The sequence below is a fragment of the Talpa europaea genome (assembly GCF_964194135.1).
Source record: "Talpa europaea genome assembly, chromosome: 9".
Taxonomy (NCBI): Eukaryota; Metazoa; Chordata; class Mammalia; order Eulipotyphla; family Talpidae; genus Talpa; species Talpa europaea.
Window position 1 is genome coordinate 112,505,332 of NC_140076.1, and position 288,358 is coordinate 112,793,689.

The 288,358-nt window shown below is 42.7% G+C and overlaps 4 protein-coding genes across 4 annotated transcripts; 2 read left to right on the top strand and 2 right to left on the bottom strand.

The window, feature by feature from the left end:
* Positions 1-12,570: 12,570 nt before the first annotated feature.
* Positions 12,571-53,529, bottom strand: GDAP2 (ganglioside induced differentiation associated protein 2; the record flags this gene model as incomplete). The annotated part of the gene is made up of 13 exons (XM_084244353.1): positions 53,210-53,529; positions 51,897-52,036; positions 47,593-47,746; positions 47,093-47,181; positions 41,873-41,949; positions 39,294-39,453; positions 36,908-37,064; positions 30,148-30,224; positions 29,113-29,189; positions 26,435-26,574; positions 25,888-25,942; positions 16,768-16,911; positions 12,571-12,618 (listed from the first exon to the last, which is right to left on the bottom strand). Exons 1-13 carry the CDS (start codon positions 53,383-53,385, stop codon positions 12,571-12,573), a joined length of 1,494 nt encoding a protein of 497 aa, XP_084100479.1. The 5' UTR covers positions 53,386-53,529.
* Positions 53,530-62,996: 9,467 nt separating this feature from the next.
* Positions 62,997-85,992, top strand: WDR3 (WD repeat domain 3; the record flags this gene model as incomplete). The annotated part of the gene is made up of 26 exons (XM_084243108.1): positions 62,997-63,167; positions 64,110-64,319; positions 66,118-66,236; positions 67,548-67,626; positions 68,506-68,601; positions 69,790-69,900; positions 70,088-70,189; positions 70,613-70,710; positions 71,602-71,709; positions 71,885-72,115; positions 72,568-72,661; positions 74,340-74,441; positions 75,773-75,858; positions 76,028-76,163; positions 76,905-76,961; positions 77,922-78,022; positions 78,237-78,348; positions 78,493-78,627; positions 78,891-78,941; positions 79,427-79,492; positions 79,992-80,084; positions 80,730-80,777; positions 81,422-81,465; positions 83,470-83,598; positions 85,462-85,555; positions 85,837-85,992. 26 exons carry the CDS (start codon positions 62,997-62,999, stop codon positions 85,990-85,992), a joined length of 2,829 nt encoding a protein of 942 aa, XP_084099234.1.
* A 4,674-nt stretch (positions 85,993-90,666) lies between these two features.
* Positions 90,667-233,162, bottom strand: SPAG17 (sperm associated antigen 17; the record flags this gene model as incomplete). The annotated part of the gene is made up of 47 exons (XM_084242469.1): positions 90,667-90,832; positions 93,876-94,032; positions 97,066-97,126; positions 98,578-98,762; positions 99,997-100,133; positions 101,699-101,827; positions 104,020-104,122; positions 105,243-105,342; positions 107,298-107,397; positions 110,549-110,594; positions 111,104-111,217; positions 112,194-112,376; positions 115,214-115,341; positions 117,103-117,233; positions 117,332-117,471; positions 119,984-120,172; positions 122,338-122,492; positions 124,750-124,894; positions 126,231-126,448; positions 130,831-130,990; positions 132,534-132,712; positions 136,637-136,754; positions 139,393-139,568; positions 139,983-140,096; positions 141,749-141,907; positions 145,401-145,512; positions 146,757-146,996; positions 147,098-147,195; positions 149,244-149,425; positions 150,981-151,135; positions 158,354-158,467; positions 159,050-159,111; positions 164,396-164,620; positions 164,712-164,939; positions 167,662-167,812; positions 168,420-168,533; positions 168,623-168,760; positions 170,191-170,303; positions 170,413-170,485; positions 171,500-171,661; positions 175,887-176,068; positions 177,731-177,925; positions 179,380-179,566; positions 191,537-191,668; positions 211,751-211,834; positions 212,407-212,547; positions 233,076-233,162. The coding sequence occupies 47 exons, from the start codon at positions 233,160-233,162 to the stop codon at positions 90,711-90,713; spliced, it is 6,624 nt and encodes a 2,207-aa protein (XP_084098595.1). The 3' UTR covers positions 90,667-90,710.
* A 26,316-nt stretch (positions 233,163-259,478) lies between these two features.
* On the top strand, positions 259,479-261,698 carry LOC311176831 (structural maintenance of chromosomes protein 6-like; the record flags this gene model as incomplete). The annotated part of the gene is made up of 2 exons (XM_084242470.1): positions 259,479-259,533; positions 260,380-261,698. The coding sequence occupies 2 exons, from the start codon at positions 259,479-259,481 to the stop codon at positions 261,696-261,698; spliced, it is 1,374 nt and encodes a 457-aa protein (XP_084098596.1).
* Between the last annotated feature and the right edge of the window lie 26,660 nt (positions 261,699-288,358).

Here is a 288,358-nt window from a genome sequence, read left to right on the forward strand (position 1 = left end):
CCACTGCTCCCCTCAGCAGTGTATTTCTTCACTCTGCCTGTCCTGCTCCCCGCTCTGTCTCTGGTGAATCCTCTCACCCTCCTGTCCCTCTGGCCTGTACCCCAGCTATTGTGTAAATTAAAAAAATAAATAAATCTTTTTTAAAAAAGAACTAAAATTATTCAAATATCTAGCACAGAAGTGAAAATTCAATATGATAATTATTAAACTCTCTTCACTGGGAGGATACAGACTTAGGTGGGAGAGCTGTCACTACTTGATTTTTATAGAAGATTAAGCTCAAAGGGGTTGCATAAATTTGGGACGATAAGAGTATTGGGCAAGGGAATGATTAATAGAGTTATGATCTGGGTTAGTCAGTTGATAGATAATTCCGTTGATAGATAATTCTGTCTACATTTTGCAGATGGGAAATCTGGCTCTTGATTTTCTGCCTTGATATTATTTTTCCCTAATGAGGGCTCTGCTGGACTCAACAGCTTTAAAGAAGCACTGCATTAAAACAGGGGTTGGCAAACTACAATCTACTTACTGCCTGTTTATAGATGGCCCTTGTGCCAAGTGTGGTTTTTACATTACAAAGTGGTTGAAAACAAATAATATTTTGTTATACTGAATATGATTTGAAGTGTCAATCTGGTCTCCACAAATAAAATCTCACTGGAACACAAGCACACATCCATTTGCTTAAATATCATCCAAGACAGCTTTCATGCTACAGTTGAAAGGTTGTGACAAAAAGACCATCTGGTCTGAGAAACCTAGAATATATACTATCTGGCATTTACCAAAAATGTTTGCCAAACCCTAACTTAAAAATGTCAATTTCTTTCAAAGAAAAGGCAAACCAAAGATATCAAACACTTTCTGAATTGGTCATGTGACATAATTTAAAATTAGAAAGCCAAGTGCATCAGATAGTCCTGTAGAGTGAAATACTTTGGTCATAGTAACAAGAGTAGGACAATGGCTAATACTGATGAGAAATTTAGAATAATTCACTTCACTTGATTCTTACAACTCTTAAGAGATTAAGTACCCTTTATTGATGAGAGAACTGAAATTAAGAGGTGGGGAAACGTGCTCAAGGTCATAGAGCCAGCAGGTAGCTGCGCTTAGATCTGATTTGCGTTCTAGCCTCCCATATATCAGACCAATGCCACCTAGTGGATAGGCCAATATTTTAGGTAAGAAACTATGCACAGATCGACCCAATCTTTCCAAAATCTATTCTGATATTACCTTACAGTTAGTTTCCTTACTTCTCTAAGATTCTTTTTTTTTTCCTGTAAAATAAGGAAAATGCCCAGCTTGCAAAGCCATTATAAATATTAGAAAGAAGATATCCAGATGCCTGGTGTCCTGTAAATGACAGCTGCGCTACTCAGAACATGCTGTAGGAAACATTTCTGCCAGGTAATGCATAGCAAACCTGATGAGACTATTCTGCAGCAGGGGCTAGTAGGACTCTGAGAGAAAAAATACAAGTTAAATATGTTTCCTGGTCCCTGAAATGCAACCAGCCCATTCCCTCCCCTCCCCATAGCCGGCCCGACCACCCCCACCCCCACCCCCACCCCGGGGTACCTAAATTAGGCAGATCAGCCACTGGAGAAGGTTCTGCACTCAGGAAGGAGCAATATATGCTGCTGAAGGTGGGGTGAGGGTCACCCGCCCTAAGCCAGGTCTTAGCAGGGATGGGCAGTGCTCGCTTCCACATGCAGCATGGACCCTACGGAGTCAGCCTCAGCAGCAATGACAGCGTGATGCAGTGACGACAGCATGACGGACGTAGTGATGACACAGCCGTGACGCAGCGACGACATAGCAGTGACGCAGAAGCTGCAGGGCAGGCAGGGCTTGGGAGGTGAAAGTGGCCGTAAGCTGTATTCTAGAATTCCCCTTTTTGAGGCTATTGGTTAGACCAGGACCCAGGAAAGTGCTAGGCCAAGTGGCAGCCAGGGGAAATATCTCCATTAAGACACTTCCCCTGGCCAGTGACCTCGGTGAAATACACGCTGAGGGGAGCAGCGGGGAGACAGGAGAGGTCTGCTGTGCCATGTGGGTCAGCTCCCTGGTGGAGGATCAGACCCAGGTCCTAGAAGTAGCTTAGGTGTGCGTATTAATTCATTCAACAAACATTTACTAAGACACTTGTACCAAGGAGTGCAACGTGGAGAAGAGTCCTTGAGGGAGGATGGGCTGCAGTAAAACCCAGGAGGTTTTTGCCACAGCGGGAAGGGCAGAGGAGAGCAGGGGTAGGGAATGACTGCTAGCAGGTATGGGATTTCCTTCAAGAGTGCTGGAATGTTCTAAAAGTAGAGATCAGGGATGACGTACAGCTCCATGGGCACGCTGAAAACCAATGAACTGTGAGCTTTAAATGGATGAATTTTATGGCATGAATTATATCCCAATAAAGCTGCTAAGAAAAGGAAAGAGAAAATCACAATGCACACGTCAAAAAAAGATAAACTACATAAGATTAGAACACAAGAGGCACGACATAGGAATCTTTATATTTAAAAAGAACACAATGTATCATTTATATTATAATTTGATTCCGGTGCATGTCACAATAAATTCTTATAAACATAAAACTTAGACACAGAGTGAGCGGTCTTACACTGTGTTATTCTACTAATATGGACGTCAGTGGGATTTCTGCCTTTCCCACACTACGAGTGTAACTTGGGGCCCCACAGTGAGTTTGCTAGGTCACCTTTTTCCATACCACTGAGGACTCAAGAAGAAAACGCTAGTGCCATTTAGTTCTGGCCCTGTACTAAGTATTACACAAAGAAAACCACTGCATAGCACGTTCCAGGCCTCACTTGTTACACAAAGTTGACTTCTCTATGGCTTGGGAAGCGGGGTCTAAATGCAGAGGGGATATACACATTTTGGCTTTGATGAAAATAGAAGAACTCTCTCACATTTTGAAAAATGTCCATTGATACATGATGGCGACCGATGGTATAGCCTAACAATTCAGGTTGAACCTTGTGCCTTATGCCTATTTGAAGTCCAATGTGAGTGCTGCTGCCTTTGCTTTCCTTAAGTAAAGGCCATAAGAATTAAAAATAAGGTCTTTCAATTTCTTTCCCAGTTTCTTAAGAAATTGATGAGCCTAAAGTAAACCACTCATAACATTAGTAAACATACTTTAATTAAACTGGAATTTAAATATAATTTACTTTAAGAGGCAAAAAAAAAGTCAAGCAAGCTGACACTAGGAACTGACTTGAAGGGTGTGTGACTGTCCCGGGCTGCGTTCTCGGGGCCATGCTGGCCCTTGCCAATCTCTGATAACTTGTGCTGGTCACATAGCATGAAGAGAATGGTATGAAAAAGATGAGTTTGAGGTGCTAAAAGCCTTGGCTGTGCTTTCTAAGTCATTACAAAAAGTAAAAATTAAGGTGCCTGCATTATACTGATTAAATGAGGCACACATATAACACGAAAACATTTCCAGCAAGCTTGAAAACTAGGTTATTTTCTGGCTGCACAAAATTATTTGATCTACAAATATCCTGCTTCGCTTATTTCAATTAATCTAGGGCTACTACATGGTCTTAATGGCCCATTAAGCAGTGAGCGTCTTTCAAGGTTCAGCAAATTAAGATTGCTTCTCTGTATACTTTCAAGTTTATAAATTGATAACTTATGGAATAAATCATGGCTGCTGTCTATAATTGGGCTTATTAGGACAAACACCATTTGTAGACATTGGAAGTTTCTTTTTTCTGTGCTTATTCTTCTCAAGGGAATAAAGACCAAGTAAAACATATGAATAAAAACTAAAAACTATCTTCACCATTGCAAAGGGATAAAAGTCCTTAATGTGACATAAAGATAAGGGTTGAAAGAAGGTGAGTTCAAGCAGCTAGTTTAAAAAAAACTCTCTTTGCAGTTATTTTTATTTTTTTTTTTATTTTTAAAAGTAACTAATTAGCATGTGAAAATAGCCAGTGCTGATTATCACATGCTATTTAGCATCTGTGGGCATTATTCTACAGAGATACCCTAATATCCAATTATTCGCCATTTTAAAGGTGATGATGTACAGTGACAGAGATTGACAATCTGGCAGAATGGGAAGTAGTAAGATATTACACAATTCAACAAGGGACATGGGGATGTCTCTCCCTGTCTGCTAGGCAGCATGTACACATTTTGTCAAAGCTCCTGGATATGAGGAGCTCCAGTTTACAGATCTGTCCCAAGCTATGCCAAGGGATTTTGTTCCAGTTGAAGCTGTGATCATAGGCCAATGCCTTTCTCTGACATTTGATGTATCTCTAGAGGAACATTTCTTTTATTATGTAGTAATTTATTTCTCCTTGGCTAGAATATATGTTTTATATTTTTGTGTTTCCAGCACATTGAAACTGCCAGGAGGATTGCAGAAAGCTGGGCACCAAATTCCTACCCTGCTCTTCAAATTAGGCTGTGTTTTCTGGCGTTGAGTTAGCAGCAGCCAGTGGTTGGGTCATCATGGTGGGGTATGAATGGAAGTGGTATGAAGCACCTCCGGATCTGGCTGGTGTGAAGTCTTCCGTGTTCTTTTCCCACTGACTGGCTCAAAGCACAAAACCCCAGATCCTTTGGAAGCCACATGGTGAAGATGGTGGAGGCATAAAATGGAAGTTTAGGTCTCTGATTCAGGACTTGGAGAAAAGCTGCTTGTTCACCAGTAACATCTGCTTAAGTTTTATGTGGGAAATAAATTTCTGTTGTGTTTAGGTCACTATACAGTTTCAGTGTGTCGCAGCTGGTGGCATTACTTGACCATGTATGTATGTTTTGGGAACTACTTACTGAATGAGTGAAGAAGTATAATTTATCTGAATTGTGACCTTGCTCGTTGTTTCAGAACAAGCTAAGGAGAGAAATTTTGTGCTCTAAAACTAAATGTCAGAAAAATGGGCCCATCGATAAGAATTTAGTTCTTCCTGCAAGAGTCTTTGTAATTTTGATACAGGGCCCATCTCTGCTCCTTGGGTATCAGGTAGGGTAGCACTGCCCCATTAAGTGCAGCTTCTAGATGGTGGGAATTTCATCACACTGAGACCAGCATTTTCCCAGTGCTCTCTGGTATCCAAGGAATGGTTTTAAATGCTCCCTTGTTGTTCAACATAGCTAGAAGGATGGAAAGTGAATGGACAGTTGCGTAAAATAAAATCTCAAACCTTCTAGCTTGAAACTAATATTTACCTCTCACCCCCAAGTATGTTCCAGCTCTGGAAAGATGACTGATAATCTCAGCTGCTAGGTCCTGTATTCTGATGTCCCCTTACAGCCCGGCTGAGCAAGTGCTGCTTAAATAAAATAAATGATAAATAATATATTTAAACATATATATGGAATGGACTCAAAACCTGATTTTTTTTTTTAAAGGGGGGAATGCACAAATCAAGGAGGTCTGCAAACACAATCAAACTGAAGAGTACTATGGGACCATCGGGCTGAGGCGACCTACAACCTTATACAATCTGCTACGAGTCCAACCTGCCTTGACCTGCCTGCGTCTCTGCTTCATCTGTCAAACAAGAGTAGCCGGGGTGAGGGTTGGAGGGTGTCTCAAAGTGCTTGAGAACCAATGCTCCTTTCATAATAAATCTCAACATCTACTGAATGAGTGATTAGAAATGAAATTTGTAGTAACATAACCCATTTATGTTTAAAAAAACACGATGCTTGATTTATTAAGCACTTCAAGATGAAAATGTCAGCTACATCTAAACTACAAGATAAAATAATCAAATGCTTTACAGACCTACCTACTTAAAAAGAATTTGTATTTTAAAGAAAAGTCTAAATACCATTCCATCCAAGTAGTAAAGCAAAACTTTTATAAACCAGTCTAACTTGTACTTAATAAAGAGAAAGAGGAAAATAACTTGAACTGAAGCATAGTTCGCAACCCAAATCAAGTAACAGACTGCTAAAACAGACAGAAAATGGTAGAACTGTGCCTTATTTATAAATGCGAAGCAGGGACCCTCCAGATGGTGAAAGAGGTTTGATTGGAAAAAGAATCAACAATTTCTGTAACAGATTGTGATCATGTTTCTATATAGCTGGCACCAAGGGAAATCTTTTTAAAATAGTCTTTAACAACATTGAACAATAGCCTCACAGTTCATTGTGTTGCCACAACCTTAATAATTTATGGAAATGTGCTTCATTAAGTAGGGAAAGAATTTGAATTTGTCACACATTATCTTTGTTAATAAATAGCTTGAGTTTCTCTTACAACTCCCTCCTGATAGTTCTTCACATCATCCAATTAGATAAAAAAGCAAAACAATAAAAAACTGAGCTTACAGAACTTGTTTATTTTTCAGAGCTCCAGAATTTATCTTAGAAAACTAGAAAAACTCAGAAGACCTACTAGAAACTACCTTATGGAAAGACAATTAAAAAAAAATGTCTTACAGGTAAAAATTTAAGATTTTTGCATATTATTTCTCAAAACTGTCATGGTCTATCAGGATAATACTGGTGTGGGGGAATTCTTTTTCTGCCAACAAGCTACATCAAGAGTCAGGGAGCATATGTCATGTTATTATTATTAGTTACAGATCTAAAATGTGCAAAAGAACAAATTGAGCCTCCCTGTCCTAACATCCCTTTCTGAATCAGTCTAGCATAACAACCTTAAAATCAAATTCATATTTATTTTGGCCAATCTGATTACTAGTATATGACATAATCATTAACATGAATCTTAATGATTTCCTTTCCACAGAAACATTATTAACTTTATAATTGTTTTTGAGAAAATACAATTTAAGAATAATCTTTAAAATAAACAACCTCTGTTGATGTTCTATTTTAAATTATTTTTTCTAAGAGCATGAGCTAAGGAATCAGAGTTGGATTTGAATACGAGTCTACCAGGATTCAAAGAAGATGACTCATATAAAGAGCTTAGCAAAGCTGGAGGCACAGAATGAAGTCCTCAGACTGAGTTATTATTATCTCTAATCAAAGCAATGGTAGTCACAGCTTATAACCAAATATTCTGCATGCTTTATGAACATTTTTGTATTTATTTCTTTTAATGACTGAGGACTGTTGAGCAAGAGGGAACAAGTAAATGAGCAGTACAAGAAAAGACCAGAATTCAGGAAAGGCTGAAAACACATAGGCCCGTCAGAACCCAAAGCACCAATGCTACTAACCACTAAATTGTTGCCCCTTAAACTATATCTATTAAAAATTCTTCTGGAGAGCAATAGATGGATATTGGTGGTGATGGTGGGTGGGGGGTGGAGGTGTCTTTGGGTTTACCATGTGTATTAAACATTTTCACATTGATGGAAAACATTTTAATTATTAATATTCATGTTCTCAATTATCTGGATAACTGCTTGAAAACAATTTCAGTACCTAGGTCTGCACTCGTATTTACTTGCATGTTAAAGCTTCATTCATCTTGGGCTGGGGAAGACTTACAGAGAGCAGAGGCTGACTTAATAGGGAAATGAGGCCTTCAGGCTAGATGAAGACCAAATGACATCACTACATGCTAAATAAATGAAATGGTCTGAACAAAAAAATCTGGTGAGTCACCACATGGCCCAGCAGTGCGCTCATGCCGGACTCACAAATCCACGACACAGCCCTCCGAGCCATAGTCACATGACCGGGGAGTTTTGTGTGTGCAAAATATATCACCCATCATATTTAACTAATTATTATTTAAATGTTTATTAGTTTTATTGCTTGTGTTTGCTCTGTAAACTTCTTTTGAATTTATACTTTTGGTACAAGGTCTATAATGTAATAAATAAGACATTTATTTATATTTAGTTTTATGCTTATATACTTAGCTAACATTATAATAAATAAAGTGAAAACAGAGAAGCTAAGAGAATTCTCCTCATTAAAGGGGGCGTCACATGATCCGGGTTTGAACACTACCCTGTACTGTTTTGCTGTTTGTGTGACTCTGTCACTCAAACTCTCTCACCACTGCCCTTGCAGGATTTCGAGGAGGATTAAATGAGATAATGAGGGTGAGAGAGCCGAGCCCACAGAAGGGATGACAATGACAGCGCTGTCTCCTTTGGCCAAATGGAAAATAAAGCAGCTAAATATAGTGCCGGCTCTTCCCCTGGCTCTTCCCCTGCTTCGTGGTGTCTAGACCAGGGGACACACCCGTTCACCTAGGAGTTGGTCAGAGACAGAAGCTCAGACTCCACCCCAAACCTAGTATGTCAGAATCTACATTTTATCATAGCCCTAGCTGATTTGATATTGCACATTAAAGTTTGAGAACAGTAGTCCAGATCTCCACATACAAAGCTGATAGTAAAATTCATGGTATTTCGTAGATTAACTTTGGAGAGTAGGGAAAGGTCACATGTAAATAGTCAAGAAAGATTGCTTTTCCCTGGAGTTCAATACAAACACTACCACTTCACTATTGGTTCTTCATGGGCTGTGTTTGCATAGAGTGTGACCTCTTGAAAAAGAGATCTAACTTCTAACTCAGAAAGACCAAAATACTTTTAAATGCAAAATATTCATTAAGGTTTTCTGGATTTTGAGTAAACACATTTTAAGATCAATGCCAATTTAAATGTTCACTTTCTTTTGCCTGATAGCAATGAAATCATTTATATGTTCATTAGACTTCTGTTTAAATATTTTGCCCACAAGATCAGCTTGTGATAACGCTGTGCATATATAAACAGAACACATTAGCAAAAAAAAATATATATATATAACTGTGTATAGGAAATGTGTTAGTTTTAACTGCTTGACAAAATTATAGCACACTTTCAGCATTTACGGTTTTGTCATTGTAACCCACCTAGGGAATATCTATTCTTGAACTCAGTGCTATACATGAAAGACAACCTATACTTGGTAAGATTCAGAGATACTGTTCTTGGAAGGGCAGGACCTTGGCACTGTGACTTTAAGGACTACTTGGTAAAATCAAAGCTCCAGTCATGTTATTTATTGTTGTACATCCTCTACATATGAACCATAGAAATCTTACTGAGAGAAAATAAAACAGATGACTGTGTGTGCACATATAAACATGCATGTATGTATATATGCATACACATACATATCTCTGGCTGTGTAATATGACCAAGATTACAGTTAGAATCCTTCATCCTTCATGGTCTCAGGCAATCACAAACCAAGGTGAACCATATACCACGAGGGATACAAGTTCCAGTACAGCTAAAAAACTCTAGTGTGTGCTGCTTATATCGACTACAACTTAAGAGAACTGATGAAACTCACCGGCTTACTCCAGTTTTCAAGGTCTAGATGCCATCTTGTAATCTTTCACCCCTTCATGGAATCAATGTACTGTTCCTAGAATCATACAATCCTTCCCTTTTCCAAATGCTAATCATTTCTTTTCCTATATTAAGCAATGTAAACTCCACCTATATACACATACAGACAATGTATCAGGGAAAATACTAAGAGTGATGGTAACTTATACTGAAATTATATTTTACATCTTTCTTATTAACTACTGCAAAGAAAATATTAAACCATAAGCTACCATCTGAATTCATTAAATAATATCTAAGCAAATAGAAAATAGCAATAGACAAGCCATATTTTTCTACTAGAGTGATGATAGTCATTCCTCTTGAAAATGAAAATATTTTAATTCTCTTAGACTTCAGGAATTTGATCAAAAATTGATATCATTTTACCTACGAAAAATACTCTAGAAATTCGCAGTAGAGCACTAGCATTCTCACACTCCTGTATATGGACAGAGCACCAATGAAATAAGACCCATAAAAAAGAAAATCTTTAAAATATGAACCACTTGGTAACTAAGTCTTAAAATCTAATAAAAACTGTATTTTTTTGAAGAGGCCATTTTTGCTACCAAGACACTTGGATACAGATTAATTAAGAAGAATCCACTATATGCTGAAGAAATGTACTCGCTTTAAAAATCATAACCTGCATTAATTAATTAATTAATTTAATATTTTGTAAGTTGTTTCTTCCTCAATTCAAATAGCATTTGGCATGACTAAAGATTAATTAAATTAAGGACTTGGTGGTACTCTGAATTAACATCAGATGCTCGTGGTCATCTCCACCAAGTCACCCCTTAATTCTTTAATATATCCCTGAAAATGACATGACCTACCTAGTCTATTCAATCTTTTGACAAATATGTATTTATACTGACTGTTACTTAATCATCTTAATATCAAGGTCATTATGTTCCCCTTCAAGCTGTACACAGCTTCATTATATGACACTTTAGATGGCTCTAAAAGCATGAACTTGGTCCCACGCTAAATTTAGTTTCACTGAGAGCAGTGGTCCTTACTTTAGTCAACATTTAATTATGAACTGTGGTTTATATGCAGCTAGTGCTGAGTATACCTAGCCAGGGACATCAACCGAGGTAGAATCTCAGGTATGTGGACTCCCTGTAGAATCCTTGCATATGCAGAATGCTTGTATTACCAAACATTAATATTCTGGTGTGAATACAACAGAGACACATCCTTTCAAATTTATTGCTTATAAGCACTTGTACATATAAATTTGGCCCTTTTTAAAAGAAGTCTGCAGTCTTGATTATCTACAGGGTAAATGATTTAGGCCAGATGCCAATTTGAGGTAGCCAAGTCCAGCTTTCATGAATAAAAGTTGGCATATTTTATAATTGCTCTGTGAAAAGGGACCTCAAATGTGATCTAACAATGTACTGGGGAAGGCCAAACTAATTTTTCAGATTTTAAAGGTTCAAGGCTCAAGGTTCAAGGTCTTGGAGGAATGCTATTTGAGAGGAAGCCTAACACCAAACATTGACTGTCTTGGGCTTGCTGACCTAGGGAACGTAACAGAATGTCTTGAACAAGTAAGTACATACAAGCAACAGTACTTGTGATACCTGAAACAAAGCAAGTGTGCTCAATACATGCAAAGGTGAGTGTCCTGAACTAAGACATGTAAAATCCTTCTTTGTTCATTTGGGAAAATAGAGGATGGTGTTAACACAAGTATTGGGGGATTTCTCCACCATAAATTAAGAGAAGTAAGTTTCTTTCGCCTCACTGAAGAATTAATTTGGGCAGAGGGAGTTGACCTGCCCTTAGACGCACAGACCTGAGTGGAGCACATGAGAACAGAGCTCTACTTTTTCTTCTCAGAACTGCCAAATGTACATGATGGGGTGAAGTGGATGGGGGGTGGGTGCAGGAATCAAAAGGAATATGAAGACACCCAGATGGAAATGATAATGGTTTGACCTTAATTCAAGAAGAAATGTTTAAAATGGCTAACAGATGCCTCTCATTAAAGTGTAGCACTGGGGGAGTGAGCAGGCCAGAGGAAATTCTGGATGGAGCAGGAAGGTCCTCGGGGTTGGGATTTTGCACTAACAACTTTCGTCCCAAGAAAGGAAAACGACTCAAAAGGTGCCAAGGACAAGAGAAGTGCCTTATAGCAGCCCCTCAAGTCTATTTATTGTCATTTAAAACAAATTGAGGACACCCCACCACACACACTCTCCTAGCATTTTCAAAGACATCAAAACCCCTTTCTAAATGCTATCCTTGTGACACCTCGGCGAGGCAGATAGCCGAACCCTAGTTTTCACTCATAGCAAGCTAAGGCACAAATAGAGTCTGAGTGCCAAAGGTAGTCTGGGATTCTGTTTCACTGCAAAACTCTTCCTCCACATCGATGTGAGCAGTTAACAAGACACCGCCGGGAATTGTCCTTAGAGGAGAAACCTTAAGAGGCAAGGAAAACTACTCTTGACTGTGGAAGACAGTGCGTCCTCTAGAGGCTCACTCGCAGCCTCAGGAGATGGCTGCCCAGAGGGGTACTAGCACACACAGTCCTTTTGAATAAGGGGACCAAATCTCCCATGACGAGAGGCAAAAGGATGACGCTTCAGTCTCCCTCCACTGCTGAGAGCAGAACGGCAGCAATATTAACAAAACATTTAACCCAAGAACTTCAGTCCTTAAACCTTCATTGGTGCAGTAAAATTCTAAGTCCTATATTCTGCTAATGATTTTGGTGTCTTTGATTAGATACATTTCCACATTCTTGGTCCCAGACAATTTTCATTGATCACACCCGAATGATCTGTATGAAACCTAACACCGGGGTCTGCAGGAGCAATGCAGGGGCAGCATACACTGGTTCTATATATTTTGAGAGATAAGTACACAAGGGAAGCGTGCAATGTTAAAGGGATGGAGTGACAACATTGGTGGCTTGTCTAATGGAGAATCCAGTGTTCTTTCAGGAAACTGAAAATACTCAAAAGTTGCTCCCTAATCTCTATTAACAACCCACTTAAAAATGAACATTTCCATTTGATACAAATATACAAATTTAAAATAAGTGTGCAGTTCAGAATGGCCTACCATTTTCAGATTGCTTATGTGCCAGAAAATATACAGTCAATAAAAAAATACCAGAGAGGTGGGGACAAAAGGCTCTCTGGATCTGTACAGCAAAATGAGTATCACTTCAGTAGGTAGTGATCTGTGGAGACGGTGGCATCCTTGGAAACCAGTAGCACGGAGAGATGACAGGTCACAAATCCGGTGATGGGGGGTAAGATGTATAGTGAGGCCCATTTTCCTGTGAAAAGAAAAAAAAAGACAAGGACATTCAGGAATAAGACCAATTTAAGTGGGAGTGGGCAAGAAAGGGGTTTAGAGTGGACAGCATGTACCTAAAAGTCTCACATACACCTGGCCCCGAACAGACCCTTGGTCCCCAGATAAATTCCCCTGGAGTTCATCAGTTGGTGCAAAGTGGGAACAGGTGATCAGCACAATGCTTTCAAATAACAATACCACTTATTAAGTATTCTATTTGCCAGATACCTTATCAGCCCTCTTTAATCATTATTATAAATCCTCACGTAATGCCATGAAATACACACATAACATCCTCATTTACAGAAGAAACAGGATCACACGGGTAGCCCAATTCACCTCAAGTCACCTTTAGCAACGCCCTGTCCATGAAAAGAACCTGAATTTAAACTCACATCTATTTGAATCCAAAACCTTTTTTTCTCTGGTTGCTTTTTCTTACAAGATGTGCCTATCTTACTATGGAGTTATGAATCAAAACAAATTATCACTGAGGAATTTTAGAGCTTTAAATGCTTTGGCAGAAAAGAGGCTCAGGCTGACATGCCTGAGCAGCGAGGCTTGTAACAATTAGAGTTCTCAGGGTGTTTTGTTTAAGATCAATATGGAGAATGAAATGCCAGGATTTTAATGTCAAATGTAGAAAACAACAAATAGAGTGTTAAGGGGAAATTTTTGGAATTCACCCTGGCAACTTTATCTTAATAAAAGTCGAAACAGCTAACTTTATGGCAGAAGGATCCCAGATTAGATTCATGAGACATAAGATTAATTTACTTTTAAAAGAAAGTATTTCTTTGACAAACAGCTTGTTTTCCAGTAAACTATAAATGGAAAGTGTTAGAAATAATATAAGACACTAGTTAGGCATGGAGAATGAGAGGCACTGCTTTACACTAAATTTACATTCCAGTTATTATGGATCATTAAACCTTGTATTTATATTACAATTGCAGGTTTCCCCCACTATCCAAACAAAGAATGCTCCTATGCCTTAATAGGTTATTTTGTGGGACTGGAAATGTTATTATTAATTTATATGGAAAACTTTCTGAGTATCCCCAAAGCCCCCAAACAGCCTGTCAAATCATTCCAAACAGTAATGTTCAACTTTGACATAGTGGAGTAAACCTAGACTAAGGGCTAGTACATCTACCTGGCCCAGCAGTTAAGTGTTGTTTGAGTGACTAAGTGAATTGGGACCTCTCTCATGCCTGAGAGCAGGTGCTCTGGAACAGGAATTGATCCTGAGGCCATAAGCAGCATGACAAGGGGATGTCTAGGAAAATTGCCCTTTAGATTTAGGTCTGATCAAGTATCGGAAGAAACTAAAAAAAAAAAAAAAAAAAAAAAAAAAAAAAAAAAAAAAAAAATCAGGTAAAAACAAAGGCTTTAATTGTAGTGTTGCATACATCACACAACACTGAAAATAAATTAACAGCCTTTCTCCCCAATTTTTAGAATTTTTTTATCAAAATCTGTTTTGCTAACCAACCTTGTATCGTTACTATGCATGGAAGCCATGCTTAAGAAACATGTCTGGGGCCTCTCTGGTGGCACAAGGGATTAAGACGCACCTATGAAACTGTCCACAGCCACTGTAGCACGAGTTCAATCCCCAGCCAGGGAGCTACCCACATGGCGCAGCAGACCTCTCCTGTCTCCCCACTGCTCCCCTCAGCAGTGTATTTCAGTTACTCTGCCTGTTCTGTTCCCCACTCTGTCTCTGGTGGGTCCTCTTACCCCCCTGCACCTCTGGCCTGTACCCCAGTTTCTGTATGCATAAATAAATAAATCTTTAAAAAAAAAAAAAAGAAACATGTCTGATAATCTGCTCTGATGTTCATCTGGGAAAAAAAAAAAAGCTCACTCTTCGTCGTTAAGGTGTCTCTATTCCACACCACTACTATATATTTCCAGGTTTCTCACATCAGCATTACATTGTGATCAACTGAAAAGGGCAAATCTAATTCTAGTGCTATAAAATAGAACTCTTTATATTAGTTTCACATGGTTTAAGAGACTGCTAAGAGACTGCTGAGCATTCAAATACTTTCTCTATTTCTGGAAACAATCACAGAAATTTGAAGGATTGTTATCAGATAAATGTGTATGCTCTCTTCTTTGACTATATTTACAAGATTGCTGATTAGCTCCTTTTGAAAATGTTCTTGATATCATTTTTACCTAGATAAAAATTAGCTTCAAAAGGAAAAAGACAAATACTGGTGGTGTCATTTATATGTACAATATAGAGAAACATACCAAAGGGCAGATAAAACCAAACCAACAACACATCCTAGAAATACGACTGTAGAATTGAGGCTATCAGAGGAGGAAAAGATGGAAGAGCCACGTGGGGAGGGGCACAGTGGATTACTGTGGAGAATCATGGCTTGATGGTGGGGGTGTTGTGGTATCATAATCTGAAGGGTGTGATTCTACATCTCTAAATTATATACAATGTTGTAAACCAGTGTATCTAAAAAACCAAAACACCAAAAACTCAAACTTGTGTGTGGCGTTGATATTTAATAAAAGCCCTCTTTATGGGTCAATAAGTATATAGAAAATACATTTGCTTAAAAAACAGTCCTTCAGTTTTCTAGCCAATACAACTGAACTGGTATATTTCTTTTTTTTTTTTTGAAAAGATTTATTTATTTATGCATACAAGAGCTGGGGTTTAGGCCAGAGATGTGGGGGTGTGTGTGTGTGTGTGTGTGTGTGTGTGTGTGTGTGTGTGTGAGAGGATTCACCAGAGACAGAGTGGGGAGCAGAACAGGCAGACTGACTAAAATACACTGCTGAGGGGAGCAGCGGGCGAGACAGGAGAGGTCTGCTGTGCCATGTGGGTTGCTCCCTTGCTGGCCGGGGGATCGAATTCGTGCTGCAGAGGCTGTAGATTGCTTCATAGTGCGGTGCTTTATCCCTTGCGCCACCAGGGAGGCCCTGAACTGGTATATTTCTATCTCAGAAAACAGTTCATAAATCCAGACACTAGCTTTGAATTGTCATTCCAAATATTTCACATCAAAGTGTCTTTAGTGTCTTTTATACATTTCCTGCTATCCATTTTTTTTAAATATTAAGAAGAGTGATTCATAGAGTGACATGACAGTAAGGCAACTTTCTACTCTGGTAACATGCAGTAAATACAACCTGATGTTCTTTTCCCCTCCCATAGAGTCAATAATCTTTGTACCTATGATCCAGCTGCTCCAATTATAAGTCCTGTCTGAAAAAGGCAAGTGTGCAATCTTATCAGCCACCAGGACACAATGAGCGCTTTGCCCTTCTCGTGAAGGGAACAGAAATCACAACTGAAGTTAGAGAAATGTTAGAGGGAGGATGTGTTTATACATGTTGTGTAATAATTAGGGAAGAATAATTCATGTCAAATTTAATATAACCTTCAAATACATTCCCTGATTCATGCATAAAAACATGTAATCAGAAGCAATTAAGTAAGGAGATTGATGGTCGTTTCACCAAGCACGTTACTTATCTTTTTTTAAAAGATTGAAATGACATTTTTAATAAACACAATGGAATAGAGCTTTGATGAAATTCAACAGTGCTCCTTTATTAGTGTTTAAGTAATAGATTTATAAATGCATTTATAGTACATTTATTATAATAGATTTATTAATAAATGCATTTATAAATAATATTATCAGCTGATGTTCTTAAAAACAATGCAAACTTTTAACAAAATGAAACTTTTAGTGGGAATAAAGACTACTAAGATAAGCTACCGGTTTACAATTAATGATGGAAATGGACACCAATAGATTTTTTTGGGCTCTATGTAGATGAAAAGTCATTCAATCTTAAGAAAATTAAGCAGAGGTGTGTCTCAAAGGAGGCTAGGAAACACAATGCAACTAAGATTGGCTTCGAACCTACAGTGGAAGAAAAATCTCCCATTGAAAAGTTTATCTGGGAAAAATGTCTTTTTAGCACAATGCATTTTCCTAAAGTTATCATAGGAAGAGAGCTAAATGACACCATCAAGTTGGCTGAAACACGGTAATTACACAAATAATAACTTGTAAGCTTATAAGCACTATAGGGCATTTCTATTAGTGACTACATGGGAAAATGGAGAAACCCTGATATCTCTTACCCTGGCATCGTATTCAAGGACAAAAGGAGGAAAGTCGATCTGTTCTGGTGAGATAGCGGAAAACAGCTGATGTAGGCTGTCCACGTGGTGGATTTTATCCTTCAGTCCTGAGACAGAAAAGGTGGTAAAAAACCATGTTGATACCTGGTGAAGAGAAGAGAGAAATAATTTTAGCCGGGGGTCAGAGTTACCAATATAAACATGATTTTGCAAATTTGTACTAAATAAAAACTGTATTTCAAAATTGAAACTGATGTCAGAAAAATCTTGGAATAAGCCATGGTTTTCAAAGTGCAGACTGTAGTTCATCACTGAGTTATACAAGTGGCTTAATGAATTAAGGAACATAGAAAACTAACACAAAAGGGTGGGCACAAAAGGGTGGGGGCTGTGGTGAGGACAAACTGCTTCGTGAACCTTTTCCCACTGCACGCTCACATGCTGCTGTTCTTGTACTGTCACCACACAGTGTGCTCCTCAGTGTGGCTATAATCAAAACCACCGCCCCATTTGGCAGAAAAATGGAGTCACTGGGACGCACTGCATTTTGTCAAATGAGGTTAAACCTAAAATTTCTGTCCATACTTGAGACACCTCATTTGCAGTGGACATTGGCATGTAGATTCTTAGTCAAAGCGAATCTTCTGGGGGTGGAGGAACCATCTTTGCTCATTTTGCTTTATAACACACAATACCTCTATAAAAGCTGGTCTGCAAAATGGGCTGGTTCCAAAGAGAGGGTTCCTGATAGCATATAATAGTGACAAACTAGATAGTAGCTAGAACTAAGAAATTCTTGCTCATCTATCTAATGTGGAAATCACAGTCTACGTTTACCAACAGCTCACACAACAGTTCTGGAGGTAGCACAGTACTGCTTCTACCCCCATTTTATTTCCAGAAGGAAATACACAAGTGAGTTCTCAGGGCACGGGCACAATATACTCCAAATGGGTGAGTGTGGACATATATGCCCCTTGGGGTGTTTGTCACTGATGCCAATCATTCTGTCAACTTCTCTTTGACATCCTACTGGGTTCCTTGTGGTTGTTCCAAACCTTTCCAAAAATTCCAGGCCCCCAGTGACAAGACTGAACTAACTTATCTCTACCAGAATCCTCTCCAAACTCCCAGATTCAGTAGAAACTCAACTGTATTCTTATTTCACTCTTAGGCTCAGATTACCCCCCTTTATTGAATTCATTTATATAATCTTATGATGCTTAGATCTCATTTACAGCATTTATTCCTACTTCTCAGTATTTCAGTTACCTATATTTATTTCCATAATATCTTAACCCTTGACAATCATGGAGCAACAGTCTAAAGATTTGCAAGGTATAGATAATATGCCTTCTCAAGTATTTGATAATGAATAAGTGATTTTTATGGCTGGAACACTATTCTATTTTGGCTATTCTACCGATAATTGGTACAAGGCCTCAAATTAACATCGCGCGCTGTAGCTCCCTCCTTCCCGCCTTCCCAAGCCTATTTGAAGGGAGGTAGTACTGCGAGGGGGCAGGGGAAGGTACTTGGCTTTCTTACATTAGCTTCTGGAAAACACATGCTGTTACATATCTAATTGACACAAGCTTTCTGCAATTAGATTAGTGAGAATTCTAGATGAGTACTTCTATCCATGTAGAGGAAGTTGAAAAATTAGTAAGAGCTATGGACAGACCACAGAGATTTTAGAGATTCTAGAAAGAGCGTAAGAAAATAAGATTGTAGTCAGAACAGAGAATCTCAAGGATGTGCGAGGAGAGGCATTTGTGCAAGCAATTACTGACACCTGCCGGGCCTCTACGGTGCACTCGGCGCTGTGCAGTAGTGCAGGTGACAGCAGTGCAGTAGTGGGGTGACAGTGATGGTGCCACTCTGCTCACAGGGGGACGGGGGTGGTGAGAATCTGGCAGAGGAGCTAGATTGTCAGAACAGCTACCTACGGCAAAATGTGCTAAATGCTATAAATGGCTCAGGGAAAATGTGAAAACACCTATTTAGATGCAAGGAGCTGTGCTATTTGGAAAAAATGTTGGTTCCAAAGCCACAGAATTAGAAGACACAGGAAACATGCACGGCACTGTCTCACCTCAAACACCTTACATGCTGCCTTTCAGGTCTGATAGCTTTTCCTTGAGGCTTTCCTTGGATAATTGAGAGCTCAGATCATCTCAATGAGTTCTGTGACTACCCTCCACCCAAAGCTGGAAAAGAAGCTCCCTTCTAAGTGTTCCAACACTGCTTAGTCATATTGCATCATTAACATTCTGTACTGTATTATCTGATTGTCTAAACAGTAAACTCCCCAGTGTTGGGATCATCTTATTCAATACCATACGGTATAATTAATGTCTGACATAAAAAGTAAGGAATTTAGGATGTGTTGAAAGATTTAACAAATGGAGAAATTAGAGTTTCTGGACTTGGTACTTTAATACTATTTGGGGACAGCCTAATATTCCTTCTATAATAAAAATAAACTGTGCTGCAATCTGGGTCTGTTACTTCCTCTCTAAAATGAACAACTTAGACCTAAATGATTTTTAAGATCCCTCCTCATTTTATAATTTTATTTTGTTTGTTTTTAAAGATTTATTTATTTATGCATACAAGAACTGGGGTGTAAGCCAGAGGTATATGTGGGGAGGGGGTGTGAGAGGATTCATCAGAGAGAGTAGGGAGCAGAACAGGCAGAATGGCTGAAATACACTGCTGAAGCGAGCAGCGGGCGAGACAGGAGTGGTCTGCTGCACGATGTGTATTGCTCCCTGGCCGGTCAGAGATCAAACTGTTGCTGCAGTGGCTGGCAATAGTTTGATAGCACTGTCTTTAACCCCTGCACCACCAGGGAGGCCCCATTTTATAATTTAGTAAGCACTCTTGAATATGCTGACCATACTGACAGGGTGGGGTGCAATGGGTCATTCAAAGAGAAGGTTTGGTTGGGGAAGAACAGGCCACAACCTTGAATGTGCAATATTTGAAAGAGAAACCCATTTCTCTCTTGCATTTTCTCCCAAGGCCTCCTTTACATTCTCCAGGACATAGCAGAAATCAGGAGAAAAGGACTCAGCAGCCAGAAGTGCAAACTCGGCTCCATTTTTGCTGTTGCTGTGGAGAGAGACCCCTGAGCACAGGCCCCACTTTTCTGCATTTTGGTTTCATGCAGCTCAGCTTGTAATTTTCAATTATTTGGAATAAGTTATAAATATTCCTTAGTTTAGATAAAGTTGAAATATTTAGTATCTATTTTAAAAAACTGAAGAAAATTAAAAATTTGAAGGACTGCTGTGGCATTTTATGAATCTAGAGATTCTTTCACCCAATTACTCACAAATGCAAAGCCAAGAGCACAGGGTCACAGAACACTCTAAGCCAGGAGAAGCCTGTTCACATACATGTGCACTCAAGCCATCGCCCAGCACCAGGCTCCACAGCGGGCTGAAACTCTGCTTGTGTGCATTCTGTTAGTAAACTTCAAAGGAAAAGCATGAGTGATTTATATGAGCAGTCAATTTATTAACACGTTGGATAGAGGGGCCTGGAAATGATCTCAGAAGTATGGAAATTAGAACTGTGTGAGGTGATGGTTTTTATTATCTCTTGATTTCATCTCATTATTTATAACCAAGAATACTCCATTTACAGTTTTCACTTAGTATAAAACAATGATGGGTTTTATTATGCCTGGGGTAATTTAGTCTTTCAGTTCTTTTATTTTCCCCAACCCAAAATATTATGGAGACGTAATGTAATGGCTCTCACTTAGTACATCTGGTCTTCAGCCTCTCCCAACCTGCCCTTTGCACTGATTCCTTAAGCCTCCCAGCCGATGTGACAGCCAAGACTTGTGGCTTGACACTCTGGTAACGCCATCCATCAGTGGCATTGGAAGGGGAGTTATTAACCTTCTAATATACAGCATGCAGTGGCTGTGTATTTTTATAAGTGGGGTTACAAAGGGATACTCTTCTGGTAAGGCTGAACTTGTGAGAGAAAGAAGAAAGTTTTTTCCATTGAAAAAAAAATTATTACGAAAACATTCACTACAGTTGAAGGATGTTTACAGTAGACACCAGGACAGCCACTCCTCAGACAAGCGTGAACATTTTCCTTATATTTCCTTCATCACACTGCGTCCCTCTGGCCATGTATTAATCCAGCTTACGCTCTGACTGCCATTTCAGAGTAAACTGCAGACACCAGGAAATTTCCCCTGATTATGACACTCATATCTTTATAACTAGAGTTCATTTTTGTTCAGTTTCTTTGCTATAAAATTTATATTTGATGAAATGCAGATTTTAAGTCTCCTTTTGCTGTTCAGACAAATGCAAACAAACTCCTGTTGAGATAACTATTTTCATCATCGCAGAAAGCTCCTCATGTTTCTCGCCCCTGATGCCCCTCTCCTCAGAGGCAATGCTGCTTGGATTTTTTTCCTTCCAGGGGTTAATTTTGCTCACTCCAGTATCTCAAAGGAATGTAATCACACAGTGACTCTTTCACGATGGCTTCTTTCCCTTAGCATAAAGTTTTGGAGATTCTTCCATGCTGGTGCATGTATCAGGGTGTTCTCCTTTATTGCCAAGTAATACCCCATGAAAGAATATTCCCTAGTCTAGTTATTCATCATCCTGTTGAAGGCCATCTGGGCTGCTTCCAGCCGTTGGCTGCTATGACTAAAGCTGCTGTGAATATTCTTTTCTATGTGCATATGCTTTCATGTCACTTGAGTAAATACTAGCAGTCAAACTGCTGGGTCACAGATAAGGTATATGCTTAGTGTACAAGAAATTGTAATTTTCCTCAAAGTGTTTGGACAGCTTCACTTTCCCACTTACGGAGAATTTCAGGGGCTCCCCATGCCAGCACTTTTGCATTGTGAGCCTTAAATTTTATCCATTATCGTGGTAGCGCAAAGGTATCTCGTTGCATTTATAGCTTCATGGAAACATTATTAATACACAATAAAGTACACCTATTAAACTGTTCACTTTGATAAGTTCTGACATGTGTATACCAATGAAATCATCACAATCAAGAAAATGAACGTGCCCATCACTCCCAAAGGTTCCGAGGGTCCTTGTAGCTGCTTCCTCCTGCCGCTCCTCCCTGCGCTGCTTTCTGCAGTCACACAGGAATTGAATTAATTTGACTCTGTCCCCTAGAATTTTTTTTTTTGATGTCATATTTTTGCCACTTTTATTTTTTTAATTTTTTAAATATAATTCTTTCATCATTTTTCATTTTTGCACAATGTATGCATTTTCATTTTGGTTATATTCCCCATACAATTGCACTCCCCCTTATTTTGACCCTAATCCTTTTCCCCTAGAATTTTACGTGAATGAAACCATACAGTGAGTGCTCTTTTCTGTTTGGCTTTTCCTTGGTGTGTTAGTTGGAGGCTAACGGCGCTGTCGCAGCTGCAGCCGTCCTCCCGAGGAGTCGTCTCTTGCACAGCTTTCCCACAGTTTGGTTTTCAATCTCCCAGTGATGGCAGGTGAGTTGCTTCTGGCTTCTGGCTCTCATAGATAAAGCTGCTATGAGCACATGTGTAGCAGTCTCTATGTGGACGTTTTCATCTGTCTGGGGTAAATCCTTACGAGAGGAATGACTGGATCACATGGTACATATTGAATATATGTTGAACTTTCAAAATAAACTGTCAAATTAAGTTCCCAAGTGTTTGTGACGTTTTATATTCTGATTAGCACGGATTTGGTATACCAGTCTAACTGGCATGTATGGTTATCACAGTATGGTCTGATTTGCACTTTCCTAATCACTATGCTGAACATCTTGTCATGTGCTGATAGGCCAACTGTGTATCTTCTTTGAAGTGTTGGTATAAATCTTCTGCCCACTTTTCTTTTTAGATTTTTATTTATTCATTTTTGCATAGAACTGGGGTACAGGCCAGGGAGGGTGAGAGGATTCACCGGAGACAGAGTGTGGAAACGGGAGAGGTCTACTGCGCCATGTGGGTCAGCTCCCTGGCCAGGGATCAAACTCTGGGCTTTGCAATAGTAGCGCTGAGACTTAACGCCAAGGCCACGAGGGAGGCCCTCATCTGCCCACTTCTAAATTGAGTTGTTTCCTTATTACTGATTTTTGAGATTTCTGTCTATGCTTGAAAGACAAGTCTTTTATCAGATAAATGTTTTGTGGTTTGTCCTTTCATTATCGTAACTATCACTAAGAAGACAGAAGTTTTTTTATTTTGATGAAGTCTGATTCCTTTCAGGGGTTGTGCTTTTGGTGTTTTATCTGGAAAATCTTTGCTTTACTCAAGGACACAAAGCCTTTTCTTCTAGAAGTTTAACAGTTTTACACTTTACAATTAGGTCTTTGATTCATTTCCAATTAAGTTTTGATTATGAAGCAAGACACGGGTCAAGTTCACTTTTTTGCATATGGATTCCAATTGTTCTAATATCATTTATTGAACAGACTATCCCTTTCCACTGATCTGACTTTACACTTGTGTCAAATGTAAGTTACCCACATGTGTATACACATATGTATACATACAAGTCTATTTCTGGATTCTCCATCCTATTCATTGATGCATTTGTTTACATTTATGCCAATACTTTACTGTCTTGAGTACTTCAGCTTTAGGATAACCTTGAATGCAGGGAGTGTTGGTTCTTTAACTTTATTCTTTTACAAAGTTGTTTCAGCTTTTGTAGATTCTTACTATTTTGACCAATCAACTTGTATAAAAAAGCTCGGGGGAATTCTGACTGAGATTAAATTGAAACTACAGGTTTAGTAAATACTGATAGTTTAACAATATAAAGTCTTCTAAGATGGTATTTTACACAAAGTACATGTCTTTTTTTAAGTTCTCCTTTAATTTCTCCAGTTAATGTTTTGCAGTAAACTTAATTTTTACACAAGTCTTCCCCCTCTTTCATTATATTCACCCCTAAGCACTTGCTAGTTTTTGATGCTAGTGTAAATATTGCTTTTTATGTTTTGATCTGGTTATTTGTTTCTAATATAGCCAGTCAATTTTTGAATACTGATCTTAAACCCTGAATCCTTGATGACACTCATTAATTCTAGTATCTTTTCTGAGGCTATTACAGAATTGTCTACAGAGATGATCATGTTATCTATAAATAGTTTTATTTGCTCCTTTTTGATCCAGATGTATTTTGTTTCTTTTTGGTACCTTATTACATGAGTGAGCACTTCCCATATAGACGGAATCAAACTGGTCAGTGTAGACATTCTTGCAAAGACATACTAAGGGCCAAGTTAATCATTCTGCTTGTGTCCATTAAAGAAAAAAATTTCAGAGCTACTGGATGAACCAAAAACAAATGGACGATGAGGTTTTGTTCAAGCACTACTTCCGTAAGTGCTATGAAAAGAAAAATATTAGCTATTTACTAAAAACAAAATGATAGGAAAATCATCTGATAGGACCATGTAATCAGAACTTAACTGAACCAAGAATACGAAAAGCCCTTCACTCAGCTGACTGTTCACATGTTGTAAATTTTTTTTTGACTGGACAAGCAGCACCCCCATAAGCATCTAATTAGCACTTACTGTGCTGTTCTGACACTGAGAGACCAAAAGGAAATTTGCAATTTGCAAAGAATTACTTAATATACTTGGTGTAAATTTTAAAGACAGTACTTGGATGAGAAAACTTAACAATTTTGTAAACAATTAAGAGATCCCAAAGTGGAAAACATTCTCTCTCTGATCTTTACTCATCTCTCAATCACAAATCATGAGGACCTCTCACTCACGGTGGTTTCTCCACAATGCTTTACATAATGACCACGTCTGCTGTCCGAGATGGCTCCCCATCCCCCGGCTCTCATTGCACTGCCCTATTTTGGTTCTCTTACTCACTTGATATTTACTTTTACTTGAGCTCCTCCAGGGTTTAGCGGCCCGCTTCTAAGTCTGCGGTTTTCTTCATCAGTACATTTAAGGGTTAAAGTTTTTGCTTTTTTTTTTCAATTCGATGTTGGCTCTCAAATTTATATTCCAACACATGATCCTTGCAGCTGATGCCACTTGGGAGTCTTGGGTGATGCTGCCCTTCCTCTCACCCTTAAGCACCTAGTGAACCACTAAATCTTCGGTTTTTCTCTAGATCAGAGGTAGGCAAACTTATGCAAAGGAATGTATGACAAATATCATCTATCTCAAGAACAGGTTTTAATGGCAGGTGTGATGAAAAGGGAAAAGGTCACGACTTATTTTAGGCATTAACAAGAATGGCTGAAGTGATGGAACATGGGTTTTAGGCTGAATAGGGAAGAAAATAAGGAAAGAAAGATGTCATTTTTAGAAGAAGTAAAAGAACTAGGTGTCTTAATGAAGTCCAGATACAGAATTAGACTCTAGGATATTGCTGGGATCAAGACAGCTATATTCCGAGCCGCATGGATCTCTCAATCTAACGTATAAGGCAGGAAATTAAACAAGACTTAGAGATAAAAGCATCTTAAGGGATGCAGGCGCACCTACTAGTTGCAGGACTGGTCAGGGAAGGTATTTTATAGAAAGTAACTGTTGAGTTGAGATCTCAAGGTGAAACAGGAGTCAATCAGAAGCAGAGAAGGGAAAGTGTTCTCTGGACCAACAACATAACCAGAGCTCAGATGAATGAAGAGTAGGAAGGGACAAGGACTGAGATGTGGACAACTTGTAAGGGTCACCCACAAAGAGAGAGGTTACAAGGAAACAAAACATCAGGATTACAACTGGAGAGCATTTATAAAAAGGGGATTAGGGGCCTCCCTGGTGGTGCAAGGGGTTAAGACACAGCTATCGGCAGCCTCTCTAGCACGAGTTCGATCCCCGGCCACGGAGCTGACCCACATGGTGCAGCAGAGAGGAGAGCCTGCTCGACCACTGCTCCCTTCAGCAGTGTATTTCAGTCAATCTGCCTGTTCTACTCTCCAGTTTGTCTCTGGTGAATCCTTGTGTGCATAAATAAATTTTTTTAAAAAAAGTGTAAACAAGGAAATTAGTAATCACAATAGTGACAGCAAAATTAACATGGTGAAATATATCTTACTATGCTGCCACTCATAACCCAAATTCAAGATTTAAATAAAAAGAAAATAACTGTACCTTTGAACGAAATGTTGGATGAACAAAATAAACAGCCTTCAAATTCCTCTTGTACCTGATTCAAATTAAAAAATGGGTCAGTATGAGTCATACCTAAAATCAGTCAACATTATGGACAATTATCTCTTTATATGAATATATTCACAGACATTAATTTTTCGTGATGTGTCAAAGGCAATTTAGAGAACATTTCATTATTTAATGTATCTGTCTCATAGGCAATGTGATAAAATTACCTACAGGTAAGACAAAGTAAATACATAATTAATGAAATATTTATAAATGTATTTTGATATACCATATAAATAGGAGATAGTATTTATTATTTTATATGCAAAGATAGGTAATGACCCCAAGTCCTTCTTAAAGTTTTAAAAGCTTAAGTTAAAAGGAGGAAAATATACATATGATTTACTTAATCAAGATTTACCAATCTTTGTTATATGAAATATCCTTTCACAGAATATATAGCAATGTTTGCTACTATTTAATATTAGGAAAGAAAAAAGCTATTTTTGGCCCTTCGTAATTTGCAAAAGTAACTAACTTGACATCAACGACGTCGTAGAGTTTCTTCAGGAAGTCGGAGTCCAGGTGATTGTACTCGCTGGTCAGTGTGTGAAAATACACTAACACATACTCCTTCACAGCGATGTGATCCATGACATGGATGAAGTATAAGAGAGCCTAGGAGGAAAACAGGAGTAAAGGTAAAGATCCTTTACATAGTAATCTACTTCACAAAGTCCAAGAGAGTGAAAAGCCCAGAAGATTAAGCTAATCCACGCCTCAGGTACTGCAGATGGACATTTTAGACCCAGCCTCTCTTCTCTTTAAAAAGATTTTTTCAAGAGAGTGAATCAAGCCAGTTTAATAATTTTCATAAATGCTACAGCATATTTTCTTTTTGTCTGATTTTAAGTGATGGAAGAGAACGGTCTCTATGTTCTCAAATAATTCGTTATATATTTGACAGAGTTCTTTGGTCCTTCCTAGGTTTTTACTCTCTAAGCTAATGATATCAAAATCTTTAGAAATAAAATTTCTAGACTTTTAATCATTCTTGAAGTTTCTGCCTGAACTCTGTGAAAAGTCTTTGCAGTTTCTACTGCGGTAACAACTCATGGCTCTCACCCACCCAAGAGTAATTGTGAAAGGACAGCTATATGGGACATGATATCCCATATAGCTCACTATGAGTTTTCTTAGCATCTTTAATGCCGATCGGAAGTAAAATGAGAACAGGTTTAGTCAGTAGTTGGCAACGGGCTGGGCAGCTTTTCTAGAGCTGTGAACACTCAAATCTAATGTGACCTAGATAGTTTGGAGAATTAATCCATTTCAAGAAGAATGAAATTTACAAGAACCTTTAAACACAAAGCAGCGATACAATCTGGGTAAGGCCCGTATGACCAAGAGGTTTAGCTAAAAATAACGACAAAGAAGAAGCTAAGACCCACCAAGTGAAGGATTACTATCAGTCAGACTATTTTCCACATCCTCCTCAGGGAAGTCTTGGCATGAACACAATTGGATTACTATGGATTAGGACCCCAGGTCTCCAGCATACACAGATGGGGGTCACTAAGAAAACACAGTATCTCTTCAGTTATAACCTGGTTTGGACCACACAATTCAGCTCATTTTATTTTTTCTGAAGTAATTCTTCACGAATACCCAGGACACCAAGCAAGAGCACACCAAAATCAAATGCAGGGTATATGTTCTTACTGAGTCAATTATTAATGATGAGGATGAATGCCATACTGATTATTATGAACACAAGTGACCACAAACAGGAACTTCAATGATATAATTGCATTCAGTTGAGTTTTTTCTGTGTGCATGAATGAAAGTGCAGGCATGTACTTTTATTATCACACTGTTTCTGGTCTTCTTTCTGTCCATTTTGCATGCCCTCCCCAGAGCAATTAACATTCCCACTTTTGGCTTCAAATTTCCCATCTTCCACTTATTTTTTCATTACAAGAAGGACTGCCACATGACAAAAAAAAAGTTGAAAAAAAATTCTCCCCAGAACTGTGAAAGCCATTTTGAGATATTTACTTCTAGTTTTTATCTTTATGCTTAAAAAAAAAAAAAAAAAAGGGAAGTGAATATAGTACTTAATATATCCCTTTCTATCCTACTGGCATTACATTGCAAACATTTCTCTATAGTACCTGTCTCCATAACCATAATTTTAAGGCTCACAGACCATTCCATTTGTGCATGCACACTTAAGTAATTTTTGCTACAAATGAGCCTGTAAGTAAGACGACAGGCCCAAACACCAGTGACCAGGCATCTAAGGACTAAGCAAGAGGCAGTTCTCTGCTTTGGTACAACTGGGTTTCATCTTAAAATTCTGTGCCATTTTTACATTTTGAAATACAATTTTTTTTTTTTACTATGGTTAAGAATTATTTACGAGTTAAAGAGATTCTCTTCCTTTTGCACTAAGTTTCTAATAAAACTAATGTGCTAGGAAGAGCTACATGTTTATCCCGTGAAGTCAAATGTCTCTTGCCCAAGCAGTTCCATTTGGGCAGTTTCAAGGCCTATAGCTATTTCCATACTCCGGAATATGTCCTTAGCACACACTCAGGAATGGAATCACTGGGTCCATGGGTGTGCCCATTTTTTATTAGTTTTGATTTATCTTTGATGACAATGATTACTTTTTAAAAAAGCTTTGGCTAATGTTCAAGGTACAAAGAGATATTTTATTCTAGTCACTACTGATCAGGTTAAACGTTTCTTACTTTTATTTACCAATTATATCACTTCTATGAATCATCTATTTCTGTCCTTTGCCTCTAAATGAAAGAATTATGGAATTATGCCTTCTTGAGTTAACTACCCTGATTTCTTCTTTTCTCATAGCTATTCAAGAGCTGGTTTCTTTTTAAGAAAGGCAGAATTTGACTGTAAGTACAACTGGAATGATTCCAACCCCAAATTTGACAGTTATATCCAAAACAAAGCGGCTGCATTTTGAGAGATCAAATTTTGCTATCCCAGTATTTTTGTGTCTCCTACAGAACAAAAGTAAATCCCTAACTTACCGAAATGATGATCACTAACTCAAAGACCAGAGCTGCTACTCCATCAGCCACGCATGATTGTGTTGGATCCATATTCTGAAGTCCTGACTCCCAATTCACATCCTATTGATTTTTAAAATGAACATTATTTGGAAAACAGGACCTTTTCATGGCTTACCTTGTCCATATCTATTAATGTGACAGGAATGTTCCTTCCGACGACCACCATCACTGTCCGGCCACAGTTATCAACACCTGCACACAGGAGATGGAGTCAGCACCCAGAAACCACTCCAGAAGCAGTATCTATCCTGAGCTTTTACCCCATGAAAATATTCTACACCACTGTAAAAGGTCGAAAACCAGCATCATTAAGCTTCTCAAATTTCATCTTCAGAAATCGTGTACTCTGTGGAAAACAACTTTTTTTTAGCCTCATGAGGTGCTGATGATTGCCCTCACTTTTTTTTTTTTAGAGGCATGCTTTATTTATTTATTTTATTTGTTTGTTTGTTTTGTTTATACATGCACTGGGTATAGTCAGAAGCACGGGAGGGTGAGAGAATTCACTAGAGCCAGAGCGGGGAGCAGAGCAGGCAGAAGGACCGAAGTACACTGCTGAGGGGAGCAGCAGGCGGCAGGAGAGGTCTGCGCGCCATGTGGGACCCTCCTCCGGTGGCCGGGGAGCAGCCGGGGATCGAACCGGCGCTGCAGAGGCTGCGTGCAGCTTCGTAACCCAGCGCTCAACCGCTGCGCCACCAGGGAGGCCCTGCCCTCACTTTTAAGATAAGGTCTCTTACAGGTTTTAAATTAGGGTCAGTCAAAGGTAAGTTCGCAGGGCAAAGATCTTTTTATAAATCTGAAAATTAACAACTAGTGTTTGTAAAAGAAATATAATGGAGATAGAGTGGTAATCTGAGAATTGTCTATGTCAATATACATTTATGTAAGGACTGAACTTACACAGCAAATATATGTTACTTCCAAAGGCAGGAAAGGAATTTTAAAAGGTATGAAAAAGGACACTAAGAAGAAATGAAGTTAATCAATGTACAACTACAAGTTGAAAATATTATGGGTTGAGATGTTATTTTAAACATCTTTACAACAAGCAAAAACTATCCTCATTAGTACAAAAGAGTTTATTCATAGATAAGTGGGCAAAACTGGAGAAACGGAAGTCTCCAACAGCATGCTACTGAGAACAACTCACCTGTTTGGTATAAGGCTTTTAGAGAAGCAATATCGGACAGATCCTCAGACCTTGCTTGACATAACCAGCGATTATAACTAGAGAAATAAGGGATAAAATTATTACAACATACCCCTGTATCTTGCATTACAAATGGAATCTGTTCTTTCCCTGTTCCTAAAGAACTGATGTTTCATTATATTGAGGAAGGAGTCAAAGAAGCTGTTATGTAATAGACGGAATCTCTATGTATTAGTGATAAAATTAACACAAACACTGTGAAAGGAAGATGTTCCTATTAAAAGATTTAAAACATCTTTTATGATCAGATGAAAACTACTCAGATAAATGGGTAAGAAACCAAGTGTTCAAAGTAAGATCATTTTTAAATGCTGTTGCTTTCCTTTAGTAAAAAAATATAGACGGAGAAAGCAGTGCTCACTCATTCAACGAAGACTTATTCTGTGCTCACTACATGATGGGTATTGAGAATACTCTCATGAACAGATAATGTCACTGGCCTCAAGAGCTCACTATTCAGAAGAAAAACAGGGACTGTTGCACATGTTACATGGGGCCACAAAAGAATGTGGTGATATCATCTGGAAAGCCTAGGTACATTAATGGCTGGTCAATGAGTGGTGCTAAAGCCCCCTATACCAGATCAAAGGGACTGTACTTTAGCTTTGACTATGGATTTTAAAGCTGGAAAGGATGTTCATGATCTCAAAGTAGAGAAATGACCTGCAAATGCTGAGTTAATCCTAGAATTACCCATCCATTAATGGTAGAGTTGAATGTGAAGTTACATTAAGGTTTCTGGAAAGGTCCACACATTTTTCTATTGTTTCATATGCCTTTCTTAAAATTCAAATTGCCACTTATTTGATGTGGAAACCAAAAAACTTTCAAGGTACCTGACTCTATCAAAAATAATCCTGAGGCATCTAAGTCATAGATGGCAGCAGCCCACAAAATTAAAAAACAATCAAAAAACCAGGAGAGGGGAGACTTGGGTCCCCATCCTGTCACTTTCTGTGCAGCTGCTTCAGCCCCATGAACCACAGTTCCCTGGTCTGCAAAAGGGTGCTTAAGTGGGGCACCTATCAGCCATAAAGTGCAGCCACGCCACTGAGGGTCCACGACAGGAAGTCCAATACAAACGGTTTACAATCAACAGGTGGTAACAATAGAGAATGTTACTGATTGTAGAAAAATACACTTGGTATACAGTTTGCCTTTTGAAATTTGGAAATGTGCCCATCTGTGGGAACTGAAAAGTCAGAGACAACAGCTTTTAATATTGGTTTAGGATACAATCTGCCCGTCAAGAAAAGACCATCCCCCCCCCCCCCCCCCCCGCCGTCCCAAGAAAAGACCCTTTTCATTGCAGTGCTCTTTGCTCATACACGCTACTCTGGATTTTCACCTGGATTCATTTCCTAGGTTATTTATCTAAATCTCTAGATGCGTGTACTATTTTCTAATAGTTTTATGATTTAGCCAATAGTTTACATCAGCTTCTTAAAGGTTTTACGTTTCAAGAAAGGTTTGGAGTTACTGTGGAAAAACCAGCGATGTTCCTGGTTGGAGGGGCCTGGAATGAATTTGAAGGCAACAAATCACGGCTGCATCTTCATCCAGCTACTCCTAGGATTAATTCCCCTTGACTCTCATAGAGGTTGTTGCAATATGGAAGGCTAATTTGATTATTTAGTCACATTTTCTTCTATATCAAAGTATTTTTTGGCATAAGATTATTTATTAATGAAATCCCATTACTTTACATCCTTGTTAATGTTTTCATAACACAGGATTTCTTCTTCTAAACTTATATTTAGGAGGAGAAAGTAAAAGCAGGTGTCAGCTTTATCTTCTCTTGAGCAAAGACAGTGCTTTCCTTGTTTGCCTCATCCTCTCAAGAAATATTAAAAAATTTCCATTGCAGCTCTTATGCATGGCACCTTTTATTTTGCCACAGTTTGAGTTTTTTCAAGATGCAATCTTTCATTCCAACCCAACAATCATACCCAAACCAGAAAAAAGAAAGTATCAATTCAAAATAGCCCCTCATTTTCCTATAGCTTATTCTAAATAAACAAATTTCTGTTACTTGATGGATAAAATACAGCACTCCCGGTTACACAGTCGCAGAGACGCGTCACAATGGCAGCAAGAGTAGACTGGGTGGAGGCACGATGCTGAGTACAGGTTTTTTTCATTATCACTAAGTAGAATTTCCTACTTGTATGATTTGGTAGGTTATTTTGGGGTTTGGGAAATGTTCAAAAACTTTTCCATATCAATTAATGGTATTAGCGTTCCCAGAGCCATAATATAAGCCACCAAATCACGTCAACCAGGAACATTTTGCTTTCCAAGCAGCAGGAAACCTGCGGTTTCTTTAACAGGTCGTCGCCACTGAGGCTGGGTGCTGTCCTCGCAGTGCTACTGGGAGTCGACGCTCCCAATTAATCAACTGCCATTTGCCCACATGGCTCAAGGCTGAAAGAGAACTTACCCTGCATGAGTCACACAGGCCAACAACTAACCCACGTATGTAAAACCAAAAGCTCAGGGCCTCCCCTGGTGGTTGAGCGCCGTGCTGTGACATTGTGAGGCTGTCCGCAGCCTCTGCAGCGCCAGTTCGATCCCAGCTGGCTGGCGAGGGTCCCACATGGCGCAGCAGATCTCTCCTGTCTTGCCCGCTGCTCCCCTCAGCAGTGTATTTCGTCAGTCTGCCTGTTCTGCTCCCCGCCCCGCTCTGTCTCCGGTGAATCCTCTCACCCTCCCGCGCATCTGGCCTGTACCCCGGTTCTTGTATGGCTAAATAAATTTAAAAATAACCAAAAAACAAATAAACCCAAAGCCCAGGGAAAATTCTAGCTTTGGCATTCATATGCCGTTCTTGACCTCATGCAACTGCCCCCCACTGGACTTGTTAGACTTTTATTGCCCCTCTTGCTTGTAATTTAAAAAAATTGTTCATTTAATAATTAGTGTACCATTTCTCTCTTCTGCAAGACCTAACACCACGAAGGCTGGGGTGGCACTTTGTCTGCATGTTACTGTATTACCTGGTTCAGCACCTCACTTAAGGGCTCATTTCAGAGCATGAGATAAAGCTTTTACTGTGAGAAATGACATAAGAGTTACAGACAACTGGATCTTAAGCCAATCAAGAAATTCTAACAAGAAAGAAAAAAAGTGACTGCAAAATAATGAAGAATTTTAAAAGTTCTATCTTTGAAAAAAAAATCTAGTTACTTTCTAATTTTTCTAAGTAAGTTAACTTCCATCTTATGATCTACCCAAATCAATGTCACATCTAGCAAGAATTAGACGTGTCTAATTTTTTTCAGATGTTCAAAAGAATTATTGTAAAAAGACACTGATGTGGCAAGGCAGTGCTATGGAAGGAATGATCTAATCCTTTAGCCAATCCATGTGACCTTTTAGTTTTGTTACTGATGGAAGAATTGAAGGCTTTCGAAAAGCTACTACCCATCAAAAACCTACTTACTTCCCTCAGAGATAAAGTTTTATCATTTGTTCAACTTGACCAACTAACACAGAAACCACAGTCCACATGTGTAAATGCAAGTCTGATTTAGAGAGAGATGAGTAAACTTGAAAATCAATTACAACCTATAATCTTAAATACGTAGCATACCCAGAGAACAGCTCAGCTATGTCATTTCTAACCACCAATATTCACCCTCTTATTAGAAATAAAACCAGAAATTTTGAAAAACAATTATCTATTAACTTAAAAACTAAATATCCTATTATTGTGAACACATGGGACTTCATGACAAAAGCTATATTTAGGGAGAAAGTCACATTCTTTTACATTCTACAAATTCCTTCAGTTTTTGACTCCTACATGATCTGCTTCTTCATTTAATCTCCTGCAATATCACACATTAAGTAGTTTTTGCAAAGCTCAACTGAACACTGTGAGGATAAGAATGAAAAGTGCAAGTTAAGTCTTAGTAACATTATAAAAACAGTTTTGGTCTCACTGGTTCCTGAAAGGGTCTCTGGTTTCCTGAGTCACACTTTTGAGTCACAGTTATTAGTCTGAAGTGTTATTCCATATAGACAGAAGACAAGGCCTCGTCTTTAATCATTACAGACACTGGGCTAGGAAATCCCAAGATCTTTGGACTCAGATGGAGCCCATCATTCAAGGGGCATGAGTGGCAGAGATATCAATCCTTTGCTTCTCAGTTCAGGCTTTGGGGGCCAAAGCCTCCTCCCCAGATCTGCAATTCTGTGCTGTGCAGACATACTCTGGCATTTGAAGGCAGTGCGGCTCCTTCATGAATTTCCAGAAGGGAGACACTATCTTACTTACCTATGTATGTGTCAACAGCTACCTTACAAATTTGCAAAACCAAACCTATTTTCAGAATAATACTGAAGTATCATTTGCCTCTTTCTCTGTGCTGGTGTTTGCACTGATGTTGCAAAAGCAAATGTGGGATAAACTACTGGAGTCTTAGCATGAATCGAGGTGGTGGCAATAGACCACACAGTAGTCATTGTGTTCTTCATTGCCAAATAAAGGGAAGAAAAGCCAGTTTCATTAAAAAGCTTATATGAGGAGGAAGCAAAAAATATTAATTTTATTAAATCAATCCTTGGGAATATTAAATATTAATGTGTTAAAAAAATGGGAAGAATGCTAAAGCATGGATTCTGAAAAATGAGGCTGATTTGAAAGAAAAAGCACTATGTGATTGATTTGTGAGCTAAATTAGCTGCCTTCTTTCATGGAACACCATGTTTACACTGAAGGATAAGTAGCAAACAAACTGGTTACTCAACAGGAATATCTGGCCATCTATACATTTTTGATGTATTCTCAAAAATGAATGGTGACCCTGTCATTTCAAGAAAAATAGTCAACGTTATTTGTTCATAACGACAAAGCATGGGCCTGTAAAAAATATGTAATTTTTGAAAATTATACCAAAAGCTTACAATTTCTAACACTTAAAGACCTTTCTGATAACATCAGTGGTGACAATAACAAACTTATTTTTAATATTGTGTAATGAAATATGTCAGTATCGAAAGATGTGATTTATTCAGTAAATATTACCTAAAACATGATTTATGATGTTATAAATTCCCGCTGTAAATTCCTATTAAAAATATATTTAAAGTGAAGAGAGCAACATATTTTACTACAAAAATTCATGGATATGATTTGCAATTCCATGTTTCAGCTAAACTTTAAGAAAGTCCCATCTATCATTTTACAGTGAACATCAAGAAGAATATCCCTAATTATCTGAAGCGACTATTAAAATATATCTCCCTTTTCCAATTATATATCTGAATGAGGCTGGATTTTCTCTATATAATTTACCCCCAACAAGTTACAGAAATAATTTGAATGCTGACATCAGAAACCAACTTTCTTTTATGAAGCCAAACATTAAAAGATTTGCAAAAGTATAGAACAGTGACGTTCCTCTCACTAAACTTTAAAATAGTTATTCTTCATTAAAAAATGCTGGGTCATTTTAAAACAAATAATAAATTATTTCTCAAATGATAAATGCTGCTCGATAAAACCCATGTAAACATAAGCTCTTTGAGGTTCTCAATAACTTTTAAGTGTGCAAAGAGGACCCGAGCCCAAACAGTCGGAGGATCAGTACCCCAGGACAAAAGTACTCAAATCCAGCCAGGTGTGAACCAGGATGTGACAAAGCCTTAAAATAAATATAGATGCCAAAGTCCCAGACTGGAAGGGAGGCCCAGTCACTGTAGTTAAAGAAAAATGTTTGCCAGAAGATTTTTACACTTGGTCAAGCACAGGATCCACTGAAACCGTCAGGTGATTGGGATTACTTCCGGAAAAGCTAGTCATTGGTGCCCCCTCGTGGTAATTTGCTTTATCTCTAAAAATAAAGTTAGAATAAAATGAAGACTGAAAACTCTGCAGAGACCTGGAGGATCCGCAGGGGCTGAAGGAGGAGAGTATGCTGCCAGACAAGGCTGGCCAGTACTGAGGCTCACAGATAAGATGGCATAATTTGCCCAGACTGAAGAGAATGGCAGTGGCCAATATGAAAGACTTGTTAAGCAGCAGGTGCAGTGCCAAGCGCATCCCGTTGTCTAATTTTACATTCACATCAACCCGGCGAGATGTTCTCAACCAACCTGTAAGGTACTGGATGGCAGGGACCACTTATAGTTTGTGATTCTTTTTTTTTTCCCTTAAAACTTTTTGAAAAGCAAGTAGCTGTCCAAGGACTGTTGTCTTTGGAAAAGCTTATCTAGAAGCACAAAAGCTGTTTTCCTTTATGTTTTAAAAAGGATTTATTCAGAATTGCTTTATAAAGTACCTGAGACAATGGTCTTATAAGGTCCTTGGGATAAATCAGGGAGAAGTAAAGCTTTTTGTAAATTTAATAAAACTTAAAGAACAAACTTTAATAATTATGAACATAGTAATGTTAAGTAGTGCTTTGAAACTGCCTTTCCCTAGACCCTTCTAGAATATAATCTCACGCAGAGATTATCCTCCAGCTATAGGAGAGAGAGTAGGAGCTCAGAAATCAGATATGCATCTGACACTGGCTCTACCAGACACGAACTGTGACCACTGATAAGTCACTTAACCTTGAGGATTGGCATCTACAAAATGGGGATGATTTTTTCTGCACTGGAACGTCATGGAGAATAAATCGGGACACGCTGCACGGAGATCACTGAGCAGACATGAGATGCGATCTTTTATCTCATGTCCCGTCAGCCTTACTTTCTCTGGTGTTGCTTCTGCAGGGCCGCCTCTGACAGCTGTCCCTGGAGGATTAGTCTTCTCTTCTTGTCAATATCTCCTTCCATTCGAGCAAAAGCATGGGAGCCAATGAATGAGAGATCGACCCCCAAGCCTTCATCCTCCTCTTCTTGGCTGTCTGTAACAAAAATACTATCAGCACAGAGTGGATGACAAGACTTGACAATAAATGCTGTGAACAGCCTGTGGGTGCTGCACAGGCAGGACTGCGAGGTAAGGCACCGGGGTTAAGATTATCTTTCAGAATGAAAGCGAAATCAGATTCAGGCCTCTGAAGAAATGAAGTGAGGAAACCGCTTGTGCATGTGGGACAGAAGTGTGAGAAATACATCAAAGTGTCACAGTGACCTGGGTATAACAGTGAAGTATCAGAATGTGATCTTAAGCAACGAAATGGAAGTAATTACATTATATGTGGATTTAAAGGTGGATCATAGCACAGTATCTAACAAAAGTGATCAAAGAAGAAATGTTTGGGAGCTTTTGTTCAGACGGACTGGCACATCCACCCCAGTCCTTCTGCATGGCGACCTCGAAGGAAACCGGAGGGACCAGGGTCAGGGTGACAGGGAATGTCTCACACTCACTGAGATACGCCTGATTCTAACTGGCGTGTTGCTTTCTGGGCTGGTCATGCCTAGACAACCATGCTGGTCCTTAACAATCCTGGTTCATACCACAAGTGAACAAGTCAATTTCCTGATTTACCCAAAGGAACATTTTATTTTGCTAGGGATGGAGCTTCTCTCAGTGGTCTCCACTGCCTACCAGTTTGAAATTAAAACAAACAAAAAACCCCCCAAAAACCCAATGGGCCAAGTGGAGCTCCCCAGGCCACGTGACCACCTGAAGCCCAATGCGGTGGGCCTTCCGGCTGCTCCTCAGGCTGTGACTCCCAAGAGTCTGCTTTCATGAGACAATATCCATGAAAGAACCTTCTTTTAATCTCTTAAGTAAAGCTGATGTTACATCTCTTTTAACATATTTAACATTCTTATTAGAAATATTTATGAACACAGAGGTCTGCATCGATGATGTGATACTATTTTCTGAGCTAGAATGCAAGTTACCTTTTAAAAAAACGTTTTACTGATTTACCACTAGTTTACAAAACTGAAATTTTGGGAGTCCAACTTGACACCCCCACCATATGCATGTCCCTCGCCCTCCACCACCTCTCCTGCACCACACCCTGCTCCTGCCCTTCCTTCCCCACCCCTCCCCATCACTGGGTAACCATACATTATTCACAGACTCTAAGATTTATTATTGTTGTTTCGTTGGTTTGTCCTCTTTGGTTATTTATATTTCATAAATGTGTCAGCCCATCCGGTAACTGTTTTACATTTTCTGAAATGTTTCACTTAGCATAATCACCTCAAGATCTATCCATTTTGCCCCAAAAGGCACTAGTCCACCTTCTGAAAATCAAGCACTCTTTGAGAATGGAGGGTGGAAGGCACTCTGGCCCGTGGCCTCCTCCTCTGCACAGCTCTGCCACCATCACAGATCCACCTGCCATTTGCGATTCCTTGTCAGGTAAAATGCACTTGGGAAAATGACATCCTACAGTGTGGTCACAATGACGGGGCTTCCAAATGACTCTGGGCATAGCTTAAGGAGTGCTGTCCTGGGGGCTCCCTAAAGAGCACAGACACCCATCCAGCAAAGCTTGGTCCAGACATTTCCAAATGCTACCCCGTTTATAGTTGTTCCCACGTGATGAGTCTTCCACAGATTTTAACTTGATGCTCATGTAAAAGAGCTCACAGCAGTTCCTAAGTTGCTAAATTTCAAGATCAAGTGCCAGCATTGATATTAATAACCATGTCTCCACAGAAAGGACTTACAACCTTCAACGTGTAACCATAAAGCTCACTGTAAGCTGTGGTACAGTGATTCAAAGGGACGCTTCCCTGCATGTCCCACCCACTGCTTCAATCTACCTGCATATGTAACCGAGAACAACAGGACCAGTGGCTCTATTCTGGTCTTAGTAGTTAATGTTAGTAGAGGACACTGTTGAAGGGGTTTATAATTTAAGCTGACAATGGCCTTGGACTACTGTCTCAACAGTGTCCTGCACAAAACCGTAAGCTTCATGAGAATGACAAAGTTGTTACATTCACCTCCGCATCGCCACCGCTTCACAGAAACTTGACATCACCTACCAAGGATAAACCTTAATAAGAATGAGACTCTAAGATCATCTGAGTGGTCTGGACCTTAGTGTCACATAACAGACAGCCTCCCAGAGGTCAAGCTGAACCTCTTGCTTCTTCTGTGGCCAGTGTCTTACAGGCCCCGTGGCGTCCTTCAGAGGGAAGTTAAGAAATGCGGCACTCACCCTCTGGCGCGCCCGGCTTCTCGCTTATTCTTATCTGCCGTTCAGGCACCACGGGCTCGCCTTCTGCATTCCCAATGTCTGCAGGTAGGGATGGAAATGACCGACTCTCTTCTTTTAGTGACCTTGGGAAGTACAGAGGTAGCAGCTTTTGGTAAGTAGCCTGTGTCAGAAAAGCAAAACATTCTGTGAAAAATAGCAAAGTGAGGCAGCACCTGCAGAGCTTGGAGCTGCTCCCAGCACTCTGAGGACAGTGCCGTCGAGCATGAGGCCTTCAGCCTTCTGTGCTCAGGCCAGACACCGTCTGGCCCCTCAGTCACTGCTGGTGTTAAAGTCAGGATGCTGTGAGCTAGTCAAGGTAGACAGGACGCCACTCTGGCCTCTCCACCTGAAGGCACTATCCTGCTACACCTGCCCCTGCCCCAGCCCTCACTGTCCTCCACACCTGTCATCCAAGATTCAGCTCAGGCTACCTCTGAGCCTCAGGGTGCTATCAGGGTCCATTTGATCAGCCTTTAGTTTTTGAGATTTTTTTTTAAGCAGTTCAAATTACTTTTGAAGGATTTTTACTCATGACTTATTCTTAGAGGTTTTCAAAGAAAAAAGAAATTTTACTTAAAAAAAAAACCAAAAAACAGAATAAAACTCATTCCATCTTATTTCTCTGCAGGTTGGCCCACTGGACTCATGCATAAACTCATGATAGGCATTTAATGCTCTTATTTTTCTTGTCTCTTGAAGCATTTTGGTTTTTCATCATCCTATGAATTATTTTATCTGTATGCATCCATTATTCCCAACTCTCCTAAAAATGACTAAAACCAAAGGAAAGATGGAATTGCTTGCAAGAGCAATGAAGTCATTTAAAACATTACCCACTGTTTTCTTACTGTATCACCCACAGCGCTGTAACATCTTTTTCAAGGTAGGTAAGGCTGGAGATGTGATCTCTGCAGCCTTTTATAAAATACTTAGAGACAATTCACATACCATAAAATTTACCCTCTTAAAGTATGCAATTTAGTGGTTTTTAGTATATTCAGAGCTGTGGAATCACTACCACTATCTAATTTCAGAACATTTTCATCATCCCCAAAGAAAACTTATAGTCCTTAGTTAAGTCATAACCCATTCTCCCCACTCCCAGTCTCTGGCAACCACTAATTTACCCTTTGTCTCTATGGATTTGCTTATTCTGAACATTTTATAAAAACAGAATGCATTTGTGGCCTTTTGTTACTGGCTTCTTTCACTTAGCATAATGTTTTCAAGGCTCACCCACATTGTAGAATGAATCAATATTTCATTCCTTTTTATGGCTTAATAGTATTCCATTAAATGTATATACCACATTTTGTTTATCATTTCATCAGTTGGTCGGTGAAAAACATTTGAGTTGTTTCTACTTTTTGGTTATTATGAATAAAGTGATCCTAACATTCAAGTATAAGTGTCTGTGTGGACCTCTGTTTTCAAAGCTCTTCTGCAGATATCTAAGAGGAATCTGGCTTTTTTAGAACTGCCAGACTCCCTTCATCATTCATGATGTTGTGCAACAAAATTTACTTGATACAAAGAGGTTTGTTATGTTTACATTCTACTGAATGCCTAATAAAAATGTTTTCCATTATCTCTCTATTCTTCAATAAATTATTCATAAGTGGCTTTTAAAAAAGAGTGCAATGACCCTAGATGATAAATTTTAATAACCTTTTTTTAAATATACTGATGGTAAGGAACTCTTCTCTGTTCCCCAGGAGGAGCAAGGACGGTGACCTAGTCACTGGGGTGGCCCTAGAACCTAGTAAACGAATAGACAAGCCAGGTGAAACAAGAAGGGATAGCAAGCAAAGCAAATGTGTGTTATTTTAGCAAATTCAAAAGCATGTTAGCTCATGTCTGCAGTTATATGTACCTTGAATGGATATTTCATATGCATTAATTAATCTATCACAACGCTCTTGTGATGGAAGTGTGCTAATATTCCTACAGCACAGGGAAGGTTAAGTAATGTGTCTGTGGACACGCAACTGACAGAAATAATACAGGCAGCTTAATAAATTGAAAAAAAAAAATACAAAAAATGTCAGAGTTTTCTAAACTGGCTCTAAATTAAATGGAATCACACTAAACGGACCACACCCAACAAGGAATGAACCGAACAACTTGCTCAGCGCCGGCCACTCGGCTCGGTTGCCACCTGTTTCTTTCCAGGTCAGACAAAATGCCAAACTTTGCCACTCACTGTGGCTTTCTGGTTTTGCTGTCGGGGCCCGCAGTGCTGAGGTCATAGGCGATGCCTGGAGAGCTAACGAAATGAACCACAAGGCACTGCTCCCTTGGCAAGGTGTCACTAGGTGACAACCATTCAGCAGTGAAAAATATCAACAAGATGCCCTTTCTTGACGTGCTTTGAGTAGCTAAGACAGTCTTTTCCAGCAGATGACAGTGAAGTTCACTGTCTAATACATACACGGGTAAAAAGATTTGCTGGTTGGCAATTCAGGAAATAATAGTTGTGAGACAAAAGTAAACACAAATGAAAATAATATTTAAACAATGCAACATAATTAGCAAAATACCTCTTCAAGTTCAGAGACAGCAAATACTACTTTTTCAATCGACTCCCCATGAATCTCTAGGAATCTCCTGACAGTGCCTAAAGAAAAGAACAGAAAGATTATTCAATAAATGAGAAATTAATGATGTGTGAAGAAAAAAATTACTCTTTCACGGTGTCTGTCTGCAATGGATCACTCTTTCATTCCGGGTCTCTGCCCAGTGACACCGTCACTAGGGACGCCTGCCCAGACTACCCTATTTTAGGACCATTCCCTGCTCTATTTCCCAGAGTCACTACTCTAGACCGCTGTCGTTTCTGGACTATACACCCCCACCCCACCCCTGCCCTACCCACTAGAATGAGAGCGCCTCCAAAGAAGAAGCTTTACTTTATTTACTGCTCTACTGACAGTACCTAGCATAGTGTCTGGTCACAGGAGATGATGACTGGACAATTCTCCCTTATCCAGTGCATGCTTCTTATTCCCAGGGGCCTTTCTCTTTGAATAGAATGATCCAGCACAAGTGCCTCTGCACTCACTCACTTAGTGATCAGATGCACACTCAGCCTCTTGTCACTGTCAAAATCCCATCAAACCAAAGCTCGGTGATTGAATTTTTGTCAGTCTGATTCTTCTATCAATTTCTAAATAACAAGTTCTAATAGTTCTTAATTTTTTTCACTTTTTAACTTACCAGAGATCTTTCTAACTTTAGTCCTAACACACACGTCCCTCCTTCTAAAACGTCCCCAGGGTTCTTTCCTCTACATGTTTTATTCTCTTGAAATAGAGATAGACTTCATTGCTCACTAACCTGATTAGGTACCACCCCAAATGCTGAAGGCTCCCAAATCTTTACCTTCTATTTTCTGAACAAACGCCCTGCATTCCCATCGCCGAATGCGCACACCTGCTCAGATAACCCAGAGACCTCAAACCCAGCAGGTCCCATCCTAGCTCCCATCTTTCCTCCACAAAACCCACTTCTGACTTGTGGGCCTTTGTCTAAGTTACAGAGCAGCTGCCAATCCGTTTCCACACTGGAACTTGGAATTCTTTTGACACGTCACCTCTTCCTTCATCCTGCATCTTAACGGGTTATCACGGCCTTTAAATTCTATTGCTGCTCTAACGTGCATTCCTTCCCTCCCAGCTGCTCTCAGATTCTCAAAGCTTCAGTCTCTAGCAATAGCTCTGAACTGCTCTCCAAGTTTCTCTTCTCCAAGTCCACACACCACTGCTGCCCAACTTGCCTTAAGTCACCCTCTTTACTGCTTTCCACGGCTCTGCACCGCTTGTGGGTGAGACTCACGGTCCTGAGGAGGCCTCTCTACCCACCAGCTCACCCCTGCCCTCAGTGCTGTTTCCAGTGACAGGCCTCCCACATTCGGCAGGCTGTAGTCAAATGCACCTCCAGAACACGCTCTTGCTTTGACGCTGTTCTCCCTGTGTTTGCAAGGTTCCCTTGACTAGAAAATGCCATTCTTTCATCACGAGCCATTCATTTTACAAGACCTGTTCAAAAAGCTATCTCCTCTTGGTTGAACTCCTCCCACTTGTGCTCCTCTGAGAGTCTTGAACAGTCTTTTGGTGAACGTTTCAGTGTTTCCTAGCTAGCTGGACAGAGCATTTTGAAGGCAAGTAAATTTTGCATGGCCAGCAACTATTTAAAAGGGACTGGTAGCTGAATTAACATTTTGTGGCTCTACACATCCCCTGCCTGTTCATTATGACCTCCTGAGAACTAAGCAGAGCAGACCCCTTTTATTGAAGGACTGAACAAATATTCATAATTTCCCCTCTATTAGGCACCAAATTCATTTTTCATTTTTCTCTATTCTGCTTTAATTTTTTTTTTTAAAATGAACGTTCAAAAAAGGATTTTCTTCTATCCTCTTTACTTTGGCACCGAGTTTTAATGTCCACACATAATAGTTTCCAGCATTTCACTGTGGGATTTCTGTTAGAAGACAAATAACCAAGTTGACTCCTCTCAGCAGAATTCATTAAGAAAAGTAATTTTGCAAAAAGGAGAAGATGATGTCATGACTATAATGTTTTAGTCCTAACTGACATTCCAGACTGTTTCTTCCCAAATTTCATCTGCGCACTATTCTCTGTAACTGACCAGGAAGTTATGGTCTAACTTTTAGTGAAAACCCTTAGCTGGAGAGAATGACATCAGGGATATTAAAATTCCCAGCTGGAAACTCAAAAAGAACAAACATTGTTGTCTTTTTTCTCAACATTGTGGTCTCTTCTATATAGCATAGGGCCTAGCATGTAGTACTTCAAGGTTTTGTTGAATGAATAAATAACCTGATAAATTTATTTCAATGCAGATGTTTCTTTAGGCTTCCTCTAGAGAAGAACTGAACTGCGTAATAACTAAGAAAGAAAAAGATAAATAATCTTGATACCTCTATCAAGAGGATATCACTTAAGTTTCAAAGGAAATAAACTTTGATAATAGTTTAATGGGTAAGAAAGCTTTTGGTACTAAGGACTTAACCATTAAATTTGTTGTTGGCCCACATATGCTACAATAATATACAAGTCATTTATTCCCCAAATGCTCAAAGTATTTTAGCAAAGGAAACAACTGTCTGTATGTGTATTTCTTTTTTTTAATGAGATGTTACAGTTTTGCTACTAGATTTAAGGTGTCATAAGACAAAGAGGACTTGTAAAATGTAACTTAACTTGCCCATTTTAAAACTTTCTATTTTCTTTGTGCTAATTAAATTCTTAGCAATCACTTCATCAACTTATACTCCTTATTGATCTTTGTTATTATTACTGTAATTAATCCTTCAAGCTGATTTCTCTGTGGTACTGTATCAAATGGTTTACCTGGGGCCACATTCAGAGTCAGACTGATAGAACTGGGATCAAAAGCCAATCTGCCTGACATCTTTTTCAGAACCTGATCTATAAAATGAGGTTGCCTTTAAACATTTTTTTTTAAACTATACAATTACTGTTATAAATAATGGAGAGAAAAGAAAGCAAAGCTCAAGTTATGAGATGACAGGGCCAAGGCTAAGGAATCAGAGAATATTAAAATTCTTGCCAGGAAGAATTACACAAAGGCAAGCATTTTGCTTTGGTAAAGTATCATTTATAATACATGCCAGGTAGTTAAAATATAATAGTTCCCCATTGAAGCAGTTCCAACTGAAACATAATGAGTTACCTAGCATCAGACAGGGAGAAGGCCTGATTATATATTTTAAATTGCAGAAATCTGAGAACATGATAGATTTCTGAGCCTCATTATTTGTAAAACAGACATCATACTGTCTAAACTACACTCAACTACACAGGGTTGTTGAGGAAATGAAGTGAAATTTATCCCCTTTCAGAAAATGTATTTCTTGAGCAAACACTTCATGACATATGGAAGCACTGGAATCTCTGTTCCTCAAGAAGTTGCGGCGTGTGTGTGTGTGTGTGTGTGTGTGTGTATACGCAATGCATATATACTTCAACTATAAAGTTATAGCAAGTCCTCGAGCAGTGAAAACCTTAGTTTTAACAATGGCTAATTATTAGACTATTTAAGACTCAGTATGCCCTCACCTTAAATTCTATGCTATAGACTAATAATTATATACATTAAAATAGCTTCATAATTTTTCACGAAGATAACTTTCAGCTCCATATCTTTAAATTCTTGAGATAGCCAAGAGTATCCCTTTACAGTATATATTTTTCCCAAATGAGTAATGTTTTCTCTAACATCTATAACAGATGGTCCTTAGCCTCTGCATCAATGTTCCCAGTGACAAGTTTATTTACTTTTCTATTTTCAGTTTATCTAAAATACTTTTCTACTGGGCCCACTGGGAGGTGGTGACTGGATGTGTGTTGGGCATGAAGAGATACACAGTTGCTGAGGTGAGCAACTGCACCTCAAACTCTACAGTTTAGAGACTAATGTTACCACAATTGAAAAAGGAAACAGGGCCTCCCTGGTGGCGCAAGAGTTAAGCACTCCACTATGAAGCAATCCCCAGCTGGCCAGGGAGCAACCCACATGGTGCAGTAGACCTCTCCTGACTTGTCCGCTGCTCCCCTCAGCAGTGTATTTCAGTCAATCTGCCTGTTCTGTTCCCTACTCTGTCTCTGGTGGGTCCGCTCAACCCCCGCATCTCTGGCCTGTACCCCAGCTCTTATATGCATAAATAAACAAATCCTTTAAAAATTTTTTAAAAAATTAAAAAAGAAAACATTTCTATGCAGATTACAATCCTGGATCACATGGAACCAGGTCTCCTTTCTTGTTCTGATTTTAGAGCTGCCTTCCACAGTTAGAGGTCTTATCTAGAGTCTGTACAAAGGTCTGTGGACTTCCTGAAATTGCATGTCAATTCTACACACACATACTCTTCTCTGGGGAAAGGGTGCACAACTTTCTCTCATTAGATACTCAGTAAAGTTTTATGATGACCCCCCCAAAGAGCTTAAGAACCATTGCTCTAAAAATGCAGCACAGAATGAATGCACAATAGATTCCTTCAGATATCTGATGATGGACACCATATAGTAATAGCATGTTGTTTTACAAATACCACTAATGCTTCCAACTCTTTCACTCCAGTTTGCAGTGTATTATGAGACATGACACCCAAAACTATATGCAAACTCTACATGTGGTCAGAACCTTCATGTAATCCAGCATGATCATATGATCATATTTTTTGTATCACTATATAACATTTTGGCTCATAATGATTGAGCCCAGTAATTTTAAAACCCAAATTCAGGATTTTATATTAAAATTCTGTTGAAAGCGGCTGCATAAAAACTGCTAAGTGATGTACAAATACATTTTATAATACATTATAATAATTATAATAAAAATAATATTTTTACATATAAAAATCTGTGTGGATTTCACTGCTGCAGCCTCTTACAATTATTCTGAATAATGAATCAGTCAAATACTCAACACACTGGCTATACTGTTTGGTATCACCTTCAAACTTAACAGACAATTCTTCTAAGTCTTTATGCAAATCAATAAACATGTCAACCCAACCCAGTAAGGTAAACTGATAGCCGTGCAACTTGTGAATACAAAATTCCCTCCAGGGTGCCATGATCAACAAATCTTTTGTTAAAAATATTTAGCTAGTGATAGAAAAAATTTTCTACAACTAAACTTATGTCCAGCATCCCTTACTCCTACTTAAGATTGATGTCAATTTACGCAGTGTCCCCAGCGTCACTTACGAAGTGCGATGTGTGTTGCATCCTCTAAAGGATAACCTCGTTTTGCAGAATTAATGACACAGAATCCAACAGAAGACATTGACTGTTCTCTGAAATCAAACAGCAAACATGAAGATTTACCAGTATTAATAACACATACATAACAACATGTAAGTAATTTAAAAATGCAGCTCAATTTCCCCTTCCCTACACTTTCAACAAGTGGGCAAAAAGCCAACCCAATTGCACTGTTTAATCATTATGCTGACATATAACTTAACTGTACTATTTGGAAAAAATTTTCCAAGTGAAGACTGAGTGAAAAGGGAACAGGTTTAATTCTCAAGTCACCCAAATCCACTCCTCTCCTGCTAAGTTTCAGAAGATAAATAACTCTAACTTCAGGGTTCTCTTAAATGATGTAAATCCCTCAAAATCTGACTTCTATAGCTATGTTTCTGTTTAAAACTGGAAGCTTTCACAAAGAATGGCATGCCAGGCCTGGGAACAAGAGGGCGTACTTTGCCAGCTGAAGCACGTTTCGGTAGCAGCTGTACAGGGAGCTCTCAGCGGCTGTGCGGTAGCGGCTCTTGTATTTAGGTCCCACAGTGTGAATGATGAACCGAGCAGCCAGATGGAATCCTTTCGTCAACTTTGCTTCACCTGTCCGGCAACCTGGGGATAACAGACACACATAAGTCAGCAGAGGCATTAAGAAAAAAACTACAATGCAAAGATCAGAGAAAGTGTTTAGAACTTTGAGAAATTTCAGTTTAAGTCAGGGATTGAAGATAAACATCTCTTTTCCTAAAATGACAATAAAGCAGCACAACAGGGAAAAAGACAGAATGAGAAAGAATGAAATAGGCAAGCACTAGCATCAAAAATTTAGAAGGTAGGGGCCTCCCTGGTGGTGCAGGGGTTAAAGACACAGCACTATCAATCTATCACCAGCCACTGCAACATGAGTTCTATCCTAGGCCAGGGAGCTGACCCACATGGCACAGCAGATCTCTCTTATCTCACCTGCTGCTCCCCTCAGCAGTGTATTTCAGTGGATTTGCCTGTTCTAGTCCCCACTCTGTCTCTGGTGAATCCTCTCACCCCCGTACCTCTGGCCTACACTCCACTTCTTGAATGCATAAATAATAAATAAATCTTAAAAAGTTTAGAAGGTAAGATGTAAATGGACCGAGTGTAACCAATTATGGCAAAGCAGAGAAACCTAACTGTTTGCAGAAATGGGATAACTAATATGAAGCAAGTACTGAAAGGCAGTGCTGGATTCAAGGTGGATCATTTGGATTCAAATCCTGAGTCCACCCCCACTTTTCTGCTGTGATGTGTCGGCAGGAGCGTGGCCTACCCCCGGCTTAATTTGTAATGGAGATACTAGTAGTATTTACACCACAGGGTTGAGTGAGTTCAATATGCAGAGTGCATACATACATTTATTGTCATTATTGCTGTAGAACATTAGAAAGGTTGAAAAATCGGAGGTCCTCCCTCAGTAATTACAAAGGCCGTGATGTGAAGTGGGATTAGAAAAAGGAGGTTAAGTTTATATAAAAACATTAAAATGTGCAATAAGTTCTCCCTTAGCCAGCACTGCAAGATGATGATTTCTTTATCACCAGAGTAGCAGGCAGGAGTTTTATTCTTAGGTGATGTTGAACTAGACTAGTTGTGGACTCAAAAACCTCATGGACACCTGAAAAGAAGGAATTCAGCTGACAGTGATACTTACGCCTCTGGGGGTTCCTTCCAAATAAATTAAGAGGTTCAAACCAAAGGACCTGGTGACTAAGGAATGTCCGCCAATGGGGCTCCTCCCTATCACCTGCTCCTAGAGCGCCTACTATTAACTCCTACCCATGTGCACAAAGCACATTTGCTTCTCAGTTCTTCCCTCATAAATACAGCTGATGGCCAATCGCCACCAGGAAGTAAGCAAGCCTCTAACTAAGGGGGATGACAGAAAAGAGGAAATAGCACTTACATAACTGTTATAACCAAGTGAAAAATGTGACAGCAGAAATAAAAAGTCAAATAGATGGGTTAAAGGGAATTTCTATGTATTTATTTATCAGCTCCTTCAAGGATGCCTTCACTCCTGGTACTGGGCATGTGGAGGCGAGTGAGACGTACAGTCCCTGTTCTCAAGGATTTTAAAGTTTAATGGAAACAGCATCATCAGATAATTTATGAAATCCCAATCGTGATAAGGCCATAAAAGAGAAGAAGAGCAAGCTGGCGGCATAAGCCATGGTGGGATCGATCTGTTCTGGAATAAAAGGAAACTGTGCTTTGAGGAAGACACGAGGAGGACAAGACTTACCCATAAGTAAGACCTGAGAGAAAGAGCAACAGCCTGTGGGACCCTGACAAGGAGCTTGAATGACAAGGCAAGGAGAGGTCAGTGTGGCCCAAGAATGGTAAGGCAGGATAAAGGGATAAAGGGGGTGTGGGACGGGCCTGGAGGCAAGTGAGGTAAGATCTCACTCCTCAGAGACCAGTTTAAGGAGTTTGGATTTTATTTTTAAAAGTGTATAATGGGCAGTCACCTAAGGGTTTTTAGTAGAGGAACAACAGGAAGGGATTCGACAATTTAAAAAGCAAACACTATGCAGAAAACGTATTTAAGTAAAGAAGAATGGATGCAGGGAGCCAGCTGCGAGGGAGATTGTGGCTCCGGTACAAGCAGGCCTGTCGAGCACAGTGATGAGCCAGCAGCAACAGACACCCAGAAGTATTTAAGGCTTTCTGTGGAGGATAAGGAAGATGAAGTGTGAACTCAAAAGGTTTTTTTTCTTGTTTGCATTACAAGTGGAGTGGATAATAACATCATTTATTAAGATAGCAAATACATTCTTAAACTGGAGCTCTCCATTCTGAACTTGGGTAATTAATGTTTTGAACTTACAGCAAGACTTTTATATTCATTCCTGTCATTTATTTATTGGCTCATATATCCAGTCAATTAAGACATTTAAAAATCTTTAGATATTTAAAAATCCAATGTCTTCTGTTATTCCTTCAACCTTTCTGTCCTCTTTACATTTGGTGAGTCATACTTAGTAATCATTTACTAAGTTATTAAAAATGTAACAGGGGGACACAATTAAGTATTTAGCCTTTCAGTGCATCACCAATAATCTTTCTGGGCTGGCACTGACTCATTAAATAACACAGCTGAGGTTAGTAGCTAACAGCAGCAATAATAAACACTTAGGATGTGCCCGAGGACTTAATGTTCATTATTTAATTTTGTCTGTATGATGTTAATTTTTTCCATCCCCAAACACTTCAGTGAGCTCTTTTTATGTGTCAGGAACGGAGACAGGAATTATTGTCATCCCCATTTTAGAGATAAGGAAATTCAGGCATGGAGGCAGAGTAACTGGTCTTAAGTTACTTAGCTAATAAAGGGCAGGGGTATAACATGCTTGAAAATGCTCAAACAAATGCTGATAATTATTGAGGTTGTATTTGTATATCTATATTAAGTTTCATTAATTTCTCTCTCTTTTTTTAAAAGACTTATTTATTTATTTATACAAGCAATGGGTACAGTCAGAAGCGTGGGAGGGTGAGAGAATTCACCAAAGCGGGGAACAGAACAGGCAGACTGACGAAATACACTGCTGAGGGGAGCAGCGGGAACAGCAGGAGAGGTCTGTCATGCCATGTGGGACCCTCGCCGGTGGCCGGGGATCGAACCGGCACTGCAGAGGCTGCGGGCAGCTTCGCAGCCCAGCGCGCAACCGATGCGCCGCCAGGGGAGGCCCTAATTTCTCTTTTTATCCATCAGTTCTCGCTCTTTCTCTCTCTCTCTCTCTCTCTCTCTCTCTCTCTCTCTCACACACACATACACACACACACATCCCCATGAAGAATTTTCCCAGATCAGTTTCTCAAAGCACGTCTCAGTGTTATAGCTACATTTTCTATTTTCTATACATTCTTTATGCTATTTGTCACATTTTCTGTTTAATAAAAGGCTTTTCTCCTTCTGCCCTCACAAAGTTTACTTTCATCAGATAATGCAATTCTCTCTCGATCCCTACTTTCAAGTATTCCTCTTCAAATTCTAGTATTTTTTTTTTAGGTTAGAAATCAGTTGTCAATGTTACATAGTAGGGCCAAAGAAATCAAGACTTTTATACAGTTGAGATTTACTACTTACATTTTAACAAACACTGCTCTGTTTTACAAATCTTTTTTATAAAATGGGATAACTGAATTTCACAATAGTCTATTTGGGCTCAAATAACAATACCAAAAAACTGGCTGTTAGTTGGTAATTTAAGAAAATAAAAGCAAATAAGATAAACAAGATTATGAACTAACAGGACTTCTCCTGTCCCCATTTCCAAAAATGTATTTTCAAAAGAATACTCTAGTTAAAAAAAAAGGACAGTAAGTTCTTGTGATGCACTGTAGTTTTATATACAAGTAAATTTCATCTCAGAAAAACACCATCCTATGACCAGGAATATATAAAAACTTCTCTATCAATATCAAATCATGATGACAGCTTTTCCGCTTAGATGAAAAATAGCTGTTTTACAAGGGTTGGAACTTCAAGAAATAAAAGCCAGGAAATGCTACAAAGATCTAACTGTGACTTTAAAATTCAGGAACTCAACACAAGTATTTTACGTATGTGTTCGGTTTCAAAGATTGTTTTTACTTAGTTTTAACAGCAGAGCAGCTACATTTGCATATCTTCTCACTTAAAATGCCTAGCATGCTTCTGCAGGTAAAAGATACCAAAATAAATCTTTCCTAAATAATGTAATAACATACCTAAGAAAATTCTCACCTTTTAGTTTCTGGAGGTCTTCCTTCAAATCAGGCCCTGCAAGCATGAAGATACTTTCTGACACAGGATTCTTATCTGTAAGACTTTCATTGCTGGTGTTCACAATGGCTGTACAGTTCAGTAATGCCACATCTCCCTTCCTGGGGAAACCAATCAACCAATCAAGAGTAAGTGTCAGGAAGAGAAAGGAGATACGAGAACTAGTTTCTAATTCTTCCAAAACTTTCTATCCTTATTCCCTTCACAACATTGATTTTGCTAGCTTACAAGCTAAGCAACAGTAGAAAAATAGTTCCTGATTCAGAAAAATATATCTTAAAAACATTGCTCTCTCTCAGTAAACCATCAAGTTATTCCTTTCCTTCTTGTGTATTTCTTCTTCATTGTAACAGAATGCTTACAGAGTTAAAAGTGGTGGTTTTAAAGAGTTTAGACACAGCAACATTAGTATAGCTAAAAAGTGGAAACAACCCAAATATATATCAACTAATGAAGTGAGAAATTAAATGTGGTATATCTATACAATAAATATTATTTGGCCTTAAAAGGAGTGAAGTATTGATTTGCACGTTAAGTCACAATTGATTACTTTTGATATGCCCAGAATATGTAAATCTATAGAGACAGAAAGTAGATGGAAGATGGCTAGAGCTAAGAATTTGGGTAGAAACAGGATGGGATTGCTAAAGAACACAGGATCTGAGTTAATAAAGATGTTCTATAATTGTAGTGATGGTTAAATAAATTTGTGTATATCCTACAGACCAGTGATGTGTACACTTAAAATTTCTGAATTGTACGGTAGGTGATTTATATCTCATTTAGAGTTTTTATAAAAAGGAAATGTGCTACAAATACATGCAACAACATAGATGAACATTCAAATAGTTATGATGAACAAGAGAGGCCAATTAAAACAAAATGTATTATGATTTCTTTTACATAAAACTCTAGAAAATGCAAACTAATCTATAGTGACAGAAAGAACAAAGGTTATTTGGGGATGTGGAGACAGGGAGCGCAGAAGAGAGATTACAAAGGGACACTCAAAAAATCTGAAGATAATAAATATCTTCACTAACTTGATTGTGATGGGTTCATGGGTTAATGTATGTTAAAATTTACCCAATTGTATACTTTCAATATGTGCAGTTTACTGTATAGCAGTTATACCTCAACTAAACAGTAGATGCATACACAGAGCAATATTCCAACAATATGAAGGCTTACAGAAAAAAAAAAAAAGTTCAGAAAAAATTCTAAGAAAAAATTGGGAGATAATATCGCATCACATGATTTAATCAAAGAATTACCAAAGAACCACTTTTCCATTAATGTCCTTATTATAAAGAAAAGGTGATCTAATAGTGTCCTCCTGAAATGGTTCCGCTGCAGTATCAGAAGCATTTAATTCATCTTCACAGGAGTCACCCCAGCTTGGCAGTGTATCCACATCCACAAACTGGGAAGGTGCACCCAAAGGATCCATGGAATGGGAGCTTCAGCTTGTCTCTTCCTGGATTCCTCAGCAATTCAATATGCACTGGAGACTTTAGTTTAAAAGAAAAGAAAGAATTGTTTTGATCGAGAAGCACTAATACAACTTTATTTCTATTAGAGTGAAACACAAAAGTCTATTGTGAAGTGTACGACATCTGACCACACTTACTTAAATAGTCCATAAAATCAGTGTACCACAAAGAATTGCTTCCTGTTTCAGCTTTTCTGAAACAGGAAGAAACGAGGATTATTTAAGCACAAATTCTTCCTAAAGACTTCTAGTCACTAAAATCACATGGCCTGTCTCCTCTACTGTCCAGAAATATAAGACCCTTCATTCACTATTGAGTGCCTGCTACTGAAGGGAAAAGTGCTAGGAGCGTCAAGAGACAGAGAGATAAACAGTAAGAACAATTTAAAGAGTTTAGTCTAGTGATAATCTGGAGGTTGTATTGAGGAAGACAAAATGAGAAGCAGGGAGGTCACTGCAATCAAGCAGTCAAAGACAATAAAGGTTTGAACTGAGTGTGGTGTGACAGCCAATACACAAAGGAAAAATTAACAGGATTTGACAATTAACAGGATAAAGTAAATGAGACTGAGGGGGCAGGAGGCTGCTTACACACAAATGCAGAATCAGAAGACGAGGACGACATGAAGATATTAAGTGTCAAGCGGTCAGAGAAGTCATAGGAAATAGATAAAAGAGGCTGCGAGAGAGGGGAAGTCCAGGTGATGCAGTAAGTCATGGTAAGTTGAGGTCTCATTCAAACCATGAGGGGAAATTACACAAGGATAAGAAACATTTGAAAAGATTACTTTAGCTAGTTACAGTGAAATCCAGATAGGGCAGGAGTGAAGGCAGATATTACGACAGTAAGCTAGGTGAGAGGGTGAGGAACGGTTAAATTCAGAATGTATTTAGAAAATAGGTCAAATTGCTAAATGAATATGAAGAAGAAAAAGAACCAATTCAAAGATAATGAAACCACAGCCCTCCAACCCGAAAGGCTGCCCTGACCTCAGTGCTGGTCAGTCTGGGCACCGACTGGAGCCAGGATCATAAAAGGAACAATCAGGTTTGAGCTCAATGGGCCAATCATGTTCAAGCTCTCCAGCTGTCCGTTAAGGGCTTCAGCTAACTGTGTGAATTGAAAACGGAAGAGAGCTGATTAGTGCTGACAGGACCAATCAGTTGCTTAGGACTGAAAAAACGATCAGATCAGGTTTATAGGGTAGGAACCCTTGAAGAGGACATAAGGCAGGGCAGGAACCAGAGAGCGTTAGCAGCCAACCTGCACCTGCTTCCTGCTGAGAGGTATGGGATACTAACTGGGGACACTAAATGGCCTGGGCCTCAGATCTGGCACAACACACTAGTACCTGTTCTAACACCATCGGGTGGGAAACGTGATCATTTATAGAACAATGTCAGAAAGGCTTTGGAGATTATACTATGAGAACATTGTTGGAAGGGATTATTCCTTAAGTGATACTTTTCTGAAATTACTTTAAAGAAATTAATCCTAACTAGAGATGGGTATTGAGTTCACCCACTGGCCTTCGAAATTGGAGGCGACACAGCTCTGCTGCTGTGTTCACAGTATTCAGACTCGATCTGGACGAGACAGAGGACGAGCGGACACCACCCGTTCTCCATGACTGAACGGCCTCCAGCTCAACAAAGTGACACCTTTCAGGAATTCATAGATTCAAACGCTCATTCACATACTTTTGATAGCAATGAATCAGGCCCAAACTTCTTCACTGTAATCTAAAAATTTTCATTAAACACAAATGTGATTTCTAATCTTCACACCTAAACGCCAACTTTCAGAACACACTTGCTCCTTTCTAACTAGTAGGAATAGCCATGCAGATTACACTTGAAACATACCAAAAAAAGGGGGGGGGGGAGAGCAGCATGCAGTGGGGGGGGGGGACCCTCTTTCACCTAGCATTACATTATTCTTGACTTGAAGACAGAGTTTCCTGATTTCTAAATAACATTATATTACAATTGCATAGCAGAGTGCTTGGCACAAAGCAAAGCATGATAGAAGTTACCAGTTATGTCACTGGCGCCACTGCTGAGATAAAAATATGTCTTCCTGGGCCTCCCTGGTGGCGCACTGGTTGAGTGCTGGGTTGCAAAGCTGCCTGCAGCCTCTGCAGTGCCGGTTCCATCCCCAGCCACTGGGCGAGGGTCCCACATGGTGCGCAGACCTCTCCTGCCGCCCACTGCTCCCCTCAGCAGTGTATTTCGTCAGTCTGCCTGTTCTGCTCTCCGCTCTGGCTCTGGTGAATTCTCTCACCCTCCCGCACTTCTGACTGTACCCAGTGCTTGTTTAATAAATAAATAAATCTTTAAAAAGAAAAAAAAATATGTCTAATATGTGGCAAAACCCAAACACTCACAGTCAGTTTCCAATAAGCACCAAATAAACCAAACATAAATTGCTGAATTGAGATACCCTCTTATTTATCTGAATGTCTTCCCTGTAATGGTTTGTTAATTCCTAACACCTACATCAACCTGCCATCTGTTTTCTCTGACTCTGCTCCTGGGCTACGAGGAAAAAAACACGATGTAATTTTCCTGTGTCACCCAGTCCTTCCATCAACACTATTCAACGACTGCTGTGATCATCCTTGGCTGACTCTCTACAATCCCACGTAGCATCTGTGGTAGACAAAATGTCCTTCAATGATACCTGCCTCCTGGTATTCACACCCTTGTGTAGCTGACTCCTGTGATGAATTACACTATGTAGTCAAGAGGGTCTTTCGGAAATGAGCGTGTGACTTCCAATGCCGAGTCGTAAAAGTTACTGTGGCTTTTGTCCCTCTTGCTCTTGGACGTCTTTCTCTGGGGAAGCTAGTTCCCCAAGTCCTCCCATGACTTGAGCCCCAGCAGCCCATGGAAAGGTCCCCGTAAGGACACAGTGAGCATTCCTGCTAACAACCAGCGTGGACTGCCGGGCAAATAAATGAATCACCATGAAGTGGATCCTGCCGGTCCTGTGAGGTTTCAGATGACTTCAACACCAGCTGCCATCATGACTGCAGGGCATGAGAAATGCTGAGCCAGACGCACACAAGGAAGTCTCTTCTGATTTCCTAACCCACAGGAACTGATAAATGCTCATTTCTCATTTGCCCATTATGTCCCGGGCAGTCATTCTGTCTATCCGTCTAGCTCTGTTAGGTGCCAAAATTCTAAGGGAAGAGACAGGCCCACTAAAAAGCACACAAACAAATAATCATAGGAATAAATACAGTTAAAATCTGTCATGGGTATGCTATAAAGAACAAGGGGTGGAGGTAGGGGAATTAATTTAGTTTCAAAAAACAATGTATCTTCCAAACAGTGACAAAACCAAAGCAGTGGGAAATTTTTACAGAGAGGTATGGGTAAATCTGGGTGCCTTTCAGGGGCAGAGGGGAAGAGGCCAAGACACTAAAGGAACTAGGGCGGGCACAGGGAATCACCGGGCATTAGATGCGTTGCAACCATGCTCTCCAATCCCTACCATAATCCCACAAAAAGGGCATTAGAACTCCTATTTTACAGCGAGGGCATCAAGACCCAGAGGGTCAATTATCAGCTCAATATAACATAACCAGTAATTTGTAGCCCACGATCTAAACTGAGGACCTGGCAGCATTCCCTCTACACTGAATCACACCGCCTCCCTTCTGCTGCTTTGAAGAGAGAGAGGTCATAGTTCACATAAGCTTAACTTCCCTCCAGCTTGAAAAATCCATATTCATCCCCTACTTGCCACTTCAAATGGTTTTAGGGTGTATTCCCTATTTTCATGCCTGCCACATCACCTCCCTGTAAACATTTTATTCCACTTGGAGAGCTCTCGTCTAGGAGAATGTAATCACATTGTTACAGGGCAGGGAGAGGGGCAGCCTAGACCCTGCAAACCTGCCTATTCTAAATGGGCTCTGCCATCTGCTGCATCAACACAAAACATATGAGACTTTAACGGGAAGGAACTTTAATACAACTAGGAAACAATACAGGAAAGGCAAAGAGTCTAGTTTCTAAATGAAGCACCCAAAGTGACCCGTCCCCTCGTGGGTCAAAGTCCATCCAAATGGGATTGGCCCAGAGCAAGGCCCCAAAGCCTGCCACAAGTCTAAAGCACCTTCCAGTGGGGACCCACAGAAAAGGGTCAGAAACAACCAGACAAGCCCGGAAGGAAAAGAACAAAATCAAAATCAAGATAAAAGCTGCCACTGTCACCTCCCCAGGGGTCTCACCCACATCTGTGTCACCCAGTCCACAACCAAAAGGCAAGCGCAGTTTCTTCACGTGTCTCTAGGCTCCAAGCACCTCCTCCAGGTCTCCTTCTGGCTCCATCCTGCTTCCTTCCTTCCTCAGTCTCCTCTGCAGCTTCTTCTCTCCCCGCTCAGCTCCACCCTCCCCTGGGTGGGGCAGGGAACCTGGAACCTCCCCCTTTCCTGGGGACTACCCTGCCACTTAAGCTCTCCCTTCACAGTATCTTCATCTGCCCTTTGCCTCAATTCTAGCCTCAAATTTTTTTCTGGCCCATTTCTTCTAAATACAGCTAAACGCCTCTTCTCACCACTTGAATGTGTTCTTGCAGTTTTCCTTCCTTTCTTCCATTTGCTCAACCTACTGCCATTACTTCCATCTCTAAAACTACTCTTTCAAGGTCAACGATAAGCCTGCAGATCAAAGGTCAGTCAAATTTTAGCTGCATTTGCCACTATTACCCCCTTGAAACTCTCTTCTTTGTGCACACTTGATTCTTCTCTGCCTCCACTTGCCTCTCCTCAGTAGGATATGTTAGCTCTTCTTCCCAGATCCTGACAGTCACTGTGACCCACAAGATAGTGGGTGTTTAATGAGTAATAAATACTATTTATTTAGAACTCTTATTGCGAGGCAAATTTTAATGGCATCATATGGAAAGTGATATAGCTGTTAACAAAGCAAATTATTTTTCAGCTCCATCTCTAAACAGAAATTGATTTTTCTTACAAAAAAAAAAAGATAGAAAACTCTCCCCTCCCAAAACACATTGAAAATATGGCAAATGGAGTATAGCAAAGTCCAAAGTCGAGAGAGGAAAATATGATCCCTGGTACTTAAAGGAAAATGGTTCTTAACATTCTTGGGGTCACAGACTCCTATGAGAATAGCAAGATAAAAGACCCTCTCTGCACCCAAAATCTGCATAATGAGCTCACTCTAAAAGGGACTTGCGAATAGATTTCAGAGGACTATAGATGCAGATTAAGAATCCCAGTGATAGAATGAAAGGAAATAGAGTGCTCAGGTAGGAAGGGAGAAGGGAAGGCCATAGGAATCTATAGCTATAACTAGAAATTAGGGTAATACTAAAAAGGAGCAAGAATCCACTGTAAATCAACTGACAGTTAACAGTTCAATAAGCAAATACTAAGTCTTAGTTAAAAAGGCTCCTGAAGCAGGAATTTTATGTCCCAGGATCAAAAAGTTTACTTGGGATAAACAAAAGATTCCAGAATGGATTAAATCCATTTCTTAGCCTTACTGTCTATTGATAACAATCTTGGTCAGTACTTTCTTGGATGAGAAGAGGACAAAGAGAAGTCACTTTTATCCTTGGTAATGCGACTGCATATGAATATGAACAGCTCACCATGCCTTCCTTTTTCCGAAATCTTGTCTTCCTTTAGCTTAAGTTCCCAATTTTTAAAAACAAATCCTGCTGGGCCTCCCAGGTGGTGCAAGGGGTTAAGCACCGCACTATGAAGCAATCCACAGCCTCTGCAGCATGAGTTTCGATCCCCCGAGGGCAGGAGAGAAACCCAGGGAAGCAGACCTCTCCTGTCTCCCCCACAGCTCCCCTCAGCAGTGTATTTCAGTCAATCTGCCTGTTCTGCTCCCCACTCTGTCTCTGGTGAATCCTCTCACCAGCCCCCCCCCCCCCCATCTCTGGCCTATACCCGGTTCTTGTATGCATAAATAAATAAATCTTCAAAAAACAAAAAACAAACCAAATCCTGCCATCTTCTAGTTTAAGATGTTAAGATGTGCTCCAAAGATTCCTTTATGTAATTGGATAGGCTTTATATGATTATAATGAGAGATTAAATTTTCATTGACTAAACTGGGCAGAAACAGGCAGAACACCCTAGATTACTATCTCAAAACACCTACTTTTTGTCCAGATAACAAGGAAATGGTATCACTTAAAACAGAAAAGCAAGAACTTTTAATCTGTTTACTTGTTCTTCAAAATGCTTACACTGATTAAACTGACCTGGACAAAGTACAAACAGACCAGCACTATTTCACTTTTTTTTTTGGCATGAAGTACAGGTTTGCCATTTTTTATGTCTTTGTATTTCAAAAATAGAGTTCAGGGTAATTGGATATTTGTGCTCAATGCCCCCTTTCCAACACCAAATCTATTATATTGAAGACTCATTCTATGCAAACAGAATAACACTTTTAACAAAGTCGTTCAGATGGAAAAACAAAGTGAAGCGGTCAAATATATATTAAAAGTACAGTAATTACTGTAATCTGAAGGGGATGCAATTCCAAGACCCCTAGTGGATGCCTGCAACCACATACAGTTAAAGTCTATGCATACTGTTTTTCCTATACATACACACCTATGATAAAATGTAATTTATACCTTAGGTATAATAACAGAGCAACAATAAGAAAATAGAACTTTGTAACAATATGCTGTAGTAAAAGTTATGTAAATGCGGTCTCTATCAAAATAGCTTAACGCACATATTTTCGGACTGCAGTTGACACTGGGTACATAAAATTGTGGAAAGCAAAAGTAGGGCTAACAGGGACTACTTCACCATGAAAATATTTCTAAGGCGTGTCAATGGCCCAGGTCAAATTTAACCTCATTGCACAAGTTCTAATGATACGTTAGCAGCACTACCTTCATATTAAAGTTTTCCATTATGTTTCAATGATAGGATACTGAGCAATTTGAAACAAAAATAAGAAACTAGTGTACTCTTGAAACACTGCATTGGAAACTTATAAAATCCATTATATTAGCACTCAATCTCAGTTCCTCTTATACCAACTGTTCCTAAAATTTTATTTTCCATTTGTGGTTTTCCGTTCCCATAATATTTAATAATGTTAAGAGAAAATTCTTTAAATGTAAAATAACTCAAATATAAAAATGAACATGTGTTCAAGATTCCATTGAAGTTGTAAGGCAACCAGGTGGATGAGAATGGGGATCCTCAAATCACGCTCATTATAAATCAGAAATCCTGAAGTGAAAGTGCGTGGAGGTAATGCTTCCAATGAACCTCTGAAAATTTGGTCTATAGGGAAAACTACTCATCACTGACACTATCCATCTACAGCTTACCCGTTTAAAAAATAGCTTTCTTAGCATCAAATAATCTAAGGGGTGTCATCTAGGAAGACTAGACTCTGCAATTTCCCACTGAAGCACACATGCCCCCCTATAATAACACAAGGCACAACTCTGAAAGATAAACTATATCCACCCACTAACTACTCCCTTCACAATCAGTCTTTCTGAAATAGTGTCGCCACAATTTCCTCCCTCCTTAATCATCCAACCCACGGCAATCCTGCCTCGAAACACCCATTTCACTACATCTCTCTAGTCGTCGCCTAGTCTCCACTACTGCGACTTTGCTGAATAGGAACGTGTTTTAAAAACTCAAGAAGCGTCCACAGGAGATCCGACAGTGTAAAGAAAGTCTAATTTCTAGGCTGCCGCAGACACCTCATCCAATAAGCGAGGCCAGACAGAGGTTTCCTTCATTTGCCAGACCGAGTGTTGGGGTTCATCTTCCACAGCTGCAGACATCACAACTGATTTCGGGGCGCTCCAGCGCAGCTCACCAATAGAAGAGCAGAGGACTGCCAGGGAGGAAAGCCGAGGCCGCAGGGGCCGCGCCCGGGGTGGGGTGGGGGGGTCAGCGCCGGTCACCCCCAGCCAGGCCAATGTCACTCCGGGGACCGCGGGGATCCCGCGACTCGGCACCCCGGCTTCAGGGTCCCGGGCCCGGCCGGGCCACCCCGGGCGGCCGCGCACCCCCGCCCCGCGGCTGCGATCGCCGGCCCGCGCCCCTGCGCCCCCCGCGCCCCCTCCCCAGGGGCGCCCCCTCCCCAGCGGCGCCCCGGCGCCTACCCTCCTCGGCCGGGCGAGCCGCCGTCCGCGACAGCGCCCCGGGCCGAGCCGCCCAGCCGGCCGCAGGGCAGGCGCCGCGGCTCCTGCTCCCCGAGACCGCGGCGAAGGCGCCCCCGCCGCGCCCCCCGCCCCGCGCGTCCCGTGCGCCCCGGCCGCGCCCCCGGCCCGCTAGTCCCGCCTCTCACAGCGCTCCGGGTCTCCCATCCGGGCGGCCGGCGGGGCCGGTGAAGCGCCGCGCAGGAAGAGGCCGAGCGGCCTCCCGGGGCCCCCGGCCAGGAACGCGGGGGGAGGGCGCGTCCGCGTCGGGGAGGCTGGAAGCACCCGCCGCAGGGGCCCGGGGCTGGACGCGCCGCTTCCGCTCCGGCCGGCGCCCACCAATCACGCCCGCGCGACGTCACTTCCTCCTGAAGCAGCGGGCGCGCCGGGCGGAAGCGGGCCCGCGCGGACCGGAAGCGGGGCCTGGGGGCGGGCCCGGCCGGCTGCAGCCGCGTGGAGGCCGCGGTGAGTGCGGCGGGGCCGGGCGCGGGTGAGTTCGCAGCGCCGCTGAGGCTCGCCCGGTCCTCGCGGCGCCTCCGCGGTGTCCGCAGAGACGGAGTGGAGGGAGCCCGGCCGATCAGGGGGGTGGGGGGGCGCCTGAGCGGCTGCGATCGCCCCGGCGCGGTACCGGGAGGCCGTGGCACCCACCCCGGGGGGCGCGCGCCCCCCCTCGCGCTCGCGGGGCTCGCCGGAGGGTGCCCCCGCGTCGTGCTCGCGGTGCCGAGCGCTCTCCACGCCCTCCGGACCGGCGATTAGCTCGAGGGACGCCTGACAGGTCTGCTGCTGACAGTCCTGCGTTAGCGCATCTGGGATGCAACGTGTTTTGGGGCGCGGGGCGAAGATGAGCAAGTGGGGAGTGGTGGGGGCGCGGGAAGGTCAGGTAGTGAGCTGTCTCCAAGAGGCGCCCACATCTGTGCTTGTGGCGCGCTCGTGATCGGGGCCCAGGTGTGTGGAGGAGCCCCCAGGTGTGTTACAGGTGTGACCCAGTCGGGGCCCAGGTGTGTTCCAGGGCAGGGAGAGGGGTGCAGTTGCAGCCATCCAGGCCGTGGAAAAGCCCTCGAGAAGAGGATGAGCTCGGGAGGAAGCGAATCCCAGAGACTAACTCAATAACAGGCAAACCGGAGCATGCCAGTTATTCCAGTTGAGAGGAGCAAGACCCAGGGGGCCAGTTGCAGGTGAAGAAAGGAAATCAACCAGTCTGACTTCAAATAGAAGGTTTGCGAGAATACAGAAATAGGGTGATAACAAAATGCGCTCCTGGAAACTGGAAACTTTCAAGGGCTTTGGGGTAGAAATGGTGCGTTTGAAAAGATTGGTCAGGTCATAGGTGTGAAGACTGTTTTCTTTGTTGGCAGGTGCAGTTGCCTCCTCTGTGGCATCCTTCAGCATGGGGCTCACCAAGCAGTACCTGCGCTATGTCGCCAGCGCCGTCTTTGGCCTTATTGGCAGCCAAAAAGGTAATATTGTCTTTGTGACACTTCGCGGTGAAAAAGGACGCTATGTGGCAGTGCCAGCCTGTGAACATGTTTTCATCTGGGACTTAAGGAAAGGAGAGAAGGTAAGCCAGAAATCCACGAGGTTGACATGATTTAGTGGGTATTTGAGACTGGAGAGGCAGGAGAGGGAGTGCACTGATTTAGCATGCACAGATTCTTTTGGGTACGTGTCCCTAGAAGAGAATTTATTCCCCTTTGGGTCCAGACAGTCAAGTATCAAGTGTATTCTTGGCATTCTTCTACCCTAAGTTCTCAAAACCACAACCAAATAGGAACTTACCTCTTAGGAATCCTTTTGCAGTGATTTTTACTAGTAATTATTTGTAATCATTATTCCCAACATGTTTGTTTTTCTCTGCCTGTTCTCTATCTTTCAAGTTCTTCTACTTGCCCTCACAGCCAGCTATAAGATATTCAGCATGTGGGAGGTATATTATTCTTCTGTTTCATATATCTTTTCTTTCTTATACAGGTGAAGCCAAAAGTTATCAAACTAGGCTTTAATACTTTGTATGAATCTAAAATCCCTAGACTGACGACTTTTGCAAACCAAATAGAAGTATCTCAATCTTGTCTCACTGTGGCTCACAAAATATTAATACTTGCATAGTTGTCTCTCCCAGAGTCCCTTGGGGATAAAACCCTGTAGTAGTCTCTGTGCCATGCAGGTTGATTTCTTATAAGGTGGGACTCAGTTAAAGTAAGGTTTATGTGTATGACCCTTTATGGAAAAATCACTTGCTCTTGACATAGGAGAAGGACTTAGTAATTTATTCTGTTGCCTGGTAAATTTCTGCATATATTAGAGCCTGGAAAAAATAATTTTGCCCTTTCTGGACTGTTTCATTGCACAAATCATAATTCCTTCATTAAAGAACTTGAGAGGGATTATAGAGTTTTATTACTATTCAGAAGAGTGACTTTGAATTATTTATGCTGTTAATTTTACTAGATTACCCCAAACTTTTTCTTTAATGCAATGTCTTTGATTCCTATGATTTCAGATCCTTATCCTTCAGGGACTTAAACAAGAAGTCACTTGCTTGTGCCCCTCCCCAGATGGGCTGCACTTAGCTGTGGGTTATGAGGATGGGTCTATCCGAATCTTCAGCCTCCTGAGCGGGGAAGGAACTGTAACCTTCAATGGACACAAAGCAGCTGTTACTTCCTTGAAGTATGATCAGCTCGGAGGGAGATTGGCATCTGGGTCCAAGGTAAGACTTGAATAAGGCACCCAGACTTTGATCTGTAAAGGAGTGAAAGGTTTATGCCAAAGCAGATGGTTCACAAGAATTGTTGGCTGAAACGCGGGGCTCTCAGTGTTTGTATAGTTGGTAGAAATATTGTGTGAAAGATAGGTGCGAATTGGTTTCAGATATTAAAATGTATTCTAAAACCGTAATTTAAAATGTTTCATACTGATAAGGTAGTAATGCAAAATAGATTATTTTAGCCAGAATAATCTATTAATCTGCTAACTTTTAACAGAAAGTTAAAACTTTCTTCATGCTCTATACCAAAATAAGTCATAAATTAGAGACTTAGAGTGACATTTTAAGTAAACTATAAGATATGTAAGTATATATCTGATAGCAAGATGGAAAAGGACTTTCAGCATACTAGCAAAGAAAAACTATAAAGAAAAAGATTGATAGATTTGAATATTTAAATTTGAAATATTTGTACATTAAAAAGCAAGTTGGGGGGCAAAAACTAGAGAATATATTGAATATTTTCCATGTAAAAGGGAAAGATTAATATCATTCATCACCTGATAATTTATAATCAATCAGAAAATAAGACCCGGAGGAATATGAAAACATGAGCAGTTCTGAAGAGGTCCAAATGGCCGGAATCGCCAGAGGGCATGGATGAACTTGTGCATTGCTGTCCTGAAATGCCAAAAATATCAAATAAGCATGGAGGCAGCATTTTTAACTTGTGATACAGATGGTGGTTTTTGAGACTGATAATATCCAAGGTTAAGGGGATAGAAAACTGACCTTGTTATCTATACCCCTGGTGGAGTTAGGGCTTGGTGCCTGTCTCTGGAGGTCACCTTGATGTGTGAACTGCAAACTTTGAAAACAGACATACCTTTTAACTCAAGTTACCCTTCTTACTATTTATTCCTGTTGAAGATTTATGTATAGGGATATTCGATTTATATATATATATATATATATATACACACACACACACATATACACACATATATACATATAGATATATGCGCACACATACACACATATATACATATATATATGTGCACACATACACACATATATATACATATATAATAGCAAGAAATTAAATGGCTAAAATAGACAGATTTTTAAATAAATTATGGTGTCTCCTTAGAATTGATAATTATAAAAGTTAAAATTGATAACAGGATGTGGGAAAATAAAAATTTTAATGGAAAAAAGTAAGGGATTATGAAATTATATGAATAGCATCTGAATTTTCTAATAGGAAAATAACAACCCATTATATACAAAATATATACAAAAGAAATTTAACTGTACAAACAGAATTTGGTGATTCTATCTGAGTGGTAGAATGAAGTTGTAATAACGTCCTCTTTTTTTGGTATGCTTTCCATATTTTCTATAAGGCCACCATGCATTGCCTTTGTAATAAAAAAATTTACACTCCATTGTTTATCAAGTTACACCTTACTGTGGTTAAATTTTTTTTTTTTCCCTGGGCCTCCCTGGTGGCACAGCGGTTGAGCGCTGGGTTGCGAAGCTGCCCGTGGCCTCTGCAGCACTGGTTAGATCCTCAGCCGCTGGGCGTGGGTCCCACATGGTGCACAGACCTCTCCTGCTGCGCCCGCTGCTCCCCTCAGCAGTGTATTTCGTCAGTCTGCCTGTTCTGTTCCCCGCTCTGGCTCTGGTGAATTCTCTCACCTTCCCATGCTTCTGACTGTACCCAGTGCTTGTATAAATAAATAAATCTTAAAAAAAATTAAAAAAAAATTGTTTTTCTAAATTATGTGCTCTCTTTTAGGACACAGATGTTATCGTGTGGGATGTGATCAATGAAAGTGGCCTTTACCGTCTGCAGGGGCACAAAGATGCCGTCACGCAGGCATTGTTTCTACGAGAAAAGAACCTGTTAGTGACCAGGTAAAGAGATGCTGTTTTCCTTTCCAGTTCTTTTTTAAGTAGATTCATTGGAGATGGTTTCAAAAGGGAGTCTGCTCCCCCGACTCACTGCCCCACACTATACTCAGGCTCGTGTGCTACTTTCCTCTCCTACTCTCTGCTTTCCTCTCTCTTCTCTCCCCCGCCCCCCCGAATAGTATAAGACAAGAAGCTATAGATATTCATAGCATTTTTAAATTCCATTTTCTGATCTACTGTTATTTCCCCCGATATCAGCATTTCCATGTTCCTATGACTTTTGACTTGCCTTTAGTAGATTGAGCTTTGTCTTCTTTCTGGATCCTGGAAAGTCGGGAAAACAGAATCTAGAGTAGTCGGCAGAGGTGACTATCAGGTGTTGGAGCTACCCAGCTTTTTGAGAAGGCATTTTTAGGCCTTCTGACCATCTTATTAGGTTGAACCATTTGAAATTTCCATTTGTGTTGGTCAAAATAACCAGCAATTTCATACAAATCAACCTATTGCGATACCTGTTCCTAAGGGCCAGCAGCTCAGGACAGTGGGTCCTGTTTGGCCAGGCAGTTAGGAGAAGAACCACAGTGATGATTCAGAAATCATGAAAGAGCACAAAATGCTGTGTGAGTGGTGGGCTTGTTCCTGGAAACACCATGGAAAGTGTTACTTGCCAGGAAAGTAAATAGCACCATGAGGAGGGAATATATAGTGACTTTAGGAGCTATTTATGGGGAACTTTTAAGAATGTTGCTAACCGGCCTGATTTTGATTCTAGAAAGAACCACAAGCTGGTATATATATTTAGGAAATGAAGGTAATCTGCAATGATTGTAAGGAGGGAACAGGAATGGACAAAAGGACCAAATGAAGCTATTAAAACAGTTCAGGCAGTAGGACTTATGTACAGAAATGTATTGGAAGAAATAAAGGCTTAAAAACTGCACAGAAGAGGCATTTTCAGGACATAGACACCAACTGGACATGAGGTCTAAACTGTCTATGTTAGTAAGAAACAATGTTGATGCTGTGATGTTTAGAATGGTCAGTTACAGATCAAGCTCTGTAGTTATCGCTCTGAATTCAAAGTCACTTTAGTGCATAAAGATGAGACATTTATTTTGTACCTGAGAATAGCAACATGGAGAGTTAGGATGATGGATCCTTTACTTTTCTAAAGAACAGTCAAGTGCGTTAGACTTAGTTGCATTAGACTTCATTGCTATGTCTTTTCTTTTGGAAGAAGCAGTGAGTCCTTGATCTCCTTGATTCTTGTCAGTTTCACAATTCTTCCTAGTGAGGTTTGTTTTCTTCTTTCAGTGGGAAAGACACGATGGTGAAATGGTGGGACCTTGACACCCAGCACTGCTTCAAAACAATGGTTGGCCACCGAACTGAGGTACGTGCAGGGTCACGAGCTGGGGACATCACTGGCAATGCAGAAGGAAAACATGTCTTTCAGCTCCCAGGGATGATCACGTTATCGAGAGAGACAAGAAGGCCAGTGTAGCAGAAAAATGCTGGCTGTCGAAGCACGTACAGGTGCCCTGGCCTTTCGCAAAAGTTGACCTTCAACAAGTTTTTCATCCATGAATATGAGTTATTTTTAAATAGTCAATGTCCACTTTTATGATTGTAGGGGGGGTTAGTGAGACTTTGTGTCCAATGCCTGCCCAATGATATAAAAACAGCAAATTGTTGCCACCATAATATTATCTGAATAGTCTGTTCCGTAGAGATCAGGGAATGTGTAACAAAATTTTTGCATCCTTCTCTCTGCTCTATACATACCAAGCTTCTAAAAACAGATACAGGAATAATGAGGAGAAAAGCAAATTAGATTCTTTGTTGATCTGCAACACTACTGTTACTTTCAATGTTCAGTTTTTAGATATTTGAGGTTGGAAATCAGGCAGTAGATATTAATGGAGCACTTTTTGTTGGCTAGGTGCTGATAAAAGCCAAGGCCTATCAAGACTTAAAATCATCATTTGAGTGGATTTTAGTTGGGGTTTATGCTCAACATCCATTATCTAAATTTAAGGATGGGAGATTAAGAGAAAATGTTAGTTATCATGTGAACAATTCCAGCATCAGCCACATTTTCTTTCTAAAAGGGAGATTTTTCTTAATGCAGTTTGAAAGAGTTTCCTTAATACACTTTTCTTAGACCCTGAAAATACCAGAGATTTCACTACAGTATACTTAGACTTTGGGGATAGCATGTTATCCTAGAATCTTCTAGTCATATTATTTGAATCTTTTTAAAACTGTGCAGGTGTGGGGATTGGTTCTGGTGTCAGAAGAAAAGCGTCTTATCACCGGGGCTTCTGACAGTGAACTGCGAGCTTGGGACATAGCCTATTTGCAAGAGGTAATTACTTGTTTTGATCATGGCCAATATCACGTTTTTGCAGCTTCATAGGCTCACTGAATTTAGCATCACATGTAATCACTGAGTACTTCACATAGTGCCAGAGGGAATTCTGGTGACTCCAGCTGGTTCACATGCAGCTTCTAAACAGTCTTTTTCTTTATTATGTGCTCAGTTGCCCTCATTTACTTGAACCTGGAAGAAGGGTTGCTTTAGGCTTGTAGCTTCTAGTAATGCCAGTGTTTTGTTTGGGGATTTTAGCCTGATATTCCTGGGCTTTGGGTGTTCACAGATGGACTTCAGTGTATCTGTGACCCATCAAACAAAAATCGATGTAGAATTTGAGTTTACGAGTGTGTGTGTATGCATAATTTTTTTTTGTCTTTTTTTTTGGCGTAGAAGAACTTGGGTGGAAGGCAGAAGTGCAAGGTGGGGAGGGGAGAGGACTCACCAACACAGAGTGGGGAGCAGAACAGGCAGTGTATTTACTGAGGTACTTGGCAAAGGGGAGCAGCAGGAGAGGTCTGCTGTGCCCTATGTGGGTTAACTTCCTGGTCGAACTCAGGCCATAGCTGTGATAGCGCTGAGACTTAACCCCTAGGCCACCAGGGAGGCCCCCTGAATATGTATATTCTAAGATCTTTTTCTTACAACTTTTTCTTAGATATGCAAAAATTTCAGGTGGAAGAAGCCTGTGGATCTTAGGTGTAGCTGGATGCAGGTGGCGTGCGGTGCTAGTGCCAGGAGCCTCTGATGGTTTCTACACCAGTAGACTAGGGTTTCTTTTCTTTACTGAAGGAGAAAACATAACCAGTCTTCAATGCCCATGTCATTCTTAATGCCAATTTGAATCTCTCCCTCTAGAACATGGTAGACCTTTCACCGAGGAGGTTTTTCAAAAGCTAGACCTTGTTTCTTGTGTGTCATCATTTTTTCACCTTGTTATAAAACAACAGTCCATATGCTGTAGCATTAGTGGAGCTGGTGTAGCAAGTAGTATTTTGTTTTTGATGTAGTCGGTTTGTTCTGTTAATTCCGAGTGTTGAAGAGGTTTGATCAGAGAGGCCGCAGGAAGTTAAGTGGAAGTTACCAGTGGCCATAAGGAGAGGGTTGTAAATCGTTGGGGTTAAGCATCACCTCCTGGAACACATTTATTCCTGCTTCTATTTCCCCATTTTTATAAAACAGATGGAAGACCTAGAAGAACCAGAGCCCAAAAGAACTAAAGGGTCGACTTCTGGGATACAGGACACCCCTGAAGAAGATGGCACCCCGGAGATGGATGAAGCTCCTGAGGATGTAATTCATTTTTGTTTCTTATCTTCATTTGAGTTGAGGGGTGAGAAAAATGAGAATTGCCCGTTTTTAAAATTTTCATCATCGTAGGGACTATCGTTTTTTAGCTGTATTTCTTGGAATCATGTCTTTCCAGAGCTTCTGCACAACTTACATTTAACCTTCCTTCTCTCCTCTGCTCCTCCCTTAGCGCATCCTCACGTGCAGGAAAGCTGGCTCTATCATGCGGGAAGGAAGGGACAGGGTGGTGAACCTTGCAGTCGACAGGACGGGCAGGATTCTTGCTTGCCATGTGCGTACCAGGTTTGGAGAAAATGTCAAAGAGGAGGCTTTCAGAGATTCATTTTTCATTCGTTTTCAGTGTAGAGATCAGTTTTTATTTGGTCATGTTAATAATTTAGTATATGGACCTATAATCTCTAGTTTCCATTAGCATAATAGTCATAATGCTCTGTTATTATTAACAATTGGTGTTCTTGTTTTTAGCAACTGTTTATTTAATGCCTGCTTTTCTAAGCAATTTTAAAACATTAGCTTCTTACTTAGTCTTCAGAGTGGTATGTCTGATTTACAGTTGCGACAACAAATCAGATTAAGTTGTCCAAGGTGATATAACTCATAAGGGGAGAAAAATTGTTATTGTTTAGTTTGTACAGAGAATAAGCTAAATTACAAACAACCTGTCCTGGACTCAGACCAACTTTTGTCTTTCTAGGGGACTGATTCTGTTCTGGAAGTGTTTTGTATCCTCTCCAAAGAGGAAATTCAGAAGAAAATGGATAAGAAAATGAAGAAAGCTAAAAAGAAAGCCAAGTGTGTTTTCTTGACATTTACTTAATAAGTACCCTGGGTGGGCCACATATTGCTGACAGAAAACCATGAATTTTTAAGGAAATATTTGTCTCATTAGTAATTACTAAGTGGAGAAGATGTTGTGGATTAACAGCAGTCCAAGTTTTAAATTTCTGTTCAGTTGTACAGCTCTAGAGCTAACATGTTCTTGGTCTTGAACTTGGCCACACAGTACCAGACAGACTGCACAGATATTTAACAACAGTTTCTGAGCTAATTCCAAGAAGCTAGCATTGTGTCTATAATGGCAGCTTCCAAATACAGAAGGAAGCTGGGTTGCATATTGCTAAACCTTTGGGACTATAAGAAGGATGTATTGCACAATTACATAAGTGAAGTTTATAGGCAAGAGAGCCTTGAAATAGGTCACTATCACCTTGATTCCACCATGGTTGAAATTTATCATGTTTCAATGAAACAAGTTGTCTGACTTGGCAAATTTTTTGAGATCTGCTCTTATTTGACATGGTTTGATCAGTAATTGGAGGCTAATGGATTTTCTAAAAAGTCCCAGAGTTAGGAAAGTTTACCAGAGACATTTCAGTGGAATGATTTGAATTACAAAAACTTGCCCCAGCAAATTTTATGGATGGCTACATTCAGAATCTGCTTATTGAGGGTACCTGTTAAGCGGAAAAAATACTTTATATTTATGACATTCTATCACAAAGCATTTTCACATATGCTACGTTGTTGAATTTTCAGGTTAATACTGTGGTTAGTGATACTCCCGGGATCACACAACTTATTGGTCTTGGATCCAGAACTTGAACTCAGTTGATAACAAAGCTTCTTCTAGGAGAGTGATAGTGTGACACTCTTTCCTTCTTTGCCAACCCCCACCCCCCCCAGATTAAATTCTTCGAAAGGGGAAGAGGAAGATCTTGATGTCAATGTTGAAATGACTCTGCAAGATGAAATTCAGCGGGTGACTAATATCAAAACATCTGCCAAAATCAAGTAAGTAAAAATGTAGCATCTGAAGTAGCTTAAGTGTTGTAGAACTAGATAGTGAGCTGCAAAGCTGAACGGGCTTTTCATGTAGATGGGGGACATGAAAGCCTTTCTTCTAGCAAAAGTTAACCTCGTGAGCTAAGGTGGTAACCAGGCCATTTATGAATATTTCCTCATGCAGATCCTTTGACTTGATTCATTCGCCTCAAGGAGATTTAAAGGCTGTCTTCCTGCTGCAGAACAACCTGGTGGAACTGTATTCACTGACTCCATCCACGCCTGCTCCTCAGCCCGTCAGGATGAGCAGGATCTCCATAGGGGGTCATCGCAGTGACGTGCGGACGCTGTCCTTCAGCTCAGACAACATTGCCGTTCTCTCAGCAGCCGCTGATTCCGTGAAGATATGGAACAGGTCCGAGTAGGAAATGAAGCCTTCCGTAGCTCTATCCAGCTGTGTTTTCTTCCCTTGCAGTTAGTGTTTAGAGCCTTTGGTAGTGAATTACTTGCTTCTCAAAGTGCATCTTCAGTGCATTTTGACCACAGACCTGAGTGTAATGTAGAGCAAGTTGCCTTTTTGTATTCGGTACAAAGAAATGCCCGGATATTCCTTATCTGAAGCAGTACGTGGCTGGAGAAAGACAGAAACATACTCCCTATTCTTTGAATTCCAGTAGTGTCTTAGTGCTGCCTGGTAATTCACATCATTTCTCCTTCCTTCCTTCTCTTCCTCACACCTCAACTCATGGAAGCTGGATGATCTTGTGTCCTAGTTCACTGAACACATGGAATCATCTAGAAAATATTCATTCGTCCCCATAACATTTGCCAGCTTAGCTTTAGTGCTTTATTTCTTCTTTCTCTCAGGTCTACACTGCAGTGTATTCGCACGATGGCCTGTGAATACGCGCTGTGCTCATTCTTCGTACCTGGCGACAGGCAGGTGATCATCGGAACAAAGGTAAGCAGATTTTTTTCTTGGCTTTTGGAGGCTTTTCTCCTGAAGAGTCTCCAAGATGATGGAACAATCTATTCCCTTTTATAGCATATTGGAAATATACTAGAGCTGGTTAAGTGGGAGGGTGTTTATCGTCTTTGAGGAATTTTGTCGTTTTGTTTTCTTTGCATTTAAAAAAATCAAACCATATGTCAGATTATAAGGAAGAAAGTTAAAATCATTACCTTGAGATAAACATCGTAAACATTTTGTGGTCATACCTTCACACTTCTTCTGAACACATGCATCATTGTGCTTTATGGAGATAGAGGACCCATATGTTAAATGCTACCTGTCAGGTGTGGCAGATGGAAGCATTCAATAAAGACGAACCCACCAAGTCCTCATCACCAGCTGCAATCAGATTGGGTGTTGGCTGTGTGGGAAATGAGCAGGCGTGGATTTGGACTCAAACTCTCTCCCTTACAAAATGGGTAATTTGGAGCAAGTCACGTACCTTCTTAGTGTTTCCTTATCTACATGATGGGGTGCTGAGACTCGCTTTTTTAACAGTCAGATTTGCACCAAATGGGCCCAGCTCTTCGGCTTTCTGCAGACAGACCTTTGGGCTGTTAGTTAACCCCCTCAGGCTTGGTTTTATCATGTGAAATAATCCAAATAACCTACCTCTCAATATGCAGAACACTTAGCACAGAGACTGACACGCAAGGAATAAGTAAGAAAAGCTGACAGCAGAGTTAGCAGGATAGTAGCGACAGTAAAATGGACTAAGGTTTATGGAATGTTTTAAAAAGTGCTTTGCAAATAATTACTTGTCATCATTATCCCCATAAGCCAATGCTTCCTGTACATGATTTTTTTTTAAAATTAGAAAACCTACTCTGAAAGTGGTTTTTTTTTTTGTCCCCTCCCCCCAAAAAATGTAAAATAAGCTGGAAAGATACTAGGGTCATTGTCAGGGAATAAATGTCAAATTTCATTTAAAATTTCCCTCATTCCCTTGTTCATTCTTTTAACGAATACAATGGCGACAGGTTGATGCCATCAAGTCGTTTAACAGATGAGCAAAGAGACTCATGGGGGTGAATTCAGCAGTAGTCAGGGAGCTGGAAAGAGGCAGACCTGGGACTCAGGTCTTGTACTTACACTCTTCCTAGCGCATGTGCAGGGGCTGCCCTGGGGCTGCCAGGGCTGCCATGTGTGTTCAGCATGTTGTCCCCTGGGGTGTAGACTTGTGCTCCTCCCTCTAAGTACTTCATGGAGGAGGAAAAGAAAACTAGATTGAGAAGAGCTGATTAAGCATTTACGGTAGAGGAAAATCCACTTAAAGGATTGATTCAACTTTGAAAGGTTTTGCGATTTGCTGTTTACTATTTATTCTGATTTGCTTACAGTCATCACACTTACCTTTCAAAGTCAGGGAGCCAGTGGCAGTGACAGGAGTCCAGTAGGACAGGGTTGTCCTATTCCTCAGCTGTGCTCAGCGCAGACCCTGCCAGGGGTAACAACTGGGCAGCAGGAGGCTGGGTAGCACCTATTCATCTAGGGGGTGTAGGGAGCAAGCACAGAAGGTGAAGGGATTGCTGCTTGGCTATGAGTCCTTTTCTAAACTGATTTTTAAGCCCATCGTGGAAGTTGTAGATAGCCCATCATACCTGTGCATATTTTGTGTCTTCCTTAGACAGGAAAGCTGCAGCTTTATGACTTGGCTTCGGGAAATCTGCTGGAGACAGTGGACGCACATGACGGTGCCATGTGGGCTATGTCTCTCTCTCCCGATCAGGTAGGGAATCCAGAAGTGAAGGTCTGGACTCAGTCTTCCGGCTGCATTTCTCATTTCTTGTATCAAGCTTTACTTCTTTTGCTCATGGCTTCTTTAAAGCAAGCCTGCTTGTTGCCTAACACCTAGAGCTCACCCATGATGCTGTCTCATCAGCTGGCAGTACAAAGGGTGCTCACTATGGTGGATTCTTGGTCAGCTGCTTTTGGGCATCGGCTACCTGGCATCAGATTGTTTATCCTCATGGTCTTTTGCCAATGATTTGTGATACTTAAGAGGAGACATTTTCTTGGGAGATGTAATGCAAAGGAATGAGTAGACTTTTTTGCTCCCTCTTCTAGTTCGTGCATCTACAACTGTGTATATCTGGCATTTTATTTAAGCAAATAGGTCAGCCTTTTCAAATCAATGAAAGTGTACTTCCCTTCAGGCTATCACCAGGAGAATTCTATAGTTACCCTGGTAATGTGCTGCTGTTGCTCAGAATGTAGAGATATATTTTGATAATGCATTAAGAGACTGTGACCCATTCATTTGAATATTCTCAATGGTGCACCCCATCCATGGAGAGTATAGTACTTTTTGGTAAAAACAGAATCTGGAGCTTAGAATTGGTAATGCCATTTGGGAACAAGACAAAACATCCACCAACTTAAAAAAGTACTAGCTGACACACGTAGACTGTTGTCTTTCCCAACGCATTTTCACACCCAGCATGTCAATTATTTTTACAGTAGTCTTATACACTGGGTAACGTTTATCCCTACAACAAACTAAGAGTCATTAAAAGACAATTTCCTGTATTACAAATCTCTGAAGTGGCAGAATGACACTTGAGATCTGGTTTTCTGCCACCTTCTACACACTGACCCTTGGTACTGGGAGGCCACGTGAACATGTTCTAGGGAGGGACCTTGCTGAAGTAAAAAATACCCACCTGAGGTCAACACTTTGGACAAACTTACTTAGATTATGCAGTCTCTGTGTATTTGTCAAACTCCTTTCGCATTTGATAGCAAGGTCTTTGTTGCCTCCTTTGTTGGAAAAAAAATCCACACTACTCACTGAGTCTTCTCTCCTGATGCTGAACGAAAGCACAGCTAGAACGTTACCCCAGTGTCCATCTTCTGCTTTCCTCTCTGCTTAGAGTTCTTGAGTACGCTCCGTAGCAGCAGCCCCAAAAGAACAGTGAAAGGTTAGCGAGACCACATTTTTTCCTGATTCTTATCCCTTGTCACAAAATAAAAATGTCCCTTTATACTGTTTTGATGTGTTGTGTCTTTTTATCAATGTCTGTGCAACAATATTTTTAATTAAATGTCCTTTGATTTCAGCGTGGCTTTGTGTCAGGTGGTGCAGATAAATGTGTCATGTTCTGGGACTTTGAGTTGGTGAAAGATGAAAATAGTACCCAGAAGAGGTAAGTAGACGTTTTTGATTTGTTCAGTTTATTGGCATGAAAATGGGAAACCACTGAATGATCTTTTGACATGTGTATTACTGTTGAGCTCCAAGAGAGCTTTTGGGGTTTTTGTCTTTATTTGTGGGGTACTTACGATTTCTTTTCTCGATGCTTTCTGTGATATTAGACTCTCAGTGAAGCAAACCAGAACCTTGCAACTGGATGAAGATGTTCTGTGTGTCAATTACTCTCCCAATCAAAAGCTGCTGGCTGTGTCCTTGCTGGACTGCACTGTGAAAATTTTCTATGTTGACACGCTGAAGGTACCGGACTTCTGCCTGGAAGTGCTTTCTGGTGGACCTTAAGACTGTAGGCTGAGGCTCTAAAGAAGTGGGTTTGACTCTGCTCAGCAGTAGTGTGGTTTTTTTAAAAATTTGTGTGTCAGAACATCAGAGGTGGACTAGGGAAGCTAGAGTTTTCAAAGAATCCTTTGGTTCATAAATGTTGTTTAAAGCAAGTTATAGTTCATGTTTATAAAATCTGTGGACAGAAAATCCTGGCATAACTAGTGGTGTAAGAGCATTGCCAGGTGACCTGGGCAGTGATTCCACACTGGGCTGGACATCACGATCTTTGGGCTGCTATTTAAAATATACATTAGGGGACCCTACACCCAGAGAGTCAGTGGGACTGGCTTGTGTCTGGGAAGACTTGTGAAACAGTGCCCAGCTCTGCTATGTGATTCGGAGACCACCTCTGTGCTACATTCTGACCGAGACAGTAATCTTCCAGGGGTCCCGAGCCTACAATATTATGGTATTCCCAGCGAGTGCACACAGGGTCTGTATGCTGGACTGAGGACAGCCTGCCTCCAGTGGTTTAACTGTCTTTGAAAATACAGACATAAAACAACGCAGAACACTGTTTGACATTGGATTGTAGAGTTATATTTTAGATTCACTTATAAATTATGCCTGTATTCTGTAGATGTGTATTTTATACCCTTGGTATTTATTAACCAAATTCCTATTCCACTTACTTACATTCTTGTCTTTCATGTTCAGTTTTTTCTCTCACTGTATGGACACAAACTGCCTGTGATATGCATGGACATCTCTTATGTAAGTAAAGTTTAAAGAGTAGCTCAGTAGCAAGCTGCCTTTTCTTTAAGTAGACGCTTTCTCAGTTCTGGCTTGAGATCCTTATTTTAGGGTGATTTTTTTTTTTTTAACTCTATTGAATGTCTCCCCCCAAAGCATAAAATAATACATATTAAAACCATATCTTAAAAAATGTGTGTGTGTGTATGTGTGTTTTCAGAATATTTGACATATTTTATCTGAATTAATCCTCAGAGCGAACTTCTTGTGGTCTCTTCATCTAGCATTTTAGAAAGGCATTCCCATTATTTCTGAATGATAATGTGAGTGAGGAAGATAGAACTTGGTTTATGTCTGGGTAGTCACATATATAACATACATGTATATACTTTTGTGTATATATATATACACACACACATACACACACACTCTTTCGGTCTCTTCACTAAAATAGCATTTTTGCAATGTCTACTTATGACTAGGAGTAGCAATATATAGTTAAAAATATTGTCTAGTGTGGGTGAAAGGAATTGAGCCAGTGGTCTAGCTATCTACAATCAATACATGAGTAGTAATGATCTTTTCAATTTCCTCATGATATTTTCTACCATTTGAACTAGACCTTCCATTTGAACAGCTAAGAGAAATAGTGATAGGGAAGAAGGGATGAAAGCTCGATCATAAACATTCCTCTGGCTTCATTTTTCCCTTCTCTTTCCCCCTTCCTCTCTCCCCCAATACCATGCCAGAGATTAGAGGTTCTTTTTCCTATCTGTTTAGCAGAGAGATAACCTGTAGCATTGGAAAAACATTTAAGGGACAGAGTTCTTGCTTTCACTTAACAAGCTTTTTAAGTAGATCTATAGGTAAGAGAAGAATTTGGGACTCAGTGGGGGATGAAATTGATTTTTTGACATTAATGTTTTCAGATAATCAAGAAAACATGAATGTTTTCAGGTAATCGACTTCTCTTTCTTATAGGATGGAACACTGATAGCCACTGGCTCTGCTGACCGGAATGTGAAGATTTGGGGGTTGGATTTTGGGGACTGCCACAAGTCTCTCTTTGCACACGATGACAGGTAGTCTTTCCAGAGACCTCCCTTTGAGGTCGCCTATAAGAATCATTTCCTTTGAGCAATTTGTCTATTATTTAGTGTTCTCACACAGGCATAAATTGAAAGTTCTAAAATACAAAGTTGGGCTTGAAAACCTGCTATGTGAAAGCTACTGATGTGTGTAAGACTCTACTGATGGGGCATTTGATAACATTTGTATACTTCTCTTACCTTTCAGTGTGATGTACCTAAAGTTTGTACCCAAATCTCACCTCTTCTTCACTGCTGGGAAAGACCACAAGATTAAGCAGTGGGATGCGGACAAATTTGAACACATACAAACGCTAGAGGTAAACCCTGGCCCGACTCTGCTTGTCTGGTACTGAAGAACCAAATTTTAAGGCTGAGTGTTGACCGCCCACTAGTGTAAGCACGTGGCGGTCTATGAACGCCATAGTCATTCTCAGGCTTGTGACTGTTTCTTTTCTCTCCAGGGGCACCATCAAGAAATATGGTGCTTGGCTATAAGCCCCAGCGGAGACTATGTCGTATCATCGTCCCACGACAAATCTCTGAGACTTTGGGAGAGAACGAGGGAACCTCTTATCCTTGAAGATGAAAGGGAAATGGTGAGGACTTCAGGCCTGGTTACAGATGTGCTAGTGGGACTCTGACAGGCGGTCCCAGTTGATGTCCTGCCTGGTGCAATCACATCTCCTGTCATTGCAAATCCATTACCAGTGTCACCATTCGGCAGCCAGACATTCACAAGATGCCCTTAGGGGTTATGCTTTGAAAGAAGCAGCTTTTCATTGTCTCATTTTGCTCCACAAATACAGACCATGTGTTGTTTTTTTCCCTTTGAATTAATTCACATTTATCTCTTTGACAGGAAAGGGAAGCCGAATATGAAGAGAGCGTGGCCAAAGAAGACCAGCCAGTAGTGAGTAAATCTTCGGGACACAAAGATTGTGCGTTATAATTATCTTAGTGGAATTTACTATAATTTGAAGAATATTTAATGGAATTAGATTTAGGGCTAGATTCCAGTTATCACTAGCTGACATGACAATCTGTACTTCTTTTTAGTCAGTCATCTGTCCCAAGATAGTATTTAACTCCATGTCCTGATATTATGGGACAAATGATTTTTTTTAAAGGAGACTTCGGGAAATCTCATGTAGAACAACAATGAAAGCCAAGAAATTTGACAAATTGGGCATTCTCTAAACATTTGTAGAGCAGGCTGTTTTTACAAAAGTCTGTATAAAATACTTAACAGTGTCTGGCACTTGCTAAGCGCTTGATGTAGCTGATAACATTATGTTCCATTAGCCTAAAATAATAATGACTTTTATAAGTAAAATCAGTTTATGGACTCTTTAATGTCTGTCAACAGTATTGTTTAAGGATCTCTGCTTCTCACAGGTCCCAGGGGAGACTCAAGGTGACAATTACTTTACTGGAAAGAAAACTATTGAGACCGTCAAAGCAGTAAGTTGATACAGAATGTAGTATCTGAAATTTTTAGTAGGATTCCAACTACTGAGTTTAACTCCTTATCAACCAAATAGCCCCTTTGTGGCAAAATGTATTCACTTTGTAGATGGAGACCATAACTTGACTTCCTCTGTTGTACCCAAGGACAGAGCTGGTGCTAAATTTGCTTGAAGAGGGCATGGTTTCTAGAAAGGAAAGCTTGATATCCTGAAAGTAGCACCTTTCAAGTCTTCCTTGAAGCTGCCCTATTTGACTTTTCCACACGCCATCTCACCTGAATTCATGACCCTCAGTCTCCTTCCTGTAAATTACAAGAAAGAAAGAAAGAAAAACCAAAGCTTCCTTGAAATGCTGTTTGGCACTTCAGTGGCCCATCTTTATTAAACTGATTCAGGCCATTTCATTTGTTAACTCTAGTCAGGCCTTCCAGGTGCAGTGTTCTGGGATGGTGGGGTGGTTGGATGATTTCTGTCCTTTGTCATTCTCTGTGTAGGCTGAGAGGATCATGGAAGCGATTGAGCTATACCGAGCAGAAACTGCAAAAATGAAAGAACACAAAGCTATTTGTAAAGCTGCAGGAAAAGAGGTGAGGTGGTCCATGCAGTTAAGATCTGAGAAACACTTTAAATAGAGATTCCTGAGAAGAGAACCATTTTAGGATTGGTTGACTCAGATCAGGAAATAATAAATGTAATAGAATCTTCTCTAATTCAAATTTTAGAAGGATGGTGTTGGGAGGGTGTTGGGGATGAGCAGAATGGGTGAAGGTCAAGAGAATAAGTCTGAGAGTTAACTGTGGTGAGAGGTGGTAACTGGACTTAACGTGGTCACTGCCAAACTTACACAAATACTGATTCCTTGTTACACACTTGGAACTAAAGTAATGTCAATTGATAGGCGATAAAAATCAGAAAGAATTGAGGGACTGTGGAAAGAAGTAAGCGTGGTCTTAAAAAAGGATAGAAATTATAGATGGAGGTAACTGCTATACTGAGTAAGGACTCATGCCCTGCTTCACTTGGGAGGCAGTGTAACCGGTTCAAATTTCTACATGAAGTGTGTCACCACACTCATTGGTGAGCACTGCAGAGACTAAAAGGCCTGATAATTTTTTTAATAATCTTTAGCCTCTCTTTCCTCTTGTCAAAATAAAGTTCTGTTACCAGCCTGTCTGTCACAGGTACCATCAAAGTCTCATTTTTAATAATTTGCCTTAAATATATTTTCCTAGGTTTCTCTTCCCATCCACCCTATCCTGATGGCTCATGGCAATATCTCTGTGAGTAGAGCATCTAACAGTTTCCTCTGGGTTATTCAAAGGTTTCTATAAGGAGCAAGAGAGGAAAGAAAGAAGCATTATGATTGGAGCGTGGATGTATTGGGAAATAACTTCTTTAAAACTCTTCTCCCGATTGGTAGTATCTTCTATCTTGTGTTTCTAAAGGACCATGCTGGTGTAACTTTTCATTCGGCCCTTTGGTTGCACAGGCCTGGTGTTCTTCTATTAGTGCTTGCTTGTCGTCAGTATCCAAAGCCCTCTGTAGATGCTGTTTATTTAGATGACTTTCGAGGGTTTGAAGGATAAGTTGACACAGTCAGTGAGATAATGGGGAGAGGGAGTGGGGTAGAAGCAGTGCAGCTGTGTCCACTCGGTACTTTACATGCCTGTCTCATTCATCACAATCATCAGGAGAGTCATTGGGTCTTCACGTTCCAGAAAGGAGCATGGCCTAACTTATAGACAGAAGATAAGTGGCAGAGTTGGATCGTAAATGCAGATCTAACTAATTGTAGGCCCAAGTGTGCCTTGCCACTTCCAAGCACTGTTTTCAAGTGAGAGAGGGGTCGTCCTGTTTTTCAGGAGATGGGAATTAGAGAGATTCGGTCAAAACTAACAACTAACGCAGTATCCTTCCTTTATAGCCTGCAGCTTACGTGTTGGAGATTTTGAAAGGAGTCAAGTCAAGGTGAATCCCAGCACACAATTATGATCAGTGTCAGCTGACAACCTTTATCAAGAGCCCATCTGAATATGAAATAGACAAAAATTATAATGAATGGTTATCTTCCTTATAAGTTTAACTATGCCAAAATTTTGATGAAAAATAATTCGTTAGAATGCTCTTTTTGAAGTAGAACTGGGCAGCTCTTCCTGAAATATGGAAGAGGAGACTGAAGGATAGATGGTCATGTAGATAATTAAATGTCTATTGGGAGGTTCCAGCTTTGGAATTTGGTTATATACTTCCTTTGGCATATTTTTCTGTGTACAGACACAGTTGGAATCATATTGTAGCCAATTTTGCATCCCCTTTTTCACAGAATATTTCCTGAGCATTTTCTTACTATTTTTCAAAAGTACATCGTTGAATCCATTCAAGATATTCCATCGTAAAAGTAATTATTAGACGTTGCATCAGTTCTTGTTTTGCTATCACTACTTTAGTGAACAAACACCTTCACATAGAAATTTTGGTCATCGTGATTATTTTTCTTGAAATAAGAGCCCCTAGCAGTCTAGTCACTGAATAGTGGCTGAGCTATTTTCTTCTAACCCAAAATGATCTGGTGCAAAAGTCAAAATGAAAGTTAAAGAATGGAAAAGGTGAGCGATAGAGACCCAGGCAAAGGCAGGAACATGCGGATTGGACCTCTGCACTGAACTAGCTACTTCTCGGGAACTTTCTAAAGGTTTATGGTGCTGAGTCACTTTCCAGAGGGCTTGTACTAATTTTTGAACAGGACTTTAAAAAAAAAAATTCTGAAAGGGTCTCCCTGGTGGTGCAAGGGGTTAAGCACCGCACTATGAAGCGATCCGCAGCCTCTACAGAACAAGTTCAACCCCCGGCCCACCAGGGAGCTACCCACATGGCGCAGCAGACCTCTCCTGGCTCGCCTGCTGCTCCCCTCAGCAGTGTATTTCAGTCAGTCTGCCTGTTCTGCTCCCCACTCTGTCTCTGGTGAATCCTCTCACCCTCTGCATCTCTGGCCTGTGCCCCAGCTCTTGTATGCATAAATAAATAAATCTTTAAAAAAAATTTATGAAAATTAGAGAGGGAAGAGGTGGTATTATATTATTTTCATTTCTTTTGATTTTAGTGAAGTTAAAATTATCTTATTTGTGAGTCACTTGTAATTTTTCTCTGTGAATTTTTAGTTATTTCTCCTTTCTCTAACAGGTTTTAAAAGTTCTTTATGCCTTTTGAATATATTTTTTGAATATTTTTCTTTTTGTGATATACCTTTTTATTTTATTTGTGAGTTTAACCTACTGAACGTTCCGTTTTTTTCTTAATAAATCACAGTATCTAAATATAGCCTTAACAAGAAATAAACAGAACCTATCCCAGGATAACGATGAAACTTCACTAGTGAAATGTAAAAAGAAATTTAGATTAATGGAGGTAACATGCATTTCCCGATGGGAAGGTTCTGTTTTAAAAATTTAATTATAAATCGTAAACTAATTTATAGGTTTGTGCCCCAATTGAAATCCTCTTGAGATTTCAAATTAGGATCGATTAAATGATTCAAGTAAAGTAAAACAAGCCAAAACCGAACAAGAGGGAGTTATCCTGAGATTAAAAAACTACAAAATAAGCAAAATTAAAACAGTACAGAATTGTTGTCAGAATCAATTGATTATTAAAACAGACTCAAAAGCGCTGAAAAAGAAGGGCTCAGTAAGTGATAAAAGAAGTCTCCTATAAGAATAGAGAAATTAGAAAAATGATTGGAGAAACTGGCTACCTGGGGAGTGATGGTAGATTCTCCTACCATGTCATGCACCAAAATATGTCAGACAGATTAAAATATTAAAATTAAAACATTTGAAAAAAAGAGAACCATTTCAAATACAGAGAAATATTTAAATGACTGAGTATAAAAACAGTAGAAAAAACAGCAGGGGAAAGTATTTAAGATTTGACCAAGAAAGGTGGCATTTTTAATGTGTATGTTTTTCTTTTCAGTGAGCTGGAGGAATCGCTCCTCGTGCTGCCTTTCTCTTACGTCCCTGACGTCCTCACGCTGTTGAATGAATTCATCCAGCAGGGCACTGACATTGAACTCCTGTGTCGGTGCCTCTTCTTTCTCCTCAGGTAACCTCCTTCCCCCCGGAACAGGCACCTGCTCAGCCCGACTGCCCCACGGCAGCTACACTGAGCTGTCACTGCTCTGGGATTAAGAAATCTGCCGTTTCATGTTTAGAAACCGTTCTGGAACTTCAGAGCTCTCTGACACAGTTACTTCTTGCCCCTCGGAAGCAGCCTTGTCCTTAGGACACAGTGGGGCCGGCTCTTTGATTCGAGAGTGTATTGATGCCAGTGCAAAGCCCCAAGTCGCCCCGCTTGCCAAGCCCTGCTGTTGTGTCTCTCTGGAAACCCCCTACTGAACAGCTGAGTTGCCTCATCTGCTGTTTCTTTCCAACTGTTTAAGCTAAATCGTTTTGTCCTTAGAATAGCAATTTAAGGAACAGTGGAGTTAGTCTCCAGGTCTCCGCAAATGCAAATGGAGAAGTAGGGGCGGATACAGAAGGAACAAGAAACATAGAAGGAAATAAGTTCATTAGCATATGTTCTTAAACTGGCAAAACAAAGAATAATTCTTAGAGTCTTTGAAAACCACACTGGTGACCAGAGGGCAGGGAGGGGCTGAGGAGGGGCTGAGGGGATCAGTGCGATAGGGTTGAGGCCTTGGAGAGTTGCTGGGGCCACATGGTTATGTAAACTAGTGTCAAAATAATGAAACCTGGAAAAAAAAAAAAAACCTTAAATATGAAGAAATGTTGGTACTGTGTAATTGAGAAGGATGTGTTTATAAAGCCTTTAGGACATATTTTTGTTTCCCACAGCCTGCAGCCTCCGGCTGTGGTAGTAGGCAGCGGGCACTGAGCCAAGCTGAGCATTGTCTTACAATGCCATTAAAACAAAATAGGGCCTCCCTGGTGGCACAAGGGGTTAAGACTCAACCTATGAAGCTGTCTGCAGCCTCTCCAACATGAGTTCGATTCGCTGGCCAGGGAGCAGTTGCCCACATGGCGCAGCAGACCTCTCCTGACTCGCCCACTGCTCCCCTCAGCAGTGTATTTCAGTCAGTCTGCCTGTTCTGTTCCCCACTCTGTCTCTGGTGAATCCTCTCACCCTCCGCATCTCAGGCCTGTACCCCAGCTCTTGTATGCACAAATAAATAAATCTTTAAGAAAAAAAAAAAAGATGACAAAAACTGGCCAGCCAGGACCAAGTAGCTAGATGATATAGGAATATTTAGTGAATCGATGGGTTTTTGTAATTGTTAACCCTCCCCTACATTTCTTCTATCTCTCAGAATAGTAGCAAAAAAAAGAACCATGTTTATATTCTCTTGCCATGATTATGCTTTTGAGCGATTTGGGAACATGTAAATTCACGCTAATGCTCTGGCTGCAGGTTCTTATTGCCGTGCACGTGGGCTGAGGAGTCAGGGCCCCTGATACTGAGGGAAGCACCGTGAATGTTTCTGTCAGGATTATGGGGGATGCTGCTCCAGGAGATGTGGGTGGGGCGGTGAAGGGGAAAAATGCTTCGAGGGCATTTCAGCTTTCCAGGTCAGACTTTGACTTTCTAATCAGTGACTGTCTATTTTGCTGTGGCTTCATTAGAAGTATTAGTTGTATATTTATGTCTCAGAAGGCTCATTTTCTCTCTGAGCTTTCCATCAAATGCCATTTTCAGAATCTGTGACCACCTGGTATATTGTTGGGTAAAGTGCCAGCTGTTACAGGTTCAGGATGGTATTTTTAAAACTTATCAGACAGAACTGAGTAGGGAAGAAATTTCTTGAGCTTTTCTTTCTCTAGCAGCACTCCCACGTCGTGGTGAAATATCTTGTTTGGTTTTGATATTGATTTGCGATTTCTGGAAGGTGAGAGTAGAACCAGACCTTCCACCCCTATCTGCAGTATAACTGTTTTAAATTTCTATTAGGATTCACTTCGGGCAGATCACCAGCAACCAAATGCTTGTTCCAGTGATTGAAAAATTAAGGGAAACTACTATTTCACAAGTCAGACAAGTCCGGGTAAGTGTGTCTGTAGAGATGCGGTGATGAGGGGAAAATCAGAGTGTGCCGTAGAAGTATCTTAGTGTGGGCTTGTCCTTGGCACTGTTTGGGACAAGCTTTCTCACTGGAGCTGGTGAGGATGGGGGTGGCGGGTGGGGAGGGAGAAAACAGAAGAAGAAAAGGTCTAGCCAGGGAAGGCTGACGGCGCTGAAGCTCCGGCTCCCCATGTCTCACAGTCCTACCCCGCGGCTGACCGTGTGTCGAGACGGTGTGTTTAATCTCCTGGATTCCTCCCGCAGGACGTTATTGGCTTCAACATGGCAGGTCTTGATTATCTCAAGAGGGAATTGGAGGCAAAAAGTGAAGTGATGTTTTTTGCTGATGCTACCAGCCAGCTGGAGGAGAAGAAGAGGAAGAGGAGAAAGCGGGAGAAGCTGATTTTAACGGTGACTTAGGACAGAAATGTGGGGCCTTTTTCTACTGGTTCTCTGAGAGGACTTGCAAGTGGGCCACGGGAGAGCTGGTGTCATCGGAAATAAACACGAGACAGGCCGTCGCGTTGCAGAAGACGTCAGGTTTGGGGTCCAGCTTTGCCTGTGGGAATTCCCATGTGGGACTGCAGCTCTGTTTCTTGAACTTAAGCGTCTGACTTGTTGAAAGGTTTGTTTAAAGGCTCTTAATATTGAGCTCTTTCCTGTCCCTTCTAGCAGGGAGCAAAGAGTCTTTTTTTCTAACTAGGTATTTATTCACTGGAGTTGTACTTAACATTTCAAAATTTTTCTTATTTTTTTATGGCAAAAGATGTGTTGGGTGACTTGTTACCTGTTAGGTTTTACCCCCTACTATAACAGCCGAATGCATAACTGATCATCGTCTGCCCATAAATGCAGAGTCATGGACTTACAGAGCTTAAATGCACCAGAAAAATGATCTGGAACAGCCTTAGACTTTACCTCCTGCAGGTTGTTTTACCTGTATATAAGAATACCATAATTGCAAACTTCATACTTCTCTAAAACAGTTGTTTCTAATTAAAGAGTATTCAAGCTGCGATTCTGGGTGACTGCACTGTACACACACATGCATGCACACAGATGTGGAAGGAATTTGGGGAGGTGGAATGTTTTAGGAAAAGAAATTGACACCTACGTTGGGCCTGGTCTTGCTTTTATTAAAAAACTTGGGAAGTTTTTAAATCCCTAATTCAACCATCTAGTTACAGTTCTATTGAGACTTTCTAGTTTAGAGTCAGCTTCAGCATTTTGTGTTTACGAATTTGTCCATTTCATGTCAGTGACTGTGTTGTACCATTTTCTTCTCAGTCTGCAAAGAGCTTTGGTTCTTGTGGCGTGGCTCTCTGTCCCAAACCACGAGTCTGTTTGTTCCTTAAGCAAACAGTCCCTGAAGTGACATCAGGAATATGTTAGTGTCATATGTTGGACAGAATGAGAGGGGAGGGACTTTCGGCCTAGCCTGAGAGAATAGGATGCCATTCTAGGTGCCTTCCAGTCTGAAGAATCAACTTTTTCTTCAGGAGGCTGCTCCTGCTACCAGGGAAAGGAACTGTTCCATTCTGGAAAGCCGTCTTAATTTCTGAGGAGAACAAAAGGCTGAACCTGTTGGTGTTTTTCTACAGTTGTTCGTCAGAACATAAAGAAGTCGCAGCCTTTCCCATTAACATTTTGGATGGTTGCAAACCCTAACAAGTTCCGGGGGGCACTTAGATGTACATGTCATCAAGTACTGCTCTTGCTACACTAATCAGAGAGAAGGCGGACTTGTGGGAGAAGGAGTAATGTGTATGATTAATAGCTGAATTGTCATTCTTGTCAGAAAACTTAAAATTCCTTAATCCTAGCGGTTTGAGGTTAACAAATCAATTAAAAAATACCAGGCCAAGCAAATTTCTGGTTATTAAGACAGCACTTATTGGCTTAGTCAGCTACTGGCTACCTATGATACTTAGTACAAAAACTATTTAATGAAAACTATCTCTACAAATGAAGCGTGGTACTGATAGAAGCAGGCGGTGCCACGAAAGCTCCTGCATGGTTTATTAGTAGTAAAACATCTAAGTGTATGAAAATATAAATATGGATTTTATATATGTGTGTGTGTATGTTTAATGTTTAGGTATTTAATATATACTTATGTTTTATATAAGCTTAGATGATACATTCGTAACAAGAAGTATAGACTGAATAGCCTGAACATTCCCTATCTAGCAGTAGGTGTTGGGTAGCATACTTGGTATTCAGTTGCTTCTCAGTGGCACATGTCCTAAGTCCTATCTCCAGCAGAGAATGTGCAACAGTGACCAGAGAGGCAGTGGTGTCTGTCACTGGATAAAGAAGTTAGTCAAGATGAGGTTATACTACTTGAGGGTGGGCCTGAAATCCAATGACTGTTGCTTACCCTATAAGAACACCATGTGAGGACATACTGGGAAGAAAGTCATGTGACAAGAGGTAGAATTGGGATGACAGGGATGTAGCCACAAGCAAAGGAACAGCCAGGATCACAGCTCCCACCAGAAGCTCAGGAGAAAGGCCCAGGATAAATTGTCCCTCAGCCTCCACAAGGAACCAACCCTCAGATAGCTTTGGTCTAATACAAATTTCTGGTCTCCTGAACTGCAAAAGGATACATGTTTTAAACCCCTCAGAGTGTGCTAATATGCTGTGGCAGCAGCACCAGGAAACAGCAGATTTTGGTATGAGAAAGTGAGGAGCTGCCATAAAAGATACGGAAGTAGCTTTGGAATTGGCCAATGAGTAAAGGCTGGAAGAATTTTGAGGTACATGATAGCAAAAGGCTAGATTTTGAAGAGACTTGATAGACATATGATCATAAAAGCAATTTTGCTGAGGTGAGGATAGTAGAGAAGGTTTCTATTAGCTTCTATACCATGAGCAGAACATTGGTGGAAATAAGAACATTAAAGATGCTTCAGGTGCAATGTCAGACAGAAATGACCAGCTGAGCCCTGGAGGAAAAGAGGTCCTTCTTATAAAGTGGCAGAAAGATTGACTGACTTGCGTTCTGCTTTTGGATAAAAAGTAGAACTTGTAAACAATGAACTTGAATGTTTAGCTGAGGTGTCCAAGCAAAATATGGAAGCTGTGACCTGGTCTCTTGTTTATAGTAAAATGTAAGAGGAAAAAAGAAATTGAGGAAGGAACTGGTCAGCAAAGAGGAACTGGAACCTGATGATTTGGAAAAATCAGAGCTTATCCACATTGCCAGATGCCCACTCCGGAGAGATCATCAGGGGTGTGGCTGGAAAACCCACCGAAGAGACATGGCTAGCGACCTGTGAACACGATCATCCCAGCAGAGCCAAGAGTAGAGATGATCCAGGAGGGACCTGTGGAGAACCTCATGTCTAAAGGCATAGCACCCACTGGAAGTTTCCAGAATGTTGTAGCAACAGAAACACTGCCTGCCTGGCTTGAGGAGGACAAAGATTACAAAATGAAGGGAGATACTCAGATTTGGGGGATTCTTCAAGCGGGAAATGGGCTACTCAGAGGATGCAACTGCCTCCCAGAGAGGCTAGCGCCAACAAGGCCTCGGAGGGCCTACAGGTGGAGGCTCGTAAAGGCTCTGTGATGCCCAGAGGGCAGATCAAGCCCTGAAGGATTATTCTAGGTCTACGAAGCCTCTGGAAATGTGCCCTGCTGGCTTGCAAACTTGCTTTACCAATGACTCCTTAACGCCTTTCCTTCTCCTCACTTTGGAATGTCTGTCCTATGCTCGTCCCACCGATGTCATTTGGAAGCTGACAAGGTTGTCTAGTGTCACAGGTCAACAGATGAAGAAAAAACCGGGATAGGTAGAGTCTCACCCACTTCTGATTTAGATAATGAGATTTAAGCCTTTTTGAACTGAGATTTGATGAGATTTTTGTATGGATAGCTGGGACTGGAATTGGTCAACACTTGGAATGTTGGGATGGGGTGAGTGTACTTTGTGTGTGGGATAGATGTGAATTTGGGAGGGCCAGGGGGTTCATTATATTGGGTTTGCCTACACAGAATTTATGTCTATGGGAACCTGTGAATGTGACATTATAAATATGGCCTTACAGATACAATCAAGCTAAGATGAAGTCATTCAGGATTAGGGTAGTCTAAATACAATGAGTAGTAGGATTGTTACAAGGATAGACAGACACATAGAAATCCACAGGGGAAAATAGCACTCGACACAGAGGGAGAGATTGAAGTGATGCAGCTATAAGCTAAGGAAACCAGGGTTGCTGGCACCTATAGAAGTTGGGGACAGATTTCCCTCAGAGACCCCAGAAGGACCAACCCTGCTGACACCTTGGTTTTAGATCTTTGGCCTCCTGAACTGCAAGAACATATCTTTTATGCTAGCTGGCTACGGTACTTGACTATGGTATTCTAAGAAATTAGCACAGTTTTGGTAACAGCAGCCCTGTGAAACGTCTATGAGATAATGTTTGCCTTTTCTCATGAGCATACAGTGGAGTTTTCCAGAGGCTATATCTATTGGTGACATGCTGAATAGAGAAAAGATCTGAGGATTCAACTGCAGTCTATATTGAGTCAGATATTTTACATTTAAAATTTGCAAATATGCCAGGTTCATTATTTTTACATAAAGTTTAATTTTCCCCAGTTTTAATTCTAATTTGGTAAAAACCGATAGATATGACCCACATTTAAAAAAAAAAAAAAAGGTTTGGGGATTCTCAATTTTTAAGACTATGTGAGGACTTTAAGTCTAGAACATTTGAAAGCCACAGGTTTTCATCAATTTCTTAAGTCCAAAAGGGCATCATGGTATATGTTTGACCTTCTGCTCTTTGGAAAGTTGGCTCAACACTGAAAACAGTGCTTAAAAGAATGAACTTTAGAATCACGCAGCAGTAGGTGAATTTTTACTTATTCACTTAAGAGCTTGTCTCTGCCTTCAGTTTCCTTATTTATAAAATGGGAAAAATAATCTCATAGGTAGTGTGAGGATATGACCATGTATGCAAAGGGGTGGCTACTACACAGTTATTAAAAACAATCATTTTCATTCTACCAGGCTAAGTCAATGGCTCACTGGTTTTTGGCTACAAGAAGAGGCGAATAAATAGGAGGTAAGGCCTCAAATTTGAATGGATGAAAATAAAATTCTCAATTATTACTTACTGGAGCTAGTGCGAAACCTTACGAGACACGAAGGCCCCCAATATAGAGGAAGTCCTCTCGATCATGGGATTTTCTATTTCCTGAGGAAATTCTTTCAGTCTTTTAGCATAATTCCTGCTTGTTAAAACTGGTAAAATATTCATTAAGGACAATTATTTCCATGACCATATAATTTGTATATACAATCTCAGGTAACATTTTAGAATCAGAAACTCTTTCCCAGCACCGTTTTAACACAATTTTAGTACTTTTCTGTCCAACGCAGATACTATGTACTCAGGTTTAGGGGATGAAAGATGGATATTCCTCACAGAATTTCTTCTGTTTCTTCTAGTGTCTGTTTCTAGGCTATGATTGCCCTTTCTATAGTAACCATCACTCACTATAACTAGGCCCCAAAACATATCAAGATCCATATTTCATGCTGCTTGGTGGAGAAGGGAATAAATCTTGGGAAACAGGTTGCAACCTATCATGGCTGGCATTGTGGGTAGATATAAGATCTTAATAAAACTCTCCCCCATTAGGTGATCTCTAATCCATAAGAAAGGAAATATAAATCTTGATAGCACACAGGCAAAGAGACTTAATTGCTGGCATCAGCAGCAAAATTTGGGTACACTGGAAGAGCATCTAATAACCTGTGTGCAAGGGAAGATGATAAATTAGTAAAAAAATGGTTCTTTGGTTAGTTTCCTTCTATCACTATGGGAGAAGTCTGCCATAAATACTCAGGAAAAAAAGGTCTTTCCTAACCACCCCATTTCAAATTGCACTCCTTCTTAACACTTATCACACCCCCTTTACTATTTACCATGTCTTCTATTGTACTTGTCACTGCCATGACTCAGTAGGGGCTGTGGGGAGGGGAGAGCTAAAGAGTGTGGCTGCACACACCCTTGACTAAGGGGAGAGATGCAGAGAATTAGCTGGAATGCTCCCCACAGGCCAGATGCTCCCTGGTGAAAAGTGTGGGGGGCCTCCCTGGTGGTACAGGGGCTAAGTCTCAGCGCTCTCAAGCTCTCACCAGCCACTACAGCATGAGTTGGATCCCCGGCCAGGGAGCTACCCACATGGTGCAGCAGACCTCTCCTGTCTCCCCGCTGCTCCCCTCAGCAATAGTATTTCAGTAGATCTGCCTGTTCGGCTCCCCACTCTGTCTCTGGTGAATCCTCTCACCCCCCTGCCCCCCATACCTCTGGCCTACACCCTTCTTCTATGCATAAATAAATCTTAAAAAAAAAAAATGGACAGTGTGCTGAGCCACACTTCCCCTCCCGCACCCCTTGGGATAGGTGCTGACCTTGTGAAGCACGTGGAGCTCACAGACTACAAAAATCTCAGGTCCGGAGTCACAAATATGAGTCAGGGCTTTCTCCCTCCCCAGCACATTTGCATTAGCAGCTGGGTCCCCTCCAGGTCTCTCTCATTCCCTGTGACACAGTGACTTTAAAAACAGGTTTTAGTACCCATGGAAGCCAGCAGAGGCAAAAAATAAACATACAGAAAACTAAAAAACAAACAAAAAACCTAAAATCAAATAAAATAGTGCCGCCTACAGGAGAAGTAAAGGTAGTTTAGTTGTCTGACCTATTGCTGCAAATAATTTTAAGTGGAGAACTCGAAAGCAGCAAAATGTGCAGACAAAGAATATATAACATGTGGCACCTTGAGATCTCCAGGGAATATAACATCATAAGGAGAGACCAACTTTCCCAGAATTTATAAAAATTTTATGTTGAAGAAAAAACATAACTAATAAAAAAAATTTTAAAAAAAGCAAGCCAAAGAATTAAAAAAGGCTAACCAAAGAGATACAGGAAAATTCAGAAAAGTGAATGACCCAAAAAATGTAATTATGAACAGAACAGAGAAACTGAAGTGTTAATAAAATAACAGTGATTCAGGGTGTAATGAGCTCAATAATTGAGATAAATATATTGACAGTTCCCCTGCCAAATGGCTTTCATCCATGTGCCTCTGTCATCATTACTGGTGCACCCTAGAGTTTCTGATCTTGCATTCGGCCTCTTGAAGCAACCTTCCCATGGTTATTTGCAGATCCATTCACTCTTACCCCCTAACATTGCCTCTACAATAACTCTGGATCCATTTCTCTAAAGATATGCTTACATCACCCACCGGAGCAGGAATCTTCAATGAGTCTGACTGGTTATGTGATAAAATTTAAGCCAAGTATTTAAAGTCTTCCATGATTTTATTCCTACCAATTTTCCTTCTGTATGTCCTAATATTCCCTAAGCTCTCACATACTGAACTCCCTGCTAGTCCTCACAGAAACCTGGAGCTTATCAATTGCCATGGACTTGGTCACTCTATTTTGTTTCCTTTCGTCAAAAGGTTTTGCATTCCACGAGACTCAACTCAAATATCAAATAGATACAACCTATAACACAAAGTCGCAAATAATTCAAGTCATTTGGAGGCTAAAATAATAGAGGAATCAAGGGTGAGGACTTTTTTCCTGCTATAGATTATATCAGTCTTTGAAGATAGTCCAATTTCCATTTCTAGGTTTGATATTTCATAGAGTTTACCTGGCATATAATAGATTACTTCATGTCTATATATCTAGATTCAAGAGATCAACATAAAGAAATGTATGTTAATTCAGTGATTATCCATCCAAACTTTCGTGTTCACCTATGCCGAACAAGATTACTAATGTTTATGTGTAGGGTAAAGAAAATGTCAGGCTGTTCTGCCCTCCCGCCATCAGGATAGATGATGGATCCTTGCGGTCCTGAATGCGTGCATGCCTGATGGCGGGCACCTGGAGTAGGGTGTGGACCTAGGTAGATGGGATTCACCTGGGCTGAGACTGGGCTTTTAAGGGCGGCATCACCGGGACGTCAGCAGAAGCCAAAAGAGAAGCCGAGAGAGAAGCAAGAGAAGCAGAAGCCGAGAGAAGGCCGGAGAGCCCAGATAGAGTGAGGATTTGCTAAAGGCTGGGAGGCCTGCCGGGCTCCCGGCCCCCCAGCAGCCTTACCTGCCGTGTACTGGGTAAATCCCAATAAAAAGACCTGCAAAAAGCCACTAAGGACTCTGATTCCTCCTTTACCCGGTCTGCTGGATTGTAGGAAACCTGCACTGTGTCTATTCCTGCCCTTACATTGCGATTGCACTATACATGGCTCCTCCAATTACACTGAAAAGGATATTTGCTTCCACAGGTAAGAAATGGACATCATGCTCAGTCATAATCTCAATATTGTGGGAGATCTGCACTGATCCCTTGGTGCCATCCTCTCCCAATGCCATGGCAAATAACTCCACTTTCAGCTCCGCCTGCAAACCAGATGCCACCTGGAAGACACAACGTACTGCTGGGGTCAGACTTATCTAGGTCCAAGTCTCGGCTTTCATGCTAACGGGGCAAGTTACTTAAACGCTCTACTCATTTTCCTCATGGATAAATTTGACCTCAATGAAGAAAAGCTGTTAACAGCATTGAGAAGAAGTACTCCATTGATTTGTGAGGGAGAATTCCATTGAGTTAATGGGTGATTCAGGGTGTAATGAGCTCAATAACTGAGAGAAATATATTGACAGTTCCCCTGCCAAACGGCTTTCATCCATGTGCCTCTGTCATCATTACTGGTGCACCCTAGAGTTTCTGATCTTGCATTCGGCCTCTTGAAGCAACCTTCCCATGGTTATTTGCAGATCCATTCACTCTTATCTCCTAACATAGCCTGTACAATAACTCTGGATCCATTTTTCTAAAGATATGCTTACATCACCCACCGGAGCAGGAATCTTCAATGAGTCTGACTGGTTATGTGATAAAATTTAAGCCAAGTATTTAAAGTCTTCCATGAATTTATTCCTATCAATTTATCCCGAGGACTCAGGATAAATTGTTTAAGGAGAAAACTGGGTTATTTAGAAAAAGGCACAAGGAACCTACATGCCAGGGCACTGGAGGTATCCTGACGGCAAACTCTTACGATGCCTGTAATTGTGCTAGTTCTCAAATGTCAGTAGCGAATTTCTATCTATTGGAATCCTTGCAGATAAGATCAATTTCATCTAAGAGAAATATAAATTTAATCTTAAATTGCCTCTCAGAGACCGGGTGAATCCCACCCCTTCCCTGCCGGGCCCCTCAGTTTACACTGTTCCCCAATGTCTGTAACCCGACAAAGCCAGCAGAGGGAGACAGAATTAAGTCTACATGCGGGACTGCTTCGGTCTGAAAGCTACATGCAGATTTGTACCAACAAAGGAGAAACCTGATATACCTGGAAGAAGAAACACAGCAAGGAACAGGCTTCTTGCCTCGTTCCTTGAAGAGAACAGGAGCCAGGAAAGAAAGAACTGTTTATGCTCCTATGCGGCCTCTCCAGGAGGCCGGTCACAAAGCAAACCTGAGAACAGTTATCTGGAAAAAATAAATCAAAAACTACCACATGGAAAGCAATTAGACACAAATGGATTTTTCTTTCTCTGCTAGAGCTTTATAAATAATCTCACTGAACAATGTCTTTTTCCACGTTTTTTTTCAACCTTGAGCTTGTAAAGGTGTGTGCACTGGAGGGTATTCCACACCTCTGCTTTTCTGAGAATCGGGCCCACGGTCCCCAGCCCCACAGGGGGAGCAGAGTGGGGGTGACGACATGGGGGTCAGGGAGCTGGAGTCCTGCCATGCCACTGGCGACCGGGCCCTGAGCGTATTCATCCAGGGCTGGCAACTCACCAAACCGAACAGTGGTTAGATTTACATGTGGAAAAGTCTGTAGATTATATTTTCACCCAAGCCAAAACCACTATCAAAAAAGGACAAAAGTAAAAATCGGGGGGAAAAAATCTAAGCGTGTAGAGTGAGCTCAAAGAATACATGCTGGGTTTTTTAGGACCTATAAAGGCCGATCCAGCAGTCATGCGGGTTTCTGGCATATTCCCTACTTCAGATGAAAAGGAGTCGCTAACTTCTGAGAACAGTGCAAGAAGAGCTCGCTTTGATTTTTGGTTTTGGTTTATGTTGAGAGGATTCTGCGATCCTGAGCCAGGACAATAATGATAAATTATTTCAGAGGAGCTCATGGATTAGTGGACCTAATCCCAAAATGTATTTCTCTTTGGAGCTGGAGTCCACACTACTGTTTAGCAGGTGATAAGATATTATGGCTGGAGGAAGGCTAAGAAATTATCCATGCAAGCTCCCTCTGTCTCAGATGAGAAAAATAAGGTAGAGGACCCAGTGGCCAAGAACACGTTGTGCAGCATGGCGGCACAGTCCCCACGGCAGCCACCGACTGCTGGGCCATGCCAGTGACGCTCTGTCTCGCATCGAGACTGTGCCTCTGCAAGGTCTCTGGGCTCCTGGCGCTCTGTGATAGTGATGGGACCAGGTGCCTTGCTCTGCGTTCCCACAAACCCTGTGTACCCCATCCACAGGGAAGACCCCTGTGTCTACCTAGCCCCCCCCCTTACCCTTTCAGTCACTAGTCTCTTGAGTGGGCTCTACGGGCCCAGCTCTCCAAGTTCCTACGAGTCTGACCCACTTGTAACGCTCCCTGGAGCCTGGCACATCATGGGTACGTGGAAGGACCCCAAAGCTTGTTGGGTGTAATGCATGCAACAGCAAGGCACCAGGCTGATGCACTGACCAAGAAATGAATGTTCAGATTTACAAACATGATTTTGTTCTGTTTTGAGACGGACCTTATGTTATACTTCTCAAGTTATAATTTAAAGGGGCAATACATATATTTTATACCAGACATCCCATTTTAGGGAATGTATCAGATAAACTCAGAACAGGTTGTGATTTTAAATTATGTTTTCAGAGATCCTTGCAGAAATGAAGCAGCTGGTGAATTTAATATACTGCTCGCTCTTAGTATGTCATTAAATAATATTCTCTGGCAGATACCAAGAGAACAGAACAGGCTTACATCAAATCTAAAGAATGGGATAATTCCTTATTTTTCTTTAGGATTTTTCACTTTGCAGAAGGATTTGTTACAGTTTAGCTTTAGATAACTGGTTGCCCGAGGGCATCTTACATCATATTTAATTTTTAGAAATGTTTTCCAAACTACTGTACGTAATTAAAGCCTTGGCACCAGCGATGTGAGCTCCAGAAATGTTTCCATAACTGGAAGTTTAACTCTGTCTTCACACGGGATTTTTTTCAGGGTGATTACATGAATTAAGTGACCTCAAGCCACACATTGTACCAACAGCAGGAAGCTTTTACGCAGGGCACTGGAAGAAGCAGACGCACACACGGTTACACCGCAGGGATAGAAGGACTCAAAGACCCGATTCACTGGAAAAAGTCAGAGGCGCGTGCACACACACACACACACACAGTGAGCACACAGCACTTACCGGCCCAGGTTTGTAAGTCACTTTCAGTCCCGTGCTGGGTGGGGGCTGCTTCACCTTAAACCTGCCAGGCAAGAAGATGGGGATAAACAGGCCATCATGGAACACATGCGTGCGAAGCTACTGCGATGTTAGAAAATCAGGGCGGTGTTAAAATTCACAGGGGATCCATGGTGTTAGAAAAGCTGCAGAATAAAGGTGCTTTTGGAAGGCAGTGCAGCCCGGGAGCCGGCCTCGCACCGGGGTGGGGTGGGGTTGGTAGGAGGGAAACAGAAAAGGCTCAGAGAAGCCGGGGCTTGCGCGTGGCGCCTGTGGATGGGTTTCCCTTCCTGTGGTTTGTGGGTGCTGCTGAAGGTTAAAGACCTGGAGTAAATTAAAATGCCACGGCGAGCCCACCTCTGAGCTGACCCCGGGCCGCGGTGGCTGAAGTGAGCCAGCCAGGAGGGCAACCTCTCCAGCTGCAGCTCCACGCGGGACGCGCTTGGGTGGCTTTTATGAGGCCGAGGTTGCTGCTCTAGTGCTCCCCACCCACTTTGTTTGGCAAAAATCGCAAAAACCAATACTGCCTGTTCTGGTGGCTTGTGCCCCTCATCAGGCTGTTTCTGAGGAAGAAAACATGATTCCTGAGATTGGGGATTTGACTCAACTCAAACGGGCCACAGGCCTTTTAAATGGCCCGTGCGTGGGGCTCCGCCGGAGGCCAAGCCTGAGTCCAGAATAAAAACATGCTCAGGGGACTCACCACTGTCCTTGGGGGTGACACCGAGGCTGAGGCAAATGCACCCTTGATGGGGAACCCCTCCCCCCGGGGAGGTGGACAGCTGCCAGGAACCTGCGCTGGGAGGTGTGAAGTCTGGCCTTGCTCTGGCCTCCAAGACCTTAACACAAGTGATCCCATGTGTCCTTCGTGATAGTCTCTCAGCTCTACAAGCTCTAAGACCCTACTGGTTTTGATCCAGCAGTGGAGGACAGGCTCTCTCTTGCCCCTGAATGTCAGGGTATACTTTCAACAGGGTGTCTAGACTGGGAGCACAGGTATTTGTCACTGATTCCAAGGCAGATTTTCAAAGTCAAATGATTAAAACTTTTATTTTCCTTTTGCCTCGATGATGTAGAACTAATGTAATTAAATTCACGTTTCGCTCATAAAGTGCAAACAAAGGTCAGCTGGCATGAGGGTCAGTGGTGGTTTCTGAGAGATTCCCAGGTTCTGTGTTTTAGTTATTGTAGCACTTGTGCGACTTCATTTTTCATTACTGCAGCTCAGACCTTGCGTTGTTTCTACCAAAGGATGACTCATGATTGATGGGGGTGGAGGGCAATAAGTGCCCCTTACAGAGTGGAAGCTTGGCTAATACTGATTTGCTCAGGAATAAATGAAAGGACACAATGATGTGAAGACTCAGGATTCAAGGTATAATCACAGCTCAGTGCAATCAACGTTCACCGGTATAGCCAAAGGTGAACTGCAGAGAGGGAGGGGTGACCTGAGCAGACATTGGGGGCCTCGCTCACCTGCAGAAGTCCACCCCAACATTCTTGAGCTTCACAGTGGCCGTATAGGTTTGTCCTTCTTCGAGCACCCCAAACTTCACTGATGAGGGGAGCAGGTGGAATCCGAAAGGGGATGAGTCTGGTTTATTCATGGTGGCAGCTGCAACAGACGATGTTTTCACTCTGCCTCCAACTGGATTGTGCACCTTTGCATGAAAGAAAAAGTAATAAAATAAAATGGTTCGATTAGGCATTTCCAAAAGAAGAAACAGACTCTCACCAGAGGGAAAAAGCTGTGTGTCTTGGGAGGAAATAACCCTTTATGGTCTCATGTAGTCCATGCAACAACACTGTAAGCAAATGCCTCAGGCTTTGTTTTAAGGAGAAGGAAGTTCAAGTCCAGAATTGGAACACTAGATAATTTGCTTAAAAGGTAAGTGGTAGAGTTTCAAACTCCAATTTTCCTGATTTAAGATTTGTGCCCTTTCCTCTGTATGAATGATCATCATACTTCAGCTGCCATCAGAATCACCTGGAAGACTTGTTAACCCCAAATTGCTGACTCCATCTTCAGTTTCTCAGTCAGTGGGCCTGGGGAGGTGCCCGTGTCTGCACATATATAAAAGTTCTCAAGTGTTGCCACTGTCACTGGAAGAAACACTGCCCTCCCCCCTGTGTTATTTCTCACGCAGGCAGCTCTGACCTCACCTGGGAGCTGCTGGAAATGGCAGAATCTCAGGCCCCACAGGCGACTCAGTGAGGCAGAATCTGTATTTAACAAGATCCCTAAGTAATACACATGCACATTAAAATTTGAGAAGCATACATTGCAGATCATTCTGTGAAGGCCATGAGCATGATGTGCAGTGACAGTTTCAAAGCATCACTGTGAGCTCTTGACTAGTGGGCTCAAGGCAGGCTTCCCAACAGAGCTGAGGAGCAGTGCTAATCTTAGAGGCTCTGAGAAAGGAAGGAGTTTGGGGCTTTGAAAGAATGAAGAGAAACCCACAATAGCTGAAGTCTAGAGTGAGTCTGGGGCAAGGTAAGGGGAAGAAGGAAGCAAATGGGGTCACGCCATTGCTGAGTGGTGTGAATTTTATCCTAAGCCATGAGAAAGGTGGCCAGAGGTGGGCCAGCTGGCTCCCCGAGAAGAACTTTGATAAAGTAGCATTTGCCAATTCCTGTGGTGTAAATACGCCCAACATGGCTAATTATTAGTTACAGATGGTTTAACAGCTGACTCATAAAATTCCTTACATGAGCCTAGTAGATTCTAGCAAAGCCCTGTTTTAGTTTATTTCAGTGGGACTTCAAGGCGGTCATGGTTGGACAGACTATACATCAAATAGCAGCAAACCATGGCCAGAATCAATGTCAAAGAGTCAGGACCACAAAACACACTGATTTGGCTGTGGGGAATTTGTCCCATGTCCTTCTTACCTTTGCCAGAGGTCGAGACCTGGGTTTGGAACTCAGCAAATAGTGAGGTAATTTCACTTTCTCTTTCCTTGCTTGTCCTGTAACATCCTGCAGCAACGACTGGGTTGGGATTTTCAGCGGCTCAAAAGGTTCTGGTTCTGTTAGAAAGTTTCAATTATGCCATATGGACATTTTATTCAAAGACATTTGAGGGAAGACCGGAATGGAATATATAAAAGAACCTAAGCCAGTTTGGGAAGCTGTTCTTTCCCTTTTAAAAATCTTATTTAAAGGAAGGAAGGCTTTTGTTAATTCTAGTTTTGTATCTTTACATTTTGCAAAGAGGTTTTACCTAGTGTTGGTTCTAGCAACAACCCAGAGAGATGGGCAGAGCAGGGACTATTAGCATCACTAAAAAAAAAGAAATAGACAAAGAAAAGATTCTACAAGATTCTGAAAAGTCCGGCGATTCTGCCTTTGATGAGTTGAACTTGGATGTGTCTTCAGCGTAGTGTCACTTATATATGGAATAGAGGAAACCAAAAAGATGGTCAAAGACAAACTTGAAAACCAATTCTTGAAAGCTGAGGGTACGCAGACTTGAATTCACACATTTAACTTCTAGTAATGTGCCTTTTCCTTTCTACTCATACTTCTTCTTCCCACTACCTCAAATATTCCTCTGCCCCAGTCTTTGCATGGCTGCTCATTCTTGTTCTTGTCTTGGTGTGATTGTCCCTTCACAGAGGGACCTTTAATGCCCCAATGGGATGCTGTCCTGTCCCAAGACACGCTCAAACATTATAATGTATTATTAATGTGATAACATGGATTAAAACCTGAATTAATCCACTCTTTACTTATTTATTGTCTAGGTCTCCCCACAGTACATACATCTCTATAAGACTTTGGCATTTTTACTGCTATGTTTTCATGCCTAGAACAAGGACTGGCTCACACAGGCATCAAAGTCATCCACTAAATAAATCCTATAAGAGAGAAAATATTTAAAATAAGGAAGGCAAAAGCCTTATGTAGATGAGTCTCTTCATTTATCCACACCTCTGTGGTGTGGGGTAACCCTGTGGTTACCCTATAAGAGGTAACTGGGACTCACCAGAAGATTCTCATCAAGCTCTCAATTTGGAATATGGCCCCAGGGATCAAGGGGTGCACATTTATCTACACAATTTAAAGTACTACTTTTCCTTTTTTTTGACCAATCATATTTAGTTGAATTAGGTCTTATTCTGTATTATCTCTGCTCCAGCTTCTGCAACCCATAAAGAGGATGTGCTGTGTGAGACAGAGACTACATCTTCTGTTTCTTTTCTTGCACCTGCAGGCCAAAATATTACTGAAAAATAGATGCCAATTTCAGTTCTGCTATGAAATCACTAGCTGCTCAAAAGTTTGTTATTGTTTCCATATAAACTCACTTTGTTGGTAAAATAACTGACTGCCTCTTAATTTGGGGTGCACAAAATAAAATAACAAACCTAAAAAACGTGTTTGCCTTTTATTTCCTTCAACCTCAAATATTTTTTGAAATATTTTTAGGGGCTAAGAAGCCTTACAAAGTTCCAAGGTTCCAGGGTCTGTGATACTCCAGAATTTTGGCTGTAACTGGCAAACATACCCCCACCCCCCGGGCCACCTCCCAGACTGCACAAATGCTCAATGTTCACTCGGGACAACGAGACAAGAGCAGTGACCGCCATACCTCTCCTAGGCTTGGTAGAGTCTTCAGTGTGGTCCTGGCTGGTGGCCTTGCTGATAACCTTGCTAGCATCTTCTGGAAGATTTGGTGTGTCTGAGGCTTCCTGTTTTGAAGTTATATCGGGCTGGGAATCTAGGAAACGAAAAACAAGTATTACCAAGTGAGATCTTGGACAGTGGTCCAATGACTTCTAAGGTTTGTGTTCTTCTTTGCAATGTATGAGGTTCCCCACCCCCATACCAGTCTCCCTCCATCTTTGGAAAGACTTAACAGTTTAAAGATATTTATCAAGTACTGGGCATGAAAATGCATTTTGGTGTGTGTGTGTGTGTGTGTGTGTGTGTGTGTGTGTGTGTGAAAGAGGGAGAGAGAGAGAGAGAGAGAGAGAGAGAGAGAGAGAGAGAGAGAGAGAGAGAGAGACCGAGAGCTAGAGCGAGAGCATGCACCCGGGTTGAAGCCCTTGGCTGCTGGAATACTGAACACCCTCGGTGGCCTCACGCCCTCTCAAGGGAGATTAGCTCGACTGCTGGTTTTCTCTGTGCAAGGAGCAGGAGGTGGCAGCACTAGCTCCATCAGTCTTCATTCCTGTGACTTCTCCCTGTCTCTCATTTCCAAACTCCACAGGAATTCACTGTTTCTTCTTTTGGACTTATGTTTATTGCATACTTTTTTTTTTTTTTTTTTTTTTTGTGGGACCCTCGCCGGTGGCCGGGGATTGAACCGGCGCTGCAGAGGCTGCGGGCAGCCTCGTAGCCCAGCGCTCAACCACTGTGCCACCAGGGGAGGCCCTTTATTTTTAATTAAAAGAAAATTTTAAGTCAGATTTTGATTTACCACTGTCTTACAAATCATTCTAAAGACATGATTATGGTGTCCCAGTCTGACAAGTGCATGGGCCTCACTAAACCTCTATTGACACTCCAGGCCACCACACAGTCAAGTGGTGTCCCCCGTCCCTTCACCCCCTCCCCTCTGACAACCACCCTATTTTTTCAATAGGCTAAGAATTATTTTCATCAGTTTGTTTTCTTTGGTTATTTACATTCCACAAAAGAGTGAGGCTACCTAGTAATTGTTTCTCACTTTCTGACTTATTTCACTGAGCACAATCGTCTCAAGGTCCATCCATGTTGTTCCAAAGGGCACTATTTCATCTATGAGATGAAATAGTGTATCTCATTGAATGTATCTCATTGAATGTATCCCCCACCATTTCTTTATTCAGTCATTTGCAGGTGGGTAATGAGGAGAGGTGCATGCTTCTTTTGTATTCATAATTTCATATTCTTCAGATAAATACTTAGAATACTGAGAAATAGTTTTAGATTCTTAAAGGCATTTCCACACCATTTCCCATAGGGGCTGCACCCTATGGGGTTCATTCCCCCCAGCAATGAGTGTTTCTTTTCCTCCACAGCTTCTCCATCATTTGTGGTTTCCAGATTTTGATATAGGTCATTCTCACAGGAGCGAGGTCGTGCCTCTGTGGTTTGGATTTGAGTTTCTCTTTTAAGTGATGTTGAGCATTCATCCATGTCCTTGTTGGCCATCTAGACCTTCTTTAGAGAAGTGTCTACTCAGATCTTCTGCTCATTTTGCTGAATGGGTAATTTGTCTTTTTGTGTGGAGCTGTGTGAGTTCTTTATATACTTTGGAACTAAACCCCTGGTCAGACATATGATGTGGAAACATCTTCTAGTTCATTGGCTACCTTTTTTGTGTGGTGGTTTCTTTCACTGTGAAGAAGCCATTTCGTGTGATGTTGTCCTATTTGTTTATTTGGACTTTTGTTTCCCAGACCTTTGGAGTTAAGTCCCCAAATACATATCCAGGCATGTGTCTCCTATGTTTTCTTCTACAAATTTTGTGGTTTCAGGCTTTATATCCAAGTCTTCATTCCATTTTGAATTAATTTTTGTATATGGAGTTAAATAATGATCTAGTTTCATAGTTTTGGCACGAGGGTGTCCAAGTTGCTCACTGTTTGCCAAAGGGGCTTTGCTTTCTCCATTGTTCCTCCATGCTTGGCTCCCTGCCAGAGATGAATTGTTTTTATTTGTGTGGGTTTGTTATTAGTCAGGTCTTATTAATGTTTTTAGGTAAATTTTAGTACACAGGATGAACACTAGCTTTAATTTACAACTTGGTTTCCTCATATAACTCAGTCAAGCCTCAACACACAGGTCAGAAGTCATAATAGGTTGTATCATGAGCTATTTTTGAGACAAAAGGTAGTAAAAGCGAGTTATGCTTTATGAGGCTGCTATTAAATATTCTTCAATTAAGCACATGAATAGGAGGTAAGAGCTAAAGGATCCCAATACCTAGACGAAGATCAGATTCACTTTGAACCGCTGTTTTGTTTTCATCTTCATCTTTCTTTGTAAAAGGAGGCAAGTTCTTGGAAAGAGTTTCCAGATAATTAAACTTTAAGAAAAAAAAAAAAGAAAAAGACTTAGTTTAGACCCACACAGGGCAGAGGCGACTGCCAAAAGCATGTTCAGTTGAAGCGGAAAGAGGAAAGCGTCATTTTTAGACCCTGAACATGGAGTTTACAAACTAAAATAAGAAGTTATTTTCCTTTGCTCAAAAACTGTTTTCAAAATGGAGGAGACTGGCTAATTTATTTCTAGCTTTGCTAATTAGTCACACTTTCCCATAGCTGTTTCTCAGGCAGCCTCTGGGTAATAGCAGTAGCTGGAATGTTCACAGACACAGGGAATTTGAACACATTCATGTATTCACTCTGCTTCAGGGTTCCAAGGCTTCTTAGAAGCAGAGGTGCTCTCTGAGCCCCTGGGCCTCCAAGATCCAAGACATTACAAGGTCTCCGAGCTGTGTCAGCAGCTGACCGGAAGGCAAGCATCAATGGAATGAATCCTTCAAAATGGGATTTACCCAAAGATCATCATAACCAAGGGAACCTGACTCCAGAAAGACTTAAAATATATGGGAGGGCCTCCCCAGTGGCGCAGCAGTTGAGCGCTGGGTTGCGAAGCTGCCCCCAGCCTCTGCAGCACTGGTTCGATCCCCGGCTGCTCCCCGGCCACTGGAGGAGGGTCCCACATGGTGCGCAGACCTCTCCTGCCGCCCGCTGCTCCCCTCAGCAGTGTACTTCGGTCCTTCTGCCTGCTCTGCTCCTGGCTCTGTCTCTGGGGAATTCTCTCACCCTCCCGCACTTCTGACTGTACCCAGTGCTTGTATAAATAAATAAATAAATAAATAAATAAATAAATAAATCTTAAAATAAATAAATCTTAAAATAAATAAAAATAAAATATATGGGAGAGGGACTTGACAGTGATGACATTAATACAAGGCAGGGAAGTGAGTGGCAGCAATACATTAGCAGAGGCCTATTTTTAAGTATTAGATGTGAAATTAATCTTTCTTCTCAAACGCTTTCAAGAACGTGGATTTGAAGGTTAGTCAATGAGGTTGATGCAGGAAAGAATCAAACATGAGGAAAGCTAGATTATGTAACAACAGATGCACTGTGTCTACCATTATAAAGACTCTTGCTAAACTGTTAATTACGTTCACTTACCTGAGACTGAAATGTCTTGCAAAATTCAGAACTAAAGTAAGGTGATATTAGTTTGTTCCTAATTTCCATTAGATAATTTTCTGTTTTTTCAATGTCCTTCCTGGTTGACATTTTCATAATGATACAAAAGAAGACACAGAGTATTTAAAATCACTATTTGTTTGTATTTTACCTCTAAATCCCACTGAACATGCCATCACTAATGTTAAAAACTGGTTAAGAATGAACTCATTGGACATTTTTTTTTTAACTGACTTGTTTGGTTCCTTTTCTGTTTCCTCTAGAATCAGTAAATTTACTACTCAGAAACCAGACTCTTAGAGAAAATAGATGATATCACATGTTACTTTGATTTTACAGTTGATCTCAAAAGACTATAATCCATATGGTCCACCTTTTTGTGTGTATTTTAATTCTCTGAGGTTCAAATACCAGGCCAGATTCTACTGATTTCCATAATTTCAGTGACTGTGGTAACAAAATTAAAGCCTGAAGACTCAGTTGTGAAAAACATAGCTTCAAAGTAAAATAAAAGCAACTGCTGTTAGTGTATTTCAGTCAGTCTGTCTGTTCTGCTCCCTGCTCTGTCTCTGGTGAATCCTCTTGCCCCCCACATCTCTGACCTGTACCCTGGTTCTTGTATAAATACATAAATTTAAATAAATAAATAAATAAAATTAATAAATAAAAGCAATTGCTATTTTCCAGTACCAGAACCCTGTATTGGGGGGCAATATATCAGCTCAAAAATCCATGTCTGAGCCTTCCTTACTTAGGGTTAGCCCATGAGATGTCAAATGAAATCACCGGGCAAGACTCCAAGAAAACTTAGAAAGAGGGATAACTCCACTGGGTCACTTTCTGTTTGTCCTTGACTCTTCTCTTTCCTATTTCTTGAACTATATTCTAAGAATTCTTGAATGTTTATGATTATGATCTACATATAATTTTAGAATATTCATTAGTATGTTAAAATTATCAAAGCCCAGCGAATATCTGAGAAATCTTTTGCTTAAGAGAGGGAAAGTTCTACCCAAGAATGCAAAACCACTAATTGGAAGGGATATCTGCACTCCCATGTCCACTGCAGCCCCATCTCCAACAGCCAAGTTGTGACAACAACCTAAGTGCCCAAGGACAGAGTTGTGGGTTAGAAAAATGTGGTCTAGACACACAAAAGCATTCTACTGAGCTGGAAACCAAGACAAGCTCTTGCCATTTGCAACCACATGGGCTGGAGGGGGAAGTGCTAAGTGGAGGAAAAAAGTCAAAAGGAAAAAGACAAACACTGGTTGGTTTGAGTTATATGTGGAATGTAGAGAAACTAACAAAGGGTCAGACAAAGACCACACCAGAGACAAGCCCTAGACATCTGGCTGTGGAACTGAAGCCACAAGCTGGGCAGGAGGTATGAGGGAAGCAAAGAAGGGAGGGGCCACAATGGACTATGTTGGGGGCTGAGGGTGCCTTGGTGGTGGGTGCGGTGTGATGACATGTATCTGAGCAGGCATGATTCTCTGCTTCTGGATCTCATACAATCTAACTCTAAAAAAAAACAAAATAACAATAAAAAAAATGAACAAGTTAAAAAAAAAATAGAGGGAGAGAATGGACCTAGCTATCAAATGGGCTTAAGAGATAATAACGCCATCACACAATGCTGTATGAGCACTTGGCAGAAAAGTAGAAAAGATTAACAGCTGGTAGTAGCCTTCAACCGATCCCAGTCTGCGATGCCACAGCTTTACAAAACTGGGCCTTTCCACAGGCATATGTATGCTTCAGGATAGAAGTACCTCCTTTGAGCTATCTTTTCTTTCCAATTCTTTGATGTTTCTAGGCGCCTATGTGAAAGGAAAGGAAAGTATGGTGAAAAGGGGAAATGCTCTCAGATAACAACAACAAAATCCCACCACTGTATTGTTAACAGTATTGCAGAAGAAACCTGTGAGTTCACTGATGTAGTCACTTATAGCCACGACACCAGCAGCCCTTCACGCCCTCTTAGTATTGTATGCTTAATACTAGTTGGAAAACATGATTGGATCCACTTACCTCCATTTCTTTTCCAAGAAATCTTTATCAAATGTTTCTGGAGGACATTCTGGTATAGCAGCCAAAGATTGTTTGAATAAATCTGTTAGGTGAGCTGCAACTTTAAAAAAAAAAGATGCGTTTAACTTCTCATTTTTTTTTTTCACAGCACACCACAGAATTAATATTCAATTACTCACTTACTCACTTGTTTTTCCAAGAGCTTGTATTTAGTCTATCAAGTGTTTACTAGAATCTCTGTGAACCACTATAATATAGCCGAAAGCCAGAATACTTCTAGGAAATATCCTCTTAGAGGAAGCACAGCTTATAGTCAACTGTAGATTGTCATGACACCTCATTTATCCCACATCATTAGAGCAGCTGGAGTTCTACAACTGAATTTCTTCATATAGGAAGCACCAAAATTAAAAAAAAAATGAAATTGTTTTTCTAAAGTAATCTAAGGATCTGAATCTAAGGATAAAAATGTAACATAACAGTTGTTTGATAAAGTGGACAGTGATTCTCAGAGTTTATTCTAAAGAGCATAGCTTTAGTGGGATGTGAACAGAAGATTGAAGAAGTTTCCATGTTTTATTAGGTCCTAATAAGTGTCCATAAATTCAACAACATTGAAATAACATCAAGTATATTTTTCTGAGCACAGTGGTATCAAACTAGAAATCAACCATAAAAAGAAAGTGAGAAAATCCTCCAAATACGTGGAGACTAAACAACTGGCTACTGAATGACTATTGGATTAATAAGGAAATCAAAGGAGAAATTAAAAAGTACCTGGAGGCAAACAAAAATAAAAACATGAGCTAACCAGAACCTGTGGATGTAACAAAAAAGTGCCAATAGGGAAGTTGATAGAAATACACGTCAAAGAAACAAGAAATATCTCAAATAATGTAACCTTACACCTTAAGGAGAGATAACGACAAAGCCAGAAGTTACTTGAAAGAAGGAAATAATAAAGTTCAGAGCAGAAGTAAATTAAAGAGAAATAAAAATTCAAAAGCTGGTTCTTTGGAAAGATAAACAAAGCAGACAAGTCTCTAGTGAGGCTCATTAAAAATAAAAGGAGAGAAAGCGCTAATAAATGAAATCACACATCAAAAAAAAGTTAAAACAGACATCACAGAAATAAAGAGGATCATTAAGAGACTACAATGAATAGCTTTATGCAAACCTACTGGAAAATCTAGAGGGAATGGACACAGGACTCATACAACCTTACAAGGCAGACTCAGGAAGAAATAGAAAATTTGAACAGATCATTACATGCAAGGAAATTGAGACATAATCAAAATTCTCCTGCAAAAAACAAGTCCAGGAACAGGTAGTTTCACAAGTGAGTTCTACCAAACCTTCAAAGACTAACTAGTCCCTATCCTCTCAAACACTTCCAAAAAAGTGAGGAAGATGAAACATGCCATACACATCTACTAATAGCAGAGAAAGATCACCAAAATATAAATAAATAAATAAATAAAACCTGATGAACACACACACACAAATATATTCAACAAAATTTTAGCAAATGGAATTCGACAATGTATTAAAAGAATTATGTACTGATGAAGTATTATTTCCAGGGATGGTTCAACATGAATATATCAATTAATGTCATTTATCACACCAAAAATAAAGGAATTACAACTACCATGGGATCATCTCAATAGATGCAGAGAAAGCATTTGACAAGATTCAACGTCCATTTATGATAAAAAAAAAAAAACCCAAAATCCTCTTTTAAAATGGGATTAAGGTAAAAAATGGGATTAAGGGCCTCCCCTGGTGGCATAGCGGTTGAGCGCTGGGCTGCGAAGCTGCCTGCAGCCTCTGTAGCACCGGTTTGATACCCAGCCACCAGCGAGGGTCCCACATGGCTCGACAGACCTCTTCTGCCGCGCCCGTTGCTTCCCTCAGCAGTGTATTTCATCAGTCTGCCTGTTCTGTTCCCCGCTCTGGCTCTGGTAAATTCTCTCACCCTCCCAAACATCTGGCCTGTACCCAGTACTTGTATAAATAAATAAATAAATCTTTAAAAAAAATAAAATGGGATTAGAAGCAAAATACCTCAACATAATAAAGGCCATGGATGACAAACTCACAGCTCACATCATACCCAAAGAGAGTAAGCTAAAAACTTTCCCTCTTAGATCAGGAACAAGACAAGGATGCCCACTTTTAGCACTACTATTCAACCAAGTATTGAAGTCCTAGCCAAAGCCATGAGGCAAGAGACAGGATTAAAAGGAATTCAAATTGGAAAAGAACTAAAACTATCACTATTTGCAGATGACATGACAATATACACAGAAAATCCTAGAGACTCCACTGAAAAAAGATTTAGAAATATATTAACAGTACAGTAAAGAGGCAGGCTACAAAATCAATACACAAAAGTCTACTGCATGCCTTTATGCAACAGGAAGTTAGAAGAGAAATAAGTAAAGAAAACAATCCCATTTATAATCACATCAAAAACAATTAAGTACCTAGTTAGGGCTGAGTATATTCCAAAACAAGTATCATATCTTTTATTTGAGGATATCTGATCCAAAAGCAGATTGCTTGAGCTACATACAGTATAAAACATTGCAAGGCTTTGGTGATAACTGTGTAGTTGTTCAAAAATTCTCTCTTATGGAGAAAATGTTATTTGGTTGATTATTTCCTTCCTGTGTATTATCCATGCTCTAAATACAGTGGAGTTTAACAGAAACATCAAATGTAGACTTTGTCTTTTTTTTTTTTTAAGATTTATTTATTCATTTATACAAGCACTGGGTGCAGTCAGAAGTGCTGGAGGGTGAGAGAATTCACCAGCGCCAGAGCGGGGAGCAGAACAGGCAGACTGACGAAGTACACTGCTGAGGGGAGCAGTGGGCGCGGCAGGAGAGGTCTGTCGCACCATGTGGGACCCTCACCGGTGGCCGGGGATTGAGCTGGCGCTGCAGAGGCTGCGGGCAGCTTCACAGCCCAGCGCTCAACCGCTGCGCCACCAGGGGAGGCCCTCAAATGTCAACTTTTTCATCCAACAGGTGAAAGTTAAAACTTTATAGAGGCAATCATGATTTTCAAGGATCTCATAATTCAGGCAGATAGAAACATATAAATAAAATGTTACAATACAATATGGCCACAGAGATCTATACACGCACTTTTGTTATCAGATGAGAGAATGATGGAGAAGTACATATAAGATCATTCTTCTGAAATCCATGAATGTTTTGCAGAAAAGTATTAAATATAGTTACCTTCAGTGACATGACTTTTTGCAGTTTCTTCCATTTTAGGGAAAGACTGAAATGAAGAGAGGATTCCGAAGTGAGGATGGTTACAAGACATGCAAAATTCACATTGTTTATATGCATTCTTTCTGTGCTCAAATCGATCTTTTATGGAATCACTATACGATTGAATTTTTTAATGACAAATGAAAATGTGATGTTCTTTAGTCAGGCCTTTCACTTAACAAATTTCTAAATATAAAATCATTTTAAGTTGTAGGAATTCCTTTCTCTTCCTCCTTTCTAGTTCATTAATTCCTTCAACCTTTCAATAAATGTTAATTTCTCCAAAGACAATAAAAAATTTGTTTTTCTAGAATTATTTATGATTTAAGGGTGAGCTTAAAAACACTGTAAAATGTCATATATAAGAAAGCTGATTTTCACAGAAATTCCTCTTTCTATAGTTGGAGAAAATGCTTCAGAGAAGTGATAGAAATAGCGATGATTTATGATTTTTTTTGAAGTATCTGATATTGAAGCAATATTAAAAACACTGTTATACAGTCATTTCTTTCTCACCATGACTAGCTTGAGGAGATCGGCAGCATTGCCTCTCTCTTCCTCAGTTCTGGAATCCTTAACTGTCATTTCCTGTAGCTCATCTTCTTTCTTTAGGATATGGTTTATATAGTCCTAGATCACCAGGATAAAAAAGATCCATAAAAATCAGAGAAAAGATAGAAAGCTAACAAAATAATCAACATCAACTTGAAATAGTGCAAAGACTAAGAATGTGTGACTTCACAATCCTCAACAGTTGTTGGCCAAGAAATCTGGAAAGCCTTTTCCTTAATGTGTTTATCAGCAAAGACCCAACAACTCCAAATGCAAAGCTTTAAATATCACAGGATCCACTAGAACTGTGTGAGGACCTTGGAGAGCCCCGGTTTCTAACTCGGTGCTCCAAGTGTCTCCATCAATGAAGTGGACAGAGTTGGGTCAGAGCCCTTTCCAGGGCTAGTCTATGACTCCACCCATGAATGAGTATATGTCCAACTTCATGCTTTGCTTCCAAGACAAATGTTCTTCAATTTTTTTTCTGAAAATATTTGGCAAGTTTCTGTAAATTATGGTCTGCAGCTCTATGCCAGGTGCTGGGTACTTCATTGCAAATACAACACATATGATCCCTGCTTTGAGAGAGTTAACTAGAAGAATCTTAACACTGGGTCTAAGCAGCTAGTGGAGCTCCAGCCCAGTGGGGTATTATAGATGTGATTATACAATCGACTACTCTTTATGAATTCTTCGATCATTTCTAAAAATCAACAATTCTTTTCTTCCATGGATAACTATCAGATTAATAGGCAGTTCAACCTTTTTGCCAGGGGTAACTAGAACAGTTCTAGAATGAGAAAGGAGAACTTAGCAATTACATATAAAAGTTACTTATCTTCTCAAAGTCTTTGAGATCTTGATAGTTCCTATACCCTATGGGAGTTCACAGGTTTTTTTTTACCTCCCAACCTTACTCTCGGTAAGACTGATATTTATGTTTTGTACTAGATACGTATTGGCAGAATTACATGATTTAAGGTTCCTCAGGAAAAAGGGGAATAATTGGACTGTTTCTTCATTCTTTTGGGTAAGGATACTTGGATTCCATTACCTTAAGGGAAATCTGCAGTCTTCGTTTCATTTCTTTCTTTATGATCTCATGCTGGATGAACTGCCGTATCTGCAGCACTTTGGGGCTCTTAAGTATAGGGGCTGGGGCACTCACTAGTTGTTTGGATCCAATATTAAGGCCCTTCCAAATCTGAGTGCCAAATGGAGGTCCTGGAATTTTTTTCTGTTAACAGAATAAAACAACCACAAAAGAAAGAAATCATAATGATTTAACCATAAAGTACTTGTTACAGAGCTATTGGGTTAGAAACTACTTGTTAGGCAATATAATGATGGAAAAAAAATGATCCCTGCTTTCAAAAAGTTTTCCAAATAAAAGGAAAATTGCTAAAAGAACAGGGCACTCTTTCCTCTTTATATATGTTACCAAGAATCTGGATATTAAAAGTCCTGTTGCATCATGGCTCACTGGCTAGCACTTAGGGGAGGGCAGTGTGATGCCATGGGAATACAACAGCAGTCTAGCTGAAGCCAAATGCTTGTGCACTATTCTCTAATACCCAGAGGTAGTCTAAGAGATTTGGAATTAAGCAGTCTCTAACTCTCTGGTTCTATGACAGAGAGGGATTCTATGAGAGAAAATTCATCCCATTCATTTGGACAGTCTTTGAGCTCACTCTTAGATTATGCATGTCCAGAGTCTTCTCAGATCACTTGAGCAGAAACATCTGCCTTGAGTTGACGCTGTTGTCTATATTATCCTTGTAACTGATATCTCTATGGCATCCTTGTAACTGATATTCAGGAGTGGTGTACTTTGACGCCCTAGGTCCTGAGGTGAGTCAGACAAGCTTCATTTTCAATTACTCATCAGTGCTCAATGTCTGGCCAGTGATGGTTACTGAGGAGCGTAACTGGAGTGGGTCACTGCTACCAGGCATAGGAGGTCACAGCATGAGCTTGAGGAAGAGAAAGCACTTCCTTCACTAATCTCAGATGTGGTATATTCTTTGTCATAATTTTCAAATTATAGGAAGATACTCAACTTTGATATAGGATTAGTGAATTAAGACATTACCAAGGTAGTGATGGAGAAGCTTCCTGCTTTGCTTCTAAGAGGAACATCTAACAACTGACCAGAAGAATGCTACACCGAGAGAGCTCACCAAAGAAGTGGAGTTGGACACCAAAAACTATAAAATACAGCTGAAATTAATTGAAGGAGAAACAAAGAAATGAGAATATATTTCACAACCATGGATCAGAAGAACACAGATTCTTTAAATGGCCGTTCTATCTAAAGTAATGCACATATTCAACATGAACCCGACAAGATCCCAATGCCATTGTTCACAGAAATAGAACAGACCTTCCTAAAATTTGCATGGAACTATGAAATACCTAAACTAGCCAATACAATCCAGAGAAGAAAAACCATAACTGGCAGTTATCATGCTCCTTGACTTCAAACTATAATACAAAGCTATATTAATCAAAACAGTATGGTACTTGTGCAGAAAACAGTTACACAGATCATTATACTATAATTGAGAGCCCATAAGTAAGCCACACATTAATGGGCTGTGAAAATTGGAAATCCACATGGAAAAGATTAAAACCAGACCACTATCTTACACCAAATACTAAAGTCAACTCAAGATGGCTTGAAGACTTGAATATAAAAGCTGAAACTGTAAAGTATATAGAGAAAATACATATGTAAAAAGCTTGTTGACATTGTCTTTAGAGATATCTTTATGAATCCATCTCCAGCAGGAAGAGAAACAAAAGGGAATATAAGCAAATAGGAGTATAGCAAACTCAAGAACTTCTGCATAGTGAAAGAAACCAACATTAGAACAAAAAGACAATCTACAGAAAGGAAGAAGATATTTACAAATCATACATCAAGCACGGCATTAATATCCAATATATATAAACACCTGTAAAACTTAACAGAAAAAAAAAAACAACCTAATTGAAGAATGGGCTAAGGATCCAAGTAGGCATCTCAAAATCACAATGAGATTTCACCTCACACTGAGTTAGAATGACAATGACAGTAATCAAAAGTCAAGAAATATTAGGTACTGGGAAGTATGTTGGTGGGAATGTGAACTGGTGTAGGCTCTATGAAAAACAGTGTGGAGTTTCCTGAAAAATAAATAAATGAATAAAACACTACTAACAAACAAATAGAAATATCATGTGAGCCAATAATCCCACTTCTGACTTACCCAAAGCATCTGAAAACACTAACTTGAAAAGACCTGTGGATATGTACCCCCAGGTCCACGGTAGCATTATTCATAATAGCCAAGATATGAAAACTGTCTAAGTACCCCAAAACAAGAGGAATGGATAAAGAAGATGTGACGGATACACACAACACTATTCTGCCACAAAAAAAAAAAAAAAGATGAAATCTTGCCATTTGCTACAACATGGATGCCATCTTAAGGGGATTATGCCAAGTGAAATACATTAGAAGGAGAAAGACAAATACCTTAAAAACTAAAACTGAAATAAACCTGTAGACTCTGACAGCAGAATGGTGGTTCCCAGAGGGGAAGGCGTGGGGAAGGATATGGAGAGAAAATCGTCACTGGTTGGTGGTCCATAGTGAACAGATATTTGTGGTGGGCATGGTGAAAAAGTATAATCTTGAGACTCGATACATCGTAAACTAATGTTACCTTCAATTAAGATAAGATTAAAAAAAATTGTCTTCCAGTCCAAAAAGATAGTAAGAGACAAAAATGACATTCTATGATGATAAAGGAATCAATGCACCAGGAAGCAGTAACAGCTACTAGTATATTTGCACCTAAGATAGCAGCACCAAAATATGTATCGGATGAGAACGAAAACTGAGATTAGCTAGTCAGGTATATTCCTCTAAAATATTCAAATTTTTAAAACTTCAAATATGAAACTCTGAGCCTATTAACAATTTACTCATGGATGAAAATACATGACTGTACATGAAGGGGTCTAAGACCCTGGTCATGGTTGGATGGATATGCAAATATAGTGACTTTTCAACACAAAAATGCATACCTCAGTGGGGGGAAATGTGTCCCATGACCTTGACCGGAGATTGGGAGGGACAATCGTGTCTAATTCTTTCTTCATTAGCCAAGGGGATGCTTCATGAAAAGGGCGAAGGACAGTGATGCTCAGGACACCTGGATCAAAGGGACAAGGCAGAGGATCATGTCCCCAACAATATTCTGAGAAATTCAGTAGATAGTCCCCAAATGCAACAACCACTTTCTGATAAGCCAGACACAGATTTTGCTTACAGACCTTGCCATCTAACAAGAAAGGTGAGACGTAGTCACTCTAAAACTTAGAGATTGGATTTAGGTAACATGCGAGTATTAAATGATGCCTCACTATCCTTCAAAAATCATTTCCAAGTTCCACCATTAAACATTTCTTGAGTTCATCCACGTCTTCCCTCTCCACTGGCCCCACCTTAGGTCATTTGCCTTGGAGAGATCCTGTCCTGGGCTACAACTACAACTAGCTTTTATCCACATCTATTCTGTGAATGAACCTCCCCTAGCAGTCAGGTGACTGTATCAGGCCATGTTTAAAACTCATCTTTGACTTTCCATTACCCACAGGACAAAAGAGTCTGAAACATTTTCTCCCCGGTCTCAGTTTGCACCCCTCTACCCTTGTGCTTCAGCTAGTTCGCTCTTTTGACCCCTGTTCTCTGATGCTGTAGACCTCTTCCTCTGTATTCTCCAAATAAAAGCTCCCCCCCTCCTATCTTAGTTAAGTCCTACTTATCCACCAGCTGTTACTCTAGGGTCTTCAAGGAAGCCTTCTAGACCATGTCAGGTTCCTTTGTTAGATGCTCTCAGAGACCCATATAGTTTTCCTTTACAGACCTTATCCCAACTTATAATCAGATAGTTATTTGTATGACTCAGTAATGAATGCCCATCTCTCTAGTTAGCATGAAAGCTCTAGGAAAGCTGCAGGCCTGTCCTGGCTCTCCATTGTTTTCCTAACAGCCTGTCAATGTTTGCCACATGGTGGTTATCAAGGAGCTGCTAGTTAAATGACTGAACAACAAAGAAGTTTGAGATGAATTACGATTCTCACACAACTCCACACATTCACTACACAGAGAACCCTGTTTTCCCTATTCACAAAGAGCAAGGTTATCACATCATGGGCATGTCATGGATACACCAGAAAATGTCAGTGCAGAAATTCAGGTATATTCATATAAGAGCGCCAAGTACATTCACCAAGAACGGGAAAGATAGAACCACACACACACAAGCCTCGACTCAGCACATAGGTTTTGTAAACTGGTAAAGTGCAAGTTTATATGAATGTTTAAATACACATATTACTGTAATATTACATGTACATGTATCACATATGTACATTTTGCATGTAAAAATATTACATGAATACAATGAGCATTCAATCTCTAGCCACATACTAGTTTATTTGAAGTCACTGAAAATAGTGTAAATCCACAATAATGTAATATGAAACTTGTATTTCAGGTTGGCATGCTAATTCACTCATCCAATATACTTATGTTGAATTCATCAAGAGGACGCCGACAGAGTGATTTTAAAAAGTACTTACAAGAGATATCTTGCTTGTCTTTGTTTTTCTTCCCACCAACATGAAATGAAGGCACATAAGGGAACGGAGCACACACCTACACACAGACACAGGTCTATGCATGGGCAGGTGAGGGGCTCCTAGCTACACAGTGCGTATAGGCTGATGCTCAGGAGCAGCTTGTCAGCAACATAAACTCAAATGGCTGGATAAGTGGGTGGCTGTGGCCAGGGGAAAGTGGAGAAGAAAAGTGAGCAAAGGTGAAGAAGAAGAGATGACATGTACAGACTGGATGAGGAGCATGAGGGCTGGTAAAAGGACAGTGGATCCCAGATGTGTGGCAGCTCTACCTGGCTGTTCCTGGACGGGCTCTTGGAGAACCACAGCAGTCGACTCTCCATATGCCAAGGACAGAAATTCTTCTGTGTCACTGTCTCGCAGGAGTTCCACTCCTGACCCATCCGTATAGATAACAAAAAATCTATTGGAAGGAATAGGAATTGAATCACTTGAAGGATTCCATTTATAATGCTTCTTGAACTTGAATTTGAAAAAAAAAAATCATCGCAATGGTATTACCTGGGGACGTGTTCATCAGAGAATTGCTGCTGATTCTTATGAACAGTTGATAAGCTCTCACAGTCCTCAGTTTTTGCATTTAAATCATCGTCCAAATTATTTTCCGGTAACATAGTGGACACACTCCCATCAGCCATGACCTAAGAGACAAAGCAGACAAGCAGCTGAAAAGGAACAAAAATGCCAGAAAGCTTACATTTCTGTGGATTCCATTTGAGAAAGCAGGCGAGCTTTTGGAAAGATCAACAACCAGGCATAGTTACTTGAAACAAGTACAAATAACTTATTTGTCCACTAAGTACAGCTTGCACTGGGGATGCCTCTCTACTTACAAAGCTGGGTTGTGAAGACAGGCTGGGAGACATCCAGAGGACGGCGACTAGGACAGGAGTGACTCAGGCCTCATGGCTGAGGACGAGGTCAAGGGGTTGGGAGCACGGAACACAGGAAGGAAAGGGCCCTCACATGATAGTTATCTTAAAATACTAAAACAGAGACTGTACAGAGGGAGGTTATGCTCTGGATTCCAATCACGGGATGAGGACTCAGGGATAAGCTGCAGAGGGAAACATATTTAATGTCAATATGAGAAGAAATGTCCCAGGCATTACTCCTGTCAGTCTCTCCCAGAAGGAGTGTGAGTTTGGCTGCAAGACCAGTGGAGAGATGCCCTACAAGACCATCAATCCTAGGAGAATGCTTCCCCTGGAGCTCCCTCGTGGTTCAGCCTGCAGGGTTTGGGGTTTTAGGTGTCTATGTCAATTCACTGCAATTTGAAATTTGTTAGTAGCCTGAATTCATGCTGTGAAGAGCATCATTATTTGCCCCAGACAAAATAAGCTGTATGAGGACTTCTTTCAAAATCAAAATTCCATTGAGGAATTTTTTTTTTTAATACTTGTCTTTTTTTTTTTAAAAAAAGATTTATTTATTTATACAAGAACTGGGGTACAGGTCAGAGGTGTGGGAGGGCGAGAGAATTCACCAGAGAGCGGGGAGCAGAACAGGCAGACGGACCGAAGACACTGCTGAGGGGAGTAGCGGGCAAGGCAGGGGAGGTCTGCCATGCCATATGGGTCTCTCCTTGGCTGGCAGGGAATGGAACTCATGCTGCAGAGGCTGTGGACAGCCCCACAGCACAGTGTTCAACCTGCTGTGCCACCAGGGGAGGCCCTGAGGACTTTTTGGTGTGGAGTCAAATCTAAAAAATAACTCCACCAACCACCAGTCAATAGATGAAATTCTACTGTGGGGTAAGGAGGGAAAGAAGAAGATATGAGTCCAGAAGAAGGGATGGCAAACCTGCTTTGTCAAGGGTCAGACAGGAACAATATTAGGAGTTTCAGGTCCTAGGGTCTCTATTTCAGCTCCTTAACTTATGTGAAAGCAGCCACAGACAGAATATAAACGAAGGAGCAAGGCTGTGCTTCAAGCAAACTACTTAACCACACTGAAATGTCATGAAATAGTCGCCTTTTGATTTTTTGCAGCCATTAGAACATTTAAAAACCATTTTGAGCTCATGGGCCTATATGGGCAAGTGGCCATGGACTGCCAGTGCCTGACTTAGAGCAGAGCATGTATTTGCAGTGTCGAAGGACAGAGAAGCAGGAGGCAGAGCTCTGCCATCAAATCCCTGAGCACCTCTAAGATTCCCATCTACCCATCTTCAACCTACTAGAATCCTCCCTAAGGAATATATCTCACACGGAGGCTCTGCCTGTCAAACAAACTTGCCTGCTGCCCAGAGCATTTGCTCCCACTTTCCTCTGGCTACAGAGCATTCATTTATCATCCCTTTTTGTTGGCATTATTTTTATTTTATTTTTTTTTAAAGATTTATTTATACAAGCACTGAGTATAGTCAGAAGTGTAGGAGGGTGAGAGAATTCACCAGAGTCACAGCGGGGAGCAGAACAGAAAGACTGATGAAATACACTGCTGAGGGGAGCAGTGGCGCAACAGGAGAGGTCTGTCTCACCATGTGGGACCCTCGCTAGTGGCCGGGGATCGAACTGGTGCTGTAGAGGCTGCGGGCAGCTTCGCAGTCCAGTGCTCAACTGCTGCGCCACCAGGGGAGGCCCTACTTTTATTTTTTTTTAAGATTTATTTATGCATACAAGAACTAGGGTATAGGCCAGAGGTGCAGGGGGTGAGAGGATTCACCAGAGAGAGTGGGGAGCAGAACAGGCAGACTGACTGAAATACACTGCTGAGGGGAGCAGCGGGGGAGACAGGAGAGGTCTGCTGCGCCATGTGGGTTGCTCCCTGGCCGACTGGGGATCGAACTCATGCTGCAGAGGCTGCAGATAGCTTAATGGTGATGTCTTAACCCCTTGCGCCACCAGGGAGGCCCAATTGGCATTATTTTTAGATGGAGTGACATTGCTATTACCCTCTGTTCTAATTATCATTCAGCTTTAACACTTCCACTATGGCAATCGTTGGGTGCACAGACACCTCGGAAGGTCACCTGAGAATCAAATATTTTGATATTCATTCCTACTTGCCCGTGATATTGGCCATAAGTGGATAAAAAATTCTAAAGTGGCAAAGGTGAAAACAAACAAAATCTGCAAGGAAACTTGCCAGCGTGAAATACCTCCAAAGCCAAGCCGGAGCCTCTCCCTCCATATCAGTGATGCACTTTACCTGGAAAGTGTTTCCCTCGGGATCCTGGACCTCGCAGATGACCTCAGCTGTGTGCTTCATGATGTACCTGCTCGCTCTCAGCTGCTCACGTTTCTGGAAAGGGTGGTACAGCTCACTGCTTGGCTCGTGGCAGTACGTGGCCGAGCAATCCCTATCAATATGAAGACAGCCTGTGTTCGGAGGCAACACCTTGGAGGGGCAAAGGAAATAAGAGAAATATTAAAAATGTCCTGTTCAATTGGAGGGACGTGGGACATTACTTTAGGGAAAAAAATCGCCCATTGATCTCAGCCACAAACTGTTTCTGGGAAGAAAAAATGAGATGAGAAAGGACTTAGAAAAGTTCAGGGAGGACAAATAAGGAGGCGAACTGAATAAGGAAGATATAATTTCTCCTATGTCCTCATATTTTATCTATTTATTTAATACCTTTTCCAAGTAATCGTCTTGTGCCCTCATTAATACATATATTTTTTAAATTAGGGGAGCAGCAGGTGAGACAGGAGCGGTCTGCTGCGCCATATGTGGGTCACTCCCTGGCCGGGGATCGATCTCAACCCACAGAACTGAGACTTAACCCCTCAGCCTCTGAGGAGGCTCTATTCTTCCTCTTTCACCAACTCCTAGTCTGCTGGTTTTCTTGCCATCCTGAGTGTAAGGGTACTGATTTTCCAGGTTGCATGGAGCTGGAGAGGGAGGAAACACAACAAGTTAAATCACCTTGACTCTCATTCTTTTTTGAGTTTCTCTTTCTTCCTCAAATTGTTTTAATCTTTTGGTTATAGAGTTCTGAAAAAAGTTGATTTTGTCCATTTTTTCCAGTTTTCTGTTGTTTTTAGGGAGGAGTGGACTTTCAGAGGCCCTTACCTCATCATTCTGGAGGTGCTTTCAGAGTCACTCCTCACCATTGAGAACGAATGTCCATTACTCTATATAGATCATGCTGTTCGTATGACTGTTTCGAAGAGTCTCAATAAGAATAGCATGAGCTAGTGTGGAGATTTCTTGACCTACTAAACATAGAGCTTCCATATGATCCAGCAATTCCACTCCTAGGTATTTACCCAAAGGACACAGAAACATCCATTCCAAAGAGCACCTGCACCCCTATGTTTATAGCAGCACTGTTTACAATAGCTAAGCTTTGGAAACAACCCAAATGCCCAAAAACAGATGACTGGATCAAGAAGATGTGGTCCATATACACCATGGAATATTACTCAGCATTCAAAAAAGATAAACACATGCCATTTGCAGCAACATGGATGGCACTGGAAGGGATCATGCTCAGTGAAATAAGCCAGAAAGAAAAAGAAAAATACCGGATGGTCTCACTCATAGCAGGAATCTAGAAAACTTAAATAAGGGACCAGGAAAATGAATAACTATAAGAAAGTGAAAATCAAAATCAACAAACAACTATGAACCAGAGACACTCTATGGGGGGTGGGGGTGGGGAGAGGAGGGATTGGGGTCAAAATAAGGGGGTTGCAATTGTATGGGGAATATAAAAATAAAATTTATTAAAAAAAAAAGAATAGATGAGCTAAAGAAAAGAATGGACATACTGAATACTATAAAAAAAGTTCCCTCTTCTCAATGATGACATCTCAGAGTGACCTCTCATATTCAATACGTTCTCTGCCCCAAGATGGTCTGCACTGGGGGGAGAGAGGGTACAGGCTGGCCCCATGGGGGGCACTGGCTCAGCAGCTTTCACAGGAAAAGCAGGTCTCCAGCTGCCATCTCTGGCTTTGATCTCTCAGTGTCCCATGACACCAGCAAGGAGAAAGGCAAAAGCTAATCCTTCTGAGACGAACAGGATGCAGGGACACGGGGGGTGGGGGGGGCTGTGTTAATGGGGGTGCAGGTAGGTAGTGGAGTTGCCAAAGGTGCTGCTTCTTTACCCTCCAAGGAGAAAGCTTCAGTTGCGTGAGTGCCCTTCTAGGACAGGCCCCCGCAGCCCTGTGGGGAGCTCAGGTGACGTGGGACAGGTGGAAGCGGGAGGACTGGGCAGTGAGAACAGAGGTGGCCCGGGGCGAAGCTGGTCTGGTAGCTACAAGGCGGATCACAAAGGGGCTCCTAACACCCACCCTGCTGACCAGAGAAAGTTTCCTCCCCACTCCACAAACATTTTGGTTTATAACCTTAAACCCAAATTCTAAAGCATTTACGGGAAGTAGGGCAATGTTTTTTTCTGAAATAAACTGTGAAAAGAAGACGGAAAAAGTATAAGGTGATTGAATCAAATAAGACAGCTGTGCGCATGGCCGGAAAGCTCGCTGCCCCTGAGGGGGGTGATTTTTAGATGAGTGGACTCTTACCCTTGGCGCTCCTCATCCGCCCAGACCTACCTGGTAGGTTCCCTGTGGCTTGGCTATAACAGAGGTCCCGTCCCCAAAGGTGGCGCAGCAGCTGCTGTCCTCGCAGTTGGTGATGACAGTGGCATAGTGCGCGCTCTCGATCTGCATGCACTTCACCTGCCTGGGCACAGCCTGGGGGCCCTCGGCTGCAAGCAAAGGCAAGGAGAGCAGCGCTGACACAGCACACACCAGGAAACACACCTCAGCGGCCCTCTCCACGCTGCTGGGCCGGCAGCCAAGACCCAGGGCTGGGGACACCCCATGACCCGAGTGTGGGGGCAACTCTCTCTGACATTTCAGAAGAACTCTTCTGACTCAAACGACTGAGGTTTTCATTACTCTATTTTGAGAAACTGAAAACATCCAGAAAAAGCATAAAATACAACCTAGCTGCTCATCTACTCACTCAAGATGTATTCTTGTTGATGTCCTGCGTTTCTGCTTCAACATTTTCGTCTAATATGTATAGAGAGAGGAATTCTAGATAAAGTGAAAGTTCTCTTTTCTCCCTATTCCTGGGTTTACTCCCTTCTCTCACAATCCAGCTTGATACTTTTATATAAATAAATAAATAAATAAATATATATATATATCTATATATCAAGAACAATGTAAGTTTTGTGTGCTTTAAATTTACAGATTGTATGTTACTCTGCATATCAGTGCACACCTGAGTTTTTTCACTTTTTTTGAGATCTCTAGACATCTTAATATGTATGTGTGAGGATGTGTTTGTGTGTGTGTGCGTGCATTCTTTGCCTTGTTGACTTCTATACAGCACCCCGTTGTAAGAATATAGCACATTTTTTTCCTGCCCTGAAGCAGGTGGACTTTTGTGTTTTCCCAGCGTTTTAATATTATACTCCAAGTAGCGCCTCTGTATGTTTCTTTGGGCAAATGTGTAAGGATCTCTCTCTGTAGAGAGAGAGAGTTAATGCACATTTTCAATTTACTACACATTTTAAAATTTCCCTTCCAAGTAGGCACTTTCAATTTTCACTCCAATTAGTGGGTTACGACCGCATCTCTTTTCCCCACTCACTGGCCATTTCTTTTTTCTTTTTTTTTTTTATAGAGGCATGTTTTTTATTTATTTATTTGTTTGTTTGTTTATACATGCACTGGGTATAGTCAGAAGCGCGGGAGGGTAAGAGAATTCACCAGAGCCAGAGCGGGGAGCAGAGCAGGCAGAAGGACCGAAGTACACTGCTGAGGGGAGCAGCGGGCGGCAGGAGAGGTCTGCGCGCCATGTGGGACCCTCCTCCGGTGGCCGGGGAGCAGCCGGGGATCGAACCGGCGCTGCAGAGGCTGCGGGCAGCTTCGCAACCCAGCGCTCAACCGCTGCACCACGGGGGAGGCCCTCACTGGCCATTTCTTTTGCACTGAATGTGTACTGAATGCAAGGAAGCATTCTGGCAGAAGAGAGGAGGGAGTCAGGCATAGCTGCATTTCAAAATCTTTAAAACCAGGTTCTGAGGGTGACTGGCTTGTAGATTCTCTGGAAACATCTCCCGAGGAGCTGCTTAGCCTGCTTTGTGCCTGCCCCCCTCACCTGCCCCACAATTTGGGGCCAGCTCACAGGGCAAGGTGCCACCTCTTTGGAATAGCCTGTCTGTGCTGAGGAGAGTCCTGAAGGATCCATGATTATCAAATTTTAGTTGCCACCGATCCAGACTATGGGGTTTTAGTGGTAAAAACGCCAAACAGCAGGGCTGTCCCGGCCAGACTGCCCAGGGCACAGGGCACAGCACCCACGTTGCTGAGTGCTCTTGCTGGCGAGGGCTCCTGCAAGTTACCTCCTTACGCATGTTAGAAAACCCTGTACCCCTATGTTTATTGCAGCCCTATTTACAATAGGTAAAACATGGAAACAACCCAAATGCCCAAGATGTGGTATATATACACAATGGACTATTATTCAGCAATCAAAAAAGATAAACTCATGCCATTCGCAGCAACATGGATGGAGCTAGAAGGAATGATGCTCAGTGAAATAAGCCAGAAGGAAAAAGAAAAATATTGGATGGTTTCACTTATAGCAGGAATATAGGGGAACCAAATAAGACATCAGTGTAAAAAAAAAATAACAGTACAAAACACAACAAAGCAAAAATGGACAATTATAAACCAGAGCCATCCTGCAGGGGAGGAGGCGGGAGAGGGATCGGAGGGAGGGAGGGAGGGAGCAGCACAGGGGACTGAGGTGATGGTGCACGGGTGCCTTGGGGAAGGAAACTCTATGGGGACTCAATCTGAGGGGGTGGGGGGATGTAAATATTGTTTAAAAATAAAAAAAAAAATTTAAAAATTAAAAAAAAAAAAAAGAAAACCCGTGAGGACTCAGCTGCCTGTCGGATGCCAAAGACATTGAGAATTGTCATGTATTTAGACGACAAAACTCACTCGTTTCTGGATCACCTGGGGGGACAATCTGATCCTCGAACACTTGATAGAAGGTGGTGATTCTGGTGCCGTCTGCGTGGTCCACGATCCTAGACCCATCTTTCTTTTCCACAATGATCACTTTGTCCTCGCGGGTGGTCATGACCTGGACGCGCACAGGGACAGCGCTGCGGTCACTGCAGGCCTCCCAGCGCCCACGCGCCCGCGGGACACCCCCGACGGCCGGGGAGCCGTCCATGCGAGGACGTTTCATCTCGTTCCCTTGCTCTAAACTTTCCCCCCACCCTGGACACCCTGCGCCCTGGAAGTCAGGCAGGGACAGCCCCACGGTGGAGGCCGACACTCCAAAGTTGGGGAGCCAGGGATCCGTGGCTGGGCTCATGGGGTTCCTGACTTCTGAGCGGATGCTCCTCCTGCTTTCATGTACTGGGGAGTGAAAAGTCGACCTCAGGCCTGGTCTGACCCAGGTCCCGCCTCCTTGGAAAGGACAGACTTAATGCAGATGACCGTGGCCGGCGAGGCCCAAGAGCACCGTGTCCAAGAAGCAGACCCAAGGAGGTGAGTGTCACCTCCGCGGCCCCAGGCATTCCGCATTGACCAACAGTGTGTGGTTGGAAAAAAGGACAGAGAGTCCAGAAAGCAGAGACGGCAGAGAGTAGTCTTCTTATCTAGACTCTGGGGCACTGCGGAGCTCCACAGAGGATGGCCTAGCTCTAGGCAAGCCGTGCAAAGAGCCGGGCTCAGACCCTGACCACCGGTTCGAGCCCTGGCTCCGGCACTCCCTGGACCCAGCACTCCAGCACATTGTTAACTCACCGAGGTCCGGTTTCCTCTTCTGTGTGATAATATTCACCGGTGTGAGGACCGAATGAGACCATGTATGTAAAAAACCCGAACTCTAAGTGTGGCACAGAGAAGGCTACTGGTCATCTCAGGGTTTCCGTGTCACAGCACAAACAAATTGTGTATTACACCCACTGGCTCTGAGGCGATGTTGAATTCTTGAGTTACTTAGTGTGGATACTTCCTTACATATACAGTAAGTGCCTTAAAGTTAAGGATTGTGAAGAAATTCTAGCACTTCAGGTGCACACACAGAAGCAGGAATGAAGTTCATATCTAAAATAACGTCCCTCACTTCTAAAAGATATGAGATATACACAAATACAGGCAACACAAATATCTATGGCATCATTACTGATATATCTTAGGAGTGGTGTGGAAAATTCATTACCTTTCTCTGATTTCAAAAGCTGGTATTTCATGATACACCGTGCTGGTCAAATAAGCCACACAATGTTTTCTGATTTGGGAAGTCGGATCCACTCATTCATTCATCCATCCATCCCTCTACTCACCTATCCAGCCACTACTTAACATATAATTATTGAAAATGTATTAAGTGCCAGCTAACCCACTATGCGTTGTTTCAGAACTTGAATCATTTAGAAAATGTTGCAATATGCAGTAGCTTGCCATACCGTTCCATGGACAGGATCTGTGGACTGGAAGGATAAAAACGGAGTCAAATCTGCTATCCTTTCTAATCCTCTGGTGCCAATCCGATCTCCGACAGGTGTGGTTGTAAACCAGGTGCCTACGTGAGCTTCCACGGGAGTTATATTTTGAGATATTTCTGGTGGAGGTTCCTGGATATCACTCTTATGTGCCATTAATGATTGATTTTTGTGGCTTCTTCCTGGGGAGGTCAAGTAAAATGAAACCAAGAATATAATTATAATACCAAGCATATAAATAACCCATTAAGTTCTGAGACTGTGTAAGCTAACTTGGACATGGTGGCATGGACATTCAAAGTGGCATTCAGTTATTACATAATTTCTCAAGAGAGAAAAACATCAAGGTATGGCTATCGTGTTCTCGGCAGTTGAACTTTGGCTAGATCCCACCTCCTCCCACAAATTGTATCTTCCCTTATTCCAGGCTTTGGTTCTGCACCCTGGTTTTTAAAGCTTACTTTTGTTTCTCCACGTTAGTCAAATTTTCATACTCCTTCCCGAATCTAGATGTTTAACTCATCATTCCCCTGATTTTGTCACTTTGTCGATCGGGGAGAGGAAGCATCTTTCCTCAGTCCTGGATCTGGAGAGCCAGGCATCTGGACCTCTCGCTGGGGTGGAGGGTGTACACAGTTTGATCTCTGCAATGACCACCACCTGCTGCATACTCTGCCATATCTCCCCACCACCCTCCATTTGGAACAGGAAGATAGAACTGTGATTAAGATCTCAGTCTATCAGGATAGGTTCACTTCATGTATATGAATAACAAGGAATAATTCCATGGCCATGTGTCCATCTTATCAAGTCTCAACGATGAGGTTAAACTCAGATCCAGAAACAAATTGTGAGCCAAGACAGCAGAGATCACAAAATGTGCAACCCAGTCGTGAGTCACGGCCTCAGATGCAGACTCAATTAATGCAGGCAATCAAGGGAGAAGACACATCAAGCTAAATCTTTCCACTATCATAAGATTGAATTTGGATCTATTTATGTGTCCAGTGGGTTAAAAGACAACCAAGAGACAGGGCTGTCGATATTACTTACAATGAAGCTCAAGAGTCAAAGTGTTAGAAGTAATGAAAGAGAGGTAAAAGACCTCCAAATGTGAGTTTGGTTGGAATTCTAGAAAGCAGGAAAGGACAAGGAAAAGAAAAGAAATGGACCAGAAATAACATTTGACGAGAAAATTATTGAGAAGTTTGCAGATAAATGAAAGCTATTACAGATTTAAAACCTACAGATCTAAAAATCTCAGTCCATTACATCTGGATAAATAGAAAGAAATTCTATTAAATCATATTAAAATTACAAAAAAATATTTTAAGCACAGTTAAATTATCTTCAAAGCAACACAATAAGAATGGCATTTTTGTCAAGGTGCAGAAAGAAAATAACTGTCAGCCTAGAATTCTATAATCTGTGAATCATCTTTCAAGAATGAGGACAACCTAAAGATATTATCACAAAAGGTCTGTTATACAATAGACAAAAACCTCCAGGGAAAAGAAAAAAACTTGCCAAATGGAAATTTTAAAATACCCCTAGAGACTGATTCCAAGAGACACATTTAAACATAAACCACAGAAAGTGTGGAAAAAGTTATATTTGGAAAGTATTAAAATACCTGGTGAAGGTACAATAATATAAGCAAAATAGAGATTAGAACAAAAAAGAATCTTAGAATAATAAGCCACTGCATTCCCATAAAAAGTTAAATTCACCACAAAGACATAACAACTATAAATTTGTGAGTATCTACATTCATATCCTTAAAATATATAGAAAGGAAAATCTGACAGAACTATACAAAGATACTTATTATTTAACAAAGTATAAGGAGCACAACACCGATTCAAATATTTTATGCTTTTAGGAAATTTAAACATACGTCTACTGAATAAACTCATACAGATTAAAAAAATCTGTCAGAATACAGAATAGGGCTTGGCAAGCTTTGAGTCATCTTTGTGACTGTGGATTGTGAAATGGTTTCTTAGAAATGACACCAAAAGCAGAAGCAACTAAGGACAGAATAAACTTGACTTTATCAAAATCGACACCATCAAAAGAGACATTACCAAGAAAGTGGGAAGATAATCCACAGAGTGGGAGAAAAGAATCACAAATCATTTATCTGATCAAGAAGTTGTATCCAAAATATACAACTACACTGACACAACAAATGGACAACAAGCAAGCAAACACTGGGGAAAGGATTTAAACACACATTGGTCTAGAGAAGATACGTAAATGGCCAGTAAGTGCAGGAAAAGTTGGTCAACGTCCATTGCAGGTGGTGATGCAAAATGGGATGGCCACTTTGGAAGATAATCTGGCAAATTCTTATAAAGCTGAACATGTCCATGCCAGAGCTCTCGCTCCTGGGCATCTAAATGAGTTGAAACTTATGTCCATACAAAAATCCCACGGCTATATTTACAATTGCCAAAAGCCGGAAGCAACCTACATACTCCTTACTAGGTGACTGAATAAACTAACTGTAGCGCAGCCATACAATGGAATAGAATCCTGAGAGAAAAAGAAATGAGCATCATGAAAAGTCATGAAAAGTCATGGAGGAAACTTAAATGTATGTTACAAGATGAAAGGTCAGTCTAAAAGGCCTGCAAACAGCATGATAACAGCTACACGAAATATAACAACTATATATCAATATGGACAAGGGGGGACTACAAGTCAACAAAAGGGTCAGGGACGTCCAGCCATTTTGCATGGGGGTGGTCCAGGGTCAGGGAGTGGAGATGATGGATAAGTAGAGCACAGGGGGTTTCTAGGGTGGTCAGATTCTGTAGGACACGCGAATGGTAGATGCATGACATTATGCATTTGTCAAAACTCATAGAACTGCACAACACAAAGAGTGAATTCGAATGTAAACTATGAGCTTGAGTGAATGATAATGCATCAGTATCGATTCATCAATGACAACCAAAGTTTCACCCTTTCAAGGTGTTAGAAACAGGGAAAACTGCAAACTGGGAAGAGAGAAAGTAGAAAATGGGAACACTGTGTATTTACAGTTTGTTTCCTGCCACCCCCTCCCCCAACCTAAATTACTCTAAGAAGAAATTCTCTCTTTCTCTCTCTCTCTCTTTTTTTCTAAGCAAATGCACCATTGTGAAGAAATCTGGCAGGGCTGAAGTCGGGAGAGCTCTGAGCCAAGTGAAGCGGCCAGGCCTCCGTCCTCTCTCCTCTCCTATCAGCAAAAGAGGGAGCCCTCGAGCTGGCCAGCAGGGAAAGCTCTGCGGATACTTCATGCACTTTTGTAACCAGGAAGCTTTTGCTACTAATGAAGGAAAATCTATTTCAAGAAATTTTGAGCAACCAAAAAGGAATTCAACTTGCGTCTGTACAAAGTTACTGGGTCCTGTGATTAGACGTGTGAAATTGACAAAAATGATTAAATCTTGATCTCATCTCACTGAAGGCTGATGAGAAGTGAGACTCATTTTAATGTGGGACAGACTGGAATTCAAGTCCCGGCTCCACCACCTTACGAAGTTACGCAACATCTCTGTAAACGGGGTCATGAAACTATAGCTCACAAGGTTGTCAGAACTAGCTGAGTTAATTTCTTTACTACTTAGAACTGTGCCTGGTGCACCGACATGTATCTCTTCTACCTAAATATCTCTCACAAATTAATACAGAAATAATGAACCCCTAAGAGTAAGCCAAGAAAAGATGTGAATGGATAGCTCACGAAAAGGAAAAAAAAAAAAAAAACACTAAACATCTTTAACCATTTAATCTCGCCAGTGATCAAACAATGCAAATTAATATAACAATAAGGTTCATTAATTTTCTATCCAGTTGAATAAGCTGAAAATAATGGAAATACCCAGGGCTGGCAAGGGTATGAGAAAGCAGACATTTTCACGTGGTCCGGGGTGTAAACCGGAACATCACAGGAGAGCAAGTCTGCAGTTTGATTGTGGCAGACACGATCACCCAGCTGCTGCCCCCTTCACGCTCTCTTACTAGCAGGCCTGAGCGCTCACCTCCTGAGAAAGTCAAAACCATCAGATGCCTGTTTTCCCAGACTCGGTGCCCGATCAGGTCTAGTCAACAAGGGGAGGGGGGCCTGCCAAATCTGGAAATAGTTTCCTCTTGTTAAAGATACTTGGAAGCTTCTGTGTGGACCTATGTCCCTTCTATTCTAGCAGCTACTGTGTGAGGACCTCAGGTTCTGTCTGAGGACCTCACGCCTGGAGTGGACGTGGCCTTGCGACTCTGGGCAAAATGTCAGAGAACCGCAGAGGGGCCTATGCGGGACCCTCAACTCTAGCTGTGAAGACAGCAGCCAAGCGCTGTAGCTATTGCTGTGTGAGGGGAGGCAGCGCCATAGGGAAGGGACAGGAGCTGTGTCGAAGGGGAAAGCTGTTCGTGGAACCGATTCCAGTCACAATTCATCTGTGTATATATACACGTAGGTGGATATAGATGAATAAAGGGGATTAAAGTGAGTGAAGGTTACCTCATGGAACCTTTATGGAATGGTTCATGCCATAAACTGAGTGGCTCCAACCTTTACCTTTCTTCGTGATGACTGTCTCAGACGGCGCCGTTTCTGACTTTTGCTGGGAGGCCGTGTCCATCAAGTCCCCGCTGTGAGGACTCGCTGGCATCTCAGTGGGGGGTAAAACGGGTCCTGAATCTGGACTGCTGCTCACTGCCCCATCCGCGAAAAGGATCTGAGGGAAAGCAAACATGGGGTGCCGTCAGAAGCAAGGAAGGCTGGTTCACGTTTCACGTTTCCAATGTGCCAGCCTGGAACAGGCCCGGAGGAACGCAGAGAAATGCTGCTCACAGACCTCCAGACGCACCGCTGCAGGACTCCACATCTGTGGGTTTCGAGATGGGGACAACAGCTTACTGACCGGCAGGACAATGCTAGCTCATGTTTTCCATTGGCTTCTATTTGTTTCCATTTCACGCCTCGGATTGAATTGACTCGGGCCTTACTCTTGTCCCATTGTTCACCCTTCCCATATGCAATTGGGCAACTATCCACGCTTCTTCAGTGTCACAACTACACGTAAAGCTTTATCTCTAAGTCTCTGTTTCAATCAGTATCTACCCACTATGTACAGTGTCTCCAGCTCCTACAGGCACATCTATCTGGTATCAACCACTTCAACCTGCCCGGTGAGCACAAGAGCTGCCGTCGGTCTGCTGAGGAGAAGCCCAGAGCTCATCTCGTTCTTATTCTGGTGACCTTCAGGAAGCTTCTAGAATTGTCTATCTCTGCAGTCTTAAAATTGGACTACCACACATCTTAGTGATCTTAAAAAAAAATAATTAGTATCAAACCTGTTTTGGTATTTGGTACCCTGCTTTCATCTCAAGTATTTTTTTAAGCTCTGGCAAAATTTCCTTTATTATTTCTTTCATTTCCCCCACTTCCTTCTCACTATTCTCTTCTTCTGGAAACCTTATTCCATAGATCCCTTTCCCACATCTCTTAACTCTTCTCTCCCTCATGAATTCCCCCTTCCCTTTTTCAATTGTTATTCTAATATATAAGAAGTCCTGATGACTTTCTGTAGCAACTTTTTCTCTTGTTCTTGGTCCTATTTCTTTAATTTGTTGAATCTTGTACTTTTCTTTCATGGGGCTGGCAGTCTCCAAGCTTACTAATTCCTGGGTTCCTGGTCAAATTCCTCACTGAGATCCCTTTCACTTGGTGGTGGCAGAGCGTCTGGTTGTGGGGTTTCCCTTCCTGTGGTCAGGGAGAAGCAGGGCAGGGCACATGGGTCTGGATGGAGCCCCAGGCTCCGTCCATGAAACATCTGTATTGGAATTCTCATTCTGATTTTTAATTATCTACCTACTATGCACGATGCCTGTACATAGTACCGTCAAGGTTTTTTTCCTTCTCCATGTTTGAAACTTTGCTCTTGTTCTCCATCAATAAGACCCACCTAAGTTGCATTTTCTAGAATGTTCCCAATCTTCTGATCCACGGATGACCCATTTGCCTCAGAAGAGGAGATGAACCATGTTCAGTCCACATTCTTGCATCATGTGTAGAATAAGCTACTTGTGTCCTGGGTGACACAGACAGTGATGTTTCCCCTCACTATGCATTTGTCACTTCCCGTGTCACTCACCCCGTTTTCACATGGGTTGCCCCTCTTCCCCACCCCAGTACCACAATTCTGTTTCCCTCCCATAGCTTGTTTGTTATTTTACTCTGCAGCAGGAAAGTGCGGCTTCTCTGACATGTTCTGTTACCTGTGTGGATCCGTCCAACATGTATTTGACCACAGTGCCTTGGCTGGTGATGACCCTGGACGCCTCCTGCTCCACGGGCGGCATCACCATCTTGTAGGACTCATAGTGTTTCACCTTCTGGGGGTAGCTCTGTCGCACCATGATGTTCCAAGTGGGTTTCTCATCCACCACTTCCTGATCTTAAAAATAAAAAAGGTTTCCTACGAATTGGGCATGCCGTTTGGCGGGGGTGTTACCTTCTCCCTTAATTACTTTCATTCTTTTGCCTGCATCTGGATAACCAGGCAGATTCCAAGTCACGACATGGTTCCGAGTGCTGGTCTTTGCTGCCTACAGTTTTAATGCAGTAAACAAAGTCATCTACAAGAACTCACAGATACCCCCTCCGGGTGTAAGTCATCCTCTCAGGATGCCTGAGGTGCTCCCTTTATCCACCCCCACCCCCCGCTTTGATACTTTTCTCTCTCCTGGGAGTAGAGTCTCACCCCTGGACACGCTTTCCCCCTGGTGTCCCACAGCTGGTTGCCTGGAGCCACAGGGGAATTCCTTCACACAGGGAATTCCCTCCCTTGCCCTTCTTCTGTTATTCCTCATCTTTCAACACGAACACGATGCCCTCACCTCTAACCAAATTCAGATTTCTCTCAGGATTCCACTTTTAGGGAGCTATCAAGGAAGAAATCACCTAGAAATTTCCTTCAAAAGAAATGAAAATGCATACATTGTGCAAAAATGAAAAATGGTGTAAGAATTATATAAAATATTAAAAAATAAAATAAAGGGCTAAAAATAAACATTTAAAAATTTAAAAAAAAAAAGAAAAAAGAAAACACTACTAGTGCAATTTCTGTTCCATGGTAGTAACTCAGTTTTTGCTAACTGGATAATTTCCTCTTCTCAATTTATGAAGTGGATTATTGGCATAGAGTGATGGCATTTCAAGGGCTCTATAAGGCTGGTGGGAAAATACTTTTTTCCTTCATGTATCAGTTAAAATTTATCATTCTGTCTGTCTGTCTGTCTGTCTGTCTGTGAGGCAACACTGGTTTACAACACCGTTTGTGGTTTGAAGGTACAGGAGCTCCCCTTACAGGTGTTATCACCACACACACCCACCCCAGTACCTCCAGCCCCACCACCATGGTTTAATGCGCATCCCCCCCCCCGCTGTTTTCACCACCCCATCTGCTCATCCCTGCTGGTGACCTCAGCTCCACAGCCAGATTTCTCGGCAATATTGTTAGTCTGACTTTATCTGGCCCTTTGTTTCTCTCTCGTCCACATGTAAATGACACCACCCAGCACCACTTGCCTTCTCTGACCCATTCTACTCAGCATGAGTCCATCCAGCTCCATCTACTTAGTCACAAATGGCTAGAGTTTACCTTTTTAAGAGCTGAGTAATAGTGCATCGCATAGGCACACCCTGTCCTCCTCCTCATCTACTCATCAGTTTTTGGGCAGTTAGGCAAAGTTTTAGGCCAGTTTTGGGCATTAATATAGCCATAGCTTGGCTACATAAATATACTACAATGGAACAAAGGAGAACATAGTTCCTGTCTTTGTATTCTTTAGGTAGATACCTGGGGATGGAACTGCTGGGTCATATGGTAGATCCATTTTAAATTTTTTTTAAAAAATATTTATTTATTTATTTTATTTATTTATTTATACATGCACTGGGTACAGTCAGAAGTGCGGGAGAGGGAGAGAATTCACCAGAGCGGGGAGCAGAACAGGCAGAAGGACCGAAGTACACTGCTGAGGGGAGCAGTGGGCGGCAGGAGAGGTCTGCGCGCCATGAGGGACCCTCATCCGGGGAGCCGGGGATCGAACCGGCACTGCAGAGGCTGAGGGCAGCTTCGCAACCCAGCGCTCAACCATTGCGCCACCGGGGAGGCCCCATTTTTAATATTTTGAGAAACCTCCAGACTGTTTTCCATCTGGGCTGGCCCCACGCACTGATAGGAAAATATTTTGGAATGAGGGCCTTTCATGATTTGCTTCTAAAATCATAGAAGCAGTAATAGTGACAAAAATAACACTTTTGGATCTATTTTTATAGGCTAAATGCTTTGTTGACGTATTTTATCAGTCTACCCCAACAACTGTTCATATTAGACACTTTTACCTTCCAGAATTTTCAGATGAAGAAATGGGAGCTTGGGGGGATTATAACATCGCCAAGGTCACCGAGCCAGTAAGTGGCAGGGCTGAGATTTGAACCAGGTCTCTGTGCTATGTTGCAAAAACCACCACTGAGACCATAGTTAAAAACATAGCAAAAATTTAACACTGGAATATGTTCCAGATTTGAACATATTTTTCCAATTAATACTTTATATATGTGGCATATCCTAGAGGAATAAATAAGTATAAGTTATTTTTAGCTGCTCTTTTATACAAGGAGGAGTTCAGGTAGAGATGGGCTCTGATGTGCACAAGTTCACCCAGGAAACAACTCACCCAGGTTCTTTGTTATACCACGTGGCCTTCTCTGCCATGTCCTTGCTGACCTTGATGAAGATATTGTCATTTTCCTATTTGTGTTGTAAATTAGGATAGTCATAACATGTGGAAGGTTTAAGAATGATTATGTGTTCTAGGAAGAGTTACAAACCATATTGTCTACCCTGACAGAAAGATGAGAATATCTGACTGGAAAAGATAGCTGAACAGGTATTAAGCTGGGGCCTGAAAACAGGATCAAACAAACAGGCAAACATCCCATTATGTCCTTGAACTTAAAGCAGGTCAGATTCTCAGCAGTACACCCAGGGCACCTCTCTTTGCACTCATAGCCTCTCTGACTTTGGGAGACCCTTAGTGTCCTGAAGTCTCGGTAGCACACATGGGTGCCATTACAGAAAACCTTCACCATGGAAACAGAACCAAGGCCCATGGTCTAGTTTCAATAATTCAGAAAACCTAATGAAAAGCAAAAATGTGACAAAATAGATTAACTACAGTGTTTAGTTTCTCTTCCTTTGGCTGCAAGTAAATACAACACTGAATTATCTTGCAGTAGATACACTCTTTTTCTTTGAGAGATACACTTTTCAGATATGGTGTACATAAGAGAATAGGATATTTCATTGTGAAATAAAGTAGAATCCACTGACGTAACATTTGTCAGATGAAAAAGCAGAGACAGTAAGCAACTGAAAGGGCCATCTGGTTAGTTAGAACTCAAGTCCCAGTTCAGGGGTTGCTCTGTGGCGCCTCCCACTTCTACTGTAATAACAGGCCTCTATTTACGTGATACTGGATTTCAATCACCAAAGTGGGTGTCTCATTAGGTTAACAGGAGAAATCCTACCTGTACTTATTTCTTCATCTTACTAGGCTAAGGGCCACCACGTGCAGTGTCAACAGAAATGCAGACTCTATAAAAGTGATGCACTGATCCCTGGGAAGAGGCTAGTTTTCTTCAACTGTTTCACCTGCGCTTACTGCTGCCTACTTTGGGGTCCACTGTCTTTTGCTCTGATCAAACCAGCAAAGTCCCATATGATTGATCCTTCCAGAGTCAGGATGATGGGGGCCTCACAGTACATGTTAAGGGCACTGACTCTGCCATCACTGGACCAAAAATGGCATTCCATTTTGGCTAAAAAATCAACTCAACTTAGGCATTGAATCACCCTGAGCAAGTTACTGAAACTTCTGAAGCTTCACTTTATTTTGTAAAATGGAGTGATTAACTTATGAAGTATTTGTATTTTATAATGTATATTATAAATGTAATATTATATATATGTATATTATATATATGTATTATATATATGTAATATTATATGTAATATATATATATGTAATATTATATATATGTAATATTATATATATGTATATTATAAATGTATACATTATATATTACATTATAAATTATATAATGTAATATATAATGTATATTCAGTATTCTGATAATTCTTGGCCCACCGTTAAGTACCCAAAAAGATTGTATCATTACTATTAGCCTCCTGCTCATTATCCACAACAAGCATGTTTAACTGGTAGGGGAAAAACACAATTTCCGTGGTGAATTAACTGTTTCCTGTCAGACTCTGTGCCCCTGCCTCCCTGACCCCCAGGCTAGCACTCACCTGAAGACTCTTGCCCAATGAAAGTCACAAGGAGCCCATTTGGGCAAGACACATTTAAGTTTTGGAAGGTGGGGACGTAAGTGGTCTCTTCTGTAACAGGTTCTGGTTCCACTTCTTCCTGTGAATAGTTCACACGTGAATAATTACTTGTCATTCCCTAAATGACTGATGATTTATTTTGACCACACACAATGCTTAGTATGTGATTTTCCCGTAACTGGTGGGCCTGGAAGGGGGGCCCACAAGGGTGCAGGAGTCTCTGTCTTTGTGAAATTTATACCCTGCCTGTACAATGGACACACAGGCAGGTAAATCAGTCAAACAATAGTGCCAATAGTTGGCATGTCTTATTTGGGAAAGAATCATGGAGGATCTGGGGCTTTGACTCACCTTACCTTGAAAGATGCTTCTGTGGGCATGTGTAAGGACAGACAAACACCCCCACTACCTCTGCATAATTTCTAATTTGCTATTAGATACTTAATGCTATTAGGACATGTGTCCTTATTTTTCTGTAACCAGCATGTTCTGCTTTCGTTACAGAATAAGAGGCAATAATAAGAGGCAATAAAAACATTTGTAAATTAATGGGGGTTTGGTTGTGACTACATAAGAGAACGGGATAAGACATCTGTAAAGGCCAGGACTGGCCACAGTGCAGGTTTTCTGATCCCATGCAGACCGGGTAAAGGAGGAGTCAGAGTCCTCAGTGGTTTTGCAGGTTTTTTATTGGGGTTCACCAGGCATATGGTAGGCAGGGGTGCTGGCTGGGGGGCTGGGAGGCCTGCCAGCCTCCCAGTCCCCAGCAAGTCTTTACTCTATCTGGGCTCTCTGGCGTTTGTTCTGCTGCTTCTCGTTTTCTCTTTCGGCTTCGGCTTCTACTGCTGCTGCTTCGGCTTCTACTGCTGCTGCTGCTGCTGCTGCTGCTGGCGTCCCCGTGACGCCGCCCTTAAAAGCACAGTCTTAGCTCAGCTGAATCCCATCTACCTATGCCCACACCCTATTCCAGGTGCCCGCCATCAGGCATGCATTCAGGACAAGGATCCATCATCTATCCTGATGGCGGAAGGGCAGAAAAGCCTGATATTTTCTTTACCCTACAACATCCTAGATAATTATGTGCCAACTATGCCTGAATATCTTGCTTGGTTGGGTGAGCTCCAGAATAACAGTTGCTCAGTTACTTCCAACCATGTCCTAAGGAAAATCATTTCAGTTTTTCCAACTGGTTACCTCCAGTTAGTCACTAAAATCATTCCAACTGATCTCTCATTGCTGGATCTTTAGTTTATTCTTACTTGACTTCAACTGCTCATTCAGGTTGTTCTGCCTTTCTTTTATTACTAACATATAATGTATGAAAAACTAGCTGAAAGTCAATTAAAAACATAGAGCAAATTTAAAAGGAAAAGCTTATGAAATTCTGTAAAATGAACAATAATGCTCAGAGACATAAACCTGCCAGGAAAAACCCATCATTATACACAAAACCATTCCCCACTTTTCCATAACATCAGTTAAAATAAATTGTTGGGTGAACCGATGGGTTTGCTTCCATGATGCCTTCAGCTGACCTGATTTTCTTTTTTTTTTTTAATAGAGGCATGTTTTATTTATTTATTTATTTGTTTGTTTGTATACATGCACTGGGTACAGTCAGAAGCCGGGAGGGTGAGAGAATTCACCAGAGCCAGAGCGGGGAGCAGAGCAGGCAGAAGGACCGAAGTACACTGCTGAGGGGAGCAGCGGGCAGCAGGAGAGGTCTGCGCGCCATGTGGGACCCTCCTCCGGTGGCCGGGGAGCAGCCGGGGATCGAACCGGCGCCGCAGAGGCCGCGGGCAGACTCGCAACCCAGCGCTCAACCACTGCGCCACCGGGGAGGCCCCAGCTGACCTGATTTTCAATGACTCATCAGCACTCAACACTGAAATACTTTTACTTAACAAGGCCCAAGTGGCCGGGGAGAGGAAAGCTCACCCGGGACAGCTATGTGAACCCTGTGCAGGGGCTAGGATATACTCAGCCCCATAACTTCCAAAAGCTGAGTACTGGGACATTGAACAAACTGTGTAACCATCTTGTAAGTACCAAAGTGTGAAGATTTGATCAGAAGCTTCTTTCTCCCTCCTTTAGAATCTCTTTTTTGATCTCTATTCTTCTATTGAGAAAATGCTTAGACTCAGTGGGGGGAGGCCCGGGGAAGCCTATGTGTGGGTGTCTCTGTAGGTCTGTGTGTGTTCGCATGTGGTGAAGGGTGGGAGATCAGAAGTGCATTGTCCCTTAGTCTCATTGAATTCTTAGCACTTCAATATCTAAGTCCAGTTCTATCAAATGGAAGTGTTTCTACTAGTTAGTTACAGACGCTCCTCTTCCAAGCATATCTTATCCCAACGAAGGTAAACAAAGCTATTTACAATAAGGAATGGTAGGAATCTGACCAAGTCAAAGCAAGACCATCCAAGAACAAAGGTGGAGAAGAGGCTAAATTGGTCATTCTGAGCTTAGAATAACTTGAGACAATTTACACTGACAGTATGTGTCTGGCCTGGGGACTCAACTCCTGTGTGCAAATTTCTTCTTATCTATTCAAGATGGAAACAGCACCACTGACACACCTACTGTATTTAAAAAGTTAACTTGAGGTGGAAATGGAGTTCGGTGATCCAAACTCTGGATGGGGGAGGGTAAGAGAAGGGCAGAAAACAAGGGAGGGGGGAGTGGAGGGGGAAGAGAGAAGAGGCCCATGGTCCACTTACCTTTTTCTCTTCTTCTGTTGGCTGTTCTTCTTCTTTAATAGATTCCTTGGGTTTTTCTTTACCTTTTCCTTTCACTTTTCCTTTGCCTTGAGGAACAGTCACTACCACAGGAATCACCGTTGGAATATGGACTGATGGGATATTCAACATTGTTTCCAAATAAGGATCTTTATCCTCTATGAACAGGAAATGGATAAGACATGTAAATTAAGAACTCCCGTGTAATAGGTTTGTGAAACAAAATTTATTTCTCAAACGTACAAGATGGTTTATTTTCATGAGCTAATTAACAGAAAATTAGTATACATACACATGTGTATATAGACGACTTTCTAAGTATATGTAGTTATAGGTAATATATACATAAAAGTGCTATTTAAGATGTCAAAGCTCTGCTATTCTCTATGGATGGAAGGTTATACGTGCACAAACATGCACATGTATGCATACATAGGTGCACACATTTATCCACACAGTTCAGGAAATGAGGGGGATTAGATCAGAAAATGTTTATCAATCAGTGAAGAGGCTAAGGATGGGCGGAAACCTTGGTCATGAGACACTCACCCCTCCTGTGGTGTCTCTCTTACCTGGCGCCAGTCCACTTGACCCATAGTAACTAATAGCGAGGCAGATTCCATTTTCTAAGGTGGCAGAGAAAGATCCAAACTTGCTGACAGCTTTATTCTTTGCATCTGATTGTTCTAAAACATGAAATGGAATCAAGGGCATCTCCATTTTATTAAAATCTTAGCAAAACTCAATGCAAAGTCTATGAATGGAGCTTTGAGCTCGTTGGTCACAATCAACTTAAAAGCAATTGATTTAGCGAGTGACTAGCCTCTACTCAGGCTGCTGGAGGCGAGCAGCATTACAACGATGAGGATGTGAGACTCTTGTCTGAAGGGCTTTATGTTGAAATGAAGGGGAAGTAAGCTGGCTGATGACATAGCCATATGTTGTTATTCATTTGGTAGAATATCTGCAGGAGTTTTAAAATTAAAAACACCCATTCAGGTTAAATTTTCCCACATTTTAAAATACATGCTTAAATCTCCTCCTCACATTTAAAATGGTTTACATTTTTTTTGAATCGTGTTTTTACTGAGATAATGTGGGTTTACAACATTGTAATAAAATTTGAAATTCCTTCTATTTTAAAACACATTTTAAAATTGCCTCAGTGAAACATAATTTCAAAGAAAAATGTTTAATATACATTCTTTTTTTAAGATTTATTTATTTACGCATACAAGAACTGGGGTGCAGGCCAGAGGTGTGGGGGGTGGTGAGAGGATTCACCAGAGACAGAGCAGGGAGCAGAACAGGCAGACTGACTGAAACACACTGCTGAGGGTTGCAGCGGGGAGGCAGGAGAGGTCTGCTGCGCCATGAGGGTCAGCTCCCTGGCCGGGGATCGAACTCTTAATGCAGTGGCTGTGGAGAGCTTCATGGTGCTGTGACTTAACCCCTTGCGCCACCAGGGAGACCCCTTAATATATTTTCTTAAAGTATACATAAAGGAATGTGAATTTTTTGTTTTGTTGTTTCATTTCCAGTTTACCACTTCCTCCATTATCCTATAGTCAAGATAGGATAATATTTATTTAAAATATACTGACTCATGCTGACGTAACTTCTAGAATGGTAAATTTAAATGGTGATTGGAGCCAAAATGAATGCTAAGAGTTGACCACAGCAGGGAGATGGGCAGAAGTATGCACTGCCAATGGCAACAGGCAATTGTGCAGAAGTTTGAGAAAATACTTTGAAGCAAACCATTGAAAGGATGCCAGTAAACAGAGCGAAGAACACTCGTCAGAGGAAAAAAAAAAATCTATGCTCAGAAAAATGGAAGATTTTTTTTTAAACACACAGAGGCTGTTTTTAAACATCACACGCACAGGAATTCAAAAACACGCATCCCCACCAAACCATTTATTACCCAGTGGTGGGATGGAAGGGCAGGAGGGTGATCACTTTTGAGATTCGAATAAGTTTCTTAGAAAATAAGGGAAAAAAGGAGTCAAAACTGAGAGTAAACATTCAAACGGGAGGAAGTTATGAACAAGATATAAGACGTGGAGGACAGTAGACATTACAGAAGGAAAGGGGATGAAGAAATGGAGGAAAGCAGACATGGGCTTCATAACTGAAAAGAAAAAGTCCCTGAGATGAAGGAATGATTGAGTCTCAGATTAGGACTCACCTTGTTCCAATTTAGAGGCTGAAGCCTGTGCAGCAGGTCAGGCCTGCGTGCCAAGGGACAGGGATGCGCAGTGTTTCCTGGGGGAATGTGGGGGGGTCACGTATGGGTGAGGGTTAGACCCGCTGGCCACAGGACTCAGCTGCTTACCTGTTTCAGGAGTTTGTTCCTCATCTTTTTCCTCTCTCTCTTCTTCTGAAGAATAATCCTCTTCCTTTTCTTCCCTTTTCACAATTTTCTTAGGGTCTTTTAAATGAATTAGGAAGTTGTGTTTGTCCTTATTCACTTTCACTTTGATAAAAGTTGGGCCTGGGAAGAATCAGGGGTGGACCAAAGGTTGATGGTGATGCCCTATGAACTCCTTGACAAGACAGCTGAGAAACAGCACAGTAATTAAACCAGGGAATGGAAATACTGAAGGATCCCACCACTTTTATAAAGCCATGTATAAAAGAATAAAGCAGGCGGAATCCCAGGAATAAATGGCAAGTAGATCAGGGAGATACCTGCAAATTCCAGCAGAGAAAATAACTCAGTGAGGCTAACGTATACCTGTGTTCAACTTTATGACTAGCCAAACGGGATAATCCACGTGAAGAGTTTACAATTTATAAAGAATTACATAAGGGGGGGCCTTCCTGGTGGCCTAGGGATTAAGCCTCAGCGCTATTACCACAATGTCTGAGTTCCATCCCAGCCAGTGAGCTACCCACATGGCACAGCAGACCTCTCCTGCCTCGCCCACTGCTCCCGTCAGCAATGTATTTTAGTGTATCTGCCTGTTCTGCTCCCCACTCTGTCTCTGGTGAATCCTCTTACCACCCCAATTCATGTATGCATAAATAAAAATAAATCTTAAAAAAATTACATGAGTGTTAGCTATAATCATTTTTATTATTAGTAGGACCATGTAAGAATTTTCCCAACACAACTCAACAGGGGACAAAACAAAACAAGTAACCCAGTCAAAGAATGGGTAGGAGAACTAAGTAACCATTTCTCCAAAGAAGGCAGATGGCTAACAAGCACAGGAGAAAAAAGTTTCATCTTCACTTATCATCAGGGAAATGCCAGTCAAGACCATATGAGATTCCATCTCACATCTGTAAAAATGTCCCAGAAGTAAGTGCTGGCAAGAATGTGGAAAAAAGGAGCTGCCCTCACTGCTGGCGGGAATGCAGACTGGTCCAGCCCTTATGGAAAGCAGTGTGGAAGTGTCTCAAAAGATTGAAAATGAATCTGACATAAGGACCAGTAATTCCACTCCTAGCCACTGACTTGAAAAATTCACAAATACTAGCTTCAAAGGAGCCTTGCACCCCCATGTTTATTGTAGCACTGTCTACTCTGGCCAAATTAAGGAAACAGCCTAAGTGCCCCCAAACAGATCAGTGCATGCCAGAGATGGGAGTATACACAATGGAATATTACTCGGCAATCAAAAGAGACAAATTCATGCCATTTGTGGCAACATAGATGGCGCTGAAAGGGATTATGGCCAGTATAATACGCCAGAAGGAGGGCCTCCCCGGTGGCACAGTGGTTGTACACTGGGCTGTGAAGCTGCCTGCAGCCTCTGCAGCGCCGATTCGATCCCTGACCACCGGCAAGGGTCCCACATGGCGAGCAGACCTCTCCTGCCACGCCCAGTGCTCCCCTCAGCAGTGTGTTTCGTCAGTCTGCCTGTTCTGTTCCCCGCTCTGGCTCTGGTGGATTCTCTCACCCTCCCATGCTTCTGACTGTACCCAGTGCTTGCACAAATAAATAAATGAATGAATGAATGAATGAATAAATAAATAAATAAATCTTTAAAAAAATATGCCAGAAGGAGAAACATAAACACCAGATGGTGTCACTAATATGTGGTGTATAGAGATACAAAATCAAGGGTCAGAATTAGACCAGCTGAAAAACTAACCCTCTAATACTGACTATAGAACTGAAGCATCCAGGGGGGAGGGTAAGAGGGAAGGAAGCAGAATGGACTAGGGGGTGGATGGTGCGTGACTGATGGTGGGTTCACGACGGTGGTGATAACTGATGGGGGGGGGATCCTTAATGTTACCTCAATTAAAATTGAAAAAAAATTTCCTAACAACACATTTTCTTTTCTAGCGTTCCAACCCAGTTTTTTTTCCTCCTCTCCTGTTTTTTTTTTTTTCCTTTTCTATTTTTTAATTAAAGCAGCATGGGTTTATAACAGTACATAGTCCTCAGGTATACAGACTCAGAAATAACATCTGGTTGAACTACGATTTGTTCTCTGTCAGTTATTTATTTTTAAAGTCTAGGCTTTTCTTTTCAACTGTGAGCTATCATCTCTCAAAATTGATAGGATTAGCACAGAAGTACTGTATTTATTATGAAACCATCTGAAACATACATACAATGAATGCACATGCAAATCTTGATCAGAGAGGAAGTTATTGAAAACAGAACATTGTATTATAAAACTCAAGTCTAGTGCCTTTCTCAATTATGTGATTCGGAGCTGTGTTTTTTCTTTTTAAAGACTTATTTATTTATGCATACAAGAGCTGGGGTAGAGGCCAGACGTGGGAGGGGTGAGAGGATTCACCAGAGACAGAGTGGGGAGCAGACCAGGGGATCTACTGAAATCCACTGCTGAGGGGAGCACCTGGGAGTCAGGAGAGGTCTGCTGCGCCATGTGGGTCAGCTCACTGGCCAGGTATCGAACTCGGGCTGCAGTGGCTGTGGACAGCTTCATCGTTTGCATCTTAGCCCCGTGCACCACCAGGGAGGCTCTCACAATCACTCTTTAAGCAACCTGTGTAACTTGCAGATCTTTTTCTTTTCAAAACTGTTGGTGTGATGGCTGCTTTGGTGTGGCAGCTACTGGGTCATAATGCTTCCCCTGCAGCCATGGTTCACACAGGCAACAGCTCCTAAGTTCTACCACGTTTTCCTCATTAAACTGATAGTCGCTAGATGATGATGATGAGAGAGAGAGAGAGAGAGAGAGAGAGAGGAGAGAGACTGGAAGGGAGAGCAGAGAGAGCAAGTAAGGGCAGGCAGCCAGGAGGGAGGGACAGAGGCAGAGAATGAGTAGGGAGAGGAAGAGGTGTGGGCCGGGCCACAGGCCTGGAGGGGATGTGGGGGGAGCCCAGTTATCCCTCACTGGGGTGCATAATCTCGCAGACACTGAAAAGGGTCCTAAGCACATCCCCCCACATTGACCTCTTCGCAGTCCTCGGTGACCACTGCTCCCTACCCGACAAGCAGCCGTCAAAAAAGCCCATGTCCTCACGCCCATCGAGGGGACGATGAAGCCCAGTGAGCAGCTTAGCCCTGTGGACATCACGCGGCTTTCCTGGAGCCCAGACCCGTGCTCCCTTGGGCAGAGCTAACGTTGCCTTGTGTGGTTTCCCAGACTTGCCCTCTGCAGCTCGTCTGCCAGGCCCCACCCACGGAAAGACTTGCCCTCGCCCAGAGGCTAAAAGAACTGGACGTTGGCAGGGCACCCCACAGTGTGCCCCACACCACACACTTGCTGCTGACGTGGCGGTGCGTGTGGCAGTTACTATTACTCATGCTGTGCCTAGCACAGCTCCCATAACCACGGTTTCCCGACTGGGTAGAAGTATTTTCACAAGTGGAAAGTCCTCACTTGCGTGCCCCAGGGAAGCTCTGCGCGGGGCTCTGCTGGGTCCAGTATGTCCCAGGGCCTGAGGTCTGGGAGCACCCAGGGTGGCACACACGGGCGCAGGAGAGGGCCGGGTCCCGGGCCCACTGAGATGGGGCAAGATCTTAGCCGTTCCTCAGCTGCTCCCGCGGTGTATACCTTTTTCAAATGTTGTCTTTTCGACCTCAATCCTCCCTCCATCCGAAGGATACAGGTAGCAACTCTCCCCTGCGATCTGGATGGGCACGTCGCCCATGTTGTATCCGCGGAACTGGAAGAGGAAACATGGCATGTTGGGGTGACCGCAAATCGGCACAAATCAAGTCCGCGGCGGAGTCGGTAAAAGTGGCCCCGAGATTTATTTCTGTTGCATGATTTCTCAGCCGCTTTGTAGAGCCAGAAGCAGTGACCAGGGCACCTCGCGCCTCTCCGGCGGTGTGACAGTACCAGGCAGAAGTAATGGAGGTCTGGTACCCTTAAGCCCCACTCACGGGGCATCTTCCTAGCTCAGTCCTAATCAAATCGTAGGGCTATGCTGAGGGAGCAGGAAAACAAACCAATCTCTCTTTCACAGCTGTTCATTTTCTCTTTAAAACTGAACTAATGGATTGAGAAGAACTGAATCTTTATATTTTGGGAGGCCACATATTTTTTAAATTTATTTTTTTAAAGATTTACTTAGCCATACAAGAGCTGGGGTGCAGGCCAGAGGTGGGGGGCGGTGAGAGCATTCACCAGAGACAGAGTGGGGTACAGAACAGATGGATCTACTGAAATACTCTGCTGAGGGGAGCAGCGGGGAGACGGGAGAGGTCTGCCGCGCCATGTGGGTAGCTCCCTGGCCTGGGATAGAACTCATGCTGCAGTGGCTGGCGACAGTTTGACAGTGCTGAGACTTTAACCCCTGCACCACCAGGGAGGCCCAGGGAGGCCACATATGAAAGATATTTTTTACTAATAGCACTTCCCATGACTCTAATAAAGCCAAAGCTTGAGAACCGACACAGAGTCATAACTAGAAGACAGGGATGGTACATTTTTTCCCAGCCTAGGTTTCCTCATCAATCTATTGAGCGAGACAGTGACGAAGGGTAGTCTCGTCATAGAAGAGTACAAGCAAAAACCATGGGTCCTACAGCGAGGCAACCCAAGGGACTTGGCAAACCCTATCCTGGGAGACAGATAAAGCCAATTTGTGTCTGCTTTGAGTTGTCACAGTTGCGCGTGTGCATAACTGGAAGTGAGGAAGCTTTTGTGCCACATTTCTACCTTTCCCGCCCTTAGTAATCTTGCTTCATGACACTTGAGAAAAATTTGAGGCGATTCCTATCATGGTGGCTGAGACTGAACAGGTGCTGGGTAACAAGAACTGGGACACGCCTGAGACTGTCTACACCAGAGGAAACCCGGGCCTCCTGCCGTGTGGCCAAGACTGGGAGCCTTTGCCCAGAATCCGTGTTTTTCCGGAAACCCTTAGGAATGGCCCAAAGGGGCTTTTCAGACAATTGACTTTACCGGGTACACTTTCTCGGGCTCTGGTTCCTGGTGGGGCGCCGCTGCTATTTCTGAGGTATTTATTTGATCTTCTTTTATTTTGTCCCTGAGACTAAATTTTTTCTTGGAAAACTTGCTGTCTTCTTTTTCGACTTTTTCCTTGCCTCTCCTTTTTCCAGCTTCCTTACTCTTCTTTTCTGCTTTTCTTTCTTCTCTTAGGCGTTCCTCTTCTGCCAACTGATCTTGTTCTTCTTTCCATGCCTGTAAATGCATTTTAAAAAAAAGGAACAGGATTTACTCTCCATCATAAAATAAATCTGAATCTGTGAGCACTCAGCGTCACTTGTCTGTCATGGGGTTACCTTGAGAGAACCTTCCAAAATGAAAGGAATCTTGTCTTTTTCTTTGTCTTTGTCTTTTTCTTGATCTGGTATATCTGCTTTGGAGACTCCTCTGGCACCTACATCTAGAGAAAATAAAATTTCTTAGCAACGCCCTCCAGCAAAGTTGCATAAAAGGACCAAATGTTTTGGGTTGTAGGGGGATCTCAAAGGTATCAAATCCAACTCGCCTTTCATTCTCCTTGGCCAACTCCAGAGGACACAACTGAGCTCCTTCAGGGCTGAGAAAATTACTCTTGGTAGATGCAGTGAGCCCCATTCTAACTATGCTGAGACTTGGAAGCTTCTATTGAGCTGGAATCTTTCTTACTAGAGCTTTCACTTAAGCAATCCTAGTGTAATCCTTTAAGCTACACCGAACAAATCTAACGTTTCCTTCCAGATGTAAGCCCGGCTCTTGCCGTTGCAATCGTTCTGTTTGGAAAACGCAACTTTCCTAACTTGAAGGGCCTCAGACTAAATGCGACACTTACCTGATATATCCCAATCCCCAATTGATATTTTCCGGATTTCTACAGATAGTTATTAACTTTGCATTCTGTTCAGAATCACAACAAAGAAAAGGCAGTCAACCCACAATTTTTCTCGTTAATAGTCAAGAATTGTGAGGCGGTGCCCCCACCCCTCTTTTTCATATAGTGCATCCACGACTCCATGCACTTAGTAGCACCCCCTTTAGAAGAAGGGCCCAGCTGGCAAATGATTCATCATGGCCTGAGTTTTCTGAGTTTAACATTAGAATCAAGCCAGGTACAAATCACTTTGCTCATTGACAGGGAGTGCAAAAACCTTAGACATTATATTGCTTTGCATCTTTAGGGGAAATCACTTTTCACCTTGGCTATCAGAATCAATAAATATGGGCCTCCCTGGTGGCAGAGGCGGTTGGGGCAGCGCTGTGAAGCTGTCTGCAGCCTCTGCAGTGCTGGTTCGAGCCCCACCAACTGCAGAGATACCCACATGGCGCGACAGACCTCTCCTGTCTCGCCCGCTGCTCCCCTCAGCAGTGTATTTCGTCAGTCTGCCTGTTCGGCTCCCCACTCTATCTCTGGTGAATCCTCTCACCCTCCTGCATCTCTGGCCCATACCCCACTTCTTGTATAAAAATAAAAATAAATCTTAAAAAAAAAGAAACAATAAATATTAACATAGGCTCCCTTTGCACAAAGCCAAGTAAATCATCTCATCTCATTGTTCTACTTCTTTATCAAGTAGCCTACCTTTTTTTTGACTACCTCTCTCCTCCCTTCCGCCCAACAGCGCCAAAATCCCTGGAATTAGTAACAACAAAGCTCTATATTTGACATCCTGTCAAATCCCTGCCATTGGCCCTCAATTGTCCCCCTTTCCCCTTTATTTTTAGGTATTAACCACAGTTAGACTCGGGGTTCTTCTGCTTGCTCTTTAATTTCTTTTAGATTTATTCATTTATGCATACAAGAGCTGGGGCACAGGCCAGAGATGCAGGAGGGTGAGAGGATTCACCAGAGACAGAGTGGGGGAAGAACAGGCAGACTGACTGAAATACACTGCTGAGGGGAGCAGCAGGCAAGACAGGAGAGGTCTGCTGCACCATGTGGGTTGCTCCCTGGCCGGCTGGGGCTCGAACTCATGCTGCAGAGGCTGCGGATTGCTTCGTAGTGCAGTGTTTAACCCCTTGCACCACCAGGGAGGCCCTGCTTGCTCTTTAAAGGAATATCTTGTTTTAACCTCCCTTCGGAAATCTGTGATTGTCCTGATGGAGACAAACTGACTCTGTGTTTACCTCACATATTGCCAGCAATCTTATGTAGCTGAGCTACTAATCCTGCCAGATAGAGACTCTGCCACTGACCTGACATTTCATGTGTTCTGTGCAGGAGATTGAATCTCCTAGATCTGGCAGGAAGTGGGGACCCTATAAGACAAACATTCCATTACCTCACATGGGAACAACCTCATCATTAGTTGGAATTCAGCTATTCTAGTTTTTTTTTTTTTATAGAGAAAGTGCAGATCCACAGCAATTTTGTGGGCAACTTTTTAATCCTGAAACAGTCACAGTCATGATTAAATGAGGAAATAGACAATCTTTGGACTTGCATATAATTTCAACTACTCAACCTACTTTTAGATTTTTTAGAAGAAACATTTTTACTAGGAGAAGAGATTTTCACATTGGCAGTGGATTTCAACTCCTGCTCAGCCTTGGTCCTATTGATTTCTTCAGCCATTCTAGATTCCTGATAGATTGCTTCTTCTTTCACGATCCAATCTTGAATGGAATTTGCAACAAGTTCCAAATAATTCCTTTAAAAAAGCAAAGAACAGACTGCAATTGATTTAATATTAGTTAAGGTCATTAAATACTTAAGATACTGACTATGCAAATGAAGTCTTAAATAATGAACTGCCTCTTGATTCCTCCGTCCTTTTTGAAAGGCAGTTGCTCCAAGGTAGATGCAGGTTTGTTGTGTGGATGGGGAGCAGGTGACTCCAGGATGCTGGTCATATACCATCATCGACTCTATAAATTGACACACACACTGTGTCACTTCTGCTTCTCAGGGATAAAGACTTGGCTTCACTTTTGCCTCAGATCTTAGAAACTGGTAGCGAGCAGATGGATATTTAGACTTATGCAAAGGAGAGCATCCCCTAGTTAATTTTTGAAGCTGATATAATCTCAATACCTAAGCCAGAAACAAACATTTAAAAAGGAAAATTTGCAGTGTACCTTGCCCATGAAAACAGATGCAAATATTCCAATACACTAGCAAACCAGTTGTGCAAATTATAGAAACAATAACGTGATGGACAGATTGGGGCTTTCACAGAAATGCAAGACTGGTTGAACACTGGACTATCGACAGATGAAATTTAGTACTTTAAAAAACCAAAAGAAAAATATAAACATTTAAAATGATGGAAAAAATATCATTTGAGCACATCTGAAATTTATATAATGTCATAACATAATGCCACTTTAAAAAATAAAAATACATCATTTGATACATTTATTAACACTTTGTAACTAAGGACTCATAGCAAAGTAGTAACAGAAGATAAAAAATTTTAACTGAATAAGGAATTATCTATGTAAGTACTATAGTAAAAACAACAGCCAAAAAAAACCCACACACATATTTAATAGTTGAATATTCAAGACATGGAGCAAGACAAGGATGCCCTTTCAAAGTGACATAAAAGTCCTGGTCAGCAAATAAGACCAGAAAAGAAATTAAAAGTGTAATTATTGGCAATGAAAAACAAGAGAAAGGAAAACACAGATTAATAGTTCACGATATTAGCTTAGTATATTTATTGTGCTTTAACTTAAAAAATCCATCTTTTGACTTCAAAGTGCCTATGTTTGTGGGCATACATCCTGCCCCCCAATTATCTCGTATTCTCTATCTTTCTGTGTTTTATAGCCATAGAATTAAAACAATGCTACACAAAATAATAAAGACTGAATATACATTAGCCTGGTAAAAAAGTAATGAAATGCCTTCATTATTAATGAGAAGAGAGCAAAGTTTTAAGATAACAAAAAAATAACTAAGAAGCTGGAAGGAAAAAAACCAAGACACGGGTGCCTAAAGCCTGTTTGCTGGGACATGACTGCTATGCGGGTGTTGCTCAGTTGTTTTCTTTTTAAGTTTTCCCCAAATCAAGTGGGATTACCCCAAACCAGCCAGTGTCAGACACACAGCAGACATTCAGCTCAGTGAGCTCAATGAAGTCGATAGCTCTACAAAGACATCTTCATTGGATCCAACCACCTAGCTTCAGCGAAGGAGAGAAAATCTAGTAACTACTAAGTTGACCAAACTATGATAACTAACTAAACTATGTTGGTTACCGGAATCCAACGTTGGAGTGGAGAGCAGTATTCCAGTATTCCCAATGCAGGCGGTGCATATTCATTGGGTTATGAAAGACCAGCAGTAAAGAGTTGTCTTGGGTATGGTAATAGGAATCAACACACTTGTATTGCTCATTGGCAGCTTGAAGAACCTGAAAAAATCAAAACAATTGCATTTTGGGGGGCCTCCCTGGTGGCACAGGCGGTTGAGCGCCACACTGTGAAGCTGTCTGCAGCCTCTGCAGTGCGGGCTTGATCCTGGCCTGCTGGCAAGAATCCCACATGGCGCGGCAGACCTCTCCTGTCTCACCCGCTGCTCCCCTCAGCAGTGTATTTCGTCAGTCTGCCTGTTCTGTTCCCCACTCTATCTCTGGTGAATCCTCTCAACCTCCCACACATCTGGCCTGTACCCGAGTTCTTGTATAAGAACTGTGCCACAGCAGGCGGCCTATGGTCCTATTTCCTTTTCACTGCCAACCAGCACAAGGAAATCTGTACGTAGGAAAATACATCAGACAATCGTGGGGTTTTGTTTGCATTTTCAATATCAATTGGAAGTAGGTAACGTTCAGGTCTCTGTTGTATGGTTTATCCAAAGGTATGGAATTGCATATTATGTTAGGAAAGGGTTGTTTTACTTTTGCTTTCAATGTTACACTGCTAGCATAACCAAAATAATACATTTACTTCCCAGATCTAGTCCCCTGTTTGAGTATCCGCATGGTGTGGCATTGAAACTTCTCATCTGCTCCTAGGGAGTCAACAGCAGGAGTGCAGATGCGATGTTTGCATTTTAAGACATTTTTGTATGGAGGACACTACCCAGTGCTTTGCTTTTTTGAAAGGCAAAGTCCCCTCAGACTTCAACCCACAGAATCAGTGGGCTCCCTTTGGGCGCAAATACGTCCTCCCTTCTGTGAGAGCCCTAGAATCTTTGTGTTTTTGTATTTACTTTAGCCACTAGGATATATTGCACTGAGCTTCTTAGACTATATTAGCCCTCATTCAGTGTTTGATAGGTTTTCATTATAATCTTTCTTCATTTATTTCTTGGCTTTTATCTTTTATTCTATATTAGTATTATTGGTCTCATTAATGAATTAGTTAATTATTTCATTAAAAATGGGCATTGACTAGTCACCTGGCTCTGTGTAGGTACTAGAAAAACAGAAGTGAACAAGAGAGATAATACTCCCCTCTAAAATGTGGTTAAGGGGCCTCCCCGGTGGCACATCGGTTGAGCGCTGGGTTGCGAAGCTGCCCGCAGCCTCTGCAGTGCTGGTTCGACCCCCGGCTGTTCCCCGGCCACCAGAGGAGGGTCCCACATGGCGCGCAGACCTCTCCTGCCGCCCGCTGCTCCCCTCAGCAGTGTACTGCAGTCCTTCTGCCTGCTCTGCTCCCCGCTCTGGTTCTGGTGAATTCTCTCACCCTCCTGCGCTTCTGACTGTGCCCAGTGCTTGTATAAATAAATAAATAAAAATAAATCTTTAAAAAAATAATTTAAAAATAAATAAATAAATAAAATGTGGTTAAGATTCTTATAGATCCTCCTGGAGTTCACAGAGGTATGTGCAAGATGATGAAGTTGATAGACTATATGATATGTAGAGAATGGACTGGAGCAGGGCAAGAGTATGAGCAGGCTGATGACTAGGATATCATGGTAGAATGAGGATTATAGAGTATTACTGGATTAAATTGCCCATAGCTGAGACAGGAAGGCTTTGTTGGTAATATTCGCAAAACACAAGAGAAAGCAGAAGTTCTTTATTTTTAAGCTATCATAGCTGCAAAAATTCATTCAGTTAGCAATATCTTTATTTTTTCAACCCTTTCTAATGACATAAGGTTTAATCCTTTACCTCTAAGTTAAAAAGTAGATATAATTGCTAGTCAGATAAAAATTCTTTTGGTATAGTTCCTAAAAATTAAGTAACTGCATGACTCCAGTTACTGAGTAATGACTCCTTTGGAAAGTCAGGTGGTTTTCAACCCATCGCTTTCAAAAATTTGAAGGGAAAATTTAATCATATAGCCAGATGAGAGATTATAAACAAATATTTCTGATAGATCACTGTGTGATTTTTGGCAAATAACTGAGAAATAGTTCAAATAATTAATTTATATTACTATTATAATACTCTTTATAACCTCATCTTCTTATGTGTTTTAAAATTTTCTTCACTGTGTATAGCTGTAAAAATATAAAAGAGAAATAGATGTGATACTGAACTTTCAATCTAGCAACAAATAGTATTTGCCCACATAGACATGGGAGGGGAAAAAATCCAGGACTGTCAATGGTGTTTTTTTTTTTCCATTGAAATTTGGTGTTTTATGTTTTCCATTTGTTTTCTTAACATGTATAAAATATTTGTTTTGAGCAATAATAATTATTACAATAATAATCCAGTAAAAATTTTAATAGCTAAAAACAGGGGACATTTGTTCAAATTTTCTTTTAGATTCACATTTTGCTGCAAAGATATGTGATGGGGGATCAATAAGAGACTTTTAAGCATAAAAATGTATCACAGAGTTAAAATTCTATGGTGGAAAGTGGAAAATGTATTAAAGACAAAAACAGATTAGAATTTTCTGGCTTTTAAGGAAGAGCTTATTCCTTTAACTTTCAACTGGATAACAGTGCATGCATTCATTCGTTCTGTCATTTATCTTCTTTTCCCTCAATTTTATTGATTTGCCAATTATTTGCATAAGCATATACTTTTGGGATTGCAACCTTACACCCTCATGTATGCACATGCACCACTCACCCTCCACTGAAGCCCCCCCCAACCCCGCCCAGCAGACACCCCATCACCTGGCCTCTCCCAGCCTTCTCCCTCTCGTAACAACTACGTTTCTCACAGAGCCTAAGGTTTATTTGTTGTTGAGATTTTTCAGCTTGCTTTCCCAGTTATTCACATTCTACAGATGGATGAAACCACCCTAAAGCTGTCCTTCACCCCTGTCTCATTTCCCTCGGCATAATCACCTCAGGAGCCAGACTTGCTGTCCCAAGACTCAGCCTCAGTCTTGGAGGGAGGCAATCCCAAGCACGGAGATTGATTTGGCCTCCTGTCCTCTCTCCCAGAGTGAGCTCTGTCCTCTGCTTCATGGGTCCCAAATTCTAGAGTCCCACCTCTCTGCCACGTTCCCCTGTGGGGTACGGGAAGGGGCCGAGGGCCCAGACACTCAGGGTGTTGGGTGCAGGGTGTGTGGTGTGTGCGAGGTCTCTCTGATCCCCCCCTCACAGCAAGGGACAGGGGCTCCAGCACCCCCGATTCTAGCAATCAGAGCCTCCGCAGCTGAACCAACAGTCTGGCATCTGCTCTCATGCACATCCATCCACAGCCAGCCTTCACTGACGCCCCATTGAGCGTGCACAGCACCTGCTGCAGCTCCAGCCCACCTGTCTCCCCCCCATTCTGCTAACTGCTGTGCTGCCCCGGCCCTGACTCCTATCAGCTCTCCTTGCTCGGCTCCAAGCAAAACCTGCCTGGGACCTGCCTGGGGCCTATCCCCACCGCCGGTGGTCAACTTGTGACATTTCTTGGGAGCAAATCTTACTTTTTCTTAGGTGCATGTGCGTAGGGACAAGGTTCATTGAAACCTCCCTATTTCACCATGTTGTGGATGGAGTCAGCCGTCAGGTATTTGAAAGTAAAAAGCAACCTGTGAGTTTAATCTTAATATATCTTTTACTTAACTCAGTGTAATTTTGATATATAATCAATACAACATTTGTTAATGAAATATATCAGCCTGCTTCTTGCTAAACTCTTGGAATTTGTGTATAGATGTGTGTTTCCATCCATAAAGCTTTATACCACACAGAGTGTGTAACATACATACACCGCCCCTCAGTGCAGACTGGCTTCATTTCAAGTACTGAGAAGCTAAATCTGAGCACATTGTACAGTGCAGATCGAGAGACTGGCAGGTACGATGCCTGATCTCCCTCCTGTCTTCACTCAGCTTCCACACCCTGACAGGCAAGTTATATCTTTAAGATTAAATTCCCTCCTGTCTCCCGAGAATATAATAGGCAAACCTAATATCCCGAAAGTCCAGACCTAATGTACCAACACTAATGGAGCTCCCAAGGAACCAAGCAGTCAAATCACCCAACAATTGAGTCTAAATTGAAATAGAAAAAAATGACAACTCCTTTCCATGCACTGACTTCATACATCATTTCTTATTCCACATTTAGTGTCTCATTATTAATGCGAGCACAGAGGCCAACAGCATTGGATCTTACTCTCTAATAAGAAAAATTGAGAAGCACAAAGCCATGAAGTCCAGCAAAATACTTGAGGAAAATGACACAACACAGGGAAAAGACAATAGGACTTCAAAGCACTTTAATATCCTCACAGAAATGAGAGGAAATAGTATCGGGGAATGTGAATAGAAGGCTATAAGATGTAATTTGAAATTATAAACAGAACTTGAGGATATTAAAATGATGATACAGAAACAAAAGACTCAATAGAAAAATTGGATGAAAGTTGAGTCATATTTCTAGAACCAAAAGAAAAAGCATGGGTAGCCAGGAGGAAAAAGATAGGAAATTTGAAGTTCAATCTAGGAAGTCCAACTCCAGAATAATAGGAGTTCCAGAAAGAGAGAATAGAGAAAATAGAGGAGAGAAATTTTCCAAGGAAAAGTCTGTGGAACATTTCCAGAGTATAAATAGACAGGAGTTTCTGGTTTGTACTAGACTCAGCAGTACAACACCTGACAACAGAACCACACCAAAGGTGCAGCCACAGAAAACCCAGAATCCTGGAACCAAGAGAAGGCCTTAAGACTCAAGCCACATATCAAGAATCAGAATTTCATTTTCTCTAGGACAATACGGGAAGCTGGAAGACTATTAAAGAATGCCTTCAAAACTTTGAAGGCGAATGTTTTTTAGCAGCATTTATAGAAAGCCCGGCTGTCAGTCAAATGCAATTAATAGGGCAGCATTAGTCACAAAGGCCAAGAGTTGGCAACAACTTAAGTTCCCATGAACAGAAGATTGACTAAAGAAAATACACACACACACACACACACAATGGAATACTAGTCAGCCATAAAAAAGATGAAACCCCCCACCATTTGCAGCAACATGTATGGACCTAGGAAGTATTGTGCTTATGGAAATAAGTCAGAGGAAGGTAAACACTACATGATTTCACTCCTACGTGGAAGATAAAGAAATAAAATTAATGAACAAATAGGACAAGAGAAACTCTTAGACTAAAAGAACAAAATAGTGGTTACTGGAAAGGAGAAAGAAGTGGGGGTGAAGAGGATTGACTGTAGGGCAAAGAACGGAAATGACTCTTTGGGTGGTGAGCAAAGTGTACCAGGTACCGACTTTGATTTGCAATGCGGTGCACATGAAACATATATAATGTTATAAACCATATTCCTTCGATAAAAAATTTTTATTGCTAGCATAGAATTAAGATGTTTTCAAACATCCAATGCCTCATATATTTACCTGCCATATATATTTTTTTCCTTTTATATATTTTTTACATCTTTTTTCATTTTTGCACAATGTATGCATTTTCATCTTGGTTATAGTCCCCACACAATCCCCCCCTAATCCCTCCTCCCCTCCCCCAACCCCATAGTGTATCTCTGGTTCTATAAACCAGAAACTATAAACTACCTGCCATATATCTTAATTCGGGAAGCTACTGGGAGATGGTCCTTACAAAAAGAGAGAAATGCAAGCAGGAAGAAGGGATGGGATTCAGAAAACAGAGCATCCAACCAAGCAGAGGGAAAGGATGTGGTCAGGAAGAGGGGAGACCCCAGGACCACAGCTGTGCGGCAGCCCCAAAGGGCGGGCAGGCATCCGAGCATATGGGGAGATATTGCTTAGACCATAAAAGTGATGGAGTACCTGCTAGGTCTGAGTGAATTGCGAGGAGATTTACTGTTGGTAGAGCGCTTGGGGATGAGCAGTGATGAATGCATAGTAAACTAAATACGTTTGAAAAATGGGAAAAGGAACTCGGGGGAAAACAAGAAAGTGCCAAAAAGGAAAATGTAATCAGAATCCCACCCAGTCCTGCCATGAATGACATTTGTATAATTAACATAAAGCAAATATTATCTAATGATTTAACTGAAAATGAGACAGTTTATATTTTCAGAGAATGAAAGCTAGTGAGAGTGTAGGGATGTGTGTGTGTGTGTGTATGTGTGGTGTGTCTATGTTTATGTAGTGTGCATGTGGTGTGTTTGCTCTGTGTGTTGTGTGTATGTGTACATTGTATGTGTGTTTTGTGTGTTTTATGTGTGGTGTGTGTATGTTTATGTGGTATGTTTTGTGTGTGGTGTACGTATTTGTGTGTTGTACGTATTTGTGTGGTGTGTGTATATTTGTGTGCTGTTTTTTTTGTGTGTGTGTGTGTGTGTTAGGCACAGGGAGTCAACTGATCATGACGCTCAAAAATAAGATTCAAACTAAACCAAGCATCCCTGCTCTTCAGAGATAAAGGAGTTTAGTACAAAAGATACAGGTAGATGCACTGCAGATTTCTACCCCTGGAATGCTGGGCGCAGGCCTGGGAGGGAGCTGCCACTTTCCATAAGACTCTTTGGCTTCAAAACTTTGGATGTAAAAGTCTGCTAAAAGTAACACTGAAATTAAAAAGATAAAACCAAGCAATCCAGATTTTTGCATCAAATGGAAAAGCAACAGAAGGTGTTAGTTATCGACTATTTTTAATTTTGCGCGGTGGCTAAGAGCACAAGTCCCGGGGTCAGATTTTCTGGATTCCCACTGCTTCTCTCACTGACCAGTCATGTGCCTTTGGACAAAAGTCAGTGTTAGTCAAGATGCGCCCATCTCCTACCATTTAAATAGTTTCTTCTTCACTAGAGTATCTCAAGGGCTAAGGGAGCTAGTGACACATATCAAGCCTTGCCTAGTGTTCAATCAGTCTTACCTATTGCAGCTTCCACTGATCTACTAATTGATTCAGGAAATATTTTTCCATTTAGTGAAAACTGAATAGAACTGACAGGCAAAATGGGAGAAAGTGAAGTTGCTTCCCAATAATACCTAGTAGTTTCTTTTTTTTTTTTTTCCCTAGAAATCATGCAGAGTAGTCACGTACATTTTAAAAAAAAGATTTTACTAAAATGTACTTTTGAAAAGTGCATGTTTAACTATTTTGGAGACTTGGGGGGCATGCACCGTGCAAGCTGGTAATGATCGTGTTACAGCCGAAGTCGATGGGAATATTAATCTGAATCCGAGCTGAGAGAATGACCCCAATGTGAACTGTACTAAATCACACATGATCCCCCAGAACCACGCAACTATCTCCCCCAGACTCACAGCCCATTAATACCTGCAGCAGAACTTTGGGTTTAAAATGCTCAGTAAAACTCCAGTCCGTGAGGCTGCGTTGCTGCGTTTTCTTTATGTCCTCTAACTCTGCCTCCACAGTCATCTTCCTGGGTTTCTAAAAATCATCGGAATACAGTTTCAGTTTTGATTTGCTGAAGTCCAAATGGAGCCCTCTTGGGGTCTCTGCGCCAGCATGTGCCCCGTCTAATTGGGGAAATCTGCATATGTATAAACCCATATGGCCGCATTTTAGCAGAAGGGCTGCCAGAAAGAGTATATGCCTTTGACTTTTTTTTTTTTTTGTAATGGGCAACATAATCTAAATATTTTTATTGTTAGGTTATACTCTTCGGAGTCCTGTTAGCAATTATAGACAGGTTTTCTGAACTGACTTCAAGACAGCATCGCTCTACAGGGCTGTATGGCCAGCAGGTGTTTGTGAGGTTGCCAAGCCACACTGTCTAGAGAGGAACTTGGAGCTTGGGGGTTTTGCTGAAGCTGGCTAGAGAAATTAACTCCTTTGTCTCTGGTAGGAGTTGAGCGAGGGATGTTTGAATCATCCCTCTTCTCTGGCATCTGCACTTTCCTGCTAAGCATCTCCTCTTTTTTTTTTTTTTTTAACTGTTTCTCATTCTGGGTCACGGTTTCCTCAGATCATCTTACTTGTATCTACACTTTTAGGAAAATAATTCCTTACCTTTTCAAAAGGATAGCCCTTTGTGACTGCTTCATCTTTGATCTCGCTGCTTGTGGTCCGCTCTGTAAATCAAAGACACCAAATCCAGTTGTGTTCAGACTTTGTTCTTGCCTTGGTCAGTGCTGTGCCTTTTTGTTGCCCATATGATCTATGTTTCTGTGCTGAAAAGGCAATTCCTGAAAGGCATGTTTCATGCCTCCAAAAAGGCATTTGTGGCAGTAATTCTAAATCTGTGTCTACCTGGAGAAGTTACACTAAACTCTTTGAAAAGAACCACGCTTCCTACATGTTACATTCCTAAATCATATCACATGCTCGGCCTTCAGACGGCATTGCTCACGTTGAACAAGGGACCATTACCTGGAGGCGTTGCAAATATTTACTGATTAGACGACGTCAACTGCTTAGGACAGTCCATTTGTCTTAAGCCGGCACGCACACTTCAATCTGGAAATAAACTCTCCTTCTATCACACCAGTGATTATCTAGTTCTTTTCAAGCTTCTGTGGGTGACAGACCAGTGTGGGGATAGAAAGGAGCATGACCAGATGAATCCACTTCTTATCATAAAATGATACTATTTCATCACCCTGAACAACTTGTGTTCCATTTATATTAATATTTTATTACTCTAAAACCCTATCATAAGCACATGCAGATGTATGCGTGGAGTGTAACAAAAGTTTCTTAAGTGGGTAAACGAATGGGTGGCTGGGGTCCCAGCACCAGACTGCCTACGTGTGTGTTGCTCACATGTCACGTCCTCAGGAGCCACCTTTCATCCCTATTTATTTTTAACCATAAGGCTTATCGATGCCTGACACAAGCTTCTCCAGTATCTGAAAGGGGGACTAAGAGGAACCTTTCCTAAGCCAAATGGTGCAAAGTGAAGAAGCTACGACTATTCCTTTAGATGGAAATTTTTGAGTATTCCCAGATGCCAAAATAAACTACCAAGTCACGCCAAATAATACATAAAACCTAAACTAATGCCAGTAGATAGCAAAAGCGGGGTTGACAGGATACTCCAAGCCTGTACACAGCAGTGCTGGGGAAGGGCCTTTGGGCTCTCTCTGCAGAATGGCTGCGGCAAAACCAACGCCGCCAACTCTTTCCACTCTGCACCTTTTGTTGTGAAGGCCAAAACCCTCTTTGATCTCTCCCCCTTGGCTTAGCAAAAAACAGGAACTGACACAGTCTCTTTGTAAAAGTGAAGTAGTGCAACATGAACTCCTGACAATCAAGGGATGCCTGTGCTATTTCTTTCTTTATGTCCGTCTCTGCACCTTGAAAGTAAATTACTGAAGATAAGTTCTTGATGTTATTTTCCCTAACTCTACCCTGAACACCAAGCATGTTAGTAGGTAATCAGTGTACAAAGTCACATAAATTGAAATTGGTAATGAATACAGAGCTAGAGAGAAATCAAAAATGTGGAAGAAACCCCACGACGTAGGCATCTTTTGGGTAAGCACTCGATAGAACTTTTAATTCTATAGCAAAGAGAACCACGTCTGGGCTTCTAGGGGGAATAGTTAATTATGTCTACCAAGGATAGGTTAATGTTTTCCTTCCTTTTAGAAACACAGCTACTTACATTTTTCGCTACTAATTCCATCTTGCCTTGGGCTGGTGAAGGTGACAGCAGGAATGTTCCACATTGATTTAGAGGAAAACTATAAAGTCAATGCAATTCAGTATTTATAGAAATACATGCACTCAAGAGAGAACACAGGCCAACTATAACTAAATAGCCCATGATGTCCCATGTGTCCTTGAAGCAATTGATATGAAGTCTGTGGAATAAAAATTATTCTATTCTGTGGTTTGCCAGATTTCCGGGAGATTTGATATTCCCTCCTGTGTCCAAAGATCCAGAAAGTCTCCAGTTTAGAAAACATGTTTTCAAAAACTGTGCATCAGTTATTTTGTCAAAGGAAAGAACATTCTAAAACTAATATGAACTCTTCAGTTAATAGTAGAGTAAAAATCATTCTTTCTTTCTGATTTCTGCCTTCAACTGCCTAATCCTTTGACAGTGTGATTCAGTAGTTTTTGACACATCTGGAAATAAATGCATTCTCATCCCTTTGAAAAACAGCCTTCCTAATCTGTTTTACTTTAGAGATAACAAGATCCCTCTGCAAAGCAGTTACTTTATTAAAAAAACACCCAACAAGCATAAAGGGCACATCTAAACCTATAGCCTCACGGTTATCAACTCTCAGTCTTTTCATAAATATCCAATAGGCCCTGTCAAGTTCAAAAACTGTCTCAGATGGAAATCCAGGGGCTGGTTAAGCAAAGCACAAACATTCAGCCTTCATGCCCAGGACCAGGCTTTTGTACGTATCTGATACGAAGATGGTTGTGCAAGAAACACGTGAGCGATTTCTTCTTTGTTTAAAGAGATGAGAAGTGGCTGCTTTAGAAGTGCGATTCGGAGTTGGGGGGAAATGCAAGGTCGACCACAAAAAATTCCCTTCAATACAACCATCACAGGGAGGCACTGAGACACCCCACCCCTCCCCTACTCAAATATAATGATTTCTAGATCCAGGCCAACACACAGCAGCGTCCCTTACGGGGTTCAGCTCTTAAGAGCTGGCCTCTTGGTCTCTTGGATACACTGGCCATTAGAGCATTTTCAGCTCTGACGACTTAGGCCTTGTTATGATCGTCTCATTTCTACCAAGACCCAAACATCATTTCCTATGGTCTGGCCACCAGGTGGCAAAAGTTGCCTTTTGCATAGAAAATGACACGCCAGCTCTTTTAATGAAAAAGCAAAATCAACAGCAAAACAAAAAAGAAAAAAAAATCATGTCATATCTTTACTGGCTTACTCTGACTCCATATGACTCCAAGGGACTTCCTTTCAGAGTGGTTTTGTTCTCATAGGAGATAATGATGCATCACAGGTTAACTTAGGGTGTGTGTGTGTGTGTGCGTGTGTGTGTGTTAGAGAGAGAGAGAGAGAGAGAGAGAGAGAGAGAGAGAGAGTGCACATGCGCGCTGGGCCAATGGTTAAGGGTATTTAGGACAGAGAACCAGGAAATAGAGCCTACTGAGACACAGTAAGGAAAATCCAAAGTCAACTCAATTAGCAGGTCAACAGGTATCAGCATGAAGAAAATGGTACAGATATGGCTAAACCACTGGCCACAGCACCAGGGGATTCTGGAACTGAGCAAGGCCTGCGGGGAGGCACTGGTCTGGAGTCAGACAGCTGCTGAATTCCTGATTTCCTACTCACCTGTGCTTGAATAAGTTGCTTCAAATCTCCATGTCTTTGTTTTCTATTTTTGGAACTGGGATAAGAATATCGTCTTCATGGGCTTGATGTTACACACAGTATTAGTAATATGCACAAAATAGCATAGCGCTTGGAATGTTGCCAGGCAATGTTAAATAAATGTCATTTCCTTCCCTCTGCTACCCCCTCTCACCTCATTTATTGCCATTCCTGTTTCTTTACTCCTGATTTTTATCCCTGATATAGTTATATGATGATTATCGAGGCTTCTCTTTTTTTGTGTGTTAACTTTGTATAAAAGATTTCTCATTTTTAAAGCCTTTTCAAAACACCAAACTTTTTAACTTCTTTACCGCATGTATGTTTATGCCATTGATTTTCCATTATTTTAATTGTTTTCTTCATTTTACTTAGATTTATTTTGTTGGTTAATTAACTTTTAGCATTTAAAAAATGTATTTCAAGTTGTTAACTTCTCTCGGAATATCTCTTAATTTAGCTGCATTCCACAAGTTTTAATTTTCCATATTCTCATTATCATCCAGTTTGAAATTTCCTAATTTCCACTGTAAGATTTTTTCCCTGACCCGGGTGTTATATAAAAGTGTATCTCTTGATTTTGAAAATTTGGGATTTTTCTCATCTTTCTTGTGATTGATGTCCACCATAATTTCACTCTGGTATGAGGACACACGGTGACGTTTGAGCCTATGAAACTTTGTGGAGACTTGCTCTGTAGTCCGTACATGGCTAGTAATTTTAAGATAAACATATATAGGACCTTTTAAGAATCTGTGATGTTACAGAGGCCTTAACATGGGCACATGAATCATTGTAATGAGTAGTAGGAAACTATAAGTGGGGCTATAAAGAAAAGTAGATTAATTATAATCATGGGAATGCTAGTGGAGACATCTGTGCTTGGCACATTTAACAAAACTTCATGGAGATGCCACTAAATCCTGTTCATAATATAATAAAAAAGAATTCTAGGTGGAGGGTGTGTGGGAAAATGGCACAGAGATTAAAAAAGAGCAGGCTGCATAGAGGAGATAGAGTCATTTTTTTTTGGTAGAATATAGGATAAGTGAACAAAAGGTAAAAAGTGGAAAGGGATTTGGAAAAGTAACTTGGTGCTACTAGAAGCAGCACATTAAAAAGGCAAGGAAGTTGGACTTCAATTTGCAAGTATTAGGGAGTCATTGAAGGTGATAAGAGGAAATAACGGAGTTGTATTTTAAGCAATAAATCTAACAGCTGTGAACAAGGGAAATGAAAACAAATTTAGCCTAACATTCTTCTGTGCATCTGCATCTCCTGATAGAACGGTATTCGTGAGGATGTAGCTAGAATGAGAATAATGTCCTGGTTTATAATGGGGAGAGGACAGGAACTAAGGAGATCACTGAGGACTGAATTTTCTACCAACCACTGTCCTGGGAAGTTCCTTATGTTATTGCAGCTATTTTTTTTTTTAATTTGTGTATAATCACAATGACCCCGTGAAATACTAAGGATGCAAGTTTTAATTACATTCACTGTACTACATTTACTAAAAGCAAGATACACAAGGACGTTTTGATAAACAAGGATTTAAATAACAAGAACTTGGGCCTCCCTGGTGGCACAAGGGGTTAAGTCTCAGCCCTCTGAAGCTATCAGCAGCCACTGCAGCAGCATGGGTTGGATCCCTGGCCAGGGAGGTGACCCACATGGCGCAGCAGACGTCTCCTGACTCACCGCTGCTCCCCTCAGCAGTGTATTTCATTAGATCTACCTGTTCTGTTCCCCACTCTGCTCTGGTGAATCCTCTCACCCCCCCCCCCACACCTCTGGCTTGTACCCCAGTTCTTATGTGCATAAATAAATAAATCTTAAAAAAAAACAAGACCTTATTAAATAACAATACTCAGTAATAAAGTTCAGTTAAACAACTTAGATATTAAATAGTTTTTTAACTGAAGTATGGAGGTACTTAAATTTAAATAAAGCATCTTGAATCATTTTTGGTTTTTACATTCTAAAATTGTGTCTATGCACACGCACACAAGTGCACACACATGTGCACACACACAGGCACATTCACTTACCCAAAGGCTCAGGATGGAGCAGGTTGTCCAAGCTCCTCTTCTGATCGGACTGTTCTCCATCATGAGGGTTTGAGGATTCCTTATTATTCACGTCAGAAAAAGGATTCACATTGTTAGCATCAGCCTGTCTAGAAGAACCTGGAGCTTCTTTATTAATCTCATCCTCTTGTTCAGTCATTAACAATTTCGGATGCATAAATAGTGTCTTGTCTCTGGGTTTAACATCTAGTCAGAATAAAGAGGATCCGTGAGATAGTTAGGAAATCGGGCCATCATCCAACGCCAGGACACCTCTCAGCCCCTCTGAGCCATGTACCTTTCTGCAGTTTGTTCTCTTGGGCATTCATTTTCATGAGAATTTTCTGCCTGATCTGCTTAGCAAACCTGGCGGGGTTGTCCCACGGTATGTTGAACGTGTCCGCGTCGGTCCCGTACATCATCCTGGATGGTTTTAGCTTTCCCTCTTCGTCAACCTCAGAGAGTTTCAGGCTCTCAAAAGTAAACACTTTGAAGGCTCGTTCTACTTCGTTCCAGCTCAAGTTTTCTGTAAGAAAGCAGGCCCTGGGCTGTTAGGAATGCCTTCACTGCCACGTGGTGGAGGGGCCGCTGGGGTCTGCCCCTGGAATGAAATGGAGTCACCCCAGGATGAGCGCCGACATGGGCTCCCTAATTCTGCAACAAATATCCAAGGTACCTAGTAGCAATAAGCTACACACTCAAGAGAGAATTTACCAAGATGACACCCCCAAACTACACAACTTCATCAATAATGAATGTCCAGATTAATTCCCTTTGGACTTTCCAGGGTTACCATATTGCCTGAATAGGTTTAAACAGTTTTTCAACAAAAGCACTTTTTGCTGTTATAATTTAAACAAAAAGATATTACTCACTGTGTCCAACAGACAGTCTGTTACATTCAGAAGCTTTCCCTCCTCAGCAGAGCTCAGGAAAGACCTCTTTCTACCACACCTGTCAAATGAAAGGATACTTTCTTTTTTTTTTAAGATTTATTTATACAAGAGCTGGGGTACAGGCCAGAGGTGTGGGGGGTGAGAGGATTCACCAGAGACAGAGCAGGGACCAGAACAGGCAGATGACTGAAATACACTGCTGAGGGGAGCAGCGGGCGAGACAGGAGAGGTTTGCTGCGCCATGTGGGTAGCTCCCTGGCCGGCTGGGAATTGAACCAGCACTGCAGAGGCTGCAGACAGCTTCACAGAGCAGCGCTCAACTCACTGTGCCACCGGGGAGGCCCTGAAAGGATACTTTCATTGGTGTATTTCTTTTTTACGGCATTTGTTCATCTGCCCACTCACCCTCTTGTTTTTATTTTCGATATAACTGGCTTTCTCCTAGGTGTCTGGGATTCAAGACAAGCCTTAGCTCTTTACTTTAGGAGCTCAAGGTAGCGGGCTAGGAGGTCAGCATGGAATTCAACAAGGGAAGACAGAGTTGGGGCTGGCACAAGGGTTCCTTCTAGAAAGTGACAGGGAGATTCAGAAGAGAGACCGGGGACAGGTAACAGTGACAGAATGAAGGGGAGTTTGCCCACTCGTGCATTTCATGGATGTTATTGGAGCCCCTGGCAGCTGTCAGGACTATACTGGAAGCAGGACAGCAGCTTCCTGACCATGGGGTGTGTGGTTTAGTGCTCGGGAAGAGAGAGTAAGCAGATGACTGAGTGGTAGATCAGGGGTGATAAGAAGGACCAAGCCAGATGAAGGGGTAAAAAGTGATAATGTTTGGGGAAGGGTCCCTACTTTGTGTTAAGTAGAGAAAAACCCTGTGAACAATCAAGCAAAGGCATGCAGGAAGCAGGGGAGCAGGCCTCACAGATCTGTGGGAGAAAGAGCACAGAGACAGGGGTGACAGCAGGGTGAGGACGCCGAGGCAGGGCCTGCCCGGGTGACGGGCTTACAAGCAGACAACAGAGCAGCTGGATGAAACAGTGGGAAAAGTGGGTAGCAGCCAGATTTTACTCTGAGTGATCTGGGCAACTGCTGGAGAGTTTTGAGCAAGAAGCTCTGACCGACTTCAGTGGGGCCATCCTGGCCGTTGTCCAGAGAGAGCAGGGGAAAAAGGTGGAAGGCTCCGGGCCAACAGGAAAGCCAGTGAAAGGGTCAGGGTCAGGGGAGAGGCTGGGGGGGGGGGTGGTGCTGGGCAGGGCTGATCTTGGGGGATGTCCTGGGCTAGTTATGGGTCATGAGGGTAAAAAACCAACAGAATCAGGGAATGATGAATTTTGGTAGAAAATAGTTGCCATTGACTGAAATAAGGAAGTCGTTGCAGGGCTAAATGTCAGGGGACTTGATGCTGGGTCTGGACCTGTTAAGGATGAAACCAGGACCCCGCTGGGCGCAGAGTGGAGGTGGAGAGAGTAAAATGTTATCAGAAAGCAGGAGGGACAGTGAGGGTGGCAGGACAGGACAGGGGCCAAAAGTCGATGTTCCAAGGACTATCAGGAAGAGGATGGTGGTGAAACCACAGAGGCGACACCCGCAGGGGACCGGACCCTGCTGGCCAGAACCGCATTCCCGTGATTGCGACTCTTTCTATTTAAAAATGAAAAAAGAAGTCAAGATAACAGCGTCTTGTCATTTTCTTCGGGATGGAACTAAAAGGAGAAGGAAGAATCACGACGTGCCTTTCTCTTTCCCAGGCCAAACGCTTTCTTGGCCACCAGGGATACTGACATGGTTTCATATTCCTCCTCATAAGTAGCCTGCATCGGCATTTCGCCTCCAGTGGAAATAGGATTTCTTTTTAAAGAAATGGTTGTCTGTTTTGCAAAATTCCAGTGAGCTCTGGCTGCACGGAGAAGCAGCCCCTTTTCCGCCCACCTCAAAAAACATACACCTGCCCTCCTGTCGCGGGAGGTTAATTTCAATCAACAAACACACTGTTAGCACCACATCACCACCAGAGGGCCGTCCCCTGGCAAACGGTCCCCTAAGCCCAGCCAGAGCTTGGCCCCTCCTCTCCAGTGATGTCAATGCGTGGGGTTCGGGGTAGGACGACCCTCGTGGGAACACAGTGTGACGAAACTCTGTGTGTGACATGGAAGACTATTGTGCATTATAGTTATCTCTATTGTTGTTCGTGACCTGGCTCAGGAGGAGAAAACTGTCATCAGTCAAAGCACCCACCTGGGCCTCTGAAAGGCCCCTCAATAATCAAACCACGTTCTGCAAAGAGGCGAGTCATCTCAGGAGGCACACGTTCTGGAAGGGGGCTCTGAAGCTAAAGCAAAGCACCGCACTCACCGTTTGTACAGAAGTGCATGAGCTCGTGGATCATGGCCAGACGCTTAGTGCTGTTCCAGGGCGGGGGCAGCGGGAACTCCAGGAACTTCCACAGCGGCAACCTGGCGTGCATGTCCTCCTCAATCTGCACTGGGTCGAAATTCTTCTGGTCCTGATGAAAAAGAGCAACACAGCAGAAGACAGGACAATAAGCTGCCAGGGGCCTTGTGCAGACGGCGAGGCTGAACGTGATAACCTTCTCTCTCGTGAGTCACCAATAGGGGAAACCCTGGTGATTGGGGAGGAAAAACTATAGCTATTTTCTTTTTCTTTCCTTCTTTTTTTTTTTTTTAGATTTATTTATTTATACAAGCACTGGTATAGTCAGAAGCGCGGGAGGGTGAGAGAATTCACCAGAGCCAGAGCGGGGAGCAGAGCAGGCAGAAGGACCGAAGGACACTGCTGAGGGGAGCAGCGGGCGGCAGGAGAGGTCTGCGCGCCATGGGGGACCCTCCTCCGGTGGCCGGGGAGCAGCCGGGGATCGAACCCGTGCTGCAGAGGCTGCGGGCAGCTTCGCAACCCAGCGCTCAACCGCTGCGCCACCGGGGAGGCCCTACAGCTATTTTCTTAAGGTCAAAAAACCTAGTTCTCACTTTGCCGAAGGTTCCAAGTGCACAGAAAAATGATTTTTCATCCTAAGTGACTGATGTTTTCTTCAAGGGTATAATTACAGATCCCCTTCCTCGCATTGGCTACGAGGCTGACGCGGGCATGATTACCTTTAGCACATACTTCTTCTGGGCACGGGCATCGTGGTAGTTGAGCAGGAGAGGGCCCTTGGGCACCGCTTTGCTCTCCAATTCTTCTTCAGAGGAGAACATTTCGTGCAGACTCTATCCGAATTGAAATGATAGTGATTTAAAGAAAGAGTCCTTATTTCATCAACGCCTGCCAACTTTGGGGGTATCTCATGCCACCTGACCTTTTTCTCCTTCTCCGTGAGGCAGAGAGAGGGCAGGATGGAGACAATGTGAGCTGCAATCCTGTGGTCCAGCCCGTCTGCTCTGGGAGGAGGGTCCATTAGAATGGGTGGGACAAGATCTTCCTCCGTCGCCACCACCTGTTGAAACACAGAGTTGGGAGGAACTGACGGACGTGGCGGTCAGTTCTTTGCTGATGCGCGAGGGTCTCTACTGTTCTCTGTGAGAACAAGGCGGCTCTTTGGGGGAAGAACATTCTTACATGAGGTGCCGTGTGATTCCTGGGGGCTACCGAGCGAGCAGGAAAAATGTTGACAGTCCATGCATTAGGATTTTTAACACGCACATTAGAACAGAGGACACAAAGGACACATGTCAACAAGAAAATTACTATCGTAGAAATCAGAGTCATAATTGAATATTTTTCTTAATGATGTGCTCTTTGTCTTAAAGCGCGCAGCTGTGCTCACTCCCCCGCGGATTCCATAAACATTTCCCCAGAGGCTACTCCGAGACAAGGCCTGCAGGGGCATCTCACATAGGTGAGCTCATTTAAACACTCTGTGGAGTAGACATGATTTTCCATTTTACAGAGGAAGAAATTGGGTACGGGAAGCTCGGTGACTGACCCGGGTCCAAGTCTACTGAGTGGGAGGAACTGGGGCTCAGGTCAAGGTCTTGGTTCTTTCATCAACTGACTGAGGGTGAGATCGGTGAAGGGTTGTGGCCTCTTTCATATGGGGAAAGTGAGTTCTCGAAGGATCGAAAGCCTTGTCCAAGTTTGCGTGACAAAAAAAGGAAGTTGAAATATTATCAAGAGAGGCACCTCATTTATGGTTTTGCTCTTCATCTTAAATCCTGCCACCACCCTCGATGATTTCACACCCCTCTGTAGGGTGTCTACACTTTGGAACTTGTAACTTTTGGGACGTGACAATTATTTGTTGTGAGGGCTGTCCTGTGCCTCTTCCCATCTGATGCCAGTAGCAACTCTCTAGGTGTAACGACTGAAAATATCTCCAGACGTTTCCACCTGTCTACCAGGAGGCAAACTCGCCCCCTGTTGAGAACCAGGGCTATGGGCCATGACAGCACATCCTCGGCTGGTAACCTTTGTCTGCACCAACCTTTACAAAGGGCCAATCATGCGTCTGCTTCATTTCCTTCCAACCACTTGCTTTTCTTAGCTCATGACCACTTTCTTGCTCCCTTGGGCCCACTCCATGCACAAAAGGCCACTTCAGACTGTTCCATCTCTGAAAGGCTAAACTCTAATATCCCATCTTTTTTTGTTTTTTTTTTTTTAAAGATTTATTTTTATTTTTTTATGCATCCAAAAACAGGGGTGTAGGCCAGAGGTGCAGGGGGTGAGAGGATTCACCAGAGACAGACCTGCCCTTTGGGATTAAAACAATAAAACTAGCCCGTCTCACGAAGCTCTCACCACAGCCCATGCTCCCTATCAGTGCGTTCAAGAGCAGCCTTTTTGCATGTGTTTAAGAAATGGAAGCATCAAGAGAGGACAGGAGAGTGGCTGCCCGGGAGGCCCAGGGGCGCGGCGCTCACCCACCTGCTCCACCATGCAGTGCAGGATCAGCGCCACGGAGACCAGCTCCTCGGGGACCAGGCTCAGCAGGTCATTGTAACACCTCATGTCCATGTCCACCGCGGGCAACAGCGCCGCTGCAGGACACACGGGCATCAGGGGGCCGCGCTCCCGGCTCCCCCCGAGGCCTCCCGTGTCCACCCAGCGCAGCGCGGGCAGCCCTCGGGGAACAGGCCCCTCACGTGCCTGCTGGCGGGGCCTGTGGCTCCTCGGAAGGCGGTTTCTTCTTTCCAGGCGTGGTGGGGACAGGCTGTGGGGCCTAGAAGAAGAATGAACGGGAACAGGCGGGCCATGTGCGCCAGAGCGGCCGTCGTGGGATGGTCCGATGGCTCCTGAGCGTGTTCTCGCCGTGCGCTCCTCACGTGCACCCCCAAAACCACCAGCTGTGTGGGGACCAGTTCTTCCTCCCCAGGAAGGGGAGGAGATGGGGCTGCGCGCCTCTCAAGGCCTGCCCACGGAGCACTGGCCAGGGAAAGGCTGGGACGAGGCATCAAACTCCTTCCTTCCTGGGAACCACCTGGTCTCCTGAGACTCCCCAAGGCCCCCATCACAGGCTGTGGCCCCTGGGCAAAGCCCAGCTCGCTGGCCAGAGGACACTGCTGTCCCGCTCTAGCTCACACAGGGCAGGTCTCTGCACCCCAGCCCCTGCGGGGCACTGACCTCCCCTGTGGTCCTGCTCTGCCAGGCGGCCCCTTCATTTGCCCTCTGCACCATTGTCCATCTTACTCTTTCTGGAGAATCTCCTCCTGCCCTTGTCCTGTGGGCTTCCTTCGCAACCAGCCTCACCACTTCACCGCCCTGTCTGGGGAGGTTTCTCCTGGCTCCACTCCCTCCACACACTCTTCCCCAGATCAGGTACGACCTGAGGGAAACGCCCTTTAAAAACCCACCTCAGCGAGGAAGACGGCAGGACGACAGGAGTCTTGCTCCTGCTCCTTCTGCACCTGCCACTGTCATAGCACACGTAGGTACTAAATACACCTCTTTATTAATTTATCGACACCCCCCTCCATGTTATTTATGGCAACATGGGCTGAAAAGTGTTTTCCATCATCACCTCTGCATGTGGCAGGTAGTTTGGAGCTTTGCAAAGTCCCCACCTTTCATGCTGCGCCTGGGGGGCTTGTTCCGCTCTCACCTACTAAATCCCAGCAGGAAGGATTACCTTGCAGCAAGCATTTATGCAATTTTTTTCTTCATATGTTTTAAAAAGTGAAAGTGGAGTTGCTCCGTTAATCGCTAGCTCCCCAAAGACACGGGGGCGCACACCTACCTCCGAAGGTGGTACGGCTTCTAGAACAGGTTTCTCATGGACCACTTGCGGGACGTTAATAAGCTGCATGTTTTCCAAATAGTGCTGGTGCTGCCTTTTCCAGTCCAGAGTGTCATACATCAAACAGGCGATGTTCTCAAAAATATTGGTGCCCAATTCCAGCTACAGGCAACAGAATGAATGACAGTTCGCTATTAATTTCGCAGTGGTGGACTAGGTTAGACTCATAGGGTTGGGGACCATAATGTGTGGTTTGCCTGACACTGAACAGATAAACCTATTGCTGCTCTGTAAAGTGCTTCTCCCAAACCCCCACAGCCATGGGGACTGGGTCTTATTTGCTGAAACCCTTCTTGCCCTGTGTTCGCCACAAAGCAGACTGCTCCCTTGGGAGGGCGTCAGGGTTGTCTGGTATTGTAAGAGCCTAGTTAATTTTTCAATTAAGCAAAAAAACAAAACAACCCACCTTATTCCTTAGTTTTAGCTGGGTGACCTATAATCCTGGCAGCTAAACTCCTGGAACAACATGGGAAGTGGGTCACATGGATATCCTCAACCATGGCCAGCTTCGGAGGATGGCTTCTGTCTGTGCACGGAGCACCGTGGTGGCCTGTCCATTCAAGGACACCGTGGTATACACACGAACAGTATTTCTTCCTCTCCTTTCCTCCCCAACTTTCTTTTTTCCTTTCACCCACGCTTCCTTTTGGGGGGAATAAAAAACTAAAAAAATCCTGATGATTGACTGCTGCCCTAAAGCCCGTGAGGTTTATGATTTAGCAGGTAAGTCATAGATCTGCTACCTCCTTATTACCTGGGCTTTCATTTCCAGAAGCAGAAAAGCATTTTGACCACTATGTCTGTCTGCTCGAAAGCAAAGAAGGGTTAAAGAGACTCCTCCAGTGTCTGAGAGGAAGAGGCCAAGGTAGAAGGAGAGAACTTGTGTGGGGCCAGCGAATCACAGCCTGGAGGGAGGGCAGGGAAGTGGCCAGCTCTGCCCATCCACGGAGCACCTGTCTGGGCAGAGCACCTGTCTGGACGGAGCACCTGTCCATGCAGGAAGCTTCACACACCTGTTCCGAGAGCCACATGCTTCAGTGAAGCTGCAATTTGATAGTCCTTGCCCAGCTTCACGGGGAGAAATATGTTTGTTTGTATTTATAAGAAATAGAGTAAAATTTCCGCCAAATGATCCCTCAGCTCAACTAGTTAATTTGTGTTTAAATCAAACAGCCAGCACAGGCTAAATAAAGCCAGAAATCTCTTTCCACAACCAGGGTCTTCACATGAGATGTTGCAGATGTCTTCCCAGAGCAGTTAGCGCTTCTTGATGGGCATTTAGTCGATGTAAAGCTTTCGTTACCTGGGCTCAGCAGAAATACAGTCTGCTTGTTTGCAGCCAGAGGTTAACTGAAGCTTGCCTTCTCCCAGAGAGGAAGACGTCTTGGCTGGCCCCAGGCGCGGCAGCAAGGCCACGTCAGCTTACAGGTAGAGCTGGGAGAGTGACACACGGCTTGGCTGTAGATCTATCACTTTATATCTCTGGAGCGGGCCTCAGTTAACAATGTCCTTTGATGTTCAGTATTAAATCCAAGAGTTTCCTGTGGCCCAACTCTACCCCTGAACCATGTTCCAGGTCTCTCTCTCTTGCCACTGGCCCCGGTGCTGGGCCATTCCCTGACCTCACAGAGGTGTGTCTCTGTGCTCTGGGGAACAACAGCCTCTGCAACAGACAATGTGAGGAAGGTGTGCAGTGGGTGCTGGGAAACTGACTGTGGGCTCATCAGTGTGACCAGTGAGGCCCAGGCCGCAGACTGCTGGCCCGTGGTCACCTCGATGGCCTGTTAGACACCCTCATTGTCTCATTGGATGTTGATCTCATCCAGCAATGTCCTCCCATCACTAGTGTCTCAAGCAGATCGATGTGTTTTTTTTTTTTTTTCAACATCAAATACACCTTTGTATTTTAATTGCCATTTCAAAACTTCCAACCCCTAGTGTTTGAAAAGTAGAATTCCAGCCACACTGACTTTCTTAAATGAAGTGATCACAGTCTGCAAGTGAACAGAGAAGTGTGGACACTGGGGTGGGAAGCAGGAGTCGGGGAGAGGTGCTGGGTCTCTGGAGCTGGCAGCTGGGCCCCGCCTTGAGCCAGCGCCTTTCAGCTGGTCTCAGCCTCTGCCTGGGCGTCAGTAAGATAAACAGGAGGGAGCCCTCACTCTAGCAGGGGCAAAAGGTGCTTGGTGTGCGGCTGCCTTCAAAGACTCTTTGTTACCTCCTCAGAGGCAGGGCTCAGAAATTAATATATGATTGCGATCGGCTATGCCGACTGAACCCAAAATGTACACGTGTTTTTGACAAGGTTTGCAGCCAAAACTTGGTTCAAAGGAGAGGATGGCTATTCCCCAAATGTCATTTTATGGTGTGGGTTTTTGTTAGGCGTAGATTTTGTATGGGGGAGGAGAGCTGGGCTATTGGAGAGAAAGAGTAGAAAACTGGTTTCAGGATTCCTGGGGTTTCAGGATTCCTGGGAAATAGCCTCATCTCCAAACACATCTCCCATTGCTTGGGTGTAATCTCCAATTCCAATAAAGCAGGATGGGATTCTCACAGCACTACTTTACTTGGCATGCCCGTCTCTCCACTCTGGAGAAACATACTGATCCCACTTAATCTGAAGCAGTAAAGAGCAGATGGCAGGGGCTCTCTTCTGAGCTCAGGTTTAGGAGGGAGGAGAGCAAGAGACAAAGCAGGAAAGCTGAAAATACCTACAGGAAGGGGGCGAGGAAGCAAACCAAAGGGTGTCTGGAGCAACAAGTTCTGCCTGGAACAAGCTCTGCCTTCAGCCACAGCTCTTGTACTCTTGCTACTCTTGCAGTAACGTTTACTCTTACCATTGGCAAGACATCAGACTCAAGGGTCTCATTTCTCTATGGCGCCATCCAATGCCTCAGGCTGTCAGTCTTTCTCACTCAAGCGGATCCATCCATGGCTATTTATCCAAAGCTTGCCCCTCCTCCGAGGCCCTAATCTGGGCATCCCTGGCCAGGGTTTTCACTTACTCCACCTCAGGGGGACAGAATCAGACACTGTCATAGTGAGGAATGTCCACGCTCCAACCCGGGGCCACGGACAGCAGACTCAATGCCCAAGAGCTGTCCCCGGCTCTGCTCTCTTTCTCCTCCCCGACTGTCACTGTGCCCAAACCCCTACCCATCTCGTCCACCCCGGTTTTTCCATCAACCTCGAGAGCACGCCCTGATGCTGCCCCTTGCTAGGACTCTGTTTTCAGCTCAGTTCCCTCCAGGGGTCCCTGTCTGTTGGAACGTGGGGTCAGTCAGAAAGAGACTGAACAGATTATTTTAACCTCTTCCCCAACACCTGTGATGAGCAGTCCCTCAGCCTCTGTCCATAGCGCCCTCACCCACGCAGCCTTAATGCTAGTCAAAGCAGCCACGTCTTCTCTTTCCGAACTGATCAGGATCTTAGAGCATGTCCCACATCACTGAGCACCCAGGCATGTGGTGCCCCAAACATCGCCCCTGTTCAGTGATATTGTTCTTGTCTCTTTGCAAGCTCCTCATTAGCAGGTAAATGCTCTTGGGGAATGCCTGCTAATTGCCAGGCCGGGTTCAAGTCATCCTCTTGCAACAGACTCTGTTGGTCAGATATATTCAAAATATAATTTTGGCCATAAAATCGAGGACCTAGTAAAACGAAGTTTATAACTTAAACATTTTATTTTTTAAAAAAAATACAAGACAGTGTAATCCAACAGTCAAATTCACTATTTCCACAATTAATATATTATACATTAAAACTCAACTACCTAGACCATGATTAGGCATGAAACAAGATCACATGTCACCAAGTAAAAGAACTACCAACCTTTACCTACATCTTATTCTTCATCATTTATTTCTACACCAAAAGCTAAGAATCAGTTGTGGGGCCTCCCTGGTGGCCTAGGGGTTAAGTCTCAGCACCATCACTGTTGCGGCCTGAGTTCGATCCCCAGCCTGGGAACTAAATCACATGGCGCGGCAGACCTCTCCTGTCTCCCTGCTGCTCCCCTCAGCAGTGGATTTCAGTAGATCTGCCCATTCTTCTCCCTGCTCTGTCTCTGGTGAATCCTCTCCCCACCCCCAAACCTGGGGCCTACACCCCAGTTCTTCTACTAAATAAATAAAGTAATGGTCCAGAATTAAAAAGAAAAAAGAGTCAGTTGTGGCCATCACTTGTGTGACCATTGTTTGAAGACAAAGGATCTAGTACAGAGCTCGGCCCAGGGAACATTTATGGGGTGAGTGAATAAACGAGCTGAGTAGAACCACTGCGTCACCTGCTATAGCAGCTCAGGGCCTCTCGCTGGAGCCCGGGCACTCACCATCATCTCACTGTCCGACCAGTGCGAAGGAAAGTCATCCGCCTTGACTGTGTACTCGAGCCGAGCCACGTTGAAGAGATTCGTTTCAGGTTTTTCATTATTCAGGATAGGTTCCAAGTACTTCCAGAAAACTTCAAGCTCCTTTGTGGCTTTCTGCTTCTTCAATTTTTCAGCTTCTATATCTAATGATAACAACATGTTTATACTATGGAAAGAGAGAGATAACTTTCTTCCTGCTGCAAGTGACGGGGTGAGTCCTGTGCATTGTAGCACGTCTGCAAGGTACCAGGAGAATGCGAAGAAAGAAAGAGTTTTGAGAAGGTTTTGTATCTGGGCCGTGCAATTACGAAATCAGAGGATTTCACTTGTAAAATCGGTATTAAATACAAGTTTATCCCGTATCTTTGCTTCATTGCTGAGGTCCAGAAAGAATGTGGTAAGGACACTCATTTGGGGATCCAAATATGCTCAGTTTTTCACTATGAGACTGAATGCCTATCGGAGTAGTTTTGGAGTTTGTTTTTGCCAAATCACTTGACAATCCTAGTACCTGTTTGCTGCACAACTAGTCAGCCATGCAGCTGACCCAGGTCGTCTCCTTCTCACATGAAAATAAAGGGACTGCCTACTCTGGACACTTGTGTCCTGATTGTTAAAAAAAAATGACAGTTTTCCAAAAAAGTTACACTTGAAACTTTACCTCAAATATTTGTGTTTATTCAAGTCTACAATTACATAGTTCCCACTACTAAGATCTCATTTTATCGTGATATCTATTTTCCTCTGGTTTTATATTTATATACAAATATTATTTACAGAGAGGCTGTATATGTCGCTTATGCAGCATTTTCCCTCTGGCTTCGATAAGTTACTTACATGTTCTAACTCTCTTTGGAGATAGTCAGGAGTAACTGGATTTGAATGTCAACTCTTTTATTGAATAGCTACCTCTAGGCTGAGTGTGCTTTTACGTAAAATGCAAATAATGAAGCCTCCTGTCTAGGTTGATGTGGAAGCTACGTGAATCAATGTACTTCAAATCTTTAGCCTACAGACTAGGTATAAGGCATGGGTGTAATAAATAATAGTTATTTTTATGAACAGCGGTAGCATTGTCTAACTGGGAAGTTTTAAAAATGTGGTATCTTAGAAATGGGGGTGTGGCTATATAAATGATAAAGCACTGTGCAGGCGATATTATCAATAAATAACAATGAAGACTGCAGTATATGGCAGAAGAGCATGCACTTCCAGGCCACACAGGCTCATACTAAGCCCCAGTTCTACTGCCTAGGGGATGCAGTGCCTTTCTGTTTCCTTCCCAAAGGGGTCGGCTCATCCAGCTCCCTTATATGAAAGCCCCCAGTGTGGCAGTGTGGTTGGGACTTCATCCCTCATCTTCCTGAGCTAAGACTCTGACTGATCACAGTGAACCAGCAGTAAAGCAGGGCGGGTGTTCAAGGCTATGACCCCCCCAAGGCCAATCAGTGGCTATGGGCTTTGCAAGGAGGATTTGCTATAGTTGAGCCATCCAACTTGTGCTTTAGGTAAAAATTATAGACCACATGTGCCTGAGAAATGTAGCTGGAAAACCCAGCCTTCTGACCCACATTCTATGTTTGCTGCAGCTCAACTGGGATAGGAACAGAGGGACTGATTTTAATTTCCCAAACTTACAACACCTGGCCAAGGCAAACAGCATAAAGAGCAAATCAAGGCCTTGAAAGGCTTTAAGAAAGCCTGCATTATGTGGCTGTGTTGTGGACAGAGTGTTCGTTGCATTTGTACTCGAAGGATGGCAGTGATATCGAAGGACCCAGTACGTCATGTAGCAGGCTGCGTACCTTCTGGCTGAAGAAGAACTTCCTGCTGCTGGCTAAGCGCTGCCAGGTGTGTCTGCAGTGGTTCATAGTTCTCCGAAGAGATTTTAATCACGCTGCTGATGGGGATGCCAAGCTCAGTCATAATCGCTAATAGCTGAGGGTTGTTGAAGCCCACGACGATAATGTAATGTTGGGCACCATCATCTGGTTCATCGTCTGTTCAGAATACCATAAAGAAGAGCGGGCATCACTTTAAAGGAGGACAGGTTGCACTCGGCCAGTTCCACGGCCCTATACATTATGCATGTGCTTATAATCCCTTCTGCTTGCCAGAAACAGTCTAGTTGGCTGGAAGGCAATCGTGTTGACTGGTTTTCATTAGAGCCCTTCCAGTAAGAAGGCTGTGGCCATCTTACAAAATATTAAATCGCTTTTGCAAATGAGACATAGGCGTAATAGGAGAACAAACATACATGAGGCCTGTGGTCATGGAAAATGTGTGCTTGGGTTTTTGTAAAAATAAAGTTTAGGCTGTAATTTTTTTTTTTTTTGGTTCTAATCTCTTGAGCAACATCTGGCTTTACTCCTGAATTACGAGTAGCTGCAGCTTTGTGGTATTTTATAAGTAGAGGTGTTTACAGGAGAGGGAAATATTGAATATGGACATGCTCCCTACCAGAGTAGTCTGTGTATTCACCTCCACAGGTGTGAATGCTGAGTGCGGGTTAAGTAGCCACTATGCATTCATTGCATGAAATGAAAAAGATATTTATTGTGTACTCTCCTCAAATTTTCCTCTTCTGCTTTGTCCTGGTTGCATTGTTTTATTAATGTTTAAACATGAGTTTATCTTAGGAGGTGAGATTCTGGGGAGTGAGAATCATGGTCCCATTTTAGTATTGATTCTACATGATACCTTAAGATCAGTTTACAAATGGTGCAACAGAGATCCTAACTTTTAATTCCTAAGTGACGATTTTCCTTCTGTCACTAAACAAGTCATTGCTGATATTACCCACTGCTCCATTTAATCACAGCTTCTAGTCTACTGGATTTTGAGGTGAGATATCTGGGGTGTCGAGCTGGTAAAGGGTGAGCAGGTATGCCCTGCCCCCCATACAGGTAACAACAGGTAGGGCTTTAATGGGCTCAAGGGACAGTGGCAAAGAATTACTCCTCACTGCCTATGTCAAACTATTTCCTTATAACTAATTTAAAATGGAAGAACATTCTAGTTGTTCTATCCAGGGCCGGCAGTGGGCGAGACCCTGGTCAAGAAGCTCTGTGCTTTCAAGGCGTTACAAATTAACTGGTCTGGCTTTATCACCACTGCGTTTCACTCCAGACGAAAGGCACTTTTCCCTCTGCCTTACAATCATGTCTGACTGCTTTAAAGATTTCCAACAAGAGGGCGAGCGCCTCAGTGGCACAACCAACTCATCACTCCCTTCTTTATTTGTACCACATGACGGGGCCATTGCCAGGCATGTGCTAGATAGTAATAAATTGCAAATAGAAATGTTTTCCTATTGGGGCGTCACGGGCATGGGATTTGGGGTTTACAAAGAGGGCAAAGCCTGGAACAGCTGAGGCCCAGTTATCGCCCTGCTTTCTCAGGCTACTGCCCAGGGCAGAGGAGGTGGGGGGAGCTGAGCGGGACAGGCACTGACCGATGTAATACTTGGCACCGTCTTCCTCTCCCCGCCGCTTTAACTGCGTGGTCTTTTTCACCGTGGTGTTGGCCTCCGGCTGGTCCTTCCCCTTCCCTTTGGCAGCCTTGGCATTTGGTGTCTTCTTCTCCTTGGGAGACTTTGCTTTGCCTTTGTCCTTTTCTATCTTAAATCTATCTTCTATCACCTGAAAAGACAGAATAGTTTTTCTCCACTCATGGAGGGAGCCAGCAAGGGCTTTTTTACTCTCAGCTGCGTGGCTGCTCTGTTTCCCGCTGCTGCTTGCTGCCTCCTTTCTCGTGTGTTCTCGCCTTCGCTCAGGATCATCGCTGAGGCCCCACCTGAGGGGAGGGGCCGGGATGGAGGCTGTTTACAGGAGGAGGACTCATGCCAGCAGGGAGTGAAGTGAGGGCCAGGAAACTGTCTCAATTGTTGGGGCACAGCAAGGGGGTGACCCCCAGTATATGTGAGGGTAGCAACCTGGGCTCCTGGAGCTGAGGAAGCCTGGGCAGCCTCTGAGAGTCTTAGAGCGAGGTGGGGTTGGCCACTGAGAACAGATAGACCCAACAATTAAAAACAAAAAGGGAAGCAGAGAGAGAAGATTCCTCTAAATCTTGCTAAAAGTTATCCTAATTCATATTTTCATAATTAGGAGGTTTCGTAATTATGATTCATAATTTTATTTATTTATTTTTTAAAGATTTATTTTTATTTATTTATACAAGCACTGGGTACAGTCAGAAGCGTGGGAGGGTGAGAGAATTCACCAGAGCCAGAGCGGGGAGCAGAGCAGGCAGAAGGACCGAAGTACACTGCTGAGGGGAGCAGCGGGTGGCAGGAGAGGATCCCACGCCATGTGGGATCCTCATCCAGTGGCCGGGGAGCAGCCGGGGATCGAACCGGTGCTGCAGAGGCTGTGGGCAGCTTTGCAACCCAGCGCTCAACCGCTGCGCCACCGGGGAGGCCCTGATTCATAATTTTATAAGCGAACATTTTTTGAAGGTTAGAGGAGTCTTTTGGAAACTAGCCCTAACAAACGCATTTCGTTTTGCAATGCTCCTTGAAGATGCAGTCAATGGCTGGCGTCGCTACATTCAGAGACGGGGTCAACACGAGACCCGGGCCAGCAACGCGCGTGCTGCGCCTCCGCACCGTCCACGCCAGCCCGGCCGGGTGTCCAGCGAGGGCCTGCCTGCCCACCACTTCTTTTTTTCTGTTTAAACAACTGCCTGACCCTTTGCATAATGTCATTTTGCCTCAGTTCTGTGACTACAAGTGGGAGGTGGTCACTGAAACGGGGACCTGACGCGGCACCCTAAGGCGGGCACGCGGGGGAGCTGGAACACACTTGGGCTGCTTGGTGTTCCCACACTCAGCCAAACCCGGGGCAAAAACAACCCAACGAGCCGTGGGTCGTTTGGTCCCCATCCGGGGACCTCTTTCCCTGGAAATCAAGTGAGAACACTCAATGTGCCAATGCCATCAGCAACACAAAGAGATGAAGAAAAGTTGCTCTGGCATCCAGCTAACAGGAGGACGAGGAGGCCTTCTCCACTCCTTGTGCTTTCCGGGTGCTGAGGCACCTGAGGCACCCGAGGGAATGGCACCCAGGGGAAATGTCAGAGGTGCCCCTGAACCCCCCAGGTGTTTCTGGCACCTCTGCCTCCGCTGACGGGGGCTCTGCCCCCAGCACCTGCTCCGCCGCAGCAGCAGGAAACTGCAGGTGTCGCCTCAGCCTTGGGCGGGGGCAGAAGCAGACCACGGAACTTCTAGAAAATGAAGGGAGGTTTTATGTGGACAGAGCCTGTGTGCAATTGGCAAAACTAATACAGCAGAGAAGCCAGAGGCGAAAGTGAGAAGAGTCATCCCTGGGATGGAGGTGGAGGCCACGGGAAACAGTAGGAGTTGAAAGATTGGAGATGAGGAGGCAGCAACCAGTATCGTGCCCTGGATTGAGTTTGAGCAACGGGGCAGCTGATGGTGCCCCCTGCAGAGAGAGAAATAGGGGCAACAAATGGTTCTTCTCTAAGCTGGCGTGGAGGGGCCACGTTATAGCTGTGATGCCCTGAGGTGTCAGGAAAGCAGCTGAATAGATACGCTAATTTGAGAAGGGAGGTTTGGCCGGAGCTTATAATCACTTCAGGAGGGGTGACAGGGAGAGTGGTTAATTGCAAGCCAAGAGATGAGTCTCCTTGGGCGAAAGTTCTCGAGAGACAGAGGTGAGCTTGGGATCATGCTGGAAACGCCAGCGCCAATTTGGTGTAGGGAGAGATATTGGCCAAAGAAATGGAGAAATGCCTAAAAACACAGGCGAACATAACATGTGGAGCCAGACAGACAAATGGGGCATTGAAAAGGGCAAAAGGCAACTATTGGCAGCTCTACATGATTTTTGTTTAAATTGCTATTCTTTTTTTCACCGAGGTCACATCCGCCTACAATGCTGTATATGACTTAGCAGGTGGAGGCGCACACCCCTGAGGGGTACGGCCACGCCACACCCCTGCCGGGTTGCTGAAAGTGCTCCCCCAGAGCCCACTGTGCCCCCTCCACAGGGCCCTCCCCCTCCTCCCTGCCCTTCTGGGGCATCAAGTCTACGTAAGGTTGATTATTGGTTCGGCTTCCTCTGACCCTTTGTTTTGTTTCTCCATGGCCCACTGTAAGTGAGGCCAGCTGGTGTTCGTCTTTCTCCTTCTGACCTCCTTCCCTTAGAACTCTCCCTCCAGCTCCATCCATGCCATCACACACAGCAAGGAGGCGCCTTGTGTCTCAGAGCCTAGGCCTGTGCGGGAGACCCACATCAGGTGGGCCTGGAGGAGGGAAGGCAATTTCTCAGGCAATACCAGCAGCAGGAGGGGAGAGGGCACAGGGTGTGGCTCCAAGCAAGCGAGGTCTCACAGCCCAGGCGTGCTTCCGTTTTACAAGTGAGGGACAAGGCAGAGTGATTCAATGAGAGTCGGTGGCCGAGAGGCCGTGGGCTGGAGGAGAGAAGATAATGGGAAACGCCTCGGGAGGGAGCCCGCTCACCCAAGCAGTGAGGTGGGACCCCGCCAATGTTGAGAGCATGCTAATTTAGAAAGAAACCAGAGGACAAATCAGTGCCCTGGGTCCAATTAGCTTGGCAGCACTGGCAACAGTCTTGCTGGCACTGGAACTGCCACCCCTGGGGTGGCAGTAAATCCCCTAAGGCGAAACCTCCCCGCACAGCAACATGGTGGGCAGCTGGCAGAGGAGTCCCGACTTGGCCCCTGAATCTGCCAGAAACTTCCACAACGGCAAGTTTAGTGAAAGGTAAAAGGTATACAGGATCTGAAAAAAGCAGAGCAGCACCGCTGTGGTCTGAGAGACAATCTCAGGGTGATCTTTAGAACGGAAAAGAAGCAACTTAAGTCAAATTTTTCTAATGTCCACCTCGCAGGGCAAGCATTTCTTCACTGTTGCATGGATTCCTTTACTCCATCACCCCCAAAACATTTTGCTGGGAATAGTGGAAACTTAAGGAAAGAGTTTTTTACTCCTGATAAGACAGTGAAGAGCCCTGGGGCCTTGCGGGCTGCCCCGGCAGTCACGGAGCTCTCACTCCTTCGGGGTCTGTCTGGTGAGGCTGGAGTTCGAGAAGGTAAGGCACTCCCTGGCCTCTCTGCCTTATGAGGTTTCTTAAGGTCCTACAGGGAGCCGGGCGGACCACAATCTAAATTTTCAAAATAGTGACAAATTCTGGTAGCAGAGACTTAGCTATGTAGCATGATAGGGGCTTTCCAGACCTCATTGTCTTTAATTTGTTCTCACTAAACCACCTGCCAGATGGGTAATCTTATCCCCACTGTATAAATTAAGACGCAGCTGTGGTGGAGACGCAAGTTGGTTAGAACACAAACCCTAACTCATTTTGTTTCTGTGGTTCTCGAGTTCATCTGTCTCGCAGCCACCTCCTCCTGTCCACACGCCACACTCTGTTCCTCCAGGGGCCTGGATGCTCTGCCCCCCAGAATGCTCCCCCTCCCTCAGCCTTCCTGCTTCCTTCCTCGCTCTGACTGTTTGCAGTCACATGCCCTCAGGGCCAGACCTGGGAGACTGGAGAAAATCATCCTTTTTAAAACTAATTTTTACCTAGTTAATATCAACCTTCCTCATGTTCACAAAAGTATTTTCAAAAACACTGATGCATCCTGACTTACTCCTTTAGCTTTTCTAAATAAGAAAGACAGTCGCGATTCAAAAATTAGAAAAACTATAAAGAACTTAGAAAAATCACCATAACTCCACCACCCAAAGAAGCGAGAAGGCGATACTGAGAACCTTTCAAATGGTTTACGCATCAGTTTGACCTAATTGCCATTTTGTGCTGACACAACTGAAAGCTCCGCATTTTCCATTTGACAATGATGTATCTTCAGTGGGTAAAATTTCAACGAGTATTACTATGCAAGGAATTTACCAGGTAGAGCTACTATACAGGCATTTTCCTGGAGTAGAGAAATGACAGGGCAGGAAACAGAAACGACTGGAAGCACCTGGTCCTCCTGGACTGGCGATCCAGATCGAGAATCCCGGGTGGATTTCTGCACACGTGCGTGGCTCCACCGGTCCTCTGCTCTACCATACTGACCTAGTGACGGTGCGCCTAGACTCCTCTCCTGTTCAGCCTGTTCCCTACCCCCCTCTCCTCCCGCTACACCTGAGCTGGGCCAGGAACGTCTCTCTGTCTCTCTGGCTCCAGACAGGGATTGGCTGCTTGTCCACGAATTCTACCTTGGCCCAAAAATAAAGAATCCTTTCTACCAGGTCCAAGTCACAGGAAAATCACCTGCTATCTTCTTGCCCTTCCCTCTCTTAACTCAAAAATCTCAGTAAGCCCCTTAGGACTCTTGGGGTTTTTGAAAGGGGTTGGCAAACCAGATTAGCCGGAGCCGAAGTTGACCCTGCTGCTAAATCATATACTAAAATTTGCTCATGCCAATTTCTTCTTCGACGATCCTTGTTTCTGGACAACTCAGCATGCATGCATGTTCCCCTTCTGTAGTTATCTATTCACAATTTAAGGAACTCAGAAGGAACTTTTGCTAATTAAAGGCAAACATTTAGGAGGAGCGTAGCCAAAGAGTGCATCTCTCCACCGTGTTTGGGGAACACATGTCCCTAGCATTCAAAGAAAGAGTTAAATTTGCTACAGAGTGCATTTTCCTTAAAATGTAGTATGTATAAAATCACCTGGAAGTGTCCTACTGTGAGAAAGGTTGGGATGAGGGCACAGAGATTTCTGAAATGGCTAAGCTACATAGCAGATGTGGGACTCGAAGCCACAACAAATGAAACTACTACCATTTCACATACTTGGGGATACCCACATAGAATACTTATCAGTGATGCCTACGTGGAATACTTAATCTTGTTATTCTCACTTTTTTTTTAAAGATTTATTTATTTATGCATACAAAAATTGGGGCACAGGCCAGGGATGTAGGGGGGGGAGAGGATTCACCAGAGACAGAGTGGGGAGCAGAACAGGCGGACTGACTGAAATAGACTGCTGAGGGGAGCAGCGGGTGAGACAGGAGAGGTCTGCTGCACCATGTGGGTTGCTCCCTGCCCAGCCGGGAATCGAACTTGTGCTGCAGAGGCTGCGGATTGCTTCATGGTGTGGTGCTTAACCCCTTTCACCACCAAGGAGGCCCCATGTTATTTTCACTTTTTAAAGCTAGTTATACGATACTTCGAAATATTTTATTCTAAACATCAAAATTCAAGTTGATGTCAAAATTCTTGACACCAAATTCCCTTGATGTCAAAATTCAAATTCTTTGAAATATCTTCAAATACGCTGGCAGCGTATTTGAATTATTTTATTCAAATTCTTTTATTCCTTGTAATGAAAGGGATGCAAATGGTAAAAGTCACTGTCAGATGGAAAATAGCTATACTTCATCTTATTTTCAGAGTTAATAATGCATCTACGTATTTGTATACGTATATACAAGTGGATAACTTTGTGTTTTATATATGATTTATTATAAAATTCACCAACATAGTATTAAGAATACAGAAAAGAACCTTCATGGAGGTTAAGTGACCGAGCCACTCCATTATTATTTATGAGAAACTAGAATGCTGCTCTAGTTTTTTTTTCAAGAGGTCATTCTAGCTCATAAATAATCTATCCTATCAACCTGGCCCCAGCTGGTGATGGGCCAATGGATAGACTGAAAGAAATGTGTGGTCTCAAATAAGGTTGAGAGATTTATTTTCACAAAAGCCCTTCATCTTTTATAAAGCAATGTGCAGTTAAATCGTACATAGGAGAGTTGTATGTATGTGTGTGTGTGTGTGTATATATATGTGTGGAGAGAGAGAGAGAAAGAATACAGACATTTCCAAGTTATTTGACTAAGGTCCCTCTTGTTTTTAAATGGAGAACTGGATCTCTACAGTTCTAGAACCTACTTTGGAAACAGAACATTATGGAGAACACTTTGAGGTCCAATTAATCCATTTCATTAAACCTATGCTAAGGAAATTATCCAAGACATGGAGAACCATACACTATAAAGCTGCTTATCACAATGTTTATATATATATTAAAAAAAAAAAACATGTGGAGAGAACATAGCTATTCAACAAGAGGGGAGCTTGTACTGGGCAACTGAGTATCACATAACCAATAGCAGCGATAGGTGTGGATGCCGTGATAATGAGTAAGAATTAAGATACACTATAATTGAAAACATACTAGATTTAAAATATTTTCACAATGATGACAACAATGTTCAGAAACAAATCCACAGAAAAGAACAGAAAGGAAACATACCACATGTTAACGCTGATTGTGCCGGGGTTATGGCCCTATGGGTGTTTTGCTTTGCCTTTTCTAAACTTTCTACATAGTCTCCCTCCCCCCATCCTTCCTGATCTCCCCATCAAATAGAAAATATAACCCCTGAGATTGAGCTAAGATATTGCTTCTCCAAAAAGCTACCGTAGTATAGAAAATGTAAGCCTGGGAAGGCAGCTGGGTTCACGTGACCCAATGGTGCCATCTGTAGAACCCTGCAGAACGCCCTGGTGGGTCACCTTGATATTTTTGGGGTGCAATGGCTAATCCACAGAATCAGAATAAGGCCATGTCTATGTGATGGGGGGAGGATCTGCTCCCTGCCTGGTGTCTGACTCCTGCAGGGTCCTGTGGATTCAGACACCTGAGCAACAGGTCACCCAACATCATCTTGCCTCACTGTGGAGAAAGGCAGAGAGAAAGGGTGAGGATGTTTGGAATAACTAAGAAATTTAGTTCAAAAGGTTGCCCCAGAGAGCAGATCAGTTCTGGGCAGGGGAGTAGAACTGGAAATGATGTTAGGATTCTCTTGGGGATTCGTGGCTGGTTAAGTCCGTGACCTTTGTCTCCGGTCCTTTCCTTGACCTGCCCCCAATTTCAACCTCAGGATATCATGTGCGATGTGCTTGGCGGGGCCTGATGGCTGTCGGTAGGTTACCGAGCAAAGCCATCGCTCTTACAGGGAAGCATTTCTGGGCAGGCATTCCACTGGCTGTGAGCCAGGAGCACTGGATTGCATATTTATTGGGACACGTCAGGAGGGGTACACAGAGGGGTTGCGAGCAGGGTCTTTAGAGTCTGCTAGTTTTGGGGTTTCACTCCCAGCTCCAAAATGGAACCTCAATTCAGCTTTGGGAAACGCAACTTTTCAAACCTTCAGTGTTCACATCTGCAAACTGGAACTAAGATGCTATACCTGAATCAGTCATCTGAGAGATTAAATGCTATTAACATGTAGAAAGGGCTTAGTATAGCCCCTGACAATAACATTAGCTAATTATTATTTGTTGTTTCTGTAACTAGCTATTTTAATAGGAAATCATGACTATTTTAAAAGTGTTTCTTTACATTCTTCCTGAAGTCTGGAAAATGCTTTCATTAATTAAAAGCATTCCAATTACCTACCAATGCAATGTTCTGTATAACCAGTAAGTCAGGCACAGAGTCTTTATTATTGTTATCTACCCTGAACTGTTGGATTCTGTAGCTCTTTAGATCCAACAGTGTTACTCACAGTACCTCATTCTGATAATCCAGCCTCAAAGAATTCCACCTAGTTAGTGAGGCAAGTTATTTCTTTCCTGAAACCACATGGGTCCCTCTAAACTGAGTTCCTGCTCTTCCTCTGTTTGATTTCTTAAAATAGTTTCTGAAGATTTTAACCACAACTGAATCAAAACTAACCAGCCTGTAATTTCCTGGTATGTCCCTATGGCCTTTCTTTTAAAACAAAACACACGCAAAAAATGGCATTACATTGGCTGGGTTCCAGCATTTCGGGGTTTCAACTGGAGTAAGCTGGAAACCGTCTGCGAGAGACACCCTGATTTCTCCTCACCCCTTGCTAGAACAGGCTCTGGGTCATTTGTGGTTTCATCATGGCATCTTATCAAATTTAGCCACGATTAATTTTGAGTTGTTTTGAGGAAAGTTTACCGATACCATTTCTTTACAGCGTATCTTCCTTCACTTCAATTCTAGTACATCCCAAAATACGGTACTAAGCATCTACATTGGCAAGAGAAAGAACTGATTTGCTTTTATTTAAAAAAAAAAAAAGTTGTTTACAATATCCAAGAAAATACGGACTAGCTGTTTGAATTCATGAATAAAAAGCACAGCTTGAATATACACCGCTGTTTTCTGTAAAAGTGTACCCGTTCTAAGCCCAGCTCAGAAGACACAGAAGGCACAGAAGACTAGATTTAGTTTGGCTGATTGTCTGAATGGCTATTGTTTTTTTCATGTGATAGCAATTTTCATCCATTTTTGATGATTAAATGTTTTCATTTAGCTAAAGTCTCCTTATTTTAAATATTTTGACTCATAATCAAGTGCTTGGGTTTGAAATAAATGACTATAATGGAAATAACAAAAGTTGTTGCTATAAAAGAAGTTAAAATGAAAGCAGTACCCTATATAATAATCAGATGGCTAGATTAAAACAGGGACTAGAATAGAAATCACGCAATTTACTTTAATATTATCATGAAAATATACCCAGCACATTGTTTCTCTAAATGTTGCAATAAATATGTATCAAGCTAATGAATTGATAATGGTAGAACCAAAAATGCAAGATATACCTTGAGATGGTGTGCATGAGGAAAATTCATTTCTAAACAAAACGCTCTCATTCAAACTTTAAGATAACACAAAACCTAATTTCAAATTAATTTTGAGATTCTTATTCAGAAGTTCCGAAGTGCTAACAATATTGGAAGTAATCAGCAAGGTATTTCCAGAAAGATAAAGGTTTTCCTATACACACAACTCGTTTAGAGTCAGCATCTGTATATTCATAGAGACATGCAAAGATCTCAAACTGTTCTAAGAAATATCTTTCCTTGTGTTATTTTTTATATTATTGATTAGCCCACAAAATTCTTCATGGCCAAACTCAAACAGCGTGAAGCATAGACCAAAGTGGTACCAATGACAATCTGAAGTGATGGCATTTTTGATACATTGGGCAATTTACTTTTAAGAAAAGTCTTGATTGATTAAAACAGGATAAACTACTGATACATAACGATTCATTGTATTTGTACCATTGGGGAGAAAGACAAGGATCTACTAGTGATTAGTTATTTTTGTCTGCTTCTCCCTAGCATCTTCTGTAAACTGCCATGGATATTTGTAAGCCTTCTTGTTAAAAATACGATTCCAGGGCCTCCCCGGTGGCGCAGCGGTTGAGTGCTGGGTTACGAAGCTGCGCGCAGCCTCTGCAGCGCCGGTTCGATCCCCGGCTGCTCCCAGGCCACCGGAGGAGGGTCCCACATGGCGCGCAGACCTCTCCTGCCGCCCGCTGCTCCCCTCAGCAGTGTACTTCGGTCCTTCTGCCTGCTCTGCTCCCCGCTCTGGCTCTGGTGAATTCTCTCACCCTCCCACGCTTCTGACTGTACCCAGTGCATGTATAAACAAAACAAACAAACAAATAAAATAAATAAATAAAGCATGCCTCTAATAAAAAAAAAAAAATTAAAAAAAAAATACGATTCCAAATATTTAACATAGAAGATTCAAACACTCTTTGAGCTGCACACATGTAAGCAATATAATTAGCATTTGAAAGGAGCAACATGGATTTCAAGCTGATAGTACAAAGCCAAAGAGACTGTTACTCCCTCCCAGAGAAGTCTCAGAATCTCAACTTGTTCTAGAAAGACAAGTTTGGGAAAGCTCTCTTGCTTTTTTTTTTTTTTTTTCATTTTCTAATCCACAACATGGCGTGACTTTTATATACTTTATATTTATTTTGCTTCCTACCAAACTCCCTGGCTGACAAGCATGAACCACAGTTGTTTCAACTGACCTGGTGCGCAATGTTGTTCTGATGAAACGAGATTATATCGTCTCTCAAACACTGACCTGAGTATTTTCTGGAGCCCTCTCCACTCCAATCAGTTTTCACCGATTTATTTAGCCCCAAATTCAGAAATTGGGGGCTGGCGCTCAGGAATGCAAACTAAATGAAGGCATCAAATGAGATTATGGATCTGATTTATTTGCCCAGTGTTCTCTGACTAATCTATTACTCTTTTATGTATATCTCAAACTGAAGCCCTAATGCCTTACAACTCTTGAATTTTCAACAAATACATTCTTTTCATATCTTCAGAATCCCTTACGCGTATTAGAGTTCACACTTCCAAAAAAGTGCTGAGCAAAAGAACAGCAATATTTTCACACTGCAGTGAGCTTCAAAAACCTTTCCCGAGCTGCCAGGATATTCAATTTTTTTGTTGCTTGAAATTTGTTAACTGAAATCTAAAACCTACTCCTAGCACAATTAGAGACTTAACATGGGTGACCAACAAATAAGCTGACACTTGCTAGCACATTAGGTTTATTTATAGATGCTCAGGGAAAACAGAAGACAATCAGAAAGTGCAGGAATTCTCACACTACACTTTTTATAATTCAAAGTCCCAGCAAGTATGGAATTTAAACAGGCAAGAAAAGATGATCCTATACTAGTTTTAAATTTTCCAATTTTTTGTTTGCCGAGTCTCAACTTCTCTGAGTGTTTCTTAAGGCACAAATCTCTTGTATGGGATGGAAAGATCTTCCCTAAATGAAAAACTCTGCCACCTACTATGGGGACAATACGTGTCACCTCAATGAGATGTGATATAGCGCGTCACTTCGAAAAACATAAAGCCCCAAATTTCAAAAATAAGGTGGCATCATTATTTTTTTTCCCTACAATTATCCTGTCAAGAGTCCAATTCAAACAGGAAATCCAGATTTGGGGGGTCCTGCAAAGGTGAAGAAGGTATTATTGGGACATGATTTACCTTTCTTCTCTCCTGAATTGATTTTCCTCTTCCATTCAGGGCCATAAAGTAAAACACACACGTACATTCACTTCATATACACACCCATGCACACACGTACTGCACATGTACATGCAAAAGCATTTGCCTTTCCAAAGATATTTTGGCATGATGGGGAAAAATGACTTGTCTTGTGAGTAATGACAATAGCAAATGGATTTGAACCTGGTGTCACTTTGCCAAAAGCATCGACAGTAATTTTTCGGGTGAAAATATGAATCTTTGGAAAACACAAGACGGATTTCCCTGGGTGGGCAGAGTCGATGAAAAAAAAAAAAATCTGCATGTGAAGAAATAATTAGAAGTATACCATGGGAACCGGGACGGACTTGTGCTAAAACATTCACCTCCTCGTGAGGGTATAGATCCAGCCGACTACTTTAATAGGCGCTTCTATGCAATATTATCTGAACTGCTTTAAATAGTTAGACCTTCACTTTTCAGGGGGGACTCCTCCATTGTCTGTTTTTTTCTCCCAACTCTCTCTCCCTTTCTTGGGTCCCTTCTTTGTTACTGGACTCTAAATACTCACAGCCTCAGCCACAGCCGCAGCCACAGCCACGTGCCCTGACTATGGCCCTGTTTCTCCAGAAGGGAACTTAGCTTGTACGGGTTTGTCTCTGAGGAAGCAGAATTCCTCTTCTCTACCTCTTCAAGGCCTTTTCCTTGAGAAGCTGAGCAGCCAGCCATGGGAGGCAGGAAGAAAGAGGCCCTGGAGAGCTGGCTGGGCTCCCCCTGCGCCCTCAGCAAGCCCCCCGGCACACAGTACCTTCTTTTCATTTTCCCGTCGCTGCTGGTCCTTCAATTTAATCTGCAGAAGCTGGAATTTGAGGAGTTTCCCTATCAGCGGCAAGGTTAGTTTCTCGCCGGCGTCCATGATGGTTTTCGCTGCTATTAACACCTGGGAAGAAACACAATTAAGAGGAGAAGTGGTGTTTTTATAACCTCTAGCACAGGCTGTCAGTGATGATCGGTGATGTCTGTCCTGCCGCCAAGGGGCCTCCGCAGGCCGTGCTTGGGGGCTCACGCCCAGTGGCATAACTTGGCCGGTCTAAAAACCAGCTTCTTTTGCAATATGATTTGAACCTGGTGCTTCCCACAATGGTGTGAAGACTCCCCAAAAGGGAGGGGGGAGTAGGTGGGGTGCTTGACAGGTGGGGTTCAAGCTACAGAACGGCTGCTGCCCCGGGGCAGTCACTGTCCCGGCCTCCCAGGTCTGACTTACTGGGGCGGCGGGGATCCTGCGGGCTGGGAACAGTGGGGAGGGCCTCGCGAGCCATCCCTTATTTCTTGGTGACCGAATTCAAACGCAAGATCAAAACTGCCTGACACAGGCGCCACGCGAGGGCTGCTCCCCGCCGCTCGCGGGCTCACGCTGGCCCTGTTGGTATGCGGCCTAATTGGGGTGAAATGAGGTTATTGAGTTTTCTTTGGGTGACGACAGGCCCCGGGAACATACAGCTGTATTGTCCAGATGTGTGGCACTGACAGCCTGCTTTATGACTGTGCTTTTTACAGCTTGTTTCCCCTAAATTTCACACAACTCCCTAACATCTGGGCCCTTCTCCTTGGGGCCCTGTAACCACTTTATTTACTGCAAAAAAAATAAAATCACGTAAAATATCCCATAAAAAGTTGTTACGTGTTTCTCTCTCTTCATGTTGTCTCCCTAATAAAGTTCACCTCTGCCGGAAGTGCTGTCACAGAAGTAATCTGGTCCCAAGTATTTTTCGACTTTTGTTTTTAAGCGGCCATCAGATTTATGGATCACCTCGGGATGAATTAGGTGTTACTAAAACGTCCTGACATGTTGTCTTTCTCCCCCCTCGGAGCAATTACCCCTCCCGGCCCATCTGGTGTCAATTTCAGAGCCTGGCCTCAGACAACCGGGGCGCGCTGGGCCTCGCGGCGAGCCGCGGCCCGTCTGGGTTCAAGCCCGCGCGTGGCCAGGGTTTTCCTGACCCATCTGGTTGCTGGTGACCGTGGGCTTTGCCAAGGGAAACAGCGGAGAGCTAGGGAGAGGGCTATTCTGCATCTCACTGCAGAGCCCCGTGGACGGTCACTTGCCAAAATGTGACTGGGCCACGTCGGGGCTTCCTGCGAGCGGCTGCAGAGGGGAGAGCCAGGGGGCTGGGGTCCTTTGGAGCTGCCCTCGCTGCAGGCCTGGGGTGCAAACCAAGGGTCAGGAGGTTTGGTGTGTGCCTGAGCGAAACCCCCGCCCCACGCAGCGAGCTCCGCTTTCCCTTCAGGCCTGCTCTCGCTGACCCAGCTGAGGGAGAGAAAGCCGCGGTTTCTGGGGCCAGGAACCCACCAAGGCGCACCTGCAGAGCCTCGCCTTTTAATTAGAGGTGCAGATCAGGGGTTGGGGACACTCAGGGAGCCAAGCCTCAAGCATTTGCTGCAAAACGAATGCCGCCCGGTTGAATCCAACCCCAAGGACAGATGCATTGGGTTGGGCATGGGATCTTTCAATCCCAGCTAAAATGTGTGCTGACAATCAGGCTGCTCTGCGGCATCTGGTTCAAAATACGCAAATTTGGGTTTTTTAAAGTTCACAGCGGTCCGGTGTGGGGCGTTGCCCTGTAATACCAACATAATGACGGTGCTGAAGGGAAGCCGGCGCTGGAACAGGCTGCCCGAGAGCCGTGTGGAGCCTCTTCCTGATGACCTGTGAAAACAGGATATTTACCTATGTCTGGGGCGGTTTGGGTGAAGCCTGCCCGGCGTCGTGGTGATGGATGGGGCTCTCTGGAGGCGCTTCCCGGCCCGTGTCTCTGCGAGTCTGCGAGTGTTACCTCACTGTGTTAAAATGTACTCAGAGCACAACAAAACATCCCAAGAGAAAGGTATTTTGCAGACCATAAAAGTTATTTCTGGTCCACCTACAACAGTCTGTAGAGAGCTGGGCTCAAAACAGAAATCTGGCCCGGCGTCAAAATCACAGTGGAACCTGACCCTGACGTGGGAGATCAGTGATGGGGAGTGTCACCCCGATGGCTGAGCACCCTGGGGCGCCACGTAGGGCGAGCATGAGCTGGCAGCGCCAGGGAGGGCCCGGGGGACACTCCTGCCTCCCGAGCGCCCTGGGGCTGCCCACGCAGAGGCCCCTGGGGAAAGGCGAGGCCGTGCTCGGGACACCATTAGCGATGGCAGAGGCTGGGGCTGCCCAGGGCTGCTCCGGGAGGCTAGGCACGCACCAGCTGCTTTCTCTCCACGCGTCCCCCTTGGGAACGAGAGGGGCCATTCCCAGGGTAGTTGACAAAACTGCAAGTCTCTGCCGCACTCAAAATCTGAGACTGAAACTTTCTATGTGATGTGGGTTAATGCCAAGAGGCGCAGCAAAGAAAGATGTTTACAAATTAACTTCTACTGAAGATTCTTCTCGCACTCCATAATTCACAATTCCACCCAATCAGGAGCCAGTAGCTTGGTGTCAGATGGGAAATAAATCCTTAGAGGACTCTTGTTTGAAGGATAAGTCTCTGAGGGGAGGAAAGAGAAAAAAAAAACAAAAAAAAACCACCGCAGAAGAGACAGAATTAAAGCGGAAATGCAGCTTTTCGCACAACCTTGCAGAGCGGTCCCCTCTCTTGCTGTGCTTGTGAAAACTGAGATAACAATCCAGGCTGCAGCCTCCTAGCAGTCTGAGGGTTACTTGGCAGGTATGTAGTTAACGTGTGTGTGTGCGTGCATGTCTCTGGATTCTGTGTGCGTATGTGTGTGCGTCTGTGTGTTTCTGGGTGTCTGTCTCTGCCCACGCCCGTGTGCGTGTCTGTGTCTGTACGTCTCCGTGTACCTCTGTGTGTCTCTGGAGGCCCCTGTGTGCGTCTGCGTGTCTGTGTGAGTGTGCTGCAAGCCAGAGTGACAAGGGTGTAGGTAGGTGTCGGCAGGACAAGGGATACAGGAGGAAATGACAGCGGGGAGCTGGTCGGTGTTGAGGAGCAATTTCAGTTTCCAGAACTGGGCAGAAAAACATTCCTATGTGGGTTAAAACTTGGGTACTCATCCGGCCAAAAATCCCAACTAAATGAGCCTGGCATGAGTCAGAAACTTAAGAAACGAGTCTTATGGGCAAATGAGACTCATTAAAATGGAGAAAAGGGTTGCCAGGCCAGGCATGCGCACGTCTCCTGGACCCACTCGGGCCACGCCGAAGGGCCTGCCAGGGCCGGGGACTCGGGGTGGGGTGCGGGGGAGGTCCAGGCAGGGCTGCCTGAGGTGTTCTATTCTGGAAAGGGCGGGTGCAGGGAGAAATGTAGCTTCTCTGGGTGTGAGGCGTGAAGATACTGGGCCAAGGGTGGGTGTCCCTCTCTTGTAAGGAAGGTTTGTGATTTTTGAGCACACCAAGAAAGAGAAACATTCCCTTTTTGTCACTGATCTGTTTCAAAGCCTTAAGTCATGTTTACTACTCACCGATCTGATCCAACAAAAATATACCAAATAAACCAGATTCTTTCCTTGCCTGGGGGTTAGGCCCAGCCACAGACTGAGTTCCCTTCCCCCTTCCAGCCTCACAGTCACAGAAAACACAGCATCTGCCTGGACAAACACTAAGACTTGCTCCACAGGTGTCCATGGAAAACTGCGCTATACAAGTGTGTGTACACGTACACCTCTAAACACTCATATATGCACACGTATTTATGTGTGCGCACGACAGATGATGTATATATGTAAATCAGATGGCTGGCAGAGATAGACAGATGATAGGTAGATAAGTGACAGATGGACAGGTGACAGGTAGGACAGACAGGACTCCCAAGAGGACTATTGCTTGGCTTCCCTGCAGTGCTTACAAGAAGGTACAAGGAGAAGCTAACTCATCACCTAAAGAGTTGCACGTTCAATCCAGGTGAGTTCTGAAGAAGGGTAATGCCCTGGGGTCGGTATTTCTCTTGCCCAGCACAGGCTGTGGTGGGGGTGGGGGCGGGGGAGAGGAGAAAGTGAGGTGCTCTTGTGTGGACAGAGAAGGCAGGAGGGATGGGAGGGAGTGGGCTGTGGGAGACCTTCCCTCCAGGAGCTCCAGGCAGTCACCTGTTCTGCCAAAAATACCTTTGGGTTTCAGGGTCCATCCTGGAGGTCCGTGCATCTGCGGCAGTAGCTGCGATGAGGAATAGGGTAGGACTTCACATGAACCCTTGGCCCTGGGGGCAGTGACTCAGGGCTGGATTTCTAAAGCTCTCAGTGAACTGGGGCACAATCCATGACCTGGACTCAGTCTGGGTTAGCACAGGAGCCGAGCAAACAGGGTTTTGCCACACACAAGACCTAACTCTTATTTACTTTGCATCAAATTCCTTTGGGTAGATCAAGTCCTTAACAGATCACTGATGAAGTATAACAGGCCCCCATTGTGGTAACAAAAAAAAAGTCCAGCCAGCACCAGAAGGATGCACAAGGGAAAGGTTTCCCAACCCCCTCGGCCATTCCCTCTCCCCAGAGGGAATCTCCTGTGACTCACTCTTCTGTGTCCTCACCCACCTTCCTCTACACACACACACACACACACACACAGAAAACCCACCTTTAAGCGTGCGCTGCAATTACATGCCCTGCTTTTCCCCCTTCATGGTCCTCCCTCATTCCTTCTGCACTTATCGAGGGCCAGCTGTGGCACAGCCCCTGCACGCCTTGATCCTGTCCACCTTCACTCGATCCAATTCACATTCTTTGAGTTATGAAGACTTTCCAACGAGGTAGAATTGGGAAAACAGCTGGAAGGGGAAGGGAAGCCATGGCCAGAGAAGGCCATGAGGAGGGACCCAAAATAGGCAAGAAAATGGAATGATGAACAGATTTCCTCACTTTGAGCAGAGGAAAAGAAAAATCATCGAGCAATAGGAAGCCGTCTATACACACATTGAGCGGTGACTGAAGACACGGGTCCAAACAGCTCACACTGTCCAAAGGCGGATGAAGCCTTCGGAGCGCACTCAAGCCACAGCCCGGGGGGCAGGTCTTGGTGATGATGATGAATACCGCGAGCAGGTGACTCCTGGATCATTTTCAGCTGCCCGTAATTAAACTGGTATCCATCTCTCCACAATGTCAGGGCTGTAAAACAATTCCAGTCATTGGGCCCCTTACATCTGTGCTGAAATGAAATAATATTTGGCAGGAACAGGGAGTCACTGAAACTAAATAAACAAGCCCTTTCAAGACGACATGGAAGTCAGTAACATAATAACATTTGACAGGGATTAAGACCTCTTTGGGGCTTTTGAGGAAGTTTCAGAAGCATCAATAACAAACACAGGGAAGGTGGAGGAGATCGGTGCTTCAGCAGCCATGTGTGATTTGAAACGTGATGCATTTCCCGAAGGAGAGGTGCATTTTGAACATCTAATCTGCACATGTCAAAAAGTCCAGGACTCTTTCAGAAACGCCTATCGGGATAACTCTTCCAAAGAAGGAACAGGCAAAGCTTCCATTCTTCGGAGGGCTTTGGGTTTTCTATACCTGCGAAACGTACCAAGGCCCGTGAAGCTCACTTAGGTGACGTGTGAACGAACGATACAGAAAGCTCAGATGTGTGTTGACTGAGGGTTTGTATCAGCCACACACGGCTCTGTGACAATCACGCACTTTTTTCTTAAGATCATGATCCTTCCCTCCCAGCATGCCATGAACAGCGCTCCCTGAATGGAGTGGTTGGGAAGGAGTAAGGTGGATCAACTGAGGTGGCAGGGAGGAGAGAGACAGGTGCCGGTGGGTGAGAGACACGTGGGGACGCTGCTCCTGGTCCTTGGCAGAGACGATGGCAGCTGCTACCTTGACCTTGCGGTGGCCGTGGTGTTCCCGTCCCAGCTCTGAGGCTGTCCCACCCCTTTCTTGTGGCTCCTGCTGATACGTGCCTTGGACTCGTTATGGTGCTTTCCAGCTGCCCGCTTTGGCCTGAGCCTGCTTGGCCAGGCATTTATGTGTCCACAAGGGCATGCATGATTTTTCACCATTTTATTGGGAATCTGTTACTTGAAATCCTTTCTTCTCTCTTTTGTCTCTCCCCTTGACCAGCTAGTGTAGCTTTCACACCAAGAGTCTCCCATTTGGGCCCTTGTGTGTTCAGATGGCTGAATCCTTTCAGAGGGCGCACCCCTTAATAGTCTGGGGTCCCTGAAAGGACGTCGGGATGGAAGGATGGAAGAACACTGGGCTTTGGAGACTGCGAGGAGGGAGAGTGGTCTAGTTCTGGGGGATGCTGATGGGGTCCAGCATGTGGACGAGAGTTCACTGTGGATCAGGAAGGCTCACCCTTTCCTGGCCCAGCGAGCGGCATGTAGACGTGGGCATGGTTGTGTTTCTCCAAGCGCAGGCTCAGAGCACCCGGCCTGTTCCCCCAGCCCCTCCCCTGTGGCCAGGAGCTGGAGCTGGCACATGTAGTGACTCTCTGGCTTTTAGGCACGTGGACCTGAGAACACTGACATGCGGGGCAAGGAAGGTTCACATCAAACAGCTTCCGGCATCAGCCCCTCACAGGTGGACTTCCTTGTTGGAGGTCACTCTGCTTGGTCCTGCTGCCCACCCCATGCCCTATGAGGCTCGTCCTGCAGGCACCGCCTTGGCAGTCTCGTCAGCCCCCGCGTCCTTTCTCTGCAGCGCACCGCAAGCTTGTGCGGGGCCGGGGACAGTGTTTTCCCTTCTGCATCCCTCACAGCACCGAGAATCTATTTTGAAATCACTTCAGGCAAATATTCCCCATTCTGAATTTAGATAATGGGAGGGTCCCCTCCCATTACCACAAGAAATCTGAAAATGAAATTGCATAATCACTTCACTTTAATGAATTCCATGCTCACAAGACATAGCCAATAAAAATATGATTAAATGTTCAATCTTACCATCTTTGCTTATCAGATTGACTAAGATTTTTTTTAAAAAAAAAGGCATTGAAGAGGGTGTGGTTAAATTGGAACTGTTAGAAAGAATGTAAATTGGCACAAGTTGTCTTGAATGCATTTTGACAATATGTGTCAAGAGCCTTAAAAAAGATTTATGTACTTTGACTCAGTAATTCCACTTCTTGAAAATTTCATAAGGAAACAATCAGGATCATAACTATTGGTAAACAGGCTAAATTTAGCAAAAGAGGGAGTGGTTAAATGAATTATTGAATAGATACATGCTTTCTATTCTATAGAAATTGAATATGATTTTAGGAAAAGACTAACATTATATGTGAAGAGGATATGATGGAAAGCATGTATCATTCCTGTTTTGTTTTGTTTTTTTAAAGAAGCATACACCTCTGAACGGTGGAATGTTCTAGATGCCTCTTCCTTACTTCAGGTTCTTCCTCCCTACTACTCTATGGGCTATGTGCTTTCTACATTTTCCAAATGTTCTACAATGAACATTTATTGTTTTTATAATAAGGTAAATGATAAATTTTATCTATACGGTGTAAGTACTATATGATGAACTATTTTTGACAATGCACCCCACAGAATTCTTCCTGCGTGTGGACGCAATATCTCCACCTCTCATGTTATTTCCCAGCATGGAATTTCTCAGTGGCTCCTGCACCTGTTAATGGGGCATACTGAGCTGTGTTACCTGGCCCAGGTGCACCTGTCCAGCCTTGCTGCTGCTTCCACCTGCCCTCCTGGTGCGTGTTGTGGCGGGTGGTTGGATGTGGGCTGACCTCCAGGTCGAACCTCACTTTGCTGAGCCAGTACGCTCCAAGGCTGGCAAAGCAGATGGTGACCGGTGCCTTGGGAATTATTTAATGTGCCAAAGAGAGGACATGTAGAAGGTTCACTCATCCATGTACCCAGTCCACAAACATGTATATGTCCTGCCATCTGCTGAAACCAGTGGCTCTGGCCCCTAAATGCACCCCAGGGATCAGAAGACTATCCATGGTGATAGGGCGCAGGGTGGTGGTGGGGCATATTAGAATTCCTATTTATATTTATCTTTATTTCATCCTTTAATTTTTTTTTTTAGGATTTCTGCATTTATAACATGCTTGTATTCTTATCCATATTTATCTCTTGTCCTCTGTATACACACAGGCTCATAGTTTGCATGGAATACATGCTCAGTTGTTTTTTTTGAAACTGATCAGATGTGTGATCAAAATAGCCTGGGACAGCCAGCCTGGAGCGCTGCGGTCTGAGTGATGAATAACACGTGGCTCTGCGCTCATGTTATTCGCTAGGAAGTCGGGGGAGGTGGACACAAACAAACAGCCACAATATAACACAGCAAGATGGAGTTTGCCTAGGGAAATCCAGAAAAGACTTCTCAAAGGAGATGACATTTGAATAGGGTTACTGATAAATGCAAACACCTAAGTCTAAATTTTACATGATTCTAGTCAACTCAGTGCACTTTGCACTTACCAAGGCAAGAGTCTAGCGGGACCGAAGCTCTATCACAGCTGAGGAGGTGTGTAATCCTAGGTTGCCCAGCCATGGATAATGCCCAATCACGTATAACCTACTCTCAAAATAACCCTAGGCCCCAAGGGCTTCTAGAGACTGTACTGAGCTGCTTTCTTCCACTTCGCATTTTTATTCTTATTTTCCTTATCTTGTATTTTAAAACGTTGTGCAAAATCATCAGTGTTCTAAGTAGGGTTTTGTTTTGTTTTTTCTGGAAGCGATGTGAATGACGAAAAGTCACTGATATTTCTGTACCCCAGTGTGTGTGCAAGGGGCCTGCAACACACGTTTCTTTTAGAAGCTGTAACCAGAGAAAAGCTACCTCAGTAATGGCACCAGAGAAAACTCTGGACCAGAAAAACTCTCCTATTTAGATGAAACCTGCAGCTGGTGAGCCTGGCTGTGCACTCCCTGACGTGAGGGCCTATGTCCCGAGAGCTCGTAGTCAAAGGGATCCTTGCTTCAGAGTCCGGGCCTGGATTCCCTCAGCTTTGCTGTGATCCCTGTATTTTATGGGAGTTGCTTCACTTCTTTGAGGCCCCTCATTTGCATTGTTAAAGTATTTTGTGTGGGCCTCCCTGGTGGTGCAAGGGGTTAAGCATCGCACTATGAAGCAATCCACAGCCTCTGCAGCATGAGTTCCATCCCTGGCCAGCCAGGGAGCTACCCACATGGTGCAGCAGACCTCTCCTGACTCACCCGCTGCTCCCCTCAGCAGTGTACTTCAGTCAATCTGCCTGTTCTGCTCCCCGCTCTGTCTCTGGTGAATCCTCTCACACACACCCCCCTCCCCTCATCTCTGGCCTGTACCCCAGCTCTTGTATGCATAAATAAATAAATCTTAAAAAAAAATAAAGTATTTTGTGCTCTTAGAAAGTTCCACCCAACACGGGTGCTCCCATGGCGGGGGCACTATGGTAACAGCACCCCAAAAGGGGCCACAGGGGAGGGATCCTAAAATCCTATACTTCCAATATCCAAATAATGATGGAAAACCAACATTATCTCGATGAAAAATGGAAAAAAAATCATACAAATGTGAATTATTGTTGTTATTAGTCTTGTTTCCCTTAAGAGGCTCATGAAAAACACTGTTGAGAAGATGTCATCTTTCATAAGACACTGATTCAAACACGACTGCCTGCCTGGCTGAATAAATGAATGAACATGGAAGCAGTTTAGTCACGTCCATGGTTATGCAAAAGTGGCTGCGGTGACTTGCGTCCTCACCCTAAGCCTGGGCTCTTCCCTCACCTCCCTGTCCAGATGTACATCCCCACAGGGTCTAGCTTTCATCTCTGATAAACACATGCATGCTGGGAGTGCGAGCGTTCACATATCATGGGTTAACATCCTGAAAATTCAGTTTGATTGCGTTTCAGCCAGAGTATTGGGACGCGGCGCCTGAACTCAACAGGCAGTGGAGGGGCTATTTTCAGACAGGCAGGATTTCCAGCACCTCTTAAATCACATCACACGGTAATTGCTCGCCCCACCTATGCACGGGGCGGGCCTGCACAAAACAGGACACTAGCCGGGGAGACCCAGAAAGCCCCTGTCCCCATCTGATGACTAATACCTGTCTCTGCTTTCAGAAAGGGAAAGCCCTACATACAAACCTAACCAATCCAGGGCATTTTCTGCAGCATGCTCAAAAACAGCAGAGAGATTGAGAGAGAGAGAGAGAGAGAGAGAGAGAGAGAGAGAGAGAGAGAGAGAGAGTGTGTTCCTCCATTGATTGAGGAATCCTGAAATAAACCTCTACAGGAACCCCTGACACTGTCCTGTGGATGGTCTTGCATGGGGAATTGAAACAAGTTGGCAGGAAGAAGAATTCTTTCTGCATAACTCAAAACAGACATTTTACTGGGGGAAAAGCAAATCAGAAATTTGCTGTCAGTCCCTGAAATTTTATTAGTTGCAAAAAGTAATATATTATCCTCTTGCATTAAGTCCAGATAGGACTTATCCCCTTTTTTCCCCTCAGTGATAGTCCTAAAATGAATCTTTGAGAATGCAATCCAGGACCAGGCCCTCATAAAGGACGTGGAACCCGGCAGTGGTGGCCCGTTGACTGTGTCACATGTTTTTGTTTGGACTCTATTCTGCTTTTCTGCAGCTCCAGAGAGAAATAAAAGGATAGTATCTTAAGACTTCAGAATAAGGAAAGGTCCCCAGAATAATTACCGGTCCCTTCTGATAAAGAAGGCAATCTCCTTAAAGACATCCTGATGAATGAGGGTCCAAATGAATGAAGCTGGATGAGGGTGAGTCTTTTTCATGTAAATTGCTGAACAAAGGTTAATCAGCACAATGATAACCTTGCTAGCACAGGCCACACCCTCTCGGCCCTGCTCACCCCTGGAGCCCCACAGATCTCAATGGGTTCTGACTATGGTCATCCAAAAAAGTATGGCGTTTAAATACATAATTTTAAAGCAAAGTATTTACTGGACAACTTTTATTTGGGATAAGATTTTTTTGTCAGATTGGTGCCTATGTTTAAATTACTAAATTTTTCATTGCACATCAGGTGCCACGGAAAGACCAAGGTAGGTCTCCATGCAGAGATCAAAGGTAGGTCTGCATGCAGAGATCATCGTTCAGTCAATTCACAACGGCATGCCATTTAATAAGGTGCGAGGGTGTCACTGGGAGATCATGCTTGTGAAATAGAAATATATCTTTCTGAAATTCATTTACTCAGGTTACCATTCATTGCGTGCTTAGTATGCAAAGTAGACTTTCAATACATATAAATGCATTTCTCTCTAATAATCAACTCTCCCCCAATAGTTTGGTGTTATTTCTACCTTTCCTTGCAACCAAAGATGGAGGAAAGAGAAGGTCAGAAACAGAGGTCACATTAAATACAGGTAGCCACATGAAAGCTGTTATCAAACTGCAATTCCAGTTACATTTTCTCTCCCTTGAGGGATACATGGCTGCTTATGTCTACATGTCTCTGTGTCTCTGTGTCTGTATTGTCTATGTCTCTGTCTCTACATCTCTGTGTCTCTAGATCTCTGTGTCTATGTATATCAGTGTCTGTCTCTGTCTCTATATCTGTGTCTCCATATCTCTGTATCTCTGTGTCTCTATGTCTCTGTGTTTCTACATCTCTGTGTTTCTGTTGCCTCTGACCTGTGAGTCTCCAGCCCTGCTACTCTCTTCTTTCCCACGGTTGCTATCTGGGGACCAACACCCTTTTGACTGAAAGAGGAGGCTAAGGCTCAATGAGGAACAGACCCAATTATCACCAGAGATTAAATACATAACTTCTTCATCAGACTTGCTATAAGGTACCAAATTTCATTAAACAGCAGGAAACAAATACGTTGCTTACAAAACTGACAGTGCTCTTGAGGGCAGAGTTAAGCCAGGTTTAAGTCATTTTGTGCCCATCACCCAGAATATAACAGGAACTCCCAAGTGTCTGCTGAGTGAGGAATGTACTGCGGGGAGTATCTACCCTCCCCCTTAGCCGAGGTGCGGTGCTGGAAGGGAGGAGAAAGCAAAGGGAGACAGCACAAAATAGCTTAGATGGCGCTAAGACTCCATTTTTCAAACACTTTTGGATCTGTAAAAATGAACAATTCTTTTTTTTTTTTTAAAGATTTATTTATTTATGCATATAAGAGCTGGGGCACAGGCCAGAGATGCGGGGGGTGAGAGGATCCACCAGAGACAGAGTGGGGAACAGAACAGGCAGACTGACTGAAATACACTGCTGAGGGGAGCAGCGGGCGTGACAGGAGACGTCTGCTGCGCCATGTGGGTTGTTCCCTGGCCAGCCAGGGACTGAACTCGTGCTGCAGAGGCTGCGATTGCTTCATAGTGCAGCGCTTAATCCCTTGCACCACCAGGGAGGCCCAATGAACAATTCTTGATGTTGAGCCAGAAGTTTGGGCAGAAGTCACTCATCAACCTGGTTAAAAAACATGACTACAGGGCCTCTCTGGGGACCTAGGGGTTGAGTCTCAGCGCTATCACCACTGAGGCCTGAGTTTGATCCCCAGCAAAGAGCTGACCCACAGGGCACAGCAGACCTCTCCTGCCTCGCCCGCTGCGCCCCTCAGCAGTGTGTTTCAGTCAGTCTGCCTGTTCTGCTCCCTACTCTGTCTCTGGTAAGTCCTCTCATCCCCCAACCCTGCACCTCTGGCCTATACCCCAGTTGTTGTATGCACAAATAAATAAAAACTAAAAAAAAAAAAAACCAAAACTGACTAAAGTTGTTTGGGGCCTTCACCATCTGCCAATAGATCCCTTCATTGTTTTCATCTACATAATAGGGAAAAACAAACATATCGCAGAGCTACTGAGAGGCTTAAAGCTTAAGCCCAATAACTAACAGTAGTTTGTGTTCTAGAAATGTTAAACCATAACAACCACTTGTGGAATCTAAACTGCTCATCCTTAATGCTTGTTTGACACACAGAAAGAGCAGAGGCTTCCAGGTCAAGGGATGACTAAGCCTGTCTGACCGCCACCGCCTTTCTTTTTTAAAAAATTGAAGTAGGGCCTCCCCCGTGGTGCAACGGGTTGAACGCAGCCTGTGAAGCTGTCCACAACCTCCGCAGCACGGGTTCGATTCCTGCCAACTAGGGAGATCCCCACATGGCGCAGCAGACCTCTCCTGTCTCCCCGCTGCTCCCCTCAGCAGTGTATTTCGTCAGTCTGCCTGTTCTGTTCCCCACTCTGTCTCTGGTGAATCCTCTCACCCTCCTGTGCCTCTGGCCTGTACCCCAACTATTGTATAAATAAAACATAAATCTTTTTTAAAAAATTGAAGTAACATTGGTTTACGATGCCGCTTGTGTTTTAGAGGGCGAGGCTCCCCCCATTCAGGTGTTGCTACTACAGCTTTTCTAAGTATCTCCTGGTAGCTCATTGATAACATTAGCTCAGTTAATGCAGATGAAATACCCAACATGCAAGACTTGGGATAAAGTAAATTCTTAAAAAATGGTGACTGTTACTGCCGTAGATAAAGGTGGGATATTCAGTGTGAGACACAGGAACATTTGCTACAGTCTTCTACCCCTTCCCTGACATCTTCCAGTTGTGGCAAGTCGTGGCTGAGAGGCTCCGGGCCCCACCTCAGCCACGATCTGGGGGAAGCAGAGATGGCTGAATCTTGCTTCATTTTCACAGCTGCCTCTCCACTGATGTCTGTGTCCCGCAATTCTGCCTTGGTCAGCCATCTGCCCACTGACTGCAAGTCCCAGCCGGCCCCGACCCTGGCGTGGTGTGGGCTCCCTGCGGCTGAATCCTAGGCTCCTCGCTGTCATACTGCTCCCCTGTGGCCTGCCCATGACTTGCCACATGGGCTGGCTCTGTGTTCTATGTTGGCAGAGAGCTGGAGGGCACACTTGGGGTCTTTCTGAAGGCCGTGCTAGAGTAGCGCTCTTCAGTGAAAACAGAGCTTCAGGTTTAAGATCTGAGAGGCAAACATTTCCACACCCTGGGAGCCCTTCCTCACTGCGGAGTCCTGAGCTCCTGCCCCCTGGGTGACCAGCCTGGGCTGCACATCCTCTGCTGGCAGGAAGGACCTCCGCGGAAATCCCAGCGCTGGGCTGGTTCACGCATCTGACTGCTCTTGCTCTCATCGTGACAATAGTCACTCCGCTGTGACTCTTGTCGGTCCTTTGCACACACTTCCAGCACCCCGAGTCCTCCTCGTCGTCCCTTCCTTGGGTGAGAAACGCCTCCGAAGGCCAGGTTTTGGCACCGTGATGCCCAGATCGTTTTTGTAGCCCCAGTGCTGTGCGTCTTTGTTCCAGCTCAATATTCCTGAATTGTGTTCCAAGTCACTATTTTACATTTATAAATATCAGGTTGTATTAATTGGTTCCAGCTTGGAAAACGTTCCATCGGAGCTTATTTTCTGCTCTTTCGATAGTGGTTTCTAACCCTGGAGCGCAAGGCGCTGAGGAGGGCTGTGCTCTCCCAGGATCCCTCAGGGACTGATGTGGGAAGGAAACGACAGGCAGGTCCCCAGCCTCGCCGTAGCCTTTGAAGGCTGCACCGGCCATAATAGCTTCAAAGAATTTCAACAAGTTCCCGAGACACGACCTTCCCTTTCCGAAAACCGCGCTGGCCAGCCTCGCCTTCATCAAGCTGTGCTTTTCTAAGCATCCTTTCACCCGATCTCCTGCAGCAGTTTTTAATACTTTTCCTACGAGTGAAGTTAAACTAACTGGCCTGTAATTTCCTGGTGCGTCCCTAAGCTCTACGAAATAACAGCATTAGGTTGGCTAGCTTCCAAGTCTTCCGGAATTTTTGTGTTTTGTTTTAAAATGCAGGATTGAAAAGTCCAGCGAATGCTTCCTGCCTCCCCCCTTGCTTCTTCCATGACATACTTGCTCTTTCTGCTCCCAGGAGATCTGCCATTTTAATAACTTCAAACCTCTTAAATGTTTCCACATATTATTTGTTCCTATCTCTGAAGCATGGATTTTCCATTTTTCATTCTGACAAGGGTTCATACCCCACTCCAAAAAAAAAAAAAAAAAGGGCCTATCGTTCTACTGAATAGACCGTTAATCTGAGACACGGTCCAAGAGATGAGTTTCATATTAGGGATCTGGAAAAGGATGGAAACTAGGTTATGATTAAGTCTGTGTTCTTACTAGTGAGTTATTTGGAATACATGCTGGGGAAAGAGCTGGACAGTACATCTACACGCCCAGGGGTAGGAGTAGAAAGATGGACCTATCTCGTCTGAGGACGCTAATCCCAGCACCGGGCAAAGTATCTGAAAAATGTGGTGAAACTCATGAGATCTGAAGGTATAAAATGTGCATTCTGTGATCTTTTTAAACTGCATTTGGTTCATGACCCTCAAATCTAGTATCAGAAAAACAGTTCCATATTTAACGTTTCCACTGATATCCCAAGAGAAAAGGGCACAGAAATATTCCCATCAAAGTATCAATTAAAAAGTGAGGTCTTACTTCTTTTACTGACAGGAGCAAAGATGAAAATTAATAATTATGTGCATTTATAAAATTATACAGGATCACATCATCTTTAGGATTGTACATGTTCTTTATTGAATTGATTTTTTTTTTTTAATAGGTGAGCCACCAACGAGGGAGTAAAATTTTCTATGCCTTAAAGATGGTGTTGTTTCAGCAGATTTTTGTTTTTTTGTGAGTTGTGTGTGCATGGGAGCTGACTTGCTCTTTCTGAGTAAGTCACAGACAGGCACAAAAACCTTAGCCCATGTGTGGATGGAGGCTAATTTCTTTCCTTTTTTTTTTTAAGATTTACTTATTGATGCATACAAGAACTGGGGTACAGGCCAGAGATGTGGGGGCGTGAAAGGATTCACCAGAGACAGAGTGGGGAGCAGAACAGGCAGACTGACTGAAATACACTGCTGAGGGAAGCAGCGGGCGAGACAGGAGAGGTCTGCTGTGCCATGTAGGTAGCTCCCTGGAGGGCCAGGGATGGAACTCGTGCTGCAGAGGCTGTGGATAGCCTCACAGTGCTGTGCTGAACCCCTTGTGCCACCAGGGAGGCCCCAGAGGCTAACGTCTAAGCAAGGAGGCACACAGAGCACCATCGTGAAATGGAGTGGCCCACGGGTGGAATCTCAGATTTTTAGGACAGTTGACGCCGATGTCAGACAAGCTGAATTAATAAAGCCCTGTGAATTGGTAGTTTTTCCTCCCAATTTATCAAAGTCACAGTATCAATGTATAAAGCTTGTACAGCTCTTTTATGGCACTTGGTCACTGCGTACCAGATTTAATTGTAAGTGGGAGAAGCCTTACCTGCATGATACACAGAGATCTCCCTCCTGGGGAACACTTCAGTTGGTTTGGAGTGACTGTTAATAAGTTCCTCTCAAATTTTGCTCGGTACTGAGTATACCCTGCCCCGAACCCCCAAAGGAACAGGTCAGATTCTTCACGTGGGCCACCAAGCACACACATAGAGACAAACAGTGGTGCAGATATGCTTAAGTGAAGGATAAACATAGAATAAAAAAAAACTTAATGAATCTGAAAGAGTGGATTTTTCCGCCAGTATTTGAAATGTTTTCTCATAGTTTCTGTATTAGGATTGTGAAGGCATGATTGAAAATATGTACAGGATCTGCCTCTTATTTCACGTCTATTGTACTGAGTACAATAACTACACACTGAGTACACACTCATCTAGTCTGCTCCTCCTCTGGGGCCTTGCTTGAGTGGTTTCTGTTACTTGCAGTGCTCTTTTCCACTTTTGAACGCCAAGACCTTCCCATCCCAGAGAAGATGGTTTAGAGCCCAGTGAAAGAGTGTGCTGGGCTTGAGGTCAAGTGGAAACACTTAACCGTGGAGCCATCCAACTTGTTCGATTTTCCAATGTGCATTTCTACCTTCTCTACGCCGCCCTCTCCCTGTATGTACAGCGGGGACATTGATATTTCCTTTGAACTGTGATATGGCGTTCCCTCCAGACGCCACCTTCTCTGCAGAACTGCTCCTCTGAGCCCCCCGCCCCCACTAGAGGCAACCTCACCTCCTTAGAAAGCCCACAAACCGTCTGACCAATCTCTGCACTGTGTCATTCACTCAGCAGACATTTATCGAAAACCTACTGTGTCTTATTTATAGGCATTTTTTTTTCTTTTCCTTTATTTCTAACTAGTCCTTAAGCTTCTTGAGGGGAACATCTTTCTAACAGTCACCCCCAGCCCCAATCCCGAGTGTCCGGATGGGGCTTGATGCCAGAATGTCCCTGTTATTGTTTGGTATTTGGTAAAACTGGTCACTACATAATACAGGCAACCTGTGTCCCACTGTTTTCACATGTGTCCACGCCCCTGAGTGGGGTCATGGACTAGACTGGGCTTACATGTCTGGGGTCATCATGGTTTTCATCTTTGATATTAAGTTATACTTATAATAAAATAAAGTAATAGTTCACATTCCTAGGACTAGACACAAAGCAGAAGGTTTTGCTCTGCTCCCACCGAGTCCTGGGAGTCGATTCCTCCAGATCAAAACACGGTCTCCAACAGGAAAAGGTGAATGAACAATCGGGCTGGGGTTCTGGAGGGCTAGGGTTTTGGGAGGCTGGGGTTCTGGGGAGCTGGGGTTCTGGGGGGCTGGGGTTCTGGGAAGCCAGGGTTCTGGGGGGCCGGGGTTCTGGGGAGCTGGGGTTCTGGGGGGCTGGGGTTCTGGGGGGCCGGGGTTCTGGGGAGCTGGGGTTCTGGGGAGCTGGGGTTCTGGGGAGCTGGGGTTCTGGGTTTCTGGCCTTCACACAGCTCCCAACAGGCTTTCAAAGCACGGTGGTTTCTACATAAAGATTCCCTCATATATACAATACCATGCCTAGATGAAATTCTAACGTTTCAGGGGAAATGACACAATTGCAGAACGAGGCCGTGTGTACACACACCAAGCCATCCAAGCCTGAGCACACCCTTCAGGAATGCGCCTCTTTGCTCGCCCAGACGTTTCCAGGGTTATTGAAAACCGGGACTGCGGTTCTGGTACCGCTTTACTGCTCGGCGGTGCAGCTGCGCGGCGGCGAAGTTTCGCTTTAATTTGCTGCTCCTAATCGGTTGCAGGTTAAGAGACCCGAAAGCCAAGCTGGCCTGTGTCTCACGTGGGCAGGACTCGGTGCCTCTGCTCGAGGCCCACGAGACTACCTGCCGAGAGCAGCAGACAGGAGGGCGAGGGTTTGGCAAGACCCGCTTGGAGGTCTCACCCCACAAAGGAGGCTGAACTGCAGACGCAGCGCTGTGCATTTCCCACGGAAGGCGCGATTTGGCGAGCTTGTGCTCTCCTGGCGGTCTGGCTCTTGCTTCCTTGGAGAAAGGAAATCGAGCGCCAGCTAATAGGCTCCGAGGACGCCCCCCGAGGCACTGGCTCTGCAGAAATGGTCTCCCCAACAGCCGCTTGAGGCGCGCGCACCCCGGGGACGCCCGAAGCACCCGGCCCGCGCGGCCTTTTTTGGCGGCCCCATCACATCCAGCTCTCCCGGCGCTGCCCAGGCCGCCGGACTCCCTCAGGGCGAGGTGGTGGGCAACAGAGTCGCGCCTCTGCAGCGGGGGCCCAGCGTGGGCGCGCAGAGGTGGGGCGCGCCCCCCACTCCAGCTGCGCATCGCGCCTCGGGCGGGCGCGGGCCAGGGGCCGGGGTGTGCTGGGTGTTCTTCAAGCATTTTTGCAGCAGTGACTGACGCGATGCGTGTCTGGTGCAGCCCAGGTCCAGTCTCTGCGGCCGCGCCCTGCCTTCCCGTGTCTTCTGGAACCACTCAGGGGCGGGTGTGCGAGCGGGCGTGGGGGGCTCGTTGCTCGGGTGGAGGAACGCGGTGGAGCCAGATGTGAGCGGGCCCCGACGTGCAGGCCGGCGACGCAGCACATGTGGGCGCGGGATGCGCCCGGGTGCGCCCAGGGCCTGCGCCCCGAGCGAGCCCACATCCAAGCCAAAGTGTCCGCCCCGGATGAGACGTCAAAACCCGCCTGTTATCATCTCTGATGTTCACGGAGCATCTTTGAAGAAGAAAGAGTCCGTTGGGGGCTAATTGATGCCAGGCCCGAGAATCGGACCTGGATTTCCAGGGCTACCTCGTCAGAAATCTCCCAGGGTTTAAAGCCAGCATCACCTGACCTTCCCGCCCTGGTGCCCAGGCAGAACCGCGCGCCCAGCGCTGGAGGGGGCATGATCCGGCTCCCGCAGCCTGAGCTTTCCCTAGGAGCCAGAGGAGTGTCCTAAGAGTTCATGCAAGAAAACCCACACTATTGTCCACCTCGAATAAATCAATGAGGCGCGCCCCGATAGCTCTCAGGCAACAGACAGAGCCCATCAGAGAATCCTCCAAGATCTGAGACACCCAAGACCTTCATTAGTCATCACCAAGATAAGGTGCAGAAAGTGCATCTCAGAAAACTCCAGAAATCTTTCTGCTTTCCGTCTGCAGAGCCACAAAACTGTCCCTGCAAGATTTCAAGTGAATTTCCAATTGATCACTGGGTTCTTAGTTTTTTATCAGCTGTAGGTTAGACATTAACAAGGAAAGATGAGAAGAAATTCCCTTGTTCGGAGCCTAAGGTCTAAGTCCTCCAAACAAGCCACTGGCCGCCCAGGCTGGACTCTGTATGGAGCGGCTGCAGCAAGGGGATGAACCACTGATCTGGGGATTATCGTGATTTTCTCCAGAAGGGGGTCAAATAGGCACAAAACTCACAGACTGATGTAAAACTGGTCCAGTTGTACCTCGTTTTGTAAGAAAACCACCTTCTGGGGCATTTTCACATTTGTTTCGAGGATGAAACTAACACTTTACAACACACAATACAACCTTCTGGTACCATCCCATGCCACAAATAAGTATGTAACAACCACCATGAAAAAGTACGGCCAAGCACATTCGCCTAGAAAAATTTGGTGTGTATGCTTGGACAGGAGGCAGGGGTAGGTAGCCCATCTGAGCCAGCCTTACCCCCAGAGCAGGGCTGCAGCAAAAGGGAGGCAGATTTTTCAAGCGTCTGGAGCTCACAGCTCCACGCAAGAGCCACCAGGCGACTCTCAGAGTGTTACTTCAGTTCTCATTTTCTGAAGGTGACAAAGATCTCCTCAGTGAATACCTCACCTACCTCGTAATACAAAGGAGGATTAACTCCTGTAGGTTTCTTTGCCCTTTTAGATGTAGCTCCAAGAAGTGCATTTGTTTCATTGATCTGGAAGAAAATGAAAATCATCGATCACGAAAATGACAGGCTGACTTAGAGAACAGTTCAATGCATGTAACTTTCAAGTACCCAACTGACTTTGAGGGGTTGGGGGACCTGGCATGGAGGAACTTGTCACTGGGTGAGTGAAATGCTTACATAAAATGTAGCGACAGTGCAAGTCTGTGCCACCTAATGGAGTTTCTCTCTGTTAACACTGCCCTCAGCCCTAGGACGGGTAGCAACGTGTTCAGCCACGTCATCTTCGTAGCTAGTTATGGAAGTCCCTAGAACATGAAACGGATTCACCTTTTCTTCCTATGAAACCTTTTATGAAGATAGAGCCTCAGAAAGTTTTGCTAAATAAGCAACTCTTCAGAGGGCAACACTCATGAACAACAACAACAAAATCACTCTTCTTCATTAAATGATGCAATTTGCTCTCGCTAAGGGTTTGTGTGAAAGAACCTGCCAAAATATAGGCAAGAGCCCAAGGATGGGTATACGGAATGATTTTATTTTTATTTTATGATCTTAAACAAAAGGTCTGCAAGGGCCTTGGGGCAGGAGGTGACAGGTACCTGCTGGAGAATGTCTCGCCAGGAAACCATACTGAAGAGCTTGCGCTGCGGCATCTGCACCGCCTGGGCGAGGGCACCAATGAGTAGATCATCCTCGACTCGGTGTCCAACTACAAACGCAATCGAGCCCTTCCAGTCGCTCTGTTACAAAAACAGGAGTCAGAGTCTGAGAGCCCACGTTAGGTAACCATGTGGCAAAGGCTTCCCCTGAAAAACAGAGCAACTTTCCTGCAAACTTGAAAGACGCCTGGCCCAGCTGTGCACCTGTTTCAAGCAGCCGCAAGGCGGCAGTGTTGGGCCAAATTTCATGCAACTTGACTCAAAAGCCATTTTCTGGGGAAACCAGACCTTTTTATTTTAAGGGAGATGATTTCTTTCTTTCTTTCTTTTTTTTTTTTTTAAGAAAAAGAACATAATTTTACTCGAATGCTGTCCAAGAGTAATTTTGTGTCGGGGAGCAATAGTTCACTCATGTTCTACAAATATATATTAAGACATAACCTCGAAAACAGAAATCTTTGTCTTGTTCCCTTGTGCAGCCTAGCGCTTAGGAACATAGTAGGAGCTCAACGAATATGTGATGAATGTTGGGTCACAGTGAAGAGTTGCCAAATAGCTTTTAGAGGAGGTAGAGATTCAATCCCTGACGTTTACCTCAAGCACAGAACTAGAACGTCTTTTTGTTCTGATGGAGCTCAGTCATCTCACTGCTGATTCACAAATACTTTTTTTCCACTCCCAAGAGATAAGTTCCAATATTAAACTTGGGCATAAAATTTTGCATCGTATCATTTAAAGAAATAAGTCACTAAAGGCAACATTCTTGTTTCGTAACCCCTGCACTGTGGTCTCTAATAATTTCTGTGGGGAAGAAGCCATTCTTCGTAGAGATTAAGAATGGAACTGACTGAATTACCCACTGTGTGATGCTGAGGAGAGCCAAACTCGTGGGGGCTAGAGCTAGCGCTCTTGAACGCTAACAATTTTACAGGGAGATGATGAAGCACATACAATGGATGACAGGAGAGGGGGTGATAATAAGGAAGGGAACTCTAGCCACGTGACCTCTGGAGGTCTTACGGTTCCCATTTGCAAAATAAAAGGGTTGGACAGGGCAAAATAAGCCTCCCTCTTAGTTCCACTCTAAAACTGACTTGGGGGCCTCCCTGGTGGCGCAAGGGGTTAAGACACAACCTATGAAGCTATCAGCAGCCACTGCAGCACGAGTTCGATCCCCAGCCAGGGAGCTACCCACATGGTGCAGCAGACCTCTCCTGACTCACCCGCTGCTCCCCTCAGCAGTGTACTTTGGTTAATCTGCCTGTTCTGCTCCCCATTCTGTCTCTGGTGAATCCTCTCACCCCTCACACCTCAGGTCTGTACCCCAGTTCTTGAATGCATAAATAAATAAATCTTAAAAAAAAAAAAACTGACTAAATATCCCTGTTGGTGGATTCCAAAACAGTAACTAAGAAGATCCGAAAAGGTTTTATGCAAATTTGATGATATGCACAATTTTAAGGGTTCATTCTGGGTTTTCTTTGGTTCATTGGATTTAGCTGGGAGAAAAGATCTCAGTACAAGTTCTTCTTTGCCAACGGTGGTGCCCTGAAACCTCTCTTACTTCTCCGGGGCAACTTACTAAGGCCTTTATAAAAGCGACTCCATTTTCAGTGTTAGCGCCAAAACAAAAACCATACGTAAAAACAGACAAATGTGTGTTTTACCTACAAAGTGTCGGATGTGTGGGTGTGGCTCCCTGGATTTCACTCTGTTATACTCAGTTTAAAAAGTTAGCCCTTTTGGGGGTGCCTAACGCACACAGGAAGACTGAGCACCTGTTTCTTTTTTAATATTCTCATTCTGAAAATACGGTAGGATATTTGTAAGCCTTTGTTTGACAAAGTTCCATTTTCACAAATGGACATTTCCCGCACGGGATGGCTTTCTTTTCTCCAATGGGCTCCTTTGGACAAAGCCCCTCGAGGAAGGAGATAGCTGAGCTGTCATTCTCAGATCAAGCACACGCAGATCCTGAACAGGCAACACCACCAAGTCCCACAGTTACTCTAGTTTCCAACACTGACGATCTTCACAACCACCTCTACCCACTATAAAGTCCCTTGCAATATCTGAGAGCTAGTGGTTCAAAGGAACAGCTGTCTCTGAGGGTATTTTTGGGGGGAGGGAAAATTCAAAAAGAGGCTCTGCCGCCCACCATGGACCCATCAGTATCTGGTATCAAAGGCAGGTGTTGACCATTTCAGACTAGAAAAAAGAAGGGGGCAGGAGGAGAAAGGAACCAACAATTACTGAGAATCTGCCATGTGCCAGGCATATGTTATCTCATTGAATTCGTAAGGAACCCCTTGAAATAGGTGCACTAATATTTTATGGATGGATGAACGGAGGCCCAATAAAGTTAAATAGCTTGTTCAAGGTCATTTTGGCAGACCCTTGTGGAGACCACATACATGGCTTACAATTTAAGCATTTCAGAACGATCTGGAGAGCAAGTCTTTGGGGTCAGAATGGCCTCCCACCGTCTTTAAACTGTTTGGAATCACTACTTCGCCACAGTAAATGTCACAGGAGGTGGTTTACACTGCATGTTAAAGTATATAAAGCCTTGAAAATAGATTATGTATTAAATGCTTAAAAATTGTAAAAGGATTTTTTTTAATAAATGATAGTTTTACAAAGACTCAAAGTCACTAAGGACACTCCCCAAGGCTCTCCCTTCTCGGAGCCCAGTGCTCTTGTCACTTGGCTCCAAGATGCATCTCGACACAAGTGTTACTGCCACGCAAGGTGTGACCTGGAAATTTTTGGGTTCCCTGTAATCACCTTGGGACAATTCACGGGGGGCTGGACCAGGTGCAGATCTGTTCAGGCTCAGAATCCTCTGCAAGGTCAACTAGGGAGCTCCCCATTGGAAGGGGGTTGGGGCTGAGGCTCAGTTTCTCCTCTGCACTCTTCAGTCCACAAAACCTCTGCTCCTGAATCAAATTCGGCAAAACAGGACCCACCAAGGACACCATCCGAGTCACGGATCAGTGTCTGATCACATCTCTAGGATCCAGGCAAGGGTAAGCTGGACTACCCACACGCTATGAGGCAGCACAGGAATCCCAACACTGAAGCCAAGGCAGCCTGCAGCTCCCTGGCCAGCTGCACTAGGGGGCAGCGAGGTGCCAGGAAATGCAGCAGCGTGTAGGTCATGGAGAGCCAGGAGAGCTAGGAGAGCCAGGAGAGGCAGGAGAGCCAGGCATTTCCCACCTCTAATTGGGAAGAGCTGGGAAGCGAGCAGTGCTCTGCAAATGTGATTTCCGGATCTTTCTCTTAGCATTTCAGGATAACTGTAAAGTCCAAATTTCTGCTAATCAGCAGCAGTTCTAGAAATAGAAAAATCGCTTTGGAAAAAAACTGGACACAAATTACATTTGGCCAAATATTATTCAAAAAAATCCTCCACCCTCACGCCACCCCAGCATTAGTGAAATAGAGCCCTTAAGTTTGAGTTTGCAGGGCAGCAAGAGAAACTGGGTACATAAAACAGACGTTAATAGTGGGGGGACAGGCAAGCCCAGTGTAGGGGCTGATCCACCACACCCCCCGGGAAGCGCTGGGGGGAGTTTACGACAGGCCAAGCAGTCTAGCTGGAATCATAAACCAAGAGAAAGAAAAGGTTGATCGTTTTAGACTTTCAGAAAACCTACACTGGAAGTATCAGCAGTGTAAACGGGAGGGTTTAGTCTGGCACCTGAAGCATCTGGGGAAGTAGAGTCAGCTCTGGGGCCCGGGGCCCACAGGGGCTTGGCTGTGGCGGAGCCGGGCCTGCAGCAGTTATTGATAAAGTCATTCAAGAGGCAGAATGAAGTCATGTATGGACACAATCCATTACCTTTGATTTACTTTACTAACCTCACCTAATTTGAAGCCTGGCGGGAGGGCGTCTTAACCCAAACACCCACTGGTCTCCTAAGGAAGAAAGGACTTGTGTAAAGGCGGGGCAGCTGGGGCTCACACACGCCTCCTGTCCCAGAAACACAGGGTGGATTTGTAACTTCTCCTTTGATCTGTTGCAAATTCTCTGTATTCTACTCAGATGTTCTTATATTTTAATATGATTACCAAAAAAAAAAAAAAAAAACCAAAAAAAAACAAGCAAACAAACAAAAAAAACTCTTTTCAGAACAAGTGAGAAGCAGCTTTTGGACAACAGGACTGAGTTTGCTCCCTTTTGCTGCCTTGGGGAGCATGTCAGGGCTCTGTGGTCCTGCAAGAGCTGAGATGAGAACCCCAGTCCTGTCCCCAGATCTGGACACACTGGCACGAGCTCTGGGAACCGGCCAGAGCGCCACTGGAGAAGGAGCACAGGCCTCAGGGGCCCGGAGGCTGCACCATCCTGGCCAGGCCTCACCCAGACATGCGAAGGAAGGAACGTGAACTTCACATCTATACTCTGCTGAAAGGATCACCTTTTTGTTAAGTAGATTTACGGCCCCAGGCGCAGGGATTTGTGAATGTCTTCCTCATCTGGGCTTTTCCTTCAAAAGGAGTCTTGGAGCTCCATCAGCAAAGGAGTGTTAGCGTGGGCTGTGGGCCAGCAGAAGAAATATTTTCATTACACGGAGCTGGCTGCTATCATTGTGTTTGTTAAAAAAGGGGTTCTAATTATAAATACGTCAGAAATATAGGGTAACAAAGAGGTCCCCGTTATTTAATAAACAAGAAGGCTCCCAGGTTCCAGGAGAGGCAGTTATCTGGCCCCCGCTGCTGTCTCTGCAAGTTCTCCTCCAGGGACAGGCCACTCCCCATTTATTGACCCATCACTGTCATGCTGTTAGGAGTACTGCTCGTCTGGGAGTTGGTTCATGGGGCTCTCACATTTTCTCAACTCGAATGTAAGTCCCTTGGTTCAGAATCACATTTTGTGCACTTTTGCAGCCCAGGATGGCAAACAGAGCAGGGCTTTCTCTGTAAATAACCGCTGATCAGTACTTTATTTTACGTTTTTTTTAAAGATAGTTTTATTTATACAAGAACTGGGATACAGGCCAGATGTGTGGGAGGGTGAGAGGATTCACCAGAGACAGAGGTAAGGAGCAGAACAGGCAAAGTGATGAAACATACTGCTGAGGGGAGCAGTGGGTGAGACAGGAGAGGTTTGTCGCGCCATGTGGGATTCTCGCTGGCCGGTCAGGACCGAACCCGCGCTGCAGAGGCTGCGGACAGCTTCACAGTGCGCTCAACCACCTGCGCCACCAGGAAGGCCCCTGATCAATATTTTAAAGCATCAGAGAATAAGCTTGCACACTGTGGCATCTGACCCCGGGAATCAAGAAAGTGCTAGAATGAAGCATGTCAGGGATCTCTGCAGGGTTTACTGGCCATCCACCACCCTCAAGATTTTTAGGAGGAAAACTGACTCTTTGATCTGACTTGGGTCAGAAGCGAAGGTTTGAGGAGTTAGGCTCTGCAACCGTTCTGACCCTGCAACTTTCCTGGGAGGGACTCCGGGAAGCAGATGCAAGGGAAGGAGTCGGTCCTTCCAGACTGCAGGGGAAGCCAAAGACTCACTCCACTCAGACATGGACTACAAAGCCAGCCTGCCCACCTCCTCCCTCTTCCTACTGCCTCCCACCCCCTCAAGAGGAACCTTGGTGGCTGGTTCTATGATTCCTTTCTCTTGCAAGGCACCTTTGAAATTCTTATAAGTCTAACTTTATGGTGGAAGGTTATCAGTGTGTGGTGGGGAAAGAAGGCATATGGTGAGGCTGCACCAGCAGTGAGTGTGCTAGGCCCGGGGCCTGGGGGAGGCCCAGGGCCTGGGTGAGGCCTGGGATCTGGGGGAGGCCCGGATCCTGACACTGGGCTCCATAGCAGCCTCACCGCCCATCTACTCTGTCCTCCTGACGTCTGTCCTGCAGTGTGCTGAGTCTGAGGGCCCGCGGCTCTTCCTGACTCTCCTCAGTGAGGCTGAGTTGACAACTGGGAATTTGCCCCGGTGGGAGTATTTAAACTCTGTGAAAGGCGAATGCTACAAATGAGCGCTGTGCCCACGGGAGGACAGAGAGCTTCCTCCCATGTCCCAGCACGCTGCGGGCCCATATAGGGAGGCCCGTGTGCCCAAGATTAACGTGGAGGTGATTTTGTTGCAAAGGCCAAGGCTGTCCCAGAGAAAATATTGAGGGCAAGACGAGTCTTTCTATTTCTGGAAGCCTCCACTATGTGCCCTGCAGCAGAGGCTGGGTGAGCTGATGATTCAGTGTCTGCTGATGGTGTTTCCATGGCCCAGCCCTGGGCACTAGTCTTCAAAGTGGGCTTTGTGGAACGTAGGTGACAAAGCGGGGACAGAGAGGCCACGCTTTGGGGGGTTGGGGCCAACCCACCCAAGGCTCTCCTTCCTCCTGTCCAGCTCAGAGGCCTCCTTCCCCACACAGCACCTGAGGACTGGGCCGCTGATGAGGACCCCACTCACTCTGATGCCTGCGTGGATGGCACAGGTCTGCAGGCAGGGGCGAGGAGCCTGGACTCGGCTCTCAGTCACCAGCCGGGATCTTTGGGCACGTTATTTAGCTTCTCTGGCCTCCTGGACGAGTGGGAGAGTGACAGCATCTTCCTCTTGGGATTGTTGTGAAGATGGAATGCGAAGGCCTGCGGACAGCCCTTCTGAGCACAGCGCCTCGCCACAGTCACAGCCACCACTGTGAAGAGGACCTGGGGCTCATGCTATTGTTGGTCACGAGAATGAATATGGCTGCTCCTTGCACACTGTTTCAAGTGTGGAGAGTTCATGCACTGAAGCAAGGGAAAAAACCTTAACAAAATACCAACAGCTGTATCGTGGAAAATGCAAATATTAACTTGAATAATTTGTAACATAATTTTCCCTTGAATAACCATAAAGTTGTTAATGAATGTATTTCTGAAATAGTTTAGGTCCTTGGAAGAGAGAGCAAGACCCATGACCACAGCAGGCTTACAATTTTAAAAGGATACAATTCACAGATTGAGGTGCCAGGGAGAGAATGTGGGGGAGTGGCTGGGGAAGGGGGACTAGTGCTCGGGCAGGTGCATCAAATACACTGCTGAGGGGAGCAGCAGGCGAGACAGGAGAGGTCTGCTGTGCCATGTGGGTCAGCTCCCTGGCCGGGGATCGAACTCAGGCCCCAGTGGTGATAGTGCTGAGACTAAACCCTTAGGCTGCCAGGGAGGGCCCATGTGCGGTATTTGGAATGCAGATGTTAATCTGCTCCAGTTGATAGAGCCAGAGCTAAAACATGGATGTCGGGTAGGGATAGGCCTTAAAAACAAATAACAAAGTCATTGGCATTTATGCCTGTTGCAGAACCTTGGTGCACCTCTCTTCCCACCAGATTCCTTGGCCTGCTGCTCTGTCTGGCTCCTCAGGCACCCTCACAGGTCTCTACCTAATTCACTACCCTTTCTCCTAGCAGAATAAAATGTACCCAGCTCACCTCCTACTCACCTCAGGGTCTTAACCTACCGATGTTTCACTAGAACATTGAAGAGCTGTGCTATGAGGACCTGCTTCTGTTTTGTCATTTCACTTAAAAGTTGCAGTTGCCAAGATCCTATTGACAACATTAAGTGAATGTACCCCAAGACTTTCATGTATTTTAAAGTTATTTTAAAGTATTTTTTCTGCTTAAGCTATCTGCGTTTCAGCTGATTGCTGCTCAAGTGAAAGGGATGCCTGTCTAGTGGGGGTGTTTCATTCAGTAGAAAAGGCCCCCTAGAATCCGACCACCTATCCAACCTCCCCCTATGCCCATGTGCCTGGTATATAGTAGCATCCAATAAATGTTTCTTGAACTTAGCAGCCAAAACCACACACTAAAGAGAATTTTTACACATGCTTAGTACGGGAACACCAGCTAAGTATGTGGCATTTTATCGGCTGCTCTCAGCACTTTGGAAGGAACCATGTCTCTGAATCGCTGAACATTTGAATGAAAGAAAGAGCCTGTTCCTCTGATGCTTAGACAACATGGTCATGTCTTATGTGCACCAAGGAGAACGCGGCAGTCCAGAAACATCTTAACTGCGCGCACACACAGACTGTCTGGCCAGCGCTCCTTGTTTTCATGAGAATATTAAGCATGATCATTAATTATGATTATTGAAGTGCTGTGGCAAAGACACGGAGCTCTCCAGCGCTATTGGAGTCGACCTCTGCAGTTTCCTGGCCCAATGACCTTGAGTCTATCTTTGTGACTCAGTTTTCTCATTTATAAAAATGGATTTAATAAAGCAACATTTCAAGGGCTGCTGTAGGGCTCTAGTGAACAATATACCTATGGTCATTTTGTAAATTATAAAGCCCCACGCAAAAGGAAAACATTAACATATGCAAAGGAAATTGTCCAATTTCCCTAGAAAGTTCTGCAAAAATGGGATTTTAAAAAGTGGTTGGTTCCATAACTTTGAGCTTGAATATGTCCAAAGGATCTTCTCTGGACGGTTTAGCCTTGAGCTTAGACTGTTTGATTGTTTTTCTTTCCTTTTTTTGAGTCTTTGGCCTATCCCACCAATCTAGCACATGAGCCTAATTCAGTTTTGCTCCATGCATCAGAGAGTTTTAAGACAGCTATTAAAACACCACATGGAAAAGCTTTGCAGGGAATTCTACTCCACAGAGAAACCACAGAAACCACTACACACCTTAACTCTCTCCCCACCCCCAGCAGTTGGCTAAGATTATGGCTCCATTATGTGAGCGCAATCCAACCAGTTTTATTGCTTGGAGCAAAATCTGAGGTCCAAAATGAACTTCAGAACATAAAAAAGTAAGGCGAACCTCAAAAGGAAACAAGCTTCTTTGGATTTTCAAACAAATATTACATATCAGAGGCATTCTTCTAAGGGGGGAGACCAAGCGAGGCCAAGAAGGGTTCTGCTAATTACTCCACGAATATAAAACTGGAATCAGGGACTCACCCCAAAGAGAGGAGATCTCTTTTCATCATCAGATATTAAAGGCTACAACCTTTCATCAACTCCTTCCTCAGGCATGAGACCCTCTCTTGAGTTCCCATGGTGATGAGTTACTATCTTCCACATTAAAAACCAAGATGGATTTTTCAAGACTCGAACGTGCAGCTCATTCATTACCCCATTGTAGTCCTTGTCTCCTGTCCCTCCCCCACCTTCTTTTCTCTAGTTTAAATGCCATGTAGCCACTGAGCACTGTGGTGTGCTCCGTGAATTTGTACAGCCTTGGTAGGAGATCTACCCAGAGAAGACAAATAACCAAGCCCGAGAGACACCCGTGCCCCATAGCTGCTGCTTGGTTAACTGTGTCTTGTGGACAACTCCTTTTCTTGCAGTGGAAGCAAGTGAGTTCACTTATCACTTATTTACTCTAAGGCACTGGTAGAGTTTAATGGGCGCATCCCTTCTGAGTGAATAAAGAATGCCCAAGGATTCTCTGGGCCACTCCAAGGATACAGGCTGCCCTGATCAGAAGCATTCTATCCTCTCCTGAAAAGTCAATAAAATGTCCCTGATGTGCCGGTATTTTGGCTGCTAAGTTGCATTCCTCTGCACAAGACAAAAATTCTTCCACTACCTGTTTTGATTTTTAGGTCCAAGTATGGGCTCCAAATTATACTGTGAGAAAGAAGCAGTGTTCAAGGATGACTTTGAGGCAGTGCCAGGTCACCTAGATCCCAGAGATTGTATCAGGAGAGCAGGGGATGATGGAGAGGGGGGGTTCTTTCTGAAAACCCCATGGGTGTTAAAGAAAAACTGTGAGGGCGCACCTTGATTAAGGAGTGCACTGGGGGTCTGTGCCCAGCTGCAACTGAAAGTAAAAAGAGGTGCAGCTCCACTTAACAAGCACCTGCTAAACTACTATGATTAAGTGCCTGTGATTTAACACATTGTAATGGACACACAAAAATGACTAAGATGGAGGTCTGAATGAAAGTGAGCCAACAATGCTTGCATTCCAGTAAGTTCTTCAAAGCCTGTTTCCAGGTGCAAGATATGCGACCCTATCAGTTGCTCTGTCTGGCCATGCAGGGAGTTAGGAGATGCTGCTTTCTGGGGCTGGGCTTGGATAGAAGTCCTGACTTTTCCAGCTGCCCGGGACCCAGGAGTTGCTCAAGAAAGGCGAGAGACACAGGAGACTGATCTCTTATTGAGGAAACTAGGTTAAGACCCTAAAAATGACAAATGAAGGGTAAAAAGCATTCACTGATATCAAGGTCAGAGTGGGGTTGGGTGGGTGTGAGGCAGTTTCTAAGACCTTTTTCTTTGAATGCTTGTAATTTTCTTCAGATCTTTACTCAAATGTCACATACTAAGGAAGGGTTTCTTAGACATGAAGATTAGGCAGAGGAGAGCCAGGAGGGGAGGGGTGATGCAGGCAGGGAAGATGGGTGTATGCCCTCAAGGCCATAAGAAGGTTGCCAGGGACCTTGGCGAGAGCAGTTCTCATGAGTGAGACTGCTTTCTGCCTCTTCCTTCACCCCTGCAAGTCCATACGCCCTCAGAATTCACCTATGTCCTCTACAACATGAACCTCACTAAAGGACCATGTGACAAAATATTCCCAGTTAATGATAATGATAAATTTCAAACCCTGGTCTAGTTATGGTTATCGATTTTCTCTAGTTACACGGGTATATGGAGTCTATTTATTGGTTACATCAGGGTAGTAATTCACCATAATTATTCCTTCCTATTGATTCCTGAATATAGTTCTTATAATGGCTCTTTTAATGGTGTAATAAAAAGAGCACTGGATTTAATATCAGACAACTTGATTATTAGTCCTGATTTCAACCACATGGTCTTAGGAAAAGTATTCAAATACTCAGTAACTAGACCTGAGTAAAAGAATGCTCACAGCAAAGTGTCTCTGATTCATTCAACCAATATTTCCTGAGCAGTCACTATCTGCCAGACGCTGAGATATGCAGCAGAGACAGGACGGGGAGGCACTAGGTGCAACCTTACTCTGAAACAGCGACAATCTGGGGAAGGAAACACATAGGGTGAAAAGGGATTACAGGTCAAGGTATTTCATAGCTACACAGGACTGTGCAAAGAGTTCATTTGTATCGTTACATTGCTCATCCTGGCTTATTCACTAATAATTAACATGTACTAAGTGGGGACCGACGCTGTATGTGCTGTTCTAGCCACGGAGGACACAAGGGCGCAGAAGAGCAGAGGAAGGAAATAAACTGAATATATGTATCGCACCGTGGATAGGCTTCAAAACACAATGTCCTTTTTTAAAAGGACAAATTGCAGGGTCAGTGAGAATGATATGGAACCATTTGTGGAAAGCTTAGAAATCACACAGTAAACAATATTAGGAATTACTCATGGACACTCACAGAGAAGTAGAGAGCCCAGCGGAGCGGACCGACAGTGGTTTCATGATGGACTCTGTGCATCGTGGAGGAAGAGTTTGAAGATGGTGCCAATGAGGGTACAGTCAGAGTTCTAGGTCCCCCATGGACTCATGTGACTAAAACCTTTGGCCTCTACCTATGATTGCTTTTAATTGGCTAACACCAAGGGGGAGCTAAGCAAAAATGTTTCTTCGGCAACTTATAGGTCATCCTTACTTTAAATATGATTTAAAGCATATACCCTTCTGAGCAAAAGTGTCACCTTCACAATGTGCAAAAATGAAAAATGGAAGCTTGACCACTACCTCACACCATACACAAAAATCAACTCAAAATGGATTAAAGAACTAGACATAAGACCTGAAACCATAAAATATATAGAAGGAAATATAGGCGAAACACTACGTGATTTGCACATCAAAGACATCTTTACAGACACATCACCCAAAGCAGTGATAGTGAAGGCAAAGATAAACAGCTGGGACTACATCAAATTAAAGAGCTTCTGCACAGCAAAAGAGACAATAACAAAAACAAAGAGAAACCCCACTGACTGGGAGAACATTTTTGCACCCAACACTAATGATAAAGGACTGATCACAAAAATCTGCAAAGAGCTGATGAGACTCAACAACAACAAAGAAAATAACCCAGTCAAAAAATGGGCAGAAGAGCTAAAAAGAAACTTCTCTGAAGAGGAAATGCAAATCGCCAACAGGCATATGAAAAAATGTTCAACATCACTTGTCATCAGGGAAATGCAAATCAAAACTACCATGAGATACCATCTTACACCAGTGAGAATGGCACATATTAAAAAAACTAGCAACAACAAATGTTGGCGAGGGTGTGGAGAAAAAGGAACTCTCCTGCACTGTTGGTGGGAGTGCAAACTGGCCCAACCACTATGGAGAGCTGTGTGGAGATTTCTGGACCTACTAAACGTAGAGCTTCCATACGATCCAGCAATTCCACTCCTAGGTATTTACCCAAAGGACACAGAAACATCAATTCCAAAGAGCACCTGCACCCCTATGTTTATAGCAGCACTGTTTACAATAGCTAAGCTTTGGAAACAGCCCAAATGCCCAAAAATAGATGACTGGATCAAGAAGATGTGGTACATATACACCATGGAATATTACTCAGCATTCAAAAAAGATAAACACATGCAATTTGCAGGAACATGGATGGCACTGGAAGGGATCATGCTCAGCGAAATAAGCCAGAAAGAAAAAGAAAAATACCGGATGGTCTCACTCATAGCAGGAATCTAGAAAACTTAAATAAGGGACCAGGAAAATGAATAACTATAAGAAAGTGAAAATCAAAATCAACAAAAAACTATGAACCAGAGACACTTTTTGGGGGGTGGGGGGCGGGAGGGGAGGGATTGGGGTCAGAATGGGGGGGTTGCAATTGTATGGGGAATATAAAAATAAAATTTATTATAAAAAAAGAATAAAAATGTATTTATTTAGTAAAAAAAAGATGTAAGAATTATATACAATAAAATATATTAATAAAAAACAAAAAACCAATAAAATAAAATAAAAGTTAGCTTTCACATATGTAAAAAAAAAATAGAATTGTCACAAGCTAGGAAGAAAAAAAAGTGTCATCTTCATCACAAAGGGAAACATATCCGTAGCAAAGGTTGGAAATGTGGTTGCAATAAACCATTTTTCCACAAGCATTTGCTTCAATTGGTGTTAAATTTATAAGATGTACATGACACGGTAAATACAAGCGCAGTAACAAGTGTAAGTAAAGAAGTATGTGATCATGAAAAATGTACATAACCCCACCTATGTATATTATATTTGAGTTTCAGTTAAACTAGTTTAAGGCTTGGGATATTAAGTTCAACTGCCCTGTCTTCACATCGGATATTGAAGAGACACTAATCCCACTCATGAGGGTGCTACCTTCATGACCTAATCACTTCCCAATGGCCCAGTCTCCTAAAAATCAAGTTTCAACATCTGAATGTGGGGGGGGGGGCACAAAGTACAGTAACAGAACAAAACAATATAATGGAGTGAAAAATGATAAGTGACATATTCTCATACTTTACTGATGGAAGCATCTCTTTTGGAAAAAAACTATGGTAGTAGCTACTAAAGCTAAACAGATGCCTGCCCTGTGGCCCAGCATTTTCATTCCTAAGTATATACCCAAGAGAAATGAGTGCATATTCCCAAAGAAAAAAAAAAAAACGTACAAGTATTTTACAGCAGAATTATTTGTAATAGCTCACACTGGGGATGACCCAAATGTCGATCAGCAGGAGGATGTGTAAACAAGTCATGGTACATTCACACATGGAATACTACAATGTCATAAAAAAGAACACATTACTTAAAATGTGACAATGCACGAAGAATTTTACAGACCTCATGCTGACCACAAATGGTAACCTGTGCACTAGTCTGCTTATATTAAGTTCAAAAACAGGCAAAATAATTGATGATAATAGAATTCAAAATAGTATTTACTCCCAGGGAGGCAGGCATCAAAATGAAATATGAAATAGAAGGAGGGAAACCCAACCAGGGTAAGTGGATAGAGTGTAGGGTAGTTTAAGCAGAATGATCAGGGTAGGTGATATCTGAACAGAATCGTTCAGGCAGGGAGGGAGAGACTCATGGGACTGGGCTGGGAAGGGTCAGGCTAAGCAGACCACACAGTAGGAGTGACGACTCCCAGGTGGTGATCTGAATGTCAGTGAAAAGACTAGCGAGGAGCAGTGGGCTGAGTGCCAGGGCGTGTTGAAGGAGATGAGGGATGCGGGGAGATGGTTGGTAGGAGCCACATACTCTGGGTCTTTTAGGCCGTGCTGGACTATTTGGATTTCATTTCACTTCTGGATTGAAAGAACGACTCTGTCTGCTGCCTGGAGACAACAGACCCTAGGGCTGCAAGAATGGGAAAAGGACACCAAGTTTTAAAGTTCTTGAGCTACTCGTGGCTTAGGCAAGAGGTAATGGTGGCTTGGATTAGGTTGTAGCAGAGGGGGTGGTGCCAACTAGACAGATTTGAGATACATTTCAAAGACAGAGCCAACAGAAAAAGACGAGAAAGTAAAAATGGCAAGATTTTTGGCCTTGGTAACTTGCTGGCACCACTCAGTGAGAAAATGAAGACTTGGTGACAGCAGGTTTGAAAGGTGACATCCAGAGTTTGGGTCTGGATGTGTGGACTCCAGAATGCTCTATGCTGAATGCCTTTACATACTCTCATTAACCTTTCTAACATCTGCAAGAGAGGCTTGACCACTCTGCCTGTTTTGTGGATTGCAAATATGAAGGCTTTGAGGTTTTCTTCCATTTAAATTCATGTGACCAATGGGTTTTTGGACTAATGGAGGCAGCGAAATACCGTCAATGAATCTGATGCGGCAAATGTGTGTTGAAGTCCACTGTGCACCGATCATGACTAGGTATTGTGACCTGGAGGAGGGATGTGGGCAAAGTGCATGACATTCACATCAGACAGAGCTCAAAGTCAAAAAGTACTGAAGAGAGCAACCACTGAAGTCATTTGTGGGAGGAGAAAAAGGAGTAAAGACCAAAATAGGGTGCTTAGCCCCTTCCTTGGAAGATGCAGAGGAAGGGTTTAATGAGAAGGAGTTGGACAAAGGCAGGCTGACCTTCGGGGCAAAATACTGTGTAGTTATATTGCGTATGTGCCGGGGAGAGCAGACACCATTCAAGGGGAGGAGACCGAGATAAAGATGGATGGGTGGAGGAAGGCCAAATTCAGTAAGGCTGTGAAAGTCAGGCAGAACGTCTTGGATGTCATCCTGTGGGTAACTGGAAGCCAGTGAGGGTTTCTATGGCCAGAGCTAAAACATAGTCAACATTCACCATTTCTTAACTAACATTTTCCTAGGATATTGCCAAACTCATATTGGCAACACTTAATTTTACTTATATTTAATATTTTTCATTTGCAATAAAAGTGATCACATATAACATCGAGGTGGATATTTTGACATGCTAATTCCCTTTGGTTCCAAACTCATTCAAATAATACGTTTTTGTCCAAAAAGAGAAATTATAATGTGAGGTTATGAAAAGTCCATTTCCCGCTTAACATTCTTCCTAGCAACTCAGTTGTTTTCCTTGGCTTTTATTAAAACAACCTTTGTGTGAACTGGCAATTTGTTTTGTAAATATCAATGAAAGCATATTTCAGAAAATACAGTAATAAAAACAAACCTAATTTCAGAAATATGCTTGCTGCCAGACATCAGTCTTCAGTTCATATTATGAGTATTTCCAGTAAGTCTTAAATACACATTAACAAGAGAAATAGCTTACTGTTTAAGATCAAAAAAGTTGAAAAATCCTTTACTCCCTCTCAAAAATTGTTCAAGGGTTCCGTCCAGTAAAATGTATTTCCCTTTCTGATAAACAACATTTCTAATGGTTTCAAGCATTTTAATTCAATTGAACATGTCCCCTAAAACCTGCTTAGATTCAATTTATTGTCATCCTGGTATCTCTATAGAACTTTCTTTATTGAAGAAGTCTGGGATGTTAACATTTCAGCAATATATACTTTGAACCCTTCTTTCCAAACATTCACAAGAATTATAAGTTTCGTCCAAGACTCCAAGGAACTCTATTACTATTTTTCAAGTGTGTACAACTTAGCTACTGTGACTTTTGATAACAGAGAAATACTATTCCTTGACTGGAGTAAAGGGGTAGAGACTGCTAACTAAATATACCAAAGAACTTTCACGCAACTGCTTCCTGGTTAGCAGGTGAAATGTCTCTGACAAGCGAGACAGCATCACTGAAGAGTCGTGTTCAGGGCGCTCTCACGACTCAGCTATGGGTCTGCTGTGATGGCAGATACATATATGAGTCTTTTTTACCCCTTCCACTTCTCTGAGAAGACATCTCCTCAGCCTCCTAACTGTCCTGGTCTTCACCATACAGGTTACTTCATATTTCAAAGGAAATCCCATGAAGAGTTTGAGTGTGGGTCCATGTGCCTAGAACCATTATGGGATGGATGTAAGAGCACAAGCTGTGGTTTTTGTTTTGAAGGAGTTCACGTTATACTTGTGCTCTCTAAACATAAAATGATTTGCAAATAATTCAAGACATCCCGTAAATTGAGTACCGTAATAAGGTATTCAACTTTTCCGTAAATCGAGTACCATAACTGGGTACTCAATTTCTCTTTGTCCTACATACATGATTTCTGGAAAATGAAAAAAAAAAAAAGCAAAAAAGCTGAATATAAAAAGACCTTGCTATGATATTATCTATGAGAATCAGAAGACAAGAGAGATAGAAGGATAAAGTCAAGTTTCAGGGAAAATAAATACCACCCTTCTCTATTTATTGATTTTAAGCAATACATTGATCTAATATTTAAATATTACTCAATATTTTCACAATAGACATATCTTAAATTACTTGTTCTAGTCTATTAATACTTATTTCATAACAAACAGTGTTTTAGGGATTGACGTTACATCAAATGTGTAAAATTTTGTTTTAAATCGCAAGTGCTATAGAAAATGTTATAATCATCCTACATAACTTGTAGTTGTTAAGGAAGAAGAATGGGCTAGTAAGAAAAACCATGATCTTGTCCGCCACTGGCCAAATTACTGCAAGTGCTATGTCTTTGGACCAGACATTGAAATGCTTTGATTCTCAGTTTTGTTTTGTTTTTAAGATTTATTTATTTATGCATACAAGAACTGGACTGCAGGCCAGAGGTGTGTGTGTATGGGGTGGGGTGAAAGGATTCAACAGAGACAGAGAGGGGAGCAGAACAGACGGATCCACCGTAATACACTGCTGAGGGGAGCAGCGGGGAGACAGGAGAGGTTTGCTGTGCCCTGTGGGTCAGCTCCCTGGCCGGGAATTGAACTCATGGTGCAGTGGCTGCGGATAGATTCACAGTGCTGTGTCTTAACCCTTTGTGCCACCAGTGAGACCCTGCTTCTCAGTTTTATAAAAGGGACAGTATAGCCCATATGCACCATGAATGTCTATCTCTGTGTAGGTGTTGCCAAGGATAGCACCACCATGTATAGCACCATTCTGTATCCTTGATGCACATATTAATTATTTGAAAAGAAGATAAAATACACTGAGAATGAAAATATATAAATTGGAAGCAAGATCTCAAGAGTCTCAGAAAGTACCTTGATATATTTCAGTAGCTGCCTCCAAATATTTTAAAATAAATATTTATATTGTGGACTCACGAAAGGGTGAACCAAGAAGTAAGTCTTCATAGTAAACACAAGACAAATAAGAATGAGAATGTTCTCATTCCTTAAGTTGGGTATTAGGGACATAATAGTGAATATTGGAGTAATGAAGTTGACTGCAGTAAGGGGTGTGTGGATGCCATAAACTTTTTCTTCAGTGTTTTTAATGTCTGTGGTGAGTCACAGTAAAGTAAATGGAATAATTGCTATACCAATAAGTAATGGCTGCTACACATAAAAATGAATCCTTAAACTAGGAACCAATGAAAAGAAACAATCATGCTCAGATAATCTGAAAATATAAATATATTTTAAATTAAAAATAACAAAATCCCAAACCAAACTAGACAAAGAAACCCAGATGAACTTTTAGGGAACTGGGAAGTCTGAAGAACACATCTGGGGACAAAAGTCTATCTTGGAAGCCAACTATAAATTCTTCTTTTCCTTTAAAATATTATGAACATTTGTCCCTATGCTGTCATTTAATACATATAAAGTTGTGGTTTTTATCTCCCTGTGTTGACACAGAAGTTCTCATTATAACAATATTCCCATAGAAACATACAGCTTAGTCATTTTGAAACCACATGGTATTATTCAGAAATATGCCTGGTATAATCTCCAAGTTCCTAGAGGGAACTGCTATGTTGTTTGAACAATTCTGGAAAATGTTTTAAATTGTTATGATTTATAGTTTCAAAGTTTCTTCTCATGTCCTCTTCCCTATCATCACCTGCTGCATGATATGTTTGGAAGAAGGGACTTCAAAATCAGAACTTATTGCAAAATCTCTTAGGCCACAGTGGAATCAATAAATTGGCAGACTAGGAGGCTCTAGGCCTTGTTTTCCCTACAGAAACATTAGAAAAACAACTAGAGAATAACCAAACTAGCGTTCTAAGAGTTCTTAAGCCAGTTAAAAATTTATAGCATTTTATATACATATGAGACAATTTTTCCAGCTTGAAATGGCAAAGCAAAATAGTGACACAAAGAAGTTTCTAAGCTAGTGCTGTAAACTTGCCTTTTCTCTTTAAAGTCTAATGCAGCCCAAATATGGACATGAGTTCAAAACTATTGATTTGGTTTCCTTACAAACTGGCTTATGTAAAACTTCTGAGAGGAAGGACTTCCATTTTCCACTCTAACACACACACACACACACACACACACACAGAGCACACACACAGACTACTACACATATATTCAGTCACCCATACTGGAGCACGGTTTTGCACATGGTAGTAATTGTATGGAAAGAAACTTTCTGGAAATTAAATCATTAGCATATTTTTGAGCACCCACTCTGTACAAAGCACTTTGTTAACCCTGTGAATATGGAATTCACACAATTACAGTTATTTAAAATCCAAAGTTAGAGTCTATCACATGAGTGGTTAGGACATGTCTCTGGGCACCGAGCTGCTGGGTTAATCTAGGAATTTTCTTCTTGGATCAGACATGAAATCAAGATGAGAAGAAAAAAACTGGAGAGGAGGTAGAGAGCAATTGTCTTCCTCTGCCAAAAAAAGATGTGTTCCAACAAATCGAAGATGTTCACTCTTCATAATTAGAACTATATATTACGTTGAGCTCAAATTATTTCTATTAATATATAAGATTTATTGAAATTATATTGTTTGAGCAGGACCAAGAAAGCTGAATATTATTTCAGGTTTTCGAGCCATAAGGAAAAACAGTGCGTTTAGGTTTTTCCATTCAACTAGGAAAATTATAGCTTCATATTTGCAACACTAAAGCTAACGCTGTGTCAGCACCTCCATCAAACCCCGTTGTTCAGCAGTTTATAATTCAAGCAGAAATGTTCACTCCAAGTCCAAACTTGGCCTATACAATCTCAAAGAAAATGGAGAAAAAATATTTTGGCTGGTGCTGACTTACAAAAAGCAAAAGAAAGGGTGCTTTTAGAGAGTATTTTGAAAAACATGTTTGAAAATTTGAGAATGTAACTGGGAATGACTGAGTTGACATCCTCACTGCTGAAGTTACAGAAATCACCAAAACTTCCTGGATAGTCATGACAGCATCGGCACTAACAACTATTCTCATGAAGCTCTTCATCAGGGCTAATTTCCATAACAGACACAATTACTAGTCATAGAAGAAAAATAATTACAATGGGAAATAAGGGCATATGGGTCTTCTGAGTGCACTGTAAGACTTCAGGACTCCCGAGTGCACTGTGCACACATACACAACCAAACACTTTTCCAGTTTTTAAAATATTCTGGAATGGCATGTTGGAATTCCCACAACCAACCTTCCTCCTTCAAACCTTACCTTGGACTTTGAGACAACTTAGTGTTGAAGTAGATTTCCTGGGCCAGGTGTAAGAGCTATTGGCCCCACAATTCACTGGCGACAGGGAGGGGGTGTGAGTGGGGCTCAAGTCCCTTCTGGTCGTGCTGCAATTTGAAGTCACCAGGCAGGTTGTGCATTGCCCTTCACTACTCTAACATCCCACCATACCTTTAAATAGTTTATCAAAACTTTGAGAGAGTGATGTGAGGGCACCACATAAGTCATCCTTCCCTACCTGTAACAGCAGCTTCACCTGCGTTAAATGCGTCCTTTTCTCAGGTGCCCCACGCCTGTTTTCACTCAGCAGGTACTAAAGCCTTAGTCCTGGACCAGGGCAAAGATGCCAGCAGGAAGCCAGCAGCCCATAAACACAACCGCAGTTCAGTTGTGTAGAACCATCCAAGCGATTCACTGAAAAGGATCCTGGGGTGTCAGAGTGACACCCCCTTCCTTCCCCACCAAGTACCTGCAGGCCCCTTGGAATCACCCAATTCTCCCAGCACACCCTGCCCCTTCTTACCATAACCCTTGCTCCTCGACCAAGCCCTCCCTACAGATGGGACCCTGGGCGCTTTGGTTTGGGGTCATTTGCGAGCTGAACAATTAGGCCTGGCGGTGGGACAGGGGGAGTGTTTGCAGGGGCGGGTGGCATCGCCCAGAGGAGCTTGTGAGCCCCTCCGGCGCTGGGGGCTGGGGCTCACCTGGTTGAAGTGCGCAGCGATGAGCGAGGGTTCCCAAGCCTTGATCGTGGCGTTCGCTGTCCCGCCTTTCTCTTTCTTGGGTGCCATGCAAAGGTCGGGAGGAGCTTTGGCCTCTAAGCGGGGCTCAGGCCTGGACGAGCGTCCCCGCTGCCATAGCAACCGGAGCCACGCCCAATTCCTGAACGAATCTGGCTCGCTTCCCTCAAACCCGGTCGGAAGCCACTGGCCAACCGCTGAGGTCGCCCCAGCAACGGCGTTTCGCGGCGCGAGGCCCCTCGCAGCCCGGCCCCACCCCGGCTGGGGTTCGATCTTGGGATCTTCCCGCAGAGCTGCACCTGGAGGCGCGCGGGGCCCTGGCCGCACCGGTCAGTCTGCTCACACTTTCCTCCTACCCTGGGCTGCCTCTTGGAGACCTTCCTAGCAGGAGGTCCAGAAACCCAGAAGCCCTGGAGCCCCGTCCACAACTTCTCCACCAAGGTTTCCTCCAGACTGGCTGACCCAGAATGGAGCCCTGATTCCCTCTGGGACAGCCAGGCCTTTCTGGTTTTTTTTTTTTTTTTTTTTTTTTTTTAATCAATCGTTCCATCTGCCCCAGATGCTCCCTTATTAGTCTCCTGCCCTCCATCTCGACTGGGGTTGAGGAGGGCCTCAATCCCAATCCTTTAGAGAACTGCACAAGGCATCAGTGTCTTTCTGACTCATGGCCCTGCCTAGGCAGCCCCAGCTCTTTTTTTTTTTTTTTTAAGATTTATTTATTTATGCATACAAGAGCTGGGGTGCAGGCCAGAGGTGCAGGGGGTAAGAGGATTCACCAGAGACAGAATGGGGAGCAGAACAGGCAGATTGATGAAATACACTGCTGAGGGGAGCAGCGGGCGAGACAGGAGAGGTCTGCTGCGCCATGTGGGTTGCTTTCTGGCCGGGGATCGAACTCGTGCTGCAGAGGCTGTGGATTACTTCATAGCGTGGTGCTTAACCCCTTGTGCCACCAGGGAGGCCCAGCCCCAGTTCTTTTTTTTTTTAAATTGTATATTTATTTATTCTTTATTTTCAAGGGATAAAAGTGCTTATAACTGCTTTCAATATTTCAGCCCTAATCCAATATATTTAACATGTATAGCTCCAAGGATCATTGAAATAATAAGCTAGAACTATCTCATTTTACAGATGAAGCTGATTTTTTTCATCTGCTCATCTTTACAACCAAATACAGCCCCAGTTCTTTTAAACTGCCCTCCACCTGTGAGCAAAGCCACCCTTTTTTCTCAGATGCACCAATATCTAAAATATCCTGGTGAGACAGTCTGCAAAACACCAATGACAGTAAGAATAGTAACTGTGTGGCTTGTTCCCAGAGCACTGGTTGCTTTCATTCTCACAACTACCGTCTTCCAAGCCCCATAGTGTGGAACCAGGATGATCTGGGTCCCAAATCCAGTGTGCTGACCCTCCACCGCTTCCAGGCCTGCACAAAGGAGAGACCCCCACTTTGGGGAGAAGGCTCACCTTATTTAATTTTTGTTGGAGTGAGACAAATTTGGGGACACCGGGGAAGAACTCGATCAAAGAGGCTTGCTCTCTTGACACCCAATGAAATGCAGAGCTGACCACTGTTTGGCTACTCCTTCCCCACTCCGCCTGGAGTGAGAAGCTTCATGAGCCATTGGGTAAGGGATGCTAGATGGTGAGCACGACTTGCCGTTTGGCTTCATTCAGCACAAACTGACCCCTTTTAACAGTTTCTTTGAGGAAGAAATTGTGTGGGAGGGGTTGCTGACAGCCAGTCTTTCCGTTCTGACTTCATTTGGAGGGTGGGTTTAGCAATGATGAATCTTCTCAACTCTGTTTATAATTTAGGCCATTGTCTCTCCTCCCGCCCCAATTCTTTAATACAGACACTAAAGAGAAAGTCATTTCTAAACACAGTCTTTTTGCAGGAAATTTATGAAAAATTCCAAGTTTTCCCTTCTTGTTAGGCTGTGTTCTGCTTATCTTCTGGGGAGGAATAGGTGCATGCAGCCTAATCACACGCCACCTCTCCGAAGGCCCTCTCTTCTCTACTTGTCAAGGTAATCTAAATTGTCAAGATAATACAAATTGACGTAAATTTGTCAAGAAAGCCTGCAGAAGGGGGTCAAGCCCAGGAGGGACTTTCTGCGGGTCTCTATAGCAACACGCTTGGCTGTCACCGACTCATTGTCATAGAATTTTCTCTGCACTAAAATTTCCTCAGTATTATAAAGTGAAAGCTGTGTTTGGATTAAGGCTTGAATATAAAGATGAATCTATCACAAGCCAAAAGAAAAAAATCTAAGTAGTGACTGATTACATCATTCTGAATCCTGATCAATTCTTCCCATGCTCTTAACCTGTTTGGGGAAAAAGTTATTAGGAATGTAGTAAAAAGTTTGCAAGCCGGGCCTCCCCAGTGGTGCAGCGGTTGAGCACTGGGTTGCGAAGCTGCCCGCAGCCTCTGCAGCGCCAGTTCTATCCCCGGCCACCAGGCGAGGGTCCCACATGGCGCGCAGACCTCTCCTGCCACCCGCTGCTCCCCTCAGCAGTGTACTTCAGTCCTTCTGCCTGCTCTGCTCCCCGCTCTGGCTCTGGTGAATTCTCTCACCCTCCCGCCCTTCTGACTGTACCCAGTGCTTGTATAAATAAATAAAATAAAATCCAGTTATGTTTCATAAAAAAATTAAATATTTATGCATGTCATACTATATCACTAATTTTATTCCTTCTTGATGAATACATAGTTCCAAATAAAACATGCACGATTACTTGTTACATTTAATCACTAGCAGATGATTGATAAAATAGGTCACACATAAGGAGAAACAAAGGAGCCAGAATAAGGAGAAAAAAAGAAAATTATTAGATTAATGTCGTAAAGAAAGCGTCGCTAGCTCTGTTTTATGTCACAACTGTCCAACCCCAATTTTGGCAGCAATACAATGGTGAGACATTTATTGTCTCCAGAAAGAGGACTAGTTCATCAAACATTTCACTTTCTCTTCCCCCACAATCAGAGCAGACAGCACGGTTGAGCCTTCCTGCTCCTTCTGCTTGGGAGTGAGTATTTTTAGGTGCCAGCGAGGGGAGGGGGGGGACAAGCAGAATAATACCTCAACATACCTACAAGCCTGACCCTTGACACATCTCCCAAGCACTGTTCAAGCTCTTCCTCTGCCTGCTGGGAAATCAGGGAGACAGTGCAAGCCTTGAATCTCTGAATAATTGCTGGGGCCACAAAGGTCTCCCTTCCCTTGAGCCTCATCTGCTTTCTCTACCTTTGCTTGGGACTATTAAGTGGATGAGAAATAAGATTTTATTTTCTTAAACTGTTGAAATATTAAGGTCGGCTACCAGCTAGAGTTACCCTAACTACTGCAGCATTTTTTATAAATTTCATATGAGAATCAGCTTTTAATAAATCTAACTGTAGCCAGCTTTCCCACAATGGTCTGAGAGGGGGAAAAAATCGCTACTCTGAAGTAGGCAGCATGCAATGCAGGCTATCGTGGGAGCCATGAAGAGCTAATCTCTGCCCTCCAGGAGGTTGTATCTAGTGCTACCCACCCAACCACACCCTTGACCTTGACTTCTACCTTGTTCAGTGCATCCTTTCACTTCTTTCTCAAGTAAACAGATTTCTTACTTTAAAGATGTGGTTTGAATATGCAAGGAAATAAGCTAGCATGCTTATTTTACATGCATTTATGAAAATTTTTGCCCATTGTATAGAAGATGAACCACGATCCATTGCCCAGATTTTCTAGAAACATAAATTATACTCTAGTGAATGATTTGAAGGAACTGAATATTTTTAAAGTCAAAAATAAAGATGTCAGAATGAATGGGGGAATATGCTTCCACATAATCTTTCATAGTTTCCTTTATCGCATTTTACCAGGATAAATTTAAATATACGTTTTCCAAAATTTAGAGAATTTAAAATTTTATTGCAGATTTTTTTTGCTTTGTTTTGACCTTTTTCATTATTTTAGGGAAAGTGGTAATACCTAGATAATTTATGATATAAAATAAGAAGACATTGTACAGTAACCACATTTAAGGGGGGTTTCATCATAGAATTGGTCTGTTTAATTTCAGAAAATAGGTGTGAGTGACAATGTTCATAGTTTTAAGAAAAGAAAGCTATTCAGCTAAAAATGGACCCTGCCAAGAATAGAAAAAAAAAGCATTACCATCTGTCAGACATTTATGCTTTTTTGGTATAATAAATTGCTTCCCCCACTAAATATAAGTTGAAACTTTATAAGCATATACTTTACTACATAAATTTTCCCATATGTCAGTGGCTAAAACAAAACTATACTATTTGGAGAATTTTCTTTCACATTAGCAGTGTTGTTTCTGGTGTGATTTAATTTTTCCAGTAACATTCTGTATGTTATTTTGTTTAGCTCACCAAGGATGGTCTATGTTTAGAGATGCTCTGATTACTGAATAAGTTTTCTTCCCAAGTTTTATACATTGATATTATCATGATCAGCGAACTCTTATGCAGGTGTTAAGTATGAAGCAGCATTTGTCATATCTGAAAGTGTCTAGCCAGCCACTGACGTCCAAGATTTCCACAGTTACCAGGTAGTATCAGGAGCTGCAGGTCAATTTCCTTCCACACCAAGATTTTAGGTGTTCAAAATGCATGCAGTTGCAACAACCTGCTTATCTCCAGCTAAGATCTCCCAGATATCTACTGGTCTCTCAGACTGACAGTTGACATCTAAGAACGTGGTCACTACATGTTTGTGTTACTTAGCATCCTGGTCTTGGTGTTTTTGACCTTCAAAATAGAATGTTGTGATGTGCTGACCTTGAGTCTTTGTTGTGTGTGAGGCAGAGGGCTTGATCTCTCAGCTACAGTATTCTCCTAAACATATGGGGAATTACACCTGCATACTATGGCCAGCATTAGCTTCCTATTCAGTCGTGGGTGCAATTTCAAGTGTTGACTTTAATCTTTAAAGCCCCTCATTGTTGAGAAGCCAGTTATTCCAGACATCACATCTCTCCCTATGCATCATCATGGCAATTAAAATCAGCTGCAGTGCTTGCCGTGCCTAATCCCGAGTGAATTGTGGGGAGCCTGGGAGGAGATCACTTTCTAAAGAAGAACTTCCCTAAGCACCTCCCATTTCTTCCAATGATAAATGCAATATTCAGAGTTTATAGTTTTGGCCTTGAATGTCTTGTCATATATCTGTAGGCCTGTGGAAACATAATTAAGTGCTGTTGACTTAATTTTTATGTTATTTGTGGTCAAGAGTATAGTATACCAACTCTTCGATTTAATGAGTCAGAAAAATAGCAGTTGTATATGTTAAAATAGAAAAAGCTAAAATGCATCTGTTTCCTATTTGTTATTGTGGGAGTTTTCACCAGAGGAGTCTCTCAGCCGAGTTTTTCTTTGAATTTGACTTTAAATGTCTCCTGTGAAGGGATTTGCTGCAAATCCTTTGGGGACTGTTTCAAAGTCGGTAACTCATGGTAAGTCATTTCTCCAAAGGCTTAGCTAAATGTTTGATTTCTTCATGTTTTATCAGATGTCTATTACTTATAAATTTGCACTATGTTAAATAGTAACTTTCTTTTACTGTGTACAATTTCACAAGCTGTCGCCGGGGTGAACTTTCGCTAAATCATAGTATTCATCATCATGGCAATTAAAATCAGCTGGGTTCATCTTTTGGCACGATAAGAGGTTGGTAATGGGGCTTTGAGGAACTGGTTTGGGCAGTGACATTTAATGGTTTTCTTAACCCTCACCCCTTTTTTTTTGCCAGTTGGACCCATGCCAAACCCCATATTCCTTAAAAAATGTAGGGTGCCGCTAGCAAGCTGTCTGAATGACTTCTAGGGAAGTTTGTCTCTAACCATGATGGAAATATTTTTCTGTTTATTTTCTCACATCTTGTTCACTTTTATACAGTCATTGACCTCCCTGCGGATGCAAATAGTAAACACAATTATGCAGAGTGGCTTTTCTGCCTTATGGGTGGCTTCCCATGATTCCATGAATTAATTTTGCTTTTGTTGGCTTCCAATTTTTGTGCAACATTCTGGTGTTGAAGGAACCCGAATCAGGACTACCCTTAGGATACCAGAGGGCACTTCTTCCTGAGAAGGCGTGTCCTTCCCCAAGACAAAACTGCTCATTTCCCTTCACATTTCAAGGTCATCAATCATGTGTTTACCTGTGTGCTTTTCGAAGGTTCCTTCAGCCCTCCAAATTTAGTATTTTATACCATACCCTCGCTGAAAGAAAATGGATATTTTGGGTTAAATGGAATTTTATTTCACTGGATGACTGATGTTATTTATAGGGACAGGGAATACTAGACGGGGGTGGGGAGGTGAGGAAACTATGACTTTGCTCTTGGGTACCCATGAGACACACACAGAGCAGGCCAGGGCCAGGTGCTCAGAGCAGAGGTAGATGGGCTGAGACATCTGCTCATGAGCAGGAGCCAGCCTGGCCGGGTGGGGTTACCTGGAGAGACCACCCAGCGAGCAGGGGAACAGGGCCCAGCAGCCAATGGCTGTGAAGAAGAGGTTGGGTCTATGAATGGATGTGTGGCCAGAGTGGGGTAGAAACCCCAGGAAGGGGCCAAGCCATTGGAGCCAAAGGATGGGTGTGTGTGGCTGCTGAGAGGTCAGGGGAGACAGGCTGAAAAATGTCTGCTGGACACAGGGACAAAGAGGTCAGAGGTGGGCAGCTGCTTTGCTCTGACGTCTCTGTAAAGGGCTGGTGTGTTCATCTGAATGCAGTTCCTAAGCAGGTAATTTTCTTACTGGCCTTGGGTCGAACCAGTTATGTGGTTGATTTTTTTCCCCATTTTTACCATTTTAATGTGAACAGTAGTACTTCATTCATTTTTATGGATGAATAACAATATTCCATTGTATAGATCTACTGCATTTTGTTTATCATTCATCCTTAAATAGACTTTGGGTTGTTTCTGTCTTTTCAGTCTTTTTTTTTTTTAATTATAAATTTTATTTTTATATTCCTCATACAATTGCAACCCCCTTATTTTGACCCCAATCCCTCCCCTCCCCGCCCTCCACCCCCCATAGAGTGTCTCTGGTTCATAGTTGTTTTTTGATTTTGATATTTTCTTTCTTATAGTTATTCTTTTTCCTGGTCCCTTATTTAAGTTTTCTAGATTCCTGCTATGAGGGAGACCATCCGGTATTTTTCTTTTTCTTTCTGGCTTATTTCGTTGAGCATGATCCCTTCCAGCGCCATCCATGTTGCTGCAAATTGCATGTGTTTATCTTTTTTGAATGCTGAGTGATATTCCACGGTGTATATGTATATGTGGTTGATTTTAATGTGGCAACTTGGCTGGGCGAAGGGCCACCTGATAGACATTATTTCTGGATATGTCTGTGAGGCTATTTCTGGAAGAAATTACCTTCTGTAACAGCAGCCTCAGTGAAGAAGACCCTCTCCAATGTGGGGTGACGGAGGCACCGTCTAGGGCAGCAAGGGCCTGACGGTAATCCGTCCTCCACCTGAGCTGTGTCATTCGGCTTCTCCTGCCCTCAAGCCTGGGTGCTCCTTGTTCTCAGGCCTTCGAGTTGGAACTAGAACTTTATCACTGGCTTGCCCTGGCCTGCAGCTTCCAAATCTGAATGAGAGACCCTTCTCCTATAGAAGCCAATCCCTCATAATACACAATCCTCTACATCTCCCTCTATGTAGCCTACTGGTTCTGTTTCTTTGGAAAACTCTGAGTAATACATTGATCTTTAAGAGTGCATTTGATTTTTACTTTATTATAATTAGTCTTTTTCCTGGTCCCTTATTTAGGTTTTCTAGATTCCTGCTATGAGTGAGACCATCTGGTATTTTTCTTTTTCTTTCTGGTTTATTTCACTGAGCATGATCCCTTCCATCTCCAGCCTCAAAACCAACAAGCAACTATAAGCCATTGTGCAAAAATAAAAAATGATGTAAAAATATATATAAAATTAAAAAAAAAAAAAAAGAGTGCGTTTGAGGCCTTCCTGGTGGCGCAGGGGTTAGAGACAATGCTATCAAGCTGTCACCAGCCACTGCAGTAGGAGTTGGATCCCCAGCCAGGGTAGGGAGGCTGACCCACATGGCTCAGCAGACCTCTCCAGTTTCGTCCGCTGCTCCCCTCAGCAGTGTATTTCAGTGGATCTGCCTGTTCTGCTCCCCACTCTCTCTGGTGAAACCTCTCACTTCCCTGTACCTCTGGCCTGTACCCCAGTTCTTGTATGCATAAATACATCTTTGAAAAAAGTGCATTCAGAAAATTACATTTCCTATAATTTGAAAGAGATAAATTCTTTGGCAAATAATACATATTGCAATACACAATTTTTGTAATATGTCTTTTACTTGACATCTTTTTCAGCTTTTCGTAAGCACTGGCCATCTTTTGTGCTTTTAAGAAGTTTAAAAGGGGATTTTAGGGCCTCCCTGGTGGCGCAAGGGGTTAAGCACCGCACTATGAAACAATCCACAACCTCTGCAGCACGAGTTCGATCCCCAGCCGGCCAGAAAGCAACCCACATGGTGCAGCAGACCTCTCCTGTCTCATCTGCTGCTCCCCTCAGCAGTGGATTTCAGTCAGTCTGCCTGTTCTGCTTCCCACTCTGTCTGTAGTGAATCCTCTCACCTCCTGCATCTCTGGCCTGTGCCCCAGCTCTCATATGCATAATTAAAAAAATAAAAATAAAAATAAATTAATTTTAAAAAGGGGGGATCTTATTGAAACCTAAAGATTCTTTCTGGTTACAATTTAATAGGAGACTATCTTATTGAAACCTACTTTACGTTTTGTGAAAATGTCAGTCTGAAAAGAATCCCAGGGGGAATTCTCTTATATCTAGAAAAGTTCTATGCTTCATTTCCAAATACACATTCTCAAAAACTTCCAAGGAAAGTGTCTCCTTATGGCCAATGCAAATGAATATAAGGAAACAACAGGAGGTAAAAGAAAACAATTGGAGTCAGACATTAGGATGAAAGCAAGATTATAAGAAAAGACTCTTTGAAGAATAAAATAATTTTGGCCAATGCACAAATCAACCAGCAGAACAAGTGGTGTTTCCAAAAGTTTTGTTAAGAGCCTGCTTTCTCCCTCACTCTATTTCTGAATGAATCCATTCAGGTCTTCTATCATTTCCTTCACAGGAGCCAACTGCCTCTAACTTCACCTACCGAAACCATGGCATCCTTGACTTTTTCTTACATGTCAGCTCTCTACTATATTAAACAAAACTTCATTTTATTGTTATGCTTTCATTGTGTTTCACCTTCTTTTTTGTGCCCAGCAGAGTCTTCTTTATGCCCTGTAGCTGCTTTTTCCTTGAGCTGTCAATCATCTCTCAGCTTCTATTTTTGTTCTCAATCAGGTTACACAATTCGTCAATCATCCACATGTTATAAAAGTTTTATGATTATTTTTGCCTAACGGTATGCACTCCACCTGAGCCAGCTCTCTTAATCCTTTAGTGTGGCCAGTTTCCCCCCAACTATACTTTTGGGTAATAACCATTGCCAATTTATTCCACTAAGTAAATTCCTCATTTTATTGAAATTGTTTTTATAATGCTTAAGTTACATTTATACCCCTAATTTCTTCTCCCTCCCCCTTCACTCTCCTCGAAGTTAAAATCCCTATTGATCTATATGTCATCACAGTTCCCCAAACTCCTAGACAGTAGCTTTGTAGCCTGCCCTATATGCCTTCCTCAACACAACAGAGGCTTATTCAAAAACAGCGTCAAGTCATATTACTTAAGAGAAACTTCCAAACACTATACTGGGATGAAGAGGACAAAATTCTTTTTCCTAGGTTCAATTCCCTGCTCCACCTCTTTCTGGTTGTGTGACAACCATGAGGAAATCACTTGCCTATTCTTTGCTTTAGGTTTTTTTTATGTAATGGGAATAGTCACATTTGCATTATAGGGTTGTGAAAATTAAAGCAGTAGTAGATACAATTGCTTCTAAATATTCATGGAGGACCTCCCTGGTGGTGCAAGAGGTTAAGTCTCAGCACTATGAAGCTATCTGCAGCCACTACAGCACGAGTTCCATCCCTGGCCAGGTTGCTGACCCACATGGTGCAGCAGACCTCTCCTGTCTCTCCCCTGCTCCCCTCCGCAGTGTATTTCAGTCAGTCTGCCTGTTCTGCTCCCCACTCTGTCCCTGGGGAACCCTCTGATCCACCTGCAACTTAGGCCTGCACCCCAGCTCTTGCATGCATAAATAAATAAAATAAATCTTTAAAAAAAAAGTTCATGGAATATACTATGTCCTTGAGAACTGTTTGCTAATAATTTTTGAATAAACATTTCATTTTAGAGTCGTTTTAGGTTTACGGAAATTGCAAAGGTGAGCACAGAGTTCCCATATGTCTCACTCCAGTTTAACATCTTAATTTGGTAAATTTGTTACAACTGAGTAACTGATATCACTATGCTGTTATTGATAGTTTTCACATAATGTGTCTTTTCTGTTCTGGGACCTCACCTGGGCGACGTATACGTAGGTGGTCAGTCTTTACGCTCCTAGAAAGTGATAATTTATCAGAGTTTCCCTTTTTTGGTGAGCGTGACAGAATGAGGCAATAAGATATTTTTGAGACTGTCCCTCCATTTCTATTTGTCTGGTGTTTTTGTTATGCTTGTGCTGGGCTTGAGGGGTTCGGGAGCTAGGTTAAATATGTGCAGTGCATGTGAGTCCCCTAAAGTCTCATGACTGCATGAGAATCAAACCACCTCATGTCAAGGGCACCTGCTGTCAAAGTGATTTGTCATTGAGGATGTCAACGTGGGTTACCTGTTGACAGCAGCCTCCTACCCCCTCATGATTAGCCATTAACTGGCTCCATCTGCATTCCTAGGACCTTGGAAAATTGATTGTGTTACATCCCTGATAAAATTCTCTGTGTCTCTCTGCAGTGACAATGGCGAAGGAAACAAACGTCTACTGATTGCTGAGAAAACACCCTGCTGGGAAAGTCAAACCCTCGACCTAGTCACCTGGACTGCCGCACCTCCTGGGGCCTTGAGGTGGGAAGCCCTGACTTACCCCACATTCCTTTGCCACTTAGGAAGTCCCATCAAGTCCCAGTACTTGATGGCCATCTCAAATAAACGTCATTTAAAGATTGTTCTCATGATTCAGAGTATTTTACTGTTGCTATTGCTTTAATATTCTAATTGTCTTTGTAATTTTTAACCCATAAATGATTAGAAATATGGCTTTATGTTTCCAAATGTGTGGATTTTTTCTCATTATCTCTTGGATATTCATTTCAACTTAATCATATTACAACTAATTTGTCCTGAATGTTTATTCTTGAAATTTAGCAACATGTTTTATGGCCAATTTGTGCTACTTCTTTGGAAAATGTTTTATGTAGACTTAAAATTGAATTCCTTGATTGATGGAAGGAATGTTCTACATCAAGATTTAGCTTGTTAAAGTTTAGCTTTTGTTATTCATTGTTTCAGTGTTGCTATAAATCTTTTTGCCTGGTTCATCTATCAATTATTTAGAAAGATGATAAAATTCTCTCTCCTCGAAGGTAGATTGATACACTCATCCTCGAGGAGAGACAGTTCTCGACTTCTGCCAATGTTAGAACAAGTCACTTCCCCTGCTGTTACCCTCCATGGAGGGGGCTCTATGGATCTGTCCCTTCAGGCTTTCTGCTTCATCAAAGGTGCCCTTCTGTGAAGTTCTACCTCTAAGTGCGTGAATGTATCTGCTGCAGATAACCCGCCCTGGCCAGGTGCTGGGCTGTGTCTCCTGTCTCTCCACCCCTCCCTTGACTGTTAAAATGGAAGCTTATAGCCACTTCAGTATTTCCTTACCTCCTGCTTTCCTGCTTTTACTTTGTTTTTAGCCTCTGAGAATTTTCCTTACATTCTTGTGGGCTCAATAGTATATTTCAATGTATTTTCATATATAATTTTACTCATAATTTTAGAGTTCTTTTTATAAGGAGACAGTTGTTCATAACAGGCCGCTATCCAACTGAAACAAGATGATGGTGCAACAGGTCCCCTCTTTCCTTTTAGGTGATTATCCCCACACATGAGAATTCTTATCCTGTCAACTGGTGGACACCTGATAATTCCACTTCGGTACATGTAGCCACATGTCTATTTACATCTTTTAGGAAGCATCATTTTTTATATGAATAAGTTTCTAAATGCATTCTCCTTAAAATTGATACTTAACCCTTTGATCGCGTGTAGTAAAAATAAACTGAGCCTGTCCGATGATAGAGACACTTAAATACAATGGAGAGAACCCACGTAAGGGGCTAAAATCTCTCAAAAATATGACCACAGGGATATTCTCAGGAAAGGCCAAAAGTAGTGTCCTTTACCCGAATCCCCGCCAAAGACTTTGGAATGTGAGTGTAAGCCAAAAATGCAACACAAGGATCTTGTGAGGGTGAGTTTGAATAAATCTTCATGGAATAAATGTCCTTGTAATCAAAGACATCACCTACCACATGAGCGGAAGACAGAGCACATATGTGGGGTACAGGAAACCCTCGAGTCAAAGGTCACACGGTAATAGACACCCAACTGTACAAAATCACTTACTGGGGGGGAGTATCGATACAAAATGCAGATTCAAATGGAACCACACCTTAGATGTACTCCTTCTTCCTGGTGTAGGGGGCCCGGGGTTCCCCTTGGGAAATGAACAATGCACTAAGAAATATTAAGGAGGGCTTTGGTGGATGGAAACAGATGGAGTAGGCTGCTGGCAATATAACAACTCTGTGAATTGCATTTCTTCAGTATTTTGAAGTGGGAGAGAGCAGAGGGGGATAGTATGAAGAACGAGAGGAAGGTACAGAAAGACTCCTTGTGGCAACCAGATGGAGAATGTCTGCGGAGCTTGTTTGGATTTTATTTGGTTCAGTAAGGGGAAACCAAATTTGGCCCGATTCAGAGTCCTTTTATAATTGCAACCCTCACCCTTCAAATCCCCACATTTATATACAGTGACAATATGGAATAATGAAAGCTTTTTATATTCAACTTCTTGCCAAGCGTCTTTAAAGAACACGTATCTGACTTTTACCAATGACCTGCAGTTCTAGGGCCCACTGAAGTTTGGATATAAAAGGATCTGTTCTGAAAATCATCTACGTGAAAACCACAATAAATACAGAGAGTTTTATATTTATTAACTTCAATTTAGCAGCCCAGGAAATGAGATTTTTTCCAAACCTCTCAAGCTAAAGTTCTTATTTACCTTTTTAATTCTCATTGGACCTTAAGATAGGCCTTAAAAAGATGAGGTGTATAGGGCCCTCCCTGGTGGTGCAGGGGTTAAAGTCAGCGCTATCAAGCTGTTGCAAGCCACTGCAGCATGAGTTCGATCCCCTCTGCCCAGGGAGCAACCCACACGGCACAGCAGACCTCCCCTGCCTCACTAGCTACTCCCCTTAACAGTGTACTTCAGCAGAACTGCCTGTTCTGCTCCCAACTCTCTCCGGTGAATCCTCTCACACTCCCTACCCCACACCTCTGGCTTACACCCCAGTTCTTGTATGCATAAATAAATAAATCTTTTCAAACAAAGATGATGTGTATAGTTTAATCTTTGCTGATTGAATTCAAGTAAGTATGTGTACTGAAACTTTCTTTGCAGAATTCAGAATTCTTAAATGCAGATAAAACATCCAATCCAGAATGGTGTGGTTCTGAAATAAAAGGTTAATCATTTCCTCCCATCTGTTGCATCTTATCTCCATGATTTCAAATAAAATAATAATTCTGATCTCATGGTTGTAAGCTGCAACCTGGAGGTTTTCTGTGTGTCTGTAAAAGAGTACAGTGACAAAAACAAAGAAAAACTATTGATTCTTGTTTCCATAATTATTTCCACATATATCTGGAAAAACATCATGTATTCCCTGGTACTAACAACAGAGTATAAGAAGCCTCAGTAAAAGCAACATTATCACATATTGGGCACATGTAGAAATTAAAGGTAGACTATGTTTATTATTATTATTATTATTATTATTGGTCTCATAAATAATCAGTAACTTGTAACATGTTTGTATTGATGGTCTAATAAACAAACATTAACTCACACATATAGAACACCGTATTTCTTTCCCTGCTATTTGATTCTGGCCACTAAGGTCTCTGGTTCCTCTGTCATATTAGACAGAAACCACCTTACTTCTATGTCCTCTACTAGCCTCTCTCCCCTACTGGAATCCTTATGGTATTTTTCTGCTGCTGCAGCTGCCATGTCAGTGTCAGAAAACAGAAAGAGTCTTCTCTCTTCTCCAGCCCAGAAAGAAGGGATGGATATTTTCCAAATTTCTCAAGTGAAAATTCAGAACGAATTTCCCTTAGACATAGAGTCTAAATAAACAAAAGCGAGGCAGGCAGCTCTCCTCTCAAGACGGCCCTTTGAACAAACCTGTCCCTTTTGGGGGCAGCTCTTTCTGCCCACTTGTGTCTGTGCAAGCGCCCCCTCTTTTCCTTTTTAAAATAATGAACCTGCCTTTTTGGACATAAATAAGTAAATGTTACCAAAACGAGTAAGCAGCATTAAGGCCTATAAAATGTCCTCCGTGCTATGACAGAAGGAAACAAGTCAGTGGAAGGTACTTTTCATACTTAAACTTTTTCATGCTTACACTCTATTCCAGTTAAACTTGTCTTTGAACAGCCTTCCTCACCTTCCTCCTTGTCTCCTTGCAATATCAGTTGGCCTTTACTCCCACGTCTTTGCTCCCACGTCTTTGCTCATTACCATCTGCCCTTGAGATGATTCCTTTTCCTCTAAGCCATTCTTAGATCGAGTCTTGCCTCCTTTAGGGAAACTTCATTAATGGTTCTGGTCAACATTATCACCTTTCTTTTTACACACTTGTGTCTTAATAGGGTACATGCTTAGAGGAAGGAACGCTCTCTCCCACTCAGACATTCTCTATGTGTCCGCCTGAGCCTAGGTCAGTGTTAAGCACACAGAAGCTCTCAGGGCCAGTTGCATCACAGTGAATCACTGAAAGCCTTGGTCTCAAGCACTGAAAAGGCAGTTTCCTCCCCATTTCATGTCTACTTTGAAGGTTGGGTCTAACACTTAGTAGGCAACACATACACACACACACACACACACACACACAAAATATATATAATGTCTCTCTTTCAGGGATTGGTTTACACAATTATGTAGCTAAGAAATCCCATGATCTGCCATGTGGACAAGTTCGGAGATAAGTTCAAAGACCAGTGAAGATCCAGGAGACCATATGGGGAAAGTTCTAATCTGAAGACAGAAGACCAGTGTCCCTGCTCAAAGAGCCACGTAGAGAGAATGGGTTCTTCTGCCTTTTTTGCTCTATGAAGCCCTCAACAGATCGGCTGCTGCCCATGTACAGCCTGTTCTCCTCTCACGCCTGGGAACACACTTACAGGTACATTCAGAAACAACACTTAACTAAATATCTGGGTACCTGGTTGACCCAGGCAATGTGACACATAAAACCAACTGTAGCAGTGTGTGGCCTTGGGTAAGCTACTTAATTTTAGCTAAACTCAGTTAACTCATAAATAATAATTAAGTAATACTAATAAAGACTGCCCTATAGGATGTGATAATATCTATGAAAATTTTTATAAACTACAAGTGCTTGGTAAATATTAGTTTTAGGGGCTCAATAAAATATGCTCGAATGTGTCAAAGGATAACTGGTCACTTCACCTGTGCCTGCAATTTATCAACTGTTCTGACACAAAACTCACAAGACACCAGGCCCTGCCAATGTGTTTGCTGAGCTCTTGTCACAGATACATCATGTGCTATTTTCTAAGTTTCCTTTTCATTTCATATAGCCTTTTTAAAAAAAGATTAATTTATATAAGAGCTGGGGTACAGGCCAAAGGTTCAGGAGGCCTAAGAAGGGTTCTTCAGGGCCCCCCTGGTGGTACAAGGGGTTAAGTCTCAGCACCATGAAGCTACCCGCAGCCACTGCAAGACTAGTTTGATCCCTGGCAAGGAGGTGACCCACATGGCACGGCAGACCTCTCCTGTCTTGTCCGCTGCTCCCCTCAGCAGTGTATTTCGGTCAATCCGCCTGTTCTGTTCCCCGCTCTGTCTCTGGTGAATCCTCTCATCCCTCACACCTCTGACCTGCACCCCAGCTCTTATATGCATAAATACATAAATCTTTAGGTTCTTCAGCTACCCTCACCATCTTTATGAACACTTCAGATATACTTTGCTGTTTATCTTAATTTTCTTATTTGGATCATTTTATATGGTCTCCTGAGCCTAAGTGATGCCACCACCTTCTCTGGAGGGCTGTGATTTCCCTCTCCAAATTCTCCACAGTGATGCTATACAGGTTAATGGAGCGGCTTCCCTTGCAGGGGGTTCCCCTCAAACCTCTCCTCCAGGAATTTCTGCACCTCCTCTTTGCTGTTGTTCTGTAGCAGGAATTTCAAATGAGTAAGAGCTGTATAAGTGAAACCAACTGCTGAATTGCAAATAACAACTCGTTCTGTTGACAGAGGAGAAAGGTTGAGTGAGGCAACGTGTACTGAGGTAGCAGCTGGTGGCACTGGTCCAAGGAGAAGCATCCAGACTATCTTTTACAACAGCAGAGGCTGGACTTAAGATGTGTTTTCTCCATTTATTATGATCAGCTCTAAGAATAAGGAAGAACTTGGCAGAAATGCCCCAGAGGACAAGCCATTCTACTCAGCAACTCTCACGGATCAACTATTGAGATAGATTCCATTCATGTCTGAACTACACTAGAGGGTGTGGATGGTGGATCTCTATACATTTCTAACCTTTGGGATGTCAATTCTAAGACCAACAACAAAATCAGCGATGATGTTGTTCATCAGTGTTTACAGAGGTTGGAAAAGAACCTAAATTTCTAATAGGAATTGATGAGTGAACAACAGTATATTAACATGATGCAATATCATTTAGCTATTACATGATGTTTCAGAAGAGGATTAAGTTGCATGAAAACTGTTCAACGTGTATTAACTAGAAGTGAGCTGTGACCATAGATTGTTCAGTCTCATCTCAAGTTTATGGGCTAAAAGAACATTTTTGGGAGTTGGGTTGCTCTGGTTCAAATCCCAGCTCTACCACTTAGCATGTGTGGCTTTGGGCAAGACAGCCACTCCCTTTCCCATAGACAATTGTGCTGATCTTGTGAGACTGTCCTTAGGGTTCAGATGAATCTACATAAAGTGCTTAAAACAGAAGCCTCCCTGGTGGCACTATGAAGCTATCCACAGCCACTGCAGCATGAGTTCAATCCCCGGCCAGGGAGCTGACCCACATGGCGCAGCAGACATCTCCTGTCTGCTCCCTCAGCAGTGTATTTCAGTAGATCCACCTGTTCTGCTCCCCACTCTGTCTCTGGTGAATCCTCTCACCGCCCCCCCACACCACTGGCTTGTACCCCAGTTCTTATATGCATAAATAAATAAATAAATCTTTTTTAAAAAAGTTAAAACAGCTGTCTCACACAGCACTGATGGGGCAGAATTGACTAATTTTACGTAATTACAAATGCATAGATTAAAGGGAAGAATGGTTATCTGTGAGTGGTATGATTGTGGACTATTTTTATCTTGCATATTTATACATGCAAAGCTTCTAAGAATACATTATACTGTTACATAAAAATGTAGTGAAAATTGCTTTAAAAGGCAGTTTATTGTTAAAATACAGTATATTGGTTTGGGTTTTTTTTTTTGCAAGGAAGCTTCTGCAGACTCGGTAAAAATAAATCCCACAAATAAACTGATCTGAAGTGCAAAAAGTTCTATTAGGTCATTTTCCTGGAGATAAAAACCTGTTCAAATATTTATTTGGAGAGAGCACTGTAAGCTATTATCCTGTAGTAACACCAGACTCTCTTTTTTATTTCTGTTTGATGAACTCTAGTGACATAAAAGAATGCAAGTAGACAAACTGAACAGGGGCAGGTAAGCTGCTTGAAAGACAGAGCATAGGATGAGACTCTCAGTGGGTGAGCAAAAATAGAAGGGAGAACACAGCAGACTCTCATCTTGGAGAGGACAGAGAACATCTTGGTTTAGGAAGGTATAGGAGAAGTTCATCTGCTTTGAAATCAGAAAGACCTAGACTCAGTCCTCAACTGATTTGGTGGGAGGAATACCACACCCATGCCAATCAGGTACTTTCCAGAAAAGGACTCCAAGCTGAAGGTTACAGGAGTTCAGGTAGATGAAGACAGGAAAGGGAATCGCTCATATGACCAACTTAGGGCTGTGGCGGTAGCTTGAGAGCCTGAAATGCCCTCCTTACCCTCAGAAGAGATCGTTGGCAGTCAGGGAGCAGAAGCATGAGTGGGCAGCAATCAGAACATGATGGGCCTGGTATGTGAAGATGAGGATTCATTTTTCTTTTGAAAACATGGAAAGCCGCCCATAACGCTATCCCTGAGAGTCACAGAGAGAGAGTGAGAGATTTGGGGCAGAAAGCACCAAGATCATTCATCTACTTGGCTCTGGGGTCTTGGGTTACGTCATCCTTATACATTCCATTTCCACAAAACACATAAGCTGAATCTACCAACAGTTACCTTGCTGGACTATTGGAACAATGAGTGGGTATCTGCAGGGCACCAAGTATACAGAACCTGGGTTTACAGCTACGATGGGTAGAAGGCGCCCAAACACACACACACAATCCTACAAGGTCTATCTTTAAATCTCGGTTTTGCCTCTCCCGGATTGTGACCTTGAGCCCATTCCTCAGCGCCGCTGAGCCTCTGTTTCCTCACTTGCAGACATCACCCTCGCGGCTGTCAGAACGGTGCTTGCCATGCCAAACTACTGCCTTCCCTTCTCTCCCGCTCCCTCTGTCTTTCCCTCTCAAGGCTGCAGGATTTTAGAAGTTAACCCTCTGCTCCACGAGGAACATTCTGAAGAACACACCCCCGGAAGTAAAAGGATCGTATAGGGAGCAACATCTGGAGCCCCATGAACGCCTGGGGCGGGTGGCGGCCGGGTGCTGCAGGCCTGCAAGCCAGGGAGAGGCCCCGTGAACAGAGGCTTCTGCAGCACGAACTCACCACGACGCCTGCCGGGCCAGGGCTTGAAGGCCTACACAGGTGTAGACCAAATCCAAAACCTGAATCAAAGCAAAGTATTACCACATGTTCTCGGACAGCAACTAGAGGAGGGAGGGCGGCTCGCAGCAAGGCGAGGAGGAGGGTGGAAATGAAGAACCAGGGGAGGAAGGGAGAAAAACAGAAGAGCTGCCAATATAAAGAATTCATTAGAGGAGAGTCGTGTTGTGACCTCCAAGATGAAGATGAGTGAAAATTCTTGTACGATTTAATATTCGGTGGAAATCGTCCAAACCACATGCTCTCCATGCAGACTGCAGTCTTTCACCTTCATTGCGGGGAAGTCCCGCCACCCAGGACCCTGCATATTGCTTAGCTTGATCGTCTTTGTAAGGTGCTGGCAGCGTTAGACAGAGAGGCTTGACTGCAATCACAGAAGTGTGGACAATGTGGGAGAACAGGAAGCCTGGTTGCTGCACAGGCATCCCAGGCTGGGGAGGGTCACTGTTGATCTGGGTAGATGAAAGGAGAACTTTGGGGTCTTCAGTATCTAACATGCCTTTCATGCTGCGTTAGGGGACTGGACACAGGCAGACCAGCAGACAGGGAGGCAGCAACTGGACCCAGAGTGATGCCATGAAGGCCAGAGCTGAGGAGCCCCTTTTAGCCCTCACTCTGCTGCTCAGGTGTCTGCATTTACACATGCGCATGCCCTGTGTTTTCTGGCTTCTTGGCCCAAGAACCCGTAATCAAAGGCACCCGTGCTCACGCCCACACCTCTTGGCCCCAGGCATCCATGTGTGCCCTGCTCACTGTCCCAAGCGCTTTTTGCATTAACATGATATCATGTGGGGGGTAATGCAACCTGGGAGGGACACGTGGCTGCAGGTGCCGGCCATCCAGGGAGGAGAAATAGAGCCCCAGTACTCCATTTTCCCTACATTGGTCGAGTCCATGTGAGGAAGGGACACTGCCCCAGACAAGTGGCACACAAGCCACCAACAGCCCCACCTCCTGGGACAGGGTATTTCACCTGTGGGTCATTCTCCCCAAAGGGATCAGACAGGGCTTTTCTCAAATGCCAGAGAGGCTGCTGGTGCAGAGTGGGAATCATCTCTACACTGTTGGATTCATCTTGGGCTGGATGAGTCATCAAAACAGCATCAAACAGGTTAGCAAAGGCAAAATTAATTTAATAACATGTGTATGAAGAATGTACATGGCTATATATTCGAAATAATAATGGGTCAAGCCAGGGATACATATATAGCCCTGTTACCTTGGTATGGGAACTAGAGGTCAATGGAGGCTCCAGGGATTAATAATGTCTATCACCATTACCTAGAGAATGCAGGTTGAGAGCAATGAGGGACCTGGAAGTTAGGAGAAGCTTCTGTCTTTTCTCCTAATCAAAATAGCAATTTATGCCCCCTCCATTTATAACCCGGAAGAATGAGGTTTTTCTTTTTTGTGTGTGTGTGTGGGGGGGTCTCTCAGTTGCATGGTTTTCTGGGAACATGTCCACTCTGTCTGAGAGTCTCATCTTTACTTGCAGAATAAGGGAGAGATCATCCTTGTCTGCTGTGTCAAGTCTGCTCCTGTCTCTCCGTGACAACCCAGGTCCCAAAATGATTCCCCCTCTGCACCGACAAAGTCCACACTATTTTTTTTTTAGCCCTCTCAGGTTGATTAGTTCAATGATTTTTAAGCTTAAAAAAAAAAAAAAAGTATCACAAACATTTTCTGATGGAATTTTTTGAATAACACTTTGGAAAACCAAAATCTGTTCTAAAATCCTCTGGTTGGAGGTTAGAATGGGGTCCTGGGGCCTTACCCACTAATGTCTCCTCCCTTTGCAAGTCAGCCCGTGAAGATATCACAAAGAAGGTGAGTACGACAGAGTTCTAGTCTATGGCCTTCGACTTGTAGCAGAGGAAATAAAGAACAGAGAGATCAAGAGAATTGTACAAGCACCATAATTAATTAGGGACCAAGTTAGGATTGAAATCCCATTCCAACGGGACCTTACACGGCTCTGGGAAGTTAGCTGCACACACCCCTTCCCGAGTGTGCATTCAGGGATGTCACCTCGGCACCTATGGTGGAAATATTTATACCACACGATTGGAAAATGCTACAAATCATGGCAAGGGTGGCAAACATTGATAATTTCAAGTCTATACAGAGAGATTCAAGGTAAGGATGGAAAATTGGACAGGAGGATCCTTCAGTAAGTAAAACCCCTAATAGTTACAAACTTTCTGAAAGGAAAAATTTGGTAGACACGGGCTAGATATGGTTTTCTCCAAAACAGATACAGGCAGTCAAAATAATGTTTGTGCCAGCATACCCTAGATGTCAAAATGCTGAGCTCACTTTATTTGAACGGTTACATCTGCACAGGATGGAAATTACAAAGTTTCACTATTAGTTTACAAGACCCAGAAGGATTCTGTGTGTTTTAGATTTTCAAGTAAAGCAGCAGATAAGTGTTTTTCCCCCCCTTGAAATTTGCCACTTGCAGGCATTTAACCTGAAAAGGGTGAGCACGTCATCATTCTCCTCCACCTTCTGAGCATTCTATTTTATTTTTTAAAAATATTCCCTGGCTCCACCCACAACATGGTGGAAGAGGGAGGTTTGGATGAATGTCTCCCCTTGCCAAAGTTGGAAGACCCTTCCATGGACACTTCACTTTGAGGGTGGCCGTATGCCATGGAGACCTAGTGGGGAGAAACAAGGAGAGTCATGGCCAGAGCGACAGTTATTCTAATTAATGGAACAGGCTGGGGCCTGACAGCTGGTGCACAAAGCCTGGGCATGATGAATGTTCTCAGTGAGACAGTTCAGTGAAGGGGCAGTGTAGACACGTGTGTCTCGGTTTGATTGTGAAGAATAGGGTTGTAGGTCGTGTGAGTGGTTGAAGCTGCTTCCCCCCCAACAACTGACAAATCCAAGAGGAACAACTGCCATAAAGTGTGGCCCTGAGCCCCTGGCCCAGTACCCCTCTTTCAGGGGTCCATGCTGATAGATGGTGCTTGGCACTACCTGCCCAGCATCCGATGCCCACACCTAGTACGTGGGCCATGGGTTTCCTGCCACAGAAAGGGGCAGCAAGGAGGCAGGGCCTCAGAAGTTAGGATTCCTGAGGCGGTGGATGGAGTTTGCTGTGGACAGAGAGAACAGGCAGTTATTTTTTCTGCCTGGAGCAGGCCTCACTACTCACCAGGACTGAACCAAGTTGTTGGCCTCCAACTTTTCTCTCTCTCACCTGCTGCCAAGTTAAACAAAGAAGATAAACAAAACTAAACCCAAAGTAGCTGAACTGGAAAAAAAAAAAAAACAAATAAGGTAACATTTTTGAATAGGAAGCAAGGGACATCTGAGCAGAACACGGAAAAACTAAAGGAGAAGAATAGAAATCCAGAAACATATGAAAGAAAGAGAATTATAGGACCTAAGAGCCAAAGATTTTAGAATAACAATTTAAAAATACTAAATGAGGACCAGAAGGGGAATCAAACACAGAAAGGCAGGTGCAGAATGTTAGAAAAGAGATCCAGGGACAAAAATAGTTATTCACAGAAGAGACTGGAGATATTAAAATAACTATGAAGAAACACTGAATGAATGGGAAGCTTATTAAAAAGATTTAAGCTGGCAGAAGAGAGAGTTTAAGAAATTGAAGACACAAATGTACAAATGACTCAAGTGAGAGAAGAGAAATAGAGGGGAAAAAAAGAAATTTTATGAGAAATATCAGACTCCATTAGAAGAGGAAACACAAGGGTAATGGATATTCCAGAATGTAAAGAGAAAAGAAGACAAAGACCCTATTCAAATAAATAATAAGTGAGAACTTATAACCCGAACGAAATAAGCGTGGATGTAAAAGACACCCAAATGACTCAATGCAAAATGACCTCACAAAGCACATCACTGCTGAATAAGTGAAAGTCAAAGATAAGAAAAAAATATTAAGGGCTGCTAGAGAGGGAAAAAAAGAATTAACATAGAAATACACACCATCAGACCAGTTCTGCCAGAAATGGTGAGAGTTCTACAAGAATAGAAAAAAAAAAAAAAAACAAAACAAAAGAACACAAAACACGAGCAAGATAATAACAGTAATATAGAATCAGAAGCATAAACAAGAATAACATGAAACAGCAACAAATCACTAAAGGAGAGGAAGAAAAAGACAGAATTTTTTTATGATCAAATGATGGCGACTCAACACCAGCCCATGAAAGACTATTTTAGACACAGAAAGTTAAAACAACCTCATGATAGCCACAAAGTAAAAATCTAGACTAGAGACACATTGAAGAATTAAAGAAACTGAGAAAAACACCAGAGAAAAACCATCAAAATGAGAATAAAAAAAGAAAAAGGGGAAGAGAAACAATAGAAAGATAAAACAACCATCCAACAAAAGCTAGAATGACTGTAAATAAACTTCATACATAAACAATCACCCTAAGGGCCTCCCCTGGTGGCGCAGTGGTTGAGTGCTGGGCTGCGAGGCTGCCCGCAGCCTCTACAGCGCCGGTTCGATCCCCGGCAGCCGGCGAGGGTCCCACAAAAAATATAAAATAAAAATAAACAATCACCCTAAACAGTGAATGGGTCTGAACTCACCATCTGAAAGACACAGAATGACAAACTGGAATAAAAGACACAATCCATGTATACTTTGCTTAGGAGATTTAGCTCAAACTAAAAAATAAAAACAACCTATAAGGTTGGAAAAGGTATTCGAGCCAATAACACAGAGAAAACAGCAAGAACTTACCCAAAAATTAAGCAGTAACACAGACGTGTACTCTCTAATGGTCAAGGCAAGGACATATCAAGAGGCTATAACTGCCATCGATTTATCACCCAACACGATGCTGGCACAGGAGGCTGGCACTGGAGCTTTGGGAAGAGTGAGTGAAGCGTGTGCACACAGAGGTGTGACATTGCACGCCCAAGATTATATAGTTATGCAAACGACTGACAAATTAGTAAAATCTGAGAACAAAAACGTTGACATGTTTTCTTTCCGTATCTTCTCATGAATACAGAACAAGAAGATTCAAATTTGACTCATTGGGTATTTGATATCATAGTTACAAGCCTAATGGATTATTTTATTAAATGACATTTGGGATATCTGCTTCTGGTCTCCAAATATGAAAAATTTAATTCCTATTATAAAACCTAGATATTCATACGTAGAAATGAGTGCCACCCATAAGGAACTTCTTTCCTTGACTGCATGCCCCTGGCAAAAGCCATGGCTCTGAGTACTTTACCAAGGAGACGTGACCAAGAGGCCGGCAATGCCACCTGTGCCCACCTTTCCAAAAGTTCAGGGACAGGTCTCGCTTAGCTACATAGTACCACAAACTAGTAAACACTGTTCATCCTAGTGGCATCGCTGCTTACTCTTTCTGGCAGGTTCCATTGTTTCAACTGCAAAATGTGGGTAGTCTCTTTTGGCGGGGGACTAATATACTGACTTATGGAAAATAACTCATAAAAACAATTTATTTTATCTTATAAAGCGTTATCAAATGTCTGATTGACATATTCCATTATTTGGCTTGAATATTAAATACTATCGGTGAATAGCTTATGTTTCACTCCCCTGGCAACTGATATCTGCTAAAAATAAGATACTTTCCAGCTTATGTCACTCTGAGAAACAGCCTTGCCCTGATCTGTTTGACCTCAATTTCTTCATTTGTAAAATGAGGGGTTTGAGCTGATGATTTATGGTGTCCTTGCCAAGCCAAACATTCTTTGATTCTACAAGTAAGTCAATTTACCTGAGACAAGAAGACAGAACATACATTTGTTTGTGCAATACGTATTCATGGCCTACTATAGTTGCAAGCTCTATGATAAATATGGTTGACACAAGGTCCCTGCCCTTAATGCATTCATGGTTTTGTTATAGGACAGCCCCGATATTGAACGGGTTGCCTGGCTGTGGGTCCTCACCCGCGCGCTTAAAAGGGACTTATGAATACTCCACTACAGGCACACACAAAAGGTTCATAAAAGGTTTATTTACAAGGGAAAAGAAGATAAGGAAAATGGACAACTCAGGGAGAAAATAGGGAAATAAAGTCTTTAATGCGTCCTACCCGATCCGCCGACCTGGAAACCCAAAGGCACTCTCTGAGCTGGCCGGACGCTGCGAGCTGGCCGAGGGCCAAAATGGGGGACCCCCCCCAAAGCCCACGTGTCTGGCTTTATCCCAACCTGACTGCTTAACCCCACCTTCAGGTCCCAGCCACCTTCCCTTTGGTGGTGGAGTTCCCAGTATCTTTGGCTTTGGCCTGGGGTGGGAGTGGAGTCCACAAAGCCTGTATGGCATTAGCTTTAGGACATCATTTCCCCCTAACAGTTTCATGGCAAAGACAAACAGGTAAAGAACCAATTACAATACGACAGAGTAAATGTCACAGAAGAGCAAATAGTGGATATCTGGAGAACAGGGGACTGGTAACTAACCCAAATGGAGGAAGGCAGAGAATAGGGATCAGGAACAAAGCGATATTAACTATCCACAGGACTGGCAGTGGGGTGAAGCAAGCAGGAGAGCTATCTGTGAAGCAAAATTTCAGCAGGAGCTCACGCTTGGGGTGGTGTACATGCATTCACCCTGGCCTTGCGTGTGTAAGGTGACAGCATGTTTGAGTTTAGCCACAGGAAGGTAACAAACTTCTTCCAGGCAAAAGAAGTGGTAGGTACAAAGGCTCAGGGGCAAGAGACAACTTCAGGAGATGGTAAGTAAAGTAGTGTGTCCAGATGTGGAAGGAGAGTTAATACAACAGCTGTCAGAGAGAGAGAGGTCAATAGAGCAGCTCCAAAGACTCTAACGATGTATGCTCAGAGGCTCGAACCTTCATCTTCATGTTAATGGGTATGCAACAGGGCTATTTTTTAAGGAACTAATATGACAAGACATGCCTTTGAGAATATTCCTTCAAGCAGCTGGACTAGGGAATGAGATGGGGGACGTGAGGACAGAGAGAAAGAAGACGTGCCTGTGCGAATGACACTGTAGCCTTGACCAGCAGGACGGAAGGAAATAAGCCCAGAGGCCTCTAAGTGTGTTTAAAAGTTACAACCACCTGCAACTGATGACAAAATGAATGAGTTGGGTGTTAAGACTGGGAGGAACAGGATGCTTGGCGTTTCTGGCTGAGGAAGTAAGAGGATAATGGCACTGGCCGCTGAGATACAGAACATGCCAAAACGAACAGGGTCGAAAGGGAACATGACGGGCACAAACTTTGATCTGCAGAATCTGAACATCTGGGGGGAGATGTCTGGTAGGTGACATGCTGGCACTCAGCGGGAGATATGGGTGTGCGTGGGGACTGGCAAGTCACTGGTCACGGAGGATAAGGAGAGCAATAGGAGTTGGTGAAAGGCCTGGTAAGGGCAGGCAGTGTGAGAAAAGAAGGCCCAGGGGATTGAGAACTCCTTGCCACTCCTGAATAAAACTACTGAAAATAAAGGCTTCTCTCTGTCACCATCCCAGGATGCAGGGGAGGGCTGGGTGTGAGCATTGTACACTATCTGTGTGAGCTGTCGGCTGTGCTCTGGCAGCAAAGAGCACAAGGCTGTCCCGGCCTGTGGCTTTGGGAAGCACATCACTGCTCATTCTCAAGGAGAGAAGGATAATGAGCAGATTTAAGCTGCTCTTTCCTTGTCCATTCCAAAAGCAAAGACTCAGGATGTTTTTGGATGCCCATGTCTAAATGTTCACACTTGAGAGAAAAATGCTTTCTCCAGGAAGGAGGCGATAAATCTCTCTCACTAATGGAAACTGCTACATCCTGAAGCAACACTGGTCAGCTGAAAGGAAAAAAAGGGAGACTTTCCTTCCCTCCATGAAACCATCTTTCTCCAAATCAGAGTCCGTATCAGGCCATACAGGGCACCATCAAGCAGGCCTCTCAGACTCCGTCAGGACGTGCCCAGAATCATACCTGGCTGGGATCGAATGACCATGGCCAATGGCCTAGGGTGTGAAAATTCAGTCATGGCATTGCTGGAGCAGCTCTGCTGAGCAGGCCGGGCCAAGCACCCTTGGATGGGGCCAATGTCTGGTTGAAGAAAGGGGCTGGGAAGAGGAGTAATGGGTGCTGTTTGGACATGTGCCCTTTAAATCTCTTACGTCTTACCTAAATTCCTAAGCAGAGATGTGGATTCTGAAATAAGTGAATTGGAGAATGAGGTTGAAAATAAGAAAGGCCAGATAGTAAATCTTCAACAGCATTTGTCTGCCCTTGAAAAGGATATTAAACGCAATGAAGACTTTCTTAAGAGGTGCCAACTACATTATAAAGAGTTAAAGATGAAAATAAGAAAAAGTATTTCTGAAATTCGGGAACTTGAGAACATAGAAGAACACCAGTCTGTGGATATTGCAACCTTGGAAGATGAAGCGCAAGAAAATAAAATTAAAATGAAAATGGTTGGGAGAAATATGGAACAACAAAAAGAAAATATGGAACATCTTAAAAGTTTGAAAGTAGAAGCAGAAAACAGATATGATGCAATTAAGCTGAAAATTAATCAGCTCTCAGAGCAAGCAGATCCACTGAAGGATGAATTAAATCTTGCTGATTCTGAAGTGGATAACCAAAAACGAGGGAAGCGGCATTATGAAGAAAAACAAAAAGAACATTTGGACACTTTAAATAAAAAGAAACGAGAACTGGATATGAAAGAAAAAGAACTAGAGGAGAAAATGTCACAAGCAAGACAAATCTGCCCAGGGCAGATAGAAGTAAAAAAATCTGCATCAATTCTAGATAAAGAAATTAATAGATTGAGACAAAAGATACAGGCAGAACATGCTAGTCATGGAGATCGAGAGGAAATAATGAGGCAGTACCAAGAAGCAAGAGAAACCTATCTTGATCTGGATAACAAAGTAAGGACTTTGAAAAGGTTTATTAAATTACTGGAAGAAATAATGACCCATAGATACAAGACATACCAACAATTTAGAAGGTGTTTAACTTTACGATGCAAATTATATTTTGACAACTTACTGTCTCAGCGTGCCTATTGTGGAAAAATGAATTTTGACCACAAGAATGAAACTCTGACTATATCAGTCCAGCCTGGAGAGGGAAACAAAGCCGCCTTCAATGACATGAGGGCCCTCTCTGGAGGCGAGCGTTCCTTCTCCACAATCTGCTTCATTCTCTCTCTCTGGTTGATTGCTGAATCTCCCTTCAGATGCCTGGATGAGTTTGATGTCTACATGGACATGGTTAACCGGAGAATAGCGATGGACATGATACTCAAGATGGCAGATTCCCAGCGCTTTAGACAATTTATCTTGCTTACCCCTCAGAGCATGAGCTCGCTTCCATCAAGTAAACTGATTAGAATTCTTCGAATGTCTGATCCTGAAAGGGGACAAACCACATTGCCTTTCCGGCCTGTGACTCAAGAGGAAGAAGACAACCGGAGCTGATTTTTAACAACATGCCATGTCCTCCTGTTGAAAGATTTGTAAAGGGAAAATATTCAGGACTATTTCTTGAAATAAAATGAAGCTGAAGATATTCTAAATAAATAAATAAATAAATAAATAAATAAATAAATAAATCTCTTACGTCTTAAAACTCTTACATCATTTTGCAGGCTGTGCGTGGGTGAGTGTGAGTGTGCGTGTGAGTGTGTGTGTATGCATGGGAGAAATGGCTTTTTATCCTTTCCTATGTTTTGCCCTCATTATCAGGCTTCTAAGTTTCCTCTCGCCTCTGGTCTTGGTTCTTCCATATGTCATTTCACTTTGGGTTGATATGTTGACTTTTGGTAAATACTCTGGGTATGTTGACATTCTGTGTCATGTAGTTTATTGTACTGATATGTCTTTTCCCAGAGCAGAAGTATCTGAAAAACTTAAGCAAAAAAATATAAATAAATAGGAACATCTGGTAGAGGAGCTGTAGCACATGTGCAAGGGAGGTACATCAAAGAGAGGCCCGTTTTTATTTTGGGGACTGGCTAGTGCCGCATGATATAAATCAACTTGTAGAAATAGAAAGTAATTGTCCAGAAGTGTAAGTTTATATAAAAGGATATCCTAAAAGAAATAAAACTTTGACACTAAATGATTACCATGTATAAATGCTCATATTGATAAAGGGGATCAGCAGAAGGTGGACTTTACACACAGAAACACTACGTGGTTCTGATTACTAGAGAATGGTTTCCTTAAGGGTAGAGAGAAGATTCTGAGATTTTCTTGCATATCATTAGGCATAATGGATAGATTATTGGTCCTTAATTGACAGGTTACCTGTTGTGATCAACGGAAATTTTTAATGCTATCACAAATTAATATATAAACATATACAGAGAGCATAATATGTAATATAATTATAATATAATATAATGCAATATATAACATAGTTAATATATCTATAAACCTTACTTAAATGAGGTTGAGAGCCTTGAAGACAGTTCTCAGGTAGGAGGTATTGCTCACAGGGCGGGTTGAGCATCTCCTATGGGAAGTGAGCTGCTTTGCTCCCTGGAGCGGGGAAAGAAAAGAGAGGCGGTTGGAGAGAGGAGGGGTAAGGAGGAGGGAGGAGGGCCAAGGAGGAGGGACAGGAAGGAGGGTCCCTCTTGATCAGCCATGGCTCAGTCAATGAGAGGAGGTCTCCTAGCACTATAAAAGTACATTTCCTTTTTTTTTTTTTTAATTGTTCTGGGGGAGTATGCACTTGTTCTACCATGCGCCTGCACTTTCCGTTTTTGTTATTTCTGAATAAACTATTTCACTGGTGAAATAACTGGCTGCTTATTTGTTGGAGGTCAACAATGTCTCCATAGCTATGTGTCCCTGCGACCTGCACAGTCAGAGTGGCTGTGGGACAAGCCGCTTTTCAATGCAGGGATCAGTGGAAAGGCCTTATTCCCAGAATAATTCTTTTTTATGTCACGTAAGATATAAGATGTCATGTAAGTTCTAGATCTCCACGTTTGGGGTCAGAAAATAGGACAAAAGAATAGAACTTTTGATTTATTGATAATAAATCTAAATATATTAGGTTTTTCTTTGTGACATACTGCAAGACAGAAGAGGGTAGAGTGTCTACTCCTGCAAGCAATTTCTTATTATATTATTCATGGCTTTTATAAATTCTTTCATTCTGAAATCCTTATAGACAATTTATGCAAGTACAGGGGTATGGTAAGTCTTATCCTGATGTTTTTAAATGTGATAAAAGGTCAAAACCCTGGACTTTTGGTAGGTGGAGAATTAACTTGAAAGGCACTGAGTCTTCCCAGTAGAAGGGAAAAACAAGCAACAGCCAGATCTTTAGCATGAATCCTGCAAGTGGAGTGTCATGGGGTTAGCAAAAAGAGTGTGAAACACATTTGCCTTCAAATGTCACAATCCGACAGGGAAGGCTCAGTGCAGTCCTAGAAAGTATTAAATAATATAGTTGTAATCCAAGTAAATCTGGAGTGTCTAAGGCAGAGTGCAGGATCCAAAACTCCACAAATAACACTCCTTAAAGCTCTGAAACAGCGGAAGGCTTTCACTTAAGAGCTCTTTAACATGCAGCAAAGGGGAGTTTGCTAATGTTTTTTACATTCAGAAAGTGTCCTAAAACCTCCTTTACTTAACTCTCTCTCAACTCTAGACCAACAGGCTCTCCAGTTTAATTCATCACTAGCCCCAAATCCCCAAACTTTCTGGATCTTTTCTTTTATTCTCAGGATAAAGTACTGCAGCTCAAGTTCTCTGTCTTGTTACTGTGCTCGATACAATAAGGGTTTTTTTTCCCATAATTTATTTATTTTTTATTAAGTGTTTTTTAATATACATTTTATATCATTTTTCATTTTTGCACAATGTATGCATTTTCATCTTTATTATATTCCCCATACAATTCCCACCCCCCTTATTTTAATCCTACTCTCTCCCCCCCCCCGCCCCATAGTGTGTCTCTGGTTTATAGTTGCTTGTTGATTTTGATTTTTACTTTATTATAAAGACAATAAGAGTTTAATGGGTAAGAAATGCAAACAAGGACCCTCCTTAAAAGGGAAGGGAAGGAAAAAACTGTCGATGACTGTCAATACTTATTGGCACGCATGGCATTTTAAAATACTGAAAGAAATGCCACAAGGCCCCATAGCATAACTGCTAACAGGCTGGAATAGCAGGAGGCAAGAGACAGAATACCTCACTTTCTACTAAGGCAACCAAAGTAAGCAAGGTTTCTACCAAGGTAACCAAGTTTTCTTTCAAGGTAATCAAGAAAGAATAGATGCAGAAGGTGAATAGAAGTGGGTAGAATTTGGACTGGGGAAAAGACCTAAAGGATCCTGCAGATAATTAAATATTTTTAAGAATGTATCCTATATCCTAAATATTGAAGGCAGAAGAATTTGACAATTTCTTGGCACCTTAGAATAGTAGAGAGTATTTGTGGAATGAATATAATTTGTGGAATTATGACTGAAGAATATATCATCTGATATATTCTAAGGAAGATCTAATCTTTCTCAGATACTCGCTACAGCAATGCTTGGTGGATCACCTCCATAGTAAGACCTGCATTTTTCATTTGTACATGTGATCTGTGTTTGCACATGCATGCATGCATGCACACACATAGGCACAGGAGGTGCAAGTTTAATAAAATAGGTTTCCCTTTATACTGGCTATTTCTTCTCTAGTCTAGTTTGTGGAAAACTGCCTATCACAGACCCAGTGAATAGATTTCACAGTCTCTAATGAATGGAGACTGGACACTGAAAAAATAAACTGTTCTGGGGGAGAGAGCAAAGACAAAAAAAAAAAAAGACAAAATATACAAATAAAAATACACAAGAAACCAGTCACTATCTGAGTGTGTACTTGGCCACATAGGACAATGGTTAGCTTGTGGATACAGTGATCTAGTACAAGAGACTTTAAAGGACACTTTAAAAACAGCCCTAAAAATAGGTCCAACAACAATAACCTCAGCAAAACAAATATAAAATAAAATGAAACTTATTGTGTAGGCCAAAACAAACAAACAACAACAACAACAACAACAAAAACCCAACTAGCCCAGGCCTAATTTGACCTGTGGTCAGCTGGTTTGGGACTTCTGCTCTACAGTGTATAATTAAGGTATTTTAAACAAATTGCAAGTGTCTTAAATGTGAGAATTTAATGTCACTCTAAGTCATTGAATTTCCTCATCTCATTTCAATTTATTCTCTTTTCAAACATATTAGCAGAACATTTTCTCAGTGATCAAAGAAATCTGATCTTTCAATAAAGTAGAAAAGACTATATTAATTTTGACTTGATATACACAAATCAATTTATCCTATAAAAACCTATACACTGATGGGAACTCCCTGGTGGCTCAGGGGTTAGGCTCAGAGCTATCACTACCACAGCCTGAGTTCAATCCCCGGCCAGGGAGCACCCCACATGGCACAGCAGACCTCTCTTGTCCCGCCCGCTGCTGCCCCCCTCAGCAGTGGATTTCAGTCAATCCCCCTGTTCTGCTCCCCACTCTGTCTCTAGTGAATCCTCTCACCCCCCCATACCTCTGACCTGCACCCCAGTTCTTGTATGAATAAAAAAATAAAACCTTAAAAAAAAATAAAAACCTATATGCACTGACAACTTTCCCACCCAATGGTTTGCCTGCATGTCATGGGGGCGATTGTGTTGTTATTGTTATTATTATTTTTTGAAAGTGTTTGAAATGTCAATGTTTGAGTTTTTCCTTTTAATATGAAAATATATTTTCTTTAATGTCCAATTAGAGCTACACATGATCCTTAAATTCTGCTTACATACCCAGAGGCTGGTTTTATTTTGCACAGAAATAAATTTTAACTTAAAATAATTTCCACACCTACTTTGTTTAGTTAAAGAAGAGCTACGAAACATTAAATTTAATTTATGAAGCCCTCTATTTGTGTTCTAGTCCTCTGCACACACACACTGTGGTACTGCTATGGCTCTATATGCCAATGACATTAGAGTTCCTGGCAACACTCAATATGTAATCAATTATCACCTGTCACGAGTGACTTTTAAGATCCAGCCAGATATTTTGGAAATAGCGCTTAGCTCCACTGAGAAGGAAAATCTCCCTCTGAAAGTGGTGTGTTCCTCACCCTTAAATCTTTATTCAACGACATTTGGACAACGTTCAGCTTAGTCAATATGAAAGGGAGTCCAGCAACTTACATCTTAAAAAAATAGAATTTTAGCTATTTCAAACCTGCCATAAGAATATGCTTGTGTTTTAGAAAAGAAACGATAACAAATCTTTAATCATTTTTTTCTCTGCAGGGGAGCAAGAGGCTTCCATGCACCAGTGACAGCCCAGGGCCTCTTTTTCTTTTTGCTTTAATGCTTGTTTTGATTTCAAACTCACCGATGGAGAAGAACGGGAATCTGCCTCCTAGGATTTCAGAGTGTTTTACTTTCTTTTGCTTTCCTTTTTCTTAATAGATTTTCTCAGAGAACATAAAATTACCCTACCAGGCAGAGAAAATTGCTCAGATGCTAATATAATGGCTGTTCTGGGCTCAGACACATTTTTTTTTTTTTTTGCTACAAGTTATCAATAGTTTGTAGTCTGCTTTTCTCTTCATTAATAACAAAGCATGCTTATCTCTTAACAGAGCACATTTAACTGACTCCTAATTATAGCAACAGAAGGAAGTTGGGATAACAATAGTTTCTACATCCTCCCAAAATTGCAGATTTTCCAGGGTAGTGAGATAACTCAGGTTGGTTCACACTCATCAACACTTACTCTCAGCCTCACACACTAGGTCCTGCATATTAACAATTGCCCAGACAGGATCATGTCCCATCTGACCCCTGTACGCAGTCTGGGGAAACAGTGACAAAAATGAGCTTGATTGTGCAACAACAGCCATTGTCTGCTAATAGAGAGGTCCAAGGGCATGTGCTCTTAAACATAGCGGTTATCATTGCACCAGAAAGCTGAAAAACTATTTTGGACAATTTATTTCCTGAATTTAGGTATACTGCGATTAACAGGTTACCGTCTGCCGTCAGGGAGCAAACCCTTGGTCGGTAAGACCAAGCTCATGTCTTACCTACACTAAATGTTGAATAAATGCTATTAAGAAATGAATGACTTTGCTGAAACAATCTGGATATTAAATAATAACTTAAAAGAACTTTTTCTCAGTATCAGAACCTGCAGTCCACTCCCTGATGAGGAATTTAACAAGGAACCCTCTGTATTTCATTGTCCAGGGGTATGAAATTATCAGAAAATAATGGCATCTGTTCAAGGTGATTCCCTAAGTTCAATCCTCATGTCCTTGTTGTTGTCAGGGCCTAGACTAGATGGTCAGATGGTATGTTTGAGCTTCAACATCTGAAATGCATTTGGAAGATTCTTTGGCCTGCCTTTAAAAGAACAAACTTTCTGAAGCCTCCAGGGGGCAGCCCCACACCAGTGGTGATGAGGGACAGGATCAACTTGCTGGAAGAGAGCACAGTTCTGTCCCTCGCTCAGACGACAGTGGTGACCCATATAGAGTTGCTGACATAGTCTCTTCACACACCCTCAGGGGACACACTTGGGGTGTGGTGTGTGGAGCAAAGGTGAGCTACCTCTATTGGTGGCTGAACAGTCAAGGCTCATGGCTGGGAGTCTCAATTCTGACACTGCTCATTATTTTCTATACGTTTCAGAGAAATACAGAAGTTTCTGCCCATAAAGTGACTGCAGTGAATGGTCATGTCGCAGTAATCTACTTCCCAGGGTTTGAGGGCACAAAAACACTCACTGTGCATTAGTATGTGTGAGTGTAGGTTATTTTTAAAATGAATACTGTGGACAATTAAGAAATAACATCATCCAAATACCTGCATTTGAATGCACACCTGCAGTTCTCTTAACCGTCTCTGGCCCAGCTGTCCAGCATCCAACACCACCCCCCACCCACACATACACACTAAAGGGAGAAGATGTGGTTATTAAGCTGCTGTGTATTTTGTGTTCTTGGGTGTTTAATGCTTAATAGCCAGGTTGCTTGAGAGGATTCCAGGATCTGTGGAAACCAGGGAATCATGAGGGATTAACCCTTAGTTTGGACCATTTTTTGGCTCTACAGATTTGTATTACTTTGAGAGGATTCCTATGAGATCTGAATCAGAATGGAATCTCTATGGATAGTCCAACACTGTAAAGTGAATTAAATTCCAGACATATCCGCTAAATATTCCCTGTGCGGGTTTTTCAGAAACACTAGTGTCTTTTGATTGCAATAGGTTTAGATTTTAACAGGATATCCAAAAAACACAAAATGTGCATCCAAACAATGTGTCAGAGGAGGTGGTATTGGGAATTGGGGAGGTTTGCGGGTGTAGCTACATGAAGAGACAGGGTTGTTCCAGAGCACAGGGTTGTAGGAGAGGCAAAGCTTTCCTTCTCATCCTGGTGCTTACAATCACCAGTTCCAGGCACAGAAGGAAAAAATCAAGCAGAATATTAAAGAAGGTGGATGTGACCACTCTAAAACCAGAGTCAGGGGCCTCCCTGGTGGCACATGGGTTAAAGACACAGCGCTATCAAGCTATCACCAGCCACTGAAGCCCAGTTTAATCTCCGGCCAGAAAGCTGACACACATGGCACAGCAGACCTCTCCTGTCTCACCCGCTGCTCCCCTCAGCAGTGTATTTCAGTAGATCTGCCTGTTCTGGTCCCTACTCTGTCTCTGGTGAATTCTCACCCCCCCCCCCCGACCTACACCCCAGTTCTTGTATGCATAAATAAATCTTCAAAAAATAAAAAATAAAACCAGCATCATACAGAAGTGACACTGTAGTTTGTGCCAATGTAAGGCAAGGTGAAGGATAAATTACCAGCATCTCCTGTGCCCACTTCATGAGAATGCTTCCTCGAGGGGTGTTCTAGAATTCCAGAGACTGTGAGGGCTATGTGAGCAGTAGCTGCATGTTTCATGGGGACACACAGAAACACACACATGCACCCCAAATTGCTAGCATGATCCCACTTGAGGAATTCAACTGCACAGAAGCATCCGATGTTATCCTTAAAAAAGAAAAATGTAATGAGGATGCTGATTATCTCATCTAGAGAGTGATCCAGAGGCAGGGAGTTCAACAGGAAGGAACTTTCTTGGAAACGGTTGCAGTGGAGCAGCCTGAATTCTCCTCCTAACAAGCCCCAAGGCACGTAACATGCAGGCTTTATTGCTTTATTGCACAGAGCCCCTTACTCTGCATCCCACCCCAACTCCCAGATATTAAGGGAGCACAGGGCCCCTCTGCCTGGCCCCATGAACAGCTCTCACCTTCTACCCCCAGATAGTCACCTTCCCACCCCAGTGTTAGAAACTATCAAAATGTACCCCTATTCTGACCACGCCGTTGTCAAAGACTCCCAGGTCATCCCTTGTCATCGGACTCACTTCCCTGACCTGGCCCCTGTGCACAGCTCTCCCCAGCCAGGACGTGCTCACCATAACCTCGGAACTCACTGGCCCACCCCTCTACTCCCAACCCCATCACTCTTTATCTTAACCAAAACCTTCCTCTTCCCTGGGAATACATGCCCCTCAGGCCCTTCTGGCGGTATCTGTTTCCTATCCTATACCCAGGGTGCCTCAGGATACCCTTCATTCCTCCTTACTCTTCGCTCCTGGAGCTTCATTTGCTCCTCCAGGTGTTCTGCTGTCCCCCTTTCTACCACCTCCCTCCACCCCCAGCTCACTGTAAATCCAAGCTCTCAGCTCTACTGTCTATTACCTTTCTTGCCACAGTCCGTGAAGGACCTCTAGGTCACGCCCTTATCCCTTGAATATTTTAGCACCGTCAGGGTGCCCTTCTCTTTAAAATTACTCTTATAACTCGTGATGTATTCAAGTCCTTGAGGGCAATTAATGCCCCGAAGGAGATGCCAAAGAACAGATCTCCGACTCCTTCTATTCTTACTAAGCCACTGATGCTCGTGTCTGTGTCCCAGTTTCGTCCTCACCAATAACCACAGCCACTCCAGAGTGCAGTTCAGGTGCGTCTATCAACTTAACTCATCCTATAAAGCCTTCTGTTGCCAACAGCTCCCTAGCTCCACAGAAAGCTGCATTCTATTGATCTCTACTGATCTTCCCTAAATAGTGAAGGCTATTTAAGCACCTTCATTATCCATCATCTTCTTTATCTACTTTTTCCCACAGCCTTTGATTCACGGCTCTTCATTACAAGCACAGCGTTGTCCACACACTCACCTCTCTCGTTTCTTTCTCCTCCATCATACCATGTAGCATAACGATAACTCTAAGCAAACAAAGATCTCTGCCTACCGCAGAGATTCCCAAACAGCTCAACATAAATGGAGAGAAAAATCACAAAATCTTATGGATTAATTTCACATTAAAGCCATGATCCCTCATTTCAGGAGGTAAAATCTACTCAATTTCCTTTTACCAGTCACTCCATCTCTGTCCCATATAACTCTTAACTCTTTGCCTTTCTTCTTAAATCTCCAACATCTCCTCCAACTTCCCACTTAGCCACTGACTTGCTTATTAAATGAACACCAAACAAGGAAAATATGTACATCGGTTTCCACCTTGTCCTTCTCCCATTCTTTTGCTATGGATATGCTGAAAACCTTCTACAAATGCACTTGACCTTATCCTTTTTCTCTAACTGAAGGCACCTGCTATGACCTGATTGCTGTGTCCCTCCAAAATGTATACACTCAAGTCCTCAGCCCTAATACTTCAGAATATTCTGTATTTGGAAATCAGGTCCTTCAGGATGCAATTTCAAGGGGGCTTGTGGATGAACTGTAATCCAATATGACTGATGTTTTTTATGAGAAGATAGTAGGACACAGACACACAGGCAAGACTTCATCAAGACAGCAGAGCAAGACACCTCCTACAGCCAGGGAGAGAGGCTCAGCAGAAACTAAACCTGCAGGCACCTTGATCTGGGATTTCCAGCCTCCAGAGTTGTGGGGAAGTAAATTTCAGTTGCTTTAGCCCCCCAGATGGTGGTGCTTTGTTATGGCAGTCCTTACTAATGAACATAGCTTCTCTCCTGAAATCCTTCATCTTTCCTATGTCATCAAATTCTTCCTTTCTACTAAACTATTGAAATCAACATACAGACAGTATTTTTTACTGTATTCCATTGTTAAAAAACCAACAAAATCCTGCTTTGGCCTCAACACCTTCCAGCTGTGCTGCTTACAGAAAAACTTGACAAGGGAGTTATTGTTTTCTTTTTTTTTTTTTTATATAAATTTTATTGTTATATTCCCCAATCAATTGCAGCCCCCCCATTCTGACCCCAATCCCTCCCCTCCCGCCCCCGCCCCCCTAAAAGTGTCTCTGGTTCATAGTTTTTTGTTGATTTTGATTTTCACTTTCTTATAGTTATTCATTTTCCTGGTCCCTTATTTAAGTTTTCTAGATTCCTGCTATGAGTGAGACCATCCGGTATTTTTCTTTTTCTTTTTGGCTTATTTCGCTGAGCATGATCCCTTCCAGCGCCATCCATGTTGCTGCAAATTGCATGTGTTTATCTTTTTTGAATGCTGAGTAATATTCCATGGTATATATGTACCACATCTTCTTGATCCAGTCATCTATTTTTGGGCATTTGGGTTGTTTCCAAAGCTTAGCTATTGTAAACAGTGCTGCTATAAACATAGGGGTGCAGGTGCTCTTTGGAACTGATGTTTGTGTCCTTTGGGTAAATACCTAGGAGTGGAATTGCTGGATCATATGGAAGCTCTATGTTTAGTAGGTCCAGAGCTCTCCACACAGCTCTCCACAGTGGTTGGACCAGTTTGCACTCCCACCAACAGTGCAGAAGAGTTCCTTTTTCTCCACACCCTCGCCAACATTTGTTGTTGCTAGTTTTTTTAATATGTGCCATTCTCACTGGTGTAAGATGGTATCTCATGGTAGTTTTGATTTGCATTTCCCTGATGACAAGTGATGTTGAACATTTTTTCATATGCCTGTTGGCCATTTGCATTTCCTCTTCAGAGAAGTTTCTTTTTAGCTCTTCTGCCCATTTTTTGACTGGGTTATTTTCTTTGTTGTTGTTGAGTCTCATCAGCTCTTTGCAGATTTTTGTGATCAGTCCTTTATCATTAGTGTTGGGTGCAAAAATGTTCTCCCAGTTGGTGGGGTTTCTCTTTGTTTTTGTTATTGTCTCTTTTGCTGTGCAGAAGCTCTTTAATTTGATGTAGTCCCAGCTGTTTATCTTTGCCTTCACTATCACTGCTTTGGGTGATGTGTCTGTAAAGATGTCTTTGATGTGCAAATCACGTAGTGTTTTGCCTATATTTCCTTCTATATATTTTATGGTTTCAGGTCTTATGTCTAGTTCTTTAATCCATTTTGAGTTGATTTTTGTGTATGGTGTGAGGTAGTGGTCAAGCTTCATTCTTTTGCATGTAGTGACCCAGTTTTCCCAGCACCATTTATTGAACAAACTTTCTTTGCTCCAATGCATATTCTTTGCTCCTTTGTCAAAGATTAGTTGACCATAAATCTGTGGGTTTATTTCTGGATTTTCTATTCGATTCCATTGGTCTGTATGTCTGTTCTTGTTCCAATACCATGCAGTTTTGATGATTATGGCTTTGTAGTATAGTTTGAAGTCTGGGAGTGTGATGCCTCCATTCCCTTCTTTTTTTTTTCAGGAGAGCTTTGGCTATTCGGGGTTTTTTGTGATTTCATATGAATTTCATCAATAGTTGTTCTATTTCTTTGAAGAATGACATTGAAATTTTGATTGGAATAGCATTGAATCTGTATATTGCTTTTGGAAGGATGGCCATTTTAATAATGTTTATTCTTCCAATCCATGAGCAGGGGATGTCTCTCCATTTCTTTGTGTCTTCTTCTATTTCTTTTAATAGTGTTTTATAGTTTTCTTTGTATAGGTCCTTTACCTCTTTTGTTAGATTTATTCCCAAATATTTGATTTTTTTTTGTTTCAATAACAAAAGGGATGGTTTTTTTGATTTCTTCTTCTTCAGATTTATTGTTTGTGTATAGGAAGGCTACTGACTTTTGCGTGTTGATTTTGTATCCTGCCACTTTACTGAACTGATTGATGAGTTGAATTAGCTTTTCTGTGGAGTTTTTTGGGTTCTCTATGTATAATATCATATCGTCTGCAAATAGTGATAGTTTGACTTCTTCTTTTCCTATTTGGATTCCTTGGATGTCTTTCTCTTGTCTTATTGCCCTGGCTAGGACTTCCAGTATTATATTGAAAAGCAGTGGTGAGAGTGGACATCCTTGTTTTGTTCCAGATCTTAATGGAATTGCTTTCAGCTTTTCACCATTGAGAATGATACTGGCTGTTGGCTTGTCATAGATGGCCTTTATGATGTTGAGGTATGTTCCTTGTATCCCAAGAATTTCAAGGGCTTTTATCATGAATGGGTGTTGCACTTTGTCGAAAGCTTTCTCGGCATCTATTGATATTATCATATGGTTTTTATATTTCTTTTTGTTGATGTGTTGGATAACGTTGATTGATTTTCGGATGTTAAACCATCCTTGTGTCCCTGGAATGAATCCTACTTGGTCGTGGTGAATTATCTTATGGATACATTGTTGGATTCTGATAGCTAAAATTTTATTGAGGATTTTAGTTGTTTTCATTGTCTCCATTCATTCTTGTCTCAGCGGTCCCGGCACTAACGTAGCTGGGCTTTCTGTCTCGTCACTCCATCTACACAGCCTTTCCCAGCTCAGTAGTGACCTCATAGTGCCATAGTAAAAGGGTTATTTTCAGTCCTTCTCTTAGTCATGAGTGACCTGACATGGTGTAGGGTAAGGTAAAAGGTATCAGCCTTTTCTGCTCTCCCGCCATTAGGACAGATGACGGAACCCTGGGGTCCTGAACGCGTGCCTGATGACGGGTGCCTGGAGCAGGGTGCTGGCATGCGTAGGTGGGTACACCTGGGCTGAGAGACTGGTTTATAAGGGTGGCGCAGCAGAGTGCAGTGTGGTGGTGCGGTGTCGAGGATGGAGGAGTGCAGTGGCGTGTACGGCGGCTACAAACAACTCCGAAGAGCATGTGTCTGCTAGAACCGTTAGTTAATAAACCTACCCAGGATGGGTTGGTTGCGTTTCACATGGTTTCTTGTAAAGGACTTCTCCTAGCTTCTGGGACACCTTCTTCTTTTCCTGGTCTGAATACCATGGGCTCTTGTCTAATCATTACTCTTCTGTATTTTTATTTGCGCATTTCTCTTAATTTTTGCTCGGGTTCCCAAAGCTCAGTCCTGAGATTTCTTCTCTGACTACATTCGCTCTTAGGTGATTTCATTCTAGAGTCTTTGCCACAAAAGCCATCATCATGAGGCTTCCCAAATGTGGAGTTTTAACCCAGAGGCCCATGATCTATAGACTTCCCTTCTCTATTTAGATGTCGATAAGCATTTTGAACTTGACTTATTTAAAGTAAAAGTCTTGATTTTGGAACCACTCTCCCAGTTTTCCCAGGGGAAAACTCTGGAGTCATATTTACCTCTTCTCTTTCTGGCACATCTCACATGCAATTCAAAGCAATAGGTCCTTTAAATTTACCTGGAGTCCAGTCACATCTCAGCACCCCCTGAGCAAGCCCTCTGATGGAAGTCACCGTCCTCCACGCTTGGACCAGGACACTGGACTCCCAGCAGCTAGCCTTGCTTCTCCTTGCTTCTGTCCTCACTCCTAACAGTCCACTCTGCAACCAATCAGTTCTGCCACTGCTATCTTTCCCGCCCCTCAGATCCCTAACCAGCGCTCCATCGCAATTAGAGAAAATGCAAAATCTTGACCACAACATAAAGGTACAATTTGGTCTGCTCCCTTCACAGCCCTGATCCCCACCGCCCCTCGCTCGCCCTCCTGCCCTGCCCCTCACACATATGCCTCCTTGCGTCTACAGCACGCCACGGGTCTTTGCAGGTACCATTCCTTCTCCCTGCAGTGCTCCCTTGCTGATTATCTTTATGGTTCTTTCTCGAACATTCTTCACGACTTTATTTTTTTCTGCTCTCCTTAGAAGAAAGATCTTTGCACGCTGTGTCTAAAATTGTTCCTTTATCCTCTCTTTCTCTAGTTCTTAGCTCTTTGTGTCTGTCTACCCCCTCTATTATGCTGTCTTCAAAGGTTTATTGTTTATTTATCTGTTTATTGTTATTAAAACTTTACATGTGTATTTTTGAATGACAAGAATACAAAAATATTTTTGAAAAAAAAAGTTGGTCTATTGCAGGTGATTTTATTTAAGGAAAAAAACCCTGAACTTTCCTGCAATCTCATTGTAGGGTAAGGAAAAATATCAGGCTTTTATGCCCTCCCGCCATCAGGATAGATGAGGGAACCTTGTGATCCTGAATGCATGCCTGATGGCGGGCACCTGAAGTGGGTACACCTGGGCTAAGACTGTGCTTTTAAGGGCGGCGTCACGGGGACGGCAGGGGAAGCCGAAGCAGAAGCTGAAAGAGAAGCCAAGAAGCAGCACAATGAACGCCAGAGAGCCCAGATAGAGTGAAGACTTGCTGGGGGCTGGGAGGCCTCCCAGCCCCCCAGCCAATACCCCTGCCTGCCATATGCCTGGTGAACCCCAATAAAAGACCTGCAAAAGGGCCTCCCCGGTGGCGCAGCGGTTGAGCGCTGGGTTGCAAAGCTGCCGGCGACCTCTGCGGCGCCGGTTCGATCCCCGGCTGCTCCCCGGCCACCAGAGGAGGGTCCCACATGGCGCGCAGACCTTTCCTGCCGCCCGCTGCTCCCCTCAGCAGTGTACTTCGGTCCTTCTGCCTGCTCTGCTCCCCGCTCTGGCTCTGGTGAATTCTCTCACCCTCCCGTGCTTCTGACTGTACCCAGTGCATGTATAAACAAAGCGAATGAACAAATAAATAAATAAATAAAAAAAAATGCCTCTAAAAAAAAAAAATAAAAAAAAAATAAAAAAAAATAAATAAATAAAAGACCTGCAAAAAACCACTGAGGACTCTGACTGCTCCTTTACCCTGTCTGCATGGGATCAGAAAACCTGCACTGGGTCAATTCCTGCCATTACACTCATTTCCTTTCAGTCATGAATGTTGAGAATTTTGTTTCTGGGGAGAACAGTTCCTCACCTTTGGAACAAAACATTTTGACATATAAAGGGGACAGTCCCTTCTCTATGTGAGAAGCCACCATACACTGACACAGACTCAAGTGACAAAGAATAAATCTAAAGGCCTAAGTTGATACAGGTATCAGGTTAAGCTAGCGACAGTCTGGAAGCAACTGAAAATAGCCAAACCTTTATTCAGTCTATGGTAAAAAGGAACAATATCAGGTAATGTTGCCTAGACCTTGTTCTTCCTCCTGAAAGTTTTCTACACTATTTTCTAGTTATTTGTTTTACTATTAGTCTGAGACTATAGGAACTGTTTTGTTGTTAGTCGCCTGCTTTTATTAGATTTTCAATTAAAAAAACTGGAAAGAGAAGTAGACATTGGGAGAAGGAGGAAGAAGTGGTCCAGATGAAGTCAAGCGAGAGCAAAACAAAATCATCTTTCTTAGACTTCGTGAAAACTCTGCAAAGGGACCCACAGAAACATTTCAAGTCAGGAAATTCTTAACAAATGAAGAAATTATGAAATATGAGAGCAATTATTGAGGAAATTAGGCATCATTTTTTTAAGAGCTGCTTTGCTCTTAAAAAACTACTGTTGATGTAAACAAAATCAATACAGGTTTATCAAGTTCAACTTTAGAGCAGAGCTGTGCATTCTTTGTAGTGTAAATACGACAACAGAAGGTCCAGTGAGCTAACCCGAGGCCTAACTAACGTCAGTGTCTGTTAATGTCTTTTCAGTAAAAACCCAAATTAAAATCTCCTACAGCAACTATTTATTTTCCAAAATTGTGTCCAAATTCATACAACTGTAGACATTAAATATGTAGTTTCTTCGGTCTATAAATCATACCGCAACCAATGCATACTTGACAAGAATAATATCTGTATGATTGCATGTGCTTTTTAAAAAACATTAGCATTAACTGATCTTTGAAAATCCAGTTGAGTAGGAAAAAGTCTGGTTCACAGGGAAGAGTTTTAATGGCTTTGCTTATTCTTTCTTGTTAAAAGATTTCTGTCACTTAAACAACTTGGAATTCGGGGTCATCTTTTCTGCATGAATAAAACCACTTTAACATTTTACTAGAATGAATGAGTAATGTTTCTGTCATCGCTTCACCAACAATACAAGAACATTTTATATCTTTTCCTCTATATGCTCTACTGGATCAAAGGCAATAATTGCAGTCACCTGGTTCTCCCCAGCACCACGGGAACTTCCCTGTTCTGTCCTTCCTTGGACATAGTAACAACAGAAACTTGGACAAAGTGTGAATACTACTTAAAAATATACCTTCCTAGAAGCTCTCTGCCTAATAAGTAATAACATTTAATAGTCATACTAATATATGAATACATAGCTTCCATTCACACTCTACTTTTTAATGTACAAAGCACATCTTTAGGGCCTCCCTGGTGATGCAGGGGTTAAGTCTCAGCACTATCAAGCTATCACCAGCCACTGCAGCACTGAGTTCTATCCCTAGCCAGGGATCTGACCCACATGGCACAACAGACCTCTCCTGTCTCCCCGCTGCTCCCCTCAGTAGTGGGTTTCAGTGGATCTGCCTATTCTGTTTCCCACTCTGTCTCCAGTGAATCCTCTCACTGCCCCCCCACCGCACCTCTGCCCTACACCCTAGTTCTTGCATGCATAAGTAAATAAAATTTATAAAAAAAAAAGTGCACCATTAACTTTTTTCAGTGGAGCCTCATAATTATAGGATGCATGGCTTAGATGCATTTCATAGATGACAACATTTAAATTCCACAAGTTTAAGTTACTTGTCAGAGATGTGCAGCTAAGCAAAACAAAGCTTATTCTATTTATCGGCAGGTAAGTTGTACCCCCATGAGTCCCCAAACAATAATAAATTGACTTGAGAAATACAAAACCTAATGTCGCCATCAGGGTGCTCAAGGAAGACAGAAAGGAGACCATATGCACTCCTGAGGAGGTGCTCAGGTGGGAACTCCAGCGTACAGGGCTGGGAGGGCACCCAGGAGAGGAGAGAGGGTGGGGCTGAGAGAGGAAGACATTTAAAGACAACTCTTTCTCCTTGAAATGTCTGCTTTTCAGACTTGACCTTAATAGCAATGGAAAACCGTTTCTCAAAGCCTGTCTTTGCTAGTTTCAGGTCTCTGAGAGCAACAGTTGCAGAGCTCTGATTTCTACCTCTGGTTTTGAGATTATATAATATAAACATTCGTTTAGAGCTGCTCCTCCTCTGACCAAGTCTCTCAGGTGAAGTGTAAAACTGAGACTTTGGCCAGTGGAGCTATTAAAGGCCCCGTGGTACCTTTTACAAGGATTGGGTGATTAACGTTCACAATCTTGGCCTATTTCCAACCAAGAGGAAGGAATGTTGCTTCTCGGTTGTCTGCTCACCCCTGCGTCTCCACAGCGTCTTCTGCGCAGAGACAAGGATGCTGCTAGCCTGCTTAGGAAGGAGATTTTTGTTGTGAGAAACCCATTCTCACTACGTTTTCATCTGGAACATCTGAGGACCACCCGGATGCAGAAACCCAACATACTCAGCCTTCAAAGGAGGGGAGAGGCGAGGCTTTAGGAGTCATTTATTTTAATCGATTTCAACTGCACTCCTCTGAGCTGTTCTGTGGACGCAGCATTTTCTCCCCAGTGAAGGACACAGCCCAGGCCATGAGCAGAAGCATTTTCCAGAACACCCTACAGACACCCACCTAGAGCCTGTAGTGACTTCACACAAGGTGCCGAATGGTGGTTTTAAGGTTAAAATATCACGCCTGTCTTTTGCACGCAAGTAGAGGGCACAAAAAGCTTCATGAACCTAAGTTCTTGCTGCAGGTGTGAGGTGGAGAGAGTTGGGGAGCAGGAGTTACTTTGCCTCTCTAATGTTATGGGTTTCGAATTCCAGACCTTCTGGTATTCTGGTTTGCATGTCCTTGGGCCAAAACAACAAAATCACTTTTCCTAAAAGATCTGAATGGCTTGTAGCCGATACTAGTACTCAAAAAGTATAAGTGAGTTTCCTGAAACACTGAGTCTCAAATGACCCAAGCTTCACAAAGAGAACGCGATCTATAAAACATGAAAAAACCTAAACATGTTCCCAGGAATAAGGGGGCCCACTGGCCAGAGTGCATGAAGTGTTGACGAGAAAGCACAGGCAACCCCAAGGTTCTGACTTTGGGATGTCAGTGGTACAGGAAGAGATCTTAATTTGATAAACAGCAACAGGAACGGCTAACGGTGGTTAGTCGTGGCGTTAACTCTCTGGACTGTTTCATAGCTAATATTGATAAAATAAATGCAGAAGGCACATTTCTTCTCTAAAGATACAGAAAGTGGACAAACCTACATTGGTTAAAGTCAAACCATGAGTGGGACTAAGGCACAGATAAAGGCAGAGACACATGTTTGGAAACTTAAGTGAAATAAAAGGGGTGAACAGGTTTGAGGATTAAGCCATCGCTACTGAGGCCTCTTTGCCTTATTTATTTTCGGACGAGGCCTAGCTATTCCTGATTCTGTGAGGGGATTCTATTTCCTCTCATTTTCCAATCGCAGGCGCTGTTTAGCATCACTTGTGCCAAAATGTCTCTAGATCTTACCTCGGGCCCTAGTGCTGCCAAAGTCTATTCATGCCACTCTTCTGCTAGGTCTTAGGTCATTTCAGCCATTTCAACGGGCCAGAAAAGGCTGCAAATGTCACAAATCATTAATTATTTAGGATTTGGTGGTCGTTAAACAAACAGGCCCTAAAGCAGTCTATTTGGTTATAAAATATGGATGGGAGGTTTTGAGAAGACAAAGTCGTAGCTGGACAAAAATTAAAATGCCTTTGATTTTTTTCTTTCCTCATATTCCTTTATTCTAGTGCAAAGACCCAGGGAAGTCTTGGCCAAAAAAGTGAAGGGACATCACTCTCCTGTGCCCCAGAACTACTGTTTCCTATTAAACTTTGCTTCTGGTGGCTAAATTAATCAAATAGTACCATACTCCAGGCACTATTTAAGTGTTGGGAAGATAATCACAAGATACAGGACAACTTGACAAGCTTCCGGGACAGACGTGGGTACGAGGCAGCTCAGAAACAATCTCTACAAGGTCAGCAGAAAGTTGAAAGTAAGAAAACAGGACTTTGCCCTGCTCTTCCCTGTAGCAACAGCTGCGGCCTCTTGCAAAGCAATTAAGCCTGTGGCTAGGATTCCAGGCCCATCTCATCTCAGCAGCCCCACAACCTTGGAACATTCTTGAAGGGGGACTCTTAATCGATTGCATTCCTTTGTTTTTGCCTTGGCATCTCAGATGGTGGCATTCCCAAGGCTGATTAGCTCCAAGTTTCTTCCCTGTGAAGCCAAAGCCACCATGTAATTTCCATTAGACCTGAAAATGATCCTGATTTAAAGCATAGATGGGGCCCCCAAGCTGTTGTCTAATCATACTTAAGGATTAACTGGCCTGAGCTGTATGCTCTTCATTTCTTTAGTCGTGAAATCATTCTTAAAAATATGAGTCACTCTTTGTGTATGATTAAATAAGCAAGAGGACAGTCTAGTTTAGTACTGAGAGCCGCACTAAAGGTCAGAGCTCTGACGCTGAGTCGCTGTGTGACTTTGGTTAAGCCACGTAACTTTCCTGCCTTTGCTTCTTTGGTTCAGTGTCTTTGATGTGTCTGCACTTAAAAGGAAACTTGGGGTGGAGTGGAGTTGGTGAGGATGGGAAGAAGGGTCCATGAAGATTAAAGAAAAAAACCTACTGGAGGCCCCGGAGAGCACAATCTATTGAGGAAATAGACTTTGAAAGCAGGTGATTAGAGCCCCACGGGACAGGACTGTCACAGCGCATAGACAGGTGCAGAAGGAATCCACAGGAAGGAAACTCACTGTTACTGGGAGATGATTCGGGAGACTCTTAGATGATGTCCCACGGGGACGTACCAATGAGCTGAATTTGAGGAATGAGGAAATTCCATATGTGTAGAAGAGGGAAATACACTTCCAGTTTTTCTATCCTTGAAAAGGGACAATAGTCTGTTTCTCTTACCTCTCAGAGAAACACACTGAGAACAGATCCACAAAACAGTGACTCTGGAAGCCAACTCTTCTTTGAGTGCCAAAGTTCACAAACCCCACTAGAAAAACGATGCCACATCAGTCCTAGAATTTCTGATGGCTTCTCCACCCTATGCCAGGGAATGCTTGTTAATCTTTTTTCCCTTGGCAACTGAGAGAAGACCCGCTCAGAGCCGGCTTCTTCATCCTCTCTTGGCTCAGGCTGATGCCGGACTCGCAGCAATGATACCTAGAACTGCAGTGGGAGAGACGTGTGCAGCCGGAGCGAGAATCACCCTCCCAGTGGCAGGCTGGGGACTTCCATCTCCCGCTATTCAAATGGGAGGCCTTTCTTATATAACTTTCTGGAAGAAGTGGTTCAGCTGTCCAGTTAGTGCTCACTCTTCCAGGGAAAGCCCCTTAGAGTCCTCATGGGCTCTTAGCCACCATGACACGCATGGCCTCTGTGTGAACAGAACCTCCCGGAGGCAGAAGGCACGTGAGAGTAGCAGCAGAAGAACACACACTTCTAAGCCAGTCCAGAGGCTCAGGATTATAGGTGGAGATGTCTAATCAGCCAGTGATGAAAAGGATGCAAATCAGGAAATGCAGGTGGGCCCTGACGGGGTGCTCAGTTATTATGCCACACACAAGGGTCTCATGAAAATGCCAGGCAAACAAGCAAGGGAACACTGACCATGTTGTGTTCCAGGCCATGTGAGGCATCTGAGTCTGTTTCCTCACCTGTCATGTGATGAGGAGCGAGGACGTAGGTTATACAAGTCTTCAAAGTTAGATTTTTTTTAATTTTTAATTTTTTTTATTTTTATATTACCCATACAATTGCACCTCCCCTTATTTTGACCCCAATTTCTCCTTTCCCCACTGGTCCCCCCCATAGTGTGTCTCTGGTTCATAGTTGTTTGTTGATTTTGATTTTTCCTTCAAAGTTAGATTTAAAAGTGCATGAGTCTCTAACTTCACATTGTCTATAAGACCCTCCAATCAGGAGGAGAGATACTTGATATATGGGGGTGGGGATTTTAAAGGCTGATTCTAGAGAATGTGGTTCTAAGAAAGTATCCTATATAGGAAAGACATATATATTACATAGCTATACATACCCATATATGGATATGGAAGATATGGTATCCCGTATAGAAGAAACATAATATTTAATAGTCTGTTTTCATGAGTACTCTCATCTAGTATTGTCAACATTAATAACTTTATTGTATAAAACATAGAAAAAGAGTCCTAAGTCAATTAAATAGAATGTGTATCCGACAAATACATATTAAGCCTCTTCTAGCTGTTAGGTACTCTTCTGAGCCAGGTTGGCCCTGCTCATTTGGAACCCACAGGAGCATGGGAAATACAAGAAATGAATAAATGGGTGGTATCATTTCAGATGATGGTTTATCTGTGAAGAAGAAAATAAATGGGATGATATTAGAGAAAGTGACTGGGGAGAACTATTCTCCTACGGAGATTCTGACTCTGGAGGCTTGGGGTGGGGTCCAGGAATCTGCATTGTTAACCAGAAGGTCAGAAAATTCCACTGCAGCTGGTGTCTGGATGACCCTTTTAGCATCAAGGCTCTAGAGAATGTTCTGAGTGTGTGAACCTCAGGGCCTGGCTTTGTGAGTGGTAGGAGTGGAGAAGGCCATGTTTCAGGGTGAAGGTTAATTGCTCTGTGAAGATTCTCACCTGAAGCTCCCTCTTCCTGGCACCCTTTGTCACTCCCAGCAGCTGCCTTCTGTGTGGGGAGGGGCCTTGCCACCTGTTGGCTACAGCTTCAAATTCAGAGGATTAATATGTTCTTATCCCCAATGACAGAAAGAGGAGGAGGAAGACACAAAATTGTTAAGATGGTTCTTCTTATCTCTCCTCTCCAAGATCCTTTTCTGATCCCTCCCTTCCTGGGCCCTCCCCCCAGCTCTCAAATCTGCTGTGAGCAGCTGCTGGCCTCCTGGCCTGATGGACCTCCTTGCCAGCTGCCTGACGTCACACATCAATCTTCCATCTTTACTGCAAATCTCTACTGATCAAATTTCACATTTCCAGGACCCTGGGCATAAAGCCCCTTTCTCTGGTATAATTAGTAATTAGAGGAAAAATGTTAGCTAACAGACACTCAATCCCCATCTGTCAAGTGAGGAAAATTCCCATTCAAGTGAGGTCTGACCGCTCTATCTAGGCGAGAGACCACTCACATGCCTCTTCTGAGACAAGTGTTGCTAATGGAACAAGAGAGTCATTTCCCAAGTGACCATTTGGCTGTACACAAGTCTTTCTGTATCTTATAATTTAATTAATAATGAAAAAATAGCTTCTTCCCTTCTTTCCTCCCTCCCATACTGCTTTTAATGTTGAGCCAATGGGAACATCAGCATAAGAAGCTCCTCTTACTAAAGCAAACTTCCTAAGCAGTCCCTGGTACCTCCTCCTGACTCCCACCTGCAAAGGGAGGTTAGTCAAGGGTCATAATTGAAAATGGCAGTAGAAAATTTCCTGTGTGAGGCCCATATGATACATGCAGACTTGCCTAGGTGGAGACATTTTTAGTTTAGGACAGTCTTTGCTAATTGTTTCTGCCACTTGTAAAAGGGTCTCATGAAAGTTCCTTAAGTCCATGCTTTGTAAAGTTATTATTTGGCTAAAAATGGCCAATGGCCCACAAATCTAATGTGCTTATAAAGAGAACTTACAGTTTGCTATTCTTAGTGTTTGTCGAGCCACATCACGTTGGTTATATTGCTTCTGGGACATTATCTTAATGAGACATAGACTCACAGAATTGGGTCAGAAGCCAATCATCAAGAAAGTAAAAGAATTTTACAGCTTATCATTTGACAGATGCTTGAAGAATAGGAAGATTTAGGGAAGAGAGGCCTCAGAAAGACTATTTACTAACGAGTTGTATTTAAGTTTATAAAACCCATCTTTCTGCTGTCAACCTGGGGATACATCTGAGCTCCAAAAACAAACATAGATTTAAAGTAAAGGTTGGAGTACAATACTGAAAGTAAATGGGGCCCATAAAAGGCAGATAAAATAGATTTCCAGCTAAACAAGGTAATAAGAGACAGGGATGGACACTGTATAATGATTAAGGAAACAATACATCAGGCAGACATTACACACCAGCAATTCAACCCCTGCGTATCTACCCCAAAAATGCAAAAACTGGGTCTCCCTGGTGGTGCAAGGGGGTAAGCACAGCCCTATGAAGCAATCTACAGCCTCTGCAGCATGAGTTCGATCCCCGGCCAGCCAGGGAGCAACCCATGTGGCACAGCAGACCTCTCCTGTCTCGCCTGCTGCTCCCCTCAGTAGTGTATTTCAGTCAATCTGCCTGTTCTGCAACTCGCTCTGTCTCTGGTGGGTCCTCTCACCACCACCCCAACACATCTCTGGCCTATACCCCAGCTCTTGTATGCATAAATAAATAAATCTTAAAAAAAATTGCAGAAACACTAGTTTGAAGATAATATATGCATCTAATGATATTATCACAGGGTTTTTTCCCCTCTATTTGGTTGATATGATGTATTACATTAATTGATCTATCTATTTAAACTATGATAGTTTAAATAATAGATCAATTAATACTATATGTATAGATAGTATTAAACTATCCTTGATCATTAGGATAAATTCTGCTTGATTGTGGTATATAATCCTTATGATATACTACTGAATTGATATACTACTGAATTGCTGGTGATTTTTGCATTATGTTCTTCAGGGATATTGGTTTACAATTCTCGTGTACTGTCAGCATGAGGGTAATGTTGGCTTCACAAAATGTACTAGAGAGCATCAGTTCTTGTATTTTTAAAAACAATTTGAGCATGATAGGCATTAGCTCTTCTTTAAAGGCTTGGTAAAATTCATTTGTAAAGCCAACTGGTCCTGGGTTTTATTTCTAGGAAGATTTCCTTTTTTATTGCTTTAATTTCCAAGCTTGTAATCAGCTTTTTCAGTCCATCTGTTCCTTCCTGGGGGCGTCATACAACACCACCAACAACAGTGTGCAGACAGCACATGCCTCACATCCTCAAGTGTCTGCCTTACAACAGACAGACGTTTAGGAAGTGAGTGATAGAAAATGGAACATTTCAATCACTTAATATTCATGGGAAAGTTGTGTTTTTGTCAGGTCTTGAGACAAACAATGGAGATGCCAGAAAGCCTGAGCTGGGCACATGGACTTGCGATGCTCTCTTCAGGGAGAGGGGCCTCGGGTCAAGGCACCGGACAAAGACAGAATGAATTTAGGCTGAAGCAAAATCAAGACATCAAAAAATGATATATTCAGGGGTAACTGGGTTGAAGACTTACTAAGCAAGAGCTCCTAAGGTTTCATATTTATTTCCACTGCTCTCTCCTCGTCCCTGACGCCATAACAGGGTATAAGCTGGGATCTACATGTCTGTGTTCCCATCACAGCGTGATACCAGCTGGAACCTTCTGTGGAATTTTAAAGTCTTCATCTAAAACCCACCATCTTTAATTACCTGGTAATTAGTTTTGTACTTTCCTGACCTCTTCTTCATTTTTCTTTCTCATTCCTTACTTTCAAATGGGGAGACAGAAACTCAAATTCCGAGAATGGCCTCCCCTAGGTTAGAGAGTTCATTCATCTTCTACTCACCAGCATGATGATTCTTCAACTAATTATGTTACCACAAAAAATTATTGCTAAGTATTTCTTGTAACTTGCTTCCAAATGCATGAATTTACATTTTTCTAAGCTATACCCCATTTCATCCTTTTTGACCCACATTTATAGAATTTCTTAATATCATTCATGCATTCACTGCCTACCCACACTGGGGTCTGCTTCTTCAGCTTGGTACCATTGCATGTTCCATTAATATTTTTTTAAGAACACTGGGGCTAATGCATTCCCCTGTTTCTCTTTGCAATTTATCTCATAGTCCAATTCCTGTCTCAACAATATCACTGATATCTTAGGTTTCCATTGTCTTTTTGCATTGCTTTGAAAATGCATTCTAAAATTCCAAATGCTGTTCTTCATCTAATGATTAATTAGCTATGGATTTTAACAACTTGTGTGGGTGTTATCATTAAAGTAGTATTAATCAATAACCCTATTTTACGGATGAAGAAACAGACCCAGAGAAGTATGCATTTGGGGGGTGAGGGTGGGGATGGAAGAAATCAGCACTTAGAGTTCTCAACTTTCAGACCAGGAGTGGAAAGTTTCATAAAAAGAAGGTAGCTACTCTGGAGGTGGCAAGGAAAGACAAGCAGAGAGAGAGGAGTGAAGGAGGAATAATTTGCATGCTCTGTGTATGGCAACGCAATTCTCAAGCTTACAAGTCTCCTTTGCCCCAGATACATTCACCTCACATTTACTTAGGCCCTCTCCCTTTTTCCCTTTTCATGAACCTCCAAGAGGTCTGAAGGGGTTGGGACTTATCTATTTTCAACAGTTAAGATTTTTTTATTTATACAAGAGCTGGGGTACAGGCCAGATGCACAAGAGGGTGAGAGGATTCACCAGAGACAGAGTGGAGAACAGAACAGGCAGACTGACTGAAACACACTGCTGAGGGGAGCAGCGGGTGCGACAGGAGAGGTCTGCCATGCCATGTGGGTTTCTCCCTGGCCGACTGGGATCGAGCCCATGCTACAGAGGCTGCGGACAGCTCCACGGTGCGGCGCTCAACTGCCTGCACCACCAGGGAGGCCCTAAAAAGGCATATTCTAATAAAGAACAAAGTCACAATCCCTATCCGCCTTCCCCAGCTTTGTCTAATAGTATTTATTTTTAGCCAGATTCCTGAGATTCTTCTCCATTTTTCATTAGCCTTCAGGAAGAGTATAAATTGTTTCTTCCAAAGAGTTTTTCATGCCCCATATTATAGCTTATTGTTTTCTGTTCATCTTTGTGCATCCCGGATTTCAAAATACCTGCAAATGATTTACAGCTCATCTTATTTTGAATCATTTTTATGGTTTCCTAATTTGCCAATAATCTGCTTGAATTGTGCAAGAGGACTAGGAGTTTAGTTCATTATTTTCGTCTGCCTGGTCATTACCCACTGACTGATTTAGAAGAATGGTTTTTTTCCAGGGCCTACTCATATCATGACAATCTTAAATGAAAAATCTTTATTCTTTTTAGGCTGTTATGCTAGCATTAAGTCATTTTGTTTTTTCCCTGCCAAGATTTTCCTCCAAGTCCGACTGAGGCGGGTCTACATGACACCAAAACATCCAAATGTAAAAGAAAAATTCAGTTGAACCACACAGATGTTTCCCCACCAAACCCAGATGTTTGGCAACTGTGGACAATATTTCTGGATAATGAATGATTCCCCCTGCAGCCAGCATTTCCATCATAATGTTTTAATTAATAAAGACATAGCTCAACTGTGCTCTGTAAGGAATAGTAGTTTCTGGTCGATTCAACCCCGTGTGGAATGAACCCCTGACTCACTCTTCTGACCACGTTGGGGTGAAGTAGCTTGTCCTGGGTGGATGTGATGGGCTTGTTACCATGAAGAATTGTGGGTTAGGAAGTGGGCACCTATCCCAGAATAAATAAATCCAGATGCAAAAAATTCAAGAAAGAAAGAATCAGGAACTTGAATCTTCCTGGCTCTAGAATTGTGGTAAATATTCCAAAATTGCTCCACAATCCAATTCTTTCAGTTTGCATAATTTTCCCAACTTGTTCTTTAATATAATTAAATGGAAAACACATATTTTACAGTTAGACACGAATCGTCATTCTGAAGGAGTTGAAACGCTGGGCACATGGTACCTTTAACGTTCTCTCAATGATTCCAGTAGAAAAGAGTTTTATCTTCTTTCAAGGGATTAGAGCAAAGCTTACACAATTTCAGTAAAAGCTAAAAAACATTTTAAGAGTAGACCTGAGTCTGCGCTTATAGATTTGAGGGACTTTAAA